The sequence below is a fragment of the Phyllobates terribilis genome, unplaced genomic scaffold (genome assembly GCF_046119375.1).
Source record: "Phyllobates terribilis strain yellow unplaced genomic scaffold, ASM4611937v1 Scaffold_11__3_contigs__length_659146591, whole genome shotgun sequence".
NCBI lineage: Eukaryota > Metazoa > Chordata > Amphibia > Anura > Dendrobatidae > Phyllobates > Phyllobates terribilis.
The window spans coordinates 476,567,059-476,822,155 of NW_027362771.1; the positions used below are offsets into that span (position 1 = coordinate 476,567,059).

The window sequence follows — 255,097 nt, forward strand, 5'->3', positions numbered from 1 at the left end:
CTGTTTTTACCATCAGTGTGTCTGTTTTTACCATCAGTGTGTCATCGGTGTGTTTGTTTTTACCATCAGTGTGTCATCGGTGTGTCTGTTTTTACCATCAGTGTGTCATCGGTGTGTCTGTTTTTACCATCAGTGTGTCATCCGTGTGTCTGTATTTACCATCAGTGTGTCATCCGTGTGTCTGTTTTTACCATCAGTGTGTCATCTGTGCGTCTGTTTTTACCATCAGTGTGTCATCTGTGTGTCTGTTTTTACCATCAGTGTGTCAACTGTGTGTCTGTTTTTACCATCAGTGTGTCATCAGTGTGTCTGTTTTTACCATCAGTGTATCATCCATGAGTCTGTTTTACCATCAGTGTGTCATCGGTGTGTCTGTTTTTACCATCAGTGTGTCATCGGTGTGTCTGTTTTTACCATCAGTGTGTCATCAGTGTGTCTGTTTTTACCATTAGTGTGTCATCAGTGTGTCTGTTTTTACCATCAGTGTGTCATCCGTGTGTCCGTTTTTACCATCAGTGTGTCATCAGTGTGTCTGTTTTTACCATCAGTGTGTCATCCGTGTGTCCGTTTTTACCATCAGTGTGTCATCGGTGTGTCTGTTTTTACCATCAGTGTGTCATCGGTGTGTCTGTTTTTCCATCAGTGTGTCATCGGTGTGTCTGTTTTTACCATCAGTGTGTCATCCGTGTGTCTGTTTTTACCATCAGTGTGTCATTGGTGTGTCTGTTTTTACCATTAGTGTGTCATCAGTGTGTCTGTTTTTACCATCAGTGTGTCATCTGTGTGTCCGTTTTTACCATCAGTGTGTCATCGGAGTGTCTGTTTTTACCATCAGTGTGTCATCGGTGTGTCTGTTTTTACCATCAGTGTGTCATCAGTGTGTCTGTTTTTACCATTAGTGTGTCATCAGTGTGTCTGTTTTTACCATCAGTGTGTCATCAGTGTGTCCGTTTTTACCACCAGTGTGTCATCAGTGTGTCTGTTTTTACCATCAGTGTGTCATCGGTGTGTCCGTTTTTACCATCAGTGTGTCATTGGTGTGTCTGTTTTTACCATCAGTGTGTCATCGGTGTGTCTGTTTTTCCATCAGTGTGTCATCGGTGTGTCTGTTTTTACCATCAGTGTGTCATCGGTGTGTCTGTTTTTACCATCAGTGTGTCATCGGTGTGTCTGTATTTACCATCAGTGTGTCATCGGTGTGTCTGTTTTTACCATCAGTGTGTCATCGGTGTGTCTGTTTTTACCATTAGTGTGTCATCGGTGTGTCTGTTTTTACCATCAGTGTGTCATCGGTGTGTCTGTTTTTACCATCAGTGTGTCATCAGTGTGTCTGTTTTTACCATCGGTGTGCCTGTTTTTACCATCAGTGTGTCTGTTTTTACCATCAGTGTGTCATCGGTGTGTCTGTTTTTGCCATCAGTGTGTCATCGGTGTGTCTGTTTTTACCATCAGTGTGTCATCGGTGTGTCTGTTTTTACCATCAGTGTGTCATCGGTGTGTCCGTTTTACCATCAGTGTGTCATCGGTGTGTCTGTTTTTACCATCAGTGTGTCATCAGTGTGTCTGTTTTTACCATCAGTGTGTCATCTGTGTGTCTGTTTTTACCATCAGTGTGTCATCGGTGTGTCTGTTTTTACCATCAGTGTGTCATCGGTGCGTCTGTTTTTATCATCAGTGTGTCATCGGTGTGTCTGTTTTTACCATCAGTGTGTCATCGGTGTGTCCGTTTTACCATAAGTGTGTCATCGATGTGTCTGTTTTTACCATCAGTGTGTCATCAGTGTGTCTGTTTTTACCATCAGTGTGTCATCTGTGTGTCTGTTTTTACCATCAGTGTGTCATCGGTGTGTCTGTTTTTACCATCAGTGTGTCATCGGTGTGTCTGTTTTTACCATCAGTGTGTCATCGGTGTGTCTGTTTTTACCATCAGTGTGTCTGTTTTTACCATCAGTGTGTCATCGGTGTGTCTGTTTTTACCATCAGTGTGTCATCGGTGTGTCTGTTTTTACCATCAGTGTGTCATCTGTGTGTCTGTTTTTACCATCAGTGTGTCATCTGTGTGTCTGTTTTTACCATCAGTGTGTCATCCGTGTGTCTGTTTTTACCATCAGTGTGTCTGTTTTTACCATCAGTGTGTCATCGGTGTGTCTGTTTTTACCATCAGTGTGTCATCGGTGTGTCTGTTTTTACCATCAGTGTGTCATCCGTGTGTCTGTTTTTACCATCAGTGTGTCATTGGTGTGTCTGTTTTTACCATTAGTGTGTCATCAGTGTGTCTGTTTTTACCATCAGTGTGTCATCTGTGTGTCCGTTTTTACCATCAGTATGTCATCGGTGTGTCTGTTTTTACCATGAGTGTGTCATCGGTGTGTCTGTTTTTACCATCAGTGTGTCATCGGTGTGTCTGTTTTTACCATTAGTGTGTCATCCGTGTGTCTGTTTTTACCATCAGTGTGTCATCTGTGTGTCTGTTTTTACCATCAGTGTGTCATCTGTGCGTCTGTTTTTACCATCAGTGTGTCATCTGTGTGTCTGTTTTTACCATCAGTGTGTCATCGGTGTGTCTGTTTTTACCATCAGTGTGTCATCGGTGTGTCTGTTTTTCCATCAGTGTGTCATCGGTGTGTCTGTTTTTACCATCAGTGTGTCATCGTTGTGTCTGTTTTTACCATCAGTGTGTCATCGGTGTGTCTGTTTTTACCATCAGTGTGTCATCCGTGTGTCTGTTTTTACCATCAGTGTGTCATCTGTGTGTCTGTTTTTACCATCAGTGTGTCATCTGTGCGTCTGTTTTTGCCATCAGTGTGTCATCTGTGTGTCTGTTTTTACCATCAGTGTGTCATCTGTGTGTCCGTTTTTACCATCAGTGTGTCATCGGTGTGTCCGTTTTTACCATCAGTGTGTCATCGGTGCGTCCGTTTTTACCATCAGTGTGTCATCGGTGTGTCTGTTTTTACCATCAGTGTGTCTGTTTTTCCATCAGTGTGTCATCGGTGTGTCTGTTTTTACCATCAGTGTGTCATCCGTGTGTCTGTTTTTACCATCAGTGTGTCATCGGTGTGTCTGTTTTTACCATCAGTGTGTCATCAGTGTGTCTGTTTTTACCATCAGTGTGTCATCGGTGTGTCTGTTTTTACCATCAGTGTGTCTGTTTTTACCATCAGTATGTCATCGGTGTGTCTGTTTTTACCATCAGTGTGTCATCGGTGTGTCTGTTTTTACCATCAGTGTGTCATCACTGTGTCTGTTTTTACCATCAGTGTGTCATCAGTGTGTCTGTTTTTACCATCAGTGTGTCATCTGTGTGTCTGTTTTTACCATCAGTGTGTCATCTGTGCGTCTGTTTTTACCATCAGTGTGTCATCTGTGTGTCTGTTTTTACCATCAGTGTGTCATCTGTGTGTCCGTTTTTACCATCAGTGTGTCATCGGTGTGTCCGTTTTTACCATTAGTGTGTCATCGGTGTGTCCGTTTTTACCATCAGTGTGTCATCGGTGTGTCTGTTTTTACCATCAGTGTGTCTGTTTTTCCATCAGTGTGTCATCGGTGTGTCTGTTTTTACCATCAGTGTGTCATCCGTGTGTCTGTTTTTACCATCAGTGTGTCATCGGTGTGTCTGTTTTTACCATCAGTGTGTCATCAGTGTGTCTGTTTTTACCATCAGTGTGTCATCGGTGTGTCTGTTTTTACCATCAGTGTGTCTGTTTTTACCATCAGTATGTCATCGGTGTGTCTGTTTTTACCATCAGTGTGTCATCGGTGTGTCTGTTTTTACCATCAGTGTGTCATCAGTGTGTCTGTTTTTACCATTAGTGTGTCATCAGTGTGTCCGTTTTTACCATCAGTGTGTCATCCGTGTGTCCGCTTTTACCATCAGTGTGTCATCAGTGTGTCTGTTTTTACCATCAGTGTGTCATCAGTGTTTCTGTTTTTACCATCAGTGTGTCATCGGTGTGTCTGTTTTTACCATCAGTGTGTCATCGGTGTGTCTGTTTTTACCATCAGTGTGTCATCGGTGTGTCTGTTTTTCCATCAGTGTGTCATCGGTGTGTCTGTTTTTACCATCAGTGTGTCATCGGTGTGTCTGTTTTTACCATCAGTGTGTCATCGGTGTGTCTGTTTTTCCATCAGTGTGTCATCGGTGTGTCTCTTTTTACCATCAGTGTGTCATCGGTGTGTCTGTTTTTACCATCAGTGTGTCATCGGTGTGTCTGTTTTTACCATCAGTGTGTCATCCGTGTGTCTGTTTTTACCATCAGTGTGTCATCTGTGTGTCTGTTTTTACCATCAGTGTGTCATCTGTGCGTCTGTTTTTACCATCAGTGTGTCATCTGTGTGTCTGTTTTACCATCAGTGTGTCATCGGTGTGTCTGTTTTTACCATGAGTGTGTCATCGGTGTGTCTGTTTTTCCATCAGTGTGTCATCGGTGTGTCTGTTTTTACCATCAGTGTGTCATCGGTGTGTCTGTTTTTACCATCAGTGTGTCATCGGTGTGTCTGTTTTTACCATCAGTGTGTCATCCGTGTGTCTGTTTTTACCATCAGTGTGTCATCGGTGTGTCTGTTTTTACCATCAGTGTGTCATCTGTGCGTCTGTTTTTACCATCAGTGTGTCATCTGTGTGTCTGTTTTTACCATCAGTGTGTCATCTGTGTGTCCGTTTTTACCATCAGTGTGTTATCGGTGTGTCCGTTTTTACCATCAGTGTGTCATCGGTGTGTCCGTTTTTACCATCAGTGTGTCATCGGTGTGTCTGTTTTTACCATCAGTGTGTCTGTTTTTCCATCAGTGTGTCATCGGTGTGTCTGTTTTTACCATCAGTGTGTCATCCGTGTGTCTGTTTTTACCATCAGTGTGTCATCGGTGTGTCTGTTTTTACCATCAGTGTGTCATCAGTGTGTCTGTTTTTACCATCAGTGTGTCTTCTGTGTGTCCGTTTTTACCATCAGTATGTCATCGGTGTGTCTGTTTTTACCATCAGTGTGTCATCGGTGTGTCTGTTTTTACCATCAGTGTGTCATCAGTGTGTCTGTTTTTACCATTAGTGTGTCATCAGTGTGTCCGTTTTTACCATCAGTGTGTCATCTGTGTGTCCGCTTTTACCATCAGTGTGTCATCAGTGTGTCTGTTTTTACCATCAGTGTGTCATCGGTGTGTCTGTTTTTACCATCAGTGTGTCATCGGTGTGTCTGTTTTTACCATCAGTGTGTCATCGGTGTGTCTGTTTTTCCATCAGTGTGTCATCGGTGTGTCTGTTTTTACCATCAGTGTGTCATCGGTGTGTCTGTTTTTACCATCAGTGTGTCATCGGTGTGTCTGTTTTTACCATCAGTGTGTCATCGGTGTGTCTGTTTTTACCATCAGTGTGTCATCTGTGTGTCTGTTTTTACCATCAGTGTGTCATCTGTGCGTCTGTTTTTACCATCAGTGTGTCATCTGTGTGTCTGTTTTTACCATCAGTGTGTCATCGGTGTGTCTGTTTTTACCATCAGTGTGTCACCGGTGTGTCTGTTTTTCCATCAGTGTGTCATCGGTGTGTCTGTTTTTACCATCAGTGTGTCATCGGTGTGTCTGTTTTTACCATCAGTGTGTCATCGGTGTGTCTGTTTTTACCATCAGTGTGTCATCCGTGTGTCTGTTTTTACCATCAGTGTGTCATCTGTGTGTCTGTTTTTACCATCAGTGTGTCACCTGTGCGTCTGTTTTTACCATCAGTGTGTCATCTTTGTGTCTGTTTTTACCATCAGTGTGTCATCTGTGTGTCTGTTTTTACCATCAGTGTGTCATCGGTGTGTCTGTTTTTACCATCAGTGTGTCTGTTTTTACCATCAGTGTGTCATCGGTGTGTCTGTTTTTACCATCAGTGTGTCATCGGTGTGTCTGTTTTTACCATCAGTGTGTCATCGGTGTGTCTGTTTTTCCATCAGTGTGTCATCGGTGTGTCTGTTTTTACCATCAGTGTGTCATCGGTGTGTCTGTTTTTACCATCAGTGTGTCATCGGTGTGTCTGTTTTTACCATCAGTGTGTCATCGGTGTGTCTGTTTTTACCATCAGTGTGTCATCTGTGTGTCTGTTTTTACCATCAGTGTGTCATCTGTGCGTCTGTTTTTACCATCAGTGTGTCATCTGTGTGTCTGTTTTTACCATCAGTGTGTCATCGGTGTGTCTGTTTTTACCATCAGTGTGTCACCGGTGTGTCTGTTTTTCCATCAGTGTGTCATCGGTGTGTCTGTTTTTACCATCAGTGTGTCATCGGTGTGTCTGTTTTTACCATCAGTGTGTCATCGGTGTGTCTGTTTTTACCATCAGTGTGTCATCCGTGTGTCTGTTTTTACCATCAGTGTGTCATCTGTGTGTCTGTTTTTACCATCAGTGTGTCATCTGTGCGTCTGTTTTTACCATCAGTGTGTCATCTTTGTGTCTGTTTTTACCATCAGTGTGTCATCTGTGTGTCTGTTTTTACCATCAGTGTGTCATCGGTGTGTCTGTTTTTACCATCAGTGTGTCTGTTTTTACCATCAGTGTGTCATCGGTGTGTCTGTTTTTACCATCAGTGTGTCATCGGTGTGTCTGTTTTTACCATCAGTGTGTCATCGGTGTGTCTGTTTTTACCATCAGTGTGTCATCCGTGTGTCTGTATTTACCATCAGTGTGTCATCCGTGTGTCTGTTTTTACCATCAGTGTGTCATCTGTGCGTCTGTTTTTACCATCAGTGTGTCATCTGTGTGTCTGTTTTTACCATCAGTGTGTCAACTGTGTGTCTGTTTTTACCATCAGTGTGTCATCAGTGTGTCTGTTTTTACCATCAGTGTATCATCCATGTGTCTGTTTTACCATCAGTGTGTCATCGGTGTGTCTGTTTTTACCATCAGTGTGTCATCGGTGTGTCTGTTTTTACCATCAGTGTGTCATCAGTGTGTCTGTTTTTACCATTAGTGTGTCATCAGTGTGTCTGTTTTTACCATCAGTGTGTCATCCGTGTGTCTGTTTTTCCATCAGTGTGTCATCGGTGTGTCTGTTTTTACCATCAGTGTGTCATCCGTGTGTCTGTTTTTACCATCAGTGTGTCATTGGTGTGTCTGTTTTTACCATTAGTGTGTCATCAGTGTGTCTGTTTTTACCATCAGTGTGTCATCTGTGTGTCCGTTTTTACCATCAGTGTGTCATCGGGGTGTCTGTTTTTACCATCAGTGTGTCATCGGTGTGTCTGTTTTTACCATCAGTGTGTCATCAGTGTGTCTGTTTTTACCATTAGTGTGTCATCAGTGTGTCTGTTTTTACCATCAGTGTGTCATCAGTGTGTCTGTTTTTACCACCAGTGTGTCATCAGTGTGTCTGTTTTTCCCATCAGTGTGTCATCGGTGTGTCCGTTTTTACCATCAGTGTGTCATTGGTGTGTCTGTTTTTACCATCAGTGTGTCATCGGTGTGTCTGTTTTTCCATCAGTGTGTCATCGGTGTGTCTGTTTTTACCATCAGTGTGTCATCGGTGTGTCTGTTTTTACCATCAGTGTGTCATCGGTGTGTCTGTATTTACCATCAGTGTGTCATCGGTGTGTCTGTTTTTACCATCAGTGTGTCATCGGTGTGTCTGTTTTTACCATTAGTGTGTCATCGGTGTGTCTGTTTTTACCATCAGTGTGTCATCGGTGTGTCTGTTTTTACCATTAGTGTGTCATCAGTGTGTCTGTTTTTACCATCGGTGTGCCTGTTTTTACCATCAGTGTGTCTGTTTTTACAATCAGTGTGTCATCGGTGTGTCTGTTTTTGCCATCAGTGTGTCATCGGTGTGTCTGTTTTTACCATCAGTTTGTCATCGGTGTGTCTGTTTTTACCATCAGTGTGTCATCGGTGTGTCCGTTTTACCATCAGTGTGTCATCGGTGTGTCTGTTTTTACCATCAGTGTGTCATCAGTGTGTCTGTTTTTACCATCAGTGTGTCATCTGTGTGTCTGTTTTTACCATCAGTGTGTCATCGGTGTGTCTGTTTTTACCATCAGTGTGTCATCGGTGCGTCTGTTTTTACCATCAGTGTGTCATCGGTGTGTCTGTTTTTACCATCAGTGTGTCATCGGTGTGTCCGTTTTACGATAAGTGTGTCATCGATGTGTCTGTTTTTACCATCAGTGTGTCATCAGTGTGTCTGTTTTTACCATCAGTGTGTCATCTGTGTGTCTGTTTTTACCATCAGTGTGTCATCGGTGTGTCTGTTTTTACCTTCAGTGTGTCATCGGTGTGTCTGTTTTTACCATCAGTGTGTCATCGGTGTGTCTGTTTTTACCACCAGTGTGTCTGTTTTTACCATCAGTGTGTCATCGGTGTGTCTGTTTTTACCATCAGTATGTCATCGGTGTGTCTGTTTTTACCATCAGTGTGTCATCTGTGTGTCTGTTTTTACCATCAGTGTGTCATCTGTGTGTCTGTTTTTACCATCAGTGTGTCATCCGTGTGTCTGTTTTTACCATCAGTGTGTCTGTTTTTACCATCAGTGTGTCATCGGTGTGTCTGTTTTTACCATCAGTGTGTCATCGGTGTGTCTGTTTTTACCATCAGTGTGTCATCCGTGTGTCTGTTTTTACCATCAGTGTGTCATTGGTGTGTCTGTTTTTACCATTAGTGTGTCATCAGTGTGTCTGTTTTTACCATCAGTGTGTCATCTGTGTGTCCGTTTTTACCATCAGTATGTCATCGGTGTGTCTGTTTTTACCATCAGTGTGTCATCGGTGTGTCTGTTTTTACCATCAGTGTGTCATCAGTGTGTCTGTTTTTACCATTAGTGTGTCATCAGTGTGTCTGTTTTTATCATCAGTGTGTCATCTGTGTGTCCGTTTTTACCATCAGTGTGTCATCAGTGTGTCTGTTTTTACCATCAGTGTGTCATCGGTGTGTCCGTTTTTACCATCAGTGTGTCATCGGTGTGTCTGTTTTTACCATCAGTGTGTCATCGGTGTGTCTGTTTTTCCATCAGTGTGTCATCGGTGTGTCTGTTTTTACCATCAGTGTGTCATCGGTGTGTCTGTTTTTACCATCAGTGTGTCATCGGTGTGTCTGTTTTTACCATCAGTGTGTCATCCGTGTGTCTGTTTTTACCATCAGTGTGTCATCTGTGTGTCTGTTTTTACCATCAGTGTGTCATCTGTGCGTCTGTTTTTACCATCAGTGTGTCATCTGTGTGTCTGTTTTTACCATCAGTGTGTCATCGGTGTGTCTGTTTTTACCATCAGTGTGTCATCGGTGTGTCTGTTTTTCCATCAGTGTGTCATCGGTGTGTCTGTTTTTACCATCAGTGTGTCATCGTTGTGTCTGTTTTTACCATCAGTGTGTCATCGGTGTGTCTGTTTTTACCATCAGTGTGTCATCCGTGTGTCTGTTTTTACCATCAGTGTGTCATCTGTGTGTCTGTTTTTACCATCAGTGTGTCATCTGTGCGTCTGTTTTTGCCATCAGTGTGTCATCTGTGTGTCTGTTTTTACCATCAGTGTGTCATCTGTGTGTCCGTTTATACCATCAGTGTGTCATCGGTGTGTCCGTTTTTACCATCAGTGTGTCTGTTTTTCCATCAGTGTGTCATCGGTGTGTCTGTTTTTACCATCAGTGTGTCATCCGTGTGTCTGTTTTTACCATCAGTGTGTCATCGGTGTGTCTGTTTTTACCATCAGTGTGTCTGTTTTTCCATCAGTGTGTCATCGGTGTGTCTGTTTTTACCATCAGTGTGTCATCCGTGTGTCTGTTTTTACCATCAGTGTGTCATCGGTGTGTCTGTTTTTACCATCAGTGTGTCATCAGTGTGTCTGTTTTTACCATCAGTGTGTCATCGGTGTGTCTGTTTTTACCATCAGTGTGTCTGTTTTTACCATCAGTATGTCATTGGTGTGTCTGTTTTTACCATCAGTGTGTCATCGGTGTGTCTGTTTTTACCATCAGTGTGTCATCAGTGTGTCTGTTTTTACCATTAGTGTGTCATCAGTGTGTCTGTTTTTACCATCAGTGTGTCATCTGTGTGTCTGTTTTTACCATCAGTGTGTCATCTGTGCGTCTGTTTTTACCATCAGTGTGTCATCTGTGTGTCTGTTTTTACCATCAGTGTGTCATCTGTGTGTCCGTTTTTACCATCAGTGTGTCATCGGTGTGTCCGTTTTTACCATTAGTGTGTCATCGGTGTGTCCGTTTTTACCATCAGTGTGTCATCGGTGTGTCTGTTTTTACCATCAGTGTGTCTGTTTTTCCATCAGTGTGTCATCGGTGTGTCTGTTTTTACCATCAGTGTGTCATCCGTGTGTCTGTTTTTACCATCAGTGTGTCATCGGTGTGTCTGTTTTTACCATCAGTGTGTCATCAGTGTGTCTGTTTTTACCATCAGTGTGTCATCGGTGTGTCTGTTTTTACCATCAGTGTGTCTGTTTTTACCATCAGTATGTCATCGGTGTGTCTGTTTTTACCATCAGTGTGTCATCGGTGTGTCTGTTTTTACCATCAGTGTGTCATCAGTGTGTCTGTTTTTACCATTAGTGTGTCATCAGTGTGTCCGTTTTTACCATCAGTGTGTCATCCGTGTGTCCGCTTTTACCATCAGTGTGTCATCAGTGTGTCTGTTTTTACCATCAGTGTGTCATCAGTGTTTCTGTTTTTACCATCAGTGTGTCATCGGTGTGTCTGTTTTTACCATCAGTGTGTCATCGGTGTGTCTGTTTTTACCATCAGTGTGTCATCGGTGTGTCTGTTTTTCCATCAGTGTGTCATCGGTGTGTCTGTTTTTACCATCAGTGTGTCATCGGTGTGTCTGTTTTTACCATCAGTGTGTCATCGGTGTGTCTGTTTTTCCATCAGTGTGTCATCGGTGTGTCTGTTTTTACCATCAGTGTGTCATCGGTGTGTCTGTTTTTACCATCAGTGTGTCATCGGTGTGTCTGTTTTTACCATCAGTGTGTCATCCGTGTGTCTGTTTTTACCATCAGTGTGTCATCTGTGTGTCTGTTTTTACCATCAGTGTGTCATCTGTGCGTCTGTTTTTACCATCAGTGTGTCATCTGTGTGTCTGTTTTTACCATCAGTGTGTCATCTGTGTGTCTGTTTTTACCATCAGTGTGTCATCGGTGTGTCTGTTTTTACCATCAGTGTGTCTGTTTTTACCATCAGTGTGTCATCGGTGTGTCTGTTTTTACCATCAGTGTGTCATCGGTGTGTCTGTTTTTACCATCAGTGTGTCATCCGTGTGTCTGTATTTACCATCAGTGTGTCATCGGTGTGTCTGTTTTTACCATCAGTGTGTCATCTGTGCGTCTGTTTTTACCATCAGTGTGTCATCTGTGTGTCTGTTTTTACCATCAGTGTGTCAACTGTGTGTCTGTTTTTACCATCAGTGTGTCATCAGTGTGTCTGTTTTTACCATCAGTGTATCATCCATGTGTCTGTTTTACCATCAGTGTGTCATCGTGTGTCTGTTTTTACCATCAGTGTGTCATCGGTGTGTCTGTTTTTACCATCAGTGTGTCATCAGTGTGTCTGTTTTTACCATTAGTGTGTCATCAGTGTTTCTGTTTTTACCATCAGTGTGTCATCTGTGTGTCCGTTTTTACCATCAGTGTGTCATCAGTGTGTCTGTTTTTACCATCAGTGTGTCATCCGTGTGTCCGTTTTTACCATCAGTGTGTCATCGGTGTGTCTGTTTTTCCATCAGTGTGTCATCGGTGTGTCTGTTTTTACCATCAGTGTGTCATCCGTGTGTCTGTTTTTACCATCAGTGTGTCATCTGTGTGTCTGTTTTTACCATCAGTGTGTCATCGGTGTGTCTGTTTTTACCATTAGTGTGTCATCAGTGTGTCTGTTTTTACCATCAGTGTGTCATCCGTGTGTCCGTTTTTACCATCAGTGTGTCATCGGTGTGTCTGTTTTTCCATCAGTGTGTCATCGGTGTGTCTGTTTTTACCATCAGTGTGTCATCCGTGTGTCTGTTTTTACCATCAGTGTGTCATCTGTGTGTCTGTTTTTACCATCAGTGTGTCATCGGTGTGTCTGTTTTTACCATTAGTGTGTCATCAGTGTGTCTGTTTTTACCATCAGTGTGTCATCGGTGTGTCTGTTTTTACCATCAGTGTGTCATCGGTGTGTCTGTTTTTACCATCAATGTGTCATCGGTGTGTCTGTTTTTACCATCAGTGTGTCATCGGTGTGTCTGTTTTTACCATCAGTGTGTCATCGGTGTGTCTGTTTTTACCATCAGTGTGTCTGTTTTTACCATCAGTGTGTCATCGGTGTGTCTGTTTTTACCATCAGTGTGTCATCGGTGTGTCTGTTTTTACCATCAGTGTGTCATCCGTGTGTCTGTATTTACCATCAGTTTGTCATCCGTGTGTCTGTTTTTACCATCAGTGTGTCATCTGTGCGTCTGTTTTTACCATCAGTGTGTCATCTGTGTGTCTGCTTTTACCATCAGTGTGTCAACTGTGTGTCTGTTTTTACCATCAGTGTGTCATCAGTGTGTCTGTTTTTACCATCAGTGTATCATCCATGTGTCTGTTTTACCATCAGTGTGTCATCGGTGTGTCTGTTTTTACCATCAGTGTGTCATCGGTGTGTCTGTTTTTACCATCAGTGTGTCAACGGTGTGTCTGTTTTTACCATTAGTGTGTCATCAGTGTGTCTGTTTTTACCATCAGTGTGTCATCTGTGTGTCCGTTTTTACCATCAGTGTGTCATCAGTGTGTCTGTTTTTACCATCAGTGTGTCATCCGTGTGTCCGTTTTTACCCTCAGTGTGTCATCGGTGTGTCTGTTTTTACCATCAGTGTGTCATCGGTGTGTCTGTTTTTCCATCAGTGTGTCATCGGTGTGTCTGTTTTTACCATCAGTGTGTCATCGGTGTGTCTGTTTTTACCATCAGTGTGTCATCAGTGTGTCTGTTTTTACCATCAGTGTGTCATTGGTGTGTGTGTTTTTACCATCAGTGTGTCATCGGTGTGTCTGTTTTTACCATTAATGTGTCATCAGTGTGTCTGTTTTTACCATCAGTGTGCCTGTTTTTACCATCAGTGTGTCTGTTTTTACCATCAGTGTGTCATTGGTGTGTCTGTTTTTGCCATCAGTGTGTCATCCGTGTGTTTGTTTTTACCATCAGTGTGTCATCGGTGTGTCTGTTTTTACCATCAGTGTGTCTGTTTTTACCATCAGTGTGTCATCGGTGTGTCTGTTATTGCCATCAGTGTGTCATCAGTGTGTCTGTTTTTACCATCAGTGTGTCATCTGTGTGTCTGTTTTTACCATCAGTGTGTCATCGGTGTGTCTGTTTTTACCATCAGTGTGTCATCGGTGCGTCTGTTTTTACCATCAGTGTGTCATCGGTGTGTCTGTTTTTACCATCAGTGTGTCATCGGTGTGTCCGTTTTACCATCAGTGTGTCATCGGTGTGTCTGTTTTTACCATCAGTGTGTCATCAGTGTGTCTGTTTTTACCATCAGTGTGTCATCTGTGTGTCTGTTTTTACCATCAGTGTGTCATCGGTGTGTCTGTTTTTACCATCAGTGTGTCATCGGTGTGTCTGTTTTTACCATCAGTGTGTCATCGGTGTGTCTGTTTTTACCATCAGTGTGTCTGTTTTTACCATCAGTGTGTCATCGGTGTGTCTGTTTTTACCATCAGTGTGTCATCGGTGTGTCTGTTTTTACCATCAGTGTGTCATCCGTGTGTCTGTTTTTACCATCAGTGTGTCATCTGTGTGTCTGTTTTTACCATCAGTGTGTCATCGGTGTGTCTGTTTTTACCATCAGTGTGTCTGTTTTTACCATCAGTGTGTCATCGGTGTGTCTGTTTTTACCATCAGTGTGTCATCGGTGTGTCTGTTTTTACCATCAGTGTGTCATCCGTGTGTCTATATTTACCATCAGTGTGTCATCCGTGCGTCTGTTTTTACCATCAGTGTGTCATCTGTGTGTCTGTTTTTACCATCAGTGTGTCAATTGTGTGTCTGTTTTTACCATCAGTGTGTCATCAGTGTGTCTGTTTTCACCATCAGTGTATCATCCATGTGTCTGTTTTTACCATCAGTGTGTCATCGGTGTGTCTGTTTTTACCATCAGTGTGTCATCGGTGTGTCTGTTTTTACCATCAGTGTGTCATCAGTGTGTCTGTTTTTACCATCAGTGTGTCATCAGTGTGTCTGTTTTTACCATCAGTGTGTCATCTGTGTGTCCGTTTTTACCATCAGTGTGTCATCGGTGTGTCTGTTTTTACCATCAGTGTGTCATCGGTGTGTCCGTTTTTACCATCAGTGTGTCATCGGTGTGTCTGTTTTTACCATCAGTGTGTCATCGGTGTGTCTGTTTTTCCATCAGTGTGTCATCGGTGTGTCTGTTTTTACCATCAGTGTGTCATCCGTGTGTCTGTTTTTACCATCAGTGTGTCATTGGTGTGTCTGTTTTTACCATTAGTGTGTCATCAGTGTGTCTGTTTTTACCGTCAGTGTGTCATCGGTGTGTCTGTTTTTACCATCAGTGTGTCATCGGTGTGTCTGTTTTTACCATCAGTGTGTCATCAGTGTGTCTGTTTTTACCATCAGTGTGTCATCAGTGTGTCTGTTTTTACCATCAGTGTGTCATCTGTGTGTCCGTTTTTACCATCAGTGTGTCATCAGTGTGTCTGTTTTTGCCATCAGTGTGTCATCTGTGTGTCTGTTTTTACCATCAGTGTGTCATCTGTGTGTCCGTTTTTACCATCAGTGTGTCATCGGTGTGTCCGTTTTTACCATCAGTGTGTCATCGGTGCGTCCGTTTTTACCATCAGTGTGTCATCGGTGTGTCTGTTTTTACCATCAGTGTGTCTGTTTTTCCATCAGTGTGTCATCGGTGTGTCTGTTTTTACCATCAGTGTGTCATCCGTGTGTCTGTTTTTACCATCAGTGTGTCATCGGTGTGTCTGTTTTTACCATCAGTGTGTCATCAGTGTGTCTGTTTTTACCATCAGTGTGTCATCGGTGTGTCTGTTTTTACCATCAGTGTGTCTGTTTTTACCATCAGTATGTCATCGGTGTGTCTGTTTTTACCATCAGTGTGTCATCGGTGTGTCTGTTTTTACCATCAGTGTGTCATCAGTGTGTCTGTTTTTACCATTAGTGTGTCATCAGTGTGTCTGTTTTTACCATCAGTGTGTCATCTGTGTGTCTGTTTTTACCATCAGTGTGTCATCTGTGCGTCTGTTTTTACCATCAGTGTGTCATCTGTGTGTCTGTTTTTACCATCAGTGTGTCATCTGTGTGTCCGTTTTTACCATCAGTGTGTCATCGGTGTGTCCGTTTTTACCATTAGTGTGTCATCGGTGTGTCCGTTTTTACCATCAGTGTGTCATCGGTGTGTCTGTTTTTACCATCAGTGTGTCTGTTTTTCCATCAGTGTGTCATCGGTGTGTCTGTTTTTACCATCAGTGTGTCATCCGTGTGTCTGTTTTTACCATCAGTGTGTCATCAGTGTGTCTGTTTTTACCATCAGTGTGTCATCAGTGTGTCTGTTTTTACCATCAGTGTGTCATCGGTGTGTCTGTTTTTACCATCAGTCTGTCTGTTTTTACCATCAGTATGTCATCGGTGTGTCTGTTTTTACCATCAGTGTGTCATCGGTGTGTCTGTTTTTACCATCAGTGTGTCATCAGTGTGTCTGTTTTTACCATTAGTGTGTCATCAGTGTGTCCGTTTTTACCATCAGTGTGTCATCCGTGTGTCCGCTTTTACCATCAGTGTGTCATCAGTGTGTCTGTTTTTACCATCAGTGTGTCATCAGTGTTTCTGTTTTTACCATCAGTGTGTCATCGGTGTGTCTGTTTTTACCATCAGTGTGTCATCAGTGTGTCTGTTTTTCCATCAGTGTGTCATCGGTGTGTCTGTTTTTACCATCAGTGTGTCATCGGTGTGTCTGTTTTTACCATCAGTGTGTCATCGGTGTGTCTGTTTTTACCATCAGTGTGTCATCGGTGTGTCTGTTTTTACCATCAGTGTGTCATCTGTGTGTCTGTTTTTACCATCAGTGTGTCATCTGTGTGTCTGTTTTTACCATCAGTGTGTCATCGGTGTGTCTGTTTTTACCATCAGTGTGTCATCGGTGTGTCTGTTTTTCCATCAGTGTGTCATCGGTGTGTCTGTTTTTACCATCAGTGTGTCATCGGTGTGTCTGTTTTTACCATCAGTGTGTCATCGGTGTGTCTGTTTTTACCATCAGTGTGTCATCCGTGTGTCTGTTTTTACCATCAGTGTGTCATCTGTGTGTCTGTTTTTACCATCAGTGTGTCATCTGTGCGTCTGTTTTTACCATCAGTGTGTCATCTGTGTGTCTGTTTTTACCATCAGTGTGTCATCTGTGTGTCTGTTTTTACCATCAGTGTGTCATCGGTGTGTCTGTTTTTACCATCAGTGTGTCTGTTTTTACCATCAGTGTGTCATCGGTGTGTCTGTTTTTACCATCAGTGTGTCATCGGTGTGTCTGTTTTTACCATCAGTGTGTCATCCGTGTGTCTGTATTTACCATCAGTGTGTCATCCGTGTGTCTGTTTTTACCATCAGTGTGTCATCTGTGCGTCTGTTTTTACCATCAGTGTGTCATCTGTGTGTCTGTTTTTACCATCAGTGTGTCAACTGTGTGTCTGTTTTTACCATCAGAGTGTCATCAGTGTGTCTGTTTTTACCATCAGTGTATCATCCATGTGTCTGTTTTACCATCAGTGTGTCATCGGTGTGTCTGTTTTTACCATCAGTGTGTCATCGGTGTGTCTGTTTTTACCATCAGTGTGTCATCAGTGTGTCTGTTTTTACCATTAGTGTGTCATCAGTGTTTCTGTTTTTACCATCAGTGTGTCATCTGTGTGTCCGTTTTTACCATCACTGTGTCATCAGTGTGTCTGTTTTTACCATCAGTGTGTCATCCGTGTGTCCGTTTTTACCATCAGTGTGTCATCGGTGTGTCTGTTTTTCCATCAGTGTGTCATCGGTGTGTCTGTTTTTACCATCAGTGTGTCATCCGTGTGTCTGTTTTTACCATCAGTGTGTCATCTGTGTGTCTGTTTTTACCATCAGTGTGTCATCGGTGTGTCTGTTTTTACCATTAGTGTGTCATCAGTGTGTCTGTTTTTACCATCAGTGTGTCATCGGTGTGTCTGTTTTTACCATCAGTGTGTCATCGGTGTGTCTGTTTTTACCATCAATGTGTCATCGGTGTGTCTGTTTTTACCATCAGTGTGTCATCGGTGTGTCTGTTTTTACCATCAGTGTGTCATCGGTGTGTCTGTTTTTACCATCAGTGTGTCTGTTTTTACCATCAGTGTGTCATCGGTGTGTCTGTTTTTACCATCAGTGTGTCATCGGTGTGTCTGTTTTTACCATCAGTGTGTCATCCGTGTGTCTGTATTTACCATCAGTTTGTCATCCGTGTGTCTGTTTTTACCATCAGTGTGTCATCTGTGCGTCTGTTTTTACCATCAGTGTGTCATCGGTGTGTCTGTTTTTACCATCAGTCTGTCAACGGTGTGTCTGTTTTTACCATTAGTGTGTCATCAGTGTGTCTGTTTTTACCATCAGTGTGTCATCTGTGTGTCCGTTTTTACCATCAGTGTGTCATCAGTGTGTCTGTTTTTACCATCAGTGTGTCATCCGTGTGTCAGTTTTTACCCTCAGTGTGTCATCGGTGTGTCTGTTTTTACCATCAGTGTGTCATCGGTGTGTCTGTTTTTCCATCAGTGTGTCATCGGTGTGTCTGTTTTTACCATCAGTGTGTCATCGGTGTGTCTGTTTTTACCATCAGTGTGTCATCAGTGTGTCTGTTTTTACCTTCAGTGTGTCATTGGTGTGTGTGTTTTTACCATCAGTGTGTCATCGGTGTGTCTGTTTTTACCATTAGTGTGTCATCAGTGTGTCTGTTTTTACCATCAGTGTGCCTGTTTTTACCATCAGTGTGTCTGTTTTTACCATCAGTGTGTCATCGGTGTGTCTGTTTTTGCCATCAGTGTGTCATCGGTGTGTCTGTTTTTACCATCAGTGTGTCATCGGTGTGTCTGTTTTTACCATCAGTGTGTCTGTTTTTACCATCAGTGTGTCATCGGTGTGTCTGTTATTGCCATCAGTGTGTCATCAGTGTGTCTGTTTTTACCATCAGTGTGTCATCTGTGTGTCTGTTTTTACCATCAGTGTGTCATCGGTGTGTCTGTTTTTACCATCAGTGTGTCATCGGTGCGTCTGTTTTTACCATCAGTGTGTCATCGGTGTGTCTGTTTTTACCATCAGTGTGTCATCGGTGTGTCCGTTTTACCATCAGTGTGTCATCAGTGTGTCTGTTTTTACCATCAGTGTGTCATCGGTGTGTCCGTTTTACCATCAGTGTGTCATCGGTGTGTCTGTTTTTACCATCAGTGTGTCATCAGTGTGTCTGTTTTTACCATCAGTGTGTCATCTGTGTGTCTGTTTTTACCATCAGTGTGTCATCGGTGTGTCTGTTTTTACCATCAGTGTGTCATCGGTGTGTCTGTTTTTACCATCAGTGTGTCATCGGTGTGTCTGTTTTTACCATCAGTGTGTCTGTTTTTACCATCAGTGTGTCATCGGTGTGTCTGTTTTTACCATCAGTGTGTCATCGGTGTGTCTGTTTTTACCATCAGTGTGTCATCCATGTGTCTGTTTTTACCATCAGTGTGTCATCTGTGTGTCTGTTTTTACCATCAGTGTGTCATCGGTGTGTCTGTTTTTACCATCAGTGTGTCTGTTTTTACCATCAGTGTGTCATCGGTGTGTCTGTTTTTACCATCAGTGTGTCATCGGTGTGTCTGTTTTTACCATCAGTGTGTCATCCGTGTGTCTGTATTTACCATCAGTGTGTCATCCGTGCGTCTGTTTTTACCATCAGTGTGTCATCTGTGTGTCTGTTTTTACCATCAGTGTGTCAATTGTGTGTCTGTTTTTACCATCAGTGTGTCATCAGTGTGTCTGTTTTCACCATCAGTGTATCATCCATGTGTCTGTTTTTACCATCAGTGTGTCATCGGTGTGTCTGTTTTTACCATCAGTGTGTCATCGGTGTGTCTGTTTTTACCATCAGTGTGTCATCAGTGTGTCTGTTTTTACCATCAGTGTGTCATCAGTGTGTCTGTTTTTACCATCAGTGTGTCATCTGTGTGTCCGTTTTTACCATCAGTGTGTCATCAGTGTGTCTGTTTTTACCATCAGTGTGTCATCGGTGTGTCCGTTTTTACCATCAGTGTGTCATCGGTGTGTCTGTTTTTACCATCAGTGTGTCATGGGTGTGTCTGTTTTTCCATCAGTGTGTCATCGGTGTGTCTGTTTTTACCATCAGTGTGTCATCTGTGTGTCTGTTTTTACCATCAGTGTGTCATCGGTGTGTCTGTTTTTACCATCAGTGTGTCATCGGTGCGTCTGTTTTTACCATCAGTGTGTCATCGGTGTGTCTGTTTTTACCATCAGTGTGTCATCGGTGTGTCCGTTTTACCATCAGTGTGTCATCGGTGTGTCTGTTTTTACCATCAGTGTGTCATCAGTGTGTCTGTTTTTACCATCAGTGTGTCATCTGTGTGTCTGTTTTTACCATCAGTGTGTCATCGGTGTGTCTGTTTTTACCATCAGTGTGTCATCGGTGTGTCTGTTTTTACCATCAGTGTGTCATCGGTGTGTCTGTTTTTACCATCAGTGTGTCTGTTTTTACCATCAGTGTGTCATCGGTGTGTCTGTTTTTACCATCAGTGTGTCATCGGTGTGTCTGTTTTTACCATCAGTGTGTCATCCGTGTGTCTGTTTTTACCATCAGTGTGTCATCGGTGTGTCTGTTTTTACCATCAGTGTGTCATCGGTGTGTCTGTTTTTCCATCAGTGTGTCATCGGTGTGTCTGTTTTTACCATCAGTGTGTCATCCGTGTGTCTGTTTTTACCATCAGTGTGTCATCTGTGTGTCTGTTTTTACCATCAGTGTGTCATCGGTGTGTCTGTTTTTACCATTAGTGTGTCATCAGTGTGTCTGTTTTTACCATCAGTGTGTCATCGGTGTGTCTGTTTTTACCATCAGTGTGTCATCGGTGTGTCTGTTTTTACCATCAATGTGTCATCGGTGTGTCTGTTTTTACCATCAGTGTGTCATCGGTGTGTCTGTTTTTACCATCAGTGTGTCATCGGTGTGTCTGTTTTTACCATCAGTGTGTCTGTTTTTACCATCAGTGTGTCATCGGTGTGTCTGTTTTTACCATCAGTGTGTCATCGGTGTGTCTGTTTTTACCATCAGTGTGTCATCCGTGTGTCTGTATTTACCATCAGTTTGTCATCCGTGTGTCTGTTTTTACCATCAGTGTGTCATCTGTGCGTCTGTTTTTACCATCAGTGTGTCATCGGTGTGTCTGTTTTTACCATCAGTCTGTCAACGGTGTGTCTGTTTTTACCATTAGTGTGTCATCAGTGTGTCTGTTTTTACCATCAGTGTGTCATCTGTGTGTCCGTTTTTACCATCAGTGTGTCATCAGTGTGTCTGTTTTTACCATCAGTGTGTCATCCGTGTGTCAGTTTTTACCCTCAGTGTGTCATCGGTGTGTCTGTTTTTACCATCAGTGTGTCATCGGTGTGTCTGTTTTTCCATCAGTGTGTCATCGGTGTGTCTGTTTTTACCATCAGTGTGTCATCGGTGTGTCTGTTTTTACCATCAGTGTGTCATCAGTGTGTCTGTTTTTACCTTCAGTGTGTCATTGGTGTGTGTGTTTTTACCATCAGTGTGTCATCGGTGTGTCTGTTTTTACCATTAGTGTGTCATCAGTGTGTCTGTTTTTACCATCAGTGTGCCTGTTTTTACCATCAGTGTGTCTGTTTTTACCATCAGTGTGTCATCGGTGTGTCTGTTTTTGCCATCAGTGTGTCATCGGTGTGTCTGTTTTTACCATCAGTGTGTCATCGGTGTGTCTGTTTTTACCATCAGTGTGTCTGTTTTTACCATCAGTGTGTCATCGGTGTGTCTGTTATTGCCATCAGTGTGTCATCAGTGTGTCTGTTTTTACCATCAGTGTGTCATCTGTGTGTCTGTTTTTACCATCAGTGTGTCATCGGTGTGTCTGTTTTTACCATCAGTGTGTCATCGGTGCGTCTGTTTTTACCATCAGTGTGTCATCGGTGTGTCTGTTTTTACCATCAGTGTGTCATCGGTGTGTCCGTTTTACCATCAGTGTGTCATCAGTGTGTCTGTTTTTACCATCAGTGTGTCATCGGTGTGTCCGTTTTACCATCAGTGTGTCATCGGTGTGTCTGTTTTTACCATCAGTGTGTCATCAGTGTGTCTGTTTTTACCATCAGTGTGTCATCTGTGTGTCTGTTTTTACCATCAGTGTGTCATCGGTGTGTCTGTTTTTACCATCAGTGTGTCATCGGTGTGTCTGTTTTTACCATCAGTGTGTCATCGGTGTGTCTGTTTTTACCATCAGTGTGTCTGTTTTTACCATCAGTGTGTCATCGGTGTGTCTGTTTTTACCATCAGTGTGTCATCGGTGTGTCTGTTTTTACCATCAGTGTGTCATCCGTGTGTCTGTTTTTACCATCAGTGTGTCATCTGTGTGTCTGTTTTTACCATCAGTGTGTCATCGGTGTGTCTGTTTTTACCATCAGTGTGTCTGTTTTTACCATCAGTGTGTCATCGGTGTGTCTGTTTTTACCATCAGTGTGTCATCGGTGTGTCTGTTTTTACCATCAGTGTGTCATCCGTGTGTCTGTATTTACCATCAGTGTGTCATCCGTGCGTCTGTTTTTACCATCAGTGTGTCATCTGTGTGTCTGTTTTTACCATCAGTGTGTCAATTGTGTGTCTGTTTTTACCATCAGTGTGTCATCAGTGTGTCTGTTTTCACCATCAGTGTATCATCCATGTGTCTGTTTTTACCATCAGTGTGTCATCGGTGTGTCTGTTTTTACCATCAGTGTGTCATCGGTGTGTCTGTTTTTACCATCAGTGTGTCATCAGTGTGTCTGTTTTTACCATCAGTGTGTCATCAGTGTGTCTGTTTTTACCATCAGTGTGTCATCTGTGTGTCCGTTTTTACCATCAGTGTGTCATCAGTGTGTCTGTTTTTACCATCAGTGTGTCATCGGTGTGTCCGTTTTTACCATCAGTGTGTCATCGGTGTGTCTGTTTTTACCATCAGTGTGTCATGGGTGTGTCTGTTTTTCCATCAGTGTGTCATCGGTGTGTCTGTTTTTACCATCAGTGTGTCATCTGTGTGTCTGTTTTTACCATCAGTGTGTCATCGGTGTGTCTGTTTTTACCATCAGTGTGTCATCGGTGCGTCTGTTTTTACCATCAGTGTGTCATCGGTGTGTCTGTTTTTACCATCAGTGTGTCATCGGTGTGTCCGTTTTACCATCAGTGTGTCATCGGTGTGTCTGTTTTTACCATCAGTGTGTCATCAGTGTGTCTGTTTTTACCATCAGTGTGTCATCTGTGTGTCTGTTTTTACCATCAGTGTGTCATCGGTGTGTCTGTTTTTACCATCAGTGTGTCATCGGTGTGTCTGTTTTTACCATCAGTGTGTCATCGGTGTGTCTGTTTTTACCATCAGTGTGTCTGTTTTTACCATCAGTGTGTCATCGGTGTGTCTGTTTTTACCATCAGTGTGTCATCGGTGTGTCTGTTTTTACCATCAGTGTGTCATCCGTGTGTCTGTTTTTACCATCAGTGTGTCATCTGTGTGTCTGTTTTTACCATCAGTGTGTCATCGGTGTGTCTGTTTTTACCATCAGTGTGTCTGTTTTTACCATCAGTGTGTCATCGGTGTGTCTGTTTTTACCATCAGTGTGTCATCGGTGTGTCTGTTTTTACCATCAGTGTGTCATCCGTGTGTCTGTATTTACCATCAGTGTGTCATCCGTGCGTCTGTTTTTACCATCAGTGTGTCATCTGTGTGTCTGTTTTTACCATCAGTGTGTCAATTGTGTGTCTGTTTTTACCATCAGTGTGTCAGCAGTGTGTCTGTTTTCACCATCAGTGTATCATCCATGTGTCTGTTTTTACCATCAGTGTGTCATCGGTGTGTCTGTTTTTACCATCAGTGTGTCATCGGTGTGTCTGTTTTTACCATCAGTGTGTCATCAGTGTGTCTGTTTTTACCATCAGTGTGTCATCAGTGTGTCTGTTTTTAACATCAGTGTGTCATCTGTGTGTCCGTTTTTACCATCAGTGTGTCATCAGTGTGTCTGTTTTTACCATCAGTGTGTCATCGGTGTGTCCGTTTTTACCATCAGTGTGTCATCGGTGTGTCTGTTTTTACCATCAGTGTGTCATCGGTGTGTCTGTTTTTCCATCAGTGTGTCATCGGTGTGTCTGTTTTTACCATCAGTGTGTCATCCGTGTGTCTGTTTTTACCATCAGTGTGTCATTGGTGTGTCTGTTTTTACCATTAGTGTGTCATCAGTGTGTCTGTTTTTACCATCAGTGTGTCATCTGTGTGTCCGTTTTTACCATCAGTATGTCATCGGTGTGTCTGTTTTTACCATCAGTGTGTCATCGGTGTGTCTGTTTTTACCATCAGTGTGTCATCAGTGTGTCTGTTTTTACCATCAGTGTGTCATCAGTGTGTCTGTTTTTACCATCAGTGTGTCATCTGTGTGTCCGTTTTTACCATCAGTGTGTCATCAGTGTGTCTGTTTTTACCATCAGTGTGTCCGTTTTTACCATCAGTGTGTCATCGGTGTGTCTGTTTTTACCATCAGTGTGTCATCGGTGTGTCTGTTTTTCCATCAGTGAGTCATCGGTGTGTCTGTTTTTACCATCAGTGTGTCATCGGTGTGTCTGTTTTTACCATCAGTGTGTCATCGGTGTGTCTGTTTTTACCATCAGTGTGTCATCCGTGTGTCTGTTTTTACCATCAGTGTGTCATCTGTGTGTCTGTTTTTACCATCAGTGTGTCATCTGTGCGTCTGTTTTTACCATAAGTGTGTCATCCGTGTGTCTGTTTTTACCATCAGTGTGTCATCGGTGTGTCTGTTTTTCCATCAGTGTGTCATCGGTGTGTCTGTTTTTACCATCAATGTGTCATCGGTGTGTCTGTTCTTACCATCAGTGTGTCATCGGTGTGTCTGTTTTTACCATCAGTGTGTCATCCGTGTGTCTGTTTTTACCATCAGTGTGTCATCTGTGTGTCTGTTTTTACCATCAGTGTGTCATCTGTGCGTCTGTTTTTACCATCAGTGTGTCTTCTGTGTGTCTGTTTTTACCATCAGTGTGTCATCTGTGTGTCTGTTTTTACCATCAGTGTGTCATCGGTGTGTCTGTTTTTACCATCAGTGTGTCTGTTTTTACCATCAGTGTGTCATCGGTGTGTCTGTTTTTACCATCAGTGTGTCATCGGTGTGTCTGTTTTTACCATCAGTGTGTCATCCGTGTGTCTGTATTTACCATCAGTGTGTCATCCGTGTGTCTGTTTTTACCATCAGTGTGTCATCTGTGCGTCTGTTTTTACCATCAGTGTGTCATCTGTGTGTCTGTTTTTACCATCAGTGTGTCAACTGTGTGTCTGTTTTTACCATCAGTGTGTCATCAGTGTGTCTGTGTTTACCATCAGTGTATCATCCATGTGTCTGTTTTACCATCAGTGTGTCATCGGTGTGTCTGTTTTTACCATCAGTGTGTCATCGGTGTGTCTGTTTTTACCATCAGTGTGTCATCAGTGTGTCTGTTTTTACCATTAGTGTGTCATCAGTGTTTCTGTTTTTACCTTCAGTGTGTCATCTGTGTGTCCGTTTTTACCATCAGTGTGTCATCAGTGTGTCTGTTTTTACCATCAGTGTGTCATCCGTGTGTCCGTTTTTACCATCAGTGTGTCATCGGTGTGTCTGTTTTTACCATCAGTGTGTCATCGGTGTGTCTGTTTTTCCATCAGTGTGTCATCGGTGTGTCTGTTTTTACCATCAGTGTGTCATCCGTGTGTCTGTTTTTACCATCAGTGTGTCATCTGTGTGTCTGTTTTTACCATCAGTGTGTCATCGGTGTGTCTGTTTTTACCATTAGTGTGTCATCAGTGTGTCTGTTTTTACCATCAGTGTGTCATCGGTGTGTCTGTTTTTACCATCAGTGTGTCATCGGTGTGTCTGTTTTTACCATCAATGTGTCATCGGTGTGTCTGTTTTTACCATCAGTGTGTCATCGGTGTGTCTGTTTTTACCATCAGTGTGTCATCGGTGTGTCTGTTTTTACCATCAGTGTGTCTGTTTTTACCATCAGTGTGTCATCGGTGTGTCTGTTTTTACCATCAGTGTGTCATCGGTGTGTCTGTTTTTACCATCAGTGTGTCATCCGTGTGTCTGTATTTACCATCAGTTTGTCATCCGTGTGTCTGTTTTTACCATCAGTGTGTCATCTGTGCGTCTGTTTTTACCATCAGTGTGTCATCTGTGTGTCTGTTTTTACCATCAGTGTGTCAACTGTGTGTCTGTTTTTACCATCAGTGTGTCATCAGTGTGTCTGTTTTTACCATCAGTGTATCATCTATGTGTCTGTTTTACCATCAGTGTGTCATCGGTGTGTCTGTTTTTACCATCAGTGTGTCATCGGTGTGTCTGTTTTTACCATCAGTGTGTCATCGGTGTGTCTGTTTTTACCATTAGTGTGTCATCAGTGTGTCTGTTTTTACCATCAGTGTGTCATCTGTGTGTCCGTTTTTACCATCAGTGTGTCATCAGTGTGTCTGTTTTTACCATCAGTGTGTCATCCGTGTGTCCGTTTTTACCATCAGTGTGTCATCGGTGTGTCTGTTTTTACCATCAGTGTGTCATCGGTGTGTCTGTTTTTCCATCAGTGTGTCATCGGTGTGTCTGTTTTTACCATCAGTGTGTCATCCGTGTGTCTGTTTTTACCATCAGTGTGTCATCTGTGTGTCTGTTTTTACCATCAGTGTGTCATCGGTGTGTCTGTTTTTACCATTAGTGTGTCATCAGTGTGTCTGTTTTTACCATCAGTGTGTCATCGGTGTGTCTGTTTTTACCATCAGTGTGTCATCGGTGTGTCTGTTTTTACCATCAATGTGTCATCGGTGTGTCTGTTTTTACCATCAGTGTGTCATCGGTGTGTCTGTTTTTACCATCAGTGTGTCATCGGTGTGTCTGTTTTTACCATCAGTGTGTCTGTTTTTACCATCAGTGTGTCATCGGTGTGTCTGTTTTTACCATCAGTGTGTCATCGGTGTGTCTGTTTTTACCATCAGTGTGTCATCCGTGTGTCTGTATTTACCATCAGTTTGTCATCCGTGTGTCTGTTTTTACCATCAGTGTGTCATCTGTGCGTCTGTTTTTACCATCAGTGTGTCATCTGTGTGTCTGTTTTTACCATCAGTGTGTCAACTGTGTGTCTGTTTTTACCATCAGTGTGTCATCAGTGTGTCTGTTTTTACCATCAGTGTATCATCCATGTGTCTGTTTTACCATCAGTGTGTCATCGGTGTGTCTGTTTTTACCATCAGTGTGTCATCGGTGTGTCTGTTTTTACCATCAGTGTGTCATCGGTGTGTCTGTTTTTACCATTAGTGTGTCATCAGTGTGTCTGTTTTTACCATCAGTGTGTCATCTGTGTGTCCGTTTTTACCATCAGTGTGTCATCAGTGTGTCTGTTTTTACCATCAGTGTGTCATCCGTGTGTCCGTTTTTACCATCAGTGTGTCATCGGTGTGTCTGTTTTTACCATCAGTGTGTCATCGGTGTGTCTGTTTTTCCATCAGTGTGTCATCGGTGTGTCTGTTTTTACCATCAGTGTGTCATCCGTGTGTCTGTTTTTACCATCAGTGTGTCATCGGTGTGTCTGTTTTTACCATCAGTGTGTCATCGGTGTGTCTGTTTTTACCATTAGTGTGTCATCAGTGTGTCTGTTTTTACCATCAGTGTGTCATCGGTGTGTCTGTTTTTACCATCAGTGTGTCATCGGTGTGTCTGTTTTTACCATCAGTGTGTCATCGGTGTGTCTGTTTTTACCATCAGTGTGTCATCGGTGTGTCCGTTTTTACCATCAGTGTGTCATCGGTGTGTCCGTTTTTACCATCAGTGTGTCATCGGTGTGTCTGTTTTTACCATCAGTGTGTCATCGGTGTGTCTGTTTTTACCATCAGTGTGTCATCGGTGTGTCTGTTTTTCCATCAGTGTGTCATCGGTGTGTCTGTTTTTACCATCAGTGTGTCATCCGTGTGTCTGTTTTTACCATCAGTGTGTCATTGGTGTGTCTGTTTTTACCATTAGTGTGTCATCAGTGTGTCTGTTTTTACCATCAGTGTGTCATCTGTGTGTCCGTTTTTACCATCAGTGTGTCATCGGTGTGTCTGTTTTTACCATCAGTGTGTCATCGGTGTGTCTGTTTTTACCATCAGTGTGTCATCGGTGTGTCTGTTTTTACCATCAGTGTGTCATCGGTGTGTCTGTTTTTACCATCAGTGTGTCTGTTTTTACCATCAGTGTGTCATCGGTGTGTCTGTTTTTATCATCAGTGTGTCTGTTTTTACCATCAGTGTGTCATCGGTGTGTCTGTTTTTACCATCAGTGTGTCATCGGTGTGTCTGTTTTTACCATCAGTGTGTCATCCGTGTGTCTGTTTTTACCATCAGTGTGTCAACTGTGTGTCTGTTTTTACCATCAGTGTGTCATCAGTGTGTCTGTTTTTACCATCAGTGTATCATCTATGTGTCTGTTTTACCATCAGTGTGTCATCGGTGTGTCTGTTTTTACCATCAGTGTGTCATCGGTGTGTCTGTTTTTACCATCAGTGTGTCATCGGTGTGTCTGTTTTTACCATTAGTGTGTCATCAGTGTGTCTGTTTTTACCATCAGTGTGTCATCTGTGTGTCCGTTTTTACCATCAGTGTGTCATCAGTGTGTCTGTTTTTACCATCAGTGTGTCATCCGTGTGTCCGTTTTTACCATCAGTGTGTCATCGGTGTGTCTGTTTTTACCATCAGTGTGTCATCGGTGTGTCTGTTTTTCCATCAGTGTGTCATCGGTGTGTCTGTTTTTACCATCAGTGTGTCATCCGTGTGTCTGTTTTTACCATCAGTGTGTCATCTGTGTGTCTGTTTTTACCATCAGTGTGTCATCGGTGTGTCTGTTTTTACCATTAGTGTGTCATCAGTGTGTCTGTTTTTACCATCAGTGTGTCATCGGTGTGTCTGTTTTTACCATCAGTGTGTCATCGGTGTGTCTGTTTTTACCATCAATGTGTCATCGGTGTGTCTGTTTTTACCATCAGTGTGTCATCGGTGTGTCTGTTTTTACCATCAGTGTGTCATCGGTGTGTCTGTTTTTACCATCAGTGTGTCTGTTTTTACCATCAGTGTGTCATCGGTGTGTCTGTTTTTACCATCAGTGTGTCATCGGTGTGTCTGTTTTTACCATCAGTGTGTCATCCGTGTGTCTGTATTTACCATCAGTTTGTCATCCGTGTGTCTGTTTTTACCATCAGTGTGTCATCTGTGCGTCTGTTTTTACCATCAGTGTGTCATCTGTGTGTCTGTTTTTACCATCAGTGTGTCAACTGTGTGTCTGTTTTTACCATCAGTGTGTCATCAGTGTGTCTGTTTTTACCATCAGTGTATCATCCATGTGTCTGTTTTACCATCAGTGTGTCATCGGTGTGTCTGTTTTTACCATCAGTGTGTCATCGGTGTGTCTGTTTTTACCATCAGTGTGTCATCGGTGTGTCTGTTTTTACCATTAGTGTGTCATCAGTGTGTCTGTTTTTACCATCAGTGTGTCATCTGTGTGTCCGTTTTTACCATCAGTGTGTCATCAGTGTGTCTGTTTTTACCATCAGTGTGTCATCCGTGTGTCCGTTTTTACCATCAGTGTGTCATCGGTGTGTCTGTTTTTACCATCAGTGTGTCATCGGTGTGTCTGTTTTTCCATCAGTGTGTCATCGGTGTGTCTGTTTTTACCATCAGTGTGTCATCCGTGTGTCTGTTTTTACCATCAGTGTGTCATCGGTGTGTCTGTTTTTACCATCAGTGTGTCATCGGTGTGTCTGTTTTTACCATTAGTGTGTCATCAGTGTGTCTGTTTTTACCATCAGTGTGTCATCGGTGTGTCTGTTTTTACCATCAGTGTGTCATCGGTGTGTCTGTTTTTACCATCAGTGTGTCATCGGTGTGTCTGTTTTTACCATCAGTGTGTCATCGGTGTGTCCGTTTTTACCATCAGTGTGTCATCGGTGTGTCCGTTTTTACCATCAGTGTGTCATCGGTGTGTCTGTTTTTACCATCAGTGTGTCATCGGTGTGTCTGTTTTTACCATCAGTGTGTCATCGGTGTGTCTGTTTTTCCATCAGTGTGTCATCGGTGTGTCTGTTTTTACCATCAGTGTGTCATCCGTGTGTCTGTTTTTACCATCAGTGTGTCATTGGTGTGTCTGTTTTTACCATTAGTGTGTCATCAGTGTGTCTGTTTTTACCATCAGTGTGTCATCTGTGTGTCCGTTTTTACCATCAGTGTGTCATCGGTGTGTCTGTTTTTACCATCAGTGTGTCATCGGTGTGTCTGTTTTTACCATCAGTGTGTCATCGGTGTGTCTGTTTTTACCATCAGTGTGTCATCGGTGTGTCTGTTTTTACCATCAGTGTGTCTGTTTTTACCATCAGTGTGTCATCGGTGTGTCTGTTTTTATCATCAGTGTGTCTGTTTTTACCATCAGTGTGTCATCGGTGTGTCTGTTTTTACCATCAGTGTGTCATCGGTGTGTCTGTTTTTACCATCAGTGTGTCATCCGTGTGTCTGTTTTTACCATCAGTGTGTCATCCGTGTGTCTGTATTTACCATCAGTGTGTCATCTGTGTGTCTGTTTTTACCATCAGTGTGTCAATTGTGTGTCTGTTTTTACCATCAGTGTGTCATCAGTGTGTCTGTTTTCACCATCAGTGTATCATCCATGTGTCTGTTTTTACCATCAGTGTGTCATCGGTGTGTCTGTTTTTACCATCAGTGTGTCATCGGTGTGTCTGTTTTTACCATCAGTGTGTCATCAGTGTGTCTGTTTTTACCATCAGTGTGTCATCTGTGTGTCCGTTTTTACCATCAGTGTGTCATCAGTGTGTCTGTTTTTACCATCAGTGTGTCATCGGTGTGTCCGTTTTTACCATCAGTGTGTCATCGGTGTGTCTGTTTTTACCATCAGTGTGTCATCGGTGTGTCTGTTTTTCCATCAGTGTGTCATCGGTGTGTCTGTTTTTACCATCAGTGTGTCATCCGTGTGTCTGTTTTTACCATCAGTGTGTCATTGGTGTGTCTGTTTTTACCATTAGTGTGTCATCAGTGTGTCTGTTTTTACCATCAGTGTGTCATCTGTGTGTCCGTTTTTACCATCAGTATGTCATCGGTGTGTCTGTTTTTACCATCAGTGTGTCATCGGTGTGTCTGTTTTTACCATCAGTGTGTCATCAGTGTGTCTGTTTTTACCATCAGTGTGTCATCTGTGTGTCCGTTTTTACCATCAGTGTGTCATCAGTGTGTCTGTTTTTACCATCAGTGTGTCATCGGTGTGTCCGTTTTTACCATCAGTGTGTCATCGGTGTGTCTGTTTTTACCATCAGTGTGTCATCGGTGTGTCTGTTTTTCCATCAGTGTGTCATCGGTGTGTCTGTTTTTACCATCAGTGTGTCATCGGTGTGTCTGTTTTTACCATCAGTGTGTCATCGGTGTGTCTGTTTTTACCATCAGTGTGTCATCCGTGTGTCTGTTTTTACCATCAGTGTGTCATCTGTGTGTCTGTTTTTACCATCAGTGTGTCATCTGTGCGTCTGTTTTTACCATAAGTGTGTCATCCGTGTGTCTGTTTTTACCATCAGTGTGTCATGGGTGTGTCTGTTTTTCCATCAGTGTGTCATCGGTGTGTCTGTTTTTACCATCAGTGTGTCATCGGTGTGTCTGTTCTTACCATCAGTGTGTCATCGGTGTGTCTGTTTTTACCATCAGTGTGTCATCCGTGTGTCTGTTTTTACCATCAGTGTGTCATCTGTGTGTCTGTTTTTACCATCAGTGTGTCATCTGTGCGTCTGTTTTTACCATCAGTGTGTCTTCTGTGTGTCTGTTTTTACCATCAGTGTGTCATCTGTGTGTCTGTTTTTACCATCAGTGTGTCATCGGTGTGTCTGTTTTTACCATCAGTGTGTCTGTTTTTACCATCAGTGTGTCATCGGTGTGTCTGTTTTTACCATCAGTGTGTCATCGGTGTGTCTGTTTTTACCATCAGTGTGTCATCCGTGTGTCTGTATTTACCATCAGTGTGTCATCCGTGTGTCTGTTTTTACCATCAGTGTGTCATCTGTGCGTCTGTTTTTACCATCAGTGTGTCATCAGTGTGTCAACTGTGTGTCTGTTTTTACCATCAGTGTGTCATCAGTGTGTCTGTGTTTACCATCAGTGTGTCATCGGTGTGTCTGTTTTTACCATCAGTCTGTCAACGGTGTGTCTGTTTTTACCATTAGTGTGTCATCAGTGTGTCTGTTTTTACCATCAGTGTGTCATCTGTGTGTCCGTTTTTACCATCAGTGTGTCATCAGTGTGTCTGTTTTTACCATCAGTGTGTCATCCGTGTGTCAGTTTTTACCCTCAGTGTGTCATCGGTGTGTCTGTTTTTACCATCAGTGTGTCATCGGTGTGTCTGTTTTTCCATCAGTGTGTCATCGGTGTGTCTGTTTTTACCATCAGTGTGTCATCGGTGTGTCTGTTTTTACCATCAGTGTGTCATCAGTGTGTCTGTTTTTACCTTCAGTGTGTCATTGGTGTGTGTGTTTTTACCATCAGTGTGTCATCGGTGTGTCTGTTTTTACCATTAGTGTGTCATCAGTGTGTCTGTTTTTACCATCAGTGTGCCTGTTTTTACCATCAGTGTGTCTGTTTTTACCATCAGTGTGTCATCGGTGTGTCTGTTTTTGCCATCAGTGTGTCATCGGTGTGTCTGTTTTTACCATCAGTGTGTCATCGGTGTGTCTGTTTTTACCATCAGTGTGTCTGTTTTTACCATCAGTGTGTCATCGGTGTGTCTGTTATTGCCATCAGTGTGTCATCAGTGTGTCTGTTTTTACCATCAGTGTGTCATCTGTGTGTCTGTTTTTACCATCAGTGTGTCATCGGTGTGTCTGTTTTTACCATCAGTGTGTCATCGGTGCGTCTGTTTTTACCATCAGTGTGTCATCGGTGTGTCTGTTTTTACCATCAGTGTGTCATCGGTGTGTCCGTTTTACCATCAGTGTGTCATCAGTGTGTCTGTTTTTACCATCAGTGTGTCATCGGTGTGTCCGTTTTACCATCAGTGTGTCATCGGTGTGTCTGTTTTTACCATCAGTGTGTCATCAGTGTGTCTGTTTTTACCATCAGTGTGTCATCTGTGTGTCTGTTTTTACCATCAGTGTGTCATCGGTGTGTCTGTTTTTACCATCAGTGTGTCATCGGTGTGTCTGTTTTTACCATCAGTGTGTCATCGGTGTGTCTGTTTTTACCATCAGTGTGTCTGTTTTTACCATCAGTGTGTCATCGGTGTGTCTGTTTTTACCATCAGTGTGTCATCGGTGTGTCTGTTTTTACCATCAGTGTGTCATCCGTGTGTCTGTTTTTACCATCAGTGTGTCATCTGTGTGTCTGTTTTTACCATCAGTGTGTCATCGGTGTGTCTGTTTTTACCATCAGTGTGTCTGTTTTTACCATCAGTGTGTCATCGGTGTGTCTGTTTTTACCATCAGTGTGTCATCGGTGTGTCTGTTTTTACCATCAGTGTGTCATCCGTGTGTCTGTATTTACCATCAGTGTGTCATCCGTGCGTCTGTTTTTACCATCAGTGTGTCATCTGTGTGTCTGTTTTTACCATCAGTGTGTCAATTGTGTGTCTGTTTTTACCATCAGTGTGTCATCAGTGTGTCTGTTTTCACCATCAGTGTATCATCCATGTGTCTGTTTTTACCATCAGTGTGTCATCGGTGTGTCTGTTTTTACCATCAGTGTGTCATCGGTGTGTCTGTTTTTACCATCAGTGTGTCATCAGTGTGTCTGTTTTTACCATCAGTGTGTCATCAGTGTGTCTGTTTTTACCATCAGTGTGTCATCTGTGTGTCCGTTTTTACCATCAGTGTGTCATCAGTGTGTCTGTTTTTACCATCAGTGTGTCATCGGTGTGTCCGTTTTTACCATCAGTGTGTCATCGGTGTGTCTGTTTTTACCATCAGTGTGTCATCGGTGTGTCTGTTTTTCCATCAGTGTGTCATCGGTGTGTCTGTTTTTACCATCAGTGTGTCATCTGTGTGTCTGTTTTTACCATCAGTGTGTCATCGGTGTGTCTGTTTTTACCATCAGTGTGTCATCGGTGCGTCTGTTTTTACCATCAGTGTGTCATCGGTGTGTCTGTTTTTACCATCAGTGTGTCATCGGTGTGTCCGTTTTACCATCAGTGTGTCATCGGTGTGTCTGTTTTTACCATCAGTGTGTCATCAGTGTGTCTGTTTTTACCATCAGTGTGTCATCTGTGTGTCTGTTTTTACCATCAGTGTGTCATCGGTGTGTCTGTTTTTACCATCAGTGTGTCATCGGTGTGTCTGTTTTTACCATCAGTGTGTCATCGGTGTGTCTGTTTTTACCATCAGTGTGTCTGTTTTTACCATCAGTGTGTCATCGGTGTGTCTGTTTTTACCATCAGTGTGTCATCGGTGTGTCTGTTTTTACCATCAGTGTGTCATCCGTGTGTCTGTTTTTACCATCAGTGTGTCATCTGTGTGTCTGTTTTTACCATCAGTGTGTCATCGGTGTGTCTGTTTTTACCATCAGTGTGTCTGTTTTTACCATCAGTGTGTCATCGGTGTGTCTGTTTTTACCATCAGTGTGTCATCGGTGTGTCTGTTTTTACCATCAGTGTGTCATCCGTGTGTCTGTATTTACCATCAGTGTGTCATCCGTGCGTCTGTTTTTACCATCAGTGTGTCATCTGTGTGTCTGTTTTTACCATCAGTGTGTCAATTGTGTGTCTGTTTTTACCATCAGTGTGTCAGCAGTGTGTCTGTTTTCACCATCAGTGTATCATCCATGTGTCTGTTTTTACCATCAGTGTGTCATCGGTGTGTCTGTTTTTACCATCAGTGTGTCATCGGTGTGTCTGTTTTTACCATCAGTGTGTCATCAGTGTGTCTGTTTTTACCATCAGTGTGTCATCAGTGTGTCTGTTTTTACCATCAGTGTGTCATCTGTGTGTCCGTTTTTACCATCAGTGTGTCATCAGTGTGTCTGTTTTTACCATCAGTGTGTCATCGGTGTGTCCGTTTTTACCATCAGTGTGTCATCGGTGTGTCTGTTTTTACCATCAGTGTGTCATCGGTGTGTCTGTTTTTCCATCAGTGTGTCATCGGTGTGTCTGTTTTTACCATCAGTGTGTCATCCGTGTGTCTGTTTTTACCATCAGTGTGTCATTGGTGTGTCTGTTTTTACCATTAGTGTGTCATCAGTGTGTCTGTTTTTACCATCAGTGTGTCATCTGTGTGTCCGTTTTTACCATCAGTATGTCATCGGTGTGTCTGTTTTTACCATCAGTGTGTCATCGGTGTGTCTGTTTTTACCATCAGTGTGTCATCAGTGTGTCTGTTTTTACCATCAGTGTGTCATCAGTGTGTCTGTTTTTACCATCAGTGTGTCATCTGTGTGTCCGTTTTTACCATCAGTGTGTCATCAGTGTGTCTGTTTTTACCATCAGTGTGTCCGTTTTTACCATCAGTGTGTCATCGGTGTGTCTGTTTTTACCATCAGTGTGTCATCGGTGTGTCTGTTTTTCCATCAGTGAGTCATCGGTGTGTCTGTTTTTACCATCAGTGTGTCATCGGTGTGTCTGTTTTTACCATCAGTGTGTCATCGGTGTGTCTGTTTTTACCATCAGTGTGTCATCCGTGTGTCTGTTTTTACCATCAGTGTGTCATCTGTGTGTCTGTTTTTACCATCAGTGTGTCATCTGTGCGTCTGTTTTTACCATAAGTGTGTCATCCGTGTGTCTGTTTTTACCATCAGTGTGTCATCGGTGTGTCTGTTTTTCCATCAGTGTGTCATCGGTGTGTCTGTTTTTACCATCAGTGTGTCATCGGTGTGTCTGTTCTTACCATCAGTGTGTCATCGGTGTGTCTGTTTTTACCATCAGTGTGTCATCCGTGTGTCGGTTTTTACCATCAGTGTGTCATCTGTGTGTCTGTTTTTACCATCAGTGTGTCATCTGTGCGTCTGTTTTTACCATCAGTGTGTCTTCTGTGTGTCTGTTTTTACCATCAGTGTGTCATCTGTGTGTCTGTTTTTACCATCAGTGTGTCATCGGTGTGTCTGTTTTTACCATCAGTGTGTCTGTTTTTACCATCAGTGTGTCATCGGTGTGTCTGTTTTTACCATCAGTGTGTCATCGGTGTGTCTGTTTTTACCATCAGTGTGTCATCCGTGTGTCTGTATTTACCATCAGTGTGTCATCCGTGTGTCTGTTTTTACCATCAGTGTGTCATCTGTGCGTCTGTTTTTACCATCAGTGTGTCATCTGTGTGTCTGTTTTTACCATCAGTGTGTCAACTGTGTGTCTGTTTTTACCATCAGTGTGTCATCAGTGTGTCTGTGTTTACCATCAGTGTATCATCCATGTGTCTGTTTTACCATCAGTGTGTCATCGGTGTGTCTGTTTTTACCATCAGTGTGTCATCGGTGTGTCTGTTTTTACCATCAGTGTGTCATCAGTGTGTCTGTTTTTACCATTAGTGTGTCATCAGTGTTTCTGTTTTTACCTTCAGTGTGTCATCTGTGTGTCCGTTTTTACCATCAGTGTGTCATCAGTGTGTCTGTTTTTACCATCAGTGTGTCATCCGTGTGTCCGTTTTTACCATCAGTGTGTCATCGGTGTGTCTGTTTTTACCATCAGTGTGTCATCGGTGTGTCTGTTTTTCCATCAGTGTGTCATCGGTGTGTCTGTTTTTACCATCAGTGTGTCATCCGTGTGTCTGTTTTTACCATCAGTGTGTCATCTGTGTGTCTGTTTTTACCATCAGTGTGTCATCGGTGTGTCTGTTTTTACCATTAGTGTGTCATCAGTGTGTCTGTTTTTACCATCAGTGTGTCATCGGTGTGTCTGTTTTTACCATCAGTGTGTCATCGGTGTGTCTGTTTTTACCATCAATGTGTCATCGGTGTGTCTGTTTTTACCATCAGTGTGTCATCGGTGTGTCTGTTTTTACCATCAGTGTGTCATCGGTGTGTCTGTTTTTACCATCAGTGTGTCTGTTTTTACCATCAGTGTGTCATCGGTGTGTCTGTTTTTACCATCAGTGTGTCATCGGTGTGTCTGTTTTTACCATCAGTGTGTCATCCGTGTGTCTGTATTTACCATCAGTTTGTCATCCGTGTGTCTGTTTTTACCATCAGTGTGTCATCTGTGCGTCTGTTTTTACCATCAGTGTGTCATCTGTGTGTCTGTTTTTACCATCAGTGTGTCAACTGTGTGTCTGTTTTTACCATCAGTGTGTCATCAGTGTGTCTGTTTTTACCATCAGTGTATCATCTATGTGTCTGTTTTACCATCAGTGTGTCATCGGTGTGTCTGTTTTTACCATCAGTGTGTCATCGGTGTGTCTGTTTTTACCATCAGTGTGTCATCGGTGTGTCTGTTTTTACCATTAGTGTGTCATCAGTGTGTCTGTTTTTACCATCAGTGTGTCATCTGTGTGTCCGTTTTTACCATCAGTGTGTCATCAGTGTGTCTGTTTTTACCATCAGTGTGTCATCCGTGTGTCCGTTTTTACCATCAGTGTGTCATCGGTGTGTCTGTTTTTACCATCAGTGTGTCATCGGTGTGTCTGTTTTTCCATCAGTGTGTCATCGGTGTGTCTGTTTTTACCATCAGTGTGTCATCCGTGTGTCTGTTTTTACCATCAGTGTGTCATCTGTGTGTCTGTTTTTACCATCAGTGTGTCATCGGTGTGTCTGTTTTTACCATTAGTGTGTCATCAGTGTGTCTGTTTTTACCATCAGTGTGTCATCGGTGTGTCTGTTTTTACCATCAGTGTGTCATCGGTGTGTCTGTTTTTACCATCAATGTGTCATCGGTGTGCCTGTTTTTACCATCAGTGTGTCATCGGTGTGTCTGTTTTTACCATCAGTGTGTCATCGGTGTGTCTGTTTTTACCATCAGTGTGTCTGTTTTTACCATCAGTGTGTCATCGGTGTGTCTGTTTTTACCATCAGTGTGTCATCGGTGTGTCTGTTTTTACCATCAGTGTGTCATCCGTGTGTCTGTATTTACCATCAGTTTGTCATCCGTGTGTCTGTTTTTACCATCAGTGTGTCATCTGTGCGTCTGTTTTTACCATCAGTGTGTCATCTGTGTGTCTGTTTTTACCATCAGTGTGTCAACTGTGTGTCTGTTTTTACCATCAGTGTGTCATCAGTGTGTCTGTTTTTACCATCAGTGTATCATCCATGTGTCTGTTTTACCATCAGTGTGTCATCGGTGTGTCTGTTTTTACCATCAGTGTGTCATCGGTGTGTCTGTTTTTACCATCAGTGTGTCATCGGTGTGTCTGTTTTTACCATTAGTGTGTCATCAGTGTGTCTGTTTTTACCATCAGTGTGTCATCTGTGTGTCCGTTTTTACCATCAGTGTGTCATCAGTGTGTCTGTTTTTATCATCAGTGTGTCATCCGTGTGTCCGTTTTTACCATCAGTGTGTCATCGGTGTGTCTGTTTTTACCATCAGTGTGTCATCGGTGTGTCTGTTTTTCCATCAGTGTGTCATCGGTGTGTCTGTTTTTACCATCAGTGTGTCATCCGTGTGTCTGTTTTTACCATCAGTGTGTCATCGGTGTGTCTGTTTTTACCATCAGTGTGTCATCGGTGTGTCTGTTTTTACCATTAGTGTGTCATCAGTGTGTCTGTTTTTACCATCAGTGTGTCATCGGTGTGTCTGTTTTTACCATCAGTGTGTCATCGGTGTGTCTGTTTTTACCATCAGTGTGTCATCGGTGTGTCTGTTTTTACCATCAGTGTGTCATCGGTGTGTCCGTTTTTACCATCAGTGTGTCATCGGTGTGTCCGTTTTTACCATCAGTGTGTCATCGGTGTGTCTGTTTTTACCATCAGTGTGTCATCGGTGTGTCTGTTTTTACCATCAGTGTGTCATCGGTGTGTCTGTTTTTCCATCAGTGTGTCATCGGTGTGTCTGTTTTTACCATCAGTGTGTCATCCGTGTGTCTGTTTTTACCATCAGTGTGTCATTGGTGTGTCTGTTTTTACCATTAGTGTGTCATCAGTGTGTCTGTTTTTACCATCAGTGTGTCATCTGTGTGTCCGTTTTTACCATCAGTGTGTCATCGGTGTGTCTGTTTTTACCATCAGTGTGTCATCGGTGTGTCTGTTTTTACCATCAGTGTGTCTGTTTTTACCATCAGTGTGTCATCGGTGTGTCTGTTTTTACCATCAATGTGTCATCGGTGTGTCTGTTTTTACCATCAGTGTGTCATCGGTGTGTCTGTTTTTACCATCAGTGTGTCATCGGTGTGTCTGTTTTTACCATCAGTGTGTCTGTTTTTACCATCAGTGTGTCATCGGTGTGTCTGTTTTTACCATCAGTGTGTCTGTTTTTACCATCAGTGTGTCATCGGTGTGTCTGTTTTTACCATCAGTGTGTCATCGGTGTGTCTGTTTTTACCATCAGTGTGTCATCCGTGTGTCTGTTTTTACCATCAGTGTGTCATCCGTGTGTCTGTATTTACCATCAGTGTGTCATCTGTGTGTCTGTTTTTACCATCAGTGTGTCAATTGTGTGTCTGTTTTTACCATCAGTGTGTCATCAGTGTGTCTGTTTTCACCATCAGTGTATCATCCATGTGTCTGTTTTTACCATCAGTGTGTCATCGGTGTGTCTGTTTTTACCATCAGTGTGTCATCGGTGTGTCTGTTTTTACCATCAGTGTGTCATCAGTGTGTCTGTTTTTACCATCAGTGTGTCATCTGTGTGTCCGTTTTTACCATCAGTGTGTCATCAGTGTGTCTGTTTTTACCATCAGTGTGTCATCGGTGTGTCCGTTTTTACCATCAGTGTGTCATCGGTGTGTCTGTTTTTACCATCAGTGTGTCATCGGTGTGTCTGTTTTTCCATCAGTGTGTCATCGGTGTGTCTGTTTTTACCATCAGTGTGTCATCCGTGTGTCTGTTTTTACCATCAGTGTGTCATTGGTGTGTCTGTTTTTACCATTAGTGTGTCATCAGTGTGTCTGTTTTTACCATCAGTGTGTCATCTGTGTGTCCGTTTTTACCATCAGTATGTCATCGGTGTGTCTGTTTTTACCATCAGTGTGTCATCGGTGTGTCTGTTTTTACCATCAGTGTGTCATCAGTGTGTCTGTTTTTACCATCAGTGTGTCATCTGTGTGTCCGTTTTTACCATCAGTGTGTCATCAGTGTGTCTGTTTTTACCATCAGTGTGTCATCGGTGTGTCCGTTTTTACCATCAGTGTGTCATCGGTGTGTCTGTTTTTACCATCAGTGTGTCATCGGTGTGTCTGTTTTTCCATCAGTGTGTCATCGGTGTGTCTGTTTTTACCATCAGTGTGTCATCGGTGTGTCTGTTTTTACCATCAGTGTGTCATCGGTGTGTCTGTTTTTACCATCAGTGTGTCATCCGTGTGTCTGTTTTTACCATCAGTGTGTCATCTGTGTGTCTGTTTTTACCATCAGTGTGTCATCTGTGCGTCTGTTTTTACCATAAGTGTGTCATCCGTGTGTCTGTTTTTACCATCAGTGTGTCATGGGTGTGTCTGTTTTTCCATCAGTGTGTCATCGGTGTGTCTGTTTTTACCATCAGTGTGTCATCGGTGTGTCTGTTCTTACCATCAGTGTGTCATCGGTGTGTCTGTTTTTACCATCAGTGTGTCATCCGTGTGTCTGTTTTTACCATCAGTGTGTCATCTGTGTGTCTGTTTTTACCATCAGTGTGTCATCTGTGCGTCTGTTTTTACCATCAGTGTGTCTTCTGTGTGTCTGTTTTTACCATCAGTGTGTCATCTGTGTGTCTGTTTTTACCATCAGTGTGTCATCGGTGTGTCTGTTTTTACCATCAGTGTGTCTGTTTTTACCATCAGTGTGTCATCGGTGTGTCTGTTTTTACCATCAGTGTGTCATCGGTGTGTCTGTTTTTACCATCAGTGTGTCATCCGTGTGTCTGTATTTACCATCAGTGTGTCATCCGTGTGTCTGTTTTTACCATCAGTGTGTCATCTGTGCGTCTGTTTTTACCATCAGTGTGTCATCAGTGTGTCAACTGTGTGTCTGTTTTTACCATCAGTGTGTCATCAGTGTGTCTGTGTTTACCATCAGTGTATCATCCATGTGTCTGTTTTACCATCAGTGTGTCATCGGTGTGTCTGTTTTTACCATCAGTGTGTCATCGGTGTGTCTGTTTTTACCATCAGTGTGTCATCAGTGTGTCTGTTTTTACCATTAGTGTGTCATCAGTGTTTCTGTTTTTACCTTCAGTGTGTCATCTGTGTGTCCGTTTTTACCATCAGTGTGTCATCAGTGTGTCTGTTTTTACCATCAGTGTGTCATCCGTGTGTCCGTTTTTACCATCAGTGTGTCATCGGTGTGTCTGTTTTTACCATCAGTGTGTCATCGGTGTGTCTGTTTTTCCATCAGTGTGTCATCGGTGTGTCTGTTTTTACCATCAGTGTGTCATCCGTGTGTCTGTTTTTACCATCAGTGTGTCATCTGTGTGTCTGTTTTTACCATCAGTGTGTCATCGGTGTGTCTGTTTTTACCATTAGTGTGTCATCAGTGTGTCTGTTTTTACCATCAGTGTGTCATCGGTGTGTCTGTTTTTACCATCAGTGTGTCATCGGTGTGTCTGTTTTTACCATCAATGTGTCATCGGTGTGTCTGTTTTTACCATCAGTGTGTCATCGGTGTGTCTGTTTTTACCATCAGTGTGTCATCGGTGTGTCTGTTTTTACCATCAGTGTGTCTGTTTTTACCATCAGTGTGTCATCGGTGTGTCTGTTTTTACCATCAGTGTGTCATCGGTGTGTCTGTTTTTACCATCAGTGTGTCATCCGTGTGTCTGTATTTACCATCAGTTTGTCATCCGTGTGTCTGTTTTTACCATCAGTGTGTCATCTGTGCGTCTGTTTTTACCATCAGTGTGTCATCTGTGTGTCTGTTTTTACCATCAGTGTGTCAACTGTGTGTCTGTTTTTACCATCAGTGTGTCATCAGTGTGTCTGTTTTTACCATCAGTGTATCATCCATGTGTCTGTTTTACCATCAGTGTGTCATCGGTGTGTCTGTTTTTACCATCAGTGTGTCATCGGTGTGTCTGTTTTTACCATCAGTGTGTCATCGGTGTGTCTGTTTTTACCATTAGTGTGTCATCAGTGTGTCTGTTTTTACCATCAGTGTGTCATCTGTGTGTCCGTTTTTACCATCAGTGTGTCATCAGTGTGTCTGTTTTTACCATCAGTGTGTGATCCGTGTGTCCGTTTTTACCATCAGTGTGTCATCGGTGTGTCTGTTTTTACCATCAGTGTGTCATCGGTGTGTCTGTTTTTCCATCAGTGTGTCATCGGTGTGTCTGTTTTTACCATCAGTGTGTCATCCGTGTGTCTGTTTTTACCATCAGTGTGTCATCTGTGTGTCTGTTTTTACCATCAGTGTGTCATCGGTGTGTCTGTTTTTACCATTAGTGTGTCATCAGTGTGTCTGTTTTTACCATCAGTGTGTCATCGGTGTGTCTGTTTTTACCATCAGTGTGTCATCGGTGTGTCTGTTTTTACCATCAATGTGTCATCGGTGTGTCTGTTTTTACCATCAGTGTGTCATCGGTGTGTCTGTTTTTACCATCAGTGTGTCATCGGTGTGTCTGTTTTTACCATCAGTGTGTCTGTTTTTACCATCAGTGTGTCATCGGTGTGTCTGTTTTTACCATCAGTGTGTCATCGGTGTGTCTGTTTTTACCATCAGTGTGTCATCCGTGTGTCTGTATTTACCATCAGTTTGTCATCCGTGTGTCTGTTTTTACCATCAGTGTGTCATCTGTGCGTCTGTTTTTACCATCAGTGTGTCATCTGTGTGTCTGTTTTTACCATCAGTGTGTCAACTGTGTGTCTGTTTTTACCATCAGTGTGTCATCAGTGTGTCTGTTTTTACCATCAGTGTATCATCCATGTGTCTGTTTTACCATCAGTGTGTCATCGGTGTGTCTGTTTTTACCATCAGTGTGTCATCGGTGTGTCTGTTTTTACCATCAGTGTGTCATCGGTGTGTCTGTTTTTACCATTAGTGTGTCATCAGTGTGTCTGTTTTTACCATCAGTGTGTCATCTGTGTGTCCGTTTTTACCATCAGTGTGTCATCAGTGTGTCTGTTTTTACCATCAGTGTGTCATCCGTGTGTCCGTTTTTACCATCAGTGTGTCATCGGTGTGTCTGTTTTTACCATCAGTGTGTCATCGGTGTGTCTGTTTTTCCATCAGTGTGTCATCGGTGTGTCTGTTTTTACCATCAGTGTGTCATCCGTGTGTCTGTTTTTACCATCAGTGTGTCATCGGTGTGTCTGTTTTTACCATCAGTGTGTCATCGGTGTGTCTGTTTTTACCATTAGTGTGTCATCAGTGTGTCTGTTTTTACCATCAGTGTGTCATCGGTGTGTCTGTTTTTACCATCAGTGTGTCATCGGTGTGTCTGTTTTTACCATCAGTGTGTCATCGGTGTGTCTGTTTTTACCATCAGTGTGTCATCGGTGTGTCCGTTTTTACCATCAGTGTGTCATCGGTGTGTCCGTTTTTACCATCAGTGTGTCATCGGTGTGTCTGTTTTTACCATCAGTGTGTCATCGGTGTGTCTGTTTTTACCATCAGTGTGTCATCGGTGTGTCTGTTTTTCCATCAGTGTGTCATCGGTGTGTCTGTTTTTACCATCAGTGTGTCATCCGTGTGTCTGTTTTTACCATCAGTGTGTCATTGGTGTGTCTGTTTTTACCATTAGTGTGTCATCAGTGTGTCTGTTTTTACCATCAGTGTGTCATCTGTGTGTCCGTTTTTACCATCAGTGTGTCATCGGTGTGTCTGTTTTTACCATCAGTGTGTCATCGGTGTGTCTGTTTTTACCATCAGTGTGTCTGTTTTTACCATCAGTGTGTCATCGGTGTGTCTGTTTTTACCATCAATGTGTCATCGGTGTGTCTGTTTTTACCATCAGTGTGTCATCGGTGTGTCTGTTTTTACCATCAGTGTGTCATCGGTGTGTCTGTTTTTACCATCAGTGTGTCTGTTTTTACCATCAGTGTGTCATCGGTGTGTCTGTTTTTACCATCAGTGTGTCATCGGTGTGTCTGTTTTTACCATCAGTGTGTCATCCGTGTGTCTGTATTTACCATCAGTTTGTCATCCGTGTGTCTGTTTTTACCATCAGTGTGTCATCTGTGCGTCTGTTTTTACCATCAGTGTGTCATCTGTGTGTCTGTTTTTACCATCAGTGTGTCAACTGTGTGTCTGTTTTTACCATCAGTGTGTCATCAGTGTGTCTGTTTTTACCATCAGTGTATCATCCATGTGTCTGTTTTACCATCAGTGTGTCATCGGTGTGTCTGTTTTTACCATCAGTGTGTCATCGGTGTGTCTGTTTTTACCATCAGTGTGTCATCGGTGTGTCTGTTTTTACCATTAGTGTGTCATCAGTGTGTCTGTTTTTACCATCAGTGTGTCATCTGTGTGTCCGTTTTTACCATCAGTGTGTCATCAGTGTGTCTGTTTTTACCATCAGTGTGTCATCCGTGTGTCCGTTTTTACCATCAGTGTGTCATCGGTGTGTCTGTTTTTACCATCAGTGTGTCATCGGTGTGTCTGTTTTTCCATCAGTGTGTCATCGGTGTGTCTGTTTTTACCATCAGTGTGTCATCCGTGTGTCTGTTTTTACCATCAGTGTGTCATCGGTGTGTCTGTTTTTACCATCAGTGTGTCATCGGTGTGTCTGTTTTTACCATTAGTGTGTCATCAGTGTGTCTGTTTTTACCATCAGTGTGTCATCGGTGTGTCTGTTTTTACCATCAGTGTGTCATCGGTGTGTCTGTTTTTACCATCAGTGTGTCATCGGTGTGTCTGTTTTTACCATCAGTGTGTCATCGGTGTGTCCGTTTTTACCATCAGTGTGTCATCGGTGTGTCCGTTTTTACCATCAGTGTGTCATCGGTGTGTCTGTTTTTACCATCAGTGTGTCATCGGTGTGTCTGTTTTTACCATCAGTGTGTCATCGGTGTGTCTGTTTTTCCATCAGTGTGTCATCGGTGTGTCTGTTTTTACCATCAGTGTGTCATCCGTGTGTCTGTTTTTACCATCAGTGTGTCATTGGTGTGTCTGTTTTTACCATTAGTGTGTCATCAGTGTGTCTGTTTTTACCATCAGTGTGTCATCTGTGTGTCCGTTTTTACCATCAGTGTGTCATCGGTGTGTCTGTTTTTACCATCAGTGTGTCATCGGTGTGTCTGTTTTTACCATCAGTGTGTCATCAGTGTGTCTGTTTTTACCATTAGTGTGTCATCAGTGTGTCTGTTTTTACCATCAGTGTGTCATCTGTGTGTCCGTTTTTACCATCAGTGTGTCATCGGTGTGTCTGTTTTTACCATTAGTGTGTCATCAGTGTGTCTGTTTTTACCACCAGTGTGTCATCGGTGTGTCTGTTTTTACCATCAGTGTGTCATCGGTGTGTCTGTTTTTACCATCAATGTGTCATCGGTGTGTCTGTTTTTACCATCAGTGTGTCATCGGTGTGTCTGTTTTTACCATCAGTGTGTCATCGGTGTGTCTGTTTTTACCATCAGTGTGTCTGTTTTTACCATCAGTGTGTCATCGGTGTGTCTGTTTTTACCATCAGTGTGTCATCGGTGTGTCTGTTTTTACCATCAGTGTGTCATCCGTGTGTCTGTATTTACCATCAGTTTGTCATCCGTGTGTCTGTTTTTACCATCAGTGTGTCATCTGTGCGTCTGTTTTTACCATCAGTGTGTCATCTGTGTGTCTGTTTTTACCATCAGTGTGTCAACTGTGTGTCTGTTTTTACCATCAGTGTGTCATCAGTGTGTCTGTTTTTACCATCAGTGTATCATCCATGTGTCTGTTTTACCATCAGTGTGTCATCGGTGTGTCTGTTTTTACCATCAGTGTGTCATCGGTGTGTCTGTTTTTACCATCAGTGTGTCATCAGTGTGTCTGTTTTTACCATTAGTGTGTCATCAGTGTGTCTGTTTTTACCATCAGTGTGTCATCTGTGTGTCCGTTTTTACCATCAGTGTGTCATCAGTGTGTCTGTTTTTACCATCAGTGTGTCATCCGTGTGTCCGTTTTTACCATCAGTGTGTCATCGGTGTGTCTGTTTTTCCATCGGTGTTTCATCGGTGTGTCTGTTTTTACCATCAGTATGTCATCGGTGTGTCTGTTTTTACCATCAGTGTGTCATCGGTGTGTCTGTTTTTACCATCAGTGTGTCATCGGTGTGTCTGTTTTTACCATTAGTGTGTCATCAGTGTGTCTGTTTTTACCATCAGTGTGTCATCGGTGTGTCTGTTTTTACCATCAGTGAGACATCGGTGTGTCTGTTTTTACCATCAGTGTGTCATCGGTGTGTCTGTTTTTACCATCAGTGTGTCATCGGTGTGTCCGTTTTTACCATCAGTGTGTCATCGGTGTGTCCGTTTTTACCATCAGTGTGTCATCGGTGTGTCTGTTTTTACCATTAGTGTGTCATCTGTGTGTCCGTTTTTACCATCAGTGTGTCATCAGTGTGTCTGTTTTTACCATTAGTGTGTCATCAGTGTGTCTGTTTTTACCATCAGTGTGTCATCTGTGTGTCCGTTTTTACCATCAGTGTGTCATCGGTGTGTCTGTTTTTACCATCAGTGTGTCATCTGTGTGTCCGTTTTTACCATCAGTGTGTCATCTGTGTGTCTGTTTTTACCATCAGTGTGTCATCTGTGCGTCTGTTTTTACCATCAGTGTGTCATCTGTGTGTCTGTTCTTACCATCAGTGTGTCATCTGTGTGTCTGTTTTTACCATCAGTGTGTCATCGGTGTGTCTGTTTTTACCATCAGTGTGTCTGTTTTTACCATCAGTGTGTCATCGGTGTGTCTGTTTTTACCATCAGTGTGTCATCCGTGTGTCTGTTTTTACCATCAGTGTGTCATCAGTGTGTCTGTTTTTACCATCAGTGTATCATCCATGTGTCTGTTTTACCATCAGTGTGTCATCGGTGTGTCTGTTTTTACCATCAGTGTGTCATCGGTGTGTCTGTTTTTACCATTAGTGTGTCATCAGTGTGTCTGTTTTTACCATCAGTGTGTCATCTGTGTGTCCGTTTTTACCATCAGTGTGTCATCAGTGTGTCTGTTTTTACCATCAGTGTGTCATCCGTGTGTCCGTTTTTACCATCAGTGTGTCATCGGTGTGTCTGTTTTTACCATCAGTGTGTCTGTTTTTCCATCAGTGTGTCATCGGTGTGTCTGTTTTTACCATCAGTGTGTCATCCGTGTGTCTGTTTTTACCATCAGTGTGTCATCGGTGTGTCTGTTTTTACCATCAGTGTGTCATCAGTGTGTCTGTTTTTACCATCAGTGTGTCTTCTGTGTGTCCGTTTTTACCATCAGTATGTCATCGGTGTGTCTGTTTTTACCATCAGTGTGTCATCGGTGTGTCTGTTTTTACCATCAGTGTGTCATCAGTGTGTCTGTTTTTACCATTAGTGTGTCATCAGTGTGTCCGTTTTTACCATCAGTGTGTCATCTGTGTGTCCGCTTTTACCATCAGTGTGTCATCAGTGTGTCTGTTTTTACCATCAGTGTGTCATCGGTGTGTCTGTTTTTACCATCAGTGTGTCATCGGTGTGTCTGTTTTTACCATCAGTGTGTCATCGGTGTGTCTGTTTTTCCATCAGTGTGTCATCGGTGTGTCTGTTTTTACCATCAGTGTGTCATCGGTGTGTCTGTTTTTACCATCAGTGTGTCATCGGTGTGTCTGTTTTTACCATCAGTGTGTCATCGGTGTGTCTGTTTTTACCATCAGTGTGTCATCTGTGTGTCTGTTTTTACCATCAGTGTGTCATCTGTGCGTCTGTTTTTACCATCAGTGTGTCATCTGTGTGTCTGTTTTTACCATCAGTGTGTCATCGGTGTGTCTGTTTTTACCATCAGTGTGTCACCGGTGTGTCTGTTTTTCCATCAGTGTGTCATCGGTGTGTCTGTTTTTACCATCAGTGTGTCATCGGTGTGTCTGTTTTTACCATCAGTGTGTCATCGGTGTGTCTGTTTTTACCATCAGTGTGTCATCCGTGTGTCTGTTTTTACCATCAGTGTGTCATCTGTGTGTCTGTTTTTACCATCAGTGTGTCATCTGTGCGTCTGTTTTTACCATCAGTGTGTCATCTTTGTGTCTGTTTTTACCATCAGTGTGTCATCTGTGTGTCTGTTTTTACCATCAGTGTGTCATCGGTGTGTCTGTTTTTACCATCAGTGTGTCTGTTTTTACCATCAGTGTGTCATCGGTGTGTCTGTTTTTACCATCAGTGTGTCATCGGTGTGTCTGTTTTTACCATCAGTGTGTCATCGGTGTGTCTGTTTTTCCATCAGTGTGTCATCGGTGTGTCTGTTTTTACCATCAGTGTGTCATCGGTGTGTCTGTTTTTACCATCAGTGTGTCATCGGTGTGTCTGTTTTTACCATCAGTGTGTCATCGGTGTGTCTGTTTTTACCATCAGTGTGTCATCTGTGTGTCTGTTTTTACCATCAGTGTGTCATCTGTGCGTCTGTTTTTACCATCAGTGTGTCATCTGTGTGTCTGTTTTTACCATCAGTGTGTCATCGGTGTGTCTGTTTTTACCATCAGTGTGTCACCGGTGTGTCTGTTTTTCCATCAGTGTGTCATCGGTGTGTCTGTTTTTACCATCAGTGTGTCATCGGTGTGTCTGTTTTTACCATCAGTGTGTCATCGGTGTGTCTGTTTTTACCATCAGTGTGTCATCCGTGTGTCTGTTTTTACCATCAGTGTGTCATCTGTGTGTCTGTTTTTACCATCAGTGTGTCATCTGTGCGTCTGTTTTTACCATCAGTGTGTCATCTTTGTGTCTGTTTTTACCATCAGTGTGTCATCTGTGTGTCTGTTTTTACCATCAGTGTGTCATCGGTGTGTCTGTTTTTACCATCAGTGTGTCTGTTTTTACCATCAGTGTGTCATCGGTGTGTCTGTTTTTACCATCAGTGTGTCATCGGTGTGTCTGTTTTTACCATCAGTGTGTCATCGGTGTGTCTGTTTTTACCATCAGTGTGTCATCCGTGTGTCTGTATTTACCATCAGTGTGTCATCCGTGTGTCTGTTTTTACCATCAGTGTGTCATCTGTGCGTCTGTTTTTACCATCAGTGTGTCATCTGTGTGTCTGTTTTTACCATCAGTGTGTCAACTGTGTGTCTGTTTTTACCATCAGTGTGTCATCAGTGTGTCTGTTTTTACCATCAGTGTATCATCCATGTGTCTGTTTTACCATCAGTGTGTCATCGGTGTGTCTGTTTTTACCATCAGTGTGTCATCGGTGTGTCTGTTTTTACCATCAGTGTGTCATCAGTGTGTCTGTTTTTACCATTAGTGTGTCATCAGTGTGTCTGTTTTTACCATCAGTGTGTCATCCGTGTGTCTGTTTTTCCATCAGTGTGTCATCGGTGTGTCTGTTTTTACCATCAGTGTGTCATCCGTGTGTCTGTTTTTACCATCAGTGTGTCATTGGTGTGTCTGTTTTTACCATTAGTGTGTCATCAGTGTGTCTGTTTTTACCATCAGTGTGTCATCTGTGTGTCCGTTTTTACCATCAGTGTGTCATCGGGGTGTCTGTTTTTACCATCAGTGTGTCATCGGTGTGTCTGTTTTTACCATCAGTGTGTCATCAGTGTGTCTGTTTTTACCATTAGTGTGTCATCAGTGTGTCTGTTTTTACCATCAGTGTGTCATCAGTGTGTCTGTTTTTACCACCAGTGTGTCATCAGTGTGTTTGTTTTTCCCATCAGTGTGTCATCGGTGTGTCCGTTTTTACCATCAGTGTGTCATTGGTGTGTCTGTTTTTACCATCAGTGTGTCATCGGTGTGTCTGTTTTTCCATCAGTGTGTCATCGGTGTGTCTGTTTTTACCATCAGTGTGTCATCGGTGTGTCTGTTTTTACCATCAGTGTGTCATCGGTGTGTCTGTATTTACCATCAGTGTGTCATCGGTGTGTCTGTTTTTACCATCAGTGTGTCATCGGTGTGTCTGTTTTTACCATTAGTGTGTCATCGGTGTGTCTGTTTTTACCATCAGTGTGTCATCGGTGTGTCTGTTTTTACCATTAGTGTGTCATCAGTGTGTCTGTTTTTACCATCGGTGTGCCTGTTTTTACCATCAGTGTGTCTGTTTTTACAATCAGTGTGTCATCGGTGTGTCTGTTTTTGCCATCAGTGTGTCATCGGTGTGTCTGTTTTTACCATCAGTTTGTCATCGGTGTGTCTGTTTTTACCATCAGTGTGTCATCGGTGTGTCCGTTTTACCATCAGTGTGTCATCGGTGTGTCTGTTTTTACCATCAGTGTGTCATCAGTGTGTCTGTTTTTACCATCAGTGTGTCATCTGTGTGTCTGTTTTTACCATCAGTGTGTCATCGGTGTGTCTGTTTTTACCATCAGTGTGTCATCGGTGCGTCTGTTTTTACCATCAGTGTGTCATCGGTGTGTCTGTTTTTACCATCAGTGTGTCATCGGTGTGTCCGTTTTACGATAAGTGTGTCATCGATGTGTCTGTTTTTACCATCAGTGTGTCATCAGTGTGTCTGTTTTTACCATCAGTGTGTCATCTGTGTGTCTGTTTTTACCATCAGTGTGTCATCGGTGTGTCTGTTTTTACCTTCAGTGTGTCATCGGTGTGTCTGTTTTTACCATCAGTGTGTCATCGGTGTGTCTGTTTTTACCACCAGTGTGTCTGTTTTTACCATCAGTGTGTCATCGGTGTGTCTGTTTTTACCATCAGGATGTCATCGGTGTGTCTGTTTTTACCATCAGTGTGTCATCTGTGTGTCTGTTTTTACCATCAGTGTGTCATCTGTGTGTCTGTTTTTACCATCAGTGTGTCATCCGTGTGTCTGTTTTTACCATCAGTGTGTCTGTTTTTACCATCAGTGTGTCATCGGTGTGTCTGTTTTTACCATCAGTGTGTCATCGGTGTGTCTGTTTTTACCATCAGTGTGTCATCCGTGTGTCTGTTTTTACCATCAGTGTGTCATTGGTGTGTCTGTTTTTACCATTAGTGTGTCATCAGTGTGTCTGTTTTTACCATCAGTGTGTCATCTGTGTGTCCGTTTTTACCATCAGTATGTCATCGGTGTGTCTGTTTTTACCATCAGTGTGTCATCGGTGTGTCTGTTTTTACCATCAGTGTGTCATCAGTGTGTCTGTTTTTACCATTAGTGTGTCATCAGTGTGTCTGTTTTTATCATCAGTGTGTCATCTGTGTGTCCGTTTTTACCATCAGTGTGTCATCAGTGTGTCTGTTTTTACCATCAGTGTGTCATCGGTGTGTCCGTTTTTACCATCAGTGTGTCATCGGTGTGTCTGTTTTTACCATCAGTGTGTCATCGGTGTGTCTGTTTTTCCATCAGTGTGTCATCGGTGTGTCTGTTTTTACCATCAGTGTGTCATCGGTGTGTCTGTTTTTACCATCAGTGTGTCATCGGTGTGTCTGTTTTTACCATCAGTGTGTCATCCGTGTGTCTGTTTTTACCATCAGTGTGTCATCTGTGTGTCTGTTTTTACCATCAGTGTGTCATCTGTGCGTCTGTTTTTACCATCAGTGTGTCATCTGTGTGTCTGTTTTTACCATCAGTGTGTCATCGGTGTGTCTGTTTTTACCATCAGTGTGTCATCGGTGTGTCTGTTTTTCCATCAGTGTGTCATCGGTGTGTCTGTTTTTACCATCAGTGTGTCATCGTTGTGTCTGTTTTTACCATCAGTGTGTCATCGGTGTGTCTGTTTTTACCATCAGTGTGTCATCCGTGTGTCTGTTTTTACCATCAGTGTGTCATCTGTGTGTCTGTTTTTACCATCAGTGTGTCATCTGTGCGTCTGTTTTTGCCATCAGTGTGTCATCTGTGTGTCTGTTTTTACCATCAGTGTGTCATCTGTGTGTCCGTTTATACCATCAGTGTGTCATCGGTGTGTCCGTTTTTACCATCAGTGTGTCTGTTTTTCCATCAGTGTGTCATCGGTGTGTCTGTTTTTACCATCAGTGTGTCATCCGTGTGTCTGTTTTTACCATCAGTGTGTCATCGGTGTGTCTGTTTTTACCATCAGTGTGTCTGTTTTTCCATCAGTGTGTCATCGGTGTGTCTGTTTTTACCATCAGTGTGTCATCCGTGTGTCTGTTTTTACCATCAGTGTGTCATCGGTGTGTCTGTTTTTACCATCAGTGTGTCTGTTTTTACCATCAGTATGTCATCGGTGTGTCTGTTTTTACCATCAGTGTGTCATCGGTGTGTCTGTTTTTACCATCAGTGTGTCATCAGTGTGTCTGTTTTTACCATTAGTGTGTCATCAGTGTGTCTGTTTTTACCATCAGTGTGTCATCTGTGTGTCTGTTTTTACCATCAGTGTGTCATCTGTGCGTCTGTTTTTACCATCAGTGTGTCATCTGTGTGTCTGTTTTTACCATCAGTGTGTCATCTGTGTGTCCGTTTTTACCATCAGTGTGTCATCGGTGTGTCCGTTTTTACCATTAGTGTGTCATCGGTGTGTCCGTTTTTACCATCAGTGTGTCATCGGTGTGTCTGTTTTTACCATCAGTGTGTCTGTTTTTCCATCAGTGTGTCATCGGTGTGTCTGTTTTTACCATCAGTGTGTCATCCGTGTGTCTGTTTTTACCATCAGTGTGTCATCGGTGTGTCTGTTTTTACCATCAGTGTGTCATCAGTGTGTCTGTTTTTACCATCAGTGTGTCATCGGTGTGTCTGTTTTTACCATCAGTGTGTCTGTTTTTACCATCAGTATGTCATCGGTGTGTCTGTTTTTACCATCAGTGTGTCATCGGTGTGTCTGTTTTTACCATCAGTGTGTCATCAGTGTGTCTGTTTTTACCATTAGTGTGTCATCAGTGTGTCCGTTTTTACCATCAGTGTGTCATCCGTGTGTCCGCTTTTACCATCAGTGTGTCATCAGTGTGTCTGTTTTTACCATCAGTGTGTCATCAGTGTTTCTGTTTTTACCATCAGTGTGTCATCGGTGTGTCTGTTTTTACCATCAGTGTGTCATCGGTGTGTCTGTTTTTACCATCAGTGTGTCATCGGTGTGTCTGTTTTTCCATCAGTGTGTCATCGGTGTGTCTGTTTTTACCATCAGTGTGTCATCGGTGTGTCTGTTTTTACCATCAGTGTGTCATCGGTGTGTCTGTTTTTCCATCAGTGTGTCATCGGTGTGTCTGTTTTTACCATCAGTGTGTCATCGGTGTGTCTGTTTTTACCATCAGTGTGTCATCGGTGTGTCTGTTTTTACCATCAGTGTGTCATCCGTGTGTCTGTTTTTACCATCAGTGTGTCATCTGTGTGTCTGTTTTTACCATCAGTGTGTCATCTGTGCGTCTGTTTTTACCATCAGTGTGTCATCTGTGTGTCTGTTTTTACCATCAGTGTGTCATCTGTGTGTCTGTTTTTACCATCAGTGTGTCATCGGTGTGTCTGTTTTTACCATCAGTGTGTCTGTTTTTACCATCAGTGTGTCATCGGTGTGTCTGTTTTTACCATCAGTGTGTCATCGGTGTGTCTGTTTTTACCATCAGTGTGTCATCCGTGTGTCTGTATTTACCATCAGTGTGTCATCGGTGTGTCTGTTTTTACCATCAGTGTGTCATCTGTGCGTCTGTTTTTACCATCAGTGTGTCATCTGTGTGTCTGTTTTTACCATCAGTGTGTCAACTGTGTGTCTGTTTTTACCATCAGTGTGTCATCAGTGTGTCTGTTTTTACCATCAGTGTATCATCCATGTGTCTGTTTTACCATCAGTGTGTCATCGTGTGTCTGTTTTTACCATCAGTGTGTCATCGGTGTGTCTGTTTTTACCATCAGTGTGTCATCAGTGTGTCTGTTTTTACCATTAGTGTGTCATCAGTGTTTCTGTTTTTACCATCAGTGTGTCATCTGTGTGTCCGTTTTTACCATCAGTGTGTCATCAGTGTGTCTGTTTTTACCATCAGTGTGTCATCCGTGTGTCCGTTTTTACCATCAGTGTGTCATCGGTGTGTCTGTTTTTCCATCAGTGTGTCATCGGTGTGTCTGTTTTTACCATCAGTGTGTCATCCGTGTGTCTGTTTTTACCATCAGTGTGTCATCTGTGTGTCTGTTTTTACCATCAGTGTGTCATCGGTGTGTCTGTTTTTACCATTAGTGTGTCATCAGTGTGTCTGTTTTTACCATCAGTGTGTCATCCGTGTGTCCGTTTTTACCATCAGTGTGTCATCGGTGTGTCTGTTTTTCCATCAGTGTGTCATCGGTGTGTCTGTTTTTACCATCAGTGTGTCATCCGTGTGTCTGTTTTTACCATCAGTGTGTCATCTGTGTGTCTGTTTTTACCATCAGTGTGTCATCGGTGTGTCTGTTTTTACCATTAGTGTGTCATCAGTGTGTCTGTTTTTACCATCAGTGTGTCATCGGTGTGTCTGTTTTTACCATCAGTGTGTCATCGGTGTGTCTGTTTTTACCATCAATGTGTCATCGGTGTGTCTGTTTTTACCATCAGTGTGTCATCGGTGTGTCTGTTTTTACCATCAGTGTGTCATCGGTGTGTCTGTTTTTACCATCAGTGTGTCTGTTTTTACCATCAGTGTGTCATCGGTGTGTCTGTTTTTACCATCAGTGTGTCATCGGTGTGTCTGTTTTTACCATCAGTGTGTCATCCGTGTGTCTGTATTTACCATCAGTTTGTCATCCGTGTGTCTGTTTTTACCATCAGTGTGTCATCTGTGCGTCTGTTTTTACCATCAGTGTGTCATCTGTGTGTCTGCTTTTACCATCAGTGTGTCAACTGTGTGTCTGTTTTTACCATCAGTGTGTCATCAGTGTGTCTGTTTTTACCATCAGTGTATCATCCATGTGTCTGTTTTACCATCAGTGTGTCATCGGTGTGTCTGTTTTTACCATCAGTGTGTCATCGGTGTGTCTGTTTTTACCATCAGTGTGTCAACGGTGTGTCTGTTTTTACCATTAGTGTGTCATCAGTGTGTCTGTTTTTACCATCAGTGTGTCATCTGTGTGTCCGTTTTTACCATCAGTGTGTCATCAGTGTGTCTGTTTTTACCATCAGTGTGTCATCCGTGTGTCCGTTTTTACCCTCAGTGTGTCATCGGTGTGTCTGTTTTTACCATCAGTGTGTCATCGGTGTGTCTGTTTTTCCATCAGTGTGTCATCGGTGTGTCTGTTTTTACCATCAGTGTGTCATCGGTGTGTCTGTTTTTACCATCAGTGTGTCATCAGTGTGTCTGTTTTTACCATCAGTGTGTCATTGGTGTGTGTGTTTTTACCATCAGTGTGTCATCGGTGTGTCTGTTTTTACCATTAATGTGTCATCAGTGTGTCTGTTTTTACCATCAGTGTGCCTGTTTTTACCATCAGTGTGTCTGTTTTTACCATCAGTGTGTCATTGGTGTGTCTGTTTTTGCCATCAGTGTGTCATCCGTGTGTTTGTTTTTACCATCAGTGTGTCATCGGTGTGTCTGTTTTTACCATCAGTGTGTCTGTTTTTACCATCAGTGTGTCATCGGTGTGTCTGTTATTGCCATCAGTGTGTCATCAGTGTGTCTGTTTTTACCATCAGTGTGTCATCTGTGTGTCTGTTTTTACCATCAGTGTGTCATCGGTGTGTCTGTTTTTACCATCAGTGTGTCATCGGTGCGTCTGTTTTTACCATCAGTGTGTCATCGGTGTGTCTGTTTTTACCATCAGTGTGTCATCGGTGTGTCCGTTTTACCATCAGTGTGTCATCGGTGTGTCTGTTTTTACCATCAGTGTGTCATCAGTGTGTCTGTTTTTACCATCAGTGTGTCATCTGTGTGTCTGTTTTTACCATCAGTGTGTCATCGGTGTGTCTGTTTTTACCATCAGTGTGTCATCGGTGTGTCTGTTTTTACCATCAGTGTGTCATCGGTGTGTCTGTTTTTACCATCAGTGTGTCTGTTTTTACCATCAGTGTGTCATCTGTGTGTCTGTTTTTACCATCAGTGTGTCATCCGTGTGTCTATATTTACCATCAGTGTGTCATCCGTGCGTCTGTTTTTACCATCAGTGTGTCATCTGTGTGTCTGTTTTTACCATCAGTGTGTCAATTGTGTGTCTGTTTTTACCATCAGTGTGTCATCAGTGTGTCTGTTTTCACCATCAGTGTATCATCCATGTGTCTGTTTTTACCATCAGTGTGTCATCGGTGTGTCTGTTTTTACCATCAGTGTGTCATCGGTGTGTCTGTTTTTACCATCAGTGTGTCATCAGTGTGTCTGTTTTTACCATCAGTGTGTCATCAGTGTGTCTGTTTTTACCATCAGTGTGTCATCTGTGTGTCCGTTTTTACCATCAGTGTGTCATCGGTGTGTCTGTTTTTACCATCAGTGTGTCATCGGTGTGTCCGTTTTTACCATCAGTGTGTCATCGGTGTGTCTGTTTTTACCATCAGTGTGTCATCGGTGTGTCTGTTTTTCCATCAGTGTGTCATCGGTGTGTCTGTTTTTACCATCAGTGTGTCATCCGTGTGTCTGTTTTTACCATCAGTGTGTCATTGGTGTGTCTGTTTTTACCATTAGTGTGTCATCAGTGTGTCTGTTTTTACCGTCAGTGTGTCATCGGTGTGTCTGTTTTTACCATAAGTGTGTCATCGGTGTGTCTGTTTTTACCATCAGTGTGTCATCAGTGTGTCTGTTTTTACCATCAGTGTGTCATCAGTGTGTCTGTTTTTACCATCAGTGTGTCATCTGTGTGTCCGTTTTTACCATCAGTGTGTCATCAGTGTGTCTGTTTTTGCCATCAGTGTGTCATCTGTGTGTCTGTTTTTACCATCAGTGTCTCATCTGTGTGTCCGTTTTTACCATCAGTGTGTCATCGGTGTGTCCGTTTTTACCATCAGTGTGTCATCGGTGCGTCCGTTTTTACCATCAGTGTGTCATCGGTGTGTCTGTTTTTACCATCAGTGTGTCTGTTTTTCCATCAGTGTGTCATCGGTGTGTCTGTTTTTACCATCAGTGTGTCATCCGTGTGTCTGTTTTTACCATCAGTGTGTCATCGGTGTGTCTGTTTTTACCATCAGTGTGTCATCAGTGTGTCTGTTTTTACCATCAGTGTGTCATCGGTGTGTCTGTTTTTACCATCAGTGTGTCTGTTTTTACCATCAGTATGTCATCGGTGTGTCTGTTTTTACCATCAGTGTGTCATCGGTGTGTCTGTTTTTACCATCAGTGTGTCATCAGTGTGTCTGTTTTTACCATTAGTGTGTCATCAGTGTGTCTGTTTTTACCATCAGTGTGTCATCTGTGTGTCTGTTTTTACCATCAGTGTGTCATCTGTGCGTCTGTTTTTACCATCAGTGTGTCATCTGTGTGTCTGTTTTTACCATCAGTGTGTCATCTGTGTGTCCGTTTTTACCATCAGTGTGTCATCGGTGTGTCCGTTTTTACCATTAGTGTGTCATCGGTGTGTCCGTTTTTACCATCAGTGTGTCATCGGTGTGTCTGTTTTTACCATCAGTGTGTCTGTTTTTCCATCAGTGTGTCATCGGTGTGTCTGTTTTTACCATCAGTGTGTCATCCGTGTGTCTGTTTTTACCATCAGTGTGTCATCAGTGTGTCTGTTTTTACCATCAGTGTGTCATCAGTGTGTCTGTTTTTACCATCAGTGTGTCATCGGTGTGTCTGTTTTTACCATCAGTCTGTCTGTTTTTACCATCAGTATGTCATCGGTGTGTCTGTTTTTACCATCAGTGTGTCATCGGTGTGTCTGTTTTTACCATCAGTGTGTCATCAGTGTGTCTGTTTTTACCATTAGTGTGTCATCAGTGTGTCCGTTTTTACCATCAGTGTGTCATCCGTGTGTCCGCTTTTACCATCAGTGTGTCATCAGTGTGTCTGTTTTTACCATCAGTGTGTCATCAGTGTTTCTGTTTTTACCATCAGTGTGTCATCGGTGTGTCTGTTTTTACCATCAGTGTGTCATCGGTGTGTCTGTTTTTCCATCAGTGTGTCATCGGTGTGTCTGTTTTTACCATCAGTGTGTCATCGGTGTGTCTGTTTTTACCATCAGTGTGTCATCGGTGTGTCTGTTTTTACCATCAGTGTGTCATCGGTGTGTCTGTTTTTACCATCAGTGTGTCATCTGTGTGTCTGTTTTTACCATCAGTGTGTCATCTGTGTGTCTGTTTTTACCATCAGTGTGTCATCGGTGTGTCTGTTTTTACCATCAGTGTGTCATCGGTGTGTCTGTTTTTCCATCAGTGTGTCATCGGTGTGTCTGTTTTTACCATCAGTGTGTCATCGGTGTGTCTGTTTTTACCATCAGTGTGTCATCGGTGTGTCTGTTTTTACCATCAGTGTGTCATCCGTGTGTCTGTTTTTACCATCAGTGTGTCATCTGTGTGTCTGTTTTTACCATCAGTGTGTCATCTGTGTGTCTGTTTTTACCATCAGTGTGTCATCTGTGTGTCTGTTTTTACCATCAGTGTGTCATCGGTGTGTCTGTTTTTACCATCAGTGTGTCTGTTTTTACCATCAGTGTGTCATCGGTGTGTCTGTTTTTACCATCAGTGTGTCATCGGTGTGTCTGTTTTTACCATCAGTGTGTCATCCGTGTGTCTGTATTTACCATCAGTGTGTCATCCGTGTGTCTGTTTTTACCATCAGTGTGTCATCTGTGCGTCTGTTTTTACCATCAGTGTGTCATCTGTGTGTCTGTTTTTACCATCAGTGTGTCAACTGTGTGTCTGTTTTTACCATCAGTGTGTCATCAGTGTGTCTGTTTTTACCATCAGTGTATCATCCATGTGTCTGTTTTACCATCAGTGTGTCATCGGTGTGTCTGTTTTTACCATCAGTGTGTCATCGGTGTGTCTGTTTTTACCATCAGTGTGTCATCAGTGTGTCTGTTTTTACCATTAGTGTGTCATCAGTGTTTCTGTTTTTACCATCAGTGTGTCATCTGTGTGTCCGTTTTTACCATCACTGTGTCATCAGTGTGTCTGTTTTTACCATCAGTGTGTCATCCGTGTGTCCGTTTTTACCATCAGTGTGTCATCGGTGTGTCTGTTTTTCCATCAGTGTGTCATCGGTGTGTCTGTTTTTACCATCAGTGTGTCATCCGTGTGTCTGTTTTTACCATCAGTGTGTCATCTGTGTGTCTGTTTTTACCATCAGTGTGTCATCGGTGTGTCTGTTTTTACCATTAGTGTGTCATCAGTGTGTCTGTTTTTACCATCAGTGTGTCATCGGTGTGTCTGTTTTTACCATCAGTGTGTCATCGGTGTGTCTGTTTTTACCATCAATGTGTCATCGGTGTGTCTGTTTTTACCATCAGTGTGTCATCGGTGTGTCTGTTTTTACCATCAGTGTGTCATCGGTGTGTCTGTTTTTACCATCAGTGTGTCATCCGTGTGTCTATATTTACCATCAGTGTGTCATCCGTGCGTCTGTTTTTACCATCAGTGTGTCATCTGTGTGTCTGTTTTTACCATCAGTGTGTCAATTGTGTGTCTGTTTTTACCATCAGTGTGTCATCAGTGTGTCTGTTTTCACCATCAGTGTATCATCCATGTGTCTGTTTTTACCATCAGTGTGTCATCGGTGTGTCTGTTTTTACCATCAGTGTGTCATCGGTGTGTCTGTTTTTACCATCAGTGTGTCATCAGTGTGTCTGTTTTTACCATCAGTGTGTCATCAGTGTGTCTGTTTTTACCATCAGTGTGTCATCTGTGTGTCCGTTTTTACCATCAGTGTGTCATCGGTGTGTCTGTTTTTACCATCAGTGTGTCATCGGTGTGTCCGTTTTTACCATCAGTGTGTCATCGGTGTGTCTGTTTTTACCATCAGTGTGTCATCGGTGTGTCTGTTTTTCCATCAGTGTGTCATCGGTGTGTCTGTTTTTACCATCAGTGTGTCATCCGTGTGTCTGTTTTTACCATCAGTGTGTCATTGGTGTGTCTGTTTTTACCATTAGTGTGTCATCAGTGTGTCTGTTTTTACCGTCAGTGTGTCATCGGTGTGTCTGTTTTTACCATAAGTGTGTCATCGGTGTGTCTGTTTTTACCATCAGTGTGTCATCAGTGTGTCTGTTTTTACCATCAGTGTGTCATCAGTGTGTCTGTTTTTACCATCAGTGTGTCATCTGTGTGTCCGTTTTTACCATCAGTGTGTCATCAGTGTGTCTGTTTTTGCCATCAGTGTGTCATCTGTGTGTCTGTTTTTACCATCAGTGTCTCATCTGTGTGTCCGTTTTTACCATCAGTGTGTCATCGGTGTGTCCGTTTTTACCATCAGTGTGTCATCGGTGCGTCCGTTTTTACCATCAGTGTGTCATCGGTGTGTCTGTTTTTACCATCAGTGTGTCTGTTTTTCCATCAGTGTGTCATCGGTGTGTCTGTTTTTACCATCAGTGTGTCATCCGTGTGTCTGTTTTTACCATCAGTGTGTCATCGGTGTGTCTGTTTTTACCATCAGTGTGTCATCAGTGTGTCTGTTTTTACCATCAGTGTGTCATCGGTGTGTCTGTTTTTACCATCAGTGTGTCTGTTTTTACCATCAGTATGTCATCGGTGTGTCTGTTTTTACCATCAGTGTGTCATCGGTGTGTCTGTTTTTACCATCAGTGTGTCATCAGTGTGTCTGTTTTTACCATTAGTGTGTCATCAGTGTGTCTGTTTTTACCATCAGTGTGTCATCTGTGTGTCTGTTTTTACCATCAGTGTGTCATCTGTGCGTCTGTTTTTACCATCAGTGTGTCATCTGTGTGTCTGTTTTTACCATCAGTGTGTCATCTGTGTGTCCGTTTTTACCATCAGTGTGTCATCGGTGTGTCCGTTTTTACCATTAGTGTGTCATCGGTGTGTCCGTTTTTACCATCAGTGTGTCATCGGTGTGTCTGTTTTTACCATCAGTGTGTCTGTTTTTCCATCAGTGTGTCATCGGTGTGTCTGTTTTTACCATCAGTGTGTCATCCGTGTGTCTGTTTTTACCATCAGTGTGTCATCAGTGTGTCTGTTTTTACCATCAGTGTGTCATCAGTGTGTCTGTTTTTACCATCAGTGTGTCATCGGTGTGTCTGTTTTTACCATCAGTCTGTCTGTTTTTACCATCAGTATGTCATCGGTGTGTCTGTTTTTACCATCAGTGTGTCATCGGTGTGTCTGTTTTTACCATCAGTGTGTCATCAGTGTGTCTGTTTTTACCATTAGTGTGTCATCAGTGTGTCCGTTTTTACCATCAGTGTGTCATCCGTGTGTCCGCTTTTACCATCAGTGTGTCATCAGTGTGTCTGTTTTTACCATCAGTGTGTCATCAGTGTTTCTGTTTTTACCATCAGTGTGTCATCGGTGTGTCTGTTTTTACCATCAGTGTGTCATCGGTGTGTCTGTTTTTCCATCAGTGTGTCATCGGTGTGTCTGTTTTTACCATCAGTGTGTCATCGGTGTGTCTGTTTTTACCATCAGTGTGTCATCGGTGTGTCTGTTTTTACCATCAGTGTGTCATCGGTGTGTCTGTTTTTACCATCAGTGTGTCATCTGTGTGTCTGTTTTTACCATCAGTGTGTCATCTGTGTGTCTGTTTTTACCATCAGTGTGTCATCGGTGTGTCTGTTTTTACCATCAGTGTGTCATCGGTGTGTCTGTTTTTCCATCAGTGTGTCATCGGTGTGTCTGTTTTTACCATCAGTGTGTCATCGGTGTGTCTGTTTTTACCATCAGTGTGTCATCGGTGTGTCTGTTTTTACCATCAGTGTGTCATCCGTGTGTCTGTTTTTACCATCAGTGTGTCATCTGTGTGTCTGTTTTTACCATCAGTGTGTCATCTGTGTGTCTGTTTTTACCATCAGTGTGTCATCTGTGTGTCTGTTTTTACCATCAGTGTGTCATCGGTGTGTCTGTTTTTACCATCAGTGTGTCTGTTTTTACCATCAGTGTGTCATCGGTGTGTCTGTTTTTACCATCAGTGTGTCATCGGTGTGTCTGTTTTTACCATCAGTGTGTCATCCGTGTGTCTGTATTTACCATCAGTGTGTCATCCGTGTGTCTGTTTTTACCATCAGTGTGTCATCTGTGCGTCTGTTTTTACCATCAGTGTGTCATCTGTGTGTCTGTTTTTACCATCAGTGTGTCAACTGTGTGTCTGTTTTTACCATCAGTGTGTCATCAGTGTGTCTGTTTTTACCATCAGTGTATCATCCATGTGTCTGTTTTACCATCAGTGTGTCATCGGTGTGTCTGTTTTTACCATCAGTGTGTCATCGGTGTGTCTGTTTTTACCATCAGTGTGTCATCAGTGTGTCTGTTTTTACCATTAGTGTGTCATCAGTGTTTCTGTTTTTACCATCAGTGTGTCATCTGTGTGTCCGTTTTTACCATCACTGTGTCATCAGTGTGTCTGTTTTTACCATCAGTGTGTCATCCGTGTGTCCGTTTTTACCATCAGTGTGTCATCGGTGTGTCTGTTTTTCCATCAGTGTGTCATCGGTGTGTCTGTTTTTACCATCAGTGTGTCATCCGTGTGTCTGTTTTTACCATCAGTGTGTCATCTGTGTGTCTGTTTTTACCATCAGTGTGTCATCGGTGTGTCTGTTTTTACCATTAGTGTGTCATCAGTGTGTCTGTTTTTACCATCAGTGTGTCATCGGTGTGTCTGTTTTTACCATCAGTGTGTCATCGGTGTGTCTGTTTTTACCATCAATGTGTCATCGGTGTGTCTGTTTTTACCATCAGTGTGTCATCGGTGTGTCTGTTTTTACCATCAGTGTGTCATCGGTGTGTCTGTTTTTACCATCAGTGTGTCTGTTTTTACCATCAGTGTGTCATCGGTGTGTCTGTTTTTACCATCAGTGTGTCATCGGTGTGTCTGTTTTTACCATCAGTGTGTCATCCGTGTGTCTGTATTTACCATCAGTTTGTCATCCGTGTGTCTGTTTTTACCATCAGTGTGTCATCTGTGCGTCTGTTTTTACCATCAGTGTGTCATCGGTGTGTCTGTTTTTACCATCAGTCTGTCAACGGTGTGTCTGTTTTTACCATTAGTGTGTCATCAGTGTGTCTGTTTTTACCATCAGTGTGTCATCTGTGTGTCCGTTTTTACCATCAGTGTGTCATCAGTGTGTCTGTTTTTACCATCAGTGTGTCATCCGTGTGTCAGTTTTTACCCTCAGTGTGTCATCGGTGTGTCTGTTTTTACCATCAGTGTGTCATCGGTGTGTCTGTTTTTCCATCAGTGTGTCATCGGTGTGTCTGTTTTTACCATCAGTGTGTCATCGGTGTGTCTGTTTTTACCATCAGTGTGTCATCAGTGTGTCTGTTTTTACCTTCAGTGTGTCATTGGTGTGTGTGTTTTTACCATCAGTGTGTCATCGGTGTGTCTGTTTTTACCATTAGTGTGTCATCAGTGTGTCTGTTTTTACCATCAGTGTGCCTGTTTTTACCATCAGTGTGTCTGTTTTTACCATCAGTGTGTCATCGGTGTGTCTGTTTTTGCCATCAGTGTGTCATCGGTGTGTCTGTTTTTACCATCAGTGTGTCATCGGTGTGTCTGTTTTTACCATCAGTGTGTCTGTTTTTACCATCAGTGTGTCATCGGTGTGTCTGTTATTGCCATCAGTGTGTCATCAGTGTGTCTGTTTTTACCATCAGTGTGTCATCTGTGTGTCTGTTTTTACCATCAGTGTGTCATCGGTGTGTCTGTTTTTACCATCAGTGTGTCATCGGTGCGTCTGTTTTTACCATCAGTGTGTCATCGGTGTGTCTGTTTTTACCATCAGTGTGTCATCGGTGTGTCCGTTTTACCATCAGTGTGTCATCGGTGTGTCTGTTTTTACCATCAGTGTGTCATCAGTGTGTCTGTTTTTACCATCAGTGTGTCATCTGTGTGTCTGTTTTTACCATCAGTGTGTCATCGGTGTGTCTGTTTTTACCATCAGTGTGTCATCGGTGTGTCTGTTTTTACCATCAGTGTGTCATCGGTGTGTCTGTTTTTACCATCAGTGTGTCTGTTTTTACCATCAGTGTGTCATCGGTGTGTCTGTTTTTACCATCAGTGTGTCATCGGTGTGTCTGTTTTTACCATCAGTGTGTCATCGGTGTGTCTGTTTTTACCATCAGTGTGTCATCTGTGTGTCTGTTTTTACCATCAGTGTGTCATCGGTGTGTCTGTTTTTACCATCAGTGTGTCTGTTTTTACCATCAGTGTGTCATCGGTGTGTCTGTTTTTACCATCAGTGTGTCATCGGTGTGTCTGTTTTTACCATCAGTGTGTCATCCGTGTGTCTGTATTTACCATCAGTGTGTCATCCGTGCGTCTGTTTTTACCATCAGTGTGTCATCTGTGTGTCTGTTTTTACCATCAGTGTGTCAATTGTGTGTCTGTTTTTACCATCAGTGTGTCATCAGTGTGTCTGTTTTCACCATCAGTGTATCATCCATGTGTCTGTTTTTACCATCAGTGTGTCATCGGTGTGTCTGTTTTTACCATCAGTGTGTCATCGGTGTGTCTGTTTTTACCATCAGTGTGTCATCAGTGTGTCTGTTTTTACCATCAGTGTGTCATCAGTGTGTCTGTTTTTACCATCAGTGTGTCATCTGTGTGTCCGTTTTTACCATCAGTGTGTCATCAGTGTGTCTGTTTTTACCATCAGTGTGTCATCGGTGTGTCCGTTTTTACCATCAGTGTGTCATCGGTGTGTCTGTTTTTACCATCAGTGTGTCATCGGTGTGTCTGTTTTTCCATCAGTGTGTCATCGGTGTGTCTGTTTTTACCATCAGTGTGTCATCTGTGTGTCTGTTTTTACCATCAGTGTGTCATCGGTGTGTCTGTTTTTACCATCAGTGTGTCATCGGTGCGTCTGTTTTTACCATCAGTGTGTCATCGGTGTGTCTGTTTTTACCATCAGTGTGTCATCGGTGTGTCCGTTTTACCATCAGTGTGTCATCGGTGTGTCTGTTTTTACCATCAGTGTGTCATCAGTGTGTCTGTTTTTACCATCAGTGTGTCATCTGTGTGTCTGTTTTTACCATCAGTGTGTCATCGGTGTGTCTGTTTTTACCATCAGTGTGTCATCGGTGTGTCTGTTTTTACCATCAGTGTGTCATCGGTGTGTCTGTTTTTACCATCAGTGTGTCTGTTTTTACCATCAGTGTGTCATCGGTGTGTCTGTTTTTACCATCAGTGTGTCATCGGTGTGTCTGTTTTTACCATCAGTGTGTCATCCGTGTGTCTGTTTTTACCATCAGTGTGTCATCTGTGTGTCTGTTTTTACCATCAGTGTGTCATCGGTGTGTCTGTTTTTACCATCAGTGTGTCTGTTTTTACCATCAGTGTGTCATCGGTGTGTCTGTTTTTACCATCAGTGTGTCATCGGTGTGTCTGTTTTTACCATCAGTGTGTCATCCGTGTGTCTGTTTTTACCATCAGTGTGTCATCTGTGTGTCTGTTTTTACCATCAGTGTGTCATCTGTGCGTCTGTTTTTACCATCAGTGTGTCTTCTGTGTGTCTGTTTTTACCATCAGTGTGTCATCTGTGTGTCTGTTTTTACCATCAGTGTGTCATCGGTGTGTCTGTTTTTACCATCAGTGTGTCTGTTTTTACCATCAGTGTGTCATCGGTGTGTCTGTTTTTACCATCAGTGTGTCATCGGTGTGTCTGTTTTTACCATCAGTGTGTCATCCGTGTGTCTGTATTTACCATCAGTGTGTCATCCGTGTGTCTGTTTTTACCATCAGTGTGTCATCTGTGCGTCTGTTTTTACCATCAGTGTGTCATCTGTGTGTCTGTTTTTACCATCAGTGTGTCAACTGTGTGTCTGTTTTTACCATCAGTGTGTCATCAGTGTGTCTGTGTTTACCATCAGTGTATCATCCATGTGTCTGTTTTACCATCAGTGTGTCATCGGTGTGTCTGTTTTTACCATCAGTGTGTCATCGGTGTGTCTGTTTTTACCATCAGTGTGTCATCAGTGTGTCTGTTTTTACCATTAGTGTGTCATCAGTGTTTCTGTTTTTACCTTCAGTGTGTCATCTGTGTGTCCGTTTTTACCATCAGTGTGTCATCAGTGTGTCTGTTTTTACCATCAGTGTGTCATCCGTGTGTCCGTTTTTACCATCAGTGTGTCATCGGTGTGTCTGTTTTTACCATCAGTGTGTCATCGGTGTGTCTGTTTTTCCATCAGTGTGTCATCGGTGTGTCTGTTTTTACCATCAGTGTGTCATCCGTGTGTCTGTTTTTACCATCAGTGTGTCATCTGTGTGTCTGTTTTTACCATCAGTGTGTCATCGGTGTGTCTGTTTTTACCATTAGTGTGTCATCAGTGTGTCTGTTTTTACCATCAGTGTGTCATCGGTGTGTCTGTTTTTACCATCAGTGTGTCATCGGTGTGTCTGTTTTTACCATCAATGTGTCATCGGTGTGTCTGTTTTTACCATCAGTGTGTCATCGGTGTGTCTGTTTTTACCATCAGTGTGTCATCGGTGTGTCTGTTTTTACCATCAGTGTGTCTGTTTTTACCATCAGTGTGTCATCGGTGTGTCTGTTTTTACCATCAGTGTGTCATCGGTGTGTCTGTTTTTACCATCAGTGTGTCATCCGTGTGTCTGTATTTACCATCAGTTTGTCATCCGTGTGTCTGTTTTTACCATCAGTGTGTCATCTGTGCGTCTGTTTTTACCATCAGTGTGTCATCTGTGTGTCTGTTTTTACCATCAGTGTGTCAACTGTGTGTCTGTTTTTACCATCACTGTGTCATCAGTGTGTCTGTTTTTACCATCAGTGTATCATCTATGTGTCTGTTTTACCATCAGTGTGTCATCGGTGTGTCTGTTTTTACCATCAGTGTGTCATCGGTGTGTCTGTTTTTACCATCAGTGTGTCATCGGTGTGTCTGTTTTTACCATTAGTGTGTCATCAGTGTGTCTGTTTTTACCATCAGTGTGTCATCTGTGTGTCCGTTTTTACCATCAGTGTGTCATCAGTGTGTCTGTTTTTACCATCAGTGTGTCATCCGTGTGTCCGTTTTTACCATCAGTGTGTCATCGGTGTGTCTGTTTTTACCATCAGTGTGTCATCGGTGTGTCTGTTTTTCCATCAGTGTGTCATCGGTGTGTCTGTTTTTACCATCAGTGTGTCATCCGTGTGTCTGTTTTTACCATCAGTGTGTCATCTGTGTGTCTGTTTTTACCATCAGTGTGTCATCGGTGTGTCTGTTTTTACCATTAGTGTGTCATCAGTGTGTCTGTTTTTACCATCAGTGTGTCATCGGTGTGTCTGTTTTTACCATCAGTGTGTCATCGGTGTGTCTGTTTTTACCATCAATGTGTCATCGGTGTGTCTGTTTTTACCATCAGTGTGTCATCGGTGTGTCTGTTTTTACCATCAGTGTGTCATCGGTGTGTCTGTTTTTACCATCAGTGTGTCTGTTTTTACCATCAGTGTGTCATCGGTGTGTCTGTTTTTACCATCAGTGTGTCATCGGTGTGTCTGTTTTTACCATCAGTGTGTCATCCGTGTGTCTGTATTTACCATCAGTTTGTCATCCGTGTGTCTGTTTTTACCATCAGTGTGTCATCTGTGCGTCTGTTTTTACCATCAGTGTGTCATCTGTGTGTCTGTTTTTACCATCAGTGTGTCAACTGTGTGTCTGTTTTTACCATCAGTGTGTCATCAGTGTGTCTGTTTTTACCATCAGTGTATCATCCATGTGTCTGTTTTACCATCAGTGTGTCATCGGTGTGTCTGTTTTTACCATCAGTGTGTCATCGGTGTGTCTGTTTTTCCATCAGTGTGTCATCGGTGTGTCTGTTTTTACCATCAGTGTGTCATCGGTGTGTCTGTTTTTACCATTAGTGTGTCATCAGTGTGTCTGTTTTTACCATCAGTGTGTCATCTGTGTGTCCGTTTTTACCATCAGTGTGTCATCAGTGTGTCTGTTTTTACCATCAGTGTGTCATCCGTGTGTCCGTTTTTACCATCAGTGTGTCATCGGTGTGTCTGTTTTTACCATCAGTGTGTCATCGGTGTGTCTGTTTTTCCATCAGTGTGTCATCGGTGTGTCTGTTTTTACCATCAGTGTGTCATCCGTGTGTCTGTTTTTACCATCAGTGTGTCATCGGTGTGTCTGTTTTTACCATCAGTGTGTCATCGGTGTGTCTGTTTTTACCATTAGTGTGTCATCAGTGTGTCTGTTTTTACCATCAGTGTGTCATCGGTGTGTCTGTTTTTACCATCAGTGTGTCATCGGTGTGTCTGTTTTTACCATCAGTGTGTCATCGGTGTGTCTGTTTTTACCATCAGTGTGTCATCGGTGTGTCCGTTTTTACCATCAGTGTGTCATCGGTGTGTCCGTTTTTACCATCAGTGTGTCATCGGTGTGTCTGTTTTTACCATCAGTGTGTCATCGGTGTGTCTGTTTTTACCATCAGTGTGTCATCGGTGTGTCTGTTTTTCCATCAGTGTGTCATCGGTGTGTCTGTTTTTACCATCAGTGTGTCATCCGTGTGTCTGTTTTTACCATCAGTGTGTCATTGGTGTGTCTGTTTTTACCATTAGTGTGTCATCAGTGTGTCTGTTTTTACCATCAGTGTGTCATCTGTGTGTCCGTTTTTACCATCAGTGTGTCATCGGTGTGTCTGTTTTTACCATCAGTGTGTCATCGGTGTGTCTGTTTTTACCATCAGTGTGTCTGTTTTTACCATCAGTGTGTCATCGGTGTGTCTGTTTTTACCATCAATGTGTCATCGGTGTGTCTGTTTTTACCATCAGTGTGTCATCGGTGTGTCTGTTTTTACCATCAGTGTGTCATCGGTGTGTCTGTTTTTACCATCAGTGTGTCTGTTTTTACCATCAGTGTGTCATCGGTGTGTCTGTTTTTACCATCAGTGTGTCTGTTTTTACCATCAGTGTGTCATCGGTGTGTCTGTTTTTACCATCAGTGTGTCATCGGTGTGTCTGTTTTTACCATCAGTGTGTCATCCGTGTGTCTGTTTTTACCATCAGTGTGTCATCCGTGTGTCTGTATTTACCATCAGTGTGTCATCTGTGTGTCTGTTTTTACCATCAGTGTGTCAATTGTGTGTCTGTTTTTACCATCAGTGTGTCATCAGTGTGTCTGTTTTCACCATCAGTGTATCATCCATGTGTCTGTTTTTACCATCAGTGTGTCATCGGTGTGTCTGTTTTTACCATCAGTGTGTCATCGGTGTGTCTGTTTTTACCATCAGTGTGTCATCAGTGTGTCTGTTTTTACCATCAGTGTGTCATCTGTGTGTCCGTTTTTACCATCAGTGTGTCATCAGTGTGTCTGTTTTTACCATCAGTGTGTCATCGGTGTGTCCGTTTTTACCATCAGTGTGTCATCGGTGTGTCTGTTTTTACCATCAGTGTGTCATCGGTGTGTCTGTTTTTCCATCAGTGTGTCATCGGTGTGTCTGTTTTTACCATCAGTGTGTCATCCGTGTGTCTGTTTTTACCATCAGTGTGTCATTGGTGTGTCTGTTTTTACCATTAGTGTGTCATCAGTGTGTCTGTTTTTACCAACAGTGTGTCATCTGTGTGTCCGTTTTTACCATCAGTATGTCATCGGTGTGTCTGTTTTTACCATCAGTGTGTCATCGGTGTGTCTGTTTTTACCATCAGTGTGTCTGTTTTTACCATCAGTGTGTCATCTGTGTGTCCGTTTTTACCATCAGTGTGTCATCAGTGTGTCTGTTTTTACCATCAGTGTGTCATCGGTGTGTCCGTTTTTACCATCAGTGTGTCATCGGTGTGTCTGTTTTTACCATCAGTGTGTCATCGGTGTGTCTGTTTTTCCATCAGTGTGTCATCGGTGTGTCTGTTTTTACCATCAGTGTGTCATCGGTGTGTCTGTTTTTACCATCAGTGTGTCATCGGTGTGTCTGTTTTTACCATCAGTGTGTCATCCGTGTGTCTGTTTTTACCATCAGTGTGTCATCTGTGTGTCTGTTTTTACCATCAGTGTGTCATCTGTGCGTCTGTTTTTACCATAAGTGTGTCATCCGTGTGTCTGTTTTTACCATCAGTGTGTCATCGGTGTGTCTGTTTTTCCATCAGTGTGTCATCGGTGTGTCTGTTTTTACCATCAGTGTGTCATCGGTGTGTCTGTTCTTACCATCAGTGTGTCATCGGTGTGTCTGTTTTTACCATCAGTGTGTCATCCGTGTGTCTGTTTTTACCATCAGTGTGTCATCTGTGTGTCTGTTTTTACCATCAGTGTGTCATCTGTGCGTCTGTTTTTACCATCAGTGTGTCTTCTGTGTGTCTGTTTTTACCATCAGTGTGTCATCTGTGTGTCTGTTTTTACCATCAGTGTGTCATCGGTGTGTCTGTTTTTACCATCAGTGTGTCTGTTTTTACCATCAGTGTGTCATCGGTGTGTCTGTTTTTACCATCAGTGTGTCATCGGTGTGTCTGTTTTTACCATCAGTGTGTCATCCGTGTGTCTGTATTTACCATCAGTGTGTCATCCGTGTGTCTGTTTTTACCATCAGTGTGTCATCTGTGCGTCTGTTTTTACCATCAGTGTGTCATCTGTGTGTCTGTTTTTACCATCAGTGTGTCAACTGTGTGTCTGTTTTTACCATCAGTGTGTCATCAGTGTGTCTGTGTTTACCATCAGTGTATCATCCATGTGTCTGTTTTACCATCAGTGTGTCATCGGTGTGTCTGTTTTTACCATCAGTGTGTCATCGGTGTGTCTGTTTTTACCATCAGTGTGTCATCAGTGTGTCTGTTTTTACCATTAGTGTGTCATCAGTGTTTCTGTTTTTACCTTCAGTGTGTCATCTGTGTGTCCGTTTTTACCATCAGTGTGTCATCAGTGTGTCTGTTTTTACCATCAGTGTGTCATCCGTGTGTCCGTTTTTACCATCAGTGTGTCATCGGTGTGTCTGTTTTTACCATCAGTGTGTCATCGGTGTGTCTGTTTTTCCATCAGTGTGTCATCGGTGTGTCTGTTTTTACCATCAGTGTGTCATCCGTGTGTCTGTTTTTACCATCAGTGTGTCATCTGTGTGTCTGTTTTTACCATCAGTGTGTCATCGGTGTGTCTGTTTTTACCATTAGTGTGTCATCAGTGTGTCTGTTTTTACCATCAGTGTGTCATCGGTGTGTCTGTTTTTACCATCAGTGTGTCATCGGTGTGTCTGTTTTTACCATCAATGTGTCATCGGTGTGTCTGTTTTTACCATCAGTGTGTCATCGGTGTGTCTGTTTTTACCATCAGTGTGTCATCGGTGTGTCTGTTTTTACCATCAGTGTGTCTGTTTTTACCATCAGTGTGTCATCGGTGTGTCTGTTTTTACCATCAGTGTGTCATCGGTGTGTCTGTTTTTACCATCAGTGTGTCATCCGTGTGTCTGTATTTACCATCAGTTTGTCATCCGTGTGTCTGTTTTTACCATCAGTGTGTCATCTGTGCGTCTGTTTTTACCATCAGTGTGTCATCTCTGTGTCTGTTTTTACCATCAGTGTGTCAACTGTGTGTCTGTTTTTACCATCAGTGTGTCATCAGTGTGTCTGTTTTTACCATCAGTGTATCATCCATGTGTCTGTTTTACCATCAGTGTGTCATCGGTGTGTCTGTTTTTACCATCAGTGTGTCATCGGTGTGTCTGTTTTTACCATCAGTGTGTCATCGGTGTGTCTGTTTTTACCATTAGTGTGTCATCAGTGTGTCTGTTTTTACCATCAGTGTGTCATCTGTGTGTCCGTTTTTACCATCAGTGTGTCATCAGTGTGTCTGTTTTTACCATCAGTGTGTCATCCGTGTGTCCGTTTTTACCATCAGTGTGTCATCGGTGTGTCTGTTTTTACCATCAGTGTGTCATCGGTGTGTCTGTTTTTACCATCAGTGTGTCTGTTTTTACCGTCAGTGTGTCATCGGTGTGTCTGTTTTTACCATCAGTGTGTCATCGGTGTGTCTGTTTTTACCATCAGTGTGTCATCCGTGTGTCTGTATTTACCATCAGTTTGTCATCCGTGTGTCTGTTTTTACCATCAGTGTGTCATCTGTGCGTCTGTTTTTACCATCAGTGTGTCATCTGTGTGTCTGTTTTTACCATCAGTGTGTCATCAGTGTGTCTGTTTTTACCATCAGTGTATCATCCATGTGTCTGTTTTACCATCAGTGTGTCATCGGTGTGTCTGTTTTTACCATCAGTGTGTCATCGGTGTGTCTGTTTTTACCATCAGTGTGTCATCGGTGTGTCCGTTTTTACCATCAGTGTGTCATCGGTGTGTCCGTTTTTACCATCAGTGTGTCATCGGTGTGTCTGTTTTTACCATCAGTGTGTCATCGGTGTGTCTGTTTTTACCATCAGTGTGTCATCGGTGTGTCTGTTTTTCCATCAGTGTGTCATCGGTGTGTCTGTTTTTACCATCAGTGTGTCATCCGTGTGTCTGTTTTTACCATCAGTGTGTCATTGGTGTGTCTGTTTTTACCATTAGTGTGTCATCAGTGTGTCTGTTTTTACCATCAGTGTGTCATCTGTGTGTCCGTTTTTACCATCAGTGTGTCATCGGTGTGTCTGTTTTTACCATCAGTGTGTCATCGGTGTGTCTGTTTTTACCATCAGTGTGTCATCAGTGTGTCTGTTTTTACCATTAGTGTGTCATCAGTGTGTCTGTTTTTACCATCAGTGTGTCATCTGTGTGTCCGTTTTTACCATCAGTGTGTCATCGGTGTGTCTGTTTTTACCATTAGTGTGTCATCAGTGTGTCTGTTTTTACCACCAGTGTGTCATCGGTGTGTCTGTTTTTACCATCAGTGTGTCATCGGTGTGTCTGTTTTTACCATCAATGTGTCATCGGTGTGTCTGTTTTTACCATCAGTGTGTCATCGGTGTGTCTGTTTTTACCATCAGTGTGTCATCGGTGTGTCTGTTTTTACCATCAGTGTGTCTGTTTTTACCATCAGTGTGTCATCGGTGTGTCTGTTTTTACCATCAGTGTGTCATCGGTGTGTCTGTTTTTACCATCAGTGTGTCATCCGTGTGTCTGTATTTACCATCAGTTTGTCATCCGTGTGTCTGTTTTTACCATCAGTGTGTCATCTGTGCGTCTGTTTTTACCATCAGTGTGTCATCTGTGTGTCTGTTTTTACCATCAGTGTGTCAACTGTGTGTCTGTTTTTACCATCAGTGTGTCATCAGTGTGTCTGTTTTTACCATCAGTGTATCATCCATGTGTCTGTTTTACCATCAGTGTGTCATCGGTGTGTCTGTTTTTACCATCAGTGTGTCATCGGTGTGTCTGTTTTTACCATCAGTGTGTCATCAGTGTGTCTGTTTTTACCATTAGTGTGTCATCAGTGTGTCTGTTTTTACCATCAGTGTGTCATCTGTGTGTCCGTTTTTACCATCAGTGTGTCATCAGTGTGTCTGTTTTTACCATCAGTGTGTCATCCGTGTGTCCGTTTTTACCATCAGTGTGTCATCGGTGTGTCTGTTTTTCCATCGGTGTTTCATCGGTGTGTCTGTTTTTACCATCAGTATGTCATCGGTGTGTCTGTTTTTACCATCAGTGTGTCATCGGTGTGTCTGTTTTTACCATCAGTGTGTCATCGGTGTGTCTGTTTTTACCATTAGTGTGTCATCAGTGTGTCTGTTTTTACCATCAGTGTGTCATCGGTGTGTCTGTTTTTACCATCAGTGAGTCATCGGTGTGTCTGTTTTTACCATCAGTGTGTCATCGGTGTGTCTGTTTTTACCATCAGTGTGTCATCGGTGTGTCCGTTTTTACCATCAGTGTGTCATCGGTGTGTCCGTTTTTACCATCAGTGTGTCATCGGTGTGTCTGTTTTTACCATCAGTGTGTCATCGGTGTGTCTGTTTTTACCATCAGTGTGTCATCGGTGTGTCTGTTTTTCCATCAGTGTGTCATCGGTGTGTCTGTTTTTACCATCAGTGTGTCATCCGTGTGTCTGTTTTTACCATCAATGTGTCATTGGTGTGTCTGTTTTTACCATTAGTGCGTCATCAGTGTGTCTGTTTTTACCATTAGTGTGTCATCGGTGTGTCTGTTTTTACCATTAGTGTGTCATCTGTGTGTCCGTTTTTACCATCAGTGTGTCATCAGTGTGTCTGTTTTTACCATTAGTGTGTCATCAGTGTGTCTGTTTTTACCATCAGTGTGTCATCTGTGTGTCCGTTTTTACCATCAGTGTGTCATCGGTGTGTCTGTTTTTACCATCAGTGTGTCATCTGTGTGTCCGTTTTTACCATCAGTGTGTCATCTGTGTGTCTGTTTTTACCATCAGTGTGTCATCTGTGCGTCTGTTTTTACCATCAGTGTGTCATCTGTGTGTCTGTTCTTACCATCAGTGTGTCATCTGTGTGTCTGTTTTTACCATCAGTGTGTCATCGGTGTGTCTGTTTTTACCATCAGTGTGTCTGTTTTTACCATCAGTGTGTCATCGGTGTGTCTGTTTTTACCATCAGTGTGTCATCCGTGTGTCTGTTTTTACCATCAGTGTGTCATCAGTGTGTCTGTTTTTACCATCAGTGTATCATCCATGTGTCTGTTTTACCATCAGTGTGTCATCGGTGTGTCTGTTTTTACCATCAGTGTGTCATCGGTGTGTCTGTTTTTACCATTAGTGTGTCATCAGTGTGTCTGTTTTTACCATCAGTGTGTCATCTGTGTGTCCGTTTTTACCATCAGTGTGTCATCAGTGTGTCTGTTTTTACCATCAGTGTGTCATCCGTGTGTCCGTTTTTACCATCAGTGTGTCATCGGTGTGTCTGTTTTTACCATCAGTGTGTCATCGGTGTGTCTGTTTTTCCATCAGTGTGTCATCGGTGTGTCTGTTTTTACCATCAGTGTGTCATCCGTGTGTCTGTTTTTACCATCAGTGTGTCATCGGTGTGTCTGTTTTTACCATCAGTGTGTCATCGGTGTGTCTGTTTTTACCATTAGTGTGTCATCAGTGTGTCTGTTTTTACCATCAGTGTGTCATCGGTGTGTCTGTTTTTACCATCAGTGTGTCATCGGTGTGTCTGTTTTTACCATCAGTGTGTCATCGGTGTGTCTGTTTTTACCATCAGTGTGTCATCGGTGTGTCCGTTTTTACCATCAGTGTGTCATCGGTGTGTCCGTTTTTACCATCAGTGTGTCATCGGTGTGTCTGTTTTTACCATCAGTGTGTCATCGGTGTGTCTGTTTTTACCATCAGTGTGTCATCGGTGTGTCTGTTTTTCCATCAGTGTGTCATCGGTGTGTCTGTTTTTACCATCAGTGTGTCATCCGTGTGTCTGTTTTTACCATCAGTGTGTCATTGGTGTGTCTGTTTTTACCATTAGTGTGTCATCAGTGTGTCTGTTTTTACCATCAGTGTGTCATCTGTGTGTCCGTTTTTACCATCAGTGTGTCATCGGTGTGTCTGTTTTTACCATCAGTGTGTCATCGGTGTGTCTGTTTTTACCATCAGTGTGTCATCAGTGTGTCTGTTTTTACCATTAGTGTGTCATCAGTGTGTCTGTTTTTACCATCAGTGTGTCATCTGTGTGTCCGTTTTTACCATCAGTGTGTCATCGGTGTGTCTGTTTTTACCATTAGTGTGTCATCAGTGTGTCTGTTTTTACCACCAGTGTGTCATCGGTGTGTCTGTTTTTACCATCAGTGTGTCATCGGTGTGTCTGTTTTTACCATCAATGTGTCATCGGTGTGTCTGTTTTTACCATCAGTGTGTCATCGGTGTGTCTGTTTTTACCATCAGTGTGTCATCGGTGTGTCTGTTTTTACCATCAGTGTGTCTGTTTTTACCATCAGTGTGTCATCGGTGTGTCTGTTTTTACCATCAGTGTGTCATCGGTGTGTCTGTTTTTACCATCAGTGTGTCATCCGTGTGTCTGTATTTACCATCAGTTTGTCATCCGTGTGTCTGTTTTTACCATCAGTGTGTCATCTGTGCGTCTGTTTTTACCATCAGTGTGTCATCTGTGTGTCTGTTTTTACCATCAGTGTGTCAACTGTGTGTCTGTTTTTACCATCAGTGTGTCATCAGTGTGTCTGTTTTTACCATCAGTGTATCATCCATGTGTCTGTTTTACCATCAGTGTGTCATCGGTGTTTTTGTTTTTACCATCAGTGTGTCATCGGTGTGTCTGTTTTTACCATCAGTGTGTCATCAGTGTGTCTGTTTTTACCATTAGTGTGTCATCAGTGTGTCTGTTTTTACCATCAGTGTGTCATCTGTGTGTCCGTTTTTACCATCAGTGTGTCATCAGTGTGTCTGTTTTTACCATCAGTGTGTCATCCGTGTGTCCGTTTTTACCATCAGTGTGTCATCGGTGTGTCTGTTTTTCCATCGGTGTTTCATCGGTGTGTCTGTTTTTACCATCAGTATGTCATCGGTGTGTCTGTTTTTACCATCAGTGTGTCATCGGTGTGTCTGTTTTTACCATCAGTGTGTCATCGGTGTGTCTGTTTTTACCATTAGTGTGTCATCAGTGTGTCTGTTTTTACCATCAGTGTGTCATCGGTGTGTCTGTTTTTACCATCAGTGAGTCATCGGTGTGTCTGTTTTTACCATCAGTGTGTCATCGGTGTGTCTGTTTTTACCATCAGTGTGTCATCGGTGTGTCCGTTTTTACCATCAGTGTGTCATCGGTGTGTCCGTTTTTACCATCAGTGTGTCATCGGTGTGTCTGTTTTTACCATCAGTGTGTCATCGGTGTGTCTGTTTTTACCATCAGTGTGTCATCGGTGTGTCTGTTTTTCCATCAGTGTGTCATCGGTGTGTCTGTTTTTACCATCAGTGTGTCATCCGTGTGTCTGTTTTTACCATCAATGTGTCATTGGTGTGTCTGTTTTTACCATTAGTGCGTCATCAGTGTGTCTGTTTTTACCATTAGTGTGTCATCGGTGTGTCTGTTTTTACCATTAGTGTGTCATCTGTGTGTCCGTTTTTACCATCAGTGTGTCATCAGTGTGTCTGTTTTTACCATTAGTGTGTCATCAGTGTGTCTGTTTTTACCATCAGTGTGTCATCTGTGTGTCCGTTTTTACCATCAGTGTGTCATCGGTGTGTCTGTTTTTACCATCAGTGTGTCATCTGTGTGTCCGTTTTTACCATCAGTGTGTCATCTGTGTGTCTGTTTTTACCATCAGTGTGTCATCTGTGCGTCTGTTTTTACCATCAGTGTGTCATCTGTGTGTCTGTTCTTACCATCAGTGTGTCATCTGTGTGTCTGTTTTTACCATCAGTGTGTCATCGGTGTGTCTGTTTTTACCATCAGTGTGTCTGTTTTTACCATCAGTGTGTCATCGGTGTGTCTGTTTTTACCATCAGTGTGTCATCCGTGTGTCTGTATTTACCATCAGTGTGTCATCCGTGTGTCTGTTTTTACCATCAGTGTGTCATCTGTGCGTCTGTTTTTACCATCAGTGTGTCATCAGTGTGTCTGTATTTACCATCAGTGTGTCATCTGTGTGTCTGTTTTTACCATCAGTGTGTCAACTGTGTGTCTGTTTTTACCATCAGTGTGTCATCAGTGTGTCTGTTTTTACCATTAGTGTGTCATCAGTGTGTCCGTTTTTACCATCAGTGTGTCATCAGTGTGTCTGTTTTTACCATCAGTGTGTCATCGCTGTGTCCGTTTTTACCATCAGTGTGTCATCGGTGTGTCTGTTTTTCCATCAGTGTGTCATCGGTGTGTCTGTTTTTACCATCAGTGTGTCATCGGTGTGTCTGTTTTTACCATCAGTGTGTCATTGGTGTGTCTGTTTTTACCATCAGTGTGTCATCGGTGTGTCTGTTTTTACCATCAGTGTGTCATCGGTGTGTCTGTTTTTACCATTAGTGTGTCATCAGTGTGTCTGTTTTTACCATCAGTGTGTCATCGGTGTGTCTGTTTTTACCATCAGTGTGTCATCGGTGTGTCTGTTTTTACCATTAGTGTGTCATCGGTGTGTCTGTTTTTACCATCAGTGTGTCATCGGTGTGTCTGTTTTTACCATCAGTGTGTCATCGGTGTGTCTGTTTTTACCATCAGTGTGTCATTGGTGTGTCTGTTTTTACCATCAGTGTGTCATCTGTGTGTCCGTTTTTACCATCAGTGTGTCATCGGTTTGTCTGTTTTTACCATCAGTGTGTCATCGGTGTGTCTGTTTTTACCATTAGTGTGTCATCGGTGTGTCTGTTTTTACCATCAGTGTGTCATCGGTGTGTCTGTTTTTACCATCAGTGTGTCATCGGTGTGTCTGTTTTTACCATCAGTGTGTCATTGGTGTGTCTGTTTTTACCATCAGTGTGTCATCTGTGTGTCCGTTTTTACCATCAGTGTGTCATCGGTTTGTCTGTTTTTACCATCAGTGTGTCATCGGTGTGTCTGTTTTTACCATTAGTGTGTCATCAGTGTGTCTGTTTTTACCATCAGTGTGTCATCGGTGTGTCTGTTTTTACCATCAGTGTGTCATCGGTGTGTCTGTTTTTACCATCAGTGTGTCATCGGTGTGTCTGTTTTTACCATCAGTGTGTCATCGGTGTGTCTGTTTTTACCATTAGTGTGTCATCAGTGTGTCTGTTTTTACCATCAGTGTGTCATCTGTGTGTCCGTTTTTACCATCAGTGTGTCATCAGTGTGTCTGTTTTTACCATCAGTGTGTCATCCGTGTGTCCGTTTTTACCATCAGTGTGTCATCGGTGTGTCTGTTTTTACCATCAGTGTGTCATCGGTGTGTCTGTTTTTCCATCAGTGTGTCATCGGTGTGTCTGTTTTTACCATCAGTGTGTCATCCGTGTGTCTGTTTTTACCATCAGTGTGTCATCGTTGTCTGTTTTTACCATCAGTGTGTCATCGGTGTGTCTGTTTTTACCATTAGTGTGTCATCAGTGTGTCTGTTTTTACCATCAGTGTGTCATCGGTGTGTCTGTTTTTACCATCAGTGTGTCATCGGTGTTTCTGTTTTTACCATCAGTGTGTCATCGGTGTGTCTGTTTTTACCATCAGTGTGTCATCGGTGTGTCCGTTTTTACCATCAGTGTGTCATCGGTGTGTCCGTTTTTACCATCAGTGTGTCATCGGTGTGTCTGTTTTTACCATCAGTGTGTCATCGGTGTGTCTGTTTTTACCATCAGTGTGTCATCGGTGTGTCTGTTTTTCCATCAGTGTGTCATCGGTGTGTCTGTTTTTACCATCAGTGTGTCATCCGTGTGTCTGTTTTTACCATCAGTGTGTCATCGGTGTGTCTGTTTTTACCATTAGTGTGTCATCAGTGTGTCTGTTTTTACCATCAGTGTGTCATCTGTGTGTCCGTTTTTACCATCAGTGTGTCATCGGTGTGTCTGTTTTTACCATCAGTGTGTCATCGGTGTGTCTGTTTTTACCATCAGTGTGTCATCAGTGTGTCTGTTTTTACCATTAGTGTGTCATCAGTGTGTCTGTTTTTACCATCAGTGTGTCATCTGTGTGTCCGTTTTTACCATCAGTGTGTCATCGGTGTGTCTGTTTTTACCATCAGTGTGTCATCGGTGTGTCTGTTTTTACCATCAGTGTGTCATCTGTGTGTCTGTTTTTACCATCAGTGTGTCATCTGTGTGTCCGTTTTTACCATCAGTGTGTCATCAGTGTGTCTGTTTTTACCATCAGTGTGTCATCGGTGTGTCCGTTTTTACCATCGGTGTGTCATCGGTGTGTCTGTTTTTACCATCAGTGTGTCATCGGTGTGTCTGTTTTTCCATCAGTGTGTCATCGGTGTGTCTGTTTTTACCATCAGTGTGTCATCCGTGTGTCTGTTTTTACCATCAGTGTGTCATCGGTGTGTCTGTTTTTACCATTAGTGTGTCATCAGTGTGTCTGTTTTTACCATCAGTGTGTCATCTGTGTGTCCGTTTTTACCATCAGTGTGTCATTGGTGTGTCTGTTTTTACCATTAGTGTGTCATCAGTGTGTCTGTTTTTACCATTAGTGTGTCATCGGTGTGTCTGTTTTTACCATCAGTGTGTCATCGGTGTGTCTGTTTTTACCATCAGTGTGTCATTGGTGTGTCTGTTTTTACTATCAGTGTGTCATTGGTGTGTCTGTTTTTACCATCAGTGTGTCATCAGTGTGTCTGTTTTTACCATCAGTGTGTCATTGGTGTGTCTGTTTTTACCATTAGTGTGTCATCGGTGTGTCTGTTTTTACCATCAGTGTGTCATCGGTGTGTCTGTTTTTACTATCAGTGTGTCATTGGTGTGTCTGTTTTTACCATCAGTGTGTCATCGGTGTGTCTGTTTTTCCATCAGTGTGTCATCGGTGTGTCTGCTTTTACCATCAGTGTGTCATCGATGTGTCTGTTTTTACCATCAGTGTGTCATCGGTGTGTCTGTTTTTCCATCAGTGTGTCATCGGTGTGTCTGCTTTTACCATCAGTGTGTCATCGGTGTGTCTGTTTTTCCATCAGTGTGTCATCGGTGTGTCTGCTTTTACCATCAGTGTGTCATTGGTGTGTCTGTTTTTACCATCAGTGTGTCATCGGTGTGTCTGTTTTTACTATCAGTGTGTCATCGGTGTGTCTGTTTTTACCATCAGTGTGTCATTGGTGTGTCTGTTTTTACCATCAGTGTGTCATCGGTGTGTCTGTTTTTACTATCAGTGTGTCATTGGTGTGTCTGTTTTTACCATCAGTGTGTCATCGGTGTGTCTGCTTTTACCATCAGTGTGTCATTGGTGTTTATCCGGTTTGGATAAAGAAAGAAATTACAAAGATTCTCAAATACTTTGCAGTGTTAAATACGGACAGCACACAGACTGTACACAGATGCCATCCGTGTGCTATACGGAACCATAGACTTGTATTGATCCTTTTCATCCTTGATGCCGGAATAAAAGAAACATATCTCCGTGAGTTTTGTTCGGACACACAGTCTGAAAAAGCGCGGACATGTGAATAGCACCATAGACTACAATGGGTATGTGTTGTAACCGTGAAAAAAAAGGGATAGAACACGTATTGTACGTGCAACACGGACGTCTGAATGTCATTAGTCTGTGCAAAGTATTAAGAAAGTATAGTTTCCTATAGATAAAAATATCTTGGCAGGTTTTTATCTGGTTACTATCAGCCCTTTAGTAAGTAAGATATATGTTTTCTACCTATATAAAGTGGTGATCCTGGGTCACACAGCACATCATATTGTACTTTGTGCCAGTGATAGAGTTAAGGGATTATTCTATTCAGAGGAGCTTTTCCCCCACCCTGGCACAGTCTCTCCGTCTAAATATAGAGATGCCATTCTCAGGACTTTTCTGCATGTGTCTCCATGATCAGCACAATGAAAGCCACCTCTGTATAGCCACAGAGTATTGTAAGTGATACATTCCCCACAATAATCCCCGTGTTGTAGGCTATTTGTAAGACACCTTAAATACCCCCTTCCATCCACTGACTTCATAGCAAGTCATTTATAATGATATATATTAGGTTATTTTAACCTGAAATATCCCAAACCTTTGATTGAGTAGATAAGGAGGCAGCTAAAGTAACTCTGTAAAGTTTGGACGAGATCAGAGTCCACAAAATCTTGGTGTCTATGATGAGACTGACTAGGAGGGGGGGGTGAACAAGCTGAGCCACACCTAAACTTTCCTAAAGCTTTGATGTGAATATGTAAAGGGAGATTGTCCCAGGTTCATATATGATACTGTGCACTCCCGTACAAGTAGTTTCTACTTGGACACCATTTTATCTCAAGGGTATGTTCAGACGTTACAGATATTTTGCAGATCTTCAGTCTGGATTTTCAAACGTGATATCTGCAGGGGAATGCAGTAGCGCAAAAGTGGACGTGATTTTTCATCTACGTGCTGCTTTTTTTTTCAGCCTGCATACTTACGTAACCTGATTTGCACATTTTTGAATCCACAACTTGTCAATTTTGCCAATGTGTTTGTTACATTTTTATTGAAGATAATCCTCAAAGACATAAACAGCATAGCTTAATCCCTTAGGGACAGAGCCAATTTTGACGTTAATGACCAAGCCCAATTTTTGAAATCTGAGATTAGAGGCTGACACAAGGCACAGTGAAATCCACTGACCAGGAGACTGTTCTGGCACAAAATAATGGGGGTGAAAAACAAGGAAGACCGGTAAAAGCAAGGGGTTGAGAGCAGCTGGGTCAGGAATTTAAGAGGATGTGGATCTGGTCTGCCAGGGACTTTTCAGTGGCCTAGATTTGTAGTTCTAATGATGACTCATGCAGGGAAAATAGACTGTTTCTACATAGAGCTTAGAAGGATTCAGCTAAACTATTCTTAATCACGTGAGGTCATACATCTAATGGAAAAGAAAAGAATTAAAGGGAATTTGTCAGGTGATTTTCGTACAGTACACTAATAGTATCCTGAAATAGGGGTTGGCAGCCCTTTTAGGATATGTAACTTTTATTTGTCTATGTGGCCCCGTTGTGTTCCTATAAGCCCCGGATAAAGCTGTTGTCTCGCGCCAGCAAGTCAAACATATGTAAATTGTAAATGAATATTTACCCCTTCCCGCGCCCATAATCCCACCCACCCCTCTGCACTGGCGCCACTGATTCAGTCAGACTGCCATATGCCTGAGGCTCACATCGCAATCCTCTGACTGGCTGTCTGCTCTCTGAACCTGAGAATGACAGTCCGAGTATTGCAATGTGATCCTCGGGCGCGTAACTCAGCAGTCTGACTGTGTACAATCAGTGACACCGGCCAGGAGGGGTGGGCAAGATTATTGGTGTACGAAGGGGTGAATAAAAAAAATCAATAAAATTTGTAGATATTAAAAAACACAGCCTCAAATAATCCATCAAAATATTGCGTAAAAAAATTTCGCCAACAAAAAACAATTTTGAACTGACAGATTAAAATCAGACATGTCACAGATTTTTTCCTTTGACCGAGTGTGCACAGCCCCATAGAAAACCATAGGTACAAGTGCTATCCGTGAAAACCATGTATAGCACTCATCCAATGGAATTGGTTCTGTGCATGAGGCCTAAGGGTATGTGCCCACGATGCAGAAATTATGCAGAAATTTTCCTGAGCGTTTCTGCATCTCCTTGGCAGAAAAAACGCATGCGGATTGTACATGCGTTTTTCTGCCAGAGAGAAGCGTTTTTCAAGTGTTTCTGCACGCATTTCCCCATGCGTTTTTTCATTCGCTTTTCCAAGCGATTTTGAGCATCACATGGAAAAGTGCTTGACAAGTTGGTCACACAATATAAATCCATGCAACCGGCATGGATTTATATTTTGTGACCAATTTATGCTGCTTTAAATGCAGCATCAATAGTAAAAAAAAGAATTAAAACGTAAAAAATAAAAAAAAACATTATACTTACCTCTCCGGTGGTCCCCGGTCTCCTTCTCCGGTGGCATGCTCTGTCCTCGGCGTCCTGCAGTGTTCTGAAAGGACCTGCGCTGACGTCATTTAGTCAGCTGACAGGTCAAGCGACCGACGACGTCAGCGGTCGCGTGACCATCACATGACTAAATGACATCACCGCAGGTCCTTTCAGAACACCGCGGGACGCCAAGAACAAAGAACGCCACCGGAGAGGACACCGGGAGCCACCGGATAGGTAAGTATAATGTATTTTTTTAATTTTTACGTTTTAATTATTTTTTTTACTAATGGTACCCGGGTCGGATGAGAGTCTCCTCTTCTCCAGACCCGGGTACCATACGTGCATTAAACCGCATAACATCCGCATGTATATGTAATAGTGGGGAAGGGCGTAGCCTTCCCTTGAGACTGAGAGAGTAAAAGGAAGAGTTCCTGAAGACAGACCTCCCCAACTGTGGTAGGCCAAGCTAAGGGGGTTAGCTTTAGTGGTCCGGTTGGTAGAGCAGAGGGGGAACTTAGTGCCCTTATCAAGCCTAGAGAGATATAGAGCTTGTTCCTGGTATAGTTCCTTCTGGGCTGTAGTACCTGAAAACAGCCACAAGATGCCACTGTTCGGGGTGCAGATGTCAGGATGAGTCTGCTAGCTGAGCTATAGACAGTGATGGGTTAAGGTTCTGTGATGACAGCTCACTGACGGTGGGCATATTAGAAAAGTCTCTGTTTTAATTTCCTGAATCAGGAAGTGATAGAGTAGTACAAGAAGGGATTGCGACCTGATGAGACAGCCTTACTATAGTGGCTGCTAGGGTAGACGGGAGCTCCGAACCCTCAGACAGTGAGATCCCAGTGCGCAGTTCTCCTCACGCAAGAGCACGAGTCCTGTTCGCTCACCGTAGAAACTCACCAAAGCGTAGTGAGGACACGGGGCACTTCTGGTCTGCAGGCAGCAGAGGAAGCTAAACAGTACTCCAAGCCAAGACGTGGGGGAGAGATATCGGATCCGTTCACTGTTAATACAGAGGAGTCTCTAGGGCCAGGAATTATAGCCACAGAGATGCTCCGCTTAAAAAGGGAACCAGGGCTGAAGCAGTTAACGGCGCCTGTGAGGGAGATGATTACCTGTCGGGCCTTATCCATTATATCTGACTGTAAATATTGTATATATTCCTCTTCCCCAAGTAAAGTCCAAGTTCTGGTTAAGAACCTCGTGTCCTCTGAAATTATTGCTGCCCTGGTCCCAGAAGAAAATTGCCTGGAGACAGCCGCGATCGGATGGCGTGAAGTAAGTGAAGAGCACTACATACACAGCCACACTTCAGAGAGAGGACACGTATTGTCTGTAGGGTGCCATAGCGAGAGGGGGCTACAGCTCGCCCACGACTACCTCGCTGGGGCACCTTACATTTGGCGTAGTCGGCAGGATGCGAGCTCCTCGCATGAAGAAAGCGGGGAAGAGCCGACACAGAACACTGAGGAGAAAGTGTTGGAAGGCATGCGGCCCAAGATGGCGGCCCGAAGCATGGATTCCAAGATGGTGACAACGGCGGTAAAGTCTGGGAGAAGAACCGCCCATCGTGGGAGTGGACGGCGCTGGAGAGCGCGAAAAGATGTCCAGCCCCTACGAGTTCCGGCCCGAAGAGGGATGGGCCCAGCGGTGAAGATGCGCCCCAGGATGGGACGTCCAGTGAGGAAGAGGGTGCGGCGCAAAGTGATGTCCGGCCCCGTGAGTATCAGCGCGCGCAGAGAGGGGGCGCGGCTGAAGGCGGAGCGGCCAAGAGTGACGAGTGACGTGGCGGTCGCGTCAGAGGTCCGGCCCAGGAAGAGGCGGAGCTGGACGCGCAGGACGCGCGTCACCGGTAAGCGACCGGCGCCATTTTCTGTCCGGCACGTAAGGAGAAGGAGGTGCGGCAGCAGACGTCCTGAGATGATGGCAGCCCCAGAGCCTGACAACGTGCGCGAGGCAAGCGGTGAGGAGGAACCCCTGAAGATCACTACACCAGGGGCCGCGGCTGGAAGTCGTCCGCCGGCGGGCGCTGCCCGCGATCCGCTGCCTTTACCCCCAGTGGCTGTTCAGTGGGCCACTAGGCCTGATCCGGAGCTGGGCCTGCTAGTCCACGAGCTTCACATGTGGTGCTGGAGCCGGATGCCGGAGGAAACGTCCCCCTCGGCTGAGGGAGGAGAACATCCAGGTGGGGCCGGAGCAATAGCTGCAGCGAAGCTTACAGAAGGTGAGCGGTCCATGCCCCAGCGGCCGGTCACGTCTGCGGTACCTGCCCCAGTAGTTTCCGTGGCAACAGAGGCCCCCAGGCCTTCAGGGGACGGTGCGGAAGGGAAGCCCCCTAAAAGAAAGGCCCCGCGGGAGAATTTCTGGTCGTTGGCCTTGGAGGCCCTACATTCCCCCTCGGCAGAGCGGTACGCCGAGCCCAGGAGTCCTAAGTGGGCTACCCGGGACCCCCCGATGACCGCGCGAGAACAGCGGCGATGGACCGATACCTTCCTGAGAGGCTGGCTGGAGGGGTCCAACGCGGCAAGAAGGGAGTCAGTGGAGGAAGCTCAGACTCGGGGGCGGGTCATAGAATTCCGTATCCATGAGGGGTACGGGTTTCTGGAAGAAGAATGGACCGGGCACGAGGTGTTCGTGTCCCGCGAGGCGGTAAAACGGGACTATCTGCCTGACCGTTTACACAACCTGCACGTGGGGGACATCGTGCACTTTGTAAAATGTGAGTGCCAAAACGGGTGGTATGCGGCTGCGGTCACCCGCCCATATAAATGGGAAGACGTCCTAGAGAAGGACCGACAGGTCTTCGAGAGGAGGGCCAAAAGAGAGGCTAAGCAACGCTGGGCTAGGGAAGCCCCTAAAGGCTTTCTGTCCCCACCTAAGGCCAGTACTCCACCGACAGAGGAGCCTGGGAGGCGGCAGTGGGGAGATATTGTGAGCGACGAGGAGGAGGATGTCGCCAGCAGCAAGGAAGCCGATTTCCTTAGTGAGGTGCCAGAGAAGGAGTCGGCACCACAACACCCAGGAGGGGCTGAGGCAGTTGAGCAGGGGGCTGCCAGAGAGACTCAGGCTGGTGTTAGCCAGGAGGTCCATCATTTTTCTGTCACCAGCTACGGCCCTACCCAGGTCGGCTGTGGCAGTGCTACGTCCTCGGACGAGGACCCCGGGCCTAGCAGATACCCCGATCAGCCGTGGAAGTGGAGGAAGCCACCTTCATCTGCAGCATGGGCCGCCTTCATGAGGGAACAGAGGGAGGCCCGGAAGAAGTGAGCTAAGTGGGCTAAAAGGTCCGTTGACCTTTCACTTCTTCTCCTACTAGGACCCATCGGTGGTGGTCCTTTCTGTAGTTTGGGACTGTTACCCAGTGGGGGCGAAGTGCCCCATGTTGACTTCAGTTGAAACAAAAAAAAAAAATGGAGGACTGTTCCCCTACCTCCTAGGCCAGGAAGGCCTTAAGCAGCACCCAAAAGTTGCGTGCCCGGGAGAGCTGCTCTTTTTGTTTTTATTTTTGTTTTCTTTTTGTTGCGCTTGTTGCGCCTTTTTCTGCTGGAATTTAAATTGCTGAGGCACACCTTGAGGATGGATATCCTCCGAATCTAAGAGACCTGCGGCCTAGCGGGAAGAACCGGTGACCCCCGCTAGGGCCAAGAAGAAAAGAGACTCACAGGGTGTTACCTGTGACGGTGTGCCTCAGAATGTAGCCCCAGGAGGGGATTAAGGGCTATTGAAGAGTTGACCTGATTTAAAAATGTGGACATGGACACTTCGGTTCCAGGGTCCTTAAGAAGAAGGACCGGTGCCTCTGAAAAAGTTGATAGTGGACTGTCCTGAATTGCTGTTCCAGGGCCCTTAACCGAGAAGGGCCGGTCTTCCAGCCAAGAAGATGACCTCAGGACCAGTCGCTTACTAAGAATGTTTTAGTAAAATTTAGTAATGTAATTTTATAACTGTTGATTGATGTTTATTGCCTAGTGTGGTCAGGGACGACCAACATTAAAGTGTCGGGGAATGTAATAGTGGGGAAGGGCGTAGCCTTCCCTTGAGACTGAGAGAGTAAAAGGAAGAGTTCCTGAAGACAGACCTCCCCAACTGTGGTAGGCCAAGCTAAGGGGGTTAGCTTTAGTGGTCCGGTTGGTAGAGCAGAGGGGGAACTTAGTGCCCTTATCAAGCCTAGAGAGATATAGAGCTTGTTCCTGGTATAGTTCCTTCTGGGCTGTAGTACCTGAAAACAGCCACAAGATGCCGCTGTTCGGGGTGCAGATGTCAGGATGAGTCTGCTAGCCGAGCTATAGACAGTGATGGGTTAAGGTTCTGTGATGACAGCTCACTGAGGGTGGGCATATTAGGAAAGTCTCTGTTTTAATTTCCTGAATCAGGAAGTGATAGAGTAGTACAAGAAGGGATTGCGACCTGATGAGACAGCCTTACTATAGTGGCTGCTAGGGTAGACGGGAGCTCCGAACCCTCAGACAGTGAGATCCCAGTGCGCAGTTCTCCCCACGCAAGAGCACGAGTCCTGTTCGCTCGCCGTAGAAACTCACCAAAGCGTAGTGAGGACACGGGGCACTTCTGGTCTGCAGGCAGCAGAGGAAGCTAAACAGTACTCCAAGCCAAGACGTGGGGGAGAGATATCGGATCCGTTCACTGTTAATACAGAGGAGTCTCTAGGGCCAGGAATTATAGCCACAGAGATGCTCCGCTTAAAGAGGGAACCAGGGCTGAAGCAGTTAACGGCGCCTGTGAGGGAGATGATTACCTGTCGGGCCTTATCCATTATATCTGACTGTAAATACTGTAAATATTCCTCTTCCCCAAGTAAAGTCCAAGTTCTGGTTAAGAACCTCGTGTCCTCTGAAATTATTGCTGCCCTGGTCCCAGAAGAAAATTGCCTGGAGACGGCCGTGATCGGATGGCGTGAAGTAAGTGAAGAGCACTACATACACAGCCACACTTCAGAGAGACGACACGTATTGTCTGTAGGGTGCCATAGCGAGAGGGGGCTACAGCTCGCCCACGACTACCTCGCTGGGGCACCTTACATATACATGTATACATGCGGATGTTATGCAGTTCAATACAAGTCAATGGCGGCGATTTTACCACGTTTACGCACAAGAAATGGTTGTGCTGCGGATTTTTCCTCAATAATAATCCGCAGCGGAAATTTCCGCAGCATGTGCACAGCACATGCGGATTATCATTGGGAAACATGGCAAACAACTTAACAAGCGTTTTTAATGTGTTTTCGCGGCGGAAATGGCGCCGTGGAAACGCATTAAATCCGCATCGTGGGCACACAGCCTAACAGTCATAAACCTTCTATCCATGGAGTCTGTCAGTTTCTTAATCTGTTGATGAACAACTTTATGCACAGCACCAACCATAGCTTCCCAGTCACTGATCAGAGAGGTGGACTGTTTTATTTCCTGTACAAGAAGTGCCCACAAGTTCTCACTAGGACTGAACATTTTGTACTTTTTGGCCTCCAGGGAGGCTGCAGTTCTGGAATATGACAGCACTGGAGGATAATGGCTTCCTGGTCGATCCACAATTTATTCTACTCAAATCTTCGTGAGTCTTTTTTTCTGAACGCAATTTTTGACTATGTGCAACAAAACTTTTGATGGGTCTGTGATCACCCCATCTTTAGCAATTTCAAGAGTGCTGCATCCTCTGTAAGACTTAACAATTTCTGACTTTTCAGTCAGTTAAATCTCTTTTTTGACCCATTTTGCCTGAGGAAAACAAGCTGCCCAATAATTCTGCACACCTTGATAAAGGGTGCTGATATCCTTAGGCCTCACCGTCCTCATTACGCTAATACACGTCACCTGATCTGCTTCATCCAATAAGTATTCAAGTTTATGCAGCTTGGAGTTGGAAAATCTGCATAAAAATGATGATATGGTCTAAGGCTATGTGCCCACGTTGCGGAAATGAAGCATATTTTTTACGCTTCTCCCTGGCGGGAAAATCGCATGCAGATTTTACATGCGGTTTTCCCGCCAAGTAGAAGCGTATGTGAGGCGTCTTTGCAGCGTCTTTGCATGCATTTCCGCATGCGGGTTATCAAGCACTTCTCCAAGTGATTCAAGCATCACTTGGAAAAGTGCTTGACAACTTGGCATGGATTTATATAGTGTGACAAAGTAATAGTTAAAAAAAAAGAATCAGAATGGTAAAAAATAAAAAAATAAAGTTTATACTCACCTTCTGATGCATTCTGTGCCCCGTCCGGAGTCTTGAGCGGCTCACGCTGTTGTGTGCAGGACCTTCGGTGACGTCATTGAGTCATGTGATGGGTCTCATGACTCAATGACGTGGCAGGTCCTTCACACACCTCGCGACGGCGGGAAGACATCAGAAGATAAGTATAAACTTTATTTTATTCTTTTTTTTACAGGTTCTTTGGTACCCAGGTCTGGATGAGAGTCTCCTCTCCTCCAGACTTGGGTACCATCCGCATGCGGAAACGCAAAATTAATGAACATGCTGCGGATTTTTGACCGCAGCATATACGCTGCGGAAAAATCCGCAGCATGGGCATTGACATTGCGGAATGCCATTGGGGACCATGGGGTGCGGATATACATGCGTTTTACAAGCGTTTACGCTGCGGAAATTCCGCAGCATATACGCTTGTAATACGCAACGTGGGCACGCAGAATAATACTGACTTGACTAATAATTGTGCACACAGTGTAGAACGTTTTCAGGCAGTACGCTATCATGGCATGTCGCAAATACAGATGGAAGCAGACTGAACATCCTTATAGATGATCTGGATGAGTGTGGCTTCCTGTAAAATCACATCAGGAAATCCCTTAAATCTGGCTCTTATCCACCATACACAGCTCAGCTAATCTAAGTATACATAGAGTCCTAATTTATATATACAGAGGCTGAGTGAGATTATATACAGAGGAAAATCAAAGCAGCACATGCATGAGGCAGTACGTCACTGCTCACATATATATGCAAGGAAGGGAATCAGTAGCCTCTTCTTGAACTTAAAGGTGTTAAAGGGTTTGTGCCACAAATAAAAGTACATTTTAATCAATAGATCTTGGAATAATAATAAGTTCCACAACTGGATGTGTTTAAAATTTTTTTCCTGTGCTGAGAAAATCTTATAAATGTGCCCCTGCTGTGTACTATGTAATGGCTGCGTCTGACCGTGCAGGGACACGGTCTGATCATACCACATCTCCTGGGCAGGGGAGGAAGGAAAAGAGTATACAGACATTACAGCAGGGGATCACAGCTGATTCTTTCTTTGAGGTTAAATAATGTTTAAAAACAGGCAGGGAAATGTTGTGCTCACATAAAGAATCAGCTGCGTCTCCCGTGCTGTCCTGTCTGTATACTCTTTTGTGTCCTCCCCTGCCCAGGAGATGTGGTATGATCAGTTTATTAACCTTTTGGATTGACTGACAGCACTGTAGTTGTTTAATAATAAAAAAGTTAATCATCAAAAATACAAATTGCCTAATTGTGCACACAGTGTAAATATATTTCTCTTCTTGTATCGGGGTTGGATAATGGTTCATGTCCATGGAGTAATTCATGAAGTATGGAATAAAAACATTTAAGTAGATCCTTCTCCTTGTCCTTGGAAGACATTATTTCCCCTTGAGATCAGTAGAAATAAAGGATAGTGATGGTTCCTCACAATGAAGGTCAACATTTTTACCCACCTGGAAAATTAGATGTGACTATCATAGAGTGTAATTTTCTTCCATTTGCCTTAGGACTTGTACACAGAGTACTCACATTGAGTTGCATGGCCTATGCTTACTGCAGAGATATACATTGGTACATAAAGAGTCCACTGGATCATACATCAAATACTTTCTGTTGCATTTCAGATATGAAGTGGGGAGAGATGTGGAGGTACAGTATGGGATCATACACTTGCATGGGCACTTTATTGAGCCTGTACAACTAGTAAGGAGCCATAATACAACTGTGAACATGAACCTTTCTGTGTAGCTTTCCGTAAGAACAAACTAATGTTGTAAGTAGAGGTGTATCTAGGTTTACCAGCACCAGAGGCAAGAATTCAGTTGGTACCCCCTCAAGCGGTTTGAGTAGTCACCATGTGACCAATCATTCATATGCGACTTGCACACTTACAGTCATGTGCTGGCTAGCTGCTCTCACTAATTCTCTCAATGTTTAGTGAAACACTGAGAGAAACAGTAAGAAAAGCGAGTTGTCATGTGATAGTAAGCATGAAAATCGCATATGAGTGAAGTGGCCATGTGATGACTGCTGGAACCTGCAAGCAGAGCTGAATCCTGATAGTCAGTATATTACATTCTGTTAGGATTGGCTACAGGGCTTCATTTTATAATTAAAGGGCTTGTCCAGGTTTGAGATTAACCCCTTAATAACATCTGACGTACTAATACACGTCTGTGCCCTGGGACTTAAGAGCCAGACCCGTATTAGTACGTCATCGCGATCGCGCGCGCACACAGGCTGTGCGGGCGCGATCGCCGCCGGGTGTCAGCTGATTGTCACAGCTGACACCCGGTACTATGTGCAGGGAGCGGTCCTGCACCGCTCCCAGCACATTAACCCCTGCGATGCTGCGATTGAAGTCGATCGAAGTCGATCGCGGCATTGCGGGGGCAAGGGGAGGTGATCGCCGATACTCACCTCCTCTTCCGGCTTCCAGCGCAGTCTGCAAAGGCTTCCCGGGTGTTGCCATGACGACCCGATGTCGTCATGACAACATCCGGGTCACCAGACAGCAGGAAGATTGTTTGGACATGCGCAGTGCATCTCCAAACAATCTTCACACTGTGCACCGCTGATAGCCTGCATGGCATAGGGATGGTGCTGCATTCCTGTGCCATGCAGGCGATCAGAGAAAAAAAAGTGAAAGTCCCAGAGTGGGACAAAGTAATAAAGTGTATAAACTGTCTGAAAGTGGAAAAAAAAAAAAAAAATTGCAAAAATATAAAAAAAAATAAAAAAAATAATCCACCAAAAATAAAAATATAATGTACCCATCAATAAATATTATTATAAAAAAAAAAAAAAAAAGCCAATAAAAGTACACATATTTGGTATCGCCGCGTCCGGAACGACCTGACCTATAAAACTGTCCCACTAGTTAACCCCTTCAGTGAACACGGTAAAAAAAAACAAAAAAACGAAGCAAAAAACAATGCTTTATCACCATACCGCCAAACAAAAAGTGGAATAACACGCGATCAAAAAGACGCATATAAATAAAAATGGTACCGCTGAAAACGTCATCTCGTCCCGCAAAAAACAAGCCGCCATACAGCTCCATCAGCCAAAAAATAAAAAAGTTATAGCTCTCAGAATAAAGCGATGCTAAAAAATATTTTTTTCTATAAAATAGCTTTTATTGTGTATAAGCGCCAAAACATAGAAAAATGATACAAATGTGGTACCGCTGTAAACGTACTGACCCGAAGAATAAAGCTACCTTATCAATTTTACCACACGCGGAACAGAATAAAAAAAAAAAAAAAAAAACAATTCCTGAATTGTTGGTTTTTGTTTATTCTGCCTCCCAAAAATCGGAATAGAAAGCGATCAAAAAATGTCACGTGCCTGAAAATGGCACCAATAACAACGTCAAGTTATCCCGCAAAAAACGAGCCATCACATGACTGTCTGCCAAAATCTGGAAAAATTATAGCTCTCAAAATATGGCGATGCAAAAACTAGATTTTACAAAAAATGCGTCTTTTAGTGTGTGACAGCTGTCAGTCATAAAAACCCCATATGATTCTGGCATTGCTGTAATCACACCGACCTGAAGAATAAAGTCGTCTAATCACTTATACCGCACAAGGAACGGCGTCAAAAATAAACTCTTGGGTTAGGATTGGGCTAGGGTTAGGGATGGGTTTGGGGCTAGGGTTGTGCTGGGGCTAGGGTTGTGCTGGGGCTAGGGTTGTGCTGGGGCTAGGGTTGTGCTAGAGCTAGGGTTGTGCTATGGTTAGGGTTGTGCTAGGGTTAGGGCTGGGGTTGGGATTTTTTTCAAAAGTAAGAAAAAAAGATGACGATATGGCGACTAGTGTTGAGCGCAAGTGCTCGCTACTTGAGTTTGCATCGGGTGCTCTGGTATGCATTGAGTATCATGGGTATTTGAGTGACATGGTCGAGTCTCTGCCCCATATGCTTCGCGGCCAAAAAAACTTTACGGGGATTGCCTGCCATGCACGAGTGATCCCCGCATGTTTTTTTTTGGGTGTCTAATAACCGTGAAACATGCGGAGCAGGGACTCGAGCATGTCACTCGAGCACACGCTGTACATGGTGCATACCTGAGTACCCGATGCAAACTCAAGTAGCGAGCACTTGCGCTCAAGAATAACGACAACTTATTCAATATGATGACCTAATGTAAACAAATTCTGTGCCGTACCTCTGGGTTCAAAATGTTCACTATACACCTTAATAAAATCCTTGAGGGGTATAGTTTCCAAAATGGGGACACTTGTGGGGGAGCTCCACTGTTTAGGCACATCATGGGCTCTCCAAACGCGACATGGTGTCCGCTAACGAATTGAATGGAAAATCGGCTCAAATTGTTAGCGGACGCCATGTTGCGTTTGGAGAGCCCCTGTGTGCCCAAACATTGGAGCTCCCCCACAAGTGACCCCATTTTGGAAACTAGACCCCCCAAGGCACCTATCTAGATGCATAGTGAGCACTTGGAACCCCCAGGTGCTTCACAAATTGATTCGTAAAAATGAAAAAGTGAAAAAAAAAACACTTTTTCATTTTTATGAATCAATTTGTGAAGCACCTGGGGTTCCAAGTGCTCACTATGAATCTAGATAGGTGCCTTGGGGGGTCTAGTTTCCAAAATGGGGTCACTTGTGGGGGAGCTCCAATGTTTAGGCACGCAGGGGCTCTCCAAACGCAACATGGTGTCCGCTAACAATTTGAGCCGACATTTTGTTAGCGGATATCATGTTGCATTTGGAGAGTCCCTGTGTGCCCAAACATTGGAGCTCCCCCACAAGTGACCCCATTTTGGAAACTAGACCCCCCAAGGCACCTATCTAGATTCATAGTGAGCACTTGGAACCCCAGGTGCTTCACAAATTGATTCATAAAAATGAAAAAGTGTTTTTTTTTTCACTTTTTCATTTTTACAAACCAATTTGTGAAGCACCTGGGGGTTCCAAGTGCTCACTATGCATCTAGAAAGGTGCCTTGGGGGGTTTAGTTTCCAAAATGGGGTCACTTGTGGGGGAGCTCCAAAGTTTGGGCACAGAGGGGCTCTCCAAACGCAACGTGGTGTCCGCTAACAATTTGAGCCGATTTTCCATTCAATTTGTTAGCGGATACCATGTTGCATTTGGAGAGTCCCTGTGTGCCCAAACATTGGAGCTCCCCCACAAGTGACCCCATTTTGTAAACTAGACCCCCCAAGGCACCTACAGTGCCTACAAGTAGTATTCAACCCCCTGCAGATTTAGCTGATTGACACATGCGGAATTAACTTGGCATTGTGACATTTGTACTGTAGATCAGCCTGGAAGTAGGAAATGCACTGCAGCAAATTTTTTTTTTTTTTTTTTTTAAACGTAAAAAGTTAATTCAGAGTGTCATTTATTATTCAACCCCTCAAACCACAAGAATTCTGTTTGGTCCCCCTAAAGTATTAAGAAGTAGTTCAGGCACCAAGAATAATGAGCTTCACATGTGTGGATTAAAGATCTCTTTTGCCAGCCTTTTCTGACTATTTAAGACCCTCCCCAAACTTGTGAAGAGCACTCAGACATGGTCAACATGGGAAAGACAAAGGAGCATTCCAAGGCCATCAGAGACAAGATCGTGGAGGGTCACAAGGCTGGCAAGGGGTACAAAACCCTTTCCAAGGAGTTGGGCCTACCTGTCTCCACTGTTGGGAGCATCATCCGTAAGTGGAAGGCTTATGGAACTACTGTTAGCCTTCCACGGCCAGGACAGCCTTTGAAAGTGTCCTCCCGTGCCGAGGCCAGGCTTGTCCGAAGAGTCAAGGCTAACCCAAGGACAACAAGGAAGGAGCTCCGGGAAGATCTCATGGCAGTGGGGACATTGGTTTCAGTCAATACCATAAGTAACGTACTCCACCGCAATGGTCTCCGTTCCAGACGAGCCCGTAAGGTACCTTTACTTTCAAAGCGTCATGTCAAAGCTCATCTACAGTTTGCTCATGATCACTTGGAGGACTCTGAGACAGACTGGTTCAAGGTTCTATGGTCTGATGAGACCAAGATCGAGATCTTTGGTGCCAACCACACACGTGACGTTTGGAGACTGGATGGCACTGCATACGACCCCAAGAATACCATCCCTACAGTCAAGCATGGTGGTGGCAGCATCATGCTGTGGGGCTGTTTCTCTGCCAAGGGGCCTGGCCATCTGGTCCGCATCCATGGGAAGATGGATAGCACGGCCTACCTGGAGATTTTGGCCAAGAACCTCCGCTCCTCCATCAAGGATCTTAAGATGGGTCGTAATTTCATCTTCCAACAAGACAACGACCCAAAGCACACAGCCAAGAAAACCAAGGCCTCGTTCAATAGGGAAAAAGTCAAGGTGTTGGAGTGGCCTAGTCAGTCTCCTGACCTTAACCCAATTGAAAACTTGTGGAAGGAGCTCAAGAATAAAGTCCACATGAGACACCCAAAGAACCTAGATAACTTGGAGAAGATCTGCATGGAGGAGTGGGCCAAGATAACTCCACAGACCTGTACCGGCCTGATCAGGTCTTATAAAAGACGATTATTAGCTGTAATTGCAAACAAGGGTTATTCCACAAAATATTAAACATAGGGGTTGTATAATAATTGACCCACACTTTTATGTTTAAAATTTAATAAAATTCAACTGAGCAACATAACTTTTTGGTTTGTAAGATTTATGCTTCTGTTCATAAAACTTACTCTCGTTTGCAGCTTGAAGGCTCTAACTTATTTGCATCTTATCAAACCAGCTAAATCTGCAGGGGGTTGAATACTACTTGTAGGCACTGTATCTAGATGCATAGTGAGCACTTGGAACCCCAGGTGCTTCACAAATTGATTCCTAAAAATGAAAAAGTGTTTTTTTTTTCACTTTTTCATTTTTACGAATCAATTTGTGAAGCACCTGGGGGTTCCAAGTGCTCACTATGCATCTAGAAAGGTGCCTTGGGGGGTCTAGTTTCCAAAATGGGGTCACTTGTGGGGAAGCTCCAAAGTTTGGGCACAGAGGGGCTCTCCAAACGCAACGTGGTGTCCGCTAACAATTTGAGCCGATTTTCCATTCAATTTGTTAGCGGATACCATGTTGCATTTGGAGAGTCCCTGTGTGCCCAAACATTGGAGCTCCCCCACAAGTGACCCCATTTTGGAAACTAGACCCCCCAAGGCACCTATCTAGATGCATAGTGAGCACTTGGAACCCCCAGGTGCTTCACAAATTGATTCGTAAAAATGAAAAAGTGTTTTTTTTTTCACCTTTTAATTTTTACGAATCAATTTGTGAAGCACCTGGGGGTTCCAAGTGCTCACTATGCATCTAGAAAGGTGCCTTGGGGGGTCTAGTTTCCAAAATGGGGTCACTTGTGGGGGAGCTCCAAAGTTTGGGCACACAGGGGCTCTCCAAACACAACATGGCATCCGCTAATTATTCAAGCAAATTTTACAATCAAAAAGTCAAATGGCGCTCCTTCCCTTCCGAGCCCTGCCGTGCGCCCAAACAGTGTTTTTTCCCCAAATATTGGGTACCTGCGTGCCCAGGGGAAATTGCACAACAAATTTTGGGGTCCATTTTTTCTTGTTACCACTGTGAAAATAAAAAAAATTGGGTCTAAAGTAACATTTTTGTGAAAAAAGTTAAATGTTCATTTTTTTCTTCCACATTCAAAAAATTCCTGTGAAGCACCTGAAGGGTTAATAAAGTTCTTGAATGTGGTTTTGAGCACCTTGAGGGGTGCAGTTTTTAGAATGGTGTCACTTTTGGGTATTTTCTGTCATAAAGACCTCTCAAAGTGACTTCAAATGTGATGTGGTCCCTAAAAAAATGGTTTTGTAAATTTTGTTGGAAAAATGAGAAATCGCTGGTCAACTTTTAACCCTTATAGCTCCCTAACAAAAAAAAATTTTGGTTCCAAAATTGTGCTGATGTAAAGTAGACATGTGGGAAATGTTATTTAATAACTCTTTTGTGTGACATATCTCTCTGATTTCAGGGCTTAAAAATTCAAATTTTGAAAATTGCAAAATTTTCAAAATTTTCGCCAAATTTCCGTTTTTTTCACAAATAAACGCAAGTGATATCGAAGAAATTTTTCCACAATCATGAAGTACAATATGTCACGAAAAAACAATCTCAGAATCAGGGGGATCCGTTGAAGCGTTCCAGAGTAATTACCTCATAAAGTGACAGTGGTCAGAATTGTAAAAATTGGCCTGGTCATTAACGTGCAAACCACCCTCGGGGCTTAAGGGGTTAAAGTTTGCAGTCACTGGGTGACTGCAGGTTTCTGAGTTCTCACAGCACATGCACTGCACACTTTTAGGATTCTCCCTTGCTGGTGGCAAGAGTGAACTGTCATGTGAGCACAAGTATGATATTTGTATACATCACAAATAGTTGTGTCCTGCCCCGCTCAATTTAATTTCATTGAGCGAGGCCACGCATGTCTAGTTGGCACGTGACAAATTGCGTACTTGTGGTTTCGTGACTTCCCACTCTCACCACCGGCACCAGAGAATTCTGACAGCGTGCAGTGCGCACTTTGAGAATTAAGAAGTCAGCACTCACACAGAATGACTGCAGACTCATCACAAACTTGGATAACCCAACCCCCTTAATGCTCCTAACATAAATAAAAAAAAAGTAACACTGAACTTGTCAGAAGGCACAATAGTTTATTAACATAGCCATGTATCACGTAATCTTACAAGTTATGGACTGTTGCATGTGTACAGGATCAGAACCAATAACAGCACAAGAATCTGAAATGGCTATCCCCTTCTCCTTGCGTGCAGGGAAGTCGGGTTCCTCACCACTCCGGTCTGCGGAGCGGCCCCTGGGCGTGCTCCTGCCTCCTTCCTTGTGCACGCCGCACTCTGTCTCGGCGGTGCTGCTAAGGCACACGCTCCCCTGTTCTTGAAGGGGCAGTGTGTGCACATGGTAAATGTCCCCAGCAACAGCTGGGAGGCATTTAGTCTGTGTATGTGCACTTGCAAGGTGTCTCCCAGCCAATAGCTGGGAGACCTCTTATATATAAGGCATCTTTCACGGGTGTCACTATTAATTTGACCCTATTAAAGTTACGTTTGCGCATCTGGGTAAAAGTATTATCCCAGATCGCCAAACCGTGCCAACTCATAGAAAGCATTAATAAATAGGAGAATAAAGAGTTTTAAGGCATTAAAAAAGTTTTTCATTTATTATATCAAGCTAAAAAACATACACAATATACAAGTGTTTAGAACACAGTGACTTTGTGAGGGTAGCATAAGGCACTGGTAGCAAAAGGCCTGAATAACAAACAGATTGACATATCCAACTTGGTAAGGACATAAATATATTGAATTATAATAAATATCGATAATATGGATAGTTCAGAGTGTACACAGTGAGTATAGAGTAAGCATATTAGTAAACATTTTATAAATGATTGAAATCACGGTGTAGATTCAAAGAACTATCAAATTGACATCCCTGCCCTTCAATAGTACCATATATAAAAAGTAGGGGAAGCGGCCCCTGGTGGCTGCGAAACGCGCGTCGGGGTCTGGGGTCTGTTACTGCGCTCTATTAGGCTCTGGTCTTTGGCCCTTTATTTGGTAAGCTTTTGACTCCCTATTCCCTCCCTCTTACTTTTTGTATATGGTACTATTGAAGGGCAGGGATGTCAATTTGATAGTTCTTTGAATCTACACCGTGATTTCAATCATTTATAAAATGTTTACTAATATGCTTACTCTATACTCACTGTGTACACTCTGAACTATCCATATTATCAATATTTATTATAATTCAATATATTTATGTCCTTACCAAGTTGGATATGTCAATCTGTTTGTTATTCAGGCCTTTTGCTACCAGTGCCTTATGCTACCCTCACAAAGTCACTGTGTTCTAAACACTTGTATATTGTGTATGTTTTTTAGCTTGATATAATAAATGAAAAACTTTTTTAATATCTTTCACGGGTGTGTCGGGTGTGACAGTTATTCTGGATTCGGCTGTAGAAAGTCACTGCGCTTGGCTTTGTAGATACCTTCCTGATCCTTTCACCATCCTTCCCTCTCTAGGACCCAGCGGTGAGCTCTCCTTTCTACTGCTAATTAACATACCCTTGCTGGACCTTTAAATAACACCCAGTCTCTCCAGAGAATCACTGGTGATTGAAGCATTTTCCTCTGTTCAGGCCTGGAGTTTCTAGCAGTCAGCTAGTTTCTTCTTGGAGTTCCTTTGTGATCGTTGTCGTGATCGCTCTGGTGTCTTCTCAAAGCTAAGTGTATCCCCTTGTCTGTTTACCTTGTTTGTCTTTAGTTGCAGTGGGGCTTACTAGTGCTCACCACTTCCCCTCCCTACCTAGGGCCTAGCTCTAGGGTCAGTAGGGATTAGGTATCCTGCTTGGCGATAGGTGAGGATATTTAGGGACGATAGGGGAGCCAGGATGTTGTAAGATCTTCCTAGGGATCTCCACTCCCTCTTTCCCTAGTTGCTGGGCTTCCCCCCCTTTTCCCATCGTCGTTTGCTGGGTCCTTCCCCATACCTAGCATGACAGCACCCTCCCCAATAGGGAGGTAACAGAGCAACCACAATAGTTATGTAGGTGGTAGTGAGTGTAATTGTATGTTGTAAGGTCTTCCGTCCCTAGCCTGTTGCAGTGAGCTTGTTGTCCGCATCCTGTAATTGTATCTGCAGTACCGGTCTGCTATCCTGGGGGCTGAGTACCCAGGCCAGAACCCTGAACTTGAAACCGCATCTGCGGTATCTGTATCCCGTACTTCCTTGTTACCCGAGACCAGTGAGTCTGAACTTGTCCCAAGTGGCCGCTCTGTCTCCACTGCATTCTCCCAGCTCAGACTGCGTCATCGAGAACTGTCCGTGAGCCAGTATGCCGTCCGGTACCGCACCACCTTGTTGTCCGAACTGGGATGGATCAATGAAACTTTGGTAGCCTCCTTGCAGGAAGGACTATTTGGGAGGATCAAGGACAAGTTGGCCGGACGCGACATCCAGAGCTCGTTAGAAGAATTAATCTCTCTGGCAATCCGAATCGATCTTCGGTTTCAAGAGCGAACCAAAGAGGTGACACGTGAAAAGAGACTGGCATGCCTGGCTCCCACTTTTCAAAGACCGCTCTTTCCCCAGCCTCCTGAAACATCCGTAATGACCGAACCCCTGCAGGTCGATTGTGTTAGGCCGGCAGAGTGGCAGCCTGTGGATAGTCGTGCCAAGGGAGTGTGCTTCGGCTGCGATAGTGCCGAGCACTTTATTCAGGACTGCCCTAAGAGGTCTCAACTCCTAAACTTAGAGCCTGTGGATAAAGCTTCCTTAGGTGAGAGAGGAGACTCTTCACCATTGACTATGAATGCTTCCGTGTCCTGTGGAGGAATCTGGTTCAACGAGACAGCCGTTCTTGATTCCGGTTCAGTGGGAAATTTCGTACAACGGGCCATGGTGGATCGGTACCGTATTCCAGTTCGACGCCTCCTGAATCTGCTGAAAGTGTCATCTGTCAAAGGGAAGGACCTACCTGAAGTCGTTCAAGTCACCACAAAACCAGTAAAGCTGCAGATTGGAGCGCTTCATTCTGAGAAGATTGCCTTCTTTGTCATTAATGACATTTTTTACCCCCTTTTCTGAGGTCTTCCATGGCTGAGAGCTCATGAGCCTGTGCTAGCTGTGCTAAAATGGAAGTCTAGTGAGATACTTCAATGGGGAGACCCGTGCCATGAAAAGTGCCTGGTTTCTGTGCTTTCAGCTAGATCGCCTGTGTTGCCATCCTCTCCAGCAAATGATGATTCCAATAGCCGGTTCCCTAAAGACCTACCGCCTGAGAGACATACCCTGGGTGAGACCAATGTGAAGATACCTGAGAAGGTATCGTCTAGTTCAAGGTGACCATAGGATGACAACATCAAGGCGTAGGTATCCTCCGAGTCTCTACTGTCCACCAGCCAGGAGGAGTTCCAGTCCATCTGTGTGTCTTCCAAGGGGACAGTTATTCCTGCCGGAGGAGAGGTCCAGAAAAAGAAGGTCCCTGACTCCATATCAGCTTCGTTCTGCTCCAATAATGCCCATTCTGATCAAGAAGAAGGTGGGAGATGTGACTCTTCCCAGTAGCACGGAGAGAACGTGGTCCTGATGAGAGGTCGTAGAAGTTCAGGAGGAAGAATTTGGATCCAGCTTCTCTACAAGTAGTCATCGGGAGCTTGAAGAAGAGGGGGCGTAAAGGGGGGTACTGTACCGATGTACACGCTGTCACCTTCTCTTTGCCTCCTGCCTCCTTCCTTCCTTGTGCACGCCGCACTCATTCACGACATCGCTGCTAGGGTGCGCGTGCACGCACACTACCTTGCTCTTAGAGGGGCAGTGTGCGCACATGGTAAATGCACCAGGCAACAGCTGGGAGGCATGTAGTCTCTGTATGTGCACCTGCAAAGTGTCTCCCAGCCAATAGCTGGGAGACATCTTTTATATAAGGCACCCTGGCCAATAGGGAGATGCCTGAGCAACCACTATAGTTATGTAGGTGGTAGTGAGTGTAACTGTACGTTGCCAGGTCCCCCGTCCCTAGCCTGTTGCAGTTAGCTTGTGTCCCGTATCCTAGTCTTGTTGTCCGTATCTTGTAATCGCATCTGCGGTACCGGTCTGCCACACTGGGGGCTGAGTACCCAGGCCAGAACTCTGAACCTGAAACCGCATCTGCGGTACCTGCACCCCGTGGCCGCATCAGCGGTATCTGCCTGTTATCTGAGACCAGTGAGTCTGAACTTGTCCCAAGTGGCCGCCTTGTCTGAACTTGTCCCAAGTGGCCGTCTTGTCTGAACTTGTTCCAAGTGGCTGTCCTGTCTGAACTTGTCCCAGTGGCTGTTATATTCCATAGTATCATCTCTGCCCTTTGGGGTCAGCACCTACAGCCGGACGCACCCTTTAGAGGTACCTGGCAGCTACCTGCAGCACAAGCCTGACCTCTCCACTAGAGGCTCCAGCGAATACCAAGGTAGCTGCTTAGTCACGCCCCTCCAGGGTAAGTCCGTTTCGTGGCACAGTGGGTCCATGAACCACGTACGCCACCTCAAAGTTTTACGGAATCCATCACTAAAACCACCAGCAGTACAGAAATACATCACTAGAACCCCCAATAGTACAGAAACACAGCATCACAACTCTCATCAGTACAGAAATACATCATGAGAACCACCATCAGTACAGAAATACATCACTAGCACCCCTATTAGTACAGAAACACAGCATCACAACTCTCATCAGTACAGAAATACGTCATGAGAACCACCAGCAGTACAGAAATGTATCATCAGAACCACTAGCAGTACAGAAATACATCAGTATAATCCCCATCTGTACAGAAACACAGCATCAAAACCCTCATTAGTACAGGAATAGATGACAAGAACTACCGTCAGTACAGGATTACATCACCAGGACCACCATGAGTACAGAAACTCATCATCAGAACCACCAGCAGTACAAAAGTTCATCATCAGAACCACCATTAGTACAGAAATACATGTGTATAACCCCCATCAGTACATAAACACAGCATCAAACCCCTCATCAGGAATACATCACAAGAACCACCATCAGTACAGGAATACATCACAAGAACCACCATCAGTACAGGAATACATCACTAAAACCACCCTCAGTACATGAATATATCACCAGGACCACCATCAGTACATGAATACATCACTATGACCACCATCAGTACATGAATTTAGCACCGGTACCACCATCAGTACATGGTACATCAATAGTAATGTCAGGTCAGACCCATGTACAGTACATTTGCATCGCATGAACCTACAACTTCCAGTACGTCCTTAGCAATGGTAAGGAGAAACTGGGAGTTGTTGCTATGACTCATCATCAGACTGCGGATCATACAGGAACCACAGTACTGATGAGACTTAGTCTGTATCACAAATAAACATTTACATCGAGGTGCCTTATAGATGATGTTGTTTCCGATTGGAGTCGTTCTCTTTCTTTTCTTCATATTGTCCAGACGCCATGATGATTTTTTCACAGCCACAGCTCGTCTCTGCAGACTTCCATTTTCTCCGGTTTTGTGCTGCACATCCCCACATGATACCCCTAAAAATACAGTAGCAGCGTCATTATAATGTTCCTGAATAAAAATATCTGCCCTACGCTGTGCCTCTGAATAAATAATTGTTCTTCATTGTGTTCTCTTCACAAAATATGACCCACACCCTGTACCTCTCCTTTTCATACTGGGCCCTATTTTAACACTGTCCACTCCCACTGTGTACCCCTACACAGCCCAGTATCGATACTGTGCTCCCTCATCACACTCCCCCTCCTCAGCATACTGTTTCTTCCTTGCTGTGGCCTCACACTGTCCCCCAATGTTGCTCCCTTTCCATACTGCCTCCCCCACACTACCTAGTGTAACATACCTGGCGGCGTCCTTGCATAGTGGTCCATCTCTCACTGTGCAAGAGCGCGCACTTGATCTCCAGTCCAGTCTGCTAGCCTGGCTTCCCTCCATGCTGTCTGCTTGCCTCTGTTTCTGCTGCTTAAGGGCGGCGCCCGATCACTTCCTGCTTCTTGTAGCTGCTGCAGGCACACCCCTTGTGCGTCCTCAGCCTATTGCTGTCCGTCACCTGGTATTTAACCTAGCCCCTCCCTGGAATCCATGCCTGAGCATTGTGTTTCATTCAGTGTGCTCTTTCACTCTGAATGTGCCAGGTCTCTTTCTGTGTTTGCTTGCCTGCCTTTCCTGGAGGCTGCATTTCCAGGCCTGTCTGAACTCGCTCCTTGCCTGTTCGTTCCGCCTTCTAGGGGCCGCATACCTAGACCCGCTCCTGTATCTTGTCTGTCCTGTCTGAACACGCTCCTAGCCTGTTCCTTCCGCCTTCTAGGGACTGCATACCTAGACCCGCTCCTGTATCTTGCTACTGTGTCTGTTCTTGTCTGTATACTCTTCTAGCCTGTTTCCTGTTTTTCTCTATGTCCGTACCTTTCCTTTTTCGGCAGAGTCTGAACTCGTACCTAACTCCTGTTCATTGTCACTGTACTTCCGTTTGTGAGTTTGTGGTCCACTCGCTACTTCACTGCAAGTACCCTGTGGGTATCTGGTTCTGCCTTTCCCTTCCTGTCTGTTCCGTGTGAACAGAGCCCTGTCCCCTCTGCCCTGCCTTGCTCGCTGCTCCGGCAGTCTCGCTCTGCTCTGACCCTTTGCTCGCTCTGCTCTGACCCTTTGCTCGCTGCTCCGGCAGTCTCGCTCTGCTCTGACCCTTTGCTCGCTGCTTCGGCAGTCTCGCTCTGCTCTGACCCTTTGCTCGCTGCTTTGGCAGTCTCGCTCTGCTCTGATCCTTTGCTCGCTGCTCCGGCAGTCTCGCTCGGCTCTGACCCTTTGCTCGCTGCTCCGGCAGTCTCGCTCTGCTCTGACTCTTTGCTCGCTGCTCCGGCAGTCTTGCTCTGCTCTGACCCTTTGCTCGCTGCTCCGGCAGTCTCGCTCTGCTCTGACCCTTTGCCCGCTGCTCCGGCAGTCTCGCTCTGCTCTGACCCTTTGCTCACTGCTCTGGCAGTCTCGCTCTGCTCTGACCCTTTGCTCACTGCTCCGGCAGTCTCGCTCTGCTCTGACCCTTTGCTCGCTGCTCCGGCAGTCTCGCTCTGCTCTGACCCTTTGCTCGCGGCTCCGGCAGTCTCGCTCTGCTCTGACCCTTTGCTCGCTGCTCCGGCAGTCTCGTCCTGCTCTACTCTTGCTCGCCGCTCCGGCAGTCTCGTCCTGCTCTACTCTTGCTCACCGCTCCAGGCGGCCTCGTCCTGCTCTACTCTTGCTCACCGCTCCAGGCGGCCTCGTCCTGCTCTATTCTTGCTCACCTCTCCAGGCGGCCTCGCCCTGCTCTACTCTTGCTCACCGCTCCAGGCGGCCTTGTCCTGCTCTACTCTCGCTCACCGCTCCAGGCGGCCTCGTCCTGCTCTACTTTCGCTCACCGCTCTAGGCGGCCTAGTCTTGCCCTGCTCTCGCTCACCACTCTGGGCGGCCTCACTCTGCTGTGTTTGTCCGCCACATCTGTGGCTCTGTTCCTGAGTCCCAGTGTGTACTGGGTTCTATCCCGCCTGTGTTCCAACCTGCTAGTGCCTCCCTGTCTGCACTCTAGCCATGCTTGCCTGTACCCCCCTGCCTGCATACCCGCCTGCCTGCATACCAGTCGTGCCTGCCTATACCCACCAGTCTGTGTGCCAGCCTAACCTGTCTGTTCCTGTATTCCCCTGTGTGGGTCAACAGCCGTGTCCGGGGTCTGTCCTGGAGTAGCACCTGGTCCCTCTGCTCGGTTCCTCCTTGGTGCACTGGCGTCGTATGCCGTCGTGCGTCCCTGGTCGGATCGGGTGAATACTTAGTTACGTCCCTCCAGGCATTCACTCTCCGGCACGGTCCAGTGGAATCACTACATATACACGCACACGCCGCTCAGCCCGGGCGTGTGCATTACACCTAGTCTCTATTATGTTCCTCTTCACATTTTTCTCATCCCATACTGTCTCCTCACACTATTTCCCTAGTCTCATAACACATCCCCTCCACGCTCCCCATACTGTGTCTGCAACCATCCCCCTTCACTCCCCATACTGTGCGCATACATTCCCCCCACCCTCTCTCCCCATAGTGTACTCAAATTTTTTCCCCCTTCCCGTAATTACAATAAATCTTTGGTATCTTCAGCTCCATTGGAGCATATACCACACAACACTTCTGCCGCCTATGTGGCACTGAGGAGTGATGTTAGCACTGTGATCACATGACTTGATCACGCTGCTGACATCACCCTGACCCGGAAGTCAGGGCTTCAGTTGTACTCGCACCTGAAAAACTGGGAGTCGGCACGCTGCACATTCTCTGAGCTGGCTGCCGGCTTTACAACCATCTCGGAAAATGGCAAATGCCCCGTCTGCCTCCCCCCAAGATACTACCGTTGTTATAAGTATTGTGTCAGGACAGATGCTAAGATGTCAGATTTATGTAGAAAATGTGATAATCAGAATGTGTTGTATTGATGAAAGTGTCTTAGTTGCAAGTGGATAAATCTGGGTAGGATGCTGGAGTCAGAAGAGAAAGGAAGACTGGTCCAACTAGACAGTTCTTGTCATGGTTTGCCTTATTAGATACTTTAGGCTTTGAGTATACACTGTGATGTGCTTTTAGTTTCTGGGCACTATGTTCAGGGTCTTCTGATAGCAAAGGATGATATTTTTCATTAGCGCATGGTGGCTCAGTGGTTAGCACTGTTGCTTTACAGTGCTGGGATCCTGGGTTGAAATCCCACCAAGGACAACATCTGCAATAAGTTCTCATCATGTTTGTGTGGGTTCTACCTGTTCTCCCCGTGTTTGTGTGGGTTCTACCTGTTCTCCCTGTGTTTGTGTGGGTTCTACCTGTTCTCCCTGTGTTTGTGTGGGTTCTGCCTGTTCTCCCCGTGTTTGTGTGGGTTTCCTCCTACATTACAAAGTCATACTGATAAGGAATTTAGAATGTGAGCCCTGATGGGGACAGCGATGACAATATCTGTAAAGTGCTGTGGAATATGATGGTGCTATATAGGTAAGCATAATAAATAAATAAATTAGTGGTCGGATGGCCCAGGATTTAATTTTCTCTGTGACATACTTGGTTTGCCATGTATATAAGTCTGGCTACAAGCAATTTTGAATGGGAATCCTCTGTGTTGGAGCTCTGTTCGTGCCAACCATCTATCCCAGAAGTTGGTGATCCTATGAGCTAATTTCACCCCAAGTTGTCCTAATAGATTATCATAGTCATCCACAAAGATCTCTGTGTGAGTCTATGGTAAATGTGGTTTTGGATCTGTTTGGGAAAATGAGATGGACACACGTGTATTATTAATCTATAATGTGATTAGAATATATGCTCATACAAAGATGATACTAAGAAGATAATTCCCACGATCTCCATCCGGCCGACTGACCCTCCAGTAACTTCCTCTAAACATTTGCTGTTTTTATAGCCATAGTAATGTCACAATAACAGGTCTCAGTTCTTGTGTGGATCTATGCACAAAAGAATAATGCCTCAATATCCACGCTTTATAATTCAAATATCTTCAGCAATCCAAGAGTTAATAGTGTACACAGACATAAGGCATGAAACCAATGCAGACTGACTGCACTGTAGTATTGTAATGAGCAATGCAAATAAAGCTGTAATCTAGCCTAATGCATGATCCTAGGACCACTGGGTGAGTGATGGGGCCACGTGGGGTGTCCTTAGTTACTATTTGTTTGTATGTGTGCAGCTGAGAATAGAAGGGCATGGGAAACCCATATCACTGACATTACAATCATTAACCCTTCACAAGCATGCAGTCCCCGCCGTATAATGGGAAGCAGATGGCGACCTCTTCATGAGTCGCATGCTGCAGTAATACAAACTCACAGGATGGCTGCCAGTAATCTGACATATGGGTTACGTGCACTGTGAGGCAGTATAATGTGCGACTGTACAAGCTGTATGCAGAGGTTTGATGTCTGACACTTCCGCCTGCACACATGATATTATATTTCAGTAATGAGGAATCCAGCACTCAGAATACTGACCTTCATGGCTGAATCCAAGGGACCTTATGGGATAATGTTACTAAAAACGGGTCTGCAAGGATAAAATAAAAGGCTATTCCCATGGTATACCCATAAGATATGCCAAAACAATTGTTTATAGGAGTACAACTCAGCTCCTTCTGTAATTGGCATAGACTACATTGGGGCAGGAAAAGTGTGAGCACCTATCTATTGACACTATAAGGAATCAGCGAAAATGGGTCACTGGATCAAGGTGGAGCGTGCAACTATCAAGCATTTCCTACCGAGATAACCCTTAAAAATCTAAATATTCTGTAACCTACAGGTATGTCTGCAGGGACACCTCTAGGTTTATATGGACCTTGAGCAACAGTCATCACTTTTGTCTTGACAGGTGTAGAGCATGATTGCCCAGATTGCCATAGATCCCAAAATCCATTGCTCACTGGCTTCTGCTTGCAAGTCTGTATGATGCCAATGACAGCACCAGATGTGTAAAAAAAAAACTAAATTAGGTCTTTAGAGTTCCCACATGGGTTTTTCGCTCAGCTTTGCTGGACTTCTAAATTAATGCTTGTGCTTAGTTATTAGTAATATATCACTCTGCTCCTGTATCTATTCACACATTCATCATTAGGGCTCCAGAGTACAAGTGACTCAAATGCAGAAAACTTGCATGATATAACTCACTCCCTTAGATGACACAAATATTTTGTGGTTGCATAGCAGGGAAGGATGTAGGATTTCATTTTAAAATTAACAAAACCAAACAAAAAATCCAATTATGGAGAAAGAAACATAAAAAAGGCCATTAGTAAGGATGGAAATTGCAAAGCTCCAGAGCTTCAAAGGAATTATAAATGGCAACATGTCACTGGAAACATTGGCACGACTAAAGGAGAAGTGTTAAAATGGGCACTGCGACACACAATAGTAATGTGACGCTGATTATAGAGGGCACTGCTAATGAAGGCATTTTGTCTGTTGTTGCGGTCATTACTTAAAGAGGTTGTCCCACGAACAAAGTAAATATAATTTAATAGATCTTGGAAGAATAATAAGTTCCACAATTCGATGTGTTGAAAAAAATGTTCCTGTGCTAAGATAATCTTATAAATGTGCCCCTGCTGTGTACTGTGTAATGGCTGTGTCTGACCACTCAGAGCTGCTCCAGTTTATGGTCTGAACATACCACAGCTTCTGGTCAGTGAAGAAGTAAAAGAGGATACAGACAGGACAGCAGGGGATCACAGCTGATTCTTTCTTTGAGGTAAAAATATTTAAAACAAGCAGCAACTATTTACCTCACAGAAAGAATCAGCTGCATTCCCAAGCTGTCCTGTATGTATACTCTCTTGCATCCTCCCCTGCCCAGGAGATGTGGTATGATCAGACCATGTCCCTGTACGGTCAGACACAGCCATTACACAGTACACAGCAAGGGCACATTTATAAGATTGTCTCAGCACAGGAACATCCAATTGTGCAACTTATTATTTAAGGCTTTATTGATTAAAATGTACTTCACTCTCTAAGGCTATGTGCCCACATAGTGTTCTTGTAGCGTTTTTGCGGCGTTTTTATGCTTAATCTTGTAAAACCGTCTGCCATGCAAAGCAATGTGAATTCGGATGTGCTGTGCACATGATGCGCTAATTAGCGCGCCAAATTCACATTGCGTTGCAAAACACAGCATGACCATTTCTACCGTGATTACGCCATTGAGGAACATTGAAATGCAGCAAACCCGCAGGTATATGGGGATTTGCTGCATTTCAATAAAATTCAATGGCGGCGTAATCACGGTGCGTGTGGTACCCAGGATGAAGAGGAGACTACAACTCCTCTTCATCCCGCCTACCACGCGGTGAAAAAAAGAAATAAAAAAGTTAAAAATAAAAAAACCCTGTATACTCACCTCTCCGGTCTTCTCCCGGCCGCATCCTCTCTCCTCGGCGTCCCGCGGTGTACTTGCAGGACCTGCGGTGACGTCATTTGGTCAGCTGATGGTCACGCGACTGCTGACATCAGCGGTCAGGTGATGGTCGCGTCACCATCAGCTGACTAAATGACGTCACCGCAGGTCCTGCCAGGACGCCGAGGAGATCGGATCGCCGCCGGGAGGAGACTGGAGAGGTGAGTATACAGGGTTTTTTTATTTTTAACTTTTTCATTCTTTTTTTTTTTTTTACTATAGATGCAGCATTTAAAGCATCTAAGTTGCATGGATTTATATTGTGTGACCAACTTGTCAAGCACTTTTCCAAGTGATGCTCAAAATCGCTTGGAAAAGTGCTTGAAAAAATGCATGCGTTTTCGCATGTAAAAACGCTGAAAAAACGCTTCTCTCTGGCAGAAAAAACGCATGTAAATCTGCATGCGTTTTTTTCTGCCAGAGAGAGGCAAAAACGCTCTGCATCAAATCTGCTACGTGGGCACATAGCCTCAGGGTGAAACTTTAGTGCCTAAGAATTTTTTGAAGTTGGTATCTATTCTTTTGGGCATCTTTTAGATAAACAAAATATATTTCCTAATAAAATGGTCACCTGGCGCTGCTATCATAAATTCCAAATGCAGCACAAAAAACATTATAAGCCCATAACGAGGAATAAGTACACCCAAGGTAGGTACTGATTAAAAACTTATTTTATATATTCCATATGCATCAATAGTTTGCAAAAATATATTTGCTCTTCCACTTGTTTTAACTAAAAACAAAAATATATTTTAGCAGATCGAAACTTTTTACAAATTACCTTCAAAAATGCCCTTATTCTCTTCAATTAAAACTGGAAACAGATATACAGTGCCTTGAAAAGTATTCATACCCCGTGAACTTTTACCTTTTTTCATGTTACACCCACAAAGTTAAATGTATTTTATTGGGATTTTTTGTGATATACCAACACTAAGTAGCAAGTATGTATGAAGTGTAAAGGAAAGGATACAAGGTTTTCCAAACATTTAAAAAATATAAATCTGAAAATTATGATGTGCATTTGTATTCAGCTCCCTGAAATCTGATACTTTGATGGACCACCTTTAGCACTAATTACAGATGCAAGTCTTTTGGGGTATGTCTCTACCAGCTTTGCACATCTAGAGTCTGAAATTTTTGCCCATTCTTCTTTGCAAAATAGCTCAGTGAGATTGGATGGAGGCATCTGTGAACAGCAATTTTCAAGTCTTGCCACAGATCAATGAGATTTAGGTCTGGACTGTGACTGGACCATTCACACACATGAGCATGCTTTGATCTAAACTATTCCATTGTAGATCTGCCAGGATGTTTAAGGTCGTTGTCCTACTGGAAGGTGAACCTGCCCCAGTCTCATGTCTTCTGCAGCTTCTAACAGGTTTTCCTCCAGGATTGCCCTGTATTTAGCTCCATCCATCTTCCCATCAACTCTGACCAGTGTCCCTGTCCCTGCTGAAGAAAAGCATCCCCACAGGATGAAACTGCCACCACCATGTTTGACGGTGGGGATGGTGTTTTCAGGGTAATATGCAGTGTTAGTATTCCGCAAAACACAGAGTTTTGCATTTAGCCCCAAAAGTTATACTTTGGTCTCATCTGAAAAAAGCACCTTCTTCCACATGACATGTAGAAGACACAGCTAGCATGTGAAAGAAAGTGCTCTGGTCAGATGAGACCAAAGTAGAAATTTTTGAGCTAAATGCAAAACGCTAGGTGAAGCGGAAAACTAACACTGCACATTACCCTGAAAACACCATCCCCACTTTCAAACATGGTAGTGACAGCATCATGCTGTGGGGATGTAGGAGCAGGGAAGCTGGTCAGAGTTGATAGGAAGATGGATGGCGCTAAATGCAGGGCAATCCTTGAAGAAAACCTGTTACAGGCTTAAAAGACCTGTAGACTTGAGACTGGGGTGCAGGTTTGCCTTCCAACAGGACACCGACCCTAAACATACTGCTAGAGCTACAATGGAATGGTTTAGATCAAAGCATATTCATGTGTGTGAATGGCCTAATCACAGTCCAGATCTACACCCCATTAAGAATCTGTGGCAAGACTTGAAAATTGCTGTTCACAGATGCCTCCATCCAATCTCACTGAACTTGAGTGAGTTTGCAAAGAAGAATGGGCAAAAATTTCAGCATCTAGATGTGCAGAGCTGGTAGAGACATAACCCAAAAGACTTGTAGCAGTAATTGCAGCGAAAGGTGTTCCTACAAAGTATTGACTCATGGGCTGGACTCATGGGCTGTATACAAATGCACCTCACAAGTTATATTTTTAAAATACTTAGAAAATCATGTATGGTTTCCTTTACACTTCATAAATACTTGCTACTTAGTGTTGGTATATCACATAAAATTCCAATAAACATTTAGGTTTGTGGGTGTAACGTGAAAAAATGTAGAAAAGTTCTCGGGGTATAAATACTTTTTCAAGGCTCTGTATGAGAGCAGATATGTTATAAAATAATGACCATTTTCTATGACTGCTGTATACACAGGACAAATCTTCTCTTGGAGGAAGCTGGCACTAGTAGCTGCCTTGTCAGAAGTAACAGGAGGTCTGCTATGCTTGGCGCTTACCATCACATGAGTGATGCTATCTTTAGCAAAAGGCATGTTAGCCCCCTCACAGCACAGATTAAATACAGACACCCGTCAGGAAGAGAAAGACGACACGGCCAAAAGGCACTCATGCTTTTTATCATTTTCTATAATGACCAAGCTTCATGTTACCGTTGAAGGGACGGTGTTTGCCACAGACAAGGAATTATTGGTGCAACACAGTGAATATTTCCGTGCTCTTTTCCAGTCTGGAATGAGGGAAAGCTCCCAGGATGAAATCCAGTTACACAACTTGGGTGCAATGGGCTTCTTGATAACATTAAGGGTGCTGAATGGTGAGAGGCCTCTTTTGAGCTGTGACGAGATTTTGGAAGCTGTAGAGTGTGCGGCTTTCTTACAAGTTGAAATCCTAATGAAGCATTTGGTCAATCTGATTGACCCCGACAATTGTCTGGTAATGTATGAAGCTGCTGCCACCTATGGACTACTAGACCTGTTCCATGAATCCGCCTTGTACATTCGAGATATTTATGAACTTTTGGAAGAAGACATACAGACCTTGCCCAAAGACCTCATTGAATATGTTGACTCTCTTATGCCCAGCACTTTTGTTGCAGTGGGTGCTCACACTCCCACCATAGCATTCCTTGAGGATCCATCTAGGACAATGTGTTTCCTAAATGAGAAAGATAATCAATGGGTGAGTTTAGGATGCATCCCAGATAATGCCAGTACATTTTTGGCTGGTGTCACAACTCTAAACAATAAAGTTTTCATTGTAGGTGGAGCTCGAGGAGCCAACAAACAAGTTGTGGAGAGAAGTTTTTGTTATGATCCTGAAAACCACACCTGGAGTGAGTTCTCCAGCCCACATCAGCTCCGCTACGAAGTGACACTTGTAGGACATGAAGGGTATTTATATGCCTTTGGAGGGGAGTACGAGAAGGTTCCTGTGGCTTATGTGGAGAAATATTCTTTATCTTCCCAGAACTGGACCTTTGGGAAGGAGTTACCACAACCTATGGCAGGTCCTCCTGCTGCAAAAGCCATTGGAAGAGTTTTCGTCTCTCTCTGGAAGCCACAAGACACAACTATAATCTATGAATATGATACTAACAAAGATGAGGTAATTCCTATTTCTTCAATAAAGAGACCACAGAGCTATGGTCATTGCATGGTGGGACACAGAGACAACCTGTACATCATGAGAAATGGACCATCTGATGATTTTCTGCGCTGCACAATTGAGAACTTTAACCTCAGCACCCAGCAGTGGACAACGCTCTCTGGGCAGTACGTTAACAGCAAAGGAGCTCTTTTTACAGCTGTTATCCGCGGAGACACAGTCTTTACCCTGAATAGGATGATGACCTTGCAGTACAAGATAGATACCTGCAGCTGGAAGCCCATAAAAGAGAAGTGTGGATTTAATAAAGGAGGGACTATGCACACATTCTTCCTGAGGCTTCCCGCAGAGATACGGCTAATGGCCAGCAAATTATATAAAAATCCTCATCAGAGCTTTGTATAATTCTTCATAGATGGCTTATTTTATACTTTATCATATTCTTCAAATACATTAAATCACTGAAATGTTTTTTTCATGCTTCTTGTAATTATCAAACATTAAAAATTAAGCGGTGATTGTATAAAAATAGCTCTTTAATATAGTGATACTGTGTACGGTAGATATCTTACAATTTAATACAGTGCCATTATTTGCCTTTTCAACTCTGCAGAATTAATTTATCCTCCTTTCTATATTTTGAAGACTTAATTGAGAAACATATGCATGTAATATATTTGTCAATCATGATTCCACAACCCTGCATGTATATCCATCATCTCTATCTATCTATCTATCTGTCTATCATCCCCCTATTTATCATATCACCCCCAGATGAAGACTTAGCTCCGAAATGCAGGTCAGGCCTGGCGCCATTCCAGCAGGAGAGGACCTCTAATGGGTTGGTGCATGATTATACTTTCCACTATCACTATTATAATTGGTGCATATTCTCTGCATTACCTTTGCATTGCCCTCATACTAACCTAATGGGATGATATGTACTTATACACGAGGTCCTCTCCTGCTGTGTGTGATGTTTTTTTACTGCTGTAAATGTGTATCTCCTAGACATTTAAGCGTAACTGTCCTTTTAATTTTTATGTGATAATAATGTAAATCAAACAATTTTAATAATCTTACAAATATACCTTATAAATTAAATCCAAAAGGAAACCTTTCAAAAACCTTCTAGAAGATGCCCCCCTGTTATGTTTCTGAAGCAAATCCATATTCAGTTCTACAGATACTGAATGCAGTTTTCTAAGGGTGGGAACAAAGCCTGCACAGTGGAGGTGGAGTCTGCACAGTGGAGGTGGAGCCTGCACAGTGGAGGTGGAGTCTGCACAGTGGAGGTGGAGCCTGCACAGTGGAGGTGGAGCCTGCACATGGAGGTGGAGCCTGCACAGTGGAGGTGGAGCCTGCACATTGGAGGTGGAGCCTGCACATGGAGGTGGAGTCTGCACAGTGGAGGTGGAGCCTGCACAGTGGAGGTGGAGCCTGCACATGGAGGTGGAGACTGCACAGTGGAGGTGGAGCCTGCACAGTGGAGGTGGAGCCTGCACATGGAGGTGGAGACTGCACAGTGGAGGTGGAGCCTGCACAGTGGAGGTGGAGTCTGCACAGTGGAGGTGGAGCCTGCACAGTGGAGGTGGAGTCTGCACAGTGGAGGTGGAGCCTGCACAGTGGAGGTGGAGCCTGCACATGGAGGTGGAGCCTGCACAGTGGAGGTGAAGCCTGCACATTGGAGGTGGAGCCTGCACATGGAGGTGGAGTCTGCACAGTGGAGGTGGAGCCTGCACAGTGGAGGTGGAGCCTGCACATGGAGGTGGAGACTGCACAGTGGAGGTGGAGCCTGCACAGTGGAGGTGGAGCCTGCACATGGAGGTGGAGTCTGCACAGTGGAGGTGGAGCCTGCACAGTGGAGGTGGAGCCTGCACATGGAGGTGGAGCCTGCACAGTGGAGGTGGAGCCTGCACAGTGGAGGTGGAGCCTGCACAGTGGAGGTGGAGCCTGCACATGGAGGTGGAGTCTGCACAGTGGAGGTGGAGCCTGCACAGTGGAGGTGGAGCCTGCACATGGAGGTGGAGTCTGCACAGTGGAGGTGGAGCCTGCACAGTGGAGGTGGAGCCTGCACATGGAGGTGGAGACTGCACAGTGGAGGTGGAGCCTGCACAGTGGAGGTGGAGCCTGCACAGTGGAGGTGGAGCCTGCACAGTGGAGGTGGAGTCTGCACAGTGGAGGTGGAGCCTGCACAGTGGAGGTGGAGCCTGCACATGGAGGTGGAGCCTGCACAGTGGAGGTGGAGCCTGCACAGTGGAGGTGGAGCCTGCACAGTGGAGGTGGAGTCTGCACAGTGGAGGTGGAGCCTGCACAGTGGAGGTGGAGCCTGCACAGTGGAGGTGGAGTCTGCACAGTGGAGGTGGAGCCTGCACAGCATCTGCCTCCTGGCTGAATCCAATGCACTGCATGTCAGTGTTTCAGCAGGTTACCTCAGTCACACAGTGCACCCTCTGTCAGCTGTCACACACCGCTCCTCTGCCTGTCAGCTGGTTCCTGTGTGCTCAGTGATGTCCTCAGTTTTCCTCAATGAATAGCACAGACACACAGGACAATCAGCCGACAGGGCAGGGGTTCAGTAACATCAGGACTTCCCCTCAGTGTTTGCCGCAATACTCCTTCTGCCCTCTCAGCTGGTTCCTGTGAGCTCAGTAACATCAGTGTTATTCTGTCAGCTGCTTTCTGTGTGCTCAGGGACATCGGCACTTCTCATTGTTAATCTGGCATCTGCTTTCTGTGTGCTCAGAGATATCGACACGTCTCAGTGTTATTCTGTCAGCTGCTTTCTGTGTGCTCAGTGACCGGCACTTTTCAGTGTTATTCTGTCAGCTGCTTTCTGTGTGCTCAGTGACATCGGCACTTCTCAGTGTTATTCTGTCAGCTGCTTTCTGTGTGCTCAGTGACCGGCACTTTTCAGTGTTATTCTGTCAGCTGCTTTCTGTGTGCTCAGTGACATCGGCACTTCTCAGTGTTATTCTGTCAGCTGCTTTCTGTGTGCTCAGTGACCGGCACTTTTCAGTGTTATTCTGTCAGCTGCTTTCTGTGTGCTCAGTGACATAGGCACTTTTCAGTGCTATTCTGTCAGCTGCTTTCTGTGTGCTCAGTGACATCGGCACTTCTCAGTGTTATTCTGGCTGCTGCTTTCTGTGTGCTCAGTGACATCGGCACTTCTCAGTGTTATTTTGTCTGCTGCTGGCTCCTGTGCTGCCTTGTGAGTGCTAAAAAAAATTCCAGCAAATGTGCCTCAGGATGATCAATAACACTGAGAAGTGCTGATGTCACTGAGCTCACAGGAACCAGCTGACAGGACAGGAGAAGTGCCAGTGTTACTGAGCTGCTTCTGCTCTGTCAGCTGATTGTCCTGTGTGTCTGTGCTATACAGTGAGAGGTGCTGATGTAACTGAGCACACAGGAAACAGCTGACAGGCAGAGGAGCGGTGTGTGACAGCTGACAGAGGGTGCACTGTGTGACTGAGGTAACCTGCTGATGCACTGACATGCAGTGCATGGGATTCAGCCAGGAGCCAGCGCGCGCTGTGTAGGCTCCGCCCCCCTCCACCCTTACAAACCCATAGTCTGTATCTGTGGAACTGAATACAGATTTGCTTCAGAAACATCACAGGAGAACATCTTCTAGGCGGTTTTTGAAAGGTTTTCTTTTGGATTTCATTTATAAAGTATATTTGAAAGATTATTAAAATCACTTGCTTTACATTATTATTTAATAAAAAGTAAAACAACAGCTACGTTTTAAGTTTTTAATCTAATAAAAGATTTTTGATACATATTTGTAGGCTTATGACCATTATTGTGGGCTTTTTCTCTGTTTGATGTGACATTTATTTTTTGGCTAGCCCCATACCCAGTCCTTTTATGTGTAACCCTATATTCTTGGTCAGTTGGCTTTCTGCTTTATTCAATATATACATTCTTTTGTGGATATCCCATGGGGTTTTGTAAGCGAGTGTCCTTTATGCTATTATCTATCTGTTTATTATCCATCTATTTATTCTATCTACAGTGGGTGAGGAAAGTATTCAGACCCCTTTAATTTTTTCACTGGATTTTTTTCACCCACAAGATGGGGTGCAGAGTGTACTTTAATGAGAAAAAATGAACTTTTTAGAATTTGCCAAATGGCTGCAATGAAACAAAGAGTGAAAACTGTAAAGGGATCTGAATACTTTCCGTACTCACTGTATCTATCTATCTATCATCTATCTATCTATCTATCTACAGTATCTATCTATCTATCTATCTATCCATATATCTATCTATCCATATATCTATCTATCCATATATCTATCTATCTACAGGTATCTTCTTTAAAATGGTTTGGGGGATGCTGCATTAAAAGGTTGTTCTTATTCTTAGTACTTGTAAACACAAACAGTTTTGTAATTACAATTTTCCCCCATTTTTCTGATATTGCCAATTAATTATTAGCTGTTTACAACTCATTGACTAGGATACTATGCACCGCTGCTGGACATGTGCAGAGAGCAGTACATTGTAATGGCTGTGATTGATGTAGTGGGCTCTTAGCCTCCTTGTTACCCCCGGTTCCTGGCCAATTTCAGTCTCACTGCTCCTTTGATGCTGCGGGGCCAAGGCTACTTCATACAGCAGCATTGGAGAGCACATGGTTTGGGTCAATAGCGCAATGATGCCACTGGTCCAGACTGTCAATCAAGTAGGGACTCACTGCCCCCCCAGCAGTCAGGAAGGCAGCTGGCTTAGAAGCAATGCCCTCCAGCACTGATATGAAGGGAACAATCCTTTAATGACCTAAGAAGAGGGAAGCCTATCAGTGTATGGAGGTTGAGGGCACGATTGATAGAACCGTCACTGATCAGCACAATGTAAAGGCAGTAGTGCTCAGCGCAGTGTCTGATATGACGTACATAGTCCTGTGGTTGGTACTGCAGCTTAGCCCACTAAGACAAATTCCTCAAATGCAACATACAAATGAAAAGCGCTCCATAGTGCAATTATTCTGCATCTCCATGATACAGTAGCAATATGTATGCTCGCCAATTGTGGTTGTGCTAAAGACGGCACAAGTCTATAGTATGGTATGTAGGCTAAACGTGACTGCTTCTCCAACCCATCCCCGACCAGAGGGATCAGACCTAAACAGGTATCATATAAATCTGCAAAATACCAAGAAACAAGCAAGGTTATCAACAGGTGCTGTCACTGCAAAAAAAAAAACAATTCCAGATTCCTTCTGCAGTAAATTTAAAATATTTATTCAAATAAAAACGTATTCAAGAAAGAACCTGGACTTGGTTCCATTTGCAGTAACAGCGCCTGTCGGTAACTCCAGTTTTTTCTTGGTGTGTTGGAATTCATTCCTTCAAAAGGATTGAGCTGCAGTACCAGGGACAGCCACACGGTTATGGTCATTGCTGCGCTGGGTTCTGTAGGAAAGTGGCCACTGCCCTCCAATAAGTGATGTTGTCAATTAATTCTGCTAATTTGGGGGCAAGATCATCAATGTAAAATCCCAGAAATATCTTCCTGGAGTATTTAAACATTTCTATCCAGGCTTTTTTGCCACATAGGAAACAGGAGGAGCTTCATACTATACCACCGCACTGTCCTCATCTTACGACCTGTGGGGGCGCTCTACCTATCTCGTCTTATCATTGTAAATATTCAAATGACCAAAATTGTGAATAAAGTATCAGCAGACGTCAGTAAGAAAAGAGAGCAATCATGAAGCCCGACATCCCAATTATTGACTACTAGTCCTTGACCAGTTCATAAACGCTCCCTCCTACAGAAAGCAGAACACATTACATTAACCAGCCCCAATTAGCCATAGACGGTGATAGATTAAGGCATTAAGGAGATCTATCAATATTGTTCCTAGCTGCTTCCTGGAACCAATCGTTTCCTGTGAATAATGGTTGGTGCCACAGAACACAAATACTTATTCACATATATTCAGATTTCCCACACTGAATTAAATGGGTACTTCAAAATCCATAACAAAATCTATTATTCTGCATGTTACCTGGAAATTCCCAGCAAATCTGCAGGTAAAAAAAAACAACAAATACTTTTGTTTTTTTGTTTTACAAAGTTTAAAAAGTTTTAAAATGTGTATAGCCACCCCCCCCCCCCCCGGGGCTACGATGGTAACAATAAACTGTTCCCTTACTAGGCTCTGTACGTGTCATCACATGATATGACTACAGCCAATCAGAGGCTGCAGCGGCCTCGTGAAATGTCATCACTGGGGGCCGGGTGTACAGTGGCCTGATCCATGGTGGCAAATCCTCCCCGAAATCTGCACAGTTTGCTGTGAATTTGCTACTGCAGGTTTCCCTGTGCCTTTCCCTACATTTACTGTGGAATATTTCTGCTACTTGTACCTTTTAGTCCATATCACAGATCTGTGGGGCCATGCAGTGGTTTTTCTAGTGTATTCATATAGAGAAGAAATGGCCTGATCCATGTTATATGTCAGATTATGAGTGGACATTGCTGCTATCTTCTGGCGACTATTTAAAGCTTCAGATAGAAGTCATACATTGGCACACATAGGACTTACTGCTCTGTAATAGGAAATGTAGGAACACAGAATAAAAGCACATTAGACCCTATTATCAGAGAAAATAAAGCATACAGTGTTGGAAAGTAAATCTTCATATCTCTGTCATATCTGGCTTATGTTTAAAATGCAACATTAGCGAAAAATCTGATGTGTGTGAACAAGGTCTAAAGCACTCCATGCATACACATGAGATAGGTGTCAGCTAAACGATCATTCTGCTAATGGCTATCTCTCCCACTCCCCCATAGGCAGGAACACTCGAGTTGAGCTTTGCCCTGACAGAAGAGTTTGGCAGACACTTAACCCCCCGCTGAACAAAAGGATCAGGTGATTGAATTCCAACTCTTTGATCTGTATCTTCCCAGATATTGTTTGTCGGGGGACATTTGGGGGCCCCCTTCCCATACACATTAGATAGTTGTCCGCGATCTGTGGTTTTGGCTTATTTTTCTCTAATGTGTTTGGGGGCTTAAAGGGAACCAGTCTTGTCAAAATAAACTATTAACATGCAAATATAGGGTTAATAGTGTTCAAAAGCTGTGCTACTGCCGACCTGAAAGGGCAACTACTGGAAGGAAATTAGCTTCATTCCTTCTAGCAGCCTCCTGCTTTCAGTCATAGAGGCACGGCTTCAGTCACCGCACAGTACATAGTGAGCAGCGGTTGTAAGTACACCCCGGCACTGACTGACAGCCAGCTCTGTACTGATGCACTGCTGAGTCGGCTGTCAGTCAGTCCTGGGGCGTGGTTACAACTCGCTATGTAATGAGTGGTGACTGAAGCCACACCTCTGTGACTGAAAGCTGAGGGCATAAAGTTAATTTCCTCCCAGTAGGGCTCTCAGTGCAGCTACCAGACAGCTTTATTACCCTACAAATTAACCCCATATCTGCAGGTTAATAGCATTTTTTTGACATGACAGGTTCCCGTTAAGACAATTTCAGAATTCTGCCACAACTGCTTCACCAAAGAAAACTCCCAGCACCCCAGAAAAACAGCCAGTTCTGCCAGACCCACAGTGAGGTCCCGATTAGTGGAGTATGATGTCCATGTGTCAAAATAGTTCATATGGTCTGAGGTTGTCTTTACATTGAACCTACATATCTATCTATCTATCTAGATTACTATATATACATTTTGTTTCTATTTTCCTTCTTGAATGGTAATATTATAATAGAAATTCTTGCTAAACTTTCATTGAAAACCAACCAATAGTACCTGCCCCCTATGCCAGCATCCAACTATCAACATGTCACTGCAGAGGGGCAAGAACCAGTTATACCCACTTACCATATTCAGCTATATAGGAAATCCCATTTATTATATTTTAGTGTGCAGCTTGTGTTTTGTCTGCTCCTGCTCTCCATATAAGCACGACAATTACCCTGGGTCTCGGGATTACGAAGCGCAGATGGGATTAAATGAATTTTCAGGGAAAACAAAGGGATAGGCTGTAGGAATTCCAACATGCCGTATTCGTCTTTCCGCCAACATCATCTGACGCGCCCCTGGGCCTGTGTCGCGCTGCGTTGCGCACGCGGGAGCTTACCCGGAGCCGGATCTCTTGAGGGTTGTAGTCTCGTGGCGGTGATCCGGTCCGTGCCCAGGGAGTTGTAGCACCCTGAGGATTCGGCTGCTACAGGGGTATTGCACCTCAACCCAGAGGTGTGATATTCCACTCCCGGGTAAGGATGGAGTGTGGATCTGAGCTCGGTAGGCTGCATGCACTACACACATCCCATTTCCGAGGAACAGGCCGACGGTACTCCCACTTAGAAATGTGCAGGTACGACCGAGTCTGTTCCTGGCTGGAGTGGGAGGGGGGTGGTACATCCCATGTAGTGTAGGGGCAGATAGGGGGAGCAGCCTGGGTAAAGTTAGGAGCTCATTGGGTGCTGGTCACCTGAGCTCACACATAGAGGGATATATAAGGTGGGCACCAACTAGAATCAGGGTCAGACGCAGAGAGTCAGATGCAGAGGATCAGATGCAGAGAGGATCAGCTGCAGAGAACAAGTCAGAAGAGGAGAGAAGAAAGACCAAGACCCAGAGTGAGAGAGGAGAAAAGAGAAAGACCCAGAGCACAGAAGAGAAGGGACCCAAGAACCCAAATTAGAGCACCGGGTGAGGAGTCAGCAAAAGGGTACCGGAACCCAAACTGGTGGGGGTAAAAACAATCCCCAGCCAGAGACCGGAGGCCGTGGGCAGCATCTGCCACGGCCACCCATCACATCCACCCCGAAGGCACACCACATGAAGGGTCAGGGAACCCAAGGCCAAGGGTGTCCCAACAGAAGGCCCGAGGGAGCTGGACCTAGGTGGATCACTGGTGGGGACGGCTGAAGAAAGGACAGAGGGAGAGCTCAGGGCCACGCTCCGGACTTGTTTGGGGGTTGGCTGGATCCAGGACCTGGTGGACGCAGCACGGCTCGGGTGGTCACTAGCAGCTGGAGTGACCAGTACAACATCTGCAGTAAGTAAACACCCTTAACTGCACAACCCGACTCTGTCTTCACTGCCGTCTGCACTACACCACCACAACCCCCATCCTCTGCGCCTGTCCCCTCTGAGGCTATACCCCTCCCGTTGGGGGTTATCTCACCAAGCTGCGCACCCACCATCAGCCTCAGCGGACCCTGCTGCAGCGGCGGCCACAGTGACCGCATCACAACGGGTGGCGTAGTCGACACAAAAGAACTTTAGTAACATCTGTAGAACTGCCACATCACACTGAGCTTGACGCCCTGGGCACGGGACCGGGTCACAGCCGCTCGGAGACTACAACCCCCCATCTGATCCGGTGCCGGGTATTCCCCTCAAAAAGGAATATGTCCCAGGGGGCGCGTCAACTTTGGCGTAGTCGGCAGGATTACGTGCCCGCAACACCCGGGTACTGCGTGCCTGAAGAAAAGTGCAAGTTTACCTCAGAAAGAAGTCTCCTGCCGGTTCCGGAGGGTCCCCGCCATCGGACTCCATCACCAGTCGATTCCCGCCGATTGTCCGCCATTTCCAGCTTGTTCCCGCCATCTGCAGAGTTTCCCGCCACTGGGCGACGCTTCCCGCCAAAACCGCAGATTTCCCGCCTTGGAAGAGCAGCGGACGCCATTATGGGCGTGCCAAAGGAGGGCAGGAGGCCACCTCCCATCGTGGGCCGGGACAGAAAATGGCGCCAAAAGTGGAAACCGCCCCCACCAACAGAGACTGTGATGCTGGAGGTGTCTGTCAGCGTGAAAGAACTACCCCTGGAGCTGACAGTCACCGAGTTGCCCCGGGACCGCCCTCGAAGTGGGAGGAGACGAAAGAAAAGAGAAAAGATGGGTGCCGCTTGGAGCAGTCTGGAGCGAGCGCACCCGGAGGCAAGAGGTCTAACGAGGAGTAGCAAAGAAGCTCACCCGGAGATGTCCAGAGAGCAGAGCAGCACCGGCCCGCTGGCCAGGAGCCTGCTGGAAGAAGAGCAGAGCAGCACCGACCCGTTGGTCAGGAGCCTGCTGGACACCACGACCCCACTAGGCCTAGTGGAGGTCCTTGCACAGCTCCCCCGAGACCGGGAGTGTGCACAGACTGCCCTGGAGGGCCTCGCACGGAGGATGGCCCGGGTACAGCGCGAGATACTGGCGGAGTGGAGCCGGGAGATGACCCAGCAAGCTGAGACCAGTCAACGGAGCACGCTACCCTGGAAGAGGAAGCAGACCGCCTCTGAGGATGGCGCGGGAGGACCCAAGGCCGGAGACGACGCCGAGAAGGGAGCCGAACGCATGGAGGCAGGTAAAGGGGACGCCTATACCCCAAGCCGAGAAACCGCCCACCTGCCCCAGCTCCCCGTCGCAGAGCCCGAAAGTCCCCCTGCTGTGCCCGTAGCCGCCATGTCACCGCTATGGACTAGGCCCCGACCGGAAGCCGCCGCAGCGACCCCTGTGACGTCACGCGCCTCGACCCGGAGCGTGACAAAGCAGGAAATACCACCAGCCTGGTCGCAAGGCCTAGTACCCCCGGGCGCCGCATCACCAATAGCGCCCCCTACCTCCGCGGAGCCTCCGGCCTGGCCGCAAGGCCAGGTAGCCCAGGGTGCCGCCGTCCTAACGGTGCCCTTCACCTTCCAGGTGCCCCAGGCCTGGCCGCAAGGCCTGGGCAACCCGGGCGCCACCACCACCGCGCCCGCGCCCGTAAAACCAAGGGTGCCACACCTGGGGGAGGACTTGTTCAGCCAGCTCACATGGCCGGACGGGCGGCCCTTCATCTGGCCCGAAGGATACCATGAGCTGGAACGGCAGCAGAAACTAAGACCCCTGGATGAACCCCTGATTCCGGCTCCGAAGCCCGTGGCACGGATCTCGCCCCCGCTAGCGGAAGCGCAGTTTGAGTGGGACCCCACCGGAGAAGATCTAATGGGGTTCACTCAGGAAACTAGGGCAGCTGCAGCAGAGCGCGCTGAGTGTTGCCGACAGCAGCTCGAAGAGTTCGCGAGGGAGCGGAGAGAGAGGCGGGTCCGGGAACAACAGGCCCAAATAAGGAGCGCCGAGCAAAAGAGCCGGACCAGGAGGGACCCCCGTGCAGCGTACAGTCCCCGTACCACCGGGACTGTAATCAAGTTTAACCAGCAGCACGGGTGGGGCTTTATCAGAGACAACAACACCCTCGGCGACGTCTTTGTCACGCGCAGAGACGTGGAGTCCCATCTGCCGGAGGGGCACAGAGGTCGTGACCTCTACATCGGAGACGAGGTCACCTTCACCCGGCACAAGTGTGCCAAAGGACCTTATGCCCTCCACGTACACCGCCTGACGGAGGAGGAGTTGCGGTACGGGGAGGAGGAGCCAGAGGACCCGGACGGGTCTGAAACAACACCATATCACCAAGGAAAAGCAGGAGGGAGCCGTCGTTGAGGACGGGAGTAGAGACTGTATATAGTTGCCCGTCGGGGCACAGTGAACCGTTGCTGCTAAAATAGTCCCCGTTGGGACCAGTGAACTGTTAACCCGTTAACCCCTTCATCCTACGGGCTGGGGACTGTGAGCAGCCATTCCCTTTCCCTCCTTAACTGGCCGAGGACTGAGAGCGGCCATAATCCCTGTATATAGTTGCGCGTCCTAAAGCGCCCCCTACCGGTTTTATAGGAAAACCAGTTTTTCTAAGAGACTGTCGCACTTTTCCCGGACACACGTTGCACAGTGTCCGGAGGAGGAACCTGAAACAAGAGACGACGAGAATGTTATATGAAAAGTTTTATATATATAATGTTTTATATGTTTTATTATGTTTATATGAAAAATTTTGTATGTTTTGGTGTTTTTGTCTTTACAGCCCGAGGACGTGCTGTGATTTACCAGGGGGGAATGTAGCACCCTGAGGATTCGGCTGCTACAGGGGTATTGCACCTCAACCCAGAGGTGTGATATTCCACTCCCGGGTAAGGATGGAGTGTGGATCTGAGCTCGGTAGGCTGCATGCACTACACACATCCCATTTCCGAGGAACAGGCCGACGGTACTCCCACTTAGAAATGTGCAGGTACGACCGAGTCTGTTCCTGGCTGGAGTGGGAGGGGGGTGGTACATCCCATGTAGTGTAGGGGCAGATAGGGGGAGCAGCCTGGGTAAAGTTAGGAGCTCATTGGGTGCTGGTCACCTGAGCTCACACATAGAGGGATATATAAGGTGGGCACCAACTAGAATCAGGGTCAGACGCAGAGAGTCAGATGCAGAGGATCAGATGCAGAGAGGATCAGCTGCAGAGAACAAGTCAGAAGAGGAGAGAAGAAAGACCAAGACCCAGAGTGAGAGAGGAGAAAAGAGAAAGACCCAGAGCACAGAAGAGAAGGGACCCAAGAACCCAAATTAGAGCACCGGGTGAGGAGTCAGCAAAAGGGTACCGGAACCCAAACTGGTGGGGGTAAAAACAATCCCCAGCCAGAGACCGGAGGCCGTGGGCAGCATCTGCCACGGCCACCCATCACATCCACCCCGAAGGCACACCACATGAAGGGTCAGGGAACCCAAGGCCAAGGGTGTCCCAACAGAAGGCCCGAGGGAGCTGGACCTAGGTGGATCACTGGTGGGGACGGCTGAAGAAAGGACAGAGGGAGAGCTCAGGGCCACGCTCCGGACTTGTTTGGGGGTTGGCTGGATCCAGGACCTGGTGGACGCAGCACGGCTCGGGTGGTCACTAGCAGCTGGAGTGACCAGTACAACATCTGCAGTAAGTAAACACCCTTAACTGCACAACCCGACTCTGTCTTCACTGCCGTCTGCACTACACCACCACAACCCCCATCCTCTGCGCCTGTCCCCTCTGAGGCTATACCCCTCCCGTTGGGGGTTATCTCACCAAGCTGCGCACCCACCATCAGCCTCAGCGGACCCTGCTGCAGCGGCGGCCACAGTGACCGCATCACAACGGGTGGCGTAGTCGACACAAAAGAACTTTAGTAACATCTGTAGAACTGCCACATCACACTGAGCTTGACGCCCTGGGCACGGGACCGGGTCACAGCCGCTCGGAGACTACAACCCCCCATCTGATCCGGTGCCGGGTATTCCCCTCAAAAAGGAATATGTCCCAGGGGGCGCGTCAGAGTCAGACTAAGTGGCGCTGTATCAGCGGTAGATGTTGGACGACTACGCCACCCGTTGAGTACAGCTAAGGAGCTGCTGCTGCAGGGCAGACCGCTGAGGCCGGTGGTAGGATTGTGCAGCGTGATAGTATAACCCCCAACGGGAGGGGTATGGCCTCAGGGCAGCCGACGTGGATGATGGGGGTAGCAGGAACCACTCGGAGACGGTACGGTGTAGTTCAGGGTCTTTACTGGTGACAAAGATAGACCCTCCCGGAGTACTGGCTAGCGATTGGGGCCTGGTCAGTCCTTGAGCAGATGGGATCTCCCCTGGCCAGGCGGAGTTGTAGGCCTCCCAAACTAACTGTACTCTTCTGGCTACCTTGCTAGAGGCGGGTATAAGTAGCCCACGTCCCTGAGTGTACCGTGTGGTGCTCACCCGTATGTCCGGTGACTCGGGGCCTTCTAGTAGCTTCCGCTCCACGACGGCGGTGCTGGTCCCATGCGTGTGACCGTGCCTTCGGGTTTCTTGGCCAGAGGACCTGAAATCCCCTGCCTGACGGATTCTGCTGCTGGGTAGGAGTTAGTCCCCACAGCCTCGGACTCCGGGTCCGGTAAGAAATCTTCTCAGTCAGGGCGAGCTCTGCAGCTGCCAGCCCCTGACTCCTTGTAACACTGCTCCCACAGAGCTCCTGTTGTTTCTTCCCATAGCTGCTTCTCTTCTCTGTCTCTACTTCTGGCATGGCCCAGGAGCTGGGCCCAGCCGGAGCCACAGCTCCCTGTCAGCCCTCCTGGCTGAACTCTCCCTCTGAACTCTCTAACCCTGCCTCAGCCCCAGGTTTATATAGGGGAAGTTCTTCCCCTCCCAGGACTGGGCAGGAGGTGTGGCATGCATAGGATTCCTGACCAAGAGACCTCCCACCTGCTCTCAGACATAACACTGCCGTTACTGTGGAAACCAGACCCCTGGGGTGCCACATTCCCCCCTAGTGAAATTTAGTACTCCGGGACTAAACATATTTTTAGAAAAACATAACAAGGTATAAACAATAATAATACAATAAGAAAAACACATAAAGATGGTTACGGCGTGTCCGCAACCGGGTGCAGTCTTTGAAGAAAAGCAAGGTGTCCATTTCACCAAAACAGGGAGACGTAACCAGGTAGGGGTCTGTCCTGCCCCGAGTCCTTAACAGTCTTTAGTCCATTCCTGGGTTACGCTCCAACCATGTACAAAGGATTCCCGGTAAATCCACCAAGGACTCCTATAAATAACTAGAAACACATAATTATACACAAGATATGGCCGCTCTCAGTCCTCGGCCAGTGGGGATAAGGAATGGCTGCTCACAGTCCTCAGCCTGGTTTAAGATAGGGGCACATGGGGAACAATTCACTAATCCCAACGGGGACCATATTTTAATTAGCAGCAGTCCTTGTACCCTTACGGGTAACTATTTACAGCTCTTTATTCACGCTACTTCCCTTCAGTAGCTATGTCCTCTTTGTGCTCCCTCCTGAGGGTAGTCCTCAGACCCGTCCGGGTCCTCTTGGCTTTCCTCGTATTGGTAGTACTGCAGCTCCTCCTCGGTTAGCTGGGTTAGTATCTCTGCGACAGTCCTCCTCCCAGGTGGCCAGGACTTTACCTCCCTTTGGGCTGCCCCGGTTAATTGGGCCACCAGGATGCTCACTTTTTGCTCCTCTGTGAGGGGGTACACCTGGAAGAGGCTATCCAGCTTTTCTCTAAAGTCATGCAGGGTATGTGACTCCCCTGAGTACTGGGGTAGCCAGGCTGCCCCCGGGATATAGGGCATGGTGAAAGGCATGACCGCAACAGCGGTGGCGCTGGCGGGGGTTGAAGCGGTGAAGCTCTCCTCCGTATCCGACATCCTTCTCCCCCCTAGTGGACCGTGGCCTACCTTGCGATGATCCTCTTCCGTAGGCCGCGGCTCCGCAGTGGATCGTCAGGGTTGAGGACCTTCCGTCGCGCTCCTGTGACGTCGGCGTCTGCTGGGCTCCTTCCAGGACCTTACGCAACGTCCGGACGTGAGGCGGGGCTTCAGTTTCTCGCGCGCTTTCGGAGTCCACGCCCCTCTTCTTCCCGCGCGGCGTCCTCAAGATGGCGTCCAATGGCGGGAAAACTCCACGGAAGGCGGGAAGAAGGCTGAAAATGGCGCCGGATGGCGGGAATCTTCACCGATGGCGGGAAGAAGGCTGAAGATGGCGCCGGATGGCGGGAATCTTCACCACTGGTAAGTTTGAACAGTCTTTTTCAGGCACGCAGTACCCGGTGGTTGCGGGCACGAGATCCTGCCGACTACGCCAAAAGTTGACGCGCCCCTGGGCCTGTGTCGCGCTGCGTTGCGCACGCGGGAGCTTACCCGGAGCCGGATCTCTTGAGGGTTGTAGTCTCGTGGCGGTGATCCGGTCCGTGCCCAGGGAGTCAGACTAAGTGGCGCTGTATCAGCGGTAGATGTTGGACGACTACGCCACCCGTTGAGTACAGCTAAGGAGCTGCTGCTGCAGGGCAGACCGCTGAGGCCGGTGGTAGGATTGTGCAGCGTGATAGTATAACCCCCAACGGGAGGGGTATGGCCTCAGGGCAGCCGACGTGGATGATGGGGGTAGCAGGAACCACTCGGAGACGGTACGGTGTAGTTCAGGGTCTTTACTGGTGACAAAGATAGACCCTCCCGGAGTACTGGCTAGCGATTGGGGCCTGGTCAGTCCTTGAGCAGATGGGATCTCCCCTGGCCAGGCGGAGTTGTAGGCCTCCCAAACTAACTGTACTCTTCTGGCTACCTTGCTAGAGGCGGGTATAAGTAGCCCACGTCCCTGAGTGTACCGTGTGGTGCTCACCCGTATGTCCGGTGACTCGGGGCCTTCTAGTAGCTTCCGCTCCACGACGGCGGTGCTGGTCCCATGCGTGTGACCGTGCCTTCGGGTTTCTTGGCCAGAGAACCTGAAATCCCCTGCCTGACGGATTCTGCTGCTGGGTAGGAGTTAGTCCCCACAGCCTCGGACTCCGGGTCCGGTAAGAAATCTTCTTAGTCAGGGCGAGCTCTGCAGCTGCCAGCCCCTGACTCCTTGTAACACTGCTCCCACAGAGCTCCTGTTGTTTCTTCCCATAGCTGCTTCTCTTCTCTGTCTCTACTTCTGGCATGGCCCAGGAGCTGGGCCCAGCCGGAGCCACAGCTCCCTGTCAGCCCTCCTGGCTGAACTCTCCCTCTGAACTCTCTAACCCTGCCTCAGCCCCAGGTTTATATAGGAGAAGTTCTTCCCCTCCCAGGACTGGGCAGGAGGTGTGGCATGCATAGGATTCCTGACCAAGAGACCTCCCACCTGCTCTCAGACATAACACTGCCGTTACTGTGGAAACCAGACCCCTGGGGTGCCACACATCTGTACTGAAAGAGTCTGGAAGCCCCCATACAATGTAGATTGTCAGCTGATTCTGCCAGCATCGGGGGGTTCTGCCTACTTTAGTAGGCCGTAGGGGCCGTAACTCTGAGGGTGTAGAGTGGGAACATTTTTATCTAATGTAAAGTTTAACGCCCTATTTCCTCATTACGCACTTTCATAATAAGTGTTATTTTGCCAACAAGTTTTACCTCTGCAATAATGCTGCAATTTCTGCATGGAGTGGGACAGGAATATATCTGACATATGCACATATGTGAAACTGGTGCTGGTATTGCACGTGTATGTGAATTACTGAAGTTGATAAAACATGAAGTGGTGATCTGTCAATGGCAACAGTCCATGCAGCAGGTACGGTGACTGTGAGTCGGGGTGGCCCTATGGCTATGTTCACACACATTTTTGCTGCGTATTTTGCAGCAGATTTTTATGCAAATTTTCAGCTGCATCTTGCAGTACCAGCAAAGTGTATGAGAAACCAGAATTCTCTGTTCACACATGTTGCTTTTTGTTTGCTGCGTATTTTCTGCCTTGCTTGCGTATTTGGAAAATAGATCATGTCACTTCTTTCAGCGTTTTTGCTGCGTCTTTGCAGCGTTTTTTCACCCATAGGAAGTAATGGTTGGTCAATGGTTTTAAATGCAGCTGTTTTCCTGCCAGAGAAAAGTTAGCAGCAGATTTGCAGCCGAAACATAGCCTTAGCCGAACGTCACTGCCCCTGCCCGATGTTTGCCCACTTCTGCCAGCATCCATTGTTAATGTATGGCAGAGGTCAGAAGACGTTTTATGAGTTTTTTTTAATCACACGTCATGTATAGTAACTCGCTGACTATTGAGCCTGCTCATTGCACCTCAAAGTATCCAAATAAAGGCTTCAGATACGCCCAGAGCATCACAGCTCGGATATTTTAAGAGCAGCTTATGAGAAACACTTAAATGATATAAACATTTACATATTTTCTCCTCTCTCAAGACTGCTCTGCTTTGTTCCTTCCAGTCCAAAAGTCATTAAGAGAACAGATCTCTACTCGGCGACCCCCATCCGCAGCTACTTGTTCCAGTGATTAATGATGACAAATATGAACATTTCTAAATTTATACCCGGCTAATAATTACTTTACATTCTATCACATTTGCAGACTGACAAGCTGAAATACACAGACACTCAGACACCAATGCAGAATTACTAACATGCACTTAGGAACAGATGCAGTCGCTAAAACACACATACAGTTACATGTAAACCTACCGCTGTACAATGCTCCTGCTTTTGAATGCAGAGCTGGGTAGATGTACAAGATACTTAAAGGGATTGTTCAGGATTCAAAAAAACTTAACTGTTTTCTTCCAAAAACAGTTCAACCCTTGTCCATGGGATTTGTCTGATATTGCATTTTAGCCCAATTTACCGCAATGGTGCTGAACTGCAATTCCAGACACATCCCGTGGACAGGTGTGGAAAGTTGGTTAAAACAAATGTTTTATGGTATAGCCAACTGTTCATCTGTTATAATAAATCCATTATCGGGCATATTAGGAAAAAGGTAGCCAATTGGGAAAACCTCTTTAAGGCCTTTGTTACATATGTGTCCTGGCTCCAGCACCCAGCCTTTCTCTCTTCTCCTAACGCCAGCTCCCTCTGTACTAGCCCGTACTAGTTGCTGGATCTCATAGATGACAGCGTGACTCTGTGACTCTGATGTGCGGTGTAGTTACTGTTGTCACCGCTGCTCAGAGCCTCTGAATGAGGCTCCATAGCCTTTGGATCATCATGGGAACGCCAAGTACAAGGTTGGATTTGTGTGGGTACTTTTTGTTTTTTAATAAATTGGTGAACAAGGGACAGTGTCTTGTTTTTATTTCTCTCTTTTTATGTTTTTCAGGTTTCCATTTGTGGACTACAGTAGATTCGGTGGTCTACAGCGGATTCCTGGGACGTCGGACCTGCATGGCTTTCTTTCTTTTTAATAAACTGGGGTACCAGGGAAAGTGTTGGGAAGTGTTTTTTCAAATAAAGTATTTATTTGTGTGTGTGATTTTATTTTGGATTACTGGGTTAGTAATTGGGGTGTCTGATAGATTTTTGACAAATCACAGCTGACACCAACACCAACTACCATTGCCCCCATTGCCACCGCACCTAGGGTAATCAGTGGTATGCCAGTACATCTGTTTTTTTGAAAGTCTACTAATAATTGTGAAGTTTTATTTCAAAATCAACGCTGGAGAATCCTTCTTCCCCTTTTGCTCAGCCTGATAATAAAAGCCCGCAGCTGTCTGCTTTATCTGTGCTGGTTTTAAAATATAGGGGGAACCCCAGGCCGTTTTTTTAAATTATTTATTTAATGCGCGACAGTGAAAAACAGAAAACATCCCAGCGGCGGGTGCTAACTACAACTGTAATCAGCGTCGCCTGGTCTCGCTGATTGCAGGGAGACCAGGCAAGGATGATGACAGTTGTAGTCAGCACCCGGCGCCTGGGAATAGCGCTAAGTGTACTACTTTTCCCAGCCGCTCGAGTATTTCATTCCGGTATGTGTCAAACAGATGTCACATGGATGTCATCTGTGTGTCATTAGTGTGCATGTGTGTGGCAAGCATTTTATCCTTGCTGCTGGAAAAAAACAGGACATGTCTGCACGCACTGCAGTACTTTACTCCACCCTCAACAGGGCAGAGATGTACGCCTGCACGGAGCGCGATGCCGGAGACTCTGGGAGGATGCCGTAGAGATACGTTAACCACAGATGGACTGTCTGTGTGAAAAAACTGACATGTGCGCACCACCAAAGAAAACAACGGGTGTGCGTGTGTCCTTATTTGCGGTCCTTAAAAAACGGACTGCACACGAACGGTAAAAAAAACGGATGTGTGAAGGGGGCCTTACACAGAGCATTATAGTCTGCAAAAGATTGTTAAAAAGCATTGCTTACGCTTGTCATACGGATGCTAGGTGAGAAGAAAATCGGGCACTCGCATGACATACAGAATGGTATCACGCAGTGCAGTCAGGATGAACATCAGAGCGATTTTTTATATGCAGATATGAGCAAGGCCTAATGGATAGGAGAAGTTTTATATATATATTTTTTCATCATATGTGAGAAAACACTGATGAAACACTGATGGTAAAAAGTGACACATGAACCAAATACTACTGAAAATCGGATCCAACACTCAGACCGTTTATTTGTGTGCACCAAAACTCTTAGACCTCTCAATGAGGCATAAACGTAAAAAGCTCACACTGAACACTATTTAGATTGCATTTTTTAACATTTTTTTGTGTTAACATTTTATGTTAATTTTGTGAGTGCGAGAAGAATTACTAATGGAATGTCTTGTATAAAAGAATATAAAAAATGTAATTTGCTGCATTCCTTGGTCCAGATAGATCCATTCTATGTAGCAGTTGCAGCAGGTCATTCGCCAAAAGACTTGCTACTGGCTTTAACGGTCATAGGCATAGCAATAAGGAGAGTTACGTCTTTAGAAGATGCTTAAAATGTGATCTGTCTGAATGAGTTTTTTTCTGATTTGTTTAGGTTGTTTTGTTACTTTACAGTTACTTGTAGAATATGAAACCATTCTTGCTTGTTATTTTTTAGGATCTTAGATAATACCCGCGTATTGTAAAACGTGCATCTCTATTACGGACAACCTTTGTATTGCTGAAAATTTTATATGAAAATAATAAAAAAAATAATCCAAGTCTTTTGGGGCACATGTAAAATAAGCTGACCGTCAGCTCACATGCTAGACTCAGCTGGGAAAGTGAACCCATGTAAAGCTAGACCGCCTCAGGAACAATCAGAGCATTGCAGTATTAGGTTTAGGGACAATTCTCTGGGACTGGGGATGATCTGTGACACAGAAGATGATTCTCATTCTTCTCCTCTGGGGCATTGAAAAAATACTTCCCATACAAGGAGTTTGGCACAGACCCAGCCTGTCCAGAACAGTAGAACAGCACTGCCCCATTTGCAGAATGATGGAACAGGAGACTATAGACAGTGAGAGGGAAACCGGGCACGGAGACAACAGGCAGGACAATGAGGCATCCCAGCTACAAACAGGACGAGAATACAAGGTGTTCTTCATATTATTTACAAGAGAAAACCCAATAGTGGACATTTAAGATCTGTGGTCACCACAGTGACTGGAAATCAGCTGGAAACATAAATTCACACACACCTCACAAGATCAGCTGAGAGGGGGATACAGGGAGGGAGCGCTCCATATCCAGCTGTTGGGAAGAGGCAGCTGTAGTTCTGGTAGCAGAAGTCAACAAGAACTTTGTGCAGAGCCCAGAATTACCGAGGATTAAGGATCGACTGACTGGCTGCACCTTTCATCTCCTCTACAGGGGTTGTAGACCCTGACACAGAATGTCCTCCTCCAACATCTGGTCCAATGGATTTATAAAACTGTCGTTGTGGATCGGAAAATCCCGGGGTCTTTAAGCATTTAGACCTCCAAAATTTTTCCTCCTCACCAATGCCAGGTGAGAAAATGTTGTCTATATGTACCACTGATATATTATTGCCAAGTATAACTCATTGTGATATCAAGATGCCTTTCTGTAGTTCTGACAGGCACAGGTATTAAAAGGATCTATACTAGAAGACGTTAATATCTTCTATGTAATTGAATGTGCTGCATAATTTATTATTTTTCCAAATATATAATGTAAGTTGTCTTTTTAAGGGGGTGCGCTGTATGAGCATTGTGATAAATCTTCAGGACAGAATGAGAAATATTTATTACATCATGGGTGATAAAATGGTGAAACTGAGCAAAACTTAACTTCAATAACTTGCGACCATGGACATGTCTGTGTATAAATGTTAGGCTATGTGCACACAGCGCGTTTTGGTGCGTTTTTTTGTGCGTTTTTTCCGCGCAAAAATGGGGCCAAAAACGCGTTGCAAACCTTATCCCATGTTTTCCTATGAAATTTTGCAAGATCTGTGCACATGATCAGGAATTTTCCTTACTGAATTTCATGTGCAGAAAAAGAAGCAGCAGGTCCATTCTTTGTGCATTTTTGCCTGCGTTTTTCCTATACAATGCATTGGAAAAAAACGCATGGCGAATCCGCAAGCAAAAACGCATCAAAAAATGCATGAAAACACATCAAAAATGCTGCGGATTTCCCCACAGCGGTTTTGCGGCCAAGAGGAGTAGAAACGCTGCAGAAATTTCTGCAAGCAATTCCTGATCGTGCTCACATAGCCTAAATGTGGCTGCGTGGACGGCGCAGAATGTCCTCCAGATAGACAATGTTTACACTGTGTATATGTATAATGCAGATCAGCTCCATGGGTCTGTAACGTGTTATCATAAATCCCAAGGGAAAAGCGGACAAAACTAAACAAAGGAACACTACGCACGTAACCACCATGCCAGTCGTAAAGCAGTATTTAATAAGCTATAAAGTGTGGTTATGTTATAGCATTTCCATATCCTTGCATGTATATAAATTTTGGATAACTCTTTACCCTGGAGCGGCAACAGACAGAGGAGAACCCTTGTGCAAAAACAATATATGGGCCCTTTGTAGCCCAATAGTTCAACATAATGCACAATTCCACCTGGTTTGGAGGTAGAAGTGGTCCACTTTGCGGCTGCCCAGGTACCATCTGCCATAATAAACAACATATATGTTCTTCAAATGAAATGCTCCTCATCACCTCGGGTACCACTAGTTATTTATTATGCTTACTTATATGGCACCATCATATTCTGCAGCACTTTACAGATATTGTCACCTCTGTCCCTATTGGGGCTCACATTCTAAATTCCTTATCAGCATGTCCTTGAATTGTGGGAGACAAGAAGAACATACAAACTCCTTGCAGATGTTGTCCTTTGGGGGGGATTTGAACCCAGGACCTCAGTACTTCAAAGCAACAGTGCTAACCACTGAGCCACCATGCTGACCATAGCAATGGGTTTTAGGACCAGCAAAGCCTGGTTGGGTCACCTGCTGTCAAACTTAGCCAAAATAGGCAGTGATTGGGCAGCATGATGGCTCAGTGGTTAGCACTGCAGCCTTGCAGCCAGAGCTGTGGAGTCGGAGTCGTGGAGTCAGAATCTGTGTCCATTTTGGTGCAGTCAGAGTTGAAATCGGAGTCAGTATAAAATGGACCGACTCCAACTCCTAAAATATATAATAATTTGGGTACAGTAGTTCAATGCAGTTTGTGGGGAATATTTTTTCATAAGAATTTGGGAAAGTTATGAAATGTCCTATAAATGTCTGTCCTATTCCTGATCTAAGGGTCTGGACTTTTAGCTGAGATGAATCTTTGCTACAGTAAATTTATCACTTAAACATGAGCCGTGTGTGAGGGAGTCGGCGTCGTGGAGTCGGGGTCGGAGTTGGAGTCGGTGTTATGGAAATTGATGAGTCAGAGTCAGATTCGGATTCGGATTCGGATTCGGATTCAGAGCTTTGGCTTACCGCCTCCACAGCCCTGATTGTAGTGCTGGGATCCTGGGTTCAAATCCCAGCAAGGACAACATCTGCAACGAGTTTGTATGTTCTTCCTGTGTTTGTGTAGGTTACCTCCTTCTTCCTCCCACAATCCAAAGACATACTGATAGGGAATCTGGATTGTGAGCCCCAATGGGGACAGGGTTGATAATGTCTGTAAAGCGCTATAGAATTAATGGCTCTATGTAAGTGAGTAAAATAAACAAACAAGGCACTTGTGGACTATCATGTGAACAATTGCATGCTATCTTTATAATGCATTCACTTTTATACCAACAGACAATGTCTCTGATGTTTGGTAAACCCAGAGCCGTCAGTGCTTCCCATTTCTCAGCTGCCAACGACCGCAGCCTCCATTCAGAATGTAACCTTGTGCTGCTCGGGTGCCGAGGAGCTGGCAAGTCAGGTAAGATGGCTATGACTATACAATGGGGCAGTACTGTTTGTTTTTATGGCCACAGCCCCACTATCAGTATTTGGTCAGTATTTTTTCTCAGCAGTGGGAGACAAATCAGAGAAAAGGTATAATAGAAACAAGTCACCAATTCTGCATTTATCACCCACTCCTGGTTTTGGCTCCCACTGCTGAGAAAAAATACTGACCAAATAGTGAATAAATACTGATAGTGGGGCCGTGACCTTATAAATTAGGGATATACATCATGAGTCTCATAATTGTGTCATCTAATTTTGCCAGAAACCTGTGGCAAAATTACAGGTATTGCCATTATAAGTCTGTCTGTGGTTTATGTGGGTTCAGCAGAGCTGAAAGTTTTCTCCTCTGTAATCTACTTAATTAAAGGAGTTTTCCAAACTAGACACCCCCAACTTAATCAATTCAGGGCCCTTATTCAAATAAAGACAATCTACCTTCACCTCCCGCAGTGGCACCGTTCCAGTGATGGTGTTTCCGGAGGGTAACGTTGTTGTGTCACGTGCTGGTTGCTGTTTGGCTGCAACTCATCAATATTTTGTCAGGTCGGACATCGGCTCTGTCGAAATATTAAAGGATGCAGCAAAACAGCGGCTGCTCAGCGGCTTCAGACTGCACGTGACAAAGCAGTTTCATGTCACCTTTAGGCTACGTGCAGATATTGAGTATTTGCAGCAGGTTTTTGTGCAGTAAAAACAGTGTTGGAAAAAAAAACGCTGCATAAAATATGCGTGTTTTTGACGCGTTTTAGATGTCTTTTTTCCTCATTCATTTGAATGGGTGAAAAATGCTGCAAAAATGCTGAAAGAATTCACATACCCCAGATTTGAAAAAAGTAAGCAGCACGTGCATGACGTTTCAGAAGCCTCACTCAGTTTGCTGGTACTGTAAAATGTTGCATTTTCTATACGGCAAAACGAGTGGAAAAAAGTGGCAAAAACCCAGCGTGTGAACAAGCCCTTAAGGTTCACGTCTGGATCTCTATGTTATGTTCAGCTAAACATGTGCTGAACAGTGACAGTGACGGCATTGCCCTTGGTATACTCAGTGCCCCAATGCAATATCTGTAACAAAGCACCACACCTGCCATTTATAATACATGCAGAAACATTTTTAAAGTAAGGTTTTCAGTAACTCACGTTAAACTAAAATAGCTCAGACAAAATTAGTGCCAAATATAATGTTCAAAATATGTCTGGTACAAAAACTGAGCCCTGCCTAGTGCCAAACATAATATTCTGAGCTGTTGGATGCCAAGAAAAATGGACTGATCTGCATGTCAGCTAGAGAAAATTGGCATTGCTCGTTCCAACAATAATATACTTTGCTTATCTTTTGCCAGTAATACAATACTAATTGATATGGTGACAGCTACAGAAATATGCAGCGGGCGAATGCACGGAGCCTGCACGGTAACACACTGAGTCCCTACGGCTCTTTACTAGGAAGTTTAAAGGGGTTGTCCACTACTTTAGTATTCATAACCTATCCTTAGGCTATTAATAGCAGATCGGTGGGGGTCCGACAGACAGCTGATCAGTGAAGATGGCGGGTGTCAGACTCCCATTGATCTGATGTTGATGAGCTTGGACAATGCCACCATGCAGGACCCCATGCAATGCAAATGAAATAGACCCAATACTCAATGAGCTTGTTGTTGAGCTAATTCTGTTTCTTCCAATTATCCATAAATAAAAAGCATTTTTGCCTTTCAAACATGAAAAAAAATCAATAACTATAGTCACTGAGTTGGCAATGAAGAAACATATAGTACGGCAACACCCCGGATGAACGGCTCATTGATCCCGAGGCTAAGACAGAAAATAACGAGGGGCCAGAAGGGAGAAAAGTCGCTTGTTGCTTTATTCAATTAGCTTTAAGAACCATTTGGGACAAATCACAGACATCCAGGCATAATTCTCTACGCATTTCGAATGTTATCACATCTGAGTTGACAGCGAGCTTCCCCAAGCATCAGCGATAACTAAAATGTATCATTGATTTTGGATGTATCATACACTTTGCTGCTTCTATATGGTAGTATACCATAAAAAGTCCATTAATGATCACGGCCGAGCACGTTATGTGACGGACAATGTCGCCCTCCAATGGTCTACAAGTATATTCAAATTAATCAGTAAATGTGAATTAACTCTTGCAGAATGAACGAAACTATCTCACACATAGGAGAGGCAGGTGCCCTATAAGACCATGGAACATGATAAACTCATCTACAGAAAGTCTGTTTTGGGGAGTTTACCCTTTTTACTCCTGATCATGTTGCACGACTCATTAAAGGATTGGACATTGACTTATAGGGTGGTTGCGTCTCTAAGACATTGCTTGTAAGACAAACCAAAGCATATAGCTGTATACTGTGTGCGCCAATGGAGGTGGTGGCTGCCTCTATATCTGGCTGAGCGCTCCCTCTATCAGTCCAAAGCTATTTTTGATTAGTACAAGATTATCTTCTCCATTAAAGCACCACTATGCGTTTTTTTATTTTTATTTCATCCCCACAGTGGTTTTACTAATGCATGTTCTCTGCCTGTAAAAAAGGTACTTACCAGTAGTGTTGAGCCACCCCCGTAGTGTTCGAGTTCGGTTCGGTTCGTCGAACACCCGTGTGTTCGCCGAACTGTTCGTCGAACACCTTCGAACACCGTTAAAACCAATGGCAGGCAAACAAAAACACATAGAAACACATAGAAAACACCTTCAAAGGTGTCCAAAAGCTGACAAACTGCTCAGAAGACATAACTAACACATGGAAAAGTGACAAGTACATATAGTCATGCGAAAATAAAAGAGGTGGAGGAGTAAAAGGAGGGGGAGACACAGATATAGGCATGTCATGCCCTTCTAAAATCCAAAAAGTGAGAAGCCGACACGGCCAGTCCGCTCCTGCCCGTGCCACCTCCGTGTCGCCGGGTTTGTGCCAGAGCCGCGGTGAACCCTGATGGCCAGCCCCCCTCTCCCAATACTGGTGCCTGTCCGCTGGTGGGTCGAGCGAGCCCCCCTGTGGTGGAGGCAGCTCTAAGCTTTTTAATTTAAATTGTCTCTCTAATTTGAATGAATACACTTTAAATCCATTTACAAGGATCTATTGGAGGGCAAGTCTCATGCCAGCAGCCGCGTAATTCCAGCTCCAGTAGCGTCCACTAAAGCTGCTGCAGTTAAAAAGCTTTTATAAGGATCGAGCTCGGCTGTCCACCGCAAGGCATCCTACTGCCAGTCCCAGCCCCTATGCCTTGGGGTGCCTCCTGATGCTCTTCACTGAGTATCCCGTGGTCCCGAAGCATTTCCTTTGAAAAAATGAAGTGTCCAAACTACAGGTGGTGTAGCTTGCTTAACAGCCGGGATAATCCGCTGACTAGCAGACCCTGCTACTAGGCACAAAGTATTTCCTGGGCTAGATGCAGTTAAAAATTTGTAATTAGATACTCTCGTTGGATGCTGAGAAAGCATTCCATAGAGTCTCCTGGTACGCCATATATGATTCTCTTAAAAAGCTTGGGGTAGGGGTCTAGGGGACCCTTTTATAGCCAAAATCACGGCCCTGTATCGCAATACGTCACCTAGGCTGAAGATAAATGGAACTGTAGCACCCTGAGGGCTCGGTTGCTACAGAGGTATTGCACCTCACCCAGAGGTGTGATATCTCACTCTCAGGTAAGGATGTAGTGTGGATCAGGACCCGACACCTGCATGCATTACACCACATTGCCGTGGGGCAGGGCGACCAATATGCCCCTGAGATGGGCACGACAGTCCCTGTCCCTGGCTGGAGTGGGGGGAGGGAACACTGAGGAAGGGGAACCCTGTAGTGCAGGAGCAGGGAGGAAGCAGTTCCTGGGTGCATTGAGAAGGGAGTATAAAAGGTGGGCACCATCTTAGTTCAGTGCAGAGAAGTCTGAGCAGAAGTGGCAGGGAGCAGGGGCTCTGCATGAGCTCTGCTCCGGAGGCGGGCCTAGTAACAGAGGCCCAGGCCTGGAAGAGGGAGAAGGAAGGAAGAGGAGCGGAGAAGGCTCCAGGAACGAGGAACGAAGGGATCTCAGGGGTGCGGACGGGCGAGTCGCCACCGCACGCCAGAATCCACCTGCGTGGAGGGGTCAGGCCAAAGGGGGAGACCGGTCCCCGAAACTAGTGGAGGCAGGAAACGACCCTCAGCTAGAAACAGGAGGCTGTGACATTTTATGTGGCGCAGCCCCTCGCTACACCCGCTAGGAAGGCACCACATAGGGTCAGGGAAACTGGCGCCAAGTTTACCAAGAGGAGGCCCGAGGCAGCCGGACAGAAGGGTTGGTAAGAAAGGCCAGACAAAGGACACACAAAGGGGGTCCTGTGAAGCGCTCCAAAGTTATCTGGGAGTTGTCTGAGCCCCTCACCTGGTGAGCACAGTACGACGTGGGCAGCCGTTACCTGCAGACGTGGTCTGGATAATAAGAACTGTGAGTAAAGGCCCTGGACTGCATCACTGACTCCGTGTCATTACTGCTGCTGCCCTGCACCATCACCCCCATCCTCCGCATACACTGCCCTGAGGCTATACTCCTCCCGTGGGGAGTTATGCTACGCTCTGCTGCACCCACAACACCAGCCTCAGCGGTCTGCCCTGGAGCGGCGGTTCACTCTGACCGCAATCCACGGGTGGCGTAGTCGGACATTTAAACATCAAAACCACATAAATAGTTCCGCCACTGGTTTGACCGCCCTGAGCCACGGAACCGGGTTGCCGCCACGGAGACTACAACCACCAGCATCAACCAAAAAGGGTCCGGCTCCGGGTGTCCCAAGGCCCAGGGGGCGCGTCAGAACATTTTCATCACCTTTCACAATCACCAATGGGACAAGGCAGGGATGTTCTCTGTCCCCTCTCTTATACATCCTAGTGACGGAGCACCTGCTCTCATCAATTCGCCATAACCCCAATATTAGGTGGATTGAGGTGGGAGGCACCGAGTACAAGTGCTCTCTATTTGCTGATGATGTCCTAGTATATATCACTCAATCACATATATCCATCCATGCTGTTATGGCTGAAATAGATCACTTTGTTACATGGTCAAATTTTAAAATCAATGCAGCGAAGTCTGAGGCCCTCGATGTCTCCCTCCCCAAATCCATATAGGATTCCATCCAGTCCAACTTTCCCTTTGCCTGGCCCTCACAGGGTATCAAATACTTAGGAATTCCTATTCATAGAGACCTCTCCCATCTATGTTATCTTAATTTTGGGCCCTTTATTGAACAACTCCATACAGACCACGGTTGGCAAGTTAGAACTGTAAGATTCACTACGTGAACCACTGGTGTTTTGTGGAAAAGCACATGTACACTGTGTTCCAAATTATTATGCAAAAAGTGTTTAGGAGTGATAAGGGAAGAATTTGTTTGTTTGTCAGTTAAACTCATTGATGGTGATGTGTGTCAGGGCTCTTTATATCACTGTAAGCAATTGCAGACACCAGTGCTAATTAGTTTGTCAGGTGTGTCCAATGAAAGGCAAGACTACTTAAGAAGGCTCTCTCACATTATTCAGCAGCCTACATTTTCTGCCAAAATGGGAAAGAAAAAGGATGTGTCGGCTGCTGAGAAGCAACAAATTGTGGAGTGTTTAGGTCAAGGCATGACTACAATCAACATTGTGCGATGATCAGGATGAAGTGTCTTGGCAATCAAGAAGTATGTAGCTGATTCACAGTACACACGTGTGCGTGCTGATAAGGGCAAATTGAGGACTCTTTCCTACAGGCAATTACGTCAGGTTGAAAGAGCAGCGGCAAAAAAGCCTTGTCATAGCAGCAGACAAGTTTTTGAAGCTGCTTGTGCCTCCAACGTCCCCCGAACAACAAGATGCAGGGTCCTTCAGAGGTTTGCAGCTGTGCATACGCCATCCTGTCGACCTCCTCTATCCACTTCACACAAGCAGAAACGGCTCCAGTGGGCCAAACATTACATGAAGACTGATTTCAAAACTGTTTTGTTCACGGATGAGTGCCGTGCAGCGCTCGATGGTCCAGATGGATGGAGTGGAGGATGGCTGGTTGATGGACACCCCACGCAAACACGGCTACAGCGCCAACAAGGAGGAGGTGGAGTAATGTTTTGGGCTGGAATCATGGGGAGAGAGATTGTCGGCCCCTTTAGGATCCCTGAAGGCGCTAAAGATGAACTCCATAATGTATGTGGATTTTCTCAAACAGCACTTCCTGCCATGGTTCAAGAAGAAGAACCGTGTATTTCACAGCAAGATCATTTTTCTGCATGATAATGCACCATCTCATGCTGCACATAAAACATCTGCATCTCTGGCTGATATGGGCATAAAAGGGGACAAACTTATGGTGTGACCCCCATGCTCCCCTGACCTCTACCCCATTCAGAATCTTTGGAGCATCATTAAAAGGAGTGTCTATGATGGCGGGAGGCAGTTCACATCTAAGCAACAGCTCTGGGAGGGTATTCTGTCCTCATGCAAAACAATTGAAGCAGAAACCATCCAAAACCTGACAAATTCAATGGACGAGAGAGTTCAGAAGCTCCTTTCGAACAAGGGGTCCTATGTGAAAATGTAACATCACCTAGAATAAAGTTTTGAGTTGAAAACTGTTTGATTTCAGTTTCTAACAACCTGCTAATGCTTATAATTTCAAAAATGACCATTTTTTTGGTCTTTATTAAAATGAAAAGGTTGATCGAAAAGTTTGGGGGATCTAAGAGTGTGGCAACCCAGTAGTCATGATTACTTCGAATTCTGACAATATGAGGGTCATGCTGCAGGTAGTGCAGCAAGAAGGCACTTATGTGTCTTGCGCATCTCGGAGCCCCAAAATTATTTTCCGGGCTAGATGCAGCTAAAAATTATTTTTAATTTTAAATCTGGTGGAGCTTATTATAGATGGCCTAATAGGATCAGTGCTGCACACTGCTACAAAGCCCAAATTATTTTCCAGTCAAGATACAGATAAACATGATTAGTAATTTGAAAGCTTAAAACGGTTGGTAGGGTGATTTTAAACAATCATCAAGCTTTTACTCTCCCCAGGATGACACAGGGGTAGAAAAGTCGTTTCGGATCCATGATTTGTTCATCTTTATGAACGTGAGTCTGTCTACATTATCAGTGGAGAGCCGCGTGCGCTTATCTGTCAGCACACCACCAGCAGCGCTGAACACACGTTCAGACAGAACGCTGGCTGCGGGGCATGACAAGATCTCCAAGGCGTAAGTGGCTAGCTCCGGCCATTTATCCAGATTGGAAGCCCAAAAAGAGCAAGGGTCCAGTGACACAGTCGTGGCTTCAATGTTTACTTGGAGATACTCCTGTACCATCGTCTCTAGGCGTTGACTATGTGTCAGACTTCTTGTCTCCTGTGGCCTTGCAAAGGATGGGCTAAAAAAGTGGTGAAATGATTCCGCAAAATTGATGTTACCACCAGATACTGTGGTTCTGTTACGGTTTGAGTGCTGAACACTTGACGGTCCCACGGTTGGCAAGTTGGAACTGTGAGATTCACTACGTGCACCACTGGTATTTTGTGGAAAAACACATGTAAGATTCTGCAACAGTCTCTGCTGATACTCCTGCATGCGTGCATCCCTTTCTATGGCAGGAATAATTTCTGCAAATTTACTTTTGTACCGGGGATCTAACAGTGTGGCAACCCAGTAGTCAGGATTATTTCTAATTCTCACAATTCGAGGGTCATGTTGCAGGTAGTGCAGCAAGAAGGCACTCATGTGTGTTGCGCATCCAGGAGCACCAAGTCCCTGTTGTGTTGGTGGCGAGGTAACAATCATGCTTCCTTCCTCTGTCCTCTCCCCCCAACCTCGCACAGCAGAAATGTGATCAAGGTCTCCCTCATCTGATGAGTCTTCCATCAGTTCGTCCTCCACTTCTTCCTGGGCTCCTGCACCTTCCTCACTAGTTTGGCTGCTACCATGCGCCCTGGTAAAACCATCTCCCCCACCCTCACATGCCTGCCGCCTTGGTGCTGCCGACCGTCTGGACCTTGCAGATGTTAGCCCTTCCGCATACAACTCCTCCTCCTCTACTTCCTCCACCTCCTCTTGTGCCACCACCTGACTCCGAATTCTGTTTAACATGTGCTCCAGCATGTAAATCACCGGAATAGTCATGCTGATAATGGCATCGTCAGCACTAAACATCTTCGTCGCCATTTCAAAACTGTGCAGAAGGGTGCATAGGTCCCTGATCTGAGACCACTCCTCCAGCGTGATTTGCCCCACCTCTGAATCTCGTTGGCCCAGGCTATACGTCAGAACGTATTGCACCAGGGCTTGTCGGTGCTGCCACAGTAGCTGCAACATGTGCAGAGTTGAATTCCACCGGGTAGGCACATCGCATTTTAGCCGGTGAAGTGGCAGGCCCAACGACTTCTGTAGAGATGTAAGTCGCTGAGCTGCGGGATGCGAACGGCGGAAGTGAGCACACAGCGACCGTGCCCTCTGCAGAAGGCCATCTAGTCTGGGATAGTGGGCTAAAAATTGCTGGACAACCAGGTTCAACACGTGAGCCATACAAGGCACGTGTGTGACATTGCCCCGGCGAAGGGCCGCACCCAGGTTTGCAGCATTGTCGCACACGGCCTTCCCTGGTTTCAGGTCCAGTGGAGACAACCATTCATGAAATTGGTTCTCCAGAGCTGACCACAACTCCTCAGCTGTGTGACTCACATTTCCCAGACATTTCAATGTAAAAACCGCCTGATGACGTTGAGCCCTACTGCCAGCATAGTAAGGAGGTGTGCAGGATCCCTTCTGCGCAGTTAGAAAGCTTGTGGCATGACCAGACAGGCTTTGGGTGCAGGTGGAAGACCGAGAGGAGGTTGATGAGGCAGAAGCAGTGGAGGAACTTTGACATAAAGAGGATTGACGCACAACTCGTGGGGACGGCAAGACTTGGACAGCAGCCCCTTGTCCTGCTGTCACCATAGTTACCCAGTGCCCAGTCAGCGACATGTAACGCCTCTGTCCATGCCTACTCGTCCAAGTGTCTGTGGTGAAATGCACCCTGTCACACACAGAGTTTCTCAAAGAAGCGGTGATGTTGTGTGCGACATGCTGGTGGAGCGCAGGCACACCTTTCTTTGAGAAGTAGTGCCGACTGGGCATCTGGTACTGGGGCACTGCGACGGACATAAGGTCTCGAAAATCCTCTGTGTCCACCAGGCGGAAAGGCAGCATTTCTGTAGCCAAGAGCTTGCAGATGGTGAAATTCAACCTCTTAGCTTTCTCATGGCTAGGAGGAAATGGTCTTTTACTTGTCCACATCTGAGGGACCGAGGGCTGGCTATTGTGCTTAGACGGGGTTGATAAGGGTGTCCCCGGCAAACTGCCGGTCTGTGAGGAAGATGCAGGCGGACATGTTAGGTTGCCTTGATCCAAAGGTGGTGCTATCGATGTCGGACAGCGCTCAACACCAGCTGCTGTTACCACCTCCAAAGAAAATGATGACCTGCCAATCACGCTGGCTGTTGCGGGTAAAGAGGTGGCAGGTCTGCGCCCCAAAACAGGTGTGACTGCTGTCCCCCCAGTCACAGAGGATGAAGAGGCCGCGGATGCACAAGATATGGCAGACGGTGGTTGGCCCGGCCGGCTAGGCCGCATTGTAGCACACTGAGCTTCCCACTGCAACTTATGCTTCATGTCCATGTGCCGGTTCATGCATGAAGTACTCAAACTATGTATTTTTTGGCCTCTACTTAGCTTTTGCTGACAAATGTTACAGATAACACGAGTTGGGTCATCTTTATCGATCTGAAAAAATGCCCAGGCTATGCAAGGCTTAGCACCCATGCGACCTGAAGAGCCACCACGACTTGTGGTGAGAGGCAGAGTTGTGTTTGAGGATGCAGTTGTTGACGTGCTTCCAGTACTACGTCTCTGTCCAGGAAGGCGCAACCTGACCTCGTCGTCACTAGCATCTTCCTCCACCTCCTCTGCTGACCTCATCTCTTGGCTGACTGTGGGTTGACAGTAAGTGGGATCTCCAACCTCATCATCATCACCCTGTGTGTTATCACACCCGTCGTCCTCAGAGCCAACCTGTTCCTGCCCTGACAAAAAACTAAAGTTGTCGCTCCAATCAGGTATTTGAGTCTTATCATCGTCTTCCTCATTGTCTCCACCAACAGGAGTTACAGTTTGGGAATGAGGGTCTACATTATGGTCAGAACCTTCTGCGTCTGGTCCTGGATCCGACTCATAAAGATTCTGGGCATCAGTGCAGATCATTTCCTCGTCTGGATTCACAGAAGCGCTGGAGTCGACCTCTGATTCCCAGGCTATAGTATGAGTAAACAGCTCTGCAGACTCAACCATCTGTTCTACCTCATACTCAGACGGGCAGCTGGAGATTTGGGAGCTGTGAGGAAGCAAGTGCGATTTGGGTGACACCTTTGAGGACTGGAGTATTTGTGATGTTGAAGTTGATGTGGAGGAGAGCCCACTTAAAGGAGCACTTGATATCCGTTGAAGCACCTGCTGTTTTTGTGCCTCATCTGGAATTTGTAGCGATTGGCGTGGCCGTAAGAAAGGGATCTTATCACATTGTCCGCTAAAAGAAGTAGACATTTTAGTTTGGCTGGAAGATGGTCTTTCTTCTGCAGATGTTACTGTTGCTTTAACACCTACCCCACGGACACAACCTTTTTTCCCCTTCCCAACACGCCTATTCCCCTTTCCACCAGCAGCAGGCTTTTTTCCACTCATTTTGGTGGTTAACTAATTCACAACTCTGGAGTTGTTTGCACAAAAAAACAATGGATGGTAACCGAGCAGAGCTGAGTGGCCAAACTGTGGTATTAGGCCAAAACTATTGGCTGGGTTAGATGCAGAGAAAAATATATTCAGTTTGCAACCTGATGGAGGTCAGTATAGATGGACTAATACAACAAGTCCCACACACAGCTAGAAGCCCAAATATTTTTTCAGAGGTAATGTAGATGCAGATACAAATTATTTTTAATTTGCAACCTGATGGAGGTCAGTATAGATGGACTAATACAACAAGTCCCACACACAGCTAGAAGCCCAAATATTTTTTCAGAGGTACTGTAGATGCAGATACAAATTATTTTTAATTTGCAACCTGATGGAGGTCAGTATAGATGGACTAATACAACAAGTCCCACACACAGCTAGAAGCCCAAATATTTTTTCAGAGGTACTGTAGATGCAGATACAAATTATTTTTAATTTGCAACCTGATGGAGGTCAGTATAGATGGACTAATACAACAAGTCCCACACACAGCTAGAAGCCCAAATATTTTTTCAGAGGTACTGTAGATGCAGATAAAAATTATTTTTAATTTGCAACCTGATGGAGGTCAGTATAGATGGACTAATAGAGAAAGTCCGACACACTGCTAGAAGGCCAAATATTTTTTCAGAGCTAGATGCAGAAAAAAATTATATTCAGTTTGCAACCTGATGGAGATCTGTATAGATGGATTAATAGAACAAGACCCACACACAGCTAGAAGCCCAATATTTTTTCAGAGGTAGATGCAGAAAAAAATATATTCAGTTTGCAACCTGATGGAGGTCAGTATAGATGGACTAATACAACAAGTCCCACACACAGCTAGAAGCCCAAATATTTTTTCAGAGGTAGATGCAGAAAAAAATATATTCAGTTTGCAACCTGATGGAGGTCAGTATAGATGGACTAATACAACAAGTCCCACACACAGCTAGAAGCCAAAATATTTTTTCAGAGGTAGATGCAGAAAAAAATATATTCAGTTTGCAACCTGATGGAGGTCAGTATAGATGGACTAATACAACAAGTCCCACACACAGCTAGAAGCCCAAATATTTTTTCAGAGGTACTGTAGATGCAGATACAAATTATTTTTAATTTGCAACCTGATGGAGGTCAGTATAGATGGACTAATAGAACAAGTCCCACACACTACTAGAAGGCCAAATATTTTTTCAGAGCTAGATGCAGAAAAAAATTATATTCAGTTTGCAACCTGATGGAGGTCAGTATAGATGGATTAATAGAACAAGACCCACACACAGCTAGACGCCCAAATATTTTTTCAGAGGTAGATGCAGAAAAAAATATATTCAGTTTGCAACCTGATGGAGGTCAGTATAGATGGACTAATACAACAAGTCCCACACACAGCTAGAAGCCCAAATATTTTTTCAGAGGTACTGCAGATGCAGATAAAAATTAATTTTAATTTGCAACCTGATGGAGGTCAGTATAGATGGACTAATAGAATGATGCTATGCCCAAAAGATTTTACTTCACTAGGTGCAGTAAAAAAATTGGTATTCTATACACAGGTGGTATATCTTGCAGCACAGATAGGCTACTCCACTGACTAACACACTCTGCAATAGGCCAAAAAGGATTAGCTTTGCTAGATTCAGCCAAATGCTGTGAAAAAAACTTGCACAGCACTGGCACAGACCTGCCTGGCAAAAACTGATAGGAACTGATGTAACCTAGTCCTGAAAAGGACTCCAATTACAATTAGTCTTTACTCCCACAACCTATCTATTTAAGAGCACAGACCTCCCTGATAAAAGTCGTAGGAAATGCTGTAACCTAGTCCTTAAAAGGACTGCAATCACAACTATTCCCTACTCCCAAGCTATCTGTATATTTGTGCGAAAATTGGCTTGAAATTAACAAGGTATAGCGCACACAGCAACAGCGGTGCCGTCTAACACGCAGCTGCAGCAGTGAGAAAATGGTGGCGACGGGGAAAATGGCTTGGTCTTATAGGGCAAGGACATGTGACATACACTGCCAATGACACATGCCCTTGCTTGTGTGAAAAAAAGCACTTCGCTCCGTGTGTGCGCTGCTGATAGGCTGACAGATTGCACCTCCCCACTGCAAATGCGGGAAAGAGAAAAAAAAATGGAGATCTTCATTGTTCCTGCAGAGATCCATCCCCTGCCCCTCCCCCCACCCCGCTGTACACTCAAACTGCGTATTAACATTAATTTTCATCATTACTGAGAAAAAATCCAGTTATGATTTTGGTGCACGAACAGTTATCGAACATAACCTCGAACAGCCGAATTTTTATCAAATTGTTCGTGTTCGCCGAACGGCTCGAACACCGCCCAAAACAGCTCGAATTTGAGATTGGCGAACAGTTCGAGTAGAACAACGCTCATCTCTACTTACCAGCCGCTGCCTTCTGATGTTCTCGGCATCACTCTGGGCATCTTTCTACTGTGTGTGACCTGTCAGATTGCTCCAGTGTTTGCTGGAGGTCTCGTAGCAATGTTAATTTTCATGCAGACATTCGTGTATATCGGTCCGAGCATGGACAGCTAATGCACGGCCTGGCCTCGACCCTCCCGACCCGAGCGTGACAGTATCATAGAAACATATGAAGCTGTAAGGCTCAGATAGGGAAAGCCACAGCCAGTCCGTGCATTGCAGTCCGAGATTGGACTGACTTATACCGACGTCTGCATGAACCCTAAGTCTTGTGACTGTTACCCCTGACTTCCGGTCAGTCAGAAGTTGTGGTCACAAGATGGCGGAACGGGAATGGAGCTGCGCCAAGAAGAGCTGAAGATGGTGGTGGCTGGTAAGTATAAGACTAGAGGCTGGGAAGAGACATTAGTGACACCACTCCAGAAGTGAAATAAAAAAAAAAGAAAGTCTTTAAAAGTGCTTTAAATTTGTAGACTTTTGGCCCAGTAGAAGCATGTTTGATAAAAATTAGGTTTGGCTCCCTTCAAAAAAAAGTATGCCTTGTCATGGCTAGTGGGCACACACAAATTGGCCAATTTGTGCACTAAATAGTTCAATTTTACAAGTAGTGCATTTGGCATTAATGGCATATAAAATAATTCAGATGTTCAATGTTTGCATATATCCTGGCAAATAAAGTGGCCGTTGCCCTCTGGTTTGTATATAATACACTTGTAGCAATTTGTACCTGTTCACATTTGCCTCATTCTATTAGGAGGTGCTGGTCAGTCTTTGTTTTTTTCTCTATTGCTTGTAAAACTCCATGCTTCAGGTAATCTCTATGTGGCACCCCAGGGGTCTGGTTCCCACAGTAATAGCAATATTACGTCTGTGAGCAGGTGGGAGGTTTCCTGGTCAGACATCCTATGCATGCCACACCTCCTGCCCAGTCCTGGGAGGGGAAGAACTTCCCCTATATAAAGCTGGGGCTGAGGCAGGGTTAGGGAGAAAGAGCAGAGAACACAGACAGAGACACAGTCTGGTCTGGAGTGGAGCAGCTTTAGGAAAAAGAAAGATCAGGAGCTCAGTGGGAGCAGTGCTAAAAAGAGATGGGGCTGGAAGCTGTAGAGCTCGCCCTGATTGAAGAGTTCTTACCGGACCCGGAGTCCGAGGCTGTGGGGACTAATCCTTACCCCGCAGCAGAAACCGCCCGGCAGGGGATTTCAGGTCCTCTGGCCAAGAAACCCGAAGGCACGGTCACACGCAAGGGACCAGCACCGCGACGTGGAGCGGAAGCTACCAAAAGGCCCCGAGTCACCGGCCATACGGGTGAGCACCACACGGTACACTCAGGGACGTGGGCTACTTTTACCAGCCTCTAGCAAGGTAGCCAGAAGAGTACGATTAGTTGGGGAGGCCTACAACTCCGCCTGGCCAGGGGAGATCCCATCTGCTCGCGGACTGACCAGGCCCCGATCGCTAGCCAGTACTCCGGGAGGGTCTACCTTTGCCACCAGTAAAGACCCTGAACTACACCGCACCGTCTCCGAGTGTTTCATCATCCACGTCAGCTGCCCTGAGGCCATACCCCTCCCGTTGGGGGTTATACCATCCCCGCTGCACAACCGTATCACCGGCCTCAGCGGTCTGCCCTGCAGCGGCGGTCTCATGACCGCATTCAACGGGTGGCGTAGTCAAACATTCTAACATCTACTGCTAAATACCGCCGCTCAGTTTGACTCCCTGGGCACGGACCGGGTCACCGCCACGAAACTACTACCCCTCTCAGATCCGGCTCCGGGTAGGCCCCCGCGTGCGCAATGCTACTCAGCACAGGCCCAGGGGCGCGTCATCTACAACAGGGTTGGCCCCCTTTCAGAAAACTTTTGCTTGCTGGCTCAGTTTGTTGTTCAAAAATAAACTGTATGTGACATGCAGAAGTAGTGCTGTTGCAGAGTGTGACATGCAGAAGTAGTGCTGTTGCAGAGTGTGACATGCAGAAGTAGTGCTGTTGCAGAGTGTGACATGCAGAAGTAGTGCTGTTGCTTTAAAAGCATTCAGCAACTATTAGAAGTAACACAAGCTCAGGAGACAGGAAGTGTTGTGCTCCAGAAGCATCCTGCGACTAGAGGGGTTAACACAGTTACAGGAGAAGAAGAGTGTTTTAGCAGAGCCCCAGGGGGATTGTGGGAAAGTTGTTTACTGTCTGGCTGGATCTGAAGAATAAGGTGGTGTGTGTGTTCTGTAGCTCACAGAAGCCCCTGCAAGTGAAAAGGATTCAAGTAAGGAGTGAAGCTAAGCACAGGTCAGGTAGAATTCCTGAACTAGCAGTGCAGTGTATTGTCAGGCAGAAAGATAAGGACTGGAAGAAATGGTGTCACAGGGATCATCTCCCTCAGCAACCCCCCCCCCCTCCTCCATCTCACTGTGCTGTAAATAATGCTGTGTTCATTAATGTGCCTTTGCATTAGAACTGTGCTGTCCTGTACTATTGGGAAGACTGTGAACTGCTGAGCTGCTAAGGAAACTGTACTGTTTGTCACTGGAGCCTGTTGCTCATAAGACTTAACTTGCACTGGCTGTGCGGCTTCTTATTAAATGCTACTGTTCTACCGTTTATGAGGACTCTTGTCAAGTGTGTCTGGTCAGCAAGTGAAACAACCTACGTGGCTGTGCCTGGGGGTCAATACCCCTGTGTGCCTGAGAGAAGCTGCAGCACATGGTCTATGGTCGCCCTGAGTAACGGTTCCCCCAGGATTCCAAAGAATTCATGTAACCTGTCTCGCCCCTATCTGACCCTAGCGGTGTGCGTGTAACATGTACTTTACTTACCCTCCCCTGGTCCAGTGCTGTGTCTCTGACACTGCTCCAGTGACTTTGTATAAGCTGCAGAGGTGATATCATGTTGACCGATCGCAGCCACTCACTGGACTCTGCGCCTCTGCTGATGTAGACATCACAAGAGGTTGTCTGGGACTTTAACATTGATGGCCTATCATTAGGATTGGTCATCAATGTCTGACCAGTGGGGGTGCCACACCTGGCACCCCCCTCCGATCAGCTGTTCCCGATGTCAGCGACTGGAAGTGCTCAGATAAGGAGTTGCACAGCACAGTTCTGTCGACAGAATAGTGGCCGCGGCTGGGTACTGCACATCCACCCACTAAATAGAATTAAATAGGTGGCAGATATGCAGTACCCAGCCGCGGCCACTATACAGTCGACGGAGCTGTGCTGTGCAGCTCCTTATCTAAGCAGTTCCAGCCACCGACATCGGGAAGAGCTAATCGGCGGGGGGTGCTGGGTGTCAGACCACCACTATCCTAAAGATAAGTCATCAATACCATAGTAGTGAAAAACCCCTTTAAGGATACCAGGAGATACATCCTGATTGTGTACAGGAGCTGCTGGTCAGGAGTTGTCCTAGGGACTACTTTTGTGATTCTTTTCATATAAATTTGATCTACTATATACCAGCCCTCTTACACTATATTGAAAGGTTTATTACCATATTTACTTATTTTGCTAATTGCAAGCAGATACTTGCTAATATAATGATAGATTTATTGAAATATTGTGCACAATCTTTGTGTTGTTGCTTTTTATACACTTAGAACATGTAGGTGACCTATTTATCACTATTTACTGTATATTATAGCACAGTTTTGTGATTTTATTCTGTCTGTAATAACAGTGTAATGACTTTGAGAGGGACAATGCTTTTATGATTGCTCCTTTTTGATCAGTTGTCATTGTGTATGGTTTATACAATATTTATTTATTATGCTTACTTATATAGCACCATCATATTCCACAGCACTTTGCAGATATTGTCATATGGAGGATATTATCATATATGTGGAGGGAAACCCACAGAAACTCAGGGAGAACATATAAACTCCTTGCAGATGTTGTACTTGGTGGGATTTGAACCTAGGACCCCAGTGATGCAAAGAAACAGTGCTAACCACTGAGCCGCCCTGCTGCCCATATATTTTCCTGTGTGGCTAGTATTATTGATCCTGTGTTGCCTCCCTGACTGTACTATGTTATTTGTCAGATTCATTTCTCATTGGGTGACTGATCATTTTTCAGAATACAGTTTATATGTAGAATTTATTAACAACGACTTCTTCTTTCCAGCGCTGGCAGTAAAGTTCCTCACCAGGAGGTTTATAAGTGAATATGACCCCTTCCTCGGTGAGTATTCTGTTTCATGAATATAGAAATAATATTAATAATATTAATTTTTCATAAAAATAGTTAAAGAAAACCCTAAAACACTTCTAAATCTTCAGTAATGTAGGGGGAGTACTGAGGCAATGCTCCATGGGAGAAAAGTTTGCAAATTAGCTCTAATTTAGAGGATAGCTTTAAAAATACAAGAGAAATTAATTAGGATTTCTATGCACAATAGATCTCATTTGCATATAAATCCTAAGCAATCAATCTCATATTTATAAAGCTTTACACTAAAATGGAGTATATTACTCTTATAGGTCGGTCTTCATACCTTACCCCATAATTTTCATATATTATATTTCCCATTTATTGTATTTGTTTGGGGCAAATGGGACAGCTATGAAAGTCGGTTTTCTAACTCTGGCATGTAACCAGTTGGGACCAGTGCCATTGTGTTAAGCAGGAACACTACATGTTCACCTGGTATCACAATTTGAGGATATGGTATTTTTGGAAGGAATTTCACCTGTTCTCCAGCCAAAACTGCATATACATCAGGGGAGGACACATGCTATGACATTTACTGTTTCCTCTAATGTTTGTGTTAATTCACATTGGTGTCTATAGACGTTCATATTGTCCTCCTGTCATCGAAATGTACGAAGCCTCCTGGAAGGGTCTAAGTGGCATGGAAACTCTACCATATACTTTCCATCATGGCATGTTCACCGGTCACTGGAACCCATAAAAAATGTCTGAAAAAAAAAGCCCACCTAGCTCATCAAAGCATTGGAATCCACCGAGCAGACTAAAAGAAAGAATAATATAGTTATACTCCTTATATCAGCACGGCAACATGGCAGACCTGACAATTCTAGAGCATGTATACCGCTATATAATGCCTCCATACAGAAGCCCGATCATTGCCCAGTGTGAACCTGCCTCGCGATCAAACTGCACAACACTCAAATGATCATTGACTGTTAGTCAGCAGTACATTGCATTAAGGGGAATCTGTCAGCAGGTTTTTGCTACCTAATCTGAAAGCAGTGTGATTTAGAGGCAGAAACCCTGATTCTAACAATGTGTCACTTACTGGGCTGCTTGCTGTAGTTTTGATAAATTCACAATATTATCAGCAGGAGATTATCACTAGAGTACTAGTAAGCAGTTTAACCCCACCACTGATTGGCTGCTTTTTGCCTATGCACAGTGTACACAGAAAGCTGCCAATCAGTGATGTGGTCGGGGTTATACAGAGCTCAGCATTCAGAGAACTGGTAGATCTGCACAGATAAACAGGGATTTTATCAAAAGTGCAGCAAGCAACGCAGTAGGTGATACAAAACTGGAACCAGGGTCTCTGACCATACATCATGCTGCCCTCAGATGGGATAGCAAAAACCTGGCAATAGATTCCCTTTAAGTTGGGGATGTGCTACCAACAGTAAGATGGGATAGCAAAAACCTGGCAATAGATTCCCTTTAGGTTGGGGATGTGCTACCAACAGTAATGTAAAGTGTATGACAGGAGGGGCGAAATGATGAATCGCACTAACAATTGTTTACATGAAACACCATCTCACTCACTGCTACATTTAAAGGGAATCTGTCAGCAGGTTTTTGCTATTTAATCTAAGAGCAGCATAAATACATAGAGCAAGAAAGCCTGATTCCAGTGATGTTCACTTATTAGGTTGTGTATTATAGTTCCAATACAATTAGTGTTTTACAAGCAGGAGATTATAACTACCCAACTATGTGTCATGTGCAGACCAGTCAGGTTAATCTGTGTAACCCCACCCCAACATTGATTGGCAGCTCACTTACAATGCACACAGTGTACACAGGAAGCTGCCAATCAGGGGTGTGGGCAGGGGGTTATACACAGCTCAGCATTCTGACCACTGCTACATCTACAGTAGAGAAAAAGGGATTCTAGCAAAACTGCACCAAGCAGCCCAGTAAGTGATACATCACTGGGATCTGGGTCTTTGTACCTACATCATGCTGCTCTCAGATAACATTGCAAAACATGCTGACGGATTCCCTTTAAATGTATCGTCGCACTTTGTGGGCAATTTATCGGCTCATATAAAAGGACCTGACAGACTTATTCTCCCCTATGAAATTAATTACAGGTTTTAACTGAACGGTACCTCGGGCAGGATGAGTGACTTTACATTTACAGCTCGTAAACATCTTGAGATGGTTGGCGCAGCATTCACGTTGTAAGCTGGAAAATGAGTTATATTTGGAAGTAGAGCCATGCCAGGATGTTCTTAGACATGAGCGAAGTTATCTGGACTCCGTCTTGTGGGAATAATTGTCTTCATTAATGTGACAAGATGCAGAAATTGGTCAGGAATCAGCTTGATTAATGGCTGAGATTAAAGAGATATGAAACTTTCCTCTGATGCTTAAAAAAAGCCTCCAGTGTCTGACAGGCGGGGAAGTAAATGTTTTCACTCAACACTTCTCCAAGGGAATGTAATTCATTTCTGTCAGACTCCAGTCCCGAACGCTCACATTTAATTACATGGATTAACTGTTTCTTCCATTTATCAGTTTGCCCGTTTATCCATCTATCACTGGCGCACCGCCCTGTGATCTAGAATAACGCAGTGATCTCCCTGAGGTGCGGCGGCACTACAGGGCGTCTCCTGGGGAAAGCCCAATATTGCATTTGTATCCTAGTATATAATAAGTATCGGCAGATTTATGGGTGCTCAGCTTCCATTGAGTTACAAATGTGAGGTGCAATGGGGACGTGTTTGTCACCTGGTACCATACATTGTTACACCACCTTAGATTCTCTTTGATTTTGCATAGGAATATATCATTTCAAGAACAGCCTACGACTATGTTCACACTGGCAGGATTTGTAGCGGATTTTGCCCCAATTTACCGTGCAATACAATTAGATGGAGACTTTCAAATCCTATTTACACGTGGAAAAAAGTCCACATGAAAATGAGAGCATAGGACGTGTTTCAGATCTTCATGTTTATTCTTGTGCAGGTTTTCACTGTGGATTTCACTCTATTCAATGCTTTGTAATGGTGTAGATAGAGATTCTCAGCCAAATCTGCAAGTAACACAAGCAGATTATGCCAAGATTCTGTTGTGGATTTGTTGCAGATTTTGCTTGTGGATTTGTAACCAAATCTGCAGCCAATATTTTCTGCAACGTGTGAACATGGCCAAACAGCTCTGCTACATTCTGTGGTAGATTGAGGTTCCTTGGATTAGTTCCCATCCTCCATCTATACAGAACTAGTGCACAACCACCTTTATATGTATTATATACACAGAACATATCGCTGGTAATGTCTAATAAATTATTTGCGAGTTCATTCTCTCCAAAGTCAGCACCATAAGAGTTTGTCTCCTGCTGGACCTTCAGTCCTGGTCTCATGTAACAGCCTGAGTCTACTGAAGGATTGGTACTCCGGCCTTACTGACTGACTCAGCCTATACCCGGGTTACACAAAGTTCAAATACTGAGACTACAAGGAGTCATTACAAAACACCATTCAGATAAAGACCAAGTCGTAAACTGTATCATTGACTCAATTTGAAAAAGTTATGTCAAATCAGATTTCCCTAGAAGCCCGTATACAGGTTACAACATGGGCATATCAGCCATGTGGATCTCAGATAAAAAGGGCTGTGTTCCTGCCATTCTGAATGGTAATATAAAACTAATTGCAGTTTTTGTTGGCAGGACTATTATAATGATATAAAGTACAAGGGTATGTCCATACCTAGTCACATTTAATTTTGGAAAAGGACATTTTTTGTACTGTGTTATTCTGGTTTCACGTGACCATGAAAAATGGACCAGGCTTGGATTGCAAGACCGGACCTGACCGCTGGGTCTCCTGATCTGAGCTACATGCCAGGTCTTATGGTCCGAGCATAGTCTGTGTTTCACGGTTGTGTGAAACCTGCCTAGGTCCTGGTTCGGAACGAGGGGATATAAAACCATCCATTTATCATCCAAAAAAATGGATAATTTTTCATTACTACTAACCTTGGTATGTCACCCATTTATATCCGTTTATTACTTCCATATGGCGTCCGTTTTATAATCACCGATTTATAAAATAAATAATAAAATAATACATGCAAACTTCAGTTTTCTATATTAATAATTGCAATAGATCCGTAAAATATAAAATAAAAATAGTGTCTTTAAGCTTTTTAAAAGATCAGATGGTCTGCATGTAAAATCGCTCATGTGTACAGCCCGAGTGACTTGCCCTGGTCCGTGTACTGTCTGTACGCTATCAGTTTTTCATATGGAAGCACACAGATGTAAAATACGCTCATCTGAACGATCTCTTAGACACATTTTCTCCGAGAAAGTCTTACTGCTTAGTCTGTATTGTGGCAGATGTAAAATATATCAATAAAGATGAGAAAATAAAAATACAAATGTTTCCTGCGTAATCTAGATGTCCATTTCTTCTATGACTCTTGTGTAAAGTGCGGCAGAGTCGTAGTTATGACCGAGCTGCTGTCCGGTTGCGCTCTGGCACTTTACAGACAAACGGTGTCCTAGTCCCAGTGTGCTGTCCGGTGTGGGGTGCATCACACTCACTTGCAGGCCTCCACTGTCTCTAGGCCTCCGTCTTCAGGAGCCGCCATACACAAGTCAGGGGACACCACAATAGGAAAACGTTCACTGGTCAGTTCAAGTTCATCAGGTGGTGACATGTGGGATAGGGCACAACACATATTTCTTCCTTCCTTAGTACAGTACCTCTTCATCCCTGCCACTCGTTCGTCCTGAACTACCCTAAGCCCGCTGACTCCATCAGCCTTCGGGATTTCATGTCCAGTTCAGCAGTGCACCCAGGGCCGGCCATCTGCCCCCCACGTAATTCCACGTCCACTGACCTCGAGATATCAGAAGACCAGGCCCGCTCCTTGGTACCTGGCTCGAGCCCTAGGCCCCAGACATTATAGGATGTTCATAAGGGATTTCAATACGGCCTCCCACTGCCTCAAGCGATTGGCCCATGCTGCCCCTAGCAGCCCACTGCACCTGAACTTGACCTTGACACTTTACTTCTCTAACCTCACACTATCAGTAAGTGACTCCCCTTTTATCAACACTAGCTCCCACCCACTGGGTTAGTTCTATAATTAACTATTTCCTATCATATAGACTAAATCTATTGTTCTTATCCTATGTCCTATACTGTTGCTAAACCACTTACTATATAAACCGTACCTATGCTATCCTAAGCTAATCTATGCTTATCCTACACTATATACCACTCACATTACAAATTAACACTTTACATTACTCATATGCAATACATTACCATAATACATTACATAAGACGCACATCACTATTACATGTAAAGCCGCATGACACTATACACACAGCGCGATTGTTGGCTTCAGGGGCAGGAACAGAGTAAGGCAGTCCACATCCCTACACATGCACACAATAATGAGTTATTTTGGGTAAAAACCAAACATGTGAGGTTTATTTTACTATTCATAGTTGGGCTTGATGAGCAATTTGATTTAGTGCTTTGGTGAGAAACGGAGATGGTAGGAGAGGAAGAGCAGATAGACATGTCATAGAGTGGCCAGCCTCCCCTGCATGGAAGACTGTACGTGCGGAGAATAAAAGGGAGGTAAATGTGTAGTATGATTTTTATTAAAAGAGCACTGAGATTTGCTGAGGGAGGGGACGACGGGGGGAATTGTCATGCATAGTGTGGGAAAGACTAAGTGCAACATGAAGGGAAGAGGGGGAGGAAGCCCAAACACTAGGAGGGAAAGGGGGGAGTGGAGACCCCTAGGCAGATCTAATATCACCCTGCCTACCCTACCGTCCCTATATATGTTCCACACCTATCGCCGAGCAGGACCCTAAACCCTGGATGTCCCTAGAGCTTGGCCCTAGATAGGGAGGGGGAGGGGTGAGCACTGGTCAGGCCCCACTACAAACTAAAGACAACAAGGCAGACAAACAAAGGGGATAAACTTAGCTTGAGCAGACACCAGAGGAGAAACGCCAACTGTCCTCCAAGGGCACCAGAGAAGAAGCTAGCTGACTGCTAGTGCTCCAAGCATGCACAAAGGCTCATAGAACTATCACCGGCAATTCCCTGGAGCAAACTGAGTGTTTTAACTCCCAGGCAAGGGTGTGTCAATCAGCAGCAGGAGGGAAGTCGCTGCTAGGTCCTAAAGGAATAAGGATTAAGAAGGCGTCTGTAATGCCAAGCGCAGTGACCTTCTACAGCCAGATCCAGAGTGACTGTCTATTACACCTGACACACCCGTGACAGGAATTCAACTTTCTGACAGGTATCAGGGAACATAGGTGGCAGAAGGGCATGGCTTGTACACCAGGAGAACGTGTGCCATCCTGTTCTGCTTTATGACATATAATAGATGTCTGTAGTGATTTGTTTCTCGTGACAGATGTCACTGAATGGCCTGTGTATGATAAACCCAATTGTTATTTTTTTGCTTGGATCTTTTTGCAGAAGACACATATGCTAAAGAAGAAATAGTAGACCAGGAGCCGGTTCTTGTAAGAGTTATGGACACAGCTGATCCGGTGAGTATTATATGTGAAAAAGCTCCAAACAATAAGATGTTCTGCAGAGTATTTTATCCTGGGGACCATAGCTTTATGTTGTTTCTGGCCCAATTCAGAACCTGAGCCCACTAGGATATCCTCCCTGTGACCTTAACAGCCCTAGTCTCTTCCGCTCATTATGAAAGCTCTGACAATTTGTCATAGGAGAAGAATAAATAAATTACCAACAATGCCAGATCCCTTTCATGCTGGGTATCATCAGCCCCCAATAGACCCCATTGACTATAATGGGGTCTTTCACATTTCCAAGTGCAGGATCTTACCAGACAATCAGAGATCATCATAGGGAGCACGCGATAGGGGTTGTAGCCACAAATGGAGAAGCACCAGTGATTGCATTCTTGAATACATTTCTAAATTTGAGTTTTACTCATGAAATATAAGCTTAGTTTTCATACAGCATCGAATGGTTAATTCTCAGGTTTGTTTTGTGCTGTACACAAAGATAGTGAGCCTCTTTGCTGGGATCTGGCGGACTCTGCTCAGGTTGTAAGATGGACAGAGTGCTCCCGTACTGGACAATGAAGCTTTTGATCTGAGTCTCAAGCAAACTCAAAAGGGCCTTTGAAGTGAGGTAGAAATGATCAGGATTTCTTGGTATTAGCTGAAAATGCACAAGCCGTGAACTGTACTATCTGTACTCAGACCTGCTGACCTTGACTGAGTGACCAGAATACAATAAAATCCAAGGGAACAGAAATCTACCATTAGGTCGAGAGACTGGAGTTCACTGACCTTCTGCTTCACTGCGACTAGTAATAGAGATTAGTATAGAGCTGCTCACTTGGTGCCATTCTCTTCTGTTAGTGACTTACCCCTCTATAGTGCTCAGTCATACAGTGTAATAACTGGGCCAGATAAAAGTTGGTGGAGGCACCTGAGCAATCAATTTAGTAATGTAAAATAATAATATACAGTGATATATAATAAGTCAGTGTTTCCCAAATAGGGGCTCAATACGTGGTACAGGACTGTGGCATTTGGGGGAACTGTCCCACTGTGGCGGGATGTTAGGGCTATGCCCCGACTTTCACTCATGCTGTCTGCAATGTCTCCTCCACTGAAAGCTTCACTCACGTCTTCACTACATGTGTTCATTGCTCCTCTGTTGTTCCTCCCCTCCTCTCTCCTCTGTTGTTCATTTATAACCTCCGCTTTCCCTATGCTAATTAGGGCTTCGACTAGTCGATGGGGCGTTAGTTGCCCCAGACTAGTCAGCCCTCTTTCCATGTTATCACGCCCCTGTGGGCGTGATAAGATAATTTACATGAGCGTCATCGCCACTCATGCAAATCTGCGCAGGCTCGCTGCTCATTCCATTCAGAAGATTGCTTCCAGTCATGCGCAGTACGCCTCTGAAGCCAGGAAGCGTACGCCCGGCCACAGGGGCGTGATAACATGGAAAGAGGACTGACTAGTCTGGGGCAACTAACGCCCCATCGACTAGTCAAAGCCCTAATTAGCATAGGGAAAGCAGAGGTTATAAATGCTGTTTTAAAGCATTTATTTAACTGAATTATGTTATACAGGGATGGTTAGGGAGTCTAGGGACAGGTTATAATCACATATAGCTGAATGCTGATGAATTGGAGGGCACAGGGGACCTGACAAGTTCCGTTTAAAGTCATATGAATAAATAATTATTCTCCTTTCTTGAAGTCTGGTCTCCTTGGGAATCGAACCCCCAATCTGCAACACTGTGAGCAGCAGCAAAAGCTATAAGCCACAGGCTGCACTGTTGCAAAGAAAATAATTTTCTATACTTTAAAAAGTATTTTATGCTCCTTCAATACTGCCTTAATGTACTGGTACATAGAGATACATCTCTATAAAACAGTGCATTTCTATATACTTGTATTCTAGAGGTCAGAGACTTTTTAATTCCTATAAAATTACTGTCATGCACCTGGACTCGAACCCCTGAGCCTGTGCGTTGTGGTTAGCTTCTCTGTCCGCTGACCCACAAGCAGATCCACCTTTTCTCCAGGTGTTTAGTTTGTGTTATTCTTGCTGCAGTATTTTAGGGTAACAGGTGTTTTCATTTGCTCATTTGTCTGCCCTATCAACTTTTGGGTGTGGCTTTATATTCTTTCCCCCTGCTGGTATTTCCTGCTGGTGATAGTCTCATTTTGATGTCCAGCCATACTTGTTATGTTCTGCTACCAGAGCTAAGGAAAGAGAGGAGATCTGTCCCTACGATAGAACTCAGCTTTATCCCTACGATGTAACAGGGGACCTGATCCTGCGATCAGACCTGCTAAAGTCCTAAGCTAGTCTGTACGGAGACCTATAGATGTGGGGAAGGAATCCCTACAAGTACTAAGGACTGGTAGGAAAATGGGACACCTCCTAACAGAAATAGTAGCAGACAGACAAACAAACAAAATATATAGAACATAGAGGTCCGTAGACCAAGCAAACTAACAGAGTTAGATACAGAGCACAGGCTAGCTAGAAAGTAGTTATACAATGAAGTCCAGCGTTTCCACCTGCGGCTGTTAGGGGCACATGACAGCTGATCAGATCAGCTGTCATGTCCCCAGAAAGGTGCGGGCTCAGCGCCGGAGCCCACATCTCAGGGAGAGACATGTACATGTACGGCGCATGTCGTGAAAGGGTTAAATCCATAAAAAAATTTTAGAAAAATGTAAAGTTGAGGCCATGTTTACCTGTAGAGTAAAAGCTGCATTTTTTTCTGCTGGTGTCCACACCAAGCTTCCTGATATCAATCTTCTCTGAATATTGCAATTTTGGGTCATTATTTTTAGGCCTTTTCCCCTCTATTTGATGCTTTTTTGGTATAGACTTGAAGCATTGTTTTTAAAGGTTTTTTATAGTACAGAAAAGCTTTGATTCTGCACCTAAAGAAGCACTCCTCCTCCCATCAAAGTTTTTATCCTCTTAATATATTGCAATCATCATATTACACAGCACTGTGCACTTACAATTGCTCATTTTGCCTTTTTACCCAGTTAATTCTTCTTTTGTCTCTGCTCTGTCTAGAAAGAAGTCTCTTTTCCCTGCATGAGTCATCCCCCTCTTCAACCCTTGACCCAGCTGCTCCCTCCTCCCCCTCCTGCCATGGACTTTGGCAGTGATGACTCATGCAGGGAAAAGAGACCTCCTTCTATCACTACATAGAACTTAGAAGTTTAGCTGGGTAAAAAGGAAAATGAGCAATTGTAAGTACACAGTGCTATATAATGTGATGATTGCAATATATTGAGGATAAAAGTTTTGATGGATGGAGTGCTTCTTTAAAAAAAGCTACTGTGTTTTTTCTTTTGTTTTCATGTGTTTTTTTTTTTTTTCAGGCTTTGCATAAAAGTTTATAATGAAAAAAAAAAAATCCGCACAGTTCAACAGCACCTTTAGATGACACACAATGAGCAGGAGTTTTCATGAAATCACATCAATTTGCTTGGACAGTTAGGCTGAGTTCAAGCAAAGTATAAATCCTACATTTTCTTGCGCAGAAAATCTGCTGACCTATCGAAGAAAATCTGATATGATTTCAGAAAAACTCCTGACTGATACTATTGATCTGTGTGTTTTGGTGTTTTTTTTCTATAAGCTTGTATGATGAGTCTGAAAAAAATGTAAAAACACACTTGCATTTTTAAATCAAGAATCAAAGCTTTTCCGTACCATAAAAAACGCATTAAAAACGCTGCTTGAAATCTGCACCAAAAGCGCCTCAAATAAAAAGGAAAAGGCTTAAAAAAATGCAGCAATAATCAAACTCATGACGTAGTTTGGTGCGAACACCTGCAGAAAACATAAAGATAAAAAGCCCCAAAAAACATTTACACTGTTTGTGCACATTGCCAGATATGTTTGGCAAAAAGGCACTTAAAAAAAACTACTGCTCATCTCGCAAAAAAAGCCTCAGGCCTCATTTACTCATCCGTGTTTAAACACTGTAGTGCAGCGGTGTTCACACTGTGCGGTAATGAGGCAGTGACCAAAGGAAAGTTCAACTTAAATGTCTTTATTTGCAAAAACTCACAACTTAAATGCAAATGGTGTCCTCCGGATTGCAGCCGGGTGGTCCAAACAGTCAGTGTAAACTGGTTGCTACGGGCGACAGCAGCTCTGAGGTGTGCCAGTTACGTTGCCTTCACAGGCCTGTGTTGTGCTTTCACCAAGGCTTGCAGTGCACAGAGCCTCCTGCTCGGCAGCTAGCAAACAAAACACTGACACACCCAAACCTTTGCTACAGGATTAAATGGAAAACTGTGGCCATGAGCCACTCATAAGACCCGGGCTGGAGGGAGTGACCCGCCCCACTGCCATCCTTTTAATCACTCCAAAAATAAAAACCCATGCCGGGTTTTCTTAAATCTGACTTAGTCAAAGAGCTTGACCAAGTCCAAACTTACTTTTGTTTTGCACTGCAACCACAGCTGTGTCTGTGATTGTAATACGCTCCAGCGGGTTCAATATGCCTCTATGCGCATCCTGGGGGATACATACCGTCCCTCGCATATGATCCCCCTCACTGCCTCACAACATGTATGTGATAAAATGGTACCGGAGTCATCAGTGTTTTGGATTAGTGTGTCATAGTGTATGGTCTGTGTGTCACTTTTACCATTAGTGTGTCATCTTTGTTTTACACAGATGGATAATTAAGTAAATTAATGACAAAGCTTCTCCTATACTTTGCCCTGATGCCATCCGTATGCTGTATGTGTTTCCATGGACCCATAGACTTGTATTGGTTTTTTTCATCCGTGGTGCTGGAAAAAAACAGATATGTCCCTGTGACTTTTGTACTGACACATGGTCCGCGAAAAAACACAGACATGTAAATAGCACCATTGGGTATAAGTTGCATCTGTGAAAAACACCTGACACAAACATGCAAACCTGTCATCTGGATGAGGACTGGCCACGTGAGAAACACAGACAACATTGACGTCTGGATGAGGCCTCATATAGTGAGGCTTATGTAAGAGTGAAAAGGTTATGGCTACAACTATGAATGAATGAATGAAAAATCACTCAATAGGTCCCATCCGTCTTGGATACAGCAGGACAGTGCCGGATTTGGGTCTATGCCCTGCTTTACGTCTGTGGAATGTCCCTCACTGCCATCATGCCCCCTCTGACATCTCCTCTTGCCAAGGTAGAAAGAAGTTGTTAATAGGTGTGACTACGGGGTGTGGTGAGGGGTGGGACCAAAAAATAGCACCGCTTCTTATGTGCGCTACAAGGTTTGTCCCTCTTGGGAGATATATCTATAGTATTGTATTGTATTTTTTGTGGTATTGCTTCTTTCCATTTTGCTATTAAATAAATAAATTAAATATCTTAAAAGCTTAATTTTCATCAATTTCTTTTCTTTTTGTTGTAGGATGGTCCAATGAATCCTGAGCGCTACTTACACTGGGCTAATGCTTTTCTGGTGGTATACAGCATTGATAACAGGCAGAGTTTTGAAGCATGCTGCCAATATCTAGAGATCATCTCTCGGTATAACAAGGGAGCCGTACATGAGAGCCCAGTTCTGCTACTAGGGAACAAGCTTGATATGGATCGATATAGGTATCCCCATACTATTCATAATACTGCTATCTGTCTGAACGGACATGTGGTACACATTGAAGCAGTACAAACAGTACGGCATAAAGTCACCCAATCATTAAAAGGAACATGTCTCCTTCTTTATCCTTTCTCCTTTAATCAGGAGCTGTTAGCTGTGCTGTCATGTCTGTTTTAGTAAATACTTGTATTCCCTGTTAAATATAAATTCTGGAGTATACTTTCTTGATACTCTATATTGTGCTGTTCTTCTGTTACTCTTCCTGGAAATATTTGAATAAATTAATAACCGAATGTTACCATTTTTCTTGCCGGCAAGATGAGTCCCAAAACATTCTGGCACTTTCACCACTGTTTGGGTAGTGTCAAAGTGTATAGGGACACACCCCATTGACAACATTAATAATGGTTGTAGATTGCGAGTTTATTCATATATCTTAAAGAGGAATAATAGGAACAGTAGAATGCATGCAAAAAATGTGTCATCATTTTTATCTTATGGCGACTTATGGGGATTGGCACAATACAGGTGGGGAAATAACAGCAATTTAAGTGATCATTTCCTTTGCTGTAATTTGGAGTCTCATCTAATCTTTGTTGGTGGGAGCCTGCTGATGTGAAGTGCCATCTCATTGAATGACAAATCATATGGACAGAAACCTATGTATATGGATTGTTGAAGCTGGGGACCTGAAAGACATTGGTGTGGAAATTATGAGCCACTTAAGGCTGGAGCTATACAGTAACTTTAGCAGTGACACAAGTCATATACAGTATTAAAATTTCACTCTATATACCCTCAACAAGATCATTAATAGAAAAGTTAAAAAGGTGGAGGGCCCAATACTGACCCCTTTTGTACCCCACTGTTAATCACACTTTGTTTTCCATTACTGAGACAGTTGTTAACCCAATTACACATATTTTTTCATTTATTTCTTTCATGTTATGTACTAAACGTTTATGTGACACTATTAAGTACCTTAAAAATCCAGATGGACAACATCCACACCCTTACACTGGTCTAGTCTGGAACGTACCTTCACATAGAAGTTTATCAGATTAGTTTGATGGGACTGATCCTTCATAAATCCATGTTGCCACTTGGTAATGAAGTTATTTCATTAATAAACTCCCAAGATTTCACCTCTTAAAAAAATCCCTCAAATCCATTGCCCACAATAGAGGTTAAACCTATAGGCCAATAATTTTAGGGTCACTGGAAAATATCATGCTAGTTACAACTTTTGTAATTTGTTTGTCACAGCCCCAGTAAACTTTGACTTTGGGTTTAATTGCAACCCCATCCACATGCATTATACTGTAATGTAGCCGCAGCAAACATGGAATACGTGACCTGTGTTGTAGCCAAAGTAAGATGCTTTCTCTTTTTCTTCTTCTTCCTCCTCCTGTTCAGCCAGGATCTCTGCTCTTCTCCCACTGTATCCTATGAGATTGCTTTGCTCATAGTCACGGAGATCAGGTATTAAAATGTGATCTACAACTACTTCCACAACATTTAGAAAACTGTAAATGTAAAAGGCTGATGTGGCTCCACTAGTTTCAGTGACCTTTCCTTAAAGGAGTTGTCCACTACTCGGACAACCCTGTCTCAATCAGCATGTTTGCCCCCAGTCAAATGACAACCCTTATACTCACCTCCGGTGCTGTTCCAGCAGTGTCGGCACTCTCTCTCCTGGGGCTCGCATCACATTGCTATGTCAAGGGATCCTTTTGCCCAGTCAGCACTTGCTCCACTCTCCCAGCGTAATGAAAAATAAGACATCAAGAGGAAGTCAGAACTACGGCTGGCCAGTTACTTCCGCTAGATGTTTGATTCATCTGAAGGCAGGGAGAGTGAAACCAGCGCTGATTGGGTGAAGGGCTCACATGACATAACAATGTGTCATGAGTTCCGGGAGCGCCAGTGCTGAAACTGCTGGAACAGCGCCGACACTGGAAGTGAGTATAAGTGTTGCTGATTGAGAAGTGGTTGTCCGAGTAGTGGACAACCCCATTATTGATTGTTCAATCATTCACCAAATGAGATCTAATGGAGGGTAGAAAAACTATGTTTTCATTTGTAGCTACATAATGTAAAAAGCATAATATAAATAGATACCAAAGAATTGCCATGCCATTCTTAAAACATGGTTACTTTCTTCCACACTTTTCTATGGGTTCTGTCTGTTATTTCACCTCCTCTCCATCAAGAGGCTTGGGCTGAGCTGCAATACCACATACAAATAGGGGACAGATGTGCTACTATATCTTGGAAGAGATCCTGTACAACCTTTTTAACACCAATGAGAAAAAACTTAAATTTTTCAAAGGATCATTTGGACTCTTTTAGTTATGAACCATTTCTCAACCAAAGAGTAAGCATTTTCGATAGAGGATTAGATTGTTTCCTATAATAACTCATATTCTGAACATTTTGTCAAGTAACTGGATTTAAGTCAGGAATAACATTATAAAATCTCTAAAATGGAGAACATAAGAGAACTTGTGGATTTTATGTGTTGGCAGATATGAAAAGGAAGATTTACTGGTCATAATCTTTATTTAATGCATTTTGTGATGTCATGGATAACCAAGACGTATTTCTCTGTGCTCTCTCAGACAGGTCAGTATAGCAGATGGTTCAGCTTTGGCAAACCGCCATGGCTGCCTGTTCCGCGAAGTCTCTGCCTGTCTGGATTTCCGGCTGGTGCAACAAGTGTTTTTTGATGCCATACAGGAGGTGAGGAGAGAAGCAGATAGATGTGCATCCTTAAGGCCTCCACTCTACATCACCGAGGAGAGGGCACTTCTTGGGTTGCCTCCTATGTCTTCTTCGTCACCCTCCAGCCGCCATGGAATGCCTACACTTAGCACTTTGTCCCCTCTGGGCTACAAGGAAATTCCTTCTGTGGCCCAAGCCAAACTTGTCACCGTGAAGTCGTCCAGAGCAATGAGCAAACGCAAGGCACCAACGCTCACCCTCCTGAAAGGTTTCAAGATCTTTTAATTTCAAGAAGCCCTAATATGAGAAGTGAACTTAACACATGCTTGGTCTCTATTTATGGTACGGACTGTAGACTACTTTGAATGGTGATGAGATTGACCTCTTACTTCAATCAAAAAGCATTTTAAGTTAAAAGTTATGACAATGCAGTCAAAGCAAATGTATTGTATAGAGCCTAGAAAAGTAGTCATTCCCCAAAATTTATTTTTTATAAAAATCTAATAAATAACACAGAGAGGGATGGGAAAGAGCATGGCTTTATTGCTGTCAAGCATCTTTACCTTTCGCTAGCTGTCATCTCACTGCCAGTCCAGGCCATATTTACTAAATTTAGGAATAGTTTTACTGGAGACTCCGAAGTGCTGCAAACCTTATTTTTCATAACTGGGGTCTGACAGAGCTGGGGTGGAGCTGGGATGGGGCATGGTCATGCCAGCGCGTCCAATTCATGAAAAGTGGTGGCATTTTTTATTCGAAAAATACTGTATTTCTGGCTCCGCGCACATCACTCAGAAGAGGCACCAAATTAATTACGTGGTATGTGCCTCTTAATGAATTCGGTGCATCTTTTACTTCATCAAGACTGACATAGTGCCAGTTTTGATGAAATGTCCTCTATGATTGGTAGGATCCTTCAATGTTTGTGGCAATCTATTTGCATCTGTTTGAGTTCAGCATATCTGTGGTAGCTTCTCTATGAATTGAAGTCACAATGTTGGTGAGAACAGAGTATAGCTCTTACTGCTACCTTAATTGGATGTTAGAAAAACTACATTTAGTTGGAGGATCTGAATATGATGCGTCCACTTTACACTGCAGCTTTTTATTTCACTGACAGTTCTTTAATTCATCAGAAAAAAATTAGATAGAGCTGAAGGTCATCTTTTTCCTGAAACATGAATGCTATGTGCCAATATATGTTATACATACCCAGATTTGGGAAAAACAGATTGTAAAAAAAATGGAATTATATGTCAAAGCATTTATACGTCTTCACTGAATATTCCACTTCTGATGATCATGTGTTATCCAGATGTTCAGACTATGTTGGTTGCCAACCATTCATCCTACGCTATTTTATCAGAGTTATGTTTGGTTCTGGATTGTGATGAGCACTTGGAATGTACTTGCTGCCTCCTGCTGACAGCTGAAGTTTGCTCATTGCCAGCTTCTGTTATACACAGCACCATTCCAGAATCCATCATGAGGAGACATCAAATGTGGGGTGTCCTTCAACTGTAAATGTTTTTTTTTATCAGTTTCCAAGGAAAGACCATTTGCATGCATTAATTCTCATAAGGACTGTATGTCCTCTAAAATCAATTAGCTGCTTGCAGCTTCCATAGACTCCTCTGCTTAACATTACTTGAGTCCTAAAAGACAGTGGTGTAACTATATTAGGTGCAGGGGTTGTAATTGCACCTGGGCCCTGGAGCCTAAGGGAGCCAAAAGGTCCCTTTGGCCCATATGAAAAAACTTTCACTATTACCGACCTGTGATACTTTGTGGCATTGTTAGAAATTTTGCATTGGGTCCCATGAGCTTCAAGTTACGCCATGCTAAAAGATGAAGGACACAGACCCTAGCCTTTCAATTTTAAGAAATGATGTTTGTCTAAAAAATACTGCCATACTTTCCAAGACTACTGGGAGTCTAGTGGGAAAAGTGGAGGGCTCCCTGACTCCAACAAATAAATCTCTTGGGGACCCTCATAGCCTCCCAAAATCTTTGGGACCCTTGCAATGATATTTTTGCCTGTGATGGAGCTGGGATGCTCCTCCATTAGACAAAGCCCAGGTGCTCAATCAAACATTGGGGCGGGCAACATGGCATGGAGTGGGTGAGACAGATTAAAGGAAAGTGTACTAAATAAAATTTTTCAAATAGAGAATACTCTTGGATGGCCTGCACAAAAAGTTGTCGATTATGCGTACATACCCCTAATTAACCTGATACAATGTTCGATGCAGCCTTACAGTTGTTTACTCAAGCTCAATATTCCCTTATACACTCCGCCAATCTTGTCCATTCTCTGGGAAACTTACTGTATTAGCTGCCTGGCAAGATTATTTTTTTTATTTAATCAGAAACGCATTATTATTTCTGCGCACCCAATTTTAGGTATCAAAATACCATTGCAAATGGTGCCATACAGTCAGTCTTTACTAATAGCAAGTAAGCAAAAACTCTGCAGCTCCACAGTAATTGCTCACCGATCTTGAGAATTGTGGCTCAGCACTTGGATTCAGTGGTGCAGACCCAAACTGGCCACATTCCTCCATTTATTGGTGTTACTTTCATATGACAACTATATGGTCAATAGAAACATTGAATGATGCGGAATTGGTTTTCGAGAAAATGGTGCCATGATCAGAAATTGAAATGCCCCTTTTTATTTGAAATCTTCATGATGGAGTTTTTACAATTTCTCACCTAAAAAATGTAAAGTTATTAAAAAATCTAGTGACACTTAAAAAAAAAAAAGTATGTACGTATAATCCACGAGCAAGATATTTACAGCTAGTGAACTCTATGTGAGCACTTTCTCACCATCTGTTGTTATCGATGACTGTTTATATTAAATGAATAAAACATGGATAAAAGAAGATTGGAAATCTGAGAGCAGAGCACTTTCATGTTTCGCTATTCACACTATAATGAAAAGCAGGAAAAAATGCATTTTTTTAAATGTCGTAATTTTGAGACAATTAGATGTTGTAAAAATATGTAATAAGAAAATCAATTTGTAATGTTTGGGATGTAAGATTAATCTGACACAATTATATAGATACATTCACATATGTAATCACACTTTTGTGTTCATAAAACTGCTTTTTCACCTCATTGCACTATATTATCGGTCCCAAAGTTTGCTTTGGGAGTTCCATACTGCTCATAATTCACAGCAGGCATTATCTTAAGTGTCCTGAATTATGATCATATAAACTTCCATACAGATTTGTTAGAAAATCTTTAGTTTTCTTTTACAATCATGATTTTCTATGGAATGCCATACCACAAAATACACCCACAAATGTGGGCCATTGATTGCAAAATTAATATTGTTATTTTTCACACCCAAAAAAGTAATTTTCCTAAAAATTCATTCAAGACTATGTTGCATAAATGAATAACCCCAATGAAAGTTTTAGGGGGAAAGCTAAAGCTTAAACTACACAATTCTAATTAACAAGAATTCAACCACAGGTAAGTGTAATTATTGAGTAAACAGGTGTCCAGCAGACAATTGACTATAAAAGGGAGTTTCTTAACAAAGAAAACTGTATCTTATTTCATGCTGTCTGCAATGGCACCACATGGAAGAGAAATGTGTCAAGACCTGGGAAAGGAAATATTTTTTTTTACACAAGAAAGGTGAAGGCTACAAGAAGATCAGCAAAGGTTTACTTGTCAGTCAGAATACTGTAGAAAAAGTGATACAAAACTTTTACAGAGAGGGAACTGCAACCATCAGACAAACATGTCCAGGCCGACCACAGAAGTTAACACTTAAATAGGAGCAGTAATGAGAAGGGTTGAAGAAAATCGACATGTAAGTTCACTGCAGGGAGCTAAAGAATTAGAAAGCCAAACCAGGGTGAGTGTTTCCCTTAACATAATATGGTGTACACTGCAGATGAATGGCACGCAAGGGTGTGGTCCATGAAGAAAGCCTCTCCTAAAGCCCACGGGCAAAAAAGCCCGCCTAAAATTTGCCAGGGCCCATGCTGAAAAATATGAAGACTACTGGAACCAAGATATATGTTTTTGGACTTGATAGCTTCAACACTGTGTGGTGTCGCAAAGGTAAGGAGTACAAAGAAAAATGCATGGTGCCTACAGTGAAAAATGGTGGTGGCAGTGACCTTATGAGTGCTTCTGGTGTCAGGGAACTACATTTCATTTTTGTTATCATGAATTCACAGGTGTACTGCTCTATATAAGAGAAGATGCTACCATAAGTTGAAGTGACGTGTACTTTTCAAACATAACAATGATCCAAAACACACATCAAAGGCCACTGTTATACTTCTGAAGAAGAACAGGGCGAAAGTGATTCAGTGTTAAAAGTATGTCTCCTGATATGGGGAAAAATCTACGGGGAATTCTGAAGAGACAAGTTGAGCATCAAGGCTCTAAAAGAGGTCGTTCTTGAAGAATGGAAAAAGATAGATGCTGCACTATATCGCCAACTTGTTCATTCCATACCTAGAAGACTTGGTGCCGTCCTTAAAAACTGAAGAGGCTGTATTGAGAGTTACATTATTAATTTTACTTTCATGTAATGGGTTAAAAAGATGTTCTATGAAGCTCAGTCTTGTCAAAAGTTTGAAAATTGCTCGTGTTCATGGAGATATTGATTAAAATATTACTTTTCAAAAGGGTATGTACTCATTTATTGTGAGCACTGTATGTACTTTGGATTGGTTGTCCAATGTCCATGCATGTCCTCTAGGTTATTGCCACATACCGTGTATATAATCATATCAAAACTTAAAAATAGACCTTAGTAGCAAGTGATTTGTTTCAAAGTAAGCTTTAGTCTAGGGCTACACAGTGATTTTGGTAGTTATTTAAAAGATAAGCCAAAGCTCAGCTCCAATAGCAGGAAATCATGTTGTGAAGTTCTCTATACATGAGTCTGGAGGTGCATTAGGGCGTGACGTTGCACTTCCAGCTCTTCAGCCTCACTCTGTATTCCCAGCCTAACACCACCTTCCGGCTGGTGACATGTCGTGGGCTCTGGAACACTGCCAACGACCTGTCAAATAATCAGAGGAGGGGGGCACTAGATATGGAATAGAGCATGAGGCTAAGATCTTAGTGAATCGTCATGTCACAATGCACTGATGTATACTGAATGTCAAGATGAGATTTCTCATTGTCGGAGCAGTGCTTTGGCAGTCATAAAGGGATCAACTAGCTAATCTTTTAAAGGACTACAGAGGCATATAAATGGTTTGGTGGTTAAAGTTTCTGACAGGTTGCCTGTAAATGGGCTTGTCTTCTTCTGGACTTTGTTGCCCATTATTGTATCAGATCTTAGGCTCCCAGATACATTAATCAGTTTAGAGAACAATTATTAAAACATCAGAGGCCAAATGTATGTTTATTCTACATGACAGAGAGGGCGATATAAAATGGTTACATAGAAAAATTGTATTTTTGAACAAGATCCAGATTGCTGAAGCCAATAACAAAAAAAACCTTTTAGGAACATAAAGCTAAACTCCAAACAACAAAAACCTCACTACTCATCCTACAATGCCCTAAGTACATTGATGTAATGTTCCTTCTGTAACAAAGGTGAAGTGTTGGTTACTTTATGTTCTACATTCATGTAGAGAGAAGTTATGAAGATGAAAGCTATAAAGTAACATTGTGACTTATTTTTTTTTTTTTACAGACTTGGATCGTCCTTTGTACTGTGCATAATAAAAAAAACAATAACAATTATGTAGGGAAAGTTCATTGTACTATCACATGATGTCATTCCCAAAGAGAAAGTAGCATTGAACATTTTGTAGAGCGAGAGCAATCTGAAATAAATATAAGGAAACCAGTTCTATGGTACCTTCAAAATCCTGCCAAGAAGTGACCCAGTATGTATGAGAAACATTCTATGAATACATCCTATATCCAGTAGCACAATTTAATATTGAGCTAATCCGTGTAAGTCCCAAGTGGAACAAGACTGTATTAGGAACATCATTATTCCCTGCCACCATACTGCTGGTCTGAAATATTGGGTAGATCTACTGAAGATGACCTGGTGCTCTCCAGTGGGAACATAGTAGATATGTCCCAGCAGTGTTATACGTCCTCCTCTGGAGCATCGGTGTATAGAGAAGTGATCTGCCCGTCCTTCCACTGCACTGTGATGTCACCGTGTTGAACTTCCTTCTTGAGTTGAGCGTCCTCTTGTGATAGGTTCTCTTTTTCCAGCGTCAACACAGCCTGTTTGCCCTCAGAGTCGTCTTCTTTTTTTGTAGCCATGCTCATCTTATACATGGCAATCATTTTCCTTTTTCTGTAAGAAGAGTAAAACTATTAAAGAATCTGAGTGGAGCTACAGCCTAGACTAGAATTTGGAGGTGTTCATGCCAGAACGACGGATAGGTGTTAGAAGACATGAGAATAAAAGCCACCGTAGATCAGATTTATGTTGTGTGCCATTGCATCTTGCCTGGTAACTGAACATAATGATTTGTCGTTAGTGAGAGAGGATCTGAGTGTGTCTTAGGCTGTGTTCACACGTTGCGGTCACGCTCTGGTCTTTAGCTACAGTCGTGGTAGAAACGCATCATTTTGATGCAATTTCCCATAACTGTGGCAAAAATGTCGAAGCTCAACCATGATCGGTGCAAATAACGCAACGCAGCGACAATGTGTGAACGCAGTCTTAGGCCTCCTTCACACGTCCATGTGTCCAGTATGTGTGGCATCTGTTTTTTTCACGGATACCACATGTACCCATTATGACCTATGCTGCTATGCACATGTTCTTGTTTTTACATGGAGCATGTTTACATGGAGCATGCAAAACAGAGGGAGATATGTCAGGTTTTTTTTCCAGCCACACGGATGACACACTGATGGATAACACTGATGGCACCAGTACTGGTTTTTCACGTACATGTTTAAACACGTACGTATGAAGCAGGCCTTATAGCTTTGAAATGTAGAAATTCTTCACCTTTATCAGACCAAAGATATTCAGCAATGTACCATAGCAATAGCTGGTGATGTGAATAACAATGATTATATTATGATAATGGGGTGGAATATATTATAGATTAGGTAGCAAGTGAACAGTTCTTAAAGCTGATGTGTTGGAAGCAGGAAAAATGGTCAAGTACAAGGATCCGAGTAAGGCCACGGCCCCACTATCAGTATTTGGTCAGCATTCGGTCAGTATTTTTTCTCAGGAGTGGGAGCCAAAATCAGCAGAGGGTGATAAATGCAGAATTGGTGACTTGTTTCTATTACACCTTTTCTCTGATTGTTCCTCACCTGGTTTTGTCTAACACTCCTGAGAAAAAATACTGACCGAATACTGACAGTGGGGCCGTGGTCTAACTTTGATAAAGGACCAAATGTAATGGTTAAACAACTGGGTGACAGCCTCTCTTAAAGGCAGATCTTGTGAGTGTTATCTTTTATGCAGGACAAAATAGAGCAGCAAATTCTGCTAGTTAGGTTTTTTAAAGCTAGGTTGAGTTAAGCCATGTTCACACGAGGCAGTTTTTTTCGTGCGTTTTTCAGGTTGAAAAGAAGTTGCATTTTACAGTACTAGAAAAAACAATGAGATTTCAGAAATCTCATGCACGCACTGTTTTTTTTTATAACCGAATTTGAACACTACCAAAGAAATGTGCCAGAGTATAACCTGGTATACATGCAATGTGTAGCAGCACGTTCACATTGTGGTCATTTCACAGACAAAATTTAAAAAAGAACACAAAATGAGCATATACCGTGTAATAAGTAAATAGTAATAGTACATGTAAAAACATAGGAGACTTAGATTACACTATTTTGATCAAAAAAGCATAAAAGTCATCCCACCGAGACAAGGTGTACCAATAGGGACCTAATCTACAGGTGCATCTCACTAAATTAGCATATCATCAAAAACTTAATTTATTTCAGTTCTTCAACATAAAAAGTAAAACTCATATATTATATAGAGTCATTACAAACAGAGTGATCTATTTCAAGTGTTTATTTCTGTTAATGTTGATGATTATGGCTTACAGCCAATGAAAACACAAAAGTCATTATCTCAATAAATTGGAATAATTAACAAAAAACACTTGCAAAGGCTTCCTAAGCGTCCCCTAGTCTGTTTCAGTAGGCTCCACAATCATGGGGAAGTCTGCTGACTTGACAGATGTCCAGAAGACAGTCATTGACACTAAGTAAATGCAAAGTAAATTTAGCATTTCCTTTGGAAATAAAGGACCCAGAGTTTGGAGGAAGAGTGGAGAGGCCACAATCCAAGCTGCTTGAGGTCTAGTGTGAAGTTTCCACAATCAGTGATGGTTTGGGCAGCCATGTCATCTGCTGGTGTAGGTCCACTGTGTTTTATCAAGACCAAAGTCAGCGCAGCCGTCTACCAGGACATTTTAGAGAACTTCATGCTTCCCTCTGCTGACAAGCTTTTTGGAGATGGAAATTTCATTCTCCATCAGGACTTGGCCCCTGTCCACACTGCCAAAAGTACCAATACCTGGTTTATAAAGAACAGTATCACTGTGCTTGATTGGCCAGCAAAGGTCGCCTGACCTTAACCCCATAGAGAATCTATGGGGTATTGTCAAGAGGAAGATGAGAGACACCAGACCCAACAATGCAGATGAGCTGAAGGCTGCTATCAAAGCAACCTGGGCTCCATAACACCTCAGCAGTGCCACAGGCTGATCGCCTCCATGCCACGCCGCATTGATGCAGTAATTGATGCAAAAGGAGCCCCGACCAAGTATTGAGTGCATTTACTAAACATACATTTCAGTAGGACAACATTTCGGATTTTAAAAATATTTTTCAAGCTGTTATAAAGTATTCTAATTTACTGAGATAATTACTTCTGTGTTTTCATTGGCTGTAAGCCATAATCATCAACATTAACAGAAATAAACACTTGAAATAGATCACTCTGTTTGTAATGACTCTATATAATATATGAGTTTCACTTTTTGTATTGAAGAACTGAAATAAATTAACTTTTTGATGATATTTTAATTGAGTGAGAAGTGTGGCACCCCAGGGGTCTGGTCTCCACAGTAATAGCAATGTTATGTCTGAGAGCAGGTGGGAGGTCTCTTGGTCAGGAATCCTATTCATGCCACACCTCCTGCCCGGTCCTGGGAGGGGAAGGACTTCCCCTATATAAAACTGGGGCTGAGGCAGGGTTAGAGAGAAGAAGAGGAGCAGCTTAGGAAAGAAAGATCAGGAGCTCAGTGGGAGCAGTGCTAAAAGGAATCAGGGGCTGGCAGCTGAAGAGCTCGTCCTGATTGAAGAGTTACCACCGGACCCGGAGTCCGAGGCTGTGGGGATTAACCCTGACCCAGCAGCAGAAACCGACCGGCAGGGGATTTCAGGTCCTCTGGCCAAGAAACCCGAAGGCACGGTCACACGCGTGGGACCAGCACCGCCGTCGTGGAGCGGAAGCCACTAGAAGGCCCCGAGTCACCGGCCATACGGGTGAGCACCACACGGTACACTCAGGGACGTGGGCTACCTTTACCCGCCTCTAGCAAGGAAGCCAGAAGAGTACAATTAGTTGGGGAGGCCTACAACTCCGCCTGGCCAAGGGGGATCCCATCTGCTCAAGGACTGACCAGGCCCCGACCGCTAGCCAGTACTCCGGGAGGGTCTATCTTTGTCACCAGTAAAGACCCTGAACTACATCGCATAGTCTCTGAGTGGCTCCTGCTACCCCCATCATCCACGTCGGCTGCCCTGAGGCCATACCCCTCCCGTTGGGGGTTACACCATCCACGCTGCACCATCCTTCCACCGGCCTCAGCGGTCTGCCCTGCAGTGGCAGCTCCATAGCTGCATTCAACGGGTGGCGTAGTCGTCCTACATCTACTGCTAATATACCGCCACTTAGTCTGACTCCCTGGGCACGGACCGGGTCATCGCCACGAGACTACTACCCCTATCCGATCCGGCTCCGGGTAGGCTCCCGCGTGCGCAACGCTGCGCGACTCAGGCCCAGGGGCGCGTCAGCTTTTTGGCGTAGTCGGCAGGATACCGTGCCTGCAACCACCGGGTACTGCGTGCCTGAAAAAAGAGACTTTTAAACTTACCTGTGGCGAAGATTCCCGCCATCCGGCGCCATCTTCAGCCTTCTTCCCGCCATCGGTGAAGATTCCCGCCATCCGGCGCCATTTTTAGCCTTCTTCCCGCCTTCCGTGGAGTTTTCCCGCCGTTGGACGCCATCTTGAAGACGCCGGCCGGGAAGAAGAGGGGCGTGGACTCCAAAAGCGCGCGAGAACTGAAGCCCCGCCTCACGTCCAGACGTCGCGTAAGGTCCTGGAAGGAGCCCAGCAGACGCTGACGTCACAGGAGCGCGACGGAAGGTCCTCAACCCTGACGATCCACTGCGGAGCCGCGGCCTACGGAAGAGGATCATCGCAAGGTAGGCCACGGTCCACTAGGGGGGAGGAAGATGTCGGATACGGAGGAGAGCTTCACTGCCTCAACCCCCGCCAGCGCCAGCGCTGCTGCAGTCATGCCTTTTACCATGCCCTATATCCCGGGAGCAGCCTGGCTACCCCAATACTCAGGGGAGTCACATACCCTGAATGACTTTAGAGAAAAGCTGGATAGCCTCTTCCAGGTGTACCCCCTCACAGAAGAGCAAAAAGTGAGCATCCTGGTGGCCCAACTAACCGGGGCAGCCCAAAGGGAGGTAAAGTCCTGGCCACCTGGGAGGAGGACTGTCGCGGGGATACTAACCCGGCTGAGGGACACCTTTGATACCCGCACCTCAGCCGAGATTAAGCTTAAATTCTATGGGTGCAAGCAGCGAGCACATGAGAGTATAAGGGACTATGCACTAAACCTACAAGAGGCCCTGAGAGTCATTAAGCAGACCGACCCCGACAGCGTGGGAAACGAGGACAGGCTGTTGACCGAACAATTTATAGAGGGACTATATTGCAATGTCCACCGAACCCAGTTGCGGGCCATAGCCTTACAGGATCCTCATCTGGACTTTGCACAGTTCAAGGACAGAGCCATCCGGGTGCTCTGAGAACCGGCACCGGGTGGCGTTGTGACCCACAGGCGCCCAGCTATCACTTACCACCAGGAAGCGGCGCCCTTGTCGGCAGGGCCTGTGGGGGCTGATGCGCAGGCTTTGAACAATGACCCGGCTCCACACCTGCACCATCAGGTCCAAGAGCTAGCTAAATGCGTTGCTGCGCTAACCCGAACTGTGCAGTCTTTACAGGTTTCCACTCCAGGGAAGATCCAGCTGGCATCCGGACCGGAGGACATCCCGTGGCGTCGACCAAGGAGGACCCCACCGGCCAGAGGAAGACCCAGCGACCGATACAACGAGGACGGACAACCCATCTGCCGCCGCTGCAATCAACCCGGACATATGGCAAGGTACTGTCCTTTAAACTGGCACAACCTGGGGTAGAGGGCCAACCCCCAGGAAAAAGATCACCAGGCCCATCGAACTGGCGCGACAAATATGTGGGAGGACGTCCAGTCTTGCCTGTGGTACTGGATGGCATTCCTATGAGTGCCCTACTGGACACCGGGTCACAGGTCACCACCATCCCGTACGTGCTCTTCAAGCAGTACTGGAATGACTCGGATATAACCCGCTACCCTGACGACGACTTGAGTATCATTGCCAGCAATGGTCAACCCGTGCCGCAGATCGGATTTAAAGAGATGACCATTAAAATCGGTAGAGTCGAACTGGCAGCACAGGGACTGATCATTGTGGACATTGACAAGCGCGAGAGTCACCCAAAGATAACTCTAGGAACTAATGTGATTGAAAATTGTCTTGCAGAGGTGATTTTCATTTTACAGCAGGTTGCCAAGAACGCCAGCTCCGGCCAGCAGCGAGTGCTCCAGAAAGAGATCCGGGCACTGATGCGACGGCAACAAGTGGAACTCTCCGGCGGTGAGATTGGTAGCGTAAGAATGTGTGACCCTTTCCCTATTGCCATACCCCCGAAAAGTGAAATGATGATTTGGTGCCGGGCAGCTATTGGTCTGAGAGGTAGAGATTACCAGGCCATGGTAGAGCCAGTCTACTCAGACAGTAGGCCCACCATTTTGACAGCCCGGGGGGTAGCTGATGTACGCCATGGGAGGGTACCCGTTCGCATAATAAATATTGGGAAAAGGGAAGTATACCTGCCCCAGTATGCTACGCTAGCCAAATTATATACTATCAACCAAAATTCTATACAGTCTGTGGAACCCTTGCCTCCATCTCATCCGGAGGAAGGTAACGGCTCTGAGAAAATAATGGAGGATTGGTGTCAGCAACTACATTTGGGTACTGACTCCACCCCCTCCCACCAGAAACAGGGAGTCTACTGGGTGGTTCAAGAGTACGAGAGAGTGTTTAGTAAACACCCGTTAGACTTCGGGCGAGTCAAGGGGGTAGAACACCACATCCCCACGGGAGACCATCCTCCCATAAAAGAGAGGTATCGGCCCGTACCCCCTGCACACTACCAACACGCCAAGGGGATGCTTAGAGACATGAAGGAGGCTGGGGTAATCAGGGATAGCTGTAGCCCCTGGGCAGCTCCACTAGTCTTGGTCAAAAAGAAAGACAACACCATGAGAATGTGTGTAGATTACCGGAAAATTAACCGTATCACACACAAAGATGCGTACCCCTTACCAAGAATAGAGGAGTCTTTGGCTGCTTTAAAATCTGCTAACTTCTTCTCCACCTTGGATCTCACTAGCGGGTACTGGCAGGTTCCTGTAGCAGAGGCGGATCGGGAGAAGACCGCATTCACCACCCCGATGGGACTTAGCGAGTTTACCTGCATGCCGTTTGGACTCTGCAACGCACCAGGAACCTTCCAGCGATTGATGGAGTGCTGTCTGGGACACCGGAACTTTGAGACGGTCCTGTTATACCTGGACGATGTCATCGTCTACTCCAAGACCTACGAGGACCACCTGAAGCACCTGGCGGAAGTGTTTGAAGCTCTGGCAAGTTACGGCCTAAAGGTGAAACCTTCCAAGTGTCACCTCCTGAAGCCAAAGGTGCAGTACCTGGGACACGTGGTGAGTGCTGACGGAGTGGCTCCTGACCCTGATAAGATCACCGCAATTAAGGAATGGCCAAGCCCCTCCAGCGTAAAGGAAGTGAGGCAGTTCCTCGGGTTGGTAGGCTACTACCGAAGGTTCATTCCCGGTTTCACCAAAAAGGCAGCTCCTATGCAGGACCTCCTGATAGGCCAGTCCAGGAAGGCCAAGAAGCAGAAGCCGTCCTTCAGATGGGAGAAGTTGGAAGAAGAGTCCTTCCGCCAGCTGAAGATGGCCCTCACGGGGGATGAAATCCTGGTGTACCCTGATTATAGCCAGCCCTTTATCCTCTACACCGACGCCAGTAACATCGGGTTAGGAGCCGTACTATCCCAGATCCAGCAGGGGAAAGAACGGGTAATTGCTTACGCCAGCCGAAAACTGCGACCCACCGAAAGAAACCCTGAGAATTACAGCTCATTTAAGCTAGAGTTCCTGGCAGTGGTGTGGGCAGTCACCGAACGCTTTAAGCACTACCTCGCTTCTTCCCGGTTCACCGTGTACACGGATAACAACCCGTTGACACACCTGGACACTGCAAGACTCGGTGCCCTAGAGCAGAGATGGATGGCCCGCTTGTCCAACTATGAGTTTACAATCAAATACCGGGCAGGACGCTCCAATACCAACGCAGATGCCCTGTCCAGGATGCCAAACCTACCGGACGTAGGGGAAGATTCAGAGGAACTGGAAGAAGTTGAGCTCCCCGCGTTCCACCGTCATGGGACTATCCAGTATTCCCACCGTGTAAGAAGTAAGCAAACCGCTACGTTCAACCCCTTACCTCATTACAACTGGGTGGAGACGCAAGACAGTGACCCTGCCGTCCGTCTGGTAAAGGAGATGCTGACTCGGCCAGATGCACGCCTTGACCCAGACGCTCCGGAGGAAGCCAAGCAACTGTGGGCTGAGAAGAGTCGACTGTTCCTTTACAAGGGAAAGTTGTGCCGCAGAATGGTTAACTCCCGGACGCATGAACTAATCTGGCAAGTAGTGGTGCCAAGAAGAGACGCAGCTATGGTGATGGAGGCATACCACGATGGAGCTGGGCATTTCGGATGGAAGAAGCTGGAGTTCCTGCTGCGCGGGCGGTTCCATTGGGTAGGCATGAGAGGAACCATCGAGAGGTGGTGCAGAGACTGTGGCCCATGCAACTTAAGAAGGAGGGACCGTGCCAGCCAGAAGACTCCCCTGTGGTCCATCATCACCAGACAGCCGTTGGAACTGGTAGCCTTGGATCATGTAAAGCTGACCCCAAGCAGAAGTGGCTACGTCTACGCGTTAACCATCGTGGATCACTACTCCCGGTTCTTGGTTGTCGTCCCCGTCAAGGACTTAACGGCTCACACAGCAGCTAGAGCCTTCCAGCAGCACTTCTGCCGTCCGCATGGATACCCGGAGCAGGTGCTGACGGACCAGGGGCCTGCCTTTGAAGCGGAGGTCTTCCAGGAGTTCTGCACCCTGTATGGATGCCGGAAGATAAGAACAACACCCTATCACCCGCAAACTAATGGACTTTGTGAGAAAATGAACCAGGTGGTGATAGATCTCCTGAAAACATTGCCCCTGGAGGAACGCAGTCTGTGGCCTGAGAAGCTGCCCGACCTGGTGTCACGGGTGTGTTGCCACGAAGATCGTCACGAGTACACAGCCTGACTTCTCGCAGCTGACTTGTTGGTGCTTTGTGTTTTTCGGCAGTGAAGGAGTTAATTCTCTCTCTCTCTGGGCTAGCTGAGGTCCAGCCTCGCCCAGCTGCAATCAATGCTTCTTTAGTGAGACTCCTTCATATTCCTGCAGGTCTGTTTGGGAGGTGTCGGTGAAAGCTTTTCATTCAGACTTACAGAGCGGATCGTGGTGTTTGGAGTTGCTGAGATAAGTGTATTTGGAAGTGTTTTTTCCCTTTCCTCGCTTTATCATTTATCTCCTTTCCCGTTGGTGTTCCCTCTGTTGTAGTTGTGTAGAAGTTGTATGCAAGGTGGTTTTGGTTTTTCCCTTGTACTGTCTCGTTCGTCTAAATACTGTGTGTGGGCATATTATTTCTGGTTCCCAATTGTTGTGATCGGGGTCCTTCTCAGGACTAGATTACTGAGGTGCAGGGATCCTCAGGAGGTAGGGGTTACGCTGGCGGCCTGGACCTCTGTACCTTTAACAGTACCTCCAGGTTGAGGGATTAGTCAGGGCCCCAGCTTAGGGTCAGCTTAGGCCCCCTACCTCCAGTATTCTGTGACAGTGTGACATTTTCACCGACCAACTTAGTTTTTCTCCAGCTACCATGGATCCAGTAGCCGGTCTAGCTCGGCAGTTGCAGAGTTTGTCCATGGGGCTGGCGGACGTTAGGTCCAAGGTTTTGCATCCTCTGGAGCAAGCCGGACCAGAACCTAAAGTAGCTCTCCCTGACAGGTTCACTGGGGGGCGGGACAAGTTTTTTGTTTTCCGGGAGGCATGCAAATTGTACTTTCGGCTGCGGCCTCGGTTATCGGGCAGCGAAGAACAAAGGGTGGGAATTGTCATCTCGCTCCTACAAGGGGACCCACAATCTTGGGCGTTCTCTCTTCCCCCAAGCTCCCCGGTTCTCCAGTCAGTGGATAGGTTTTTCGCTGCTCTGGGACTCGTATATGATGACCCAGATCGGATCTCCCTTGCTGAGTCTAAGTTACGTAGGATTCAGCAGGGAGATCGTCCGGCGGAGGAATTCTGTTCGGAGTTCCGTAGGTGGGCCACGGACACCCAGTGGAATGACCCGGCTCTTAGGAGCCAGTTTTGTCATGGTTTATCCGACAAATTACAGGATGTGTTGGCACAGTATGACTCTCCCGCGTCACTGGAAGCCGCTATGGCCCTTGCCATTCGCGTTGACAGACGGCTTCGGGAGAGGTGCGGGATAACTCTACCCCCTGTAATGTCTCCACCTCCTACAAGGTCCCCTCATATGGTGGTTCCCCTGGTCAGTCCGGAGGAGCCTATGCAATTAGGAGGGACATCATTTCGGGGAAGGGGACCGGTGGAGCGCCATAAGACAGGAAGGTGTTTCCTCTGCAGGAAAAAGGGACATTTTATTGGGGGGTGTCCATCCCGTCCCTTGCAGAGTAAAGAGTCGTCGAAAAAACTGTTGATCCCAGGTTGTGTGGTGGACGGCAATCTGGGAGTAGGTATTTCGTCCCTAGGTTCGTCTCAGTTTCTCGTACCGGCGGAGGTGGTGGTGGGTGCGAGAACTGAGAGGATATCTGTTCTTCTGGATAGTGGGGCCGGGGCTAATCTGGTTGATGCTCGGTTTGCCCGGGTTCAAGGTATGCGATTGAGTGAGTTGGCTAAACCCATCCCCATATTCTCGATCGATGCCAGGCCTCTCGGTCAGGGAAGTTTTTTGCAAGCTGTGCATGGCGTAAAACTTCAAGTGGGGGCAATACATAAAGAACTGTTGTCTTGCTACGTGTTGGAGGGTCTTCCCACTCCTATAGTGTTGGGCCTTCCTTGGTTAGCTAAGCATAACCCGGTTATTAATTGGCAAACCAGAGAGATAAGCCAATGGAGTAAATTCTGTAATAAAAACTGCATGAACACGGTCATCGGTGCGGTTACTCCTTGGGTCTTACCTCCATTTCTGGCGGACTTTGAGGATGTATTCTCGGAGAATGGGTGTCAGGAACTACCTCCTCATCGCGAGTATGACTGTTCTGTAAAACTGCTCCCTGAGGCCAAGTTACCTAAAGCTAGGTTGTATAACCTTTCTGGTCCTGAGAGGCAGGCCATGAAGGATTATATTTCTGAAAGTCTGGCTAAGGGGCATATTAGACCTTCATCTTCACCGGTGGCCGCGGGGTTCTTCTTTGTTAAGAAGAAAGATGGAGGCCTACGCCCTTGCCTGGATTTCCGTGAACTTAATCGGATTACGGTCCGAGATCCGTATCCGCTCCCACTTATTCCCGATCTCTTTAATCAGATCGTGGGCGCCAAATGGTTCTCTAAGTTGGATCTCAGGGGGGCGTACAATCTGATTAGGATGAAGGAGGGGGATGAGTGGAAGACGGCTTTTAACACTCCGGAGGGGCATTATGAGAACCTTGTCATGCCATTCGGTCTGACTAATGCCCCGGCGGTGTTTCAACACTTTGTTAATGATATTTTTCGCCACCTGGTGGGACAGTTTGTTGTCATATATCTGGATGATATCTTAATTTACTCGCCGGATCTGGTGTCTCATCAGGAGCACGTTAGACAGGTGTTACAGATCTTGCGGGATAATAAACTGTATGCCAAGTGGGAAAAGTGTGTGTTCGCCGTACAGGAACTCCAGTTTTTAGGCTTCCTGGTTTCAGCGTCCGGTTTTCGTATGGACCCTGGGAAAGTGCGGGCAGTTCTTGAGTGGGATCGGCCGGAGAATCTTAAGGCACTACAACGTTTCCTGGGGTTTGCTAACTATTACCGGAAGTTCATTCGTAATTTCTCGTCCATGGTTAAGCCTCTCACAGACATGACTAAAAAGGGGACGGATTTTTCTAGGTGGTCTGACAAGGCTTGTCAAGCATTCTCCTCCTTGAAAAAATGTTTTGCCTCGGCACCCATACTCATTCAACCTGATGCGTCTCAGCCATTCTTTGTAGAGGTAGACGCTTCCGAGGTAGGGGTGGGAGCAGTATTGTCACAGGGTTCGTCCCCTGGTAAGTGGCATCCGTGCGCCTTTTTCTCTAAAAAATTGTCGTCCGCTGAGAGGAATTACGATGTCGGCAATAGGGAACTCTTGGCCATTAAGTTAGCTTTTGAGGAGTGGCGCCATTTTTTGGAGGGGGCAGTTCATCCGGTCACCGTCATCACCGATCACAAGAACCTGCTATATCTGGAGTCCGCTAAACGTCTGAATCCCAGACAAGCTAGGTGGTCATTGTTTTTTACCAGGTTTAATTTCGTCGTTACATATCGTCCTGGGTCTAAAAATGTAAAGGCGGATGCCTTATCTCGTAGTTTCCCTGGGGCCGGGAATACGGACGACCCGATTCCTATTCTTCAGGAGGGGGTGGTGGTTTCGGCAGTATGCTCTGAGCTGGAGGAGGAGATATTGGAGGCTCAGGGGGACGCCCCTGTTGGACCTCCGGGGAGACTGTTTGTTCCAGATCAGTTGCGACAAAAGGTGATCGAGGCACACCATAACTCAGTTTTTGCAGGACACCCGGGGAGTAAAGCAACTGTGGATCTCCTCTCGCGTCGGTTTTGGTGGCCTAACTTACATAAAGAGGTGGTAACTTTTGTCGCGTCCTGTGGGGTTTGTGCGCGCTCTAAGACCTCACATACCCGTCCGTCTGGGGCCCTTTTACCTTTGAAGATCCCGGAGCGTCCTTGGACTCATCTGTCTATGGACTTTATTACGGACCTCCCTCCGTCTTCGGGTAAAACGGTCATACTCGTTGTAGTGGACAGGTTCAGCAAGATGGCACATTTTATCGCTCTTCCGGCTCTCCCTAATGCTAAAACTCTTGCGCAGGTGTTCATTGGGGAGATTGTGAGGCTTCACGGGGTACCCTCCGAGGTGGTGTCTGATCGGGGGTCTCAGTTTGTGTCCAAGTTCTGGAAGGCGTTTTGTGCACGGCGGGGGATGCATTTGTCATTCTCGTCGGCTTTTCATCCTCAGACCAATGGTCAGACGGAACGTATGAACCAGAGCTTGGAGACATATCTTCGGTGTTTTGTGTCAGAGAACCAGGAGGACTGGGCTTCTTTCCTACCTCTGGCAGAGTTTGCTCTCAATAATAGGCGGAGCGAGTCCACTGGTAAGTCCCCGTTTTTTGGGGCATATGGTTTTCACCCCCAGTTTTGTACTTTCAGTAGGGGGGGCTCTTCGGGGGTTCCGGAGGAGGAACGATTTTCCTCATCTCTCGCTTCAGTATGGAGAGGGGTGCTGAAGAATCTGAATACTATGGGGAACCGATACAAACGTATGGCTGATAGGAGGAGAGTGTCTGGTCCGGACCTAAGTGTGAACGATCAGGTATGGTTGTCTACCAGGAATATTAAACTTAAGGTTCCCTCCTGGAAACTGGGTCCCAGGTTCATCGGGCCGTACAGAATCAGTTCTATTATTAATCCGGTGGCATTCCGTCTTGACCTCCCCCCTACGTTTAAAATTCACAACATGTTTCACAGATCATTGCTTAAGAGGTATGTGGCGCCGGTGGTACCGTCACCTTTACCTCCCCCTCCTGTGGTTGTCAATGGTAACTTGGAGTTCCAGGTATCGAGGGTCATTGATTCACGCTTTAATCGCCGGTCCCTTCAGTACTTGGTTCATTGGAAGGGGTATGGTCCTGAGGAGATGATGTGGGTTCCTGCGTCGGATATTAACGCAGACCGATTAGTTCGGGCCTTCCACACGACTCATCCGAATAAACCTGGCCCTGAGGGTCCGGAGGCCCCTCGTAGAAGGGGGGGTACTGTCACGGGTGTGTTGCCACGAAGATCGTCACGAGTACACAGCCTGACTTCTCGCAGCTGACTTGTTGGTGCTTTGTGTTTTTCGGCAGTGAAGGAGTTAATTCTCTCTCTCTCTGGGCTAGCTGAGGTCCAGCCTCGCCCAGCTGCAATCAATGCTTCTTTAGTGAGACTCCTTCATATTCCTGCAGGTCTGTTTGGGAGGTGTCGGTGAAAGCTTTTCATTCAGACTTACAGAGCGGATCGTGGTGTTTGGAGTTGCTGAGATAAGTGTATTTGGAAGTGTTTTTTCCCTTTCCTCGCTTTATCATTTATCTCCTTTCCCGTTGGTGTTCCCTCTGTTGTAGTTGTGTAGAAGTTGTATGCAAGGTGGTTTTGGTTTTTCCCTTGTACTGTCTCGTTCGTCTAAATACTGTGTGTGGGCATATTATTTCTGGTTCCCAATTGTTGTGATCGGGGTCCTTCTCAGGACTAGATTACTGAGGTGCAGGGATCCTCAGGAGGTAGGGGTTACGCTGGCGGCCTGGACCTCTGTACCTTTAACAGTACCTCCAGGTTGAGGGATTAGTCAGGGCCCCAGCTTAGGGTCAGCTTAGGCCCCCTACCTCCAGTATTCTGTGACAGTGTGACACCTGGTGGACCTATACAACCACATCCCTGTAGGTTCCACCAACTGTACCCCGGCTTACCTAATGAGGGCAAGACCTGGTAAGCTTCCTGTTGATCTGGAGATGGGAGTCCTGACACCCGAGGACACTTCACCAGAAGCCAACTGGGACACAGAGAGGCAGCAGCAATACCGAAAAGTACAGGAGAGCGTGGAGCGTAGTCTCTGTCAAGCTAGGGAAAGACAAGAGAAAACTTACAACCAGTATGCTCCCGCTGTTCCCCTGGTGCCCGGAGAGCAGGTCTTGAAGAGGAAAAGACGGCTTCACAAGTTGGACGACCAATGGGAGAAGGACCCGTACACCGTACTGCCCTCAAGCCACGACAACCCAAAGATCTGTACAATCAGTAAAGACGGAGGGGAAACCACAGCCATTGTATCCCGGGATCACCTAAAGAAGTGTCCCGAACAGCTACGGAACCCTGAAGAGGAACAAGAGGACCCTCGACCCGTAGAGGAAAGGGAAGATATGGTTAGTACTGTGCTCGGAGACTTCCCTCGGTCTTGGACTCAAGTCAATGGTGCTGTTGTGGTACCCGTCCTCACGTTCCTCCAACCAGCATCCCAAGTGCCTACGGGGACACAGGTAGAACTGGAAGAACAGCCGGTCCAGGAGGCAGAAGGCCCCACACAAGCAGACCAGGAAAATCAACCCTCTGCTTATAGTGAGCCTGCCATACCCCTAGTGAGCCAAAGAGTCCGTAGACGGCTGCCCAGTTTACCCTTGACAGCTCCTATACCCTGTAGCTCAGGACCAATCAACCAGCTCCGTAGGTCCACTAGGGTCACTAGAGGCCAGCTGCCCATACGGTGGAGGATCTAAATGTTCAAGCTATTTTATTAATGTTTACCTGTTTATTGTTGCTTGTGTATAATTATGTTTTTCTAGTTATTTATAGGAGTCTTTGGTGGATTTACCGGGAATCCTTTGTGCATATAGTTGGAGCGTAACCCAGGACGGACTGAAAGACTGTTAAGGACTCGGGGCAGGACAGACCCCTACCTGGTTACGTCTCCCTGTGTTGGTGAAATGGACACCCTTGTTTTCCTCAAAAGTTACACCCGGTTGCGGACACGCCGTGACCACCTTATGTGTTGTCTCTATTAGAATGTTATTGTTTGCACCTTGTTATGTTTACAAAAGTATGTTTAGTCCCGGAGTACTAACTTTCACTAGGGGGGAATGTGGCACCCCAGGGGTCTGGTCTCCACAGTAATAGCAATGTTATGTCTGAGAGCAGGTGGGAGGTCTCTTGGTCAGGAATCCTATTCATGCCACACCTCCTGCCCGGTCCTGGGAGGGGAAGGACTTCCCCTATATAAAACTGGGGCTGAGGCAGGGTTAGAGAGAAGAAGAGGAGCAGCTTAGGAAAGAAAAATCAGGAGCTCAGTGGGAGCAGTGCTAAAAGGAATCAGGGGCTGGCAGCTGAAGAGCTCGCCCTGATTGAAGAGTTACCACCGGACCCGGAGTCCGAGGCTGTGGGGATTAACCCTGACCCAGCAGCAGAAACCGACCGGCAGGGGATTTCAGGTCCTCTGGCCAAGAAACCCGAAGGCACGGTCACACGCGTGGGACCAGCACCGCCGTCGTGGAGCGGAAGCCACTAGAAGGCCCCGAGTCACCGGCCATACGGGTGAGCACCACACGGTACACTCAGGGACGTGGGCTACCTTTACCCGCCTCTAGCAAGGAAGCCAGAAGAGTACAATTAGTTGGGGAGGCCTACAACTCCGCCTGGCCAAGGGGGATCCCATCTGCTCAAGGACTGACCAGGCCCCGACCGCTAGCCAGTACTCCAGGAGGGTCTATCTTTGTCACCAGTAAAGACCCTGAACTACACCGCATCGTCTCTGAGTGGTTCCTGCTACCCCCATCATCCACGTCGGCTGCCCTGAGGCCATACCCCTCCCGTTGGGGGTTACACCATCCACGCTGCACCATCCTTCCACCGGCCTCAGCGGTCTGCCCTGCAGTGGCAGCTCCATAGCTGCATTCAACGGGTGGCGTAGTCATCCTACATCTACTGCTAATATACCGCCACTTAGTCTGACTCCCTGGGCACGGACCGGGTCATCGCCACGAGACTACTACCCCTATCCGATCCGGCTCCGGGTAGGCTCCCGCGTGCGCAACGCTGCGCGACTCAGGCCCAGGGGCGCGTCAGAAGCACCTGTATCTCTAGTATTAAAACCTTACCTTGTGTCAGCTGACCTTAATGTAGATAAGGGCAGAGCAAGACAGGGGTCCGACAGGGTATATTTTCATTTTGCTTTTATCGTGGGTTTTTTTAAATGAATTTGAACACTGCAGCAATTCTTAAAATCTGCAGCATGTTAATTCTTTCTGTCTTTTTGCAGCATTTTTTACCAGTTCATTTGAATGGGTGAAAAACGCAAACGCTGAAAGGTTTTGAAGGTTAAAAAAATTGGCAAGGAAAAATTATTACAGCATGTTCAGAAACATGAAGCAGATAAGAGGCAAAAATCCAACATGTACACAATTTCTGTAGTTTTTTTTTTCATCCCTTTATGTGTCTTTGTATTTGTCGGTTTCTCTGGCGCACTGTATATAAAAGCACTGGGGTATGCAGTGAGTATATTTAGTTGAGGATGGATTCCCTGTTAACATTTATTTTGCCTCCCATTTAAAAACCCACTTCCGTATATAAAGTGTTGATGCATTTTTGAATATTTCTTGTCATTAAGTAATAATCGCACAATTCCTTTTTACGGTGATATGTATTGTTTTTTAAAAAAAATGTGAATTATGAAAAAATATACAGAATCTTAGGGCAATGTTAGAGTATGTCCTTTATGTATCCATTCAAGCTGATCAAGCTGATCCCCAAGTAAAGGGGTTAGGGAAAAATATTACGTACACATCAACTTGATACTTTTTCTTTAAAAAAGAGCAGTCAGGAAGAACATATTAAAGCTGGGGTCCCAGGTTCTGCTTCCCAAGTGCTGCCAAGGAGCAGCTGCAATACTTTGGGTTTATAAAAGTCACAATATCTTTCCACTGTATCATTGGAAATGACAAATGGTTAATTATTAAACCACATGTGCTTTCTGCAAAATCGTATGTCCATAACAATGAGAAATTTTTAACAATACAGAAGAAAGACGCTGCAACTGTTGTAAAGCATCTCCTTTCCCTGTGGTAGCTGCATGGTAACCGCTAAGTGTGATCCCAGCCCTGAGGGTCATGGTCATTTTGACAGAGTTCTGACATGAGACATGTTTATTTCAGTCAGTGCCCCGGCACAAAGGACCCCCACCAATTACTAGGAAGAAGAAGTAGAAGCAAGCAGCTAATGAATGTGCTCTTTCAGTTTGCATTTCACGTCTTTCATAGGAAAGTGGCCGTGACGCACCCCCTGGGCCATATTCTTTAGGGGGAATACCCGGAGCCGGATCAGATGGGGGTTGTAGTCTCCGAGTGGCTGTGACCCGGTCCGTGCCCAGGGTGTCAAGCTCAGTTGTACGTGGCAGTCCTACAGATGTTATTAAGTTCTTTATTGTCGACTACGCCACCCGTTGTATTGCGGTCACTATGGCCGCCGCTGCAGCAGGGTCCGCTGAGGCTGATGGTGTTGGTGCAGCTTTTGATAGTATAACCCCCAACGGGTGGGGTATAGCCTCAGGGGGTCAGGTGCAGAGGATGGGGGTTGTGGTGGTGCAGCGTAGATGTTAAGTGAAGACAGAGTCGGGTTGTGCAGTTTAGGGTATTTACTCACTGCTGATGTTCCGGTCACTCCAGCTTCAAGTGACCACCCGAGCCGTGCTGCGTCCACCAGGTCCTGGATTCAGCAAACCCCCAAACAAGTCCGGAGCGTGACCCTGAGCTCTCCTTCTGTCCTTTCCTCTGGCCGTCCCCACTAGTGATCCACCTAGGTCCAGCTCCCTCGGGCCTTCTGTTGGGAGACCCTTGGCCTTGGGTTCCCTGACCCTCCAAGTGGTTTGCCTTCGGGGTGGATGTGGTGGGTGGCAGTGGCAGACGCTGCCCACGGCCTCCGGTCTCTGGCTAGGGTGTGCTTTTGCCCCCACCAGTTTGGGATCCGGTACCCTATTGCCGACTCTTCACCCGGGGATTGAATTTGGGTTCTCAGAGTCCTTTTCTTTCACCCCCTCTGGGTCTTTCTCTCTTTTCTCCTCTCTCACTCTGGCTCAGGCTTCTCTGCTCTTCTCCTCTGACTTCTCACAGACTGACTCTGACAGACTGACCCTGTTCTAAGATGGTGCCCACCTTATATACTCCCTCTATGTGTGAGCTCAGGTGACCAGCACCCAATGAGCTCCTATCTTTACCCAGGCTGCTCCCCCTATCTGCCCCTACACTACTTGGGATGTTCCACCCCCCTCCCACTCCAGCCAGGAACAGACTCGGTCGTACCTGCACATTTCTAAGTGGGAGTACCGTCGGCCTGCCCCTCGGAAATGGGATGTGTGTAGTGCATGCAGCCTACCGAGCTCAGGTCCACACTCCATCCTTACCCGGGAGTGGAATATCACACCTCTGGGTTGAGGTGCAATACCCCTGTAGCAGCCGAATCCTCAGGGTGCTACATTCCCCCCTGGTAAATCACAGCACGTCCTCGGGCTGTAAGAACAAAACACCACAAAACATACAAATTTTTGCATAAACATATAAAACATCATACAAAACATTATATATATATATATCAATAAAACTTTTCATATAAATAACATTCTTGTAGACTTTTCCTCGCTTCTAGCTCCTCCTCCGGTCACTGTGCAACGTGTGACCGGGTAAAGTGCGACAGTCTTTGGAACTCGTGGCTTTCCTATAAAACCGGTAGGGGGCGCTTTAGGAAGCGCAACTATTTACAAGGGATATGGCCGCTCTCAGTCCTCGGCCAGGTATTAGGGAGGAATGACCGCTCTCAGTCCTCGGTCAGTGGGATTTAAGGGATAAACGGGTAAACAGTTCACACTTGCTGGTCCCAACGGGGACTATGATAGCAGCAGTAACAGTTCACTGTGCCCCGACGGGCAACTATATACAGCTTCTGCTCCGCTGTACTTAACGACGACGTCCTCCTGCTCTTTCTTTGTGGTTACCTTTAACTTCAGACCCGTCCGGGTCCTCTTGTTCTTCCTCCTCACACCGCAGCTCTTCCTCCGTCAGGCGATGCACATGGAGGGCGTAGGGTCCTTTGGCACACTTGTGCCGGGTAAAGGTGACCTCGTCCCCGATGTAAAGGTCACGACCTCTGTGTCCCTCCGGTAGGTGGGACTCAACGTCTCTCCTGGTCACGAAGACGTCGCCTGGGGTGCGGTGGTCTCGGATGAAGCCCCACCCATGCTGCATGTTAAACTTGATCACAGTCCCGGTGGTGCGGGGACTATGCGCTGCACGGGGGTCTCTCCTGGCCCGGCTCTTCTGCTCCGCGCTCCTTACTTGAGCTTGCTGTTCCCGGACCCGCCTTTCTCTCCGCTCCCTCTCGAAGACCTCGAGCTGCTGGCGGCAGCACTCTGCACGCTCCGCTGCGGCTGCCCGAGTCTCCTGAGTGAACCCCATGAGATCTTCTCCGGTGGGGTCCCACTCAAATTGGGCCTCTTCTAGCGGGGGCGAGATCCTCTTTACGGGCTTTGGAGCCAGGATCAGGGGTGCACACATGGCCCCAGCCCTCCTCTGCCGTTCCAGTTCATGATATTCCTGGGGCCAGATGAAAGGCTGCCCATCCGGGCACGTGTGTTGGGTAAACAGGTCCTCTCCCAGATGCGGCACTCTTGGTCTTATGGGCGCGGTGGTGTTAGCGCCCGGGTTGCCCGGGCCTTGCGGCCAGGCCTGGGGTATCTGGAAGGTGAAGGGCACCGTAAGGACGGCGGCACCCTGGGCTACTTGGCCCTGCGACCAGGCCGGTGGCTCCGCGGAGGTAGGGGGCGCTGTTGGTGTTGCGGCGCCCGGGGGTACTAGGCCTTGCGACCAGGCTTGTGTTACTTCCTGCTTGGCCACGCTCGGGGTGATTGCGCATGGCGTCACAGGGGTCGCGGCGGCGGCTTCCGGTTGAGGCCTAGTCTGCAGCAGTGGCGTGGCGATTACCGGCACGGCAGGATAGACTTCGGGCTCTGCGACGGGGAGCTGGGGCAGGTACGCGGTTTCCCGGTTTGGGGTATAGACGTCCCCGTTACCTGCCTCCACTCGTTCGGCTCCCTTCTCGGCGCCGTCTCCGGCCTTCAGTCCTCCCGCGCCATCCTCAGAGGCGGTCTGTCTCCTCGTCTTGGGTGGCGTGCTCCGCTGACAGGTCTCGGTCTGCTGGGCCATCTCACGGCTCCACTCCGCCAACGTCTCTCGCTGCACCCGGGCCATCCTCCTTGCGAGGCCCTCCAGAGCGGTCTGTGCACACTCCCGGTCTCGGGGGAGCTGTGCTAGGACCTCCACTAGGCCTAGTGGGGTCGTTGCTTCCAGCAGGCTCCTGACCAACGGGTCGGTGCTGCTCTGCTCTCCTTCCACTGTTTCCAGCAGGCTCCTGGCCAGCGGGCCGGTGCTGCTCTGCTCTCCCTCCTCTGTTTCTAGCAGGCTCCTGGCCAACGGGCCGGTGCTGCTCTGCTTTCTCGCCATCTCCGGGTAAGCTCCTCCGATACTCTTCTCCAGGCTTCTTGCCTCCGGGTGCGCTCGCTCCAGACTGCTCCAGGCGGCACCCATCTTTGTTCTCTTGTTCTCCGTCCTCCCACTTCGAGGGCGGTCCCGGGGCCACTTGGTGATTGTCAGCTCCAGGGGCAGTTCTTTCACGCTGACAGACACCTCTAGCATCACAGTCTCTGTTGGTGGGGGCGGTTTCCACTTTTGGCGCCATTTTCGGTCCTGGCCCACGATGGGAGGTGGCCTCTTGCCACCCTCTGGCACGCCCATAATGGCGTCCGCTCTTCCAAGGCGGGAAACCTTTGGAAATGGCGGGAACCGCTTCCCAGTGGCGGGAAACTCTGCAGATGGCGGGAAAACGCTGTTAATGGCGGACAACCGGCGGGAATCGACCTGTGATGGAGTCCGATGGCGGGGACCCTCCGGAACCGGCAGGAGACTTCTTTTTGAGGTAAACTTGTTCTTTTCTTCAGGCACGCAGTACCCGGTTGTTGTGGGCACGTAATCCTGCCGACTACGCCAAAGTTGACGCGCCCCCTGGGCCATATTCTTTAGGGGGAATACCCGGAGCCGGATCAGATGGGAGTTGTAGTCGCCGAGTGGCTGTGACCCGGTCCGTGCCCAGGGTGTCAAGCTCAGTTGTACGTGGCAGTCCTACAGATGTTATTAAGTTCTTTATTGTCGACTACGCCACCCGTTGTATTGCGGTCACTATGGCCGCCGCTGCAGCAGGGTCCGCTGAGGCTGATGGTGTTGGTGCAGCTTTTGATAGTATAACCCCCAACGGGTGGGGTATAGCCTCAGGGGGTCAGGTGCAGAGGATGGGGGTTGTGGTGGTGCAGCGTAGATGTTAAGTGAAGACAGAGTCGGGTTGTGCAGTTTAGGGTATTTACTCACTGCTGATGTTCCGGTCACTCCAGCTTCAAGTGACCACCCGAGCCGTGCTGCGTCCACCAGGTCCTGGATTCAGCAAACCCCCAAACAAGTCCGGAGCGTGACCCTGAGCTCTCCTTCTGTCCTTTCCTCTGGCCGTCCCCACTAGTGATCCACCTAGGTCCAGCTCCCTCGGGCCTTCTGTTGGGAGACCCTTGGCCTTGGGTTCCCTGACCCTCCACGTGGTTTGCCTTCGGGGTGGATGTGGTGGGTGGCCGTGGCAGACGCTGCCCACGGCCTCCGGTCTCTGGCTAGGGTGTGCTTTTGCCCCCACCAGTTTGGGATCCGGTACCCTATTGCCGACTCTTCACCCGGGGATTGAATTTGGGTTCTCAGAGTCCTTTTCTTTCACCCCCTCTGGGTCTTTCTCTCTTTTCTCCTCTCTCACTCTGGCTCAGGCTTCTCTGCTCTTCTCCTCTGACTTCTCACAGACTGACTCTGACAGACTGACCCTGTTCTAAGATGGTGCCCACCTTATATACTCCCTCTATGTGTGAGCTCAGGTGACCAGCACCCAATGAGCTCCTATCTTTACCCAGGCTGCTCCCCCTATCTGCCCCTACACTACTTGGGATGTTCCACCCCCCTCCCACTCCAGCCAGGAACAGACTCGGTCGTACCTGCACATTTCTAAGTGGGAGTACCGTCGGCCTGCCCCTCGGAAATGGGATGTGTGTAGTGCATGCAGCCTACCGAGCTCAGGTCCACACTCCATCCTTACCCGGGAGTGGAATATCACACCTCTGGGTTGAGGTGCAATACCCCTGTAGCAGCCGAATCCTCAGGGTGCTACAGCCGCACTTGTAGAGGCCATTGTCTGACAAAATTGCAATGAAACTCTATCATGTGAAAAATAACCTTTTGCTTCAGGACAACAGGCCCGTTCATTTCGGCTTGAAGTATAAATGCTACAGGACCTCGGAGGATGAAATCTTGACGCTTACCTATTGTTTAAGATATTTTTGGCAAGAAGAAATAATCCTAAGAACAATCCAAGAAAGGATAAGGCCAGGATAGTGTAGTTCCAGACTGTTACTGTCGATTGAAACAAAAATCATTATAGAACTTTGCAAAGGAAATCAGCCACTCTTCATCCCTTGTATATGTGATGTACAGATCTATTGCAGACGGCAGCACATTAATGAATTCTATAACTAAGGCCCCAATAACCTGTAATTCATGAATGGGTATTCTGTCACGTCACACGACTTCGGAATCATACAGTATTGCATTATCATTGTATTGTTGCTGTTATACTGTTAAGCAATCAGATCTGCCTTTTAGGATTTTGTCCTATCTCTCTCCCTGTAGTCCAGCCCTGATGTAAGTAACCCCTCCCTTCTTCCCTAGCTAGTGTATGTCACCATCTTGCTAGTTTCATCTCTCTACATCGCTGGTTCAGAATTGTCTTTTCACCTGCTGCAACTGCTGCTGTTACTATTGTACATAATACAAGAATGCAGCCTGAGAATAAACATCCACTGGGATCTTCTTACATTCCTCTGCAGTCGAGTTGAAGCTATCTGATGAAATCACTTTGTGTGAGTACTGGTCAATACAGACATCTATAGGAGTGCTGTCTCAAGAGCCTGACGCTCACAGCCTAGTTATGGAGTCAGAATAACTTCTACTCATATTAATAGGTCTGATTCTTTTTTTTTTGCAAACTGTCTAAAAAATAATAAAAAAAGAGATAGGTCCATTTTTTTAATTTGTGAGGCCCATTATTCTGTATGGAGGACTATGTGCGACCGATTATTCTGTAGGGAGGACTATGTGGGGCCCATTATACTGTATGGAGGACTATGTGAGGCCCATTATTCTGTATGGAGGACTATGCGGGGCCCATTATTCGGTATGGAGGACTATGTGAGGCCGTTATACTGTATGGAGGACTATGGGAGGCCATTATACTGTATGGAGCACTATGTGGGGGCCCATTATTCTGTATGGAGGACTATGTGGGGCCCATTATTCTGTATGGAGGACTATGTGAGGCCATTATACTCTATGGAGCACTATGTGGTGGCCCATTATTCTGCATGGAGTACTATGTGAGGCCCATTATGCTGTATGGAGCACTATGTGGGCGCCCATTATTCTGTATGGAGGACTATGTGGGGCTATTATACTGTATGGAGGACTATGTGGGGCCATTATACTGTATGGAGCACTATGTGGGGACTATTATACTGTATGGAGGACTTTGTGGGGCCCATTATTCTATATGGAGGACTATGTGGGACCCATTATACTGTATAGAGCACTATGTGGGGGCCCATTATTTTGTATGGAGGACTATGTGGGGCCCATTATGCTGTATGGAGCACTATGTGGGGCCATTATTCTATATGGAGGACTATTTGGGGCCCATTATTCCTTATGGAGGACTATATGAGGCCCATTATTCTGTATGGAGGACTATGTGGGGCCCATTATGCTGTATGGAGCACTATGTGGGGCCATTATTCTGTATGGAGGACTATGTGGGACCGATTATTCTGTAGGGAGGACTATGTGGGGCCCTTTATACTGTATGGAGGACTATGTCAGGCCCATTATTCTGTATGGAGGACTATGCAGGGCCCATTATTCGTTATGGAGGACTATGTGAGGCCATTATACTGTAGGAGGACTATGTGAGGCCATTATACTGTATGGAGCACTATGTGGGGGCCCATTATTCTGTATGGAGGACTATGTGGGGCCCATTATTCTGTATGGAGGACTATGTGAGGCCATTATACTCTATGGAGCACTATGTGGTGGCCCATTATTCTGCATGGAGTACTATGTGAGGCCCATTATGCTGTATGGAGCACTATGTGGGCGCCCATTATTCTGTATGGAGGACTATGTGGGGCTATTATACTGTATGGAGGACTATGTGGGGCCATTATACTGTATGGAGCACTATGTGGGGCCTATTATACTGTATGGAGGACTTTGTGGGGCCCATTATTCTGTATGAAGGACTATGTGGGACCCATTATACTGTATGGAGCACTATGTGGGGGCCCATTATTTTGTATGGAGGACTATGTGGGGCCCATTATGCTGTATGGAGCACTATGTGGGACCATTATTCTGTATGGAGGACTATTTGGGGCCCATTATTCCTTATGGAGGACTATGTGAGGCCCATTATTCTGTATGGAGGACTATGTGGGGCCCATTATACTGTATGGAGCACTATGTGGGGCCATTATTCTGTATGGAGGACTATGTGGGACCGATTATTCTGTAGGGAGTGTAACATACCTGGCGGCGTCCTTGCATGGTGGTCCATCTCCCACTGTGCAAGAGCGCGCACTTGATCTCCAGTCCAGAATGTCTCTCTGGCTTCCCTCCATGCTGTCTGTTTGTGTCTGTTTCTGCTGCTTAAGGGCGGCGCCCGATCACTTCCTGCTTTTTGTACCTGCTGTGGGTCACACCCCTTGTGCGTCCTCAGCCTATTGCTGTCTGTCACCTGGTATATAGCTCAGCTGCTCCCATCTATCCCTGCCTGAGCATAGTGTTTCATTCAGTGTGTGCTTTCACTCTGAAGATGCCAGGTCCCGTTCTTTGTCTCCTGTCTTGCGGTATCAGTTCCCGTGTCTGAACTGAGTCCTGTCTATGTCTCCTGCCTTGCGGTATCAGTTCCCGTGTCTGAACTGAGTCCTGTCTATGTCTCCTGCCTTGCGGTATCAGTTCCCGTGTCTGAGCTGAGTCCTGTCTTTGTCTCCTGCCTTGCGGTATCAGTTCCCGTGTCTGAACTGAGTCCTGTCTGTGTACTCTTGCCTGCTGCCTTTCCTGGAGGCTGTATTTCCAGGCCTGTCTGAACACGCTCCTAGCCTGTTCCTCCCGCCTTCTAGGGGCCGATTACCTAGATCCGTTCCTGTATCTTGTCTGTCCTGTCTGAACACGCTCCTTGCCTGTTCGTCCCGCCTCTCTGGGGGCCGATTACCCAGACCTGCTCCTGTATCTTGTCTGTTCTGTCTGAACACGCTCCTTGCCTGTTCGTCCCGCCTCTCTGGGGGCCGTATTCCCAGACCCGCTCCTGTGTCCCGCTCCTGTGTCGGTCTCGTCCGTACACTCAGTTCCAGTCTGTACTCTCTCCTATCTTTCATCTGTCTTTTCTCTATGTCCGTTCCTTTCCTTTTTCTGCAGAGTCTGAACTCGTACCTAACTCCTGCCTGTTGTCTCTGTACTCCCGTTTGTGAGTTTGTGGTCCACTCGCTACTTCACTGCAAGTACCCTGTGGGTGTCTGGCTCTGCCTTTTCCTTCCTGTCTGTTCCGTGTGAACAGAGCCCTGTCCCCCCTACTCAGCCTTGCCTGCTCTGACTCCTTTGCTCACTGCTCCGGCGGTTCTAGTCTGCTCTGACTCCTTTGCTCACCGCTCCGGCGGTTCTAGTCTGCTCTGACTCCTTTGCTTACCGCTCCGGCGGTTCTAGCCTGCTCTGACTCCTTTGCTCGCTGCTCCGGCAGCCTTGCTCCGCTCTGACCCTTTTGCTCGCTGCTCCGGCAGTCTCGCTCCACTCTTGCTCACCGCTCCTGGCGGCCTCGTCCTGCTTTACTCTTGCTCACTGCTCCAGCAGTCTCGCTCAGCTCTGATCCTTTGTTCACCGCTCCTGGCGGCCTTGTCCTGCTCTACTCTTGCTCACCGCTCCAGACGGCCTTGTCCTGCCCTGTTCTCGCTCACCTCTCTGGGCGGCCTCACTCTGCTGTGTTTGTCCGCCACATCTGTGGCTCTGTTCCTGAGTCCCAGTGTGTACTGGGTCCTATCCCGCCAGTGTCCCTACCTGCTAGTGCCTCCCTGTCTGCACTCTAGCTGTGCTTGCCTGTACCCCTCTGCCTGTATTGTTCCTGAGTCCCAGTGTGTACTGGGTCCTATCCCGCCTGTGTTCCTACCTGCTAGTGCCTCCCTGTCTGCACTCTAGCTGTGCTTGCCTGTACCCCCCTGCCTGCTTACCCGCCTGCCTGCATACCAGTCGTGCCTGCCTATACCCACCAGTCTGTGTGCCAGCCTACCAGTCTGTTCCTGTATTCCCCTGTGTGGGTCAACAGCCGTGTCCGGGGTCTGTCCTGGAGTAGCACCTGGTCCCTTTGCTCGGTTCCTCCTTGGTGCACTGGCGTCGTATGCCGTCGTGCGACCCTGGTCGGATCGGGTGAATACCTAGTTAAGCCCCTCCAGGCATTCACTCTCCGGCACGGTCCAGTGGAATCACTACAATCACACGCACACGCCGCTCAGCCCGGGCGTGTGCATAACAGGGAGGACTATGTGGGGCCCATTATACTGTATGGAGGACTATGTGAGGCCCATTATTCTGTATGGAGGACTATGCGGGGCCCATTATTCGGTATGGAGGACTATGTGAGGCCATTATACTGTATGGAGGACTATGTGAGGCCATTATACTGTATGGAGCACTATGTGGGGGGCCATTATTCTGTATGGAGGACTATGTGGGGCCCATTATTCTGTATGGAGGACTATGTGAGGCCATTATACTCTATGGAGCACTATGTGGTGGCCCATTATTCTGCATGGAGTACTATGTGAGGCCCATTATGCTGTATGGAGCACTATGTGGGCGCCCATTATTCTGTATGGAGGACTATGTGGGGCTATTATACTGTATGGAGGACTATGTGGGGCCATTATACTGTATGGAGCACTATGTGGGGGCCCATTATTTTGTATGGAGGACTATGTGGGGCCCATTATGCTGAATGGAGCACTATGTGGGGCCATTATTCTGTATGGAGGACTATGTGGTGCCCATTATTCTGTATGGAGGACTATGTGAGGCCCATTATTCTGTATGGAGGACTATGTGGGGCCCATTATGCTGTATGGAGCACTATGTGGGGCCATTATTCTGTATGGAGGACTATGTGGGCCCATTATTCTGTATGGATGACTACGTGGGGCCCATTATGCTGTATGGAGCACTATGTGGGGCCCATAATTCTGTATGGAGGACTATGTGAGGCCCATTATTCTGTATGGAGGACTATGTGAGGCCCATTATTCTGTATGGAGGATTATGTGGGGCCCATTATGCTGTATGGAGCACTATGTGGGGCCCGTAATTCTGTATGGAGGACTATGTGAGGCCCATTATTCTGTATGGAGGACTATGTGGGGCCCATTATTCTGTATGGAGGACTATGTGGGGCCCATTATGCTGTATGGAGCACTATGTGGGGCCATTATTCTGTATGGAGGACTATGTGGGCCCATTATTCTGTATGGAGGACTACGTGGGGCCCATTATGCTGTATGGAGCACTATGTGGGGCCCATAATTCTGTATGGAGGACTATGTGAGGCCCATTATTCTGTATGGAGGACTATGTGAGGCCCATTATTCTGTATGGAGGACTATGTGGGGCCCATTATTCTGTATGGAGGATTATGTGGGGCCATTATACTGTATGGGGGACTATGTGGGCCCAATATTCTGCATGAAGGACTAAGCAGGGCCCTTTATTATGTATGGAGGACTATGAGGGGCTCATTATACTGTATGGAGGACTATGTGGGGCCATTATACTGTATGGAGGACTATGTGGGGCCCATTATTCTGTATGGAGGACTATGCAGGGCCCTTTATTCTGTATGGAGGACTATGAGTACTCATTATACTGTATACTGCTCGGCCTGCAACTTTGTCCTAGTTTTTCATTTTGGCTCTCTGTGTGTTTGAGTTTGACATCCCTACTCTAAGGCGTTGAACTAAATTTTAAACCATTTCATCTACTATAATACTTACGGTCCCCAGTGCGAAAGTAATAAATAGCTCGCTCCATTTTCTTTCTGGCTTCTTCAGCTGCAGCCATTGCCTGATCTTGCCCGCTACTTGCATCAGCCATGTTTAGTGCTACTCCTTTGTTTTCTGGAATATAATATATGAACGTCACTTTTAAAAACGTCATGTCTAACTAGTGTCTAGTGTCATAGATGCTTCAGAAAAATAGGACTGTTTTGTTTTTAGAAACTGTGGTAATTCCCATGGCCTCTGTCAGATAGCACCATTGATGGTCAAGAAAAAGAAGCCAATGCACAAGAATGAATGGAGCTATATACATATATATAAATGGCTGTGTGAATAAAGCCTTAGCCTGCAGTTCTGCGCACAACTTTTCTGATTGCATAACTTGTAGTTGAACCTGGATTAGGGCTGGTGTGGAAGGAGAACTAGTGGTGTGTTATGCACCATCTACATCATTGCTGTACTCACTAGTGTTATATACTGTCACCACTCTTCACTTGCATCATATAGGTGAGTGCCCTGCAGGCTGCAGCACATTTATCTGATGCCTCATGTTTACAGGTACAGCATGTCCCCACGTATCTCAGGTTATATGTGACACTGCTGGATATGCCCATACCCGTGCTATAGAATTACACAACTGTCTAGAAGATGGATATGAGTACGGTATATGTGTGTTCATTCAATTGACCCATTAAGACAATGTGTCTTATACAAGTAATAAAGTGCAGTAAATTATAGAAATGTTGCAAAACATTTCATAAAATATAAAAAAAGAATCCAAAATCTAAATAGGAAGAGGGGCAGAGACATATGGGGTGGGAGGCTACGACCTTTATTATTATGTAGAACCATGCAGCAAAAGCAGAGGACTCGGAACTGGGACTGAGAAAACCCTGTGGCTTAGACGGCAAAAGAGGTTTTAGAGCCTGTGCACACTTTGCAGATTTGTTGCTTTTTTTTTTCTGCGCAAATTTGTCACAAAAACCTGAATGAGATCCTGAAGTCTTGTGTACACGTTGCTTATTTTTTTCCTTGAAGGTTTGGTGTAGATTTAAATCTGCAGCATGTCACTTCTTTCAGTGTTTTTGCTGTATATTTCACCCATACTAATGAGTGAGAAAAAATGTGCACCAGAAACGCAAGTAAAAAACACGGCAAAAACTAGCCTATTTTACGCAGATTTTTTTCTGCTAAGACATGCAGAAATGGTGCAGAAATTTCGGCACCTAATACTTAACTTGTGCATATATCCTTATTGTTCCTGATCTTCTCCGCTTGTATGAAAGAGTTATGAGAATAATTTGCATCACATACTGCTGGAATCAGGGTCTGTGCCCCTACATCACACTATCAGAATGGGTAGCAAAAAAAATCTGGTGAGAAATTCTCTTTAAAGTAGCCAAAAAAATGTAATTTGTGCACACGGATAGATCTTCAGGGGGGCTGCAGGGAATCTTACATTTTCAGAAATGCACCACTTTATTTCTGTATCGCTCTTATGGGCAAGTTTACCATATCTATTACTAAACCTAAATTAGGATATGTTCACACAGGGCCTTTTGGTGCTTTTTTCTGCAGGAAAACCTGCTCTTTTGGCATAAAAGAAGCAGCGTCAAGTTTTAGTGCGGTTTTTGCTGCTTTTTTAGTGCGTTTTTTAAGATCTCAAAGTTCAGCTTTGCTTCCACCACAGAAGCATGAAGACCGGTCATCAATGCAAGACATATTTGAAACCATATTAACCAGAATTACAAATGTAACAGTGGAGGGGGGGGATTGTTCAGGAATAGTTTACCTAAGACATTGGCAGACCATTGAGTTTGTAGGACACTGTTTACTTTTACACTTTGGTCTGCCATTGAGTTGCTCAGGCATTGTTCAATTTCACACCTTGGTCGGCCACAGGAATTGTTTAATCTCACACCTTGGTCTGCCAATGTTTACTTTTTACACATCACTAACTAAATTAAACTATAGTAATCCTAACTGCCATCTCAGGTGGCCAAGACAAGATGGTTTAAACTTGGGAAAATCACAAAAATAATAGGTTTCACATACTGCTGCACCTGCTTTTTTTTCACTAAAAACGCAGAAAAACCTGATACCTGTGTTTTGGCAGCGTTTTTTCAGCGTTTTTCAACTACACATTGCTTTCAATGAGTAAAAATCGCTGCAAAAACGCTGAAAGAAGTGACATGCGCTATTGTGCAAAGAACCATGCAAAACACAAAATACTGAGGGCAAAAAAAACAAGCTGTGTGCATGAGATTTCTGAAATCTCATAGGCTTAGCTGGTACTGTAAAACGCAGCTGAAAATTTGCATAAGAAAACGCTGAAAAAAACGCCTAGTGTGAACGTAGCCTCAGGGAGTTGTATTTTTTAATCTGACATATTTTTCCATTTCTGCCTATAACACAGACATGTCTGTATATAAAAGTATAGAAATCACAGTCGTGGTTTGATGTATAAAGTTGTCTACGGTCAGATCCAGTTTCTGCCCACATCCCGTTATCTCTCCTGTTATCAGCTGATTCTCTGCGGGGTACTTGTCCCCCAGGTCAGCAGTCCTGACTCGCGGCTTTGCTCTCTTTCTTTTTCTGTTGCCTTATCCAAGTAAACACACCCGAGGTGAATAGACGCATGACTTTCACCCAGGAAACTCCCACCCGAACTGTCAATCTGAGCAGTATCAAGCAACCATAACCCTGTGCAAGCCAGTGAAGAGGGGAAACACTCCGGGAACTGGGGGTGAATCCGTCACAAATAATCTATTTGTATGTTCAGATCAGCATAAGAGAAATCGTCTTATTTTTATCCATTTTCATCCGTATCGTCATCTGCTTTCCCTCCGTTTGTCCGTAGTTTAGGTTCATATGACATCTGTGTGACATCCGTATTTATACATCAACAGGTTAAATCCTAGAAGACTAAATACATTGCCATTGGCATTGGATCTGTACAGATCAGATGCAATGCGGATGATCTGCAAAGGATCCGATTTTTTTTAGCTGATTTTAATTTGAAAAACGGAATACAATAGTGGATGGCGCAAATTTTTTCACGCTGACATTTGAGAAAAAATGACTATTTGATCAGACTAGAATAACGTTGGTTTACCTTTACAGTGAATTCCCACGCTATAGAATTTGTTGCAGAAAATTCTGCGGCTGAAAATCAGTTCTTGAGATTCTTTAAGAAAAATTGGACATTTATAAAACTTTACACAGCAAAATCAGCAGCCAAACTGTGAACATACCCTTGAGGCCCCCCATACACATTACACATATGTTGGCGAATGCTGCCAATATCGACAGGTTTTGCCGACAGTCTAAAGTGTATGGGGGAGGGAAGCACCGGCTGACTGTCGGATGAGATGCCGATAGGGCATGTCCGATCTTGGACCTCTAATCGTATAGTTCTCGTAGAGATAAGTCAGCGTCCAACGTGTCAGTCAGGGTCCTTCTCATAGAAAATACAGAAGCGCTTGGCCAAGCTAGCGCTCCTGTGTATGGTAGAGTCGAACAAGATGGCTGTTGGCCAAACGATCGACCGAAGCATTGTTCAGCCAACAGCCATATAATGTGTATGGGGGCCTTTAGTGTCAAGCTTTTTCAGCACTGGCCTGCAGTGTTTTTCAGGGCACCATGTGATGACTTATTTTACCGAGTTTAGATTACACTACTCTGATTATTGGGGCTCCCAGAAGAGAAACCTCAAGCGGCTCGGATTCAGAATATTTTTAAAAAGGAGTTGTCAAAATCTGACAAACTGTTTAATAAAGTTTGTGGCCTCACAAATTAGAAACTTCTGTTCCTTCTTCCAATCAAGGTCCAGATATAAAAATGTTGACCCTTCTGAGGTTTCTATGCAAATTGCCAATCCATAATAAAAGCACAAATCTATTTCTTAGGTACATATGTTCTCGTGAGAAAAAAACTGTCACCTTTACAATGGAGTAATAATATACATTAGGGTACATGTTTTTTGAAAAAATCCTTTTTTGCACCTTTTTTCAGTGTGTTTCTTTACTATGGTGTTTGGATACATTAGACTGACATGGGCCAAACTCACAGATTTCAGTAAGATCGAGCGACAGTCTAATGTATATAGGAGCCTCCCGAATCTGTATGATGTTGTGGGAGAAAAAAAATGTATGTCTGATTTCTGACAGCAGATCCTTTTGTTCTGCGGGAGATAAACCGCCATCATCAGGGGAGTCTGGCAGCTGCTCTCGCACACAGAACACAGGAGCGCTCAGAAGCCAATTATGTGGCTTCTTTTACTACACATGAACCTCTGGGGGATATCTCAGGAGCCCGGGTGACACATTCCTCTGCACCCCCTATAGTTACACCCCGCAATTCCTATAGTTACACCTTCCAGCCCCTACAGTTACACCCCACACTCCCTACAGTTACACCCCGCACCCACTATAGTTACACCCAGCACTCCCTATACTTTCACTTTGCAGCCCCTATAGTTACACCCTGCACCCCCTATAGTTACACCCTGCACCCCCTATAGTTACACCCAGCACTCCCTATAATTACACCCGCACCCCCTACAGATACACCCAGGACTCCCTATAGTTACACCCCGCACCCCCTATAGTTACACCCAGCACTCCCTAAAGTTACACCTTGCACCCCCTATAGTTACACCCAGCACTCCCTACCTATAGTTACACCCCGCACCTCTAGTTACACCCAGCACTCCCTAAAGTTACACCTTGCACCCCCTATAGTTACACCCAGCACACCCTACCTATAGTTACACCCCGCACCTCTAGTTACACCCAGCACTCCCTAAAGTTACACCTTGCACCCCCTATAGTTACACCCCGCACCCCCTATAGTTACACCCAGCACTCCATATAGTTACACCTTGCAGCCCCTATAGTTACACCCCGCACCCCCTATAGTTACACCCAGCACTCCAAATAGTTACACCTCGCAGCCCCTATAGTTACACCCCGCACCCCCTATAGTTACATCCTTGCTAAGAATCGGTAAACTCTTTTATCATATGAAATGCAGCTAAGACTGTAAAACACAACCATATACATCATAGACTGATGATTAGATCATTCTCTAAGCATGCAGAATAACATATACCTTACCTCTGTACCTTCACAGATGAGTGACCAGTGGGTTACAAGTCATTGGCAGACTGGCAAACTCTACTCTGTGTTTTATATTTCAAGCTAGGAATGCCCGTTGCCCTTGGCATACAACCCTGCTTATCTACAAATGAAATAACTTTTTGATTCCTGTGGTGTCTTTGACCCTAGGTTTCTGGTTATTCTGTAACTAGCCCATCCCCAACACAGAAGTAGAAAAGCCATGATAGGGAATGATCTTTTAACTCTTTCATTTCCCTGAACCTGTTAAACTCTTTAATGCAAACCAGTTTATGTAGTCTCATAAGTTATAATTAATTCCTGTAGGTAAACTACATCAGTGAATTGTTTTTTTTTTTAGTATGCTATGATGTGTACTGTAATTGTTAGCACAGAAATGCAATATTTTTAAGGCTGTCAGATATTTGATTTTCCCTTTCAGGCTATGTTCACACTAGGCATTTTTTTATGTGTTTTTTATGCACATTTTCAGCTGCATTTTACAGTGCCAGCAAAGTCTATGAGATCTCAGATATCTCATGCACACACATTGTTTTTTGTGTCATCAGTGTTTTGTGCTTTGCATGTTTTTTTGCGCAATAGAGCATGTCACTTCTTTCAATTTTTTTCTGTGTTTTTTCAGCGTTTTTCACCCTTTAAGGGTATGTTCCCACAGTCAGGAGCCTCTGCGTGTTTGATGCTGCGTATCTATGTAGTCTCAAACACACAGTGTCCAGATGTTACACCATAGTGGATGGGATTTCTAGAAATCCCATGTCCACTATGCGTCTCTGTGCACCTGCGGATCGCCCATGGAAACTGACATGCAGCGCGTCTTTCAGACCTGCAGCATGTCAATTTCTCTTGCGAGTCCACTAGTGGACTTTCCCCATAGATTAACATCTAAGGAAAGTCCGCATGTGAAAAAAAAATCGTGCCGCTCATTTGCATAGGAGGACGGAAGCCACGGTGCTATTCTGTAGCGCCTAGTGTGAACATAGCTATCAGAGTTTTTAGTGAAAAAAGCAAGTACAGCAGTATGTGAAACTCATTTATTTTTGTGATTGGTCACCTGAGATGGCAGTTTGGATTAGGACAGTTTAATTAAATTAGAGATGTGTAAAATTTAAACATTTTCTGAGCTAGGTGAGAGATTGAACAATACCTGCGGTCCAAGGTGGTGTGAAATGGAACAATCTCCAAGCAACTCAATGGCAGACCATAGTGTGATAATAAATAGTGTCCTACAAACTCAATGCACTGCCAATGTCTTAGAAAAACTATTCCTGAACAATTCACCTTTCCCCACTGTTACATTTGTAATTCTGGTTAATATGGTTTCACATACGTCTTGCATTGGTGACCTATGTTCATGCTTCTGTGGTGGAAGCAAAGCTGAACTTTGGGATTCTGAAAAACGCACTAAAAACGCACCAAAAAACGCACCAAACAACACACCAAAACCTGTGTTTTTGATGCAGCTTCTTTCTTGCCAAGAGATCAGGTATTGCTGCAGAAAAAAAACGCTGAAGAAACACAGTGTGAACCTAGCCTTAGGCTATGTTCACATGTTCAGTATTTGGTCAGTATTTTACATCAGTATTTGTAAGCCAAAATCAGGAATGTAGAAGTGGTGACGTGTTTCTATTATACTTTTCCTCTGATTGTTCCACTCCTGGTTTTGGCTTACAAATACTGATGTAAAATACAGACCAAATACTGAACGTGTCAACGTGGCCTTAATATGACCATTTACAAATCATTCTATTATTTCAATTCACTCTTGTAACCCACAATCATTCTGTGGCAGAGGTGTAACTAGGGTTTTGGTTCAGGGAAGGCGAAACATCTGAGTGGGCCCTTAACTAGGTAACCCTGATTACAACTATGGTGGCGTACCCGAAGGCTGGAGTCACACTAGCGTATAAAAAAATTGGTTCGATGTTGATCCAGATGTTGCATCTGTGGTGGAAAGGGGTCCAACGAGGCAGGGCCACTGCTGCAGGAAGCTGGGGGTGGCGGCAGGAGTGAGGCGATGCTGTGGGCCATGGGCTGGGAGGAGGGGGTGTTCAGCAGTGCAAGGCTGCGATTATTATCAGCTCACAGCTGTCTGCTTAGCCTTTACTGGTTATTAAAAAGGGGGGACCCTAAAAAAAAAGACATGGGTTCCCCCTCTTTTTAATAACCAGCAAAGGCTAAGCAGACAGCTGTGGGCTTATATTAATAGGCTGGGAAGGTCCATGGATATTTCCCTTTCCCATCCTTTAGATGCGCCAATTCTGGTGCTTAGTCTCGCCTTTCCTGATTGCCCTGGTGCATTGGCAGTCGGGGTAATGGTTTTGGGGTTGATGTCAGCTGTGTAATGTCCACTGACATCAAGCCCAGGGGTTAGTTATGGAGAGGGGTCTGTCAGACAACCCCCTTACTATCCCTGTAGTCAAAAGAAAGAAACACACACAAAATTCCTTTATTTGTAAAAAGCACTCCCCGACAAATTACCTCTTTTACCCATTTATTACCATAAAAAAACAATCCACAGGGTCCGCAGTAATCCAAATTGAGGTTCCACGATGATCCCCGTTTTCTTTGTCCAGTGTATGGAGCCCCATTCAGAGAACGAAGTTCCATACACTGGAGCAGCAGCCACTGTGTAGCGCAAGAACCCGACTGCTGTGACGAGCGGTAAGGTTACCACAGTTCTGCGGTTGTAACCTGCGGTAATCTTACTGACGTCACCGCTCGTCACAGTGTGAAAACCGAAGTTCTCACGCTGGCTATCACGCCCCGTAGGCTTCCATACAGTACAATGCACTTCTCATAAAAAAAATACAATACTCGCTTTTCCTCCTTGTTCCCCTGCTGCTCCAGTCTCTGCAGCTACGCATGCCGATATGGTTAAAAATAGTGTAGCTCCAGGTGGGCCCCTCAGAGTGCGAGGACTAGGGTGACCGCACCCTCTGCCCCCCGGTATCTACGCTACTGTTCTGTGAGCAAAAAAAGAGGAAAAAATGTCCCGTACTTGAATAATAAAACTTCCATTTATTTTATCCATTAATAACAGGGATAGCCACGGTGAGACTTTTCTCTTTTCCAGATTTTTCTATAGACTTATTCCACTACTGTTGTATGGTCTCCGCAGGTTTCCAGGTTTTGAAACTAAAAATATATTAGAAATGTGCTTAAATTAATTATACATAGCACTTTATCTACATGAGACTGCACAATTATTGTAAAAAAAGCCTTATTTATATGTCATTTTGTAATGACATGGTGCCTACAGTGAAATAATGTGTGGGCAGTGTCCTTCTATGAGGCTACATGAGAGCTGCTGGTGTCAGGGAGCTACATTTCATTGATAGATTCATGAATTCACAGATGTACTGCTCTATATTGAAAGAGAAGATGCCGCCATCACTCCGTGCCCTTGGTAGAAGTACACATTTCTTTCCAACATGACAATGATCCAAAACACACATCTGTTGCATTTGTGAACAAGAACAGGGTGAAACTGATTCAGTGGCCAAGTGTCTCCTGATCTGAACCCAATCTAACACCTATGAGGAATTCTGCAGAGACCAGTTGAGCTTCACTCCCATCCAGCATCCAAGCTTTAAAAGAGGTCATTCTTGAAGAATGGAAAAAGATGGATGTTGCTAAATGTCATCAACTTGTTCATTTCATGCCTAGAAGACTTAATGCTGTCCTAAAAAATCATAGAGGTCATACAAAATATTAGCTGTAGTAGTTTTTGATGTGGGTGTACTCATTTTTGCATCAACTAATTTTAGTAAAACTGAAGATTTTGCAATGAAAGTTATATTATTTACCTTACATTCATGTTATGGGTTAAAATTTGTTCTATGAAACTCAGTCCTGTCAGAACGTTGGAAATTGTTCTTGTGTTCAGTGAGATATTGAAATCTTACAATAAACGAACATTAGTAGCTGCCAGCCGGGGCACTATCTCAGAAGCTCAGGTAGAGTTGAACTCACAAATTCAAGCCCAGTGGGAATAGATTTTATGGTAATGGACTTTTGACTTTCTTCTATTTATCTACGGTCATTTGAATCTGGATTGCCAGTTTTAGCATTCAGTATATCAACATCCATTAAAGGGGATGTCCAGTCAAAATCGATAAGTCTGCAGTCACTTTGTGTGACTGCAGGTGTAGCGCCCCGAGGGTTCGGTCGCTACAGAGGTATTGCATCTCACCCAGAGGTGTGATATCTCACTTCCGGGTAAGGATGGAGTGTGGCTCAGGACCCTAACACCCACATGCACTACACCACATTTCCGGGGGACAGGGCGACAATGCTCCCAAGAGTGAGCTCAACAGTCCCTGTCCCTGGCTAGAGTGGGGGGAGGGAACACCTAGAAAGGGGGAACCCGGTAGTGTGTGGGTGGGGAGAGTAGATCCCGGGTGCACTGTATAGGGGAGTATATATAGTGGGCACCATCTTAGAGTCAGTAGTAGGAGTAGAAAGAAGTGGAGAAGAGAGAGAGAAGGAGGCAGGGAGCAGAGGCTCTGCATGGGCTCTGCTCCGCAGGCAGGCCAAGTCTTAAGGCCTGAGCCTGGAGGGAGGAAACAGAAGGAGAAAGAGGGAAGGAAGAAGAATAGAGGAAGCTCTAAGAGAAGACTGAAGGGACCCCAGGGGTGTGGACCGGCGAGTCGCCACTGCACGCCCGAATCTACCTGCGTAGGGGGGTCAGGCCAAAGGGGGAGACTGGTCCCCGAAACTAGTGGAGGCAGGGAACTACCCTCAGCTAGAAACCGGAGGCTGTGACATTTTATGTGGCGCAGCCCCTCGCTACACCCGTTAGGAAGGCACCACATAGAACCCAGGGAAACGGAACATACGTTTGCCCGCCAAGGCCCGAGGCAGTTGGACAGAAACGTGGTCACTTGTGGGGTACGACAGGCCAGAGAAAGGACACACGAAGGGGGTCCTGAAAAGCATTCCAAAGGTACCTGGGAGTTGGCCGAGCCCCTCACCTGGTGAGAACAGTACGACGTGGGCAGCCATTACCTGCAGAAGTTGCTTGGAGTGTAAAACTGTGAGTAAAGACCCTGGACTGCATCACTGGACTCTGAGTCATTACTGTTGCTCCCACGCACCATCACCCCCACCATCTGCACTCACTGCCCTGAGGCTATACTCCCGTGGGGAGTTATACTACCCTCTGCTGCGCACACAACATCAGCCTCAGCGGTCTGCCACGCAGCGGCGGTTCTCAGTGACCGCAATCCACGGGTGGCGTAGTCGGACATTTAATATCACAAAAAACATATAAATAGACTGCCACTGGTTTGACCACCCTGAGCCACGGGACCGGGTCGCTGCCACGGAGACTACAACCTCCAGTATTATACAGAGATCCGGCCCCGGGTATTTCCCCTACACACATGGGCCAGGGGGCGCGTCACAGGCTTATGAATCCCCCCCCAGTGCACGCACTGTGCACTGCAGGGATTTGCCGGTTTCAGATCCGGGATCGGAGGGTATGTATGTGTTATACATACCCCCGGCCAGTGGGTGCTTGTATTGAGCGAGGTCGCGCCCTTTAGTTGGACATGCCCACTGGCCACCCGCGTCACTAGACGGGGTGTGACCTCACTCAATACAAGTGTATAACGTATACATACCCTCCGGTCCCAGGTCTGAAACCGGCGAATACCCGCAGCGCACAGTGAGTTCTCTGGGGGGATTCCAGTATCGGTTTTGACCAGACAACCTCTTTAAGGTAATTGTGAATTCCCTTTTGTAACAGCCTAGTTTAATTCTTTGATTAAAATCTTACTTTTCAAAAGGGGTGTACTCATTTATGCTGAGCACTGCACATGTCACAGATACGGTCGCAAGGTTACTTATTTTACATAGCTCCGTATTCATTATTGATAACTCTGCCTCTTGTAGTCCAGGAATTTGGAGAATTTAACTTTGCTCAAATTATAAAATCCTTAAGGTTATTTCTATTTTAGGATGGAAAAACATTTATTATTCCACCAACATCCACTTGTCACGTTTGATATATGAAAGTCAGTATTCTAGCAGATCACAGATGGAAAAGTTGGAAAGCCATTTTAGGAAAGTTGGCACATGGAAGTCCAAGTAACTCTTTTTGGGAAGTATCCAAACCAAATGGGATTAAAGCGTAAGTGTAGCATCTACTGATATTAACATCTACGTGGCCAATAAACATTGCAAATCAAAATCCGTCATAAATTGTCCTTCTGACCCATGGGCCAAGCTATTGGGGGTGTTGAGGTAGCAGTCTCACCTTCAGATAGAAGACGCAAGTATTATAAATGGCCCATAAATGATGAGGTCTCTGAAAAAGATTAGTGGTCAGTAGCTTCAAGTTATTCCTCAGATTGTGATCTTTTTTTACAAGTTGTCAGTTGTCAGCTGTTGGTGGAACAAAGCAGTCTTTTTATTTTTATGTGTACACCAGCTGAGTGAAAAATTACTATCACTGCTGTAATACACTTTGTAACCCCAACCCCTGCAGAGAAAAAGAGATGTAACTACCAAGGTAATAGCCATAGCGGTAGTAATGCATCTAGCAGCCAAGCCAGGCCAATAGTAGCCAAGGTCAGAACAGTAGCAATGGTAATCAGTACAGTCCAGTTCTAAGCTGTTTGTCAATGGACCAAGACGTTCAGGAGCCCCCCATAAAAAATGAGAAGTATGGGAACTATAATTTACAGCCTCCTGATTTTCATATACAGATACTTTTATTTTAACGCTTATGGAAATTAAGGGCATAAAATTGGCAGCAAGAGCTGATTTATTCTGTAAGGAATGCTTCTAATGTGTCTGCGTACAAAACGCAGACATGATTTATTTTAGCATTTCTGCTTAGTCTCAAACTGAAAATAATTTTTGTAACATGACCCAGTCTGTAGCCAGATAGTTATGTCTTCTCGGTCTGGAACATTACTAACAATGAAAACACCTAAATTAAGGATACTAATGGATAAATCAGGCATGGTTTGTCATATTAATGGAAATGGTAAAGTAAAAGCTGCCGCATTTACAGAAGACAGAGCATGTCATCGTTAGATCATTCTCCAAATATGTTCAGATGAAATGTCTCCCTAGAAAATGATGCTACTTTATTCGTTGTGATACTTGCTACCAGAGCTTAAAAGTCAAAGTCATTCTTGACCTGTGAAAAAATATACTCAAGATGAGATACTCGAAAGAATTATAAAAATGAAAAATCCTGACTGCAAAGGGAAACAGAAGAACAGTGACTAATTGCCATCATTACTGTGTCCCTTGTGATTGACATGAGACTTGGGACACATTAAGAATGGTACACTATATGGACAAAAGTGTTGGGACTTCTACACATTACACCTACAGGAGATTTTATGACATTCCAATCTACACTGTGTGCAGAATTATTAGGCAAGTTGTATTTTAGAGGATTATTTTTTATTATTGATCAACAACTATGTTCTCAATCAACCGAAAAGACTCATAAATATCCAAGCTTAATATTTTTGGAAGTTGGAGTGTTTTTTTTTAAGATTTGGCTATCTTAGGAGGATATCTGTTTGTGCAGGTAACTATTACTGTGCCGAATTATTAGGCAACTTAATAAAAACCAAATATAATTCCATCTCACGTGTTTATTTTCACCAGGTAAACCAATATCAGTGAACAAACTTTAGAGATAAACATTTCTGACATGCAAAAACAAAAACCAAGAAAATTAGTGATCAATATAGCCACCTTTCTTTATGATAACACTCAATAGCCTTCCATCCATAGATTCTGTCAGTTGCTTGATCTGTTTTCGATCAACATTGCGTGTAGCAGCTATCACAGCATCCCAGACACTGTTCCGAGAGGTGTACTGTTTTCCCTCCCTGTAGATCTCACATTTTATGATGGACCACAGGTTCTCTATGGGGTTCAGATCAGGTGAACAAGGGGGCCATGTCATTATTTTTTCTTCTTTTAGACCTTCACTGGCCAGCCACGCTGTGGAGTAGTTGGATGCATGTGATGGAGCATTGTCCTGCATGAAAATCATGTTTTTCTTGAACGATACCGACTTCTTCCTGTACCACTGCTTGAAGAACTTGTCTTCCAGAAACTGGCAGTAGGTCTGGGAGTTGAGCTTCACTCCATCCTCAACCCAAAAAGGTTCCACAAGTTCATCTTTGACGATAACAGCCCATACCAGTACCCCACCTCCACCTTGCTGGCGTCTGAGTCGGAGTGGAGCTCTCTGCCCTTTACTGATCCAGCCTCTGGCCCATTCATCTGGCCCATCAAGAGTCACTCTCATTTCATCAGTCCATAAAACCTTTGAAAAATCAGTCTTAAGATATTTCTTGGCCCATTCTTGATGTTCTATCTTATGTTTCTTGTTCAAAGGTGATCGTTTTTAAGCCTTCCTTACCTTGGCCATGTCCCTGAGTATCGCACACCTTGTGCTTTTTGATACTTCAGTAACGTTGCAGCTCTGAAATATGGCAAAACTGGTGGCGAATGGCATCTTGGCAGCTTCACGCTTGATTTTCCTCAATTCATGGGCAGTTATTTTGCGCCTATTTTGGCCAACACGCTTCTTGCGACCCTGTTGGCTATTTGCCATGAAATGCTTGATTGTTCAATGATCACGCTTCAAAAGTTTGGAAATTTCAAGACTGCTGCATCCCTCTGCAAGACATCTCACAATTTTGGACTTTTCAGAGCCCGTCAAATCTCTCTTCTGACCCATTTTGCCAAAGGAAAGGAAGTTGCCTAATAATTAAGCACACCTTATATAGGGTGTTGATGTCATTAGTCAACTCCCTCCTCATTACAGAGATGCACATCACCAGATTTACTTAATTGGTAGTTGGCTCTCAAGCCTATGCAGCTTGGAGTAGGACAACATGTATAAAAAGTATCATGTGATCAAAATACTCATTTGCCTAATAATTCGGCACACAGTGTAAACCCATAGGCATTAATATGGAGTTAGTTCCCCCTCTGCAGCTAAAAAGGGTCAATTCTTCTGGAGGAAGGTTTTCCACAAGATTTTGGATTGTGTCTGTTGAATTTTTTTTATTCACCCAGAAGAGCATTTGTGAGGTCAAAAAATGAGGTTGGATTTGAGGGTCTGTCTCACTGTCAATGGCTTTGAGGTTAGGGCTCTGTGCGGCAAGACAGGTTCTTCAACAACAAACTCATCCAAACCATACCTTTATGGACCTTGTTTGAGCACTGGGGCACAGTCACGGTGAAACAAAAACAGGCCTTCCCCAAACCGTTCCCACAATGTTGAAAACATCCAATTGTCCAAATATCTTGCAACCTACGCCAATCCCTGAAAACAAACTCATGACATTATCCCTCCTATCCTAACTTTATAGTTTGCATAATTCTGCAAAAGCAGGCTCACTCATCAGACTACAAAAACGTGATCCTTCACTCCACAGAGCACGTTTTAGTTGCTCCAGAGTTCAGTGGCGATTTTACATCACTCCATCCAACATTTGTCATGGTGCTTGGTGATGTACGGCTTGCATACAGCTGCTCGCCATGAAAACTCAGGCCATGAAGCTTCTGCTACAGTTTTGGTGCCAAATTAGGTTTGAGCTCTACAATTATCGAATCAGCAGAGCACTAGAGACTTTTATGCTCGATGCTCCTTAGCACTAAGTGACTCCCACTCTGTAACTAAACAAGATGTGCCAGATCGGGACTGAGTTGCTACATTTCTTAAGCGCATCTCCTTTTTAGTAATACCAGCTCCGCTGCTGACAGGAGGAAAATGGCAGCGGAGCTGAGGGATTCGTCCTCTGCTTCCTGCCCGGCGCTTCCTCCCTGACACAGACACGCGCAGCTTGATGATGTCATCATGCAGCACGCACCTGGCTCAGGGAGAAAGTTGCCAGCAACGAGGATGCTGCAGGGGAGCGGGCTGAGAGGTAAATTTTTTTTTTTTACTGAAACGCTGGGGAAAGGAACAGGAGAATGATGGGAGGTGGAGGAGAGCAATGATGGGAAGAGCAATGATGGGCATGGTTGCAATGGGGAGAGCAATGATGGGGATGGTGGCAATGGGGAGAGTAATGATGGGGATGGTGGGGCTGGGGAGAGCAATGATGGGGCTTGGAGAGCAATGATGGGGATGGTGGGGATGTGGAGAGCAATGATGGGGCTGCTGAGAGCAATGATGGGGATGGTGGCGATGTGGAGAGCAATGATGGGGATGTTGGCGATGGGGAGAGCAATTATGGGGATGGTGGGGATGGGGAGAGTAATGATGGGATGGTGGTGCTGGGGAGAGCAATGATTGGGCTGGGGAGAGCAATGATGGGGATGGTGGGATGGGGAGAGCTATGATGGGGCTGGTTAGAGCAATGATGGGGCTGGGGAGAGCAATTATGGGAATAGCAATGATGGGGCTGAGGAGAGCAATGATGGGGAGAGCAATGATGGGGATGGGGAAAGCAATGATGGGGCTGGGGAGAGCAATGATGGGGATGGGGAGAGGAATGATGGGGGTGGGGAGAGCAATGATGGGATGGTGGGAACGGGAGAGCAATGATGAGGATGGGGAGAGCAATGATGGGGTTGGGGAAAGCAATGATGAGTTGCTGGGAAAGAGCAAAGATGGGGAGAGCAATGATGGGGATGGGGAGAGCAATAATGGGGATGGGAAGAGCAATGATGGGGCTGAGGAGAGCAATGATGGGGAAAGCAAAGATGGGGCTGGGGAGAGCAATTATGGGGCTGGGGAGAGCAATGATGGGGATGGGGAGAGCAATGATGGGGATGGGGAGAGCAATGATGGGGCTGGGGAGAGCAATGATGGGTTGCTGGGAGAGAGAAAAGATGGGGGTGCTGGGAGAGAGCAATGATGGGTGTGCTGGGAGAGAGCACTGATGGGGTGCTGGGAGAGAGAAATGATGGAGGTGCTAGGAGAGAGCAATGATGGAGGTGCTGGAAGAGAGCAATGACAGGGTGTGCTGGGATAGAGCAATGATGGGGTTGCTGTAGAGAGCAATGATGGGGGTTTCACTTTGCTTGTACTGTAAAACCTTGTATATTTTCCGTGTGCATATAGCCTTACAGTTAATTGGGGAGAGTCACAGAGACTGAATAATTTATATTATTGGCCGGTGGAGATTATAGTTAATAAGGGGCACAGTGCTGCTTACCACTTTATATTTTGATTACTAAGTGGCTAATAGTATATTAATGAAGGAGGGGTACATATCTGTAATCAGGGGACGCAGTGCGGGGGGAGACACATGTATATATATATACTATATATATGACCTTGTTATTTTTAGGGCTGCGGTGATCATCTTGACAAGACGAGTCGTGGCTGGGAGATGTCGACATGATGGTCTGACCAGATGGAGAAGAAGCAGAAGAAACCGACTCTGATCAGATGAGACGTCAGCGGTAAGTGCCTGGATGTAAGTATTATTCTGTATCTTCACTGTGTGACTTGAAGTGATAATGTTGTCTGTAAAATCCCTTAGGCTGCATTCTCTTATTTGTGTGAAATGTCGGTGTGCTGCCAGATTTTTTTATCGGATGGTCCACGGACTCGTAGAGTTTTATAGATCCATTCACACATCCATGAAAATCACGGATCTGAGAATGAGATCCGTGAGGGTCAGAGATTGTCCTGTTCTGATCCGATTTTGAGGATTAGAATAGGACATGCTCAATGTGTCTGTAAAACAGGGCAGCACACCAACACTCCACACAGATGCAGGAATGTAGCCTTATTATGTATAGCATAGTCCCTTATTATATAGTGTACTCACTTATTATGTATAGCACAGTACCTTAGTATATAGTGTACTCACTTATTATGTATAGCACAGTGCCTTAGTATTTAGTGTGCTCACTTATTATGTATAGCGCCATCCTTAGTTATATAGTTTAATCTTTATTATGCATAACACCCTCCTAAATTACGTACCATCGTCTCTAGCTATATATGATGCCGTCTCTTATTATATAGCTTCCTCTGCTGTAATGTACAGTGCTGTCCCTTACATAGCGTATTCTTGTTATTTTTTTCTGTCACAGTGCCCTCTTTTATTACATAGTCGTCTCTTGTTAGATATATAATGACTGCTGATGGGGCAGCATCTGACCAGAAGACCAGTCCATCAGCTCCTCCATTAGAATAGAAGCTTTCCCATGCTCCATCAATCATCATTGCATTATATATCTAACAAGAGAAGACGCTATGTAATAAAGACAGGGGGCTATTGATAATCCAGTATGTAAGGGACGGTGCTGTACATAACAAGAGAGGACACTGTGTAATAAGGAGCAGCAATATACATAATAATGAAGGCTATGTAAGAAGTATATATGTGTGTGTGGCTATATATGCTGTACATCTATAGCTTTCTCGCCATAAAAGGTAGGGGGCCCAGTACATTTCTTACACAGGGGCACCAAGCAGTCAGTGTCTGCCCCTGCCTGTGGCAATGGGAATGAAAAAAAAAAGGAATTCAATGATTCAGAGGTGTGTCCCAATCATATAGTATATGCAGAAATGCAATTTTTTGCACTTAAATTGCTCCCTTCACCTGTTCTCCTACTGGGCTAGTTGTGCAAAGTAGTAATCAAAGGGCCCTTTTAAATGACAGAAGACATGAACTAAAGCAATAAATGGTACGGTCAGAGTTCTTTGGGATCTCTATCAGGACAGGAGCAGAGATACTGGCTGCTGAGAGCAAGAAAGCTGATGTCATATGTGAACAATGTGAATGATTTTATAATCATTACCTTAGATTGAAAATATTAAACTTTGAGAGTCCTCAATTGTTGATACCTTTTAATGGCTAACTCAAAAGATGGTAACTACACTGTGTGCAGAATTATTAGGCAAGTTGTATTTTAGAGGATTATTTTTATTATTGATCAACAACTATGTTCTCAATCAACCCAAAAGACTCATAAATATCCAAGCTTAATATTTTTGGAAGTTGGAGTGGGTTTTTTTTAGATTTGGCTATCTTAGGAGGATATCTGTTTGTGCAGGTAACTATAACTGTGCCGAATTATTAGGCAACTTAATAAAAACCAAATATAATTCCATCTCACGTGTTTATTTTTACCAGGTAGACCAACATCAGTGCACAAACTTTAGAGATAAACATTTCTGACATGCAAAAACAAAAACCAAGAAAATTAGTGATCAATATAGCCATCTTTCTTTATGATAACACTCAACAGCCTTCCATCCATAGATTCTGTCAGTTGCTTGATCTGTTTTCCATCAACATTGCGTGTAGCAGCCATCACAGCATCCCAGACACTGTTCCGAGAGGTGTACTGTTTTCCCTCCCTGTAGATCTCACATTTTATGATGGACCACAGGTTCTCTATGGGGTTCAGATCAGGTGAACAAGGGGGCCATGTCATTATTTTTTCTTCTTTTAGACCTTCACTGGCCAGCCATGCTGTGGAGTAGTTGGATGCATGCGATGGAGCATTGTCCTGCATGAAAATCATGTTTTTCTTGAACGATACCGACTTCTTTCTGTACCACTGCTTGAAGAACTTGTCTTCCAGAAACTGGCAGTAGGTCTGGGAGTTGAGCTTCACTCCATCCTCAACCCGAAAAGGTTCCACAAGTTCATCTTTGATGATACCAGCCCATACCAGTACCCCACCTTCACCTTGCTGGCGTCTGAGTCGGAGTGGAGCTCTCTGCCCTTTACTGATCCAGCCTCTGGCCCATTCATCTGGCCCATCAAGAGTCACTCTCATTTCATCAGTCCATAAAACCTTTGAAAAATCAGTCTTAAGATATTTCTTGGCCCATTCTTGACGTTTTATCTTATGTTTCTTGTTCAAAGGTGGTCGTTTTTCAGCCTTCCTTACCTTGGCCATGTCCCTGAGTATCGCACACCTTGTGCTTTTTGATACTTCAGTAACGTTGCAGCTCTGAAATATGGCAAAACTGGTGGCGAATGGCATCTTGGCAGCTTCACGCTTGATTTTCCTCAATTCGTGGGCAGTTACTTTGCGCCTATTTTGGCCAACACGCTTCTTGCGACCCTGTTGGCTATTTGCCATGAAATGCTTGATTGTTCGGTGATCACGCTTCAAAAGTTTGGAAATTTCAAGACTGCTGCATGCCTCTGCAAGACATCTCACAATTTTGGACTTTTCAGAGCCCGTCAAATCTCTCTTCTGACCCATTTTGCCAAAGGAAAGGAAGTTGCCTAATAATTAAGCACACCTTATATAGGTGGTTGATGTCATTAGTCAACACCCCTCCTCATTACAGAGATGCACATCACATCACCAGATTTACTTAATTGGTAGTTGGCTCTCAAGCCTATGCAGCTTGAAGTAGGTCAACATGTATAAAAAGTATCATGTGATCAAAATACTCATTTGCCTAATAATTCGGCACACAGTGTAGTGTTGAGCGAGCACTAAAATGCTCGGGTGCTCGAAGTTCGGGCCGAGCTCACTGTGATACTCGGGTGCTCGACCCGAGCAACGAGCCCAATGTTAGTCTATGGGAGACCCGAGCATTTTTGCGGCGGCACCCCCGGCAGTCTGTAGAAAGCCTAAAAAGTGCCCAAAATGATAGTGACAGTGCTCAAATGACATGGGGACAGCATGGGGATCGCCCCAGAAAGCATTTCTGACCCCCAGGTCACTGCTGTCAACAACGTGGTCAGAGGTATTAAGCCACTTTTACGGGCTCACAATAAAACGTTCAAAAACTAAACTGAAAGTGCTTTCCTGTGAAATATGTTAAGGAACATCCTTTCCAGGGTAAAGACTTGTGTATAAGGTAAAATAAATAACCAAAAACAAAAATACTCCTCCACACCTTGGGTTATGTTCACAAGTAGCATTTTTTATGCGTTTTTGCACTTTTTTCATTGCTTTCAACCGCGACAATTGCATTCACCGGGAAATGTCATTTTAACATTTTACAACCTTATCTGGCCATGTGCTGTGTGACACATGCATACAGTGCTGAAAAGACGACATGGGAACAGCAAGGGGAAGACCCCTGGAAGCATCTCTGACACCCAGGTCACTGCCTAAAAGTGTGCCCATCAGAAGTGATCCTTGCCGCATCAGAAGATGCAGACTTGCAACTATCCCCATGCAAGTCCTTGTCCCAGGGCCGTGTTCAATTGTACCTCCCCCATTCCTTGCAATGCAAGCGCAAGTATGCAGCCTGCCACCCACCCACCCCCAGGCTGCAATACCATACTACTAGCTTGCTTGCACTTGAAATGAGGCCTTTTAGGCTTGCGGAGGCAGACGCCGGCCACCATGTCATGGCTGCGTCGGTGGCCTGGTATCCATACTCAGTCCCCAGCCGCCCAGCGTCCATACTCGGTCCCCAGCCGCCCCTATTTGTCCCGGTAAACTTCCCCACACTTTTCTTAGCCTGGCCTGCTTTAGGGCAGCATTGGCCGAGCCCACCAGACAACCAGACTCCTCCGGTGGGCCCTGGCTTCTCCATCAGGGGAGTTGAGAGTGGCAAGGTGAGGAGCATGATGATGATGATAGAAGTTAGCATCTGCTTTGTTTTCTTGAAATACAAGCGTAAGTGTGCAGCCTGCCACCCACCCACCCCCAGGCTGCAATACCATACTGCTAGCTTGCTTGCACTTGAAATGAGGTCTTTTAGGCTTGTGGAGGCAGACGCCGGCCACCATGTCATGGCTGCGTCGGCGGCCTGGTATCCATACTCAGTCCCCAGCCGCCCGGCGGCCGGGTGTCCAAACTCGGTCCCCAGCCGCCAGGGGGTGGCCGGGTGTCCATAAACGGTCCCCAGCTGCCCCTATTTGTCCCGGTGCGCCTTATACACAAGCGTGCATACCAAAACATTACCTGTGCCCTCCCCAGTGCATTTAGTGGGAAGGACAGCCTAACCACAAACACGAGGACAAGTGAATGTGGCCAGAGATGGTCCATCTCACTGACGCCTTCACACTGGGTTAATATTGTGGAAGCCGGGGCACAGTTGGACACTGGGATGCAACACGTCCTCCAGACATAGAGGATTGCGGCTCCTGGGTCAATCATGCTTCAACACAAAGTTCAGAATGTAGACAGCAGCAGTGGTCTGCCTCCTACACAACGAGTAAATTATTCATGATCATGAGGCCATCCATCTCCTTAGCTTTCTGTTCCTTGGAATGCAAGCGCATGTATGTAGTAGCGGCTAGGCCTGAGGTGGTCAGCGTTTTGGCGCATATCCTACCTCCTCCGAGGATTGCTGGATGTTTTCCTGCTACTATCCCAGTTCTATGACTCCCATTAAAACAAAGCTTCAGGTGATGAATGATGGATGAGGTGGTGGCAAAGGAGAAAGAGCAGGAGGAACAGGGACCATTCACATCAATATCAGGCCAGTCAACCACACATGTCTTGTGGGATATGTTTCTGTACCAAAAGGAGCGGTTCGGCTACACAGTTATAGGGCATACAGTGAGTGCAATGCCTACCAAAAATTTCGAAGCCCTCCAATGCCCCTTGGAAGTGACATGGAGGTCAGAGGGCCTTAACTAAACCGTTTTTTTTCCATTTATAGCAACTGGGTCTCCTGTACACTGTTGGCCTAAGCAGTGAATGGAAGGCTTTCCAAAAATTATGAGGAACTGCAATGCCCCTTGAAACAGACGTGGATTACAGCGTACTAAAAACCTTCTACCCATTATTGGGGAGTGGGTCTCCCTTAGTGTTCGCCTATGCATTGAAAAGAAAAAGCTGACTAAAATTAGGAGGAAATGCAATGCCCGTTGGAAGAGTCGTGGAGGTTAGAGGTAATTAAAAACAACATTTCAATGCCCCTTGGAAGAGCTGTGGAGTTCAGAGTGGTTTAACAAGACGGTTTTAATGCCCCTTGTAAGAGACGTGGAGGTCACAGTAGCTTAACAAGACGGTTATAATGCCCCTTGGAAGAGACGTGGAGGTCAGAGTGGTTTAACAAGATGGTTATAATGCCCCTTGGAAGAGACGTGGAGGTCAGAGTGGTTTAACGAGATGGTTTTAATGCCCCTTGGAAGAGACGTGGAGGTCAGAGTGGTTTAACAAGACTGTTTTAATGCCCCGTTGAAAAGACGTGGAGGTCACAGTAGCTTAACAAGACGGTTTTAATGCCCCTTGGAAGAGTGGTGGAGGTCGCAGTGGAATAGAAAGACAATATCAATGTCCCTTGTAAGAGTGGTGGAGGTTGCAGTGGAATAAAAAGACAATATCAATGCCCCTTGGAAGAGTGGTGGAGGTTGCAGTGGAATAAAAAGACAATATCAATGCCCCTTGGAAGAGTGGTGGAGGTCGCAGTGGAATAAAAAGACAATATCAATGCCCCTTGGAAGAGTGGTGGAGGTCGCAGTGGAATAAAAAGACAATATCAATGCCCCTTGGGAGAGTGGTGGAGGTCGCAGTGGAATAAAAAGACAATATCAATGCCCCGTGGAATAGACGTGGAGGTCACAGTAGCTTAACAAGACGGTTTTAATGCCCCTTACAAGAGCCATGCAGTACAGTATATTAAAAATATTATTTCCATTATTGGGGAGTGAGTCTCCCATAGTCTTTGCCTATGCCTTCCAAGCAAAAGCTGTCAAAAATTAGGACGGAGGAACTTGCAATGCCCCGTACAAGAGCCATGCAGTACAGCATATTAAAAACATTATTTCCATTATTAGGGAGTGGGTCTCCCATAGTCTTTGCCAATGCCTTCCAAGCAAAAGCTGTCAAAAATTAGGACGGAGGAACTTGCAATGCCCCGTACAAGAGCCATGCAGTACAGCATATTAAAAACATTATTTCCATTATGGGGGAGTGGGTCTCCCATAGTCTTTGCCAATGCCTTCCAAGCAAAAGCTGCCAAAAATTAGGACGGAGAAACTTGCAATGCTGGCAACACGGACCACAGTCACCCTAGTGGTATAGTGGTGGTGGAGGCTGAGGATAAGGAGAAGAGCAAAATACAGCCGAAGTGAGGAAGCGTATACTCATGTGTGGGTGTGAAGCGGTGCATGGGAATACACCTCCCGAAACAACACAGTGGATTTGACTTTATGTTACTCTGTTGCATTTGGTGGTGATGAGAAGTCTGGCTCAATCCAGCCCTTGTTCATTTTGATAAGGGTCACCTTGTCAGCATTGTCAGTTGACAGGCGAGTGCGCTTATCAGTTATAATTCCCCCAGCAGCACTAAAAACACGCTCCGATAACACGCTAGCGGCAGGGCAGGCCAGGACCTCCAAGGTGTACAGAGCGAGTTCATTCCAAGTGTTCAGCTTGGATACCCAATAATAAAAAGGCACAGAGGAATCATGGAGGACGCTGGTACGGTCGGCAAGGTACTCCCTCACCATCTTTTGAAACTTTCCACTCCTTGTGAGAGTACCCCGCGCCTCAGGGTCTGTAAGCTGGGCGGGTCTCAGAAAACTTTCCAGAACATTGACAGTGTTCCCCTGTCTCTGCTGGATTGGAGTTGCGTCTCTCTCGCCTGTACGCTTTGGTTGGTCAACGAACTGTGACCTCTGCCGCTAGCGTGTTCAGATGGGAATTTTTTTAACAGTTCTGCAGCAAGGGCCTTCTGGTACTGCCCCATTTTTGTAGACCTCTCCACCTCAGGAATAAGAGAGTGAAAGTTCTCCTTGTAGCGGGGGTCTAAAAGTGTCACCAACCAGTAATGACTGTCACCCAACATTTTGACAACGCGAGGGTCACGGTTAAGGCAGCGTAACATAAAGTCAGCCATGCGTGCCAGACTGGTAACAGGCAAGACTACCGTGTCCTCACCAAGATGACGACTGACCATGCTCTCCTCCTTCTCCTCCTCCTCCTCCCCCCTGTCCTCAGGCCACCCATGCTGAACCGACGGTATGACAGTTGTACAGGTACTACCGTCTACAGCGCATGATACCAGCTCCTGTTCTTCCTCCTCCTCCTCCTCGTCCTCTCCCTCATTGTCCCCCAGTGCACGTTGGGATGAGATGAGGCTGGGCTGTGTGTAATCGCCCGCTACGGCTTCTTGATCCATCTCATCATACTCTGGCTGCAATGCCTCCTCTTTAATTCTCTGCAGAGAGCATTGCAAAAGACAGACAAGTGGGATGCTGACGTCGCCACTCACCATCTTGGTGGACTCCTCAAAGTTTGTCAGGATGGTACATATATCAAGCATCCAGGTCCACTCCTGAGGTCTTATGTGTGGAGTCTGACGTGAATATCGACGGCCTTGTTGCAGCTGGTACTCCACAACTGCTCTCTTCTGCTCACAAATCCTTTGCAACATGTATAGGGTAGAGTTCCAATGTGTGGGGACATCACACACCAGTCGGTGTGTCGGAAGCTGCAAACGTTGCTGCAACTCAGCAAGAGTGGCGGAAGCTGTAGCCGACTTCCGAAAATGAGCTGACAGGCGGCTTACTTTGACGAGCAGATCTGGCAACTCTGGGTACGATTTAAGAAACCGCTGAACCACGAGGTTAAGCACATGAGCCAGGCACGGTACGTGTGTGATCTCGCCTCGCCTCAGATCCGCCACCAGGTTACGGCCATTGTCACACACGACCATGCCTGGATGTAGGTTCAGCGGTCTCAGCCACAGATCTGCCTGCTCTTTCACAGCTGTCCACAACTCACAAGCAGCGTGAGGTTTATCGCCTAAGCTTATGAGTTTCAGCACAGCCTGTTGCCGCTTGACTGAGGCAGTACTGCAGTGCTTCCAGCTTGTAAGTGATGTGGTGATATCTGAGATGGAGGCTGAACATGAGGAGGAGGAGGAGGATGATGTGCAGGAGCTGTACACTGTGGGGGCAACTCTGACAGACATAGGGCCCACAATCCTCAGTGTGGGGAGGATGTGTTCCGTCCCAAGGTCCGACTGGGCCCCGGCTTCCACTATGTTTACCCAGTGTGCCATCAGGGAGATGTACCGTCCCTGGCCACAAGCACTTGTCCACGTGTCCGTTGTCAGGTGGACTCTCCCAGTAACTGCGTTGTTGAGGGCACGGCTGATGTTTTGGGACACGTGCTTGTGTAGTGCGGGGATGGCACACCAGGCAAAATAGTGTCGGCTGGGGACCGAGTACCGAGGGTCGGCCACCGCCATAAGGTTGCGGAAGGATTCCGTCTCCACCAGCCTAAAAGGCAGCATTTACAACGCAAGCAGTCGTGAAATGTGCGAATTTAGGACTGTGGCCTGTGGGGCGTTAGCTGCGAATTTGCGCTTTCGTTCAAAGGTCTGGGATATGGACAATTGAATGCTGCGGTGGGACGTGGACGTGGACGTTGATGCTATTTCTTGAGAAACTGCCATAACAAGTGAAGACTGAGAGGAGGGGGCATCTTTGCATGCAGTATGGACAGGGGATTGCCTTGCACGCACAACAGGGGGTTCTCTTACACGCACAACAGCGGAAGAAGCAGTGGTGACACCCGCTGACACTGGTCGTGGACCCTGGGGTTCGCCCCACAAAGTTGGGTGCTTTGCTGACATGTGCCTGATCATGCTGGTGGTGGTCAGGCTGGTAGTTTTGTCACCCCTGCTGATGCTGGCCTGGCAGGTGGTACAAATGGCCTTTTTGGGGTTATCAGCAGAGTCTTTGAAAAAATTCCAGACTCTGGAAGACCTACCGCTTGTACTGGCAACGTCCCTCGTGTTGGTGTTACGGGGAACGGTTGCCCGCCTTCTGTCTGCGGCCACCACACTACTTCTTCCTGCCTGTTGGGGTACTCTGCCTCCCTCCCCCTGTGTGCTGCTGGCCTCGCTCTCCGTGTCCTCCTGCCACGTTGGGTCAGTTACTAGATCATCCACCACTTCCTCCTCTTCCACTTCTGCACCACGGTCCTCCTCCTCACTTCGTAGCAATTGTGTCTCATCATCGTCCACCTCTTTTGACAAATTGCCAGCGTCGCCTTCCTGTGGCCGTGGCTGTTCAAATATTTGGCCATCGCTACATGGGATCTCCTCTTCCACCACTTCAAGCGGAGCAGACGAGGGGCACAAATATGGAAATGGACCAGTGAACAGCTCTTCAGAGTGTCCAACTGTGGGATCAATTGCTGTCTGACGACACTTGGCATGGTGGGAGGCAGGAGCATCAGGGTGAGGAGGAGTATGCCGTTGAGACTCACGGCTACTAACAGTTGACCGTGTGGAAGACAGACCGGAGGTGGTGGTGCCCAGGTGACTGGAAGCATTATCTGCTATCCAATTTATAACCTGTTCACACTGATCAGTTCGCAATAGTGGTGCTGTTGTGTGCTTCCCTAGTAATTCGGTCAAAAACTGGGAGCGAGAAGATGTGGCTGTTGGTTGTGGCACATTTTCACCTTGGCCACGGCCCCGTCCTCTGCACGCACCATCACCAGAACGTCCAGTTCCACGTCCCTTGCCACACACCTTGCCCATTGTAAATGAAGTAAAATAGCTTACACTCGCACTATCAATGGCAAAAGGGTAATAAAAAGAAGACTTGAACCGTGGAAGAGGAAAACCAAAGTTCTATTTCTCTGGCCTACACCAGAATCTTTTAAACAGATATATTGGTGTCTGACCAGTCAGCGAGACACTAAAAATGTTTTTTTTTATGGAAAAAAGACAAAAAAGTGGATAATACAGAGATTTGAACCGTGGAACTGCAAAACCACAGTTATAATTTCCTGGTGTATACCAGACTTGTTAAAATAGATATATTTTTGTCTGAACAGTCAGCGACACACTCAAACTGTTTTTTTTATGGAAAAAAGGCAAAAAGGTGGATTACACCCAGATTTGAACCGTGGAAGAGGAAAAACACAGTTCTAGTTCTCTGGCCTACACCAGGCTCTTTTAAACAGATATATTGGTGCCGGAACAACACTCACAGACACACTCAATTTATTTTTTTTTGGGGGGGGTGGAAACACCAAAAGATTAATAAGATGGGTATTTGTACAGTCTGACTGAGGGAAAAAAAAACAACAGGATTTAGATGAAAAAAAAAGGATTTTTCCTGTCCCCTGAGACCTGGTGATAAGTCTAGCAATTTGACCAGCAGGAGCACACAGGACTGTAATGCAGTGTTAGGTGGTATAACCACTGCATCTCCTATACAGCCTGCCTGCCTGCCTGATATCTGGGAAGGATATTAGTCCTGAGAAGGACTGTTTGTTTGATTTGGCAGGCTTTAGAGACCCTACACTAACTATTTTGCAGGATATATCTCTCCCTAAATCAGCAGCACTCTCCCTACACTGTCTGATCCGGAGCGACTGTGTCCAAGATGGCGGCGCCTGGTTTTAAATACTCGAGGTGACGCTGTGCGGCCAGCCAATCACTGTAATGCCCACAAACAACATGGCTGCGGCATTACCGTGACTGGCTGGCAATCCCTGCATGTTCATTGGCTCTGTAAAGAGCGCCAAACATGCAGGGCGGAGACCCGAGCTCCCGCCCGAGTAACACGGAAATGCTCGGTCCTCGCCGAACATCCCGAGTAGTGAGATGCTCGGGCGAGTACCGAGCAGTGTCGAGCATGCTCGCTCAACAATAATGGTAACAAGTAGCAAGCTTTCAAGACTACTCAGGTCTCTGAGGACTCTCACGTTTTTATATTTTTCTCTCTACTGGCTAATACGGTACAAAGATATATTTTACCTGTACCTTAGTTTGAAATTGTTTGTGACCATTGGATTGCTACCATAAAATTTGGAACTTTTATTAGTGGTAAATACAATGATCACAGCAGTTAAATTACAACCTCTATTCCAAAAAAGTTGTGTAAAATGTAAAGAAAACAAGAATGCAATGATGTGGAAATCTCTTATAAACATATTTTATCCACAGCAGAACATAGAACACAGATCAGAAGGTGAAAGTTAGACATTTTTCCATTTCATATGACAAAATTAACTAATAGAAATTGATGGCAGCAACATATCTCAAAAACATTGGACAGGGCCATGTCTACCATTGTGTAGCATCCCCTCTGCTTTCTATCAGGCCATGTTCACATGGTCAGTATTTAACCTCAGTATTTATTAGACAAAACCAAGAGTGGGTGATAAATCCAGAAGTGGTGACATGTTTCTATTATACTTTTCCTCTGACTGTTCCACTCCTGGTTTTGGCTTACAAATACTGATGTAAAATACTGACCAAATACTGACCAAATACTGAACCTGAGAACATGGCCTAACAGTTTGTGATTGGGAAATTAGGAGACCAATTCCTGGAGTTTTGGGAGAGGAATGTTGTCCCATTCTTGTCTAATGTGGGATTTTAGCTGCTCAAACGAAATGGAAAAATGTGAAAAACTTTCATCTTTTGATCTGTGTTCTATGTTCTGTTGTGAATAAAATATGGCTATAATAGATTGACCCACCCCAAACAGAATGAACTCCTCGAAAATTGGCGTCAATGGCATGAATATCAAAATAGAAATATATTATAACCCATGGAATTAAGCAGTTAAACATGTTTTTGCTATATTTGCCTATACTTGTCTTTAATTTTTCCACCATAAATGTAAAGTTTGCCTACTCTCAACAGGACCTCTCCCTTACCTTCCCCTTCTACCTCTCTCTCACAGTTTAATATTCCCTTTCCCTTCCTACCTCTTCTAGTTCTTCCCTATCGTTGTTTCTCTAATATAAAATGAATGTTGTTTCTCTCAGTTGTTATGCCCATATAATACATTGGTTGTTTTTCATGTGTGCGTATGTTTGTTACCTGCCACAACATTCTAAAATAAAGAATTTACCGAAAAAAAATATGGCTATAAGAGATTTCCAAATGATTGCATTCTTCTTTTCTTTACATTTTACACAGCGTCCCAACTCTTTTTAAATTGGGGCTGTATTAGGCTTCATTCACACATCAGTATTTTTGATCAGTATTTTGTATGCCAAAACCAAGAGTGGAACTTACAGAGAAAAACTATAATTGAAAGATTGACACCTGCAGGGGCGGACACAGACTGTAGTGGGCCCCTGTGCAAGAAATTTTTTGGGCCCCCCCCCCCCCTCCCTTCATAAGGCAACAAAGTTATGTAAACATAACCCCCCCCATGTGCATCTCTCACCCCCCCATGTGCAGCTCACCCCCCCATGTGCAGATCTCATCCCCCCATGTGCAGATCTCATGCCCCCCATGTGCAGATCTCATGCCCCCCCGTGCATCTCTCATGCCCCCCATGTGCATCTCTCATCCCCCATGTGCATCTCTCATCCCCCCCATGTGCATCTCTCATCCCCCCATGTGCATCTCACCCCCCCGTGCACCTCTCACCCCCCTGTGCATCTCTCATCCCCCCCGTGCATCTCTGATTCCCCCCGTGCATCTCTGATTCCCCCCACTCCTAGTTAATTAATTGTATTTAAAAAAAATAAAACTTGTTATACTTACCCCCATGCGATCCTTGCAGAATCCTGGCGCTCGTCCACGTCGCTGCCACCAGGTTCTCCTGACGTTCGGCCATGTGACGGCGCCACATACATAGCCAGCAGCTTTTGTTTTGGCCAAAAGATTTTTAAAGCCGCCACCACGATAAGGTAGACTCTTCTGGCCGGGCCCTACTCTAACCTATTAAAATTTTCTTAAAATATCCAATACTCTTTTTAGATATATTGTTATTTAGTTTTCTTTAAGGGAATGTGTCATATACATTTTTTTTTAAAATGATCAATAATACCACATACAGGGAATACCGCCACATCATGACCAGACCACATATTACCACAACATAGTGACCGAATAATACCACACAGAAGGGAGAAAAACTGCCACACCATGACCAGACCACATATTACCACCACATTACTAATATTACCACCACATTACCAATATTACCATAAGTGTCATTATACACGGGAGCTCTATACATGGTATGTATAATGTAAGTGTCCAGGTAATCTAGTGATCACCAGTGACATTATACACAGGAGCTCTGTATATAGTGTCAGTGTACAGGTAATACAGTGATCACCAGTGACATTATACACAGGAGCTCTGTATATAGTGTACAGGTAATACAGTGATCACCAGTGACATTATACACAGGAGCCCAGTACATAGTATATAGTGTAAGTGTACATGTAATACACTGACTCACTGGTGACGTCTCTAGGTGAAGTCCTTCAGCTACGCTTTTCTCCTTCATCCAGCACAGACCGCCATCACGTCTTCCAGCCAGGACTCGTCTCTGCATAAAATAACTGTTATCTAGAGCACATTCCCCAACTTCTACAATACGCAGCTGAATACAGACGTGCATCCACCATCAATATATGGTTAGTTATTATACAACCTACCATTCCAAATATAAATTGTAATCCACCACGGTGCCCCCATTAACTGTAAATAGGCACTTAATATATAATTTAATTAGAACCTCTACTCTTTCCGCCAATTTGTTACCAGTTACACTCCTGCATCCGCAACGCCCCCTACTCTATACTTCCTGCTCCCCGCATTCATTTACATGCAACCCCCTGCCCCAATTCATTATATCATGTCCGTTCTCTCCCCACCCCATCATCATTTATCATTTACTCTCCCCCACCCCACATTCATTATGTGCAGCTCATTATCCCCCTACTCCCAATTCCCCCATGTGCAGCTCTTATCCCCCCCATGTGCAGCTCTCAAACCCCCCCATGGCAAGCTCTCAAACCCCCCCATGGCAAGCTCTCAAACCCCCCCATGTGCAGCTCTCATCTCCCCCCATGTGCAGCTCTCACCCCCCCATGTGCACATCTCTCACCCCCCCCATGTGCACCTCTCTCATCCCCCTCCCCCACATGTGCACCTCTCTCATCCCTCTCCCCCACATGTGCACCTCTCTCATCCCCCTCCCCCACATGTGCACCTCTCTCATCCCCCTCCACCACATGTGCATCTCTCCCCCCCACATGTGCATCTCTCATCCCCCCCCACATGTGCATCTCTCACCCCCCCCCCACATGTGCATCTCTCATCTCCCCCCCCCACATGTGCATCTCTCATCCCCCCCACATGTGCATCTCTCATCTCCCCCCCCACATGTGCATCTCTCATCTCCCACCCCCACATGTGCATCTCTCATCTCCCACCCCCACATGTGCACCTCTCTCATCCCCCCACATGTGCACCTCTCTCACCCCCCTCCACCACATGTGCATCTTTCATCCCCCCCACATGTGCATCTCTCATCTCCCCCCCCCACATGTGCATCTCTCATCTCCCCCCCATGTGCATCTCTCATCCCCCCACATGTGCATCTCCCATTCCCCCCCACTCCTAGTTAATTGTATTTAAAAAAAATAAAACTTGTTATACTTACCCCCATGCGATCCCTGCAGAATCCTGGCGCTCGTCCAAATCGCTGACACCAGGTTCTCCTGACTTCCGGCCATGTGACGGCGCCATCACATGACCGGAAGTCAGGGGAATCATGAAGGCGCTGCCGCAGCAGCGCAGCGCTGATATGTCCCGGACCCGGCGCTTAGCATGCGGCCGGGGGCCCCATGAGGAGAGAGACGTACAAGAGGGGGGCCCCTACCGGCCGGGCCCCATACTGGAGTCAGGACAGTCATGCCCTGATGGCGGCCCTGCTGGAGGCTGGAGGGGCCCCCTCTCCCTCGGGGCCCCTGTTCAATGAACGGGCGGCACGGGCGGTAGTTCCGCCCCTGGACACCTGTTCTGTGTTTTGGAGATGCTCCTGGTTTTGAAATACTGATCAAAAATACTGACATGTGAACAAGGCCTTATTGTGCAAGAAAATTACACATGTGACAATTCCATAATATGAAATAATTTTTATTACATGTCAAACTAACAATGCAAACACTTTTTCATGGGGAAAATTATTCCTAAAATTGGTCACCACTGAGAGCAGCAGTCTCACGCCCTTACAGCTTTGACTGATGTTCCTCCTGACATGTGAAGCTGTTCTTCTCCATTGTGGATGCAGAACAAACAAATTAATGGCAGCACTGGAACCCTACATGCCAGATACCATAAGCCACATTGGGGATCCATAGGTCCTGGCATTTTATCAGAGCAATTTGCTATTTGGTCATGTACAAATTACAAATGATGCAATCTGTGGCACATGATGTGGTCAAATTGCGTTTCTTTTTTTCAGCAGAAAAATGCAAATTGACTGCACCATTTAAATATACCCCAAGGAGCAGCTTTTACTGTAAATTCATAGGAACCTTCCTTATTGCGGCTGTAGCTCATGCTGAAAATATTTTTGTACCACAGCAAAAATGACTACACTGTATCAGAGAAGATGGAAGGAAATTTTAATGTGAATTAACAATCATTACCAATGATTGGAAATATTCAGTTCTACATCAGCCATGAGCCGTCACTTGTTCGGTTCCTCTTTGCCTCCTAGTGGTCAATCCCTAAATAGACTAACTATATAGTTTTCTCATTTCCTTTTCAAACTAAAAAAGTAAACACCTTATTTTCCACTGTTTATTATTTTTATTTATTTGCAGTTTATTTTCTGTTGTTTGCTACAAACATCATGTAACATGAATGAGTTTCATCATATGTCTGAATCTGAGTGTACTAATAAATAAAAATAATTTTATTTATGCAGAACTAACATATTTGGCAGCACTTCATGTACAAACAATATCAGACATTACAGAGTAACAATTCAAAAATCCAAACAAGAAGAGTGAGGACCCTGCAAGCAAATGCTTACAATCTAGGAGGAAATAGCAGTACAAAAGTGGTTGTAAGGTCGAATCAAGAGGTCAGTTCAGGCATTGTGGTCTATATACGGACCATGAATACCCCCGCTTGAGGGATCATTCAGACATCAATGATATTTCTTGTATGTAAAAAACTAAATTTCATTAGGGTTTTGGGTTTGATTTTCATCAACGTTTTGTCAATCTGTCAGTTTTAATTATTATTATTATTTATTTAATGGCATTCGGCTCAATCTTGAGCCATGGCGACTTGATGGATGAAAGCTCTGTAGGAAGATCGATCTTGGAAAAGCCTGGATAGGTCCACCAGGGTCTTCTCCACCGTTATCTTGATAGTATCAAGCCATCTGGTTGCTGGTCTTCCTCTTCGCCATGCTCCTTCTATTCGTCCGACCATGATGTCCTCCAGTGATTGCTGTCTTTGTATGATGTGTTTAACCCCTTTAAAGCCCAAGACGTATTAATACGTATCTGCGCCCTGGGCTTTAAGAGCCTGATACATATTAGTACGTCTTTGCGATCGCGCGCGCACACAGGCGGTGCGGGCGAGATCGCCGTCAGGTGTCAGCTGATTGTCACAGCTGACACCCGGTACTTTGTGCAGGGAGCGGTCCTGCACCGCTCCCGGCACATTAACCCCTGCAATGCTGCGATCGAAGTTGATCGCAGCATTGCGGTGGCTAAGGGGAGGTGATCGCAATACTCACCTCCTCTTCCGGCCTCCAGCGCTGTCTGCCGCGGTTTCCCGGATGTTGCCATGACGACCCGATGTCGTATGACAACATCCGGGTCACCAGACAGCAGGAAGATTTTTTGGTCATGCGCAGTGCATGACTAAACTATCTTCTCACTGTGCAGCGCTGACAGCCTGCATAGCACAGGGATGGTGCTCCATTCCTGTGCTATGCAGGCGATCAGAATAAAAAAAGTGAAAGTCCCATAGTGCGGCAAAATATAAAAGTAAAAAAACTGTCAGAAAGTGGAAATTTTTTTTTTTAAAAAAAAAATAAAAAAAAAAATAAAAAAAAAGAATCCACCAAAAATAAAAATAGAATGTACCCATCAATAAATATTATTATGAAAAAAACAAACAAACAAACAATAAAAGTACACATATTTGGTATCGCCGCGTCTGGAATGACCTGACCTATAAAATTTTCCCACTAGTTAACCCCTTCAGTGAACACTGTAAAAAAAAGAAAAAAAAAAACGAAGCAAAAAACAATGCTTTATCATCATACCATCAAACAAAAAATGGAATAACACGCGATCAAAAAGACAAATATAAATAAAAATGGTACCGCTGAAAACGTCATCTCGTCCTGCAAAAAACAAGCTGCCATACAGCTCCATCAGCCAAAAAATAAAAAAGTTATAGCTCTCAGAATAAAGCGATGCAAAAAAATAATTTTTTCTATAAAATTGCTTTTATTATGTAAAAGCGCCAAAACATAGAAAAACTATATAAATGTGGTACCGCTGTAAACGTACTGACCCGAAGAATAAAGCTGCCTTATCAATTTTACCACACGTGGAACAGAATAAAAAAATAAAAAAAAAAAACAATTCCTGAATTGTTGGTTTTTGTTTATTCTGCCTCCCAAAAATCGGAATAGAAAGCGATCAAAAAATGTCACATGCCTGAAAATGGCACCAATAAAAACGTCAACTCATCCCGCAAAAAAAAAAAGCCGTCGCATGACTGTTGGCCAAAATATGGAAAAATTATAGCTCACAAAATATGGCGATGCAAAAACTAGATTTTACAAAAAAATGCATCTTTTAGTGTGTGACAGCTGTCAATCATAAAAACGCGATATGATTCTGGTATCTCTGTAGTCGCACCGACCCGAAGAATAAAGTTGTCTAATCACTTATACCACACAAGGAACGGCGTAAAAAATAAACTCTCGGGTTAGGGTTGGGGTTAGAGTTGGGCTAGGGTTGGGCTTGGGTTAGGGTTGGGCTAGGGTTAGGGTTGGGTTAGGGTTGGGCTAGGGTTGGGCTAGGGTTGGTCTAGGGTTAGGGTTGGGGTTAGGGCTAGGGTTAGGGTTGGGGTTAGGGTTGGGATAGTGTTAGGGTTGGGATTTTTTCAAAAGTAAAAAAAAAAAAAGATGACGATATGGCAACTAGTGTTGAGCGCAAGAGCTCGCTACTTGAGTTTGCATCGGGTGCTCGGGTATGCACTGAGTATCGTGGGTGCTCGAGTGACATGCTCGAGTCTCCGCCCCATATGCTTTGTGGCCAAAAAAACCTTGCGGGGATTGCCTGCCATGCACGAGCGATCCCCGCATGTTTTTTTTTGGTGTCTAATAACCGTGAAACATGCGGGCGGGGACTCGAGCATGTCACTCGAGCACCCTTGATACATGGTGCATTTCCGAGTACCTGATGCAAACTCAAGTAGCAAGCACTTGCGCTCAAGACTAGTGACAACTTCTCCTCTTACCCTGGTGAAAATAAAAAATTGGGGCTAAAACATAATTTTTGTGGAAAAAGTTAGATTTTTTTTAATTTTCGCAGCTCCATGTTATAAACTTCTGTGAAGCACCTGGGGGTTCAAGATGCTCACCACACATCTATATAAGTTCCCTGAGGGGTCTAGTTTCCAAAATGGTGTCACTTGTGGGTGGTTTCCACTGTTTAGGCACATCAGGGGCTCCCCAAATGCAACATGCTGTCCGCTAATTATTCAAGCAATTTTTACAATCAAAAAGTCAAATGGCGCTCCTTCCCTTCCGAGCCAAACAGTGTTTTTTCCCCACATATGGGGTACCTGCGTGCCCAAGGGAAATTGAACAACAAATTTTGGGGTCCATTTTTTCCTGTTACCCCTGTGAAAATAAAAAAATTGGGTCTAAAGTAACATTTTTGTGAAAAAAGTAAAATGTTAATTTTTTTCTTCCACATTCCAAAAATTCCTGTGAAGCACCTGAAGGGTTAATAAAGTTCTTGAATGTGGTTTTGAGCACCTTGAGGGGTGCAGTTTTTAGAATGGTGTCACTTTTGGGTATTTTCTGTCATAAAGACCCCTCAAAGTGACTTCAAATATGATGTGGTCCCTAAAAAAATGGTTTTGTAAATTTTGTTGGAAAAATGAGAAATCGCTGGTCAACTTTTAACCCTTATAGCTCCCTAATAAAAAAAAAAAAATTTGGTTCCAAAATTGTGCTGATGTAAAGTAGACATGTGGGAAATGTTATTTATTAACTATTTTGTGTGACATATCTCTCTGATTTAAGGGCATAAAAATTCAAATTTTGAAAATTGCAAAATTTTCAACATTTTTGCCAAATTTCCAATTTTTTCACAAATAAACGCAAGTGATATCGAAAAAATATTACCACAATCATGAAGTACAATATGTCACGAAAAAACAATCTCAGAATCAGGGGGATCCGTTGAAGAGTTCCAGAGTAATTACCTCATAAAGTGACAGTGGTCAGAATTGTAAAAATTGGCTTGGTCATTAACGTGCAAACCACTTTGGGTTGTAAAGGGGTTAAAGTAGGCAAGTCGTAGCTTGGTGATCCTTGCTTTGAGTGACATGTCTGGCTTGATTTGTTCCAAAATTGATGTTTGTTCTTTTTGCCATCCATGGTATTGATAACATCCTTCTCCAGCACCACATTTCAAAGGCGTTGATTCTTCTTTGGTCTTGTTTCTTTATCGTCCACGTTTCGCATCCATAAGTTATTACAAAAAAGACTTAAGTATGTAAGACCCGTGTCTTCATCACCAGTGAAATGTTCCTTGATTTGAAGATCTTGTCCAGTGACTTCATTTTTGGTTTGCCAAAAGTTTGTAAATTAAATCTATTTGTTAGAAATAATAAAGCAATCTTATATAAACATATAGACAGATGATAGAAAGATATTAGAATATTAGATATACAGGGTGGTCCAAAAGTAGGTGGACGGAAGGTGTAATAAGGTTATGAAGGGGGAGATTTATCAAACATGGTGTAAAGTGAAACTGGCTCAGTTGCCCTTAGGAACCAATCAGATTCTACTTTTAATTCCTCACAAATCCACCAGAAGAGCCTCTTTTGGAATTGGGAATTTCACGAGCTTCTATCATGCGAATCCTGAAATCTATTGGGTGGAAAGCTTATTGTCCACGTCTAATTCATGGTTTATTGGAGGATGATCCAGACAGGCGGCTGCAATTTAGTGAGATTATGCTTAATGAAATTGTAGAAAATCCAGTAATTTTAGGTAACATTATGTGGAGTGATGAAGCTTCTTTCAAATTATCCAGCCATATTAACAGACATAATTGTATTTACTGGTATAATGAGAATATGCATTTAACATTAGAGCAACAACTAAATGAGCCTGGTATCAATGTTTGGGGTGGTATTTCAAGTTTTGGTGTTTTAGGACCAATATTTTTATGATGGAACAGTCACAGGAGATAAGTATCTCGAAATTCTAATGAATCAAGTTGTTCCCCAGTTACAGCAACAGCCTAATTCAAATGACCTTTATTTCCAACAAGATGGGGACCCTCCACATTATTCAAGAGTAGTCCGCGAGTATCTTGATGAAACATTTCCTAATAAATGGATTGGCCGAAGAGGCCCACTTGATTGTCCGGCACGTTCACCAGACTTCACCCCAATGGATTTTTTCTTTTGGGGAGTGCTCAAGGACAAAGTTTATAGTCGAAAACCAAAAAGTGTCAGTGATTTGAAAAATTACATAAGAGATGCATTTCAAGAAATTAATACCCAAAGAGACTTGCGCAAAAAAGTTTGTCGAAGCGTAAGAGGCCAACTTCAAAGCTGTGCAAATTGTAATGGAAAACAGTTTGAGCACCAGCGTTGATAAAATTTAAGGGCTTTTGTATTATTGTTCAGAATAAAATTACATTTTCAATGCTATGCTTGTGTTAGTAAATATAATTTTATATATAAATCAAAATAAATATTTTCTGGCCACCTACTTTTGGACCACCCTGTATAATAAATAGGTAGATATGACAGGCAGAATACATACAGGTGCATCTCACTAAATTAGAATATCATCAAAAAGTTAACTTATTTCAGTTCTTCAATACAAAAAGTGAAACTCATATTATGTAGAGTTATTACAGAGTGATCTATTTCAAGTGTTTATTTCTGTTAATGTTGATGATTATGGCTTACAGCCAATGAAAACACAAAAGTCATTATCTCAGTAAATTAGAATACTTTATAACAACAGCTTGAAAAATGTTTTTAAAATCTGAAATGTTGGCCTACTGAAATGTATGTTCAGTAAATGTACTCAATACTTGGTCGGGCTCCTTTTGCATCAATTACTGCATCAATGCGGCGTGTCATGGAGGCGATCAGCCTGTGGCACTGCTGAGGTGTTATGGAAGCCCAGGTTGCTTTGATAGCAGCCTTCAGCTCATCTGCATTGTTGGGTCTGGTGTCCCTCATCTTCCTCTTGACAATACCCCATAGATTCTCTATGAGGTTAAGGTCAGGCGAGTTTGCTGGCCAATCAAGCACAGTGTGGACAGGTGCCAAATCCTGCTGGAGAATGAAATTTCCACCTCCAAAAAGCTTGTCGGCAGAGGGAAGCATGAAGTGCTCTAAAATTTCCTGGTAGACGGCTACACTGACTTTGGTCTTGATAAAACACAGTGGACCTACACCAGCAGATGACATGGCTCCAAACCATCACTGATTGTGGAAACTTCACATTAGACCTCAAGCAGCTTGGATTGTGGCCTCTCCACTCTTCCTCCAGACGCTGGGACCTTGATTTCCAAATGAAAATTGGAACTCTGGGACCTTATGGAGTGTGTCAATGACTGCCTTCTGGACATCTGTCAAGTCAGCAGTCTTCCCCATGATTGTGGAGACTACTGAAACAGACTAAGGGACCTTTTGAAATGCATTGCAGGCCTTTGCAGGTGTTTTTTGTTAATTATTCTAATTTACTGGGATAATGACTTTTGTGTTTTCATTGGCTGTAAGCCATAATCATCGGCATTAACAGAAATAAACACTTGAAATAGATCACTCTGTTTGTAATGACTCTATATAATATATGAGTTTCACTTTTTGTATTGAAGAACTGAAATAAATAAATTTTTTGATGATATTCTAATTTAGTGAGATGCACCTGTAGATATCCTGCAGACATATAATTTCACTAGCCCCCTACATATAATAAACTTGCACGATTTAATGACTTTGATGTGGCACTAAAGGGGCCTTCATTAACCTAATAAATAATTGAAAAAAAATTACATGGGGTACCCTTATTATTGATAGCCAGCAAAGGAAAAGCAGACAACTGAGAGCTGATATTATCTTGCTGGGAAGGTCCATGGTTATTGGGCTCTTCCCAGTATAAAAATACCAGCAATCAGCCACCCCAGAAGTAGAGCATCACATTAGATGCGCCAATTCTAGCACTTCGCCTCGGCTCTTCCCGATTGCCCGGGTGCGTTAGAAATCGGGGTAATGGTTGGGTGTTGATGTCCCAAACATATTAAACAAATAAAGTTGCACTCTGTAACGGTATATCATGCAAACATGAAATATATGAAATTGGAATTGCATTACTGCTCTAGAAAATAGCAAAAAACAAAGATACTTAGCGCATAAATTAGCCAATTCATGTGTGCCCAGAAGACAACAGCAAGGCGATCCTCTTTGCAAACCTAACCTAATGTGAATCCTCTCCTAGACTGAAGCCTACATTTATATGGGTAGATAGGATCCTGCTGTGATTAAAACAGCCATAGGCTAAGGGGTGGAGTGCTTGGTCAGAGAGCCTTTTTATGCAAATATCAAAGACTGACCATCACTTCCAAACAGAGAATAGGTGTGAACAGGTGCACACTTAGCAGTAGCCATCTCCATATATAGCTAACAAATAAAATTGCACTCTGTAACACTATAGCATGCAAACATGAAATATATGAAATTGGAATTGCATTACTGCTCTAGAAGATAGAAAAAACGAAGATACTTGGCGCATAAATTGGCCAATTGAGAGACTCTGCTTCCTTTTGTAGCCCCCTATCCCTTACTACAACCAAAGTTCGGGTCCTCATTTGCTTCTATGGTGTTCTGGTTCAAGTTTGGGTACAGTTCTGGTACCCGAACAGAACTTTGGAATAAAGTTCAGTCGAACCAGATGAACCTGAACATCTGCTCATACCTACTCAGAAGATTTTGAATCCCGTAAGGCGGTCATATGTGTTTCTGATTGTTTTATACAGCATTTATTTATCTGTGAAGGAAATTAAATAAAACTTTTTTCTTATACCTTTAAATTGACTGCCCAGTTCAACAAGCTAGGGCAGTAGATTCATGTGGATTTAATATTTTTAAGTGTGTTGTCTTATGTGCATTTCATATTGTAATAAAATGTTAATCACGCTTTGAGTTACGGATGGGAGGTCTGCTTATGTATGCTTTTCTTTGTCTGGGAATTATCTTGTTTTTTGTTAACATGCATGGACACTCACTTTTTGCAGTAGCATTTGTTATTTAAATGAGTGGGAACAATCATATGATTTTCAGTACAATATGATGCAAAATAAGTGATCACATAGTTCTATACAGTTTATATATAGTTCAGACTTAAAAACCTATTTTTTATGAAAAAATCCACTGTAATCGGACTCTTGACAATCCTGTCAATTGGGGCAGCTGTAATACTCTGCACTGCTGCTACTAGGTGTTTGGTGTTCTAGTGCCTGAAGCAATGCATATAGAGAGGACATGGCACCTGCTGTATAATTTTATTCCTAGTGGAAACACATTTAGAATAAGAGCGTTGTAAATACAGTAAATTTCTTAATTATATCTTGCCTTCATTTTATAATTCTAGAAATGTATATACATGTAGAAGGATTCTTTTTATATACATTTCACTGTTGAAAAATGTACTAATAAAATTTGGAGAAACAGTCACGGCTATGAAGAATGGTACATTTCCCTTTCGTCGCTATTCAGATGGCAAGTTGCAATTTATAGAAGTCTGTAATCTGACAATGGACTGGAGGTTGTGATACTCTTAATTCTTCAAGAAGTTTAAAACTATTCATATCCTCATATGAGTAAACAAATCCTTTATTCCTGAGAACTTTTATCTTCGTTAGAATGCAGCCGTGATGCACATATGCGCTCCACTCACTCTCTATGGGGCTGCCGAGTGCTGCGATCAGCTTTTTCCAGCGACCCTATGGAGAGTGAATGGAGTATCAGTCGGGCATCTGACCTGCCATGCCATATTGTAACAGGGATAAAAGTTCAAAACCCAAGAAAAAAAATAAATATGAGCATATACCCTGTAATAAGTAAATAGTAATAGTACATGTAAATAACAGGGGGTACTTAGATGACACTATTATGATCAAAAAAACATAAAAGCCACACCACCACGACAAGGTGTACCCAATAGAGAAGGAACTATCCTATCTCTAATATTTAAACCTCACCTTGTGTCAACCGACCTCAATGTACAGTACAGACCAAAAGTTTGGATGCACCTTCTCATTTAAAGATTTTTCTGTATTTTCATGACTTTGAAAATTGTACATTCACACTGAAGGCATCAAAACTATGAATTATCACATGTGGAATTATATACTTAACAAAATAGTGTGAAACAACTGAAAATATGTCTTATATTCTAGGTTCTTCAAAGTAGCCACCTTTTGCTTTGATGACTGCTTTGCACACTCTTGGCTTTCTCTTGATGAGCTTCAAGAGGTAGTCACCGGAAATGGTTTTCACTTCACAGGTGTGCCCTGTCAGTCCGAAAAATTGGGCAAACTTTGAATGTGTCCCCAAGTGCAGTTGCAAAAACCATCAAGCGCTGCAAAGAAACTGGCTCACATGAGGACCGCCCCAGGAAAGGAAGACCAAGAGTCACCTCTGCTTCTGAGGATAAGTTTATCCGAGTCACCAGCCTCAGAAATCGCAGGTTAACAATAGCTCAAATTAGAGACCAGGTCAATGCCACAGAGTTCTAGCAGCAGATACATCTCTACAACAACTGTTAAGAGGAGACTTTGTGCAGCAGGCCTTCATGGTAAAATAGCTGCTAGGAAACCACTGCTAAGGACAGGCAACAAGCAGAAGAGACTTGTTTGGGCTAAAGAACACAAGGAATGGACATTAGACCAGTGGAAATCTGTGCTTTGGTCTGATGAGTCCAAATTTGAGATCTTTGGCTCCAACCACCGTGTCTTTGTGCGACGCAGAAAAGGTGAATGGATGGACTCTACATGCCTGGTTCCCACCATGAAGCATGGAGGAGGAGGTGTGATGGTGTGGGGGTGCTTTGCTGGTGACACTGTTGGGGATTTATTCAAAATTGCAGGCATACTGAACCAGCATGGCTACCACAGCATCTTGCAGCGGCATGCTATTCCATCCGGTTTGCGTTTAGTTGGACCATCATGCCCAACTGTTCAGACAAGTGCCTATGGGAAGCTATATAGATCAGTGTCTAGCTCATAAAGGGGGAGCCATGCCCCTCTTTATACAGAGTACAAGAAACTATAACAAAACCAAAGAAATGAGCCGGACCATAAGTTGGCATATGTACAATGTGTAAAAGAATGTTCACACTGTAGCCATTTCACAGACAAAACTCAAGAAAAAAATGAAATGCTAATTTTGTTTTTTCTTTCTTGGGTTTTGTCTGTGAAATGGCCACAGTGTGAACATGCTTCTACACATATACACATTTGTAGATTGTGAGCCCTCGCGAGAAGGGTCCTCTCTGCTCATGTACAAGGCGCTCACTCATTTTGTTCAAGAGTATTGTACTTGTTGTTTGCTATGTATACCCCCTTTTTCACATGGAATAAATGGTGCTATAATAATAAATAATAATAATATACCAACTTATGCTCCAGCTCTTCTTTGGTTTTGCTAGAGATAAAAGTTCCCTGATCTGCTAATAGGTGCGTGTCCTGCTCAGCAAGTTATCAACTAGACAACCCCTTTAAACCTCTACAAGGAGGTATGTACTGTACTTTCCCATAAAGAATTCCCATGTTTCGACCTTATAGTCTCCATCAGCAACAGCTTATGCCTGTATGGGCTATAGACTAATTCCTGGTACTAAAGCAATGGATAAAAATGTGGTCAGGTGGCAGACGTCAGAGCAGGTGAAATACTTTCACAACCGGATACATATAGGGGGCTGGAGCGGGCAGTAGACATTGCCAGAAACAATCTTGGATGAATATCGGAAATATCCAAAATGTCATTATTGTTTAGGCACTAAGCGATGTGGCATTGAACCCATTTACATATTTTTCTAGAATCATACGACAATCTGACACCTGACAAGTTCAGTTGGTGATAGATTACAAGAATTTTGGAGCTCCTATTCCTAAACAAACTTTCAGTGGTTCAAAAAGACAAAACTTTCCTTTACAATCCCTAAAAGGTGATTAAGCTTCACAGTCTTCTCGCTTTATTGCTGTAAGATGTTGATCCAGAGGCTTTGTCAGAACCACCAGCAGGAATGTGTTTTATGAGAACATTCTGTGTTCCTATGGATACTCAAATACTTACAGTTCCGTAGAAATTTAATAAGTGCGACATGATGTTCAGACAGTCTTTGGATAAAATGGAATCAAAATGTATAACATATTTCTAAATTAATGTAATCTGCTTGTAAAATATCACAGATGAAGGAATTTTTCTAGTGCCTACACCCCACTAATGACAAATGCAGTGAAACCTCTCCAAAAGACCATCTCCTTTGAAGACAGACCCCTTATCCAAACCATATTTCCTGTGAAAGATTTTCAGTTTTACCATATATTATTCATACTGGTCATTATCTATGAGAAGACCACTTTTTAATGCAATTTTGTTTGGTAATTCTCAAAGGATATAAATGAAAATTGCTAACCAAAAAGGTAAACAGGGTAGTGGTTAGTGCTGCTGATTTGTCTTACACAGTGTTGCTGTCATTGTTACATTGTCGTAAACCCTATTATTGGCACATTGATTAGTTTTCTTCTAATATGTGTTGTTCCATATTCCTGAAATTTCTAAACAAATGGAGAATATGATGCAGAAACTGAACTACAAATACCTATCATTTCACTACCTATCTGACAATATTTGTAATTCAGTAATATAGAGTAACCTAAATGCCACGCTCCTTTCTAATTAGCACAATAAATCAAAAAAGTGAATGTACTTGTTAAATAAAATTAAAGGGAATCTGTCAGTAGGATCAACCTTCCTCTTCCTAAGTTGTCCATATGGGCATGTAGGTCATAGGAAGCTGAATAAATTGATACCTGATATCTGCGATCCGATGTCTTATTCCAGAGAAATCCACGTTTTCTTATATGTAAATGAGCTGTTAAGATCTATGGGCCGGACACTGATCTGTATGAGAATCTGACTCCAGAGATTATTATAAATTAAAGGGGACGTTACCAGTGTGTGTGATATGTAACTAATACAGAACAGCAGAATATGAATGTTGTCTCATAACAAACACATTTGCTGCAGCTCTCACAGCTCTGCTATAACCCTGTCTGCCTGTGAGATGGAAACTGAGAGGAACCTGCAGATGTGTCAGGTATAATCACACACAGCTCTGCAGTGAGATCAGGAGAGCAGAGAGCGGACATCATAAATCACACTGGTAACTCCACCTTCATGTATAATAATCTCTGGAGGCAAATTCTTATACAGATCCAGTGTCCAGTCCTGAACAGCTCTTGTACATATAAGAAAAACGTGGATTTCTCTGGAATAAGACATCGGATCGCAGATATCAAGGTATCATGTTATTCAGCTTCCTATGACCTGCATGGCCATATAGACGGCTTAGGAGGGTTGATCCTACTGACAGATTCCCTTTAAAAATTAACAATGGCAGTGCCATTATGATTTGTAATAAATGCATTATTACTGTACATTTTCTTGCCTTTTTAAACCAGATACGGACACTTTTTTAATGAGCTGTTTTTACTTTTTTATTGTAAATTTTAAAGTTGTATCATATTCTTTAAACCCTTAAAGAGTAACCGTTGTTTTAGTTTTTATTTCATAAATCAAAAGTACACATGAAAATAAGCAACTTTGTAATATATCTGATCAGAGAAATCTGCTGCCAGGATTCTGTTGTCCTTCTGCGAATTGACCACTAATGGCTGCTATTATTCACGTTGCTAAATTGTGATGCAGTTCCACTCCTTACGTCTGGATTCTGTTATTGTGTTTCTGCAACTGCCCTTTACCAATATTACTAATAACAATGATTTTACCACCATTATACACAGGAGCTATGTAGCTAGTTAATAGTGTACAGGTGATACAGTGATCACTGGTGACATTATTGTCGCGCCCCTGAGGGTTCGACCGCCATAGGAATGCTGCACTTCTTTAATGGAGTGTGGTGTTCCTCCTCTGAGGTAAGGCCGGTGTAATGGTAGTGATCTAGCCTCTTGTATCCAACACCACATTCCACCAGAGGGAGCTAGTAGGCACTAGTGCTGCTCCCCTGGTTACAGGGAGACTGGGGAACACGAAGTGGTATGAACCAGTTAGTGGGTGTGGGTGGAGGAACAGTTAGTTAGTGACACTTCTAATTTCATATTTAATAGTATGCCATCTTTGATCTTGGTTCTTTTCTGGTCCTTCAAGCCTTTGATAGTTCAAACCTGGTCCTGTGTGGACCTGTCCTTCTTAGTGGTCGTACTGTGCTGTCATGAACTGTGTGCGATTGGACTTCCCTTCGGGAGCGCAGATCCTGTCTGGGCCTGCACCGGCATGGGACACAGCCCTCGTACCCCGATCTATGGGACGAGAGGAAGGTTGCAGACAAGGAATGTCTCAACCCGGCCAAGGACAAGGATCAAGAAGGCCCGGGAGCTTTAGAGTGTGGCTCCCTAGCAAATGGGTCCCGGGGAGGATGCAGACGGAGCGGAGTACGCCACCTGTCCTCGCCTACCTGATCTATTCAGAGGGATTCCGGCTGCAAGTGGGGTACCGGCCCCCGACCTCGTACTCTATGTCCAGGACGGGAAAGCTCGGTTAGGCCCTGAGGATCCCGCCGGGCGTCGGATGGAGAGGAATTGCCACCCGAGCCCTACACCTGAGAGGAGCTCAGAGGGAGACCCGGCCTATTTACACACGCACAGACGGGAAAGGGTAAAGTCTGTAGTGCAGGAACACTCTGGTGTAGGGATGCTGCCTCAGACTGGACTTCCTCGGAGGTAGTCGGACCCCCGTCCCTGGTGGCCGCAGGACTCCGCGAGGAGCAGGGAGAAGCCTTGCGCTGCTTGAGAGAACTGTGAGTAAAGCCTTGGAAGTTCACCCCTATGGCCTCTGGACTGTTCATTACGCGCCATACCACGCGACGCGGTGCCCGTACTCCCACACTATGACTCCCCCCCTTCATCCTGCTTTTGCCTGCCTTGAGGCCGCGCTCCGCCTGTGGGGAGCAGCGAGAACTTTAGCCGCCATGACACCGGGCCTCAGCGGACTGTAGCGGCGCTGGTGGCCCCATCACCAGACACCACAGGTGGCGTAGTCGACAATTACCACTCAACCCGGAAAGCCCTAACATCATTTTTAATGTGACGGCCCTGGGCACGGAACGGGTCCAGGCCACGGCTGCATCCCCCTCAACATCAGACTCGGCTCCGAGTATCCCCCATCTTCCCAGGGCAGGGCTGAGAGCGTCACATCACACACAGGAGCCCTGTAGATAGTATATGGTGTACAGGTGATACAGTGATCACCGGTGACATTATATATAGGAGCTATGTACAGCTCTGGCAAAAATTAAGAGACCACTGGACAGTTTTCTAAAAATCCCCATCTCTACATGTCTGACAGCCATTCCATTCCAGTGTCAGTTGAATTCCAACCACAGTCCACCTCATTCTACTTAATGTGCTTCTGATTAGGGGATCACCTGAACCAAATCTTATGTAACGAGGGAAAGTATAAAAAACACTGCTGTGGTCTTCACAATCCTCTTGCAATAGGACAAGCTGGATGGCAAAACAAGTGCTAGGAATAGCCCAAAAGTAATTTGAATGAAAAAATAAATTTTAACCAAGCCAAGGAGTTGAAAAGAAAAGTCTTGATGGAGAAAAAGAAGGACTCAATTCTGGCTTTACTAGCAGAGGGATACAGTGAGCGTCATGTTGCCTCCATCCTTAACCCCTTTACAACCCAAGGTGGTTTGCACGTTAATGACCGGGACAATTTTTACGATTCTGACCACTGTCACTTTATGAGGTAATTACTCTGGAACGCTTCAACGGATCCCCCTGATTCTGAGACTGATTTTTCATGACATCGTACTTCATGATTGTGGTAAAACTTCTTCGATATCACTTTTGGCGAAAATTTAGAAAATTTTGCAATTTTCAAAATTTTAATTTTTATGCCTTTAAATCAGAGAGATATGTCACACAAAATAGTTAATAAATAACATTTCCCACATGTCTACTTTACATCAGCACAATTTTGGAACCAATTTTATTTTTTATTAGGGAGCTATAAGGGTTAAAAGTTGACCAGCGATTTCTCATTTTTCCAACAAAATTTACAAAACCATTTTTTTAGGGACCACATCACATTTGAAGTCACTTTGAGGGGTCTTTATGACAGAAAATACCCAAAAGTGACACCATTCTAAAAACTGCACCCCTCAAGGTGCTCATAACCACATTAAAGAACTTTAAGAAGTTCAAGTTGTGGTTTCAAGAACCACATTTAAGAACTTCAGGTGCTTCACAGGAATTTTTGAAAAGTGGAAGAAAAAAATTAACATTTAACTTTTTCACAAAAATGTTACTTTAAACTCAATTTTTTTTATTTTTACAGGGGTAACAGGAAAAAATGGACCCCAAAATTTGTGGTGCAATTTCCCCTGAGCACGCCGATACCCCATATGTGGGGGAAAACCACTGGTTGTGCACACGGAAGAGCTCGGAAGGGAAGGAGCACCATTTGACTTTTTGAATGTAAAATTTGCTTGAATAATTAGCGGACGCCATGTTGCGTTTGGAGAGTCCCTGATGTGCCTAAACAGTGGAAACCCCCCACAAGTGACACCATTTTGGAAACTAGACCCCTCAGGGAACTTATCTAGATGTGTGGTGAGCACCTTGATCCCCAAGGTGCTTCACAGAAGTTTAGAACATTGAGCCGTAAAAATAAAATTTTCACATTTTTCCCACAAAAATGTTTTTCAGCCCCCAATTTTGCATTTTATTGCACCATGCAATTTGTTGTGCAATATCTGCTGAGTAAGCCGATACCCCATATATGGGGGAAACCACTGCTTGGGCATACGGCAGGGTTCAGAAGGGAAGGAGCACCTTTTGACTTTTTGAATGTAAAATTTGCTTGAATAATTAGCGGATGTGCCCCTGATGTGCCTAAACAGTGGAAAACCCCCACAAGTGACACCATTTTGGAAACTAGACCCCTCAGGTAACTTATCTAGATGTGTGGTGAGCACCCTGAACCCCCAAGTGCTTTACAGAAGTTTATAACATGGAGCCGTGAAAATAAAAAAATCAAACTTTTTCCATAAAAATGATGTTTTAGCCACAATTTTTTTATTTTCACAAGGGTAAGAGGAGAAAATGGACCCCAAAAACCGTTGTGCAATTTCTCCTGAGTATGTCAATACCCCATATGTGGGGAAAATACAGTGTTTGGGCGCACGGCAGAGTTCAGAAGGGAAGGAGCACTGTGTGACATTTTGAATGCAAAATTGGCTGGACTTGAGAGCACATGCCATGTCGCGTTTGGAGAGCCCCTGATGTGCCTAAATAGTGGAAGCCCCCCACAAGTGACCCCATTTTGGAAACTACGCCCCTCAAGGATTTTATCAAGGGGTATAGTGAACATTTTGAACCCAGAGGTACGACACAGAATTTGTAACATTAGGTCATCATATTGAATAAGTTGTCATTAGTCTTAAGCGCAAATGCTCGCTACTTGAGTTTTCATCGGGTACTCAGGTATGCACCTTGTATAGCGTGGCTCGAGTGACATGCTCGAGTTCGCCACCGCATGTTTCACGGTTATTAGACACCCAAAAAAAAACATGTGGGGATCGCTCGTGCATGGCAGGCAATCCCCGCTAGTTTTCTTTGGCCGCGAAGCATATGGGGCAGAGACTCGAGCATGTCACTCGAGCACCCATGATACTCAGTGCATATCCGAGCACCCGATGCAAACTCAAGTAGCGAACACTTGCGCTCAACACTAGTTACCATATCGTCATCTTTTTTATACTGGCCCCCATAAAATGCACCATATGGAATACTGGCCCCCATAAAATGCTCCATACGGAATACTGGCCCCCCCATATAACGCTCCATACGGAATACTGGCCCCCATATAACGCTCCATACGGAATACTGGCCCCCATATAACGCTCCATACAGAATACTGGCCCCCATAAAATGCTCCATACAGAATACTGGCCCCCATAAAATGCTCCATACAGAATACTGGCCCCCATAAAATGCCTCATACGGAATACTGGCCCCCATATAATGCTCCATACGGAATACTGGCCCCCATATAACGCTCCATACAGAATACTGGCCCCCATGTAATGCTCCATACAGAATACTGGCCCCCATATAACGCTCCGTACAGGATACTGGCCCCCATATAACGCTCCGTACAGGATACTGGTCCCCATATAACGCTCCGTACAGGATACTGGTCCCCTTATAACGCTCCATACAGGATACTGGCCCCCATGTAATGCTCCATACAGGCTGTTCCCCCCACATAATGCCCTATGCAGGCTGTTCCCCCCTTATAATGCCCCATGCAGGATGTCACTTGTTCCCCCCCATATAATGCCCCATGCAGGATGTCACTTGTTCCCCCCCATATAATGCCCCATGCAGGATGTCACTTATTCCCCCCCATATAATGCCCCATGCAGGATGTCACTTGTTCCCCCCCATATAATGCCCCATGCAGGATGTCACTTGTTCCCCCCCATATAATGCCCCATGCAGGATGTCACTTGTCCCCCCCATATAATTCCCCATGCAGGATGTCACTTGTCCCCCCCATATAATGCCCCATGCAGGATGTCACTTGCCCCCCACATATAATGCCCCATGCAGGATGTCCCTTTCCCCCCATATAATGCCCCATGCAGGATGTCTCCCCCCCCATATAATGCCCTATTCAGGATGTCCCTTTCCCCCACCATATAATGCCCCATGCAGGATGTCCCGTCCCCCCATATAATGCCCCATGCAGGATGTCTCCCCCCCATATAATGCCCTATTCAGGATGTCCCTTTCCCCCCCTATATAATGCCCCATGCAGGATGTCCCTTTCCCCCCCTATATAATGCTCCATGCAGGATGTCCCTTTACCCCCCATATAATGCCCCATAGAGGATGTCCCTTTCCCCCACCATATAATGCCCCATGCAGGACGTCACCCCACCATATAATGCCCCATGCCTCCATACATTAAAAAAAAAAAAAAATACTCACCTCACTCCTCCTCACCTGCTGCCCCGCTCTGCGCTGCCTGTGATTGCTCAGGGGAGGGCGCAGTGGAAAGACGTCACCGCACTCTCTGACCTGAGACGTCACAGGGAGCGCGCAGCAGGAAGACAGTATCCGGCTGCCGGGGCCCTGAACAAGCGGGGAAGAAGAAGGGCGCTGGCACCGCTCTCCTCCGCCCATAGCCCGGCGGGGTGTCCGACCGCGAGTGGGCCCCCCCGCCTGCTCAGAGCCCCAGCACTTGCCCGGGTGCTGACGCCGGCCCTGCCAGCGGGCCCCCTCTACATCCTGCACGGGGCCCACAGAGGACCCGGGGTGCACCGAAGCATTGGCCGGTGTTCCACCAGGCCAGTCCAACGCTGAAAATGTTAGTGATGCACATTGCATAACTTGTAAGACATTGGGGGCAATTTAGTAGGTATAAATGATGTAACAGGTTCCCTTTAAAGAGCTTGTCTGGTACTTTAATATTGATGGCCTATTCTTAAAATAGGCTATCAATACCAGTTCGGTGGGGTTGCGACACCTAGCACCCCCACCTATCAGCCCTTCCGGGTGCGTGCTGGATGTGCTTAGTTGTGGAGTGGAACAGTACAGGGGCGTCAACTGCATAGTGGCTGCTGCACATTACTGCAGATCCACTTCCATTAACTCAAATATGGACAGATGTGCAGTACCTGGTCACGGCCACTATACAGTTGACAAAACTGTGCTGTGTAGTACCGCACCCGATCACATCCAGACACCACTGGCGGCAGGAACAGCTGATTGGCGGAGGTATCGAGTGTCACACCCCTACTTATTTGGAATTGATAACCTATCCTAAAAATAGGGCATCAATAATAAAGTGCCAGACAACCTGTCTAACTCAGTCTCCATGGCTGCTCCAGGTGTCTGTTATTCTCTGCAGTGCTGACATCACATCAACAGCACTGCAGCCAATCAATGAGCTTAGTGGCTCTGAGCAGCTTGTGCTGTCAATTGGGCGAGTCACTGAAACCCCTTTTAAGGCCACGGTCCCACTATCAGTATTTGGTCAGTATTCAGTCAGTATTTTTTTTTAGGAGTGGGAGCCAAAACCAGGAGTGGGTGATAAATGCAGAATTGGTGACTTGTTTCTATTATAACTTTTCTCTGATTGTTCCTCACCTGGTTTTGGCTCCCACTCCTGAGAAAAAATACTGACCGAATACTGATAGTGGGGCCGTGGCCTAAAGGTGTTATCCACTACTCAGACAACCCCTTCTCAATCTCTGTTTTCCCCAGTAAAATAATAATACCAATACTCACCTCCGGTGTCGGCACTGGCTCTCCCAGGGCTCGAGTGATATGTTACACAATCCATGCGGCCAATCTGCACTGGCTTCACTCTCCTCTCCTTCGAACAAATCAAGACATCAGGAGGAAGTTAGGGCTGCTGCTGCCCTCTTACTTCCTCCGGATGTCAATTATGTCTGAAGGAGAGTGAAGCCAGCACTGAATGGCT

General features: G+C 45.0%; 3 protein-coding genes across 5 annotated transcripts; 2 read left to right on the top strand and 1 right to left on the bottom strand.

The window, feature by feature from the left end:
• Positions 1 to 83,331: 83,331 nt before the first annotated feature.
• RASL12 (RAS like family 12) lies at positions 83,332 to 175,101 on the top strand. 2 transcript variants are annotated; one of them, XM_073653407.1, is made up of 6 exons: positions 83,332 to 83,860; positions 136,374 to 136,500; positions 153,874 to 153,930; positions 160,429 to 160,502; positions 165,904 to 166,094; positions 168,714 to 175,101. In XM_073653407.1, exons 1-6 carry the CDS (start codon positions 83,633 to 83,635, stop codon positions 169,099 to 169,101), a joined length of 1,065 nt encoding a protein of 354 aa, XP_073509508.1. In that variant the 5' UTR covers positions 83,332 to 83,632; the 3' UTR covers positions 169,102 to 175,101. The 2 variants fall into 2 exon arrangements, with proteins under 2 accessions (XP_073509508.1, XP_073509510.1); XM_073653409.1 differs by lacking the exon at positions 83,332 to 83,860 and adding an exon at positions 133,386 to 134,099.
• Positions 83,795 to 113,946, top strand: KBTBD13 (kelch repeat and BTB domain containing 13). Of its 2 annotated transcripts, none has more exons than XM_073653406.1 (2): positions 83,795 to 83,860; positions 111,871 to 113,946. In XM_073653406.1, the coding sequence occupies exon 2, from the start codon at positions 111,966 to 111,968 to the stop codon at positions 113,463 to 113,465; it is 1,500 nt and encodes a 499-aa protein (XP_073509507.1). In that variant the 5' UTR covers positions 83,795 to 83,860; positions 111,871 to 111,965; the 3' UTR covers positions 113,466 to 113,946. The 2 variants fall into 2 exon arrangements, with proteins under 2 accessions (XP_073509507.1, XP_073509506.1); XM_073653405.1 differs by lacking the exon at positions 83,795 to 83,860 and adding an exon at positions 86,831 to 87,498.
• Positions 174,190 to 208,573, bottom strand: SLC51B (SLC51 subunit beta). The gene is made up of 4 exons (XM_073653410.1): positions 208,417 to 208,573; positions 203,297 to 203,419; positions 197,480 to 197,570; positions 174,190 to 175,129 (listed from the first exon to the last, which is right to left on the bottom strand). Exons 2-4 carry the CDS (start codon positions 203,394 to 203,396, stop codon positions 174,913 to 174,915), a joined length of 408 nt encoding a protein of 135 aa, XP_073509511.1. The 5' UTR covers positions 203,397 to 203,419; positions 208,417 to 208,573; the 3' UTR covers positions 174,190 to 174,912.
• Between the last annotated feature and the right edge of the window lie 46,524 nt (positions 208,574 to 255,097).

Excerpts from the sequence above, each read along its gene's own strand:
- SLC51B (XM_073653410.1), bottom strand. The coding sequence starts at position 203,396 with ATGGCTGATGCAAGTAGCGGGCAAGATCAGGCAATGGCTGCAGCTGAA. Across the intron at positions 197,571-203,296 it reads TTACTTTCGCACTGGGGACC|TAACAGTCTGGAACTACACT; the intron begins GTAAGTATTATA and ends TTCAATCGACAG. Across the intron at positions 175,130-197,479 it reads AAAAATATCTTAAACAATAG|AAAAAGGAAAATGATTGCCA; the intron begins GTAAGCGTCAAG and ends CTCTTCTTACAG.
- KBTBD13 (XM_073653406.1), top strand. The coding sequence starts at position 111,966 with ATGCTATCTTTAGCAAAAGGCATGTTAGCCCCCTCACAGCACAGATTA.
- RASL12 (XM_073653407.1), top strand. The coding sequence starts at position 83,633 with ATGCTCCGCTTAAAAAGGGAACCAGGGCTGAAGCAGTTAACGGCGCCT. Across the intron at positions 83,861-136,373 it reads CCGCGATCGGATGGCGTGAA|ACAATGTCTCTGATGTTTGG; the intron begins GTAAGTGAAGAG and ends TTATACCAACAG. Across the intron at positions 153,931-160,428 it reads TGAATATGACCCCTTCCTCG|AAGACACATATGCTAAAGAA; the intron begins GTGAGTATTCTG and ends ATCTTTTTGCAG.